This window comes from Bos indicus x Bos taurus, chromosome 18, assembly GCF_003369695.1.
Source record: "Bos indicus x Bos taurus breed Angus x Brahman F1 hybrid chromosome 18, Bos_hybrid_MaternalHap_v2.0, whole genome shotgun sequence".
Taxonomy (NCBI): domain Eukaryota; kingdom Metazoa; phylum Chordata; class Mammalia; order Artiodactyla; family Bovidae; genus Bos; species Bos indicus x Bos taurus.
Genome location: NC_040093.1, coordinates 16,635,754 through 16,914,682, shown reverse-complemented (window position 1 = coordinate 16,914,682; position 278,929 = coordinate 16,635,754). Strand labels below are relative to the sequence as shown.

The following is a 278,929-nucleotide window of genomic DNA, read 5'->3' as shown; positions in this document are numbered from 1 at the left end:
CTGCCCTCCCCAGTCCTCTCCCACAGCTTCCGCTCAGCCAACCACGTGGACTGTGTCTCTCACCTGACCCTGCTTCCCCTCCCTCTGTCCCTCCCCCTGTCCCCCTCACCTGCCCCCCTCACCTGTCCCTTCACTTGCCCCCCTCACCTGCCCCCCTCACCTGCCCCCTCACCTGGTCCCTCTCACTTGCAGCTCTCACGTGTCTTCTGTCTCTTCCTCAGGTGTGGGAGCGCCCTGTGGCTCTGGAGGCAGAGCTGGCCCTGACACTGACGGTCCTGGAGGCCATGGCTAACTCATCCCTGGGCCACAGCCTGGAGCAGCCCCTTCTCACGCTGCAGAACATCCACTCCAAGCTCCAGGCCTGTGTGAGTGTTGGGGCCCCAGGCCGGGTCTGGGCTCTGACCGCCTGGACATCCCCCTTGGTCCCCGGCCCTGCCTCACAGCCTCACCCCTCTCTCCTCTGCCCACAGGTCCCAGCTCAGCCCACAGCAAGCTCCAGGCCCCGGGGCCGCCTCCACCACTGGCTGCACCGCCTCCAGGAGGCCCGGAAGGTGAGTGAGCAGAGATGGCAAACTGTTGTCCGGGGCAGCTGGGATCCCAGACGTGGGAGATACTGAGCCATCCCCCTCTTCCCTCAGGAGTCCCAGGACTGCCTCAAAGCCTCTGTGATGTTCAACCTCCTCCGCCTCCTCACCCGGGACCTGAAATGTGTTGCCAGCGGAGACCAGTGTGTCTGACCCCAGAGACCTGCCTGCAACCTGTCCTACCTTTTTAGATATTTTTTTATGCATCAAAATCAGTTTTTTTTTTATTTATTGCCTCCAAATAATTATTTATTTATAGATGACATTTCTCAAACTCAGACCCAGTATGTTTATTTTTCTACTTTTTATAAAAAACGTACAAATAAACAATGAGAAAATGATACTTCCTTTGGTGTGGGTCTCTGTACTTATGTATGTGAATTTTGGGGGGAGGGCGCCACAACAAATTCTCACAAACTGAATGACTCCACAGAACACAAATTCATTATCTCACACTTACACAGGTCAGGAATCTGGGTGGGCTTGGGTAGTTTCTCTGCTGTGGGTCTTACAGGCTAAGTCAAAGTGTGGCTGGCTGGATAGTTTCAGAGGCTCAGGAAAGGATTCCCTTTCAAACTCATTTAAGTTGTCAGCAGGATTCTGTTCCTTATGGTTGTCAGACTAAGGTTCCATTTCCTTTGCCGTGATGGCCCATCCTTAGCTCTTGGTCCGTTAACGAGGACCCTAGATCTCAGAGTCAGCAATCATGAGTCAAATCCTTCTTACGCTTGCAGTCCCTCTCATTTCTCCCTTTGCCACATTTCTCTTCTACCTTCAGCCTGGGAAATTTCTCTGCTTTTAAGAACGTGTGAGGTACCATTTCACGCCAGTCAGAATGGCTGCTATCCAAAAGTCTACAAGCAATAAACGCTGGAGAGGGTGTGGAGAAAAGGGAACTCTCTTACACTATTGGTGGGAATGCAAACTAGTACAGCCACTATGGAAAACAGTGTGGAGATTCCTTAAAAAACTGGAAATATGACCTAGCAATACCACTGCTGGGCATACACACTGAGGAAACCAGAATTGGAAGAGACACGTGTACCCCAATATTCATCGCAGCACTGTTTATAATAGCCAGGGCATGGAAGCAACCTAGATGTCCATCAGCAGACAAATGGATAAAAAAGCTGTGGTACATGTACACAACGGAGTGTTACTCACATTAAAAAGAATACATTTGAATCAGTTCTAATGAGGTGGGTGAAACTGGAGCCTATTATACAGAGTGAAGTAAGCCAGAAAGAAAAATACCAATACAGTATACTAATGCATATATATGGAATTTAGAAAGACGGTAACAATAACCCTGTATGCGAGACAGCAAAAGAGACACAGATGTATTAACAGTCTTTTGGACTCTGTGGGAGAGGGCGAGGGTGGGATGATTTGGGAGAATGGCATTGAAACATGTATAATATCATATGTGAAATGAATCGCCAGTCCAGGTTCGATGCATGATACAGGGTGCTCGGGGCTGGTACACTGTGATGACCCAGAGGGATGGGATAGGGATGGAGGTGGGAGGAGGTTCAGGATGGGGAACACATGTACACCCATGGCAGATTCATGTCAATGTATGGCAAAACCAATACAATATTGTAAAGTTAAATAAATAAATAAATTTTTAAAAAATAAATAAAAAAAAAGAACGTGTGTACAGATTGAGCCTACTCAGGGAATCCAGGATAATCTCTCTATTTCAAAGTCCATAAATCTTAATTACATCTTCAGATCCTTTAATTACACCTGCATGTGTAATAGGATTTATTCATAGGTCAGGGATGGGGGGTTGGCGTCTTTGGGGGCCATTATTGATCCCCCCCGGAGAAGGCAATGGTACCCCATTCCAGTACTCTTGCCTGGAAAGTCCCATGGACGGAGGAGCCTGGTGGGCTGAAGTCCATGGGGTCGCTAAGAGTCGGACATGACTGAGCGACTTCACTTTCACTTTTCACTTTCATGCATTGGAGGAGGAAATGGCAACCACTCTACTGTTCTTGCCTGGAGAATCCCAGGGACGGGGGAGCCTGGTGGGCTGCCGTCTATAGGGTCGCACAGAGTTGGACATGACTGAAGCGACTTAGCAGCAGCAGCAGCAGTAGCATTGATCCTCCCACAGTACCTATGTGATGGTGTGACAGTCTCACTAGAAAGCATTCTTTTTTAAACCCCTTCTTTTTAATTTATTTAAAAATTTTATCATTATTAGGTTTTGTTTTTTTTTTAGCCATGACTGGGCGTGTGGGATCTTAGTTCCCTGACCAGGGATCAAACTTGCACCCTTTACATTGGATACACAGAGTCTTAACCACTGAACCACCAGGGAATTTCCTAGAATGCATTCTAAGTAAAGTAATATTAACTAAAAATGCCTTAATAATGAGAACATTGATTACTATATAGGATGAGAAATCTTGAACAGTGGGGTCCATTGAAGATGAGCTGTTCAGTATGGTCTCCAGATCCCATGTAGCTACCATGTACTTGAGAGGTAGCCAGTACAAGCAGAGCTGTGTTCTAAGTATAAGATATCATCCAGAATTCAACAACTCCTTGTTTTTCTTATTTCTATTTTTTCAGATGGTGCCTGCCAAGTTTCTCTACTGTACAGTTACTATTTTTCTCTTTGGAGTAAATAAGGGTGTGGGGAGACTTTGATACCACGTAAATCCCTATTACTTCTCAAATTCTGCCCCATTTGTTTTAGCATCTATGAATGGAGTTTGCCTCACTGTTGCTGTGCTGATAAGTTGATTCAGTTGTGTCTGACTCTTTGCAACCCCATGGACTGTAGCCCGCCAGGCTCCTCTGTCCATGGGATTCTCCAGGCAACAACTCTGGAGTGGGTTGCCATGCCCTCCTCCAGGGGATCTTCCTGACCCAGTGATTGAACCCATATCTCTTAAATCTCCTGCATTGGCAGGTGGGTTCTTTACCACCAGTGCCACATGGAAAGCCCCAAATAAGTGCTAGTTACTCAGTTGTGTCCAACTCTTTGTGACCCCATGGTCTGTAGCCCACCAGGCTCCTCTGTCCTGGAATTTTCCAAGCAAGAATATTGGAGTGGGTAGAACACCAGCAGATGGCTTCTCTGCCACCATTGACTGAACCTTCACCCACCCACAGTGAGTGCAAGAGACACTAGTTCTTCCCCAAGACTAGAACACATTCTCTGGATGCATCCATTTCTGCGGGATGCACGGCCACAGACTATCATCTCGGGTGGTCAGTAGAAGACTTGATTCCTGGGTCACTTTGGTCACTGACCCCCACATACCAGGAACCAGTCTTACTTACATAATTGCCTGGGTTCCTCTAACCATTACAGGGCTGGTCCTCTGATTTGAACCTTCAATGCCTTTGGGGGATTCTATGAATCTGTCACACTTGGCTCTCCCCCACCCAAGCAAGTCTCATTCCCTGAGGGATCTGGGGATCACAGATGTCAAAGTTCACAGTTATAATACTCTGGGTCCTGCTATTTATGTGTCCCCATGTTTGCAAATCCCATGTCCCTGGTGGTATTCTTTTCTTCTGGTGTCAGTTCATTTTCACTTATTAAGTGGTGTTACACTTACTAGTGAGAGCAATCATTCTGAGACAGAGTGGAGGAAGCCTGACTTTGAACTTGGACCTGAATTTGATACCCAGATGGGACATTTACAAGTCACTCTGCTGAGTGACTTGTCGTAATATATTTACCTTTCCTGGCCTCTAGATTTCTTCATCTGAAAATAACTTAAGGGGACTTCCTTGGTGGTCCAGTGACTAAGACTCCTTGCTCCCAATGCAGGGGGTCCAGGTTTGATCCCTGGTCAGGGAACTGGATCCCACATACTGCAACAAGAGTTCGAATGCCACATCTAAAGACCCTGTATGCCTCAACAAGGATAGAAGATCCGTGTGCTTCAACTAACACCCAGCACAATAAATAAATAAATAATAAAAATTGTTAAAAAATTTTTTTAAAAACAACTTAGGAATTCCTCACCTTGAAAGTTTCATTTATTCATCCCTGCAGCCATTCACTCATTCTACACAGATAGTGTTTCCTAGTTGCCTGCTATTTGCCAGTATTGTGGGTACAGAGCCACAGGTCCCTATCCTCCCAGGAACTTCTGTCTGGGGAGGACTCTGGTCATTAAAGTTTGAGAAACAGAAAGAAGGCCAGTGTGCTGGAGTCCAGAACTCCTCAGAGGGATGGCTGGGAGTAAGGTTAGATAGGCAGATCGGGACCAGGGCCTTTGGTGTCTGTGAAATCTTTAAGCATTTGGATTTTTCAGTAAGATACACAGGGAGTCATTGCAGAGTTTTAATCAAAGATACAACTGCTCAGGTTTATGTTTCTAAAAGTTCAGGCCTCGGAAGAGGAGAGCTTCCTGTAGTACCTAAGAGTAGATGAGGGAGTTTGGGTGAGGTGATGGTGACATGTATTCAAGAAAAGAGGTTCTTCCATAGATTAGAAACAATATATGCCAAGAGATTAGCATCTCATCTGATGGGCAGAAGTATCTCAAATCTGAGAAAGGATGGTGGTCATGGTTGAAAATGTGAGCTCTGAGGTCAGAGAGATCTTGCAATCTCAACCAATGCTCACTTAGTTACTGCTCGACCTGGGGCATGTCAGTTAAGCTTTTAGTTTCCAATCAGTAAAATAAATTATAATATCCTGCCCACATTGGGAGGTAGTGGGAATTAAATGTGTTAAATCATGTCAAGTACCAAGACACAATCCCTGGCATAACATAAGGACTCGTTATTAAATCAATTTATCATCATTAAAAAATTTTTTTCTAACATGTGAACTGTTGAATAAGAGAGGAAGCTCTATCTTAAGGCCCTATCACTAAAATGGTTAAAGGAGACACGGTTGTGGGCAGCCCAGCAAAATTTCTCAGGTCATTCTTTTCAGCACAGCCCCTTCCCCAATTATTCTTTTCTTTAAAAATAATTTGTATATTTTTTATTTTTGGCCGTGAAATGTAGCTTGCTGGGAACTGGATCAGGGATCAGGGATTGAACCTGTGACCCACACAATGGAAACATGGAGTCCTAACTACTGAACTGCCAGGGAATTCTTCTTCCCCCTCCCCTCCATCAGCGTCATTCTTGATTGACCTAAACCAACCTGCACTGGTGCTCTTGCTGGGGACTATCGTAGGCTTGACCAGGTGACTGTATCAGCCACGATCCTCTCGATCCTCTGCTGCTGCTGCTGCTAAGTCGCTTCAGTCATGTCCAACTCTGTGCGACCCCATAGATGGCAGCCCACTAGGCTCCCCCGTCCCTGGGATTCTCCAGGCAAGAACACTGGAGTGGGTTGCCATTTCCTTCTCCAATGCATGAAAGTGAAAAGTGAAAGTGAAGTCGCTCAGTCGTGTCCGACTCTTAGCGACCCCATGGGCTGCAGCCTACCAGGCTCCTCCATCCATGATATTTTCCAGGCAAGAGTACTGGAGTGGGGTGCCATTGCCGTCCCCACTCGATCCTCTAGGGAGACCAAATGATCAGATAGGGCAAGAAATTTATTGGAGCAACAACTGTACAAGATGCGGGTGCATAGCTAAGAGAAAACAACAGAGGGCAGCACCCCCGGCCCAGCCAACAGCCGGAGGCTACCACCGTTCCTAAACCAGAAGGGACCTGGGAGGGAGTGATTCCCAGTCCCCGGACACAGATTCTTGCAACATCACTGCTGCCAACCCAGCCGGGAGCTAGTCAGGAGAGTCAATATGCACCTGCTCTCTTTTCCTCCCTCCTGTTTTCTGCTAACACCTCCCATGGCTGAACCCAGCTGGAAGGCAGGAGGCAAGGGAGTCCCAACGGATGTAATTCCACACACTCCCACCTAGAGCAGAGCGGAGAGTGAATCTAGAGGGAAAAGAGAGGACGTGTTTTGGGACTTCGCTGGCGGTACAGTGGTTAGGACTCTGCGTTTCCACTGCAGGAGGACGGAATTTGATCCCTGGTCGAGAAACTAAGATCCCATCATGCCATAAAGCGCGCCAAAAAAAGAAGAAGAGAGACAGGAAACTTTTCACAGGGGTCGGATTCTGACCCATGCTGAAGGGAATTTGGCTTGAGAGGAGGTGACTGCTCTAAGAAAGATTGTATGATCTCTCTTGTGGTAGGCTGAAAAGCGACTGTCCCAGAGATATCCACAGCCCAACCCTGGGACCTATAAAAGTGACCTTACTTGTGGAAGGGGAAAAAAAGATTTTTTAAGGATGTGATGATTAAATTAAGTATTTTGAGATGAAATTATCTTGAATTATCAGGCTGAGATGGAAATGCTCAGGCAAGCATCATCATAAGAGAGATATAAAGGGAGAACCCCTAGGAGAGATGTTCCAATTGCTCTGGGACCCCAGAAGTCATCAAAAAATGTCCTCCCAAATAATTTTGTCTACTTAATAAATATCTGTTCTGTGCCAGGCCCTGAACTGGGTGATGAGGGGACATTGTGATGACAAAGAGAGCCCAGGTCCTGCCCTCACAGAGTTCGCAGTCCGGTTACTCTCAAACTCTCCAGCACTTGATTTTTGTTAGTTTCTTTATTTTGCTTTGTTTGTTTGTTTGTTTGTTTGGGGGGGGTTGTGTTGGGTCTTTGTCATGGTGTGCTGGCTTCCCTATTTCAGAGCATGCCTGGCATGTGAGATTTTAGTTCCCTAACCAGGGATCAAATCTACATCCACTGCATTGGAAGGTGGAGTCTTAACCACTGGACCACTAGAGAAGTCTCAGCACTTGCTTCTTTATATCCTTCTGTTTAAAGTCATTCAGGTGGATGAATAATGGTGTCTTATTGTGATTTTGTTGTTGTTTTCACTCACTAAGTCATGTCCAACTCTTTGTTACCCCATGGACTGTAGCACCCCAGGCTCCTCTGTCCTGCACTATCTCCTGGAGTTTGCTCAAACTCATGTCCATTGAGTTGGTGATGCCATCCAACCATCTTATCCTCTGATGTCCCCTTCTCCTCCAGCCTTCAATCTTTCCCAGCATCTGGGTCTTTTCAAATGAGTCAGCTCTTCGCATCAGGCGGCCAAAGTTTTGGAGCTTCAGCTTCAGCATCAGTACTTCCAATGAATATTCTGGGTTAATTCCCTTTAGGATTGACTGGTTGGATCTCCTTGCAGTCCAAGGGACTCTCAAGAGTCTTCTCCAACACCACAGTGTGAAAGCACCAATTCTTCGATTTTAAATTACATTTCCCTAATGACTAACAACGATGAGCATGCTTTCCTATTGTTATCTGCAATCCATATATCTTCATTGGTGAAGTGTCTGTTCAAATGTTTTTTTCTCAGTTTTATTGGGTTCTTTGGCTTATTACTAAGTTGCAAGTTTTCAAAAACATATTCTGGATAAAACACCTTTATTCAAAAATAGTTTTGCAAGTATCTTCTCCCCCTCCATGGCTTGTCTTTTCATGTCTTCACCGTGTGTATTTTTTATGTATAGTTTATACGTATTCTTGAGATACAAATGACATATAGTAAATGGCACATATTTAAATTTACAACTTGATCACTTTTGATATATGAACTCTTCTGTGGAACCACTACCACAATCAAGATAATAACCATATCACTAACCTCTATAGTATTGTCCTGCTACTTTGTAATTCTTCCCTTCCTTGCTAATTTTTAAAAATAATTAATTGACTTTATTTTTGGTTGCACTGGGTCTTCATTGCTGCGCATGGGCTTTCTCCAGATGCTGCGAGCAGGGCCACTCTGCGCTGAGATGCGTGGGCTTCTCATTGTGATTCATCTTGTTGTGGAGCACAGGCTCTAGGCGCACAGGCTTCAGTAGTTACGGCTTGTGGGTTCTAGGGTGCGGGCTCAGTAGTCGTGGCCCACAGGCTTAGTTGTTCTGCAGCATGTGGAATCTCCCCCAGCCAGGGATCAGACCCATGTCTCCCTGCATTGGCAGGTAGATTCTTATCCACTGTACCACCAGGGAAGGACCTGCGCCGCCTTGCTCATTAACCCACTTCTGAATAAGTCAGGAAAATATCACAAACTGGGTGACTCATTTATATCATTAGGACTCGGGCCCCAGAAACCGCTCACACTGGGCCAAGCCTTCCTCTGCAGGCTGAGGCAGCGCACATGGACATCATTAGGCAGACAGACTGTTCATCTGGGGCTTTTTCTCTCTTATTTTATTTTTTTATGTTTTTGTGGCTTCCATGATACATTACCACACATTTAGCTATTTAAAACAACACATGTTTATTATTTTACAGTTTCTGTAGATGGGAATTTTGAGAGGGCTCCACTGGGTCCTCTGCTTAGGGTCTGTCACCAGGCCAAAATCAAGGTGTTACCAGGGCTGCCTTCCTTCCCGGAGGCTCAGGGGAAGAATCTGTTTCTAAGCTCAAACATGTTGCTGGCAGAATTGTCCCCACAACTGTAGGACTGAGGTCTTGCTTCCTCCCTAGGTGTCCAGCAGGAATCGGTCTTACTCTTAGAGGCTGCCTACATTCCTTCTGGTGGTTTCTATGTGGGCCTCTTCCAGCAACCCTGGCTGGAATCCTTCTCACACTTTGAACCTCTCTGATGTCTCCTTCAGGATTGATTCTCTGACCCCAGCCACAGAAAGTCCTCTGCTTTTATAGGGTTCATGGGATTAGACTGAGCCCACTCATATAAGCTCCCTGGTGGCTCAGACAGTAAAGAATCTGCCCACAATGTGGCAGACCTGGGTTCGATCCCTAGGTTGGGAAAATTCCCTGGAGAAGGGAATGGCAACCCACTCCAGTATTCTTGCCTAGGAAATTCCATGGACAGAGGAGCCTGATGGGCTATAGTCCATGGGATCACAAAGAGTCAGACACAACTGAGTGATTAACACTTTCGCTCAGATAACCCAGAATAATCTCTCTATTTTATTGCCTGAAACATCAATTACATGTGCAAAGTCCTTTTTGCCATGTAACATACTGCTGTCGCTTTTTTTATATTTGGCCATGCCACTCGGCTTGCAGTTTCTTAGTTCCTCCACTAGGGATTGAACCCAGGCCCTCAGCGGTGAAAGCGTGAATTTCCCTGTCATTCACTTCTGTCTTATCCATCCAACAACTGTCTCAGGTCCTGTTATCTCTTCCAAACGACCTGGATTTGCTCAAACTACCCCAGCTTCTCAGTCTTCTAGATTCACCCCAATTCTTCACTCAACCCCTACAATCTGGCCCCCGGCCTCACCTGCCTACCACGACTGCCAGTGGTAAAGTTTTGGGGCAGCCTTTTGTAGATGGGGCCAGAAGGGTTAACTGATCAAGAGGCATCCTTTCCAACCTCCCTCCACTGTGTCATCATGAAGCTGGAAACCAAAAAACCTTTCTCAGACCCCTTTCCAGTTAAGCTCTGGATGCAAGTTAGTTTTGGCCAATGAGGTGTAGTCTAAGAGATTCAAAAGGGAGGAGTGAGACATAGACCTTCTCCCACTGTCTTGATTTTGTTCTGCAGCAGGATCCCAGTTGGGCTTCCCAGGTGGCACTAGTGGTAAAGAATCTGCCTGTCAAAGCAGGAGACACAAAAGACTTGGGTTCCATCCCTGGGTTGGGAAAATCCCCTGGAGTAGGAAATGGCACCCCACTCCCGAAATCTTGCCTGGGAGATCCCGTGGGCAGAGGAGCCTGGGGAGCTATAGTCCATGGGGCCACAAAGAGTCAAGTAAGACTGACCACACACATGCACACACACACACACACACAGCATTCCAGTGAATTCCTACCCATTCACAAGTGTCAAGAATCAGTAGGACAGGACTTGCCTGGTGGTCCAGTGATTAAGACTCTGTGCTCCCAATTCAGGGGGTATGGGCTCAATCCCCAGTCAGGGTTAGATCTCAATGCCAAGTGGCTCGACCAAACAAGAAGTGGTAGAACAACCTCATAATCGCTGAGCCCAACACAGGATGTACTGGTAAAGTCGTCAGTTTCAATGATAACCTTGTGATCTTCCATCTCCACCTATTTGTGGCAGAGGGATCAGTCAGGGTCCAGTCGGGAAAATGGAACCACTCTAGATTATTTTAGGCAAGAGGGTTTTAAATTCAGATATTTGTGCAACTGGAGACGATCACTTGACTACTAAGCGAGGTAAGTCTAAACATGAAAGACAAATACCATATCACTTACATGTGGAATCTAAAATGTGATACAAATGAACTTACCTGTGGAGCAGAATTGGGGCCATAGGGAGCAGACTGGTGCTTGCCAAGGGAAGAGGATGGGACTGGGAGTTTGGGATTGGCAGATGCAACCTTGTATATATAGAATGGATAAATAAGATCCTCGTATATGCACAGGGAACTATATTCAACATCCTGTGATAAACCATAATGGAAAAGAATATGAAAAAGACTATATATGTGTGTGTGTGTGTGTGTTGTGTGTTCTTTTTTGTATTCTTGTATATGTATAGATATATACATGTATATATATATACATGCACGCTAAGTTGAACCCACATCATATATATAAATCCAACCAGTCCATTCTGAAGGAGATGAGCCCTGGGATTTCTTTGGAAGGAATGATGCTAAAGCTGAAACTCCAGTACTTTGGCCACCTCATGCGAAGAGTTGACTCATTGGAAAAGACTCTGATGCTGGGAGGGATTGGGGGCAGGAGGAGAAGGGGATGACAGAGTATGAGATGGCTGGATGGCATTACTGACTCGATGGACGTGAGTCTGAGTGAACTCCGGGAGTTGGTGATGGACAGGGAGGCCTGGTGTGCTGCGATTCATGGGGTCGCAAAGAGTTGGACACGACTGAGCGACTGATCTGATCTGATATATTAATAACTAAGTCACTTTGCTGTACAGCAGTAATTAATATAACATTGTAATTCAACTATACTTCAATAAAAAATAAAACTTTAAATACATCAATTCAGTCATTCAGTTCAGTTCAGTAGCTCAATCGTGTCCGACTCTTTACAACCCCATGAACTGCAGCATGCCAGGCCTCCCTGTCCGTCACCAACTCCCAGAGTTTACCCAAACTCATATCCATTGAGTGGGTGGTGCCATTCAACCATCCCATCCTCTGTCGTCCCCTTCTCCTCCTGCCCTCAATCTTTCCCAGCATCTGGGTCTTTTCAAATGAGTCAGCTCTTCACAGCAGGTGGCCAAAGTATTGGAGTTTCAGCTTTAACATCAGTCCTTCCAATGAACACCCAGGACTGATCTCCTTTAGGATGGACTGGTTGGATCTCCTTGCAGTCCAAGGGACTCTCAAGAGTCTTCTCCAACACCACAGTTCAAAAGCATCAATTCTTCAGCACTCAGCTTTCTTTATAGTCAGATTAATTGGTTGCATAGGTGTTAGAAGCCTGGAAGAGCAAAAAAAAGATGTCAGGGTAACCCAAAGATTGTAATGAAATAAATCCACTATCACCTCTGGGTCTGAAGGAGCAAAGGAAGTCAGGTGGTACTCCCAGAATCCAGGGTCTTAGACATAAGACCCCACTTGGTGGATTCCAAGATTACCAAGAGCTGGGGCTGGGATCTCCAAGGAGGCACCAAGGCAGTTCAGCTCCAGCCTCTGAAGGGAGCCCCTGCATAGGTGCCCAAGCTCCAAAAGGAGAACTGTGAAGCTGGTTTTCTGATATTCGAACGCAGATTCCCTGCAGCTGGTTCTTTGATCATCCAGGGTGCCTGAGATATTATCCTGCTGGTATATTTGTAGGGGGAGGAAATGTACAAAGTAGCTAGGACTGGGAACACAGCAGTATTCCAGCTGAAACTAGAGCTATCCATTGTGTAGTAGATGCCATGATACACGATCCAAACTCCCATTCAGGAATGACGAACTTACTTCTCCAGGTGTTGGGAATGCTTAGCCGTCAGCTCTCTTTAGGAATTGCCTAGGCTGAATAAAACTGCTTTGCCTAAATTCACACCTCACTCCAGTGTAGCCAATGACTGATGAACAGGAGATGTAAAGACCCAGGAGTCCAACAGGAGTCCAACTCAATACAGGAGTGTGATTCAAGAGAATTTGAAGAGCCATCCAGAGCCCCCAGAAGGTCAGGAGCGGTCTTTATTGGGAATACATCACAGCTCAACTTCTCTGCCCAAGCCTCATTCAATGCCCTCGCTTTCACAGGTGTTGATCTCAAGAACCCTCCCTAGTGTTCTCCTCAGGGACCCCAGCCATGATACACAGAGACTGAGAGGATGTGGAGCTGGAGGAAGTTCCTGCTTTCTTCTCTCGTTGGCAGAAATTAATCATAAGATGGCAAAGGAGTCTAGGCAAATGTAGTTTGTAAGCTTTCAACCCTATAATCACAGAGCAGAGACAAACGAGCTTGAGGCTGAGACTACAGATGAATAAACAGTCTTCCCAATATGCTCTTGAATTCAACAGTCCTGCAATAGTCTCTTGAATCCCATCTTCCATTTGTGGCAGAAATAGCAATTTCTGGTTCAGTTCTGCAGCATTGTTTGAGAATCATTTCTGGAGGCCAAGCCTACAGCTTTCTCCTCTGAGCCTTTAAATGATTTTATAAGTGTATTAAGGTTCTCCAGAAAGCAGAACCAATAAGAAATATAGATACAGATTTAGATATAGATACAGATTCAGAAAGAGAAAGAGATTTATTTTAGGGAATTGGCTCACGTGACGATGGAAGTTGGAAAGTCCAAAATCTGTAGGGTGCACTGAAAACCTGGATATCCTGGAAAGAGGGGATGTTGCAGTTCAAGTCCAAAGCCATTCTGCTGGCAGAACTTCCTCTTGCTCAGAGAAGGTCAGTTCTTTGTTCTATCAGGCCTTCAACTGATCAGATGAGGCCCACCCTCATGGCAGAGGACAATCTGCTTTACTCAAAGTCCACTGATTTAAATGTTAACTTCATCCAAAAACACCCTCACAGAACCATCCAGAATAATGTTTGACCAAATACCTGGGCATCATGGCCCATGCAAATATACACATAAAATTAACTACCTAATTTTTACTATTACACTCCTTTCTGTCTAGAACAGCTAGACTGGTTTATTCCTTCTAGAAGTGAACCCTGACTGATATCAGTATCCGTCTTTTCACAAGACACTTGTTAACTGCTTTAAAGTCTTTCTCTTTACAAAGTCTCTTTGTTAAGGGCTGAGGTGAGTCAGATGGATAATCTCAGGTGAGATCACTGGATTCAGGACCCAGATCTGCCACTGACTAGGTCTGTGCCTTTGATCAAATCATCTAACCTCTCTGTACCTTGCTTTCCTCTGAAATAAAGGCAAAAATAACACCTAACTCATAAGGTTGTTGAAAAAAATCTACGGTTATTTAACACATCTAAATCACAGAATAATTCTCCGCACATCATCTCTGCTCAATAAATGTTAGTTATCATGATCACGAGCATCATCACCTATCCGTGTTCCTGAAGCTTTATTGCCCGCTTGAGTTTAATGTTTTCTCCACAAACACTGGCATATAGGGACTCTTGGCCAGTCTTTCCAAGAAGTTCTGAATCAGAAGAGGGGAAAATTCAATAAGGACGGGAACAGGGACAGACAGATAAATAGATTCAGGCTAGGAGCAATCCAACTTCAAAAAGACTTCAAGAAAAAATCAAGAGCAACTTGTTTCTGTGGAAAATCTGCACTGTTTAAGCTAGAACAAAGATGGATATTTCAAAATCTTCAAGGCAGTTTGTAACTACCAATGGAATAATTGATTCAGAAGAGGATCAGCAATGAACACTAAAACCTTTGGGTGAAAAGTTGTTGGATGGGAGTTCTCTGGTGGTCCAGTGATTAGGACTCTGACCTTTTACTGCAGGGAGCATGGGTTCAATCCCTGGTTGGGGAACTGAGATCCCACAAGCTGGGTGGTATGGCAAAAAAGTAAACTAAATAAAATATTTTTAAATTTATTTTTTAATTGGAGGAAAATTGGTTTGCAATGTTGTATTGCTTTCTGCCATACAACAATGTGAATCAGTCAAGAGGGAGGGGAAGGAATCCCTCCCTCTCCTCCCTCCATCCCATCCCTCTGGGTCATAAAATATTTTTTAAAAAAGAAATAAAAATTGTTGGAGCACAGGATATTCACACAATCTCCAGTATAATCCCACAGATGACTCATTAACTAGAAGGAAGGGAAGAAGTCTTTGCAATGGAGAAATCTGGCAGACTCCACCTTAACCCAAGGACTTCCCAGGTGGCGCAGTGGTAAAGAATACACCTGCCAATACAGGAGACACAAGAGATGCAGGTTCAATCCTTGGGTCAGGAAGATCCCAGGGAGATCCCTCAGATCCCTGAGGAGGACATGGCAACCCATTCCAGTATTCTTGCCTGAAAATTCCATGGATAGAGGAGCCTGGCGGGTTACAGTTCATGGGGTCACAAAGAGTCGGTCGAGATCGAGCACACACACACGCACGCACGCATGCACGCACACACACACACCTTAACCCAATCAGCAAAAAAGGAGATAAACTGACAGCATGTCCCTCGAGACGTGATACGCCGAGGACACAACATCACTTCTGAATTATTCTTGGCCAAAATGATTAACTTTAATTGAATCATGAATAAAGAATTAAACAAACCCAAGCCAAAATCCTTACACAACAACTAGCTTGGAGTCTTCAAAAATGTCAATGTCATAAAAGAAAAAAAAAAGGCTTGTGGAACTGCTCCAGATCAAAGGATGGCAAGAGAGATGACATTCACATCAAAATGCAACGCACAGTCCTTGACTGGATAGGATCCTGAATTTGAAAAAATATGAAGAACAAAGCTATTGTTGATATAACTGGATACATTTTAACATGGAGTGCATATTAGGTAATACACAGTTGATCCTGTTACTCTAATGTTAAAATTGTGGAGTATTGTGAGTTAGGTAGGAGATGTCCTTGTTTCTAGGAGCTTCGAAGACAGTGTTTAGGTGGGAAGTATTGTAATGTCTGCAACTTCCTTTCAAGTGGAAGAGAGAAGTGAAATTAACAGTGGTGAATCAAGGTAAAGGGTATATGAGTGCTCATTGTACTACTTCTGTAACTTTTCTATAAGAGTGAAAGTTTTCAAAATAAAAAACTGGAGGCAAGTCAACAAGTATATTTTTTTAAAACTTCTTCCACATTCCAAATGATTTTAAGCTTTATTCCTGCTCCTTTGGAGTGTTAGCCAGAAGCACATTCATTCAATTCTTATTGAGAGCCTATTGTGTGCTTGGCATTATTCTAAGGCACTGGGGAAGCAGTGGTAAACAGAATACCTAAAAATCCTTGCTGTGGGAGTCTAGTGGGAAATGCTTCTCAAGCTGACATATCTGGCATTCTCCACACCAGCACATTCACCACCTGCCTACAGGTGTGTGGCAAAGACTGCTTCTGGCCTAGGCTATATCCAACCTCCACTTCTTTAATAACAGAACCCTGATTTAATGGCAGATGGCAATGGTCCAGGCTAAAAGATGTTTACCATCCTCCCTTGCAGCTAAGACAAAAAAAATCCCTCAAGTCAAGGTATTCCCTGGTGGTCCGGTGGTTAGGACTCTGAGCTTTCACTGCCAAGGGTGCCAGTTCAATCCTTGGTCCAGGAACTAAGATTCCACAAGCCTTGTGGTGCAGCAAAACAAACAAAAAACTCTCAGGTCATTGGATGGGGCTTCCAGGAAAATTTCTTAAAGGGAATAGGCAGCTGGCAGATACCCTTTATGTCCTTTATCCTTCCATGTAATATCTACTTTGAATATAGCTTGGGCTCCAGCAAACACAATGAATGAAGAAATTATTTTTTTTAATATTTTTATATTTAGCTGTCTTGGGTCTTAATTGTGGCTTGCAGGCTCAGGGATCACTAATTGCAGTACATGGGCTTAGTTGCTCCTAGGCATGTGGGATCTTAGTTCTCCAACCAGGGATCAAACCCACATCCCCTGCATTGCAAGGCAGATGCTTTACCACTGGACTACCAGGGAAGTCCCAAGAAATGATCTTAAGATTGGAACACATTGCTGAGACTGGCAGAGCAGAAGGCTGAAAGGAGCCTGGATCCCTAATGTGGAGTTGAAATACTAGTCCTGCCTCTGGATTTGTTTTGCATGGGACAGAAATAAACTTCTATCTTGCATAAGTGACCTCTGTTCTAACAGTCAAATATAATTAATTCACAACTGACACAAGAGCCCTTAGGAACGCCTACAAACCAACCAGAGCTGAAGGGGAAAAGTGTTAATGATGACACTGTTTATTGAGTGCTATCTACATGCCAGGCATGGATTTAAGTATTTTGCACGCACTAATTTTTCTAATCTTCACATCAACCTACAAAATTGTTGTTCAGTCATTAGGTCATGTCCCACTCTTTGTGACCCCATGGACTGAAGCATGCCAGGCTCCCCTGTCCACCACCATCTCCTGGAGTTTGTTCATATTCACGTCCATTGAGTCGACAATGCTATCTAACCATCTCATCCTCTGCTGCCCCCTTCTCCTTTTGACTTCCATCTATCCCAGCATCAGGGTATTTTCCAGTGAGCTGGCGGTTCGTATCAGGTGGCCAAAGTATTGGAGCTTCATTTCAGCCTTCTTTGTGGTCTCTCACCTCTGTACATGACTATCAGTTTAGTGCAGTTCAGTCACTCAGTCATGTCCGGCCAGGCTTCCCTGTCCATCACCAACTCCTGGAGCTTATTCAAACTCATGTCCATTGAGTTGGTGATGCCATCCAACCATCTCATTCTCTGTCATCCCCTTCTCCTCCTGCCTTCAATCTTTCCCAGCATCAGGGGCTTTTCTAATGAGTCAGTTCTTTGCATCAGGTGGCCAAAGTATTGGAGTTTCAGCTTCAGCATCAGTCCTTCCAATGAATATTCAGGACTGAGTTCCTTTAGGATGGACTGGTTATATCTCCTTACAGTCCAAGGAGCTTTGACTATATGGACCTTTGTCAGCAAAGTGATGTCTCTGCTTTTTAATACACTGTCTAACTTTGTCAGAGCTTTCCATCCAAGGAGCAAGCATCTTTTAATCTCATGGTTGCAATCACTGTACACAGTGATTTGGGAGTCCAAGAAAATAAAATCTGTCACGCTTCCACTTTTTCTCCATCTATTTGCCCTGAAGTGATGGTACAGGATGCCATGATCTTAGTTTTTTTTAATGTTGAAACAACATTGAAACAAGCCAGCTTTTTCACTCTCCTCTTTCACATTTATCAAGAGGCTCTTTAGTTCCTCTTCATTTTCTGCCAAGTGGTATCATCTCCATATCTAAGGTTGTTGATATTTCTTCCAGAAATATTGATTCCACCTTGCGATTCATCCAGCCTGGCACTTTGCATGTTGTACTCTGCATGTAAGTTTAATAAGCAGGGTGACAATATACAATCTTGTTGTATTCCTTTCCCAATTTGGAACCAGTCATTTGCTCCATGTAAGGGTCTAACTATTGCTTCTTGACCCTCATACAGGTTTCTCAGGAGACAGGTAAGGTAGTCTGGTAATCCCATCTCTTTAATAACTTTCCATAGTTTCTTATGATCCACACAGTCAAAGGCTTTAGTATAGTCAATAAAGCAGAAGTAGATGTTTTTCTGGAAATCCTTTGATTTCTCTATGATCCAGCAAATGTTGGCAATTGATCCCTGGTTCCTCTGACTCTTCAAAACCCAGCTTGTACATTTGGAAGTTCTCTGATGCCTAACTTGAAGGATTTTGAGCATAACCTTGCTAGCATGTGAAATGAGCACAATTGTACAATAGCTGGAACATTCTTTAGCATTGCCCTTCTTTGGGATTGGAATGAAAACTGACCTTTTCCAGTCCTGTGGCTACTGGTAAATTTTCCAAATTTGCTGTCATATTGAGTGCAACACTTTTACAGCATCATCTTTTAGGATTTGAAATAGCTCAGCTGGAATTCCATCATCTCTACTAACTTTGTTTGTAGTAATGCTTCCTAGGCCCACTTGACGTCATACTCCAAGATGTCTGGCTCTAGGTGAGTGATCATTCCATCATGGTTATCTGGGTCATTAAAATCTGTTTTGTATAGTTCTTCTGTGTATTCTTGCCACCTCTTCTTAATATCTTCTGATTCTCTTAGGTCCTTTCCTTTTCTGTCCTTTGTAATGCCCATGAAAAAACTTGTACATAAATGTTTATAGCAGCCTGATTCATAATAGCCAAAGAGTGGAAAACACCCCAGAGGTCCACCAACTGATAAATGAATAAACAAAACACGGTATATCCATACCATGGAATATTATCAGCCATAAATAGAAAAGAAGAACTGATCCATGCTACAATATGGATGACCCTTGAAAACATCATACTAAGTAAAAGAAGCCAGATACAAAAGATCATATGCTATATAATTCTATTTGTATGAAATGGCTAGAACAGGCAAATCCATAGAGACAGAAAGAGATTGAAAGTGTGTAGTCACTCAGTTGTGTTCATCTCTTCGCAACTCCATGGACTATAGTCCATCAGGCTCCTCTGTCTGTGGGATTCTCCAGGCAAGAATACTTGGGTTGGCTGCTGTTTCCTTTTTCGGGGATCTTCCAACCCAGGAATACAAATGGGATCTCCTGCATTGCAGGCAGATCCCTTACCATCTGAACCACCAGGGAAGCCCTAGAAAGTAGACCAGTGGTTGTCTAGGGCACAAAGAGTCAGAAACAACTTAGCAACTAAACCATCACCACCAGGGCTGTATGTGAGGGGAAGAGATTGAGAGGAAATGGAGAGTGACTGATAAAACATACAGGATTTCTTCTGGGGGTGTTGAAAAGGTTCCAAAATTGATTGTGGTGATGGCTTTGCAACTCTGTGAATCTATAAGAACCATTGAATTGTACTCTTTTGTTTTACATTGAAATATAGTTAATTTACAATGTTGTGTTAGTTTTGTTTTCTTTTTTAAGAATTTTTATTTTCCCAATTATACTGACAACAGCAAGATTGCTTTGGGGAGAGAGGAACAGCCTCCTGAGATGTTTCCACTGGCCAGGAAGACTAGGTTGAGGTGATGTAGTTGCTGTTTAAAGGGCCCTTTTATTATTTTTTTTATTTTCTTTTTTAATCTGCAGGCTGCACAGCATATGTGATTGAACCTGAGCCCCCTACATAGGAAGCATGGAGTCTTAACCACTGGACTGCCAGGGAAATCCTAATGTTGTGTTAGTATTAAACTGTACACTTTAAATAGGTGAATTACATGGTGTGTGAATTATATCTTGATAAAGCTGTTACCAAAAATATATGTAATATAATGTTAGGTAGAGATACAGACTCCTTGCCACACCATCTGCCAGGCTCCTCTGTCCATGGAATTTTCCAGACAAGAATATTCTAGTGGGTGGGCATTTCCTACTCCAGGGAATCTTCTCAAACCAGGGATCGACCTGTGTCTCCTGCATCTCCTACACTAGCAGGCAGATTCTTTGCCACCGAGAATCTCTAGTTTGAAGTACATAAGACAGACTTGAATATAAACTCTGAAGCCACGTAATAATTGCTGGAGTAGGTTGCTTCACCCTGCTGACCCTCAGTTTCCTCATCTATATAACTAGAATAATAATAATATGTACTTCATGTACTTGTGAGAATTAAATGAAGAAGATAACAATATCTGGGAGATAAAATGTGTTCAATAAATCTTGGGTTTTGTTGTTTAAAAAAGGAGAGGGAGAGAGCTACAGTAGGTGGCCACAAAAATGGAAAGCAGTCATTCAGTGGCTTTTACAATAAAATGCCTCTGGGAAAAGAACCTATGGAACTTCCCTGGTGGTCCAGTGGTTAAGACCCTGCACTTTCAATGCAGAAGGCATGGGTTCGATCCCTGATGAGGGAACTAAGATCCCACATGCCTCCTAGCATGGTCAAAGAAAAAAAAAAAAAAAAGACTAAAAAAGAGTGGATATATGTATATATGGGCTTCCCAGGTGGTGCTAGTAGTAAAGAATCTGCCTGCAATGCAGGAGACACAGGAGATGCAGTTTCAATCCCTGGGTCAGGAAGATCCCCTGGAGGAGAGCATGGCAACCCACTCCAGTAGTAAAGAATCTGCCTGCAATGCAGGAGACACAGGAGATGCAGTTTCAATCCCCGGGTCAGGAAGATCCCCTGGAGGAGGGCATGGCAACCCACTCCAGTATCCTTGCCTGGAGGACAGAGGAGCCTGGTGGTCTCCAGTCCATGGGATCACAAAGAGTCAGACACGACTAAGCGACTAAGCACAGCACAGCATACTTCAATAAAAATCTGTTTAAAGCCTCCGGTTCTTTGGGGGAGGTTGGGAAGGACGTTCATGGAGGCTAATCCTGTCCTTTAGCAATTCTAAGCAACAGGTATAGGGTTTTTCTCCCCAGAGAGGCCCTCATGGTGTGGTTGGAGATTAGTCCAGGCTTTTGGCTTCCCTGATAGCTCAGTTGGTAAAGAATTGAGACCCCGGTTGGATTCCTGGGTCCGGAAGATCCCCTGGAGAAGGGATAGGCTACCCACTCCAGTTTTCTTGGGCTTCCCTGGTAGCTCAGCTGGTAAAGAATCTGCCCGCAATGCAGGAGACCTGAGTTCAATCCCGGGGTTGGGAAGATCCCCTGGAGAAGGGAAAGGGTACCCACTCCAGTATTCTAGTCTAGAGAATTCCATGGACTGTATAGTCCATGGGGTCGCAAAGACTCAGACACGACTGAGTGACTTTCACTTTCACTTTGGCTTCATAAGCTGCCACTCTACCCTCTATGATAATCTACAAGCTTCCCAAAGTCTTTAACTGAATGTCTCTACTGCTCTAGCCAGTGTGGATTCTGTTGTTTGCAACTAAGAGCCTTGACAGATCTAGACAGGAAGGGGTTTATTCAAGGGACAGTAGTAAGGACATTTGTAGAGGAGAGAGGGGCGATGAGGAAGATGAGGTTAGAAGACTGGAGGGCCAGCCCTCAAAGGGTTCTATAAAACACGGTAGGGGCTTGGATTTGATTCTGAGTGAAATGGGAGTCATGAGAGGCTCCTGAATAGAAGGAGGACACAATCTCTGTGTGTGGGAGACAGACCAGGGTGGGAGTGAGCACCAGGGAGGAGGCTGCTGTGATTCAGCAGGAGGTGAGCATATCACCACCAGGATGGGGGCTGTGGAGAGGATGAGAAGTGGGTAAATTTGGAAGCACTTTGAAAGTACCAGCCAGCAGGATTTGCTGATAAATTGAAAACAGTATGGGCTAGGTGTGAGAAAGAGACAGACAGACAGAGGGAGAAAGAGGAAAATCAAGGATGACTTGATGGATACAAAGGAAAGCAACATTGCATAGGTTCATCTCAGGGAATCTCTCTAATGATGAGCACTTTCATATACCACCATCATCATCATTTATTATGGGAGGTGTTTGAGACAACTCATCTAAACCCATCTTCTTTATTCTGGCAACCCCCTCAAACCCTACATATGTCCCCTGGGATTCCAATAAAGCCCTCTGCCATGCTCCAATTTATTCAAAAACATCTGCTCCCTTATTTGGTGCTCCTCACAAGGAAAATAGGGGAGACTCAGGGCAATGTCCTTCCCTCCCACCCATTCCATGGATTCTAAGGATTTGCCTGTCCAGGGTTCTCTTGGAAGGATCCCAGGATCCCTATTCTAGCCTCCTTTCCTTTTTATTTATTTATTTGGTTGCTCCAGGTCTTAGTTGCAACACAGGGGACCTTCAATCTTCCTTGCAGCATGCGGGATCTTTAGTTGCAACATGAGGAATCTAGCTCCCCAACCACAGATCGAACCCTTGTTCCCTGCACTGGAAGCATGGAGTCTTAGCCCCTGGTCCAACAGGGAAGTCCTTAGCCTCCCAAATCAGTTTTTCTGATACTCTCCCAAATTCAGTATTTCATCTGTCATCTCCTGGCCATGCCCACCGAGACCTCCCTAGGCCGGACCAAACCCTGACAGCAAATTCCAATTCAGCTAGCGTGTTTGTTTACTTACATAAACTAAGATTGTCCCTCCAGCCAATCTAGTGGTTCAGGGTCTTTGCTTGCTTTACAATCACTTGGGGAACTGTAAAGACACCAGTATCTGGGCTGCAGTCCCAGAGATTTGATTGGTCTTAATTGTTACACTCGATCAGTGGTGCTCTCAAGCTTTAATGTGCATCAAAATCAGCTGGAGTTCTTGCTGAAGCCTAGGAGACTGGACTCCACGACCAGAATTTCTGATTCACTGTAGCTCAGAGAATTTGCATTTCTAAGAAGTTCCCAGTGGACTTCCCTGGTGGTTCAGTGGCTAAGAAGCCACCTGCCAATGCAGGGGATATGGGTTCAATCCTGGTCTGGGAAGATGCCACATGCCAAGGGGTAACTAAGTCTGTATGCCACAACTGCTGAGCCCACGTGCCCTAGAGCCCATGCTCCGCAACAAGAGAAACCACCGCAATGAGAAGCCCACGCACCACAACTGGAGAGTAACCCCCGCTCGCCGCAACTAGAGAAAGACTTTGCAAAGCAATGAAGACCCAGCGCAGCCAAAAATAAATAAGTAAATAAAAAAATATTTTAATTAAAAAAAAAAGAAGTTCCAGGTGAAGCTGATGCTGCTGGCGCAAGGACCACACTTTGAGAACCACTACACTATACCAGGGCTTCCCTGATAGCTTAGATGGTAAAGCATCTGCCTACAATGCAGGACACCCGGGTTTGATCCCTGGGTCGGGAAGATCCCCTGGAGAAGGAAATGGCAACCCACTCCAGTATTCTTGCCTGGAGATTCTCATGGATGGAGGAGCCTGGTGGGCTACAATCCGTGGGTTCGCAAAGAGTCAGACACGACTGAGCGACTTCACTTTAACTTTTAACTTCACTTTAATGCTATACCAAGAGGTGGTAACTTATAATAGTTAAAACTCTTGCTCCTCAAGTGTGATCCACAGACCATCAGCATCACCTTGGGAGAGTGTTAGAAATGCAGGATCTCAGGTCCAACCCCCCACCTACTGAATCAGAAATCTGCATTTTAACAATATCCCCAGGTGATTCATACATATGTTAAAGTTAAGGGAGTACTAGGTTCAATCCCAGTGCCGCCTATTATTAACTATGAGATTAGGAAGTGGTTTCTTGAGGTCTCAGTTTCCTCACCTGTAAAATGAGAGTAATAATAATACCTACCTTATAAGGACATAACTAGGATTCAATGAGTTAATCTAACTATAGCAGTGCCTAGCATCAAATATGTACCCAGCAAACATTTGCTATATTTGCTATATTATCACCTTCCCAGATGTTTCTAATGTGCAGCTGAGGCTAAAAAACACAGAGCAAGGCTAAAAGCAGGGCCCTCCCCTGGGGGCCTCAGGAGCCATGAAGATATTGATAAAATATGAAAACAGGCTGAAATGGAGATGCACACACCCAGATAGAGGCCAGAGCCGGAAAACAGACAGCAGCAAAGAGCCAGAGTCTGAAACCCAAGTCAAAAGCTGAAGTGAGGGACTTCCCTGGTGGTCCAGTGGTTAAGAATCCACCTTCCAATGTAGGGTACACGGGGTTTGATCCCCAGTCTAATTGGGGAACTAAGATCCCACATGCTGAGGTGCAGCTAAGCCTGAGAGCCACAACGAAGACCCAGTGCTGTGAAAAAAAAAAAAAGCTAAAGCCCAACCCAGGCTCACCCAAAGAGGGAGACAGAGATTCCAGGAGAAATACACCCATAGAGAAGAAGTACCAACCCTTTCCACACACAGAAGTTAAAGGCAAAGCTGGGTGAGGCCAACCTCCCTCCCCTGATCAACATCTGTCTGTCTATCCATCTATCCCTCTGCCCAGTCCATGGCCCAGCCATGACTCCCCTCTCCCTGCCGTGTCCTTATCCCTTCAGCCTGTCCATCCAGCAGGTATGGCCACAGGTCCAGCCATGATCCACGTGGCACATTTAGGGGCACACAGCTGGGAGATACGGCTGTGCTGCAAGGTTAGAGTCCCCAGGCGTTCAAGAGAACAGCTCGAGCTCACCATCTTTGTGAGCCTCCCCCATGAATGTTCCCAGGTGGCGCTAGTGGTAAAGAACCTGCCTGTCAATGCAGGAGACTTAAGAGACCAGTTTGATCCCTGGGTCAGGAAGGAGAGCATGTTAACCCACTCCAGTATTCTTGCCTGGAGAATCCCATGGACAGAGGAGCCTGGCATGCTTCAGTCCATAAAGTCACATAGAGTCAGACACAACTGAAGTGATATAGCATGCATGCACCCATGAGTGTTAAGTGGTTCTCAAGTCAGGCACACCTAGAATTGAATCTGACTCCACCACTTATTAGCTGTGTGGCCTAGGGCAGATTGCTTGACTTCTCTGTGTCTTGATTTCCTCATCTGGGAAATAGAAATAATATGTCTGACTTAGGTCCTGAGGATTTAGGGGGATAACACAAGGGATGCATTTAGAACAGGGCCTAGTATAGGGTAAGCAGTCAAATGTCACCACCGGGGTTTATGACCTCCTTCTTGTCCTGCTGAAGGCTTACCTCCAGGGCTCCCACTCTCAGCATGCCGCTCTCAGGTCCTCTGTGGACTCAGGCTCTCCTTCACTGGGAGATAACAGAGAGAGCTCTTACTATTGAGGTCTATCCCCCCTTACCCAGCCCTCATGTTGTGGGCGGAGACCCCCTCCCACTCTGCTGCTACTCTCAGACCCACTCCCCGCTGAGGGACCAAGGCAGTAGACAACTGATCATCTGGCCCACGGTACGGGCTCATTAGCATATGATGAGAGAGGGACTTCCCTGGCGGTCCAGTGATTAAGAATCCCCCTTACAGGGGAAGGGATGGTTAGGGACTTTGGGAAGGTCATATACACACTTCTATATTTAAAATGGATAAACAACAAAGACCTGTTATATAGCACATGGAACTCTACTCAATGTTATGTACCAGCCTGAATGGGAGGCGGACTTGGGGGAGAATGGATAACTGTATATGTATGGCTGAGTTCCTTCGATGTTCACTGAAAGTATCACAACATTGTTAATTGGCTATACCCCAATACAAGGGGCTTCCCTGATAGCTCAGTTGGTAAAGAATCCACCTGCAATGTAGGAGATCCCAGTTCAATTCCTGGGTCGGGAAGATCCCCTGGAGAAGCGGTAGGCTACCCACTCCAGTATTCTTGGGCTTCCCTTGTGGCTCAGTTGGTAAAGAATCAGCCCGCAATGTGGGAGACCTGGGTTTGATCCCTGGGTTGGGAAGATCCCCTTGGAGAAGGGAATGGCTACCCACTCCAATATTCTGGCCTGGAGAATTTCATGGACTGTATAGTCCTTGGGGTCACAAAAAGTTGGACATGACTGAGCGACTTTCACTTTCACCCCAATACAAAATCTTTTTGATGTTAAAAATAAAGAATCCCCATTGCAAGGGGTGTAGGTTCAATCGTTGATCAGGGAACTATGATCCCACATACCATGGAGTAACTAAGCCTGAGCTCCACAACTAGAGAAGCCTGCACTCTGCAAGGGAAGAACGAGCACAGCCAAAATAAACAAACTATATCTACAGTGTCAGACTTTATTTTTCTAGGCTCCAAAATCACTGCAGATGGTGACTGCAGCCATGAAATTGAAAGATGCTTACTCCTTGGAAGGAAAGTTATGACCAGCCTAGATAGCATGTTCAAAAGCAGAGACATTACTTTGCCAACAAAGGTTCGTCTAGTCAAGGCTATGGTTTTTCCTGTGGTCATGTATGGATGTGAGAGTTGGACTATGAAGAAGGCTGAGCGCCAAAGAATTGATGCTTTTGAACTGTGGTGTTGGAGCGGACTCTTGAGAGTCCCTTGGACTGCAAGGAGATCCAACCAGTCCATTCTGATCCAACCAGCCCTGGGATTTCTTTGGAAGGAATGATGCTAAAGCTGAAACTCCAGTACTTTGGCCACCTCCTGCGAAGAGTTGACTCATTGGAAAAGACTCTGATGCTGGGAGGGATTGGGGGCAGGAGGAGAAGGGGACGGCAGAGGATGAGATGGCTGGATGGCATCACTGACTCGATGGACGTGAGTCTGAGTGAACTCCGGGAGTTGGTGAGGGACAGGGAGGCCTGGCATGCTGCAATTCATGGGGTCTCGAAGAGTCGGACACGACTGAGCGACTGATCTGATCTGATCTGATATCTATCTATCTATATAATGAAAGACTCCTCAGGGAGTTGCTGGGCATAGCTCCTGCCCACCCCCCAATAGGATGGGAAAATTGAGGCCTGCCACAGCAAGCGAGGAGTTGGGGGAGCCTAAAGATGGGTATATGTGAGGGTCAAAGCTGAGCAGGACAGCGGGGTCAGGTTAAGGGGGACAGGAGACTGTCAAAGTCAGGTTGAAGACAGAGAGGTGAGGAGACACACTTGAGTGGCACAGGTGGCGGGTGCAGGTGGTGGGCACAAGCAGGAGCAAGTCAGAGAGGAGACCCCAATGCAGGTCCGAACTCTCCTGCCTATCCGTGGCCTCACCTGGCCCTCTCATCTGGCTCCTCTCCCCAGCCTCTCTTACCTGTCTCTCCTCACTTTTCTCCCTCCCCTAACTTCCCCTCAACTCTCTCACGGTCCCAGCCCTGCCCCTTTCACTCCGCCTTCTCACAGGTTCTTATCCAGTTGTGGCTCCCCTCCCCTGCCTTGTCCACCTGTCCCCTCTCAGTCACTCCTTACAGATTTACACTTAGCCTCTTCACCTTGATCCTTCCGCCTCCATCTTTTTCCTCTGTCCCCTTTCACTTGTTCTCCACTTGTCCCCTCTTCTGTATCCTTTTTGCTAACAGGGGCTTCCTGTTTCCCATACGGGGGTCCCCTCAACGCCCTCAGGGCTTCTGGGCACCCTGGGCAGGGCTGAGCAGGGGTGGGGACCTCTGGGCGCAGAAGGGATGTGGGGTCAGCGGGTCTTCTCAGACCTGCGAGTGAGAGGTTGGCGAGAGGTGGGGAGGAGCGGCTGCCTAGGAAATGGGGGCCCCTGGGGCGGCGTGGGATCCGAGGTTCTTCAGGGCAAGTAGGTGGAGCCAGTCTAACTCCCTTACCCAAGCTGACCCAAAGTGCCCCTTCCTGCCATCTCCCAGTCTCTGCCCTTGGAAACGCTCCCATGTATTTGCCTCTTGGGTCCCCCCGCCCCGCCTGCCCCGTCCAGCCTGCAGTGGGGCTCCTGAGAGACTCACCAGATTTCAAGGTGGCTCCGCGGGCACCGAGGGAGGGGTGGGCAGTGTGAGGTGAGCTGAGACCACAAGAAAGGTGCGCTGACTCAGCTCTTCCCACCCCCACCTGGGAAGCCGTGCCTTCCCCTTCCTGCTTCCCAACCCTGACCACCCAGGACAAAGTTGGCCAGTTTCAGGAGCACCGTGAAAGGAGAAAAGCAAACTGCAGAGAAATATGTGACCGATGCCACTTTTGTAAAATCAAAGGAGAATATGTGCGTGAGTCTGCATTTCATATAAGTATATAGAAAAAGCTGTGAGTTAATGGTTATCTAAGGCGGTTGGAGTGGGGCAGGGAGGGGCGGAAAGGGAAGTAAGGAAGAAAGGGGAAGCTGAACGGAAAAATACTTATGCAATCTCTTGTTCTCCTTTTAGTACATTTATTGCGTAAAAAAATTAAAATTTCTAAAATTTTACGATACTGTGGACTTACAAGAAGTTGCAAAAATACTATAGAGAAGCTCCTTGGATCCACTATTACATAATTGTAGCACTTTTCCAAAACTAGGAAACTGACATTGTCACAATGCAATTAACTAGACCACAGACCTTACTGGCACTTCCCCAGTTTTCCAATGCACATTTTTTTTTAACTTGTATATAATTTGGTGACATTTATATCACATGTATAAGATGCGTAAGTACAACAATCAAGATACAGATTTATTCTGAATTTCCTGGCAATCCAGTGGTTAGGACATTGCACTCTTACTGCCAAGGGACCAGGTTGGATCCCTGGTGAGGAAACTAAGATCCCACAAGCCCCGAGACGTGGCCAAAAAAAAGATCATTATACAGTCACACCGTCCCTGCTCTTCTGTTACCCTTGACAACTACTAATCTTTTCTCTATCTCTATAATTTGTCATTTCAAGAATGTTATATAAATTGAATCCTATAGCATGTAACCTTTGGAAATTGGCTTTTTTCATTCGGCATAGCGCCCTTAAAATCCATTCAATTTGTGTATCACTAGTTCTTTTCTTTTTATTGCTGAGTACTGTTCCATTGAACGGATGTGCTGACAATGGACTCTTAACCATTCACCAGTTGAAGGACATAGGGATTGTTTCTAGTTTGGGGCTACTACAAACTAATACTATTAACTAGTTTAGCGAATATTAAAAGAGCATAATGAGCTTCCCTGGTGGCTAAATGGTAAAGAACCTTCTTGCCAATGCAAGAGAGGAGGATTTGAAAAGATCCCTTGGAGAAGGAAATGGCAACTTTCTCCAGTATTCTTGCCGGGAAAATCCCATGGACAGAGTATCCTGGTGGACTACAGTCCATGGGGTTACAAAAGAGTCAGACACGACTTAGCAACTAAACAACAACTGTTTAATGAGCTATTGAAGCTGCCATGAACATTCATATCAGATTTTTATGTGAACATGCACTTTCATTTCTCTAGGATAAATGCCCAGGATCGTGACTGCTGAGTAATGCAATGTAAGTGTATGCTTACTTTTTAAGAAATCTCCAACTGTTTTCGAGAGTGGCCGTACCATTTTACATTCCCATCAGCAATATATGAGTTATAGTTTCTTCTAATTTTCACCAGCATTTGGTTCTCTTATTGTTATTATTATGATTAGCCAGGCTAGTTAGGTGTGTACTGCATGATGGATCATCACTTTATCATGACTTTAATTTGTACAATTTTAATTTGCATCTTCCTAATGACAGGGCTTCCCAGGTGGCTCAGTGGGTAAAAAATCTGCTTGCAATGCAGGAGATGAGGATTTGATCCCTATGTCGGAAGATCTCCTGGAGGAGGGCATGGCAACCCACTCCAGTATTCTTGCCTGGGGAATCCCATGGACAGAGGAGCCTTGTGAGCTACAGTCCCTAGGGTTGCAAAGAGTCAGACACAACTGAAGGGACTGAGCATGCACAACAGCAAGTGATTCTGACATCTTTTCTATGTTCGTTTGTCAACTGAATACACCATTCAGTGAAATGTCAATGTTTTCTGCCCATTTTCTAATTGGATTTTTGTCTAATTGATAAGTTTTAAGGGTTCTACAATGTATTCTAGACCCTAGTCCTTGTCAGATATGTGGTTTGCAAATATTTTCTTTCAGTCGCTTATTTTCTCATCATTTTAATAGAGCCTTTCTCAGAGTAAAAGTTTTTAATTTTGATCCTTTTTGGTTTTTCAAGGATTGTGCTTTTGGTGTCCAGTCTAACCCCAGATCATGAAGATGGTCTTCTGTGTTCTCTTCTAAGTTTACAGTTTTACATTTTACATGAAGATCTATGACCTGTGCTTGTTTTTTAATGAGATGCCTTTTGATTTTTAAATTTTATTTATTTATTTTTGGCTGTGCTCGGTCTTTGCTGCGGCACAGGTTTCTCTCTAGTTGTGGTGCACAGGCTTCTCACTGCAGTGGTTTCTCTGTTTCCCGAGCACAGGCTCTAGGGCACACGGGCTCCAGTAGTTGTGGCACGTGGGCTCGGTAGTTGCAGCTCGAGGCTCTAGAGCACGGGCTCAATAGCTGTGATGTTTGGGCTTAGTTGCTTCATGGCATGCGGGATCTTCCCTGATCAGGGATTGAACACCTCCTGCACTGGCAGGCAAATTCTTTACCACTGAGCCACCTGGGAAGGCCTGACCTATTTTTTTAAATTAATTTTTATTGGAGTGTGGTTGCTTTACAATGGTGCGTCAGTTCTGCTGTACAGCAAAGTGGATCAGCTATACATATATATATGTGCTGTGCTCGGCTGTGTCTGACTCTGTGTGACCCTATGGACCGTAGCCTGCCAGGCTCCTCTGTCCATGGGATTCTCCAGGCAAGAATACTATACTGGGTTGCCATTTCCTCCTCCAGGACATCTTCCCAATGCAGGGATCGAATCCTCATTTCCTGCCTTGGCAAGCGGATTCTTTACCGCTGAGACACCAGGGCAGCCCTGTGTATGTGTATATGTGTATACAGCCATATGTGTATATAGATATATGTATACATACATACTGGAGAAGGAAATGGCAACCCACTCCAGTGTTCTTGCCTGGAGAATCCCAGGGACGGGGGAGCCTGGTGGGCTGCCATCTATGGGGTCGCACAGAGTCGGACACGACTGAAGCGACTTAGCAGCAGCAGCAGCATACATACATACATACGTACATATATATATATATATATATACCCTCATTTTTGGATTATCTTCCCATTTAGGTCACAGAGCATTAAATGGGGCTTCCCAGGTGGTGCTAACATTGAACAGAGTTCCCGGTGCTATACAGCAGGTTCTCATTAGTTATCTATTTTATACATAGTCATGCATATGTGTCAATCCCATTCTTTCATTGCATTCCACCCTGCTTCCCCTCCTTGGTGTCCACACATCCATTCTCTATGATTTGTCTCTATTTCTGCTTTGCAGTATGACCTGTTTTGAGTTAACCTTTGTATGGGGTATGAAGTTTAGGTCCAGGTTCATGTATTTGCCTACTAATGTCCAGTTGTTCCAGCACCATTTGTTAAAAAGACTATCCTTCCTTTATTGGATTGTTTTTCAGTTTTTGTCAAAATTTCATTTGGGCATACTTATGTGGCCCCATTTTTGGGTTCTCTATTCTGTTGCATTGATTAATGTGTCTGTGCTTCCCCCAGGACCACGCTGTCTTGATTACTGTCACTGTCTAGTAAGTCTTGAGATTAGGTAGGGTGAAGTCTCTAATACTTTTTCTTTTTTAATAGTGTTTTAGCTGTTCTAGTTCTTTTTCTTTTCCATGTAAATTTAAACATAATAATCCATATAAATTTTAAGATAAGTATGTGTGTATATACAAAAAAAAAATCTTGTTGGCATTTTGAGAGGAGTTACATTGAATTATAGATCACTCTGGGGAGAACTGACATCTCTACTACATTGAGTATTCCAGTTCATTAACACCATATGTCTCTACCTTTATTTATTTCTCCTTTGATATCTGTCTGTAAAAAAGAGAACAAGCTTGATTCCAATTGGATTTATTCCTTTAATGCTAACCCTTTGTGTTATGTTGCCACCGCTTCCTGATTCTGGATCTGCACCTTTGTAAAAGAATGTTGCCTCTAGCCTGAAATGGAGATGACAGGCCATTCTCAAGCCTCTGACCATTAAAGATATAATCCTTTCCCTTTCATATAGAGATTAAACGTTGCAAAAAGAGAAAAACATTTGTCTTGTTGGAGGTTTACAGGATTGTAGTAATTAAACCTACAGTTAACAACTGCAAGAACAAAGGATTGCCATACCAAGAAGTTTATAACAACCAACCGTACTCAGCTCCTCTTTTTAGTATAAAAGGAGCTTGAATTCTAACTCAGGTTTGAGGCAGTACTCCACCATCTTTATGGTCTGCTGGCTTTCCGATTAAAGTCACTATTCCTTGACCCAACAACTCATTTCTCAATCTGTCTGCCTATGGTGCAGCAAGCATCATGCACATCGTCAAATTCATGAGAATTTTGTAACTTTTAACATACAGATTCTATTCATATTTTATTGATTTATAGCTAAGTGGAGTTTTTTAAGCAATTATAAGGGGTGTTGTATTTTTAATTTTGGTTTTCAAATTTTTTTTTTTTTTAGGTATACTGTTCTATTAACATTTAAACCAATGTTATGATCACTGAAATAAAATAGGCAGAACTTTTAATGGAGCAACATACGGAACATGGCAGATTACATAGACAAAACCCTGGAATTGGAAGTAAAACCCACCATTGACTAAACAGAAGTCCTTGGTTGCTGACAGAATCTCCGACTTAAGATAAAGCTGAGGGAGTCAGTAATGAAGTCCAGGATCAGTAAACACGAGCAGATATCACAGATTCCAACCCTTAGATGGTTTGCAAGCGGGGTTTCAAATGTTTTCAACTGTTTCAAACAGCCATGAAATTAAAAGACACTTGCTCCTTGGAAGAAAGGCTATGACTAACCTAGCTGCTGCTGCTGCTGCTGCTGCTGCTGCTGCTGCTGCGAAGTCGCTTCAGTCGTGTCTGACTCTGTGCAACCCCATAGATGGCAGCCCACCAGACTCTCCTGCCCCTGGGATTCTCAAGGCAAGAACACTGGAGTGGGTTGCCATCTCCTTCTCCAAAGCATGAAAGTGAAAAGTGAAAGTGAAGTCGCTCAGTCATGTCCGACTCTTAGCGACCCCATGGACTGCAGCCTACCAGGCTCCTCCACCCATGGGATTTTCCAGGTAAGAGTACTGGAGTAGGGTGCCATTGCCTTCTCACAGCATATTAAAAAGCAGAGATATTACTTTGCCAACAAAGATCTATCTAGTCAAAGCTATGGTTTTTCCAGTAGTCATGTATGGATGTGAGAGTTGAACTATAAAGAAAGCTGGGCGCCGAAGAATTGATGCTTCTGAACTGTGGTGTTGGAGAAGACTCTTGAGAGTCCCGTGGACTGCAAGCAGATCCAACCAGTCAAGCTTAAAGGAAATCAGTCCTGAATATTCATTGGAAGGACTGATGCTGAAGCTGAAAGTCCAATACTTTGGCCTCCTGATGGAAAGAACTGACTCATTGGAAAAGACCCTGATGCTGGGAAAGACTGAAGGCAGGAGAAGAAGGGGATGACAGGATGAGATGGTTGGATGGCATCACCAACTTGATGGACTTGAATTTGAGTAAGCTCCGGGAGTTGGTGATGGACAGGGAAGCCTGTTGTGCTGCAGTCCATGGGGTCACAGAGTCAGACATGACTGCGTGACTGAACTGACTGATCATTTTGAATTAGTGTTTTGGGCTTTTTTTGGATATATACCCAGGAGTGGAATTGCCAGGTTATATGAATGATAATTTTATTTTTAATTTTTTGAGAAATCTCTTTACTATTTTACACAGTGGCTGCACCAATTTATACTTCCACCAACAGTGTAGAAGTCCCTTTTCTCTACATCCTCTCCAGCATTTATTTGTGTCTTTTTGATGATAGTCATTCTGACAGGTTTGAGGCCATGTCTTATTATGATTTTGATTTGCATTTCTCAAATGGTTAGCAATGTTGCGTATCTTATCATGTGCCTGTTGGTCATCTGCAGTTCCTCTTTGGACAGTGTCCATTTGGTTCTCCTGCCCATTTTAAAACTGGATTGTTTGTTTTTTGTGATGTTGAGTTATGAGCTATTTATATATGTTGGGTATTAATCCCTCATAGGTCACATCATTTGCAAATATTTTTTTCCCATTCAGTAAGTCATCTTTTTGGTTTGTCAGTGCTTTCCTTTGCTGTGCAAAAGCTTTTATGATCACATAATTTTTTTTTCTTTAGTCTGTTAAAATGGTGTATTCCATTGATAGATTTTCAAATATTGAATCTGCATTCAGTTCTTCAGGAAACTGACTCATTGGAAAAGATCCTGATGCTGGGAAAGATTAAAGGCAGGAGGAGAAGGGGACTACAGAGGATGAGATGGTCAGATGGCATCGCTAACTCGATGGACATGAGTTTGAGTAAGCTCTGGGAGTTGGTGATGGACAGGGAAGCCTGGCATGCTGCAGTCCATGGGGTCCCAAAGAGTCGGACATGACTGAATGACTGAACTGAACTGAACTGAACTGAACCTGCATTCATGGGATAAATCTCCACTTGGTCATTGTATATGTTTTTTTAAAAAAAATATAGAACATTGGAATTCCATTCTTCCAGTAAGGTTACCTTTTTAAACCTCATTAATTGTGGTAATATATATACACATAGTAAAATTTTCCAGTTTAAACCATTTTTTGTCCATACCTTGTGGCCTGTAGATCTTAGTTCCCTGACCAGAGATCAAGCCTAAGCCCACTGCAGTGGACATGTGAGGTCCTAACCACGGGACTGCCAGGGAATTCCTAACATATAAACCATTTTTAACTGTATAACTCAGTGGCATTAAGTAAATTCACTGTATTGTAAACCATCACCACTGTTTCCAAAGCTTTTTCAACATCCAAACAGAAACTCTGTACATATTAAGCAATAACCCCTTCTCCCATGCTCCCAGTCCTGGGTATCTGCTAAACTATTTTCTGTTTCTATAAACTGCCTATCCTAGATATTTTCTATAAGGAGAACCACACAATATTTGTCCTTTTGTTGTTGTTGTTGTTGTTTAGTTGCTAAGTCATGTCCAACTCTGCGACCCCATGGACTGTAGCCCACCAGGATCCTCTGTCCATGGAATTTTCCAGGCAAGAATACTAGAGTGGGTTGCCATTTCCTTTTCCAGGGGATCTTCCTGGCCCAGGGATCAAACCTGTGTCTCCTACATTGTCAGGCAGGCTCTTTACCACTGAGACCAGGGAAGCCAAGTATAGGGCTTGCATGTCTGCAAGGTACAACCCAACAAAGGTCAACTCAGATTGAAGGAAGAAAGACAGACCCACTTCCCGGTGGGGAAAGGGTCAAAAATCTTGAAGACATGTTTCAAAACTACTACAATCTGCTTTCTGGCCATCAAATATTTACATTCCTTCCACATGCAAAATTCACTCATCTCTTTCCTCAACCTCAAAAGTCTCATCTATTTTGCATCAAGCTCATAGTCCAAGACTAGGACCTCATCATCTAAGTCAGAGCCAGGTGCTGGAGTCCACCCTCTTACAGGGATACAGGGTCTCTCAAGCATCTCTGAAGAGAATGAAGCAGGTGCAACTGTTTGGGAGAACAAGATGAGTATTTAGAACTGCACTGCCCATTATGGTAGCCACCAGGCACGTGTAGGAATTAGATTTAAATTAAAGAAAAATGAAAGAAACTGAAATTTCAGTTCCTCTGTTGCACTAGCCAAATTGTAAGCACTCAACAGCCACATGTGGCCAGTAACTACCATATTGGACAATGCAAATACAGGACACTTCCATCATTGCAGAAAACTCTATTGAATGGTGCTAAATAGACAATATAAGCACAGATGTGCCCTGTAGTGACTCAGAAATTCTGCTCCTGAATAGGGATCGGGATTTAGTTTGGGGTCTCCCAAGGGCATGCCCTGAACCAAGGGTACAGGTAAATCTATCTGGGAGGTATCCCCAGGAAATTCAAGGGAGTGGGAAAATTGGGATTCAAGAGGAAAAAGCTATGAGTTCCCTAGTGGCCTAGTAGTTGATATTTGCTATTACTGCTGGGTTCAATCCATGGTCAAGGGGTGAAGGTCCCACAAGCTGTGTGGTGCAGCGAAAATATTTTTTTAATTTTTAAGAAAAGAAAGAAGAAAAAAAGGCAATAAATGGTACAGAGTGAGGCACTTTGGGTGACCCCTTAAATTTTGCATCCTGGCTATCTTGCTTCCTCACACTAGTCCCAACCCCAAAGGGTGACCACCGTGAACACCTAGAGGTCATTCCTACGAGGGACCCTCTAAGGAGCTTAGGAATCATGTAGAGCACACCTCAGAACTGACTCACCAAAGAAAAGGAAACAGAAATACTTCATCCGAGGCTCCTGATCCTCATTGGTTTAAGACTGACCCTGGGGAATTAATCTTAGCACTTCCTGTCCTGCATGCAGACAGGAGAAAGACCTCAGATGGAGAAGCAGAAAGATACAGGGCACATGAGGTGGGAGGTTGTCAATGCATGTGGCAACCCACTGGATGTACAAGTGAGGGAGAAAATGAGCTGAAGGGATACAGTGGGGACACCAGGTCAGGGCTACCGTTGTTCCTGTTCATTCTCTAAGTCATGTCCGACTCTTTGCAACCCCATGGACTGCAGCACACTAGGATTCCCTGTCCTTTACCATCTCCTGGAGCTTGTGCAAACTCATGTCTGTTGAGTCAGTGATGCCATCCAACCATCTCATCCTCTGTCATCCCCTTCTCCTCCTGCCCTCAATCTTTCCCAGCATCAGGGTCTTTTCCAATGAGTCAGCTCTTTGCATCGGGTGGCCAAAGTATTGGAGCTTCAGCATCAGCCCTTCCAATGAATATTCAGGGTTGATTTCCTTTAGGATTGACTGATTGGATCTCCTTGCAGTCCAAGGGACTCTCAAGAGTCTTCTCCAACACCACAGTTCAGAAGCATCAATTCTTCGGCACTCAGCTTTCTTTATAGTCCAACTCTCACATCCATACCTGACTACTGGAAAAACCATAGCTTTGACTAGACTGTCCTTTCTCAGCAAAGTGATGTCTCTGCTTTTAATATGCTGTCTAGATTTGTCATAGCTTTCCTTCCAAGGAGCAAGCATCTTTTCATTTCATGGCTGCAGTCACCATCCGCAGTGATTTTGGAGCCCAAGAAAATAAAATCTACCACTGTTTCCATTGTTTCCCCATCTATTTGCCATGAAGTGATGGGACTGGATGCCATGATCTTAGTTTTTTGAGTGTTGAGTTTTAAGCCAGCTTTTTCACTCTCTTCTTTCCCCCTCATCAAGAGGCTCTTTAGTTCCTTTTCACTTTCTGCCATTAGAATAATATCATCTACATATTTGAGGTTGTTGATATTTCTTCTGGCAATCTTGATTCCAGTTTGTGATTCATCCAGCCAAGCATGTACTCAGTACATCCTAGAAAATCTCCAATAGAGAGGATGTGTGTGAGCCTCATGGTGCTGGATAGCTGAAGGCAACCTAAGCGTCCATCACTGGGGGGATAAATAAGCGACAGACTGCTTCGGGCACACCATGGAACACAATGCAGCAGTTAGAAGCAGAGAGCTTGAAGTACAACCCTATATGGAGAGATCTCAGAAACATACTGTTAAGCTAACAAACATAAAAAATAAAAGAGAGGGAAGAAACAGAAGATTTATAGCTCAATCCCATTTATGTAAATTGGAAACATATACACACACAAAATCACAAAGTATAAACTACATCCTTGCAGCTATATATCAAGGGCATTAAAATGGGTGTATGTGAAGAGGGGGGAGGGTAGGGATTGGGCATGAGGCTGGGGGTAAAACCTAAGAGGGTCTTTCATGGACCAATGGCAATTCTATATTAGGATCTGAAGAGTATGGTTAATATCTTTCTGCACCTAAAGGCCAAGAAAAAAAAAATAAGGGAATGAAAAATATGAAGTTCCTGTACATCAGAGCAATTCCCTCCTCGCTGCACAATGTTTATTACCGCAGGGGATGATGACAGCAAAGCAACCAGACTCTGCCTGCGTCCTGAAAGCCCTCCTCACTGCCTGCTTTCCAGGTAGCCCCAGCAAGTGCTCTTACCCCACAAACAAGGAGCCCCCTACCCTTTCATGCTACCCAGAGGGAGAGAAAGGAAAGTTAGGTGTAATGAGCCCCAGAGGTTTCCATCTTATACTTTGGCTGTACACAGAGTAGGGAGTAAGTGCATGGAACTCCATTCAAACCCCTCTGCCGTTAAACACCTGTGGAACCTAAGGTTAAATCATCTTACCCTCCTGTGCCCTCGTTTCCTCACTGGTAAAATGGGAGTGATCATACAAATAACTACCCATGGGAATGTTCAGAGCATAAAATGAATGGGTTTGTGGAAAACACTTAAACCAATGGAGGAAGCTTCCTCTCTGCCACTCCAGCAGCTTCACCCACACGCACCCCACCCCAGCCCCTGCCCTGTTGTGCCATCTTCCCACTTATCCTGCCTCAGCCTCCATCAGGGGCTTTCCAACATCCCAGGGATTCATAGGAACATCTCCGGAGCTCTCCTGGGATTTCAGATTCTCTTTCCTTCTGGGCATAGGACTGAGCTCACCTTGCCCCACCCACACCCATCAACTCACCTGGTTCAGCCAGCTGGCCCTACCCACTCATGCCTTTCAAGTCAAAGCCATTTGCCTTTTCGCTTCACAAACCTCAGCCAGGATGGCTCATTTAGCTTGGCTAAAAAGTTGAGCTATGCAGCTGGGGAAGCAGTGGAAATTTGGCCATGGCTGCAACATGGACGCTGGTTCTGGTGGTCATGGGGCTGGGCTTGGCCAGAGCACGTGCTGTCCCCACCACAACCAGAAAAGGCTGTAACACTGGCATGTTCAAATCTCTGCTGCCAGGTGAGCTGGAGGCCTTCAAGAAAGAAAAGGATCGGAATTCCTTAGTGATCCAGTGGCTTCCCAGGTGATGCTAGTGGAGACATGAGACGCAGTTTCGATCCCTGGGTCAGGAAGATCACCTGGAAAAGGGAATAGCAACCCACTGCAGTATTCTTGCCTGGGAAATCCCATGTACAAAGGAGCCTGGTGGGCTACAGTCCATGGGGTCGCAAAGAGTCAGACATGACTGAGCAACTAACACAACACAACCAGTGGTTAGGACTTTGTGTTCTTACTACCAAGGGCCCAGATTTGATCCTTGGTTGGGGAGCTAAGATCCCACAAGGCATGTGGCACAACCCAACACAGATTGTGGCACAAGCAAACACACACACACACACACACACACACACACACACAACCATTAAGTCCCTATTATCGTGGGCTAACCTCTACCCTTTCTGCAATAGCCAAGCTGCTGCCCTGCTACTGATGGCTTAACTTCTCTCCTCCTGCTACAGGCTGCGTCTAGCTTTTTGTCTACAACTAATCTCTAATCTCTTCAGTTCAGTTCAGTCACTCAGTCATGTCCAACTCTTTGTGACCCCATGGACTGTAGCACACCAGGCCTCCCTGTCCATCACCAACTCTTGGAGTTTACTCAAACTCATGTCCATTGAGTCAGAGATGCCATCCAACCATCTTATCCTCTGTCTCTAGCTATTCCAAAGAACACCAAGGAGAGATAAGAAAGCCTTCCTCAGTGATCAATGCAAAGAAATAGAGGAAAACAGTAGAATAGGAAAGACTAGAGATCTCTTCAAGAAAATTAGAGATACCAAGGGAACATTTCATGCAAAGATGGGCACAATAAAGGACAGAAATGGTATGGACTTAACAGAAGCAGAAGATATTAAGAAGAGGTGGCAAGAATACACAGGAAAACTGTACAAAAAAGATCTTCATGACCCAGATAACCACGATAGTGTGATCACTCACCTAGAGCGAGACATCCTGGAATGTGAAGTCAAGTGGGCCTTAGAAAGCATCACTACGAACAAAGCTAGTGGAGGTGATGGAATTCCAGCTGAGCTATTTCAAATCCTAAAAGATGATGCTGTGAAAGTGCTGCACTCAATATGCCAGCAAATTTGGAAAACTCAGCAGTGGCCACAGGACTGGAAAAGGTCAGTTTTCATTCCAATCCCAAAGAAAGGCAATGCCAAAGAATATTCAAACTACCACACAATTGCACTCATCTCACACACTAGCAAAATAATGCTCAAAATTCTGCGTGCCAGGCTTCAACAGTACGTGAACCATGAACTTCCAGATGTTCAAGCTGGATTTAGAAAAGGCAAAGGAACCAGAAATCAAATTGCCAACATCTACTGGATCATCGACAAAGCAAGAGAGTTCCAGAAAAACATCTACTTCTGCTTTATTGACTATACCAAAGCCTTTGACTGTGTAGATCACAACAAACTGTGGAAAATTCTTCAAGAGATGGGAATACCAGACCACCTGACCTGCCTCCTGAGAAATATGTATGTAGGTCAAGAAGCAACAGGTAGAACCAGAAATGGAACAACAGACTGGTTCCAAATTGGGAAAGGAATAAGTCAAGATGATATATTGTCACCCTGCTTATTTAACTTCTATGCAGAGTACATCATGTGAAATGCTGGACTGGATGAAGCACAAGCTGGAATCAAGATTGCTGGGAGAAATATCAATAACCTTAGATATGCAGATGACACCACCCTTATGGCAGAAAGTGAAGAGAACTAAAGAGCCTCTTGATGAAAGTGAAAGAGGAGAGTGAGAAAGTTGGCTTAAAACTCAACATTCAGAAAACTAAGATCATGGCATCCAGTCCCATCATTTCATGGCAAATAGATGGGGAAACAATAGAAACAGTGACAGACTTTATTTTGGGGGCTCCAAAATCACTGCAGCCATGAAATTAAAAGATGCTTACTCCTTGGAAGAAAAGCTAAGAGCAACCTAGGCAGCATATTAAAAAGCAGAGACATTACTTTGCCAACGAAGGTCTATCTAGTCAAAGCTATGGTTTTTCCAGTAGTCATGTATGGATGTGAGAGTTGGACTATAAAGAAAGCTGAGCTCTGAAGAATTGATGCTTTTGAACTGTGGTGTTGGAGAAGACTCTTGAGAGTCCCTTGGACTGGAAGGAGAACCAACCAGTCCATACTAAAGGAAATCAGTCCTGAATACTCATTGGAAGGACTGATGCTGAAGCTGAAAGTCCAATACTTTGGCCACCTGATGGGAAGAACTGACTCACTGGCAAAGACCTTGATGCTGGGAAAGATGGAAGATGGGAGGAGAAGGGGATAACAGAGGATGAGATGGTTGGATGGCATCACCAGTTCAATGGTCATGAGTTTGAGCAAGCTCCAGGAGTTGGTGATGGACAGGGAAGCCTGGCATGCTGCAGTCCATGGGGTCGCAAAGAGTCAGACACGACTGAGCAACTAAACCAAACTGATTGAATCTCTTGACTCAGGCTTTCCTGGTGGTAAAGAACCCGCCTGCCAGTGCAGGAGACTTAAGAGACTCAGGTTCGATCCCTGGGTCAGGAAGATCCTCTGAAGAAGAGCATAGCAACCCACTTTAGTATTCTTGCCTGTAGAATCCCATGGACAGAGAAGCCTGGTGGGCTACAGTCCATGGGGTCACAGAGAGTCGGAAACGGCTGAAGCAACTTGGCATGGCACAACCCCTTTCCTCTCGCCTATGGGTTAAACTCAAGCCCTCCTGCTAGACCTTCATCCTTGCTGTTAGGCTCCAACCCTCCCGCTGTGATCCGACCTTGTCCTTGCTCTGTAGGAAGACTCACTCTTGCAGAAGGACTGGGACTGCATCTCCCACCTGTTCCCCAGGACCCGGGATCTGAAGCACCTCCAGGTGAATTGGGAGAGTCAGGCCCACCTGCCCTCACCTGGCCCCACCCTACCTTCTAGCTCTAGCTCTTCGGGTGGCCTCTCACCTCCTTTATCTCATCTGTACTTCCTCCCCTCCTCTGGTCTTTCCTCATCTGTCCTGCGCCCCTGTCCCTCTTCAAATGCTCCCCTGACCCTGTCCCTGTTCCTCCTAGGGGTCCACTTTCCTGTCTCCCTCACCTGTCCCTCTCACCTGCCCTCTTACCTATTTCCTTCTCATTTCTCCTTTCCTCTCCCAGCTCTGTGCCCAACCTGTGCCCCTTGCCCTGCACCCCCATCACCATCGACTCTCAACACTGACTCCCTCTTCCCCTCACCACTGACTCCCACCTCGGTCCCTCTCCATCCCCGCCTCTTCAGACCTCTGTGACCCCTCCCGTGGGTCACTTTTCATTTGTCCCTATTTCAGTTTTTCACCTGTCTCTTCCCCTATCTCTTCCCCTGTCGTTCTGCCTCACCTGTATCCCCTTCAATAGTCTCCTTCCATGTGTCCCCTCTACTCGCTCCCGTGTAAGCTGTCCCATCACCTGTCCCCATCGTGTGTCTCATATCACCTGCCCTCCTCCCCTGGATTCCCTGTCTCCACTTCACTGAGCGTTCTTGCCTACCCTTCCTCACCATTCCACCTCAGCTGTTTTCTCTCACCTCTCAGGTGTGGGAGTGCCCCATACCTTAGGGGCAAGGCTGGTCCTGACCCTGAAGGGTCCTGGGGGCTGTGATTACCTCATCCCTGGACCACACCCTGGGGCAGCCCCTTCTGATGACACCCCAACCACTGCAAGCTCCAGGCCTGTGTGAGTGCTCGGGGCACCTGGGCTGGGTCTGTGGGTTCTGGGAAGATGGGACCTCATCCTTCTGTCCCAAGTCCTGTCTCACACACCACCCTTTTCTGTGCTCGGGTCTGGGCTCAGCCCACAGCAGGCTGCAGGCCCCAGGGCCTCTTCCAGCACTGGCTGCCACAGCTCCAGGAGGCCCCAGAGAAGAGTGACCCTGGAAAAGGATGAATGTGTGGGCCCTGGGTAAGGTGGAGGCTGATGCCTGGGTAATGGGAAACTGGGCATCAGCAGGAAACTTCTCATCTCTCCCACAGGAGTCTCAAGACAGCCTCAAGGCCTGCCCCATTCAACCTCTTCCACCTTCTCACTTGGGATGTGAATTGTGTCACCAGAAGAGACATGTGCATCTGAGAACCAGGACCTACTCTCAGCCCATCTGAGACCCCAGACCTTCTTTATGCATTAACCCCAGTCTTGCCTGAAGATATTTCTTCTCATCCCCTTTTTAAAAAATATGTATTGATTTGGCTGCACTGGTCTTAGCTTCAGCACATAGGATCTTCCATCTTCACTGCAGCATGCAGGGCCTTTAGTTATAGCATCCACACTCTCAGTTATGGCATTTGAACTCCTAGTTGTGGCATGTGGGATCTAGTTCCCTGACCAGGGATCGAACCTGGGCCCCCTGCATTGGGAGTGCAGAGGCTTAGCCACTAGAACACCAGGGAAGTCCCTCACCCCTTATTTATAGAGCTGCAGAAATAAACTGTAAGGAGTTGGAGCCTTCTGCAATAAGTGAATCCTTGAGTGTGTGTGTGTGTGTGTTACTGTGGGTGTGTTACTGTGGGTGTGTGACTGAGTATGGATGTCTGTGTGGTGCAAGCAGAATTCATTACAGGGTGCATATACTTGTGTGTGCCTGCCTTCTGTGACTGTGTGTATATGCGTCCAAGCGAGTATCTGCCCAAACCGGAGTCTGAAGATGCATAACAGCGTATTCATGCCCACATGTGTGTAAGTGCATGTGTATTTGTGCACATGTTTATAAGTCTTTCCCTGTCTGTGTGAAATGTGTATCTCTGTTTTGCATGTGTACCTAGGACAAATAGAAATCTATATCAGGATTCTTTATCCTATAATAGGTGTCAGAAACCCAACTCAAAAGGGTAGAACAGAAATGAATGTATTATCACACATAATAAAAACTGAGTTGGCAGGGCAGTTCTAGGACTCATTCATTCATTCACTTAATAATGTCACTGGGAAACCAGATTCTTTCTACCTCTGTTGACCGACTCTTACTCTGGCTACCTCATGATCTCAAAATGGCAGCCATGGCTCCAGCTTTCATACAAACAATATCCTCCAAGTTATAACAAACACCCTAAACATAATAGAGTGAAATAACAAATATCTTATTATGCTCACAGATCCTGTGGACTATGAAATCAGAGAAGGTCCAGTGTGGACCACCTGCCTCTGCAGTGGAAGGGCCATGAAATAAACTAATTTATGTAAATAATTGAAAACAATTGGCAGAGGTTAAGCCCCATACCTGCATTTATTGCTGTTATTTTTTTAATTTTAGGATTTTTTCTTCCCCAGCAGAAAGAAATTTCTTCCATTTGTTCCTTTCCTTCCTGCTTAGTTCATTCATATGAGGATGAAAGACTTGAAGCTGTGGTGGCCATTTTGTGACCATAAGGCAGCAAGCCTAGATTGTGAAACTGTTCTTCTAAGGAAGTTGGAACAAAGGAGTAGGAAAATGGGTCATGAGATAAGAAAACGTCTTGAGTCATGTTAATTAGGTTTTGTTTCTTGCAGCCTAATGTATCCTCAAAAGTCCATCTCTGTATGCCCAGCCAAAACCCAGAAAAAGTGACCAATTATTATTTGACAATAAAAATTTGAATGATGTAAGACAAGTCTGAGTTCAGACATGAGTGGTATAATTGAAATAAGATTGCAAACCTCTGCTTGGAGATGCCAAGGCTTAAAAAAGAATTTTTGAACTGGATATATTTTGGTTTTGCCTGCCCAGAATCCCTGTCTCCTGGTAAAGCTTCTCAATTTTCCTTTGGGGCATGAGCCCCCTTCCTCACTCCCTCATTGGTTGGACACATGACTCAGGTTTGCCCAATCACAGCACTCCATCTCCAGAGTACAATGACAAGTCTCCCCTTGTAACTCCCTTATGACAGCCTTTGCATAAGCTGTTCCATCTGCTTGGGACATGTCCCCCCTACTCTCCCATCACCATTATGTCTTCATCTAATTTCTACTCATTCCCTATGTCTCAGTAATATCACTTCCTCCTCCAAAAATTCTTCTGAGTAGTACCCTGGGGTTTCTATTGCTTTTATATACCCAACAAGTTTCACCATCCTACTTTTCTGGTGACTATTTTGTTTCAATCCATGAAATTGCCAGTATTCTGCCATTTCTAACCTACAGGACTGGCAGTTTCATATGGTTCAACCTAATATTTTTAGCTCTCCCCTCTTTTCCCAGACCCACACATCTGAACATGTGACTGCGATCTGGCCAATCAAATTCCATTCCCAATTGCATTCCCTTGGATGGCCCAATCAATGCAAGGTTGGCATGTGACCCTAGTCAAACCAACCAGAGCCCTTCCCTGGGATTCACTTTTATTTAGGACTGGAGGAGATTCTGCCATTTTACCTCTGGGCTATGGTGCTAGAAGGATTGAGTCTGTGTCTGTAAATAACCATTTTCCCCACTACATGCAGTGGAAGGGGACACATCTGAGCTGAGACAAGTAGAGAAGAGAAATGAATGGGAAGAGTGTCCTGATGGAGTTGAGTCTCAGTTCCAGTCTCTAAGGTCAAAGTCCTTATAGTTTTGCCCTTAATTGCCTTCTTCCTAGCTCTGCTGCTGCTGCTGCTGCTGCTAAGTCCCTTCAGTCGTGTCCGATTCTGTGCGACCCCATAGACGGCAGCCCACCAGGCTCCCCCGTCCCTGGGATTCTTCAGGCAAGAACACTGGAGTGGGTTGCCATTTCCTTCTCCAATGCATGAACATGAAAAGTGAAAGGGAAATCGCTCAGTCGTATCCGACCCTTAGCGACCCCATGGACTGCAGCCTACCAGGCTTCTCCATCTATGGGATTTTCCAGGCAAGAGTACTGGAGTGGGGTGCCATTGCTTTCTCCACCCTCCTAGCTCTACGAGCCAACAAATGCACACTTTTTTTACACCTAATCAAGTTAAGCTGACTTCCTTTCACTTGTAGCCAAGACTCTGGCTAATACACTTCCCTGAACCTCTGGGCAGGGTCAGGCAACTCTTCTGTGCTCTGATAGGCTCTATGTTTCTCACATCACAGCCCTATTGCCATCTGTCTGTCTGAGCTTCAGGAGGGCAAGGACTGGAGCTGCCTGGGTCACTTTTGGATCTTCAGTGTTCAGCACAAGGCCAGGCACAGAGGAGATGCTCCAACACTCCCCTTGAATGATATCATGCACTATCTCACCTAATGTACCTATTCCTTGGGTTTAAAGCTCTTAGTTTGGGCAGGGGGGTGGGGGGGGTGTCACTGCCATTGATAAATACTTCTCTGTTAAATGAAAGGCCTGATATTACAGAGGAAGGTGGGGGGCTATCATTCAAAGGGCTGACCTAGGGACCATGTGGACCCCAAATATGTCAAAGGGTGCATGCCAAGTTCTGAGGTGGCAATTCCCAATTTTGCTGTGAAGACAGGCACACCTCAGTCAAAGCTGAGTTCTTCATAGAGGTCAAGCCAAATACTGCCCCAGCTGAAACCTACAGCTGAGAATAAAATCTTGATTCTTGACCACAGCCCACAAGGCTCAGCAGAAGCTGCTCCCTGCTTGCCTCTTCCACTTGCTCTCCTCTCACTCTCCCCCTTACTCCAGTCCAGACACACTGCCTCCAGCACACTAAGCACACTCCTGCCTCAGGGCCTTTGCACATGCTATTCTCTTTGCCAGGAATGCTCTTCCCTGGCTCTTTCCACAGTGGATTTTTCTCAGCTCCCATATCACCTTCCTTGACCTTCCAGTCTAAAGTAAGTCTCTCACCCAGATGTGAAGAATGGACATGCGGACACGGGGGCTTGATTGTGGGGAGGGTGAATTGGGAGACTGGGATTGACACATAAGCACAACCATGTATAAAAGAGATAGCTAGTGGGCTCTTGCCATATAGTGCAGGGAGCTCAGCTTAGTGCTCTGTGGTGACCTAGATGGGTGGGATGGGGTGGTGGGAGGTCCAAGAGGAAGAGGATGTATGTGTACCTGTAGTTCATTCCCTTTGAAATGAGACTAACAGCAGAGACTAACACAATATTGTAAAGCAACTATAATAAAATAAACCTCTCAGTCATTCCATCCCATCACCCTGGTTTTTTTATTTTTCTGCTGCACCTGCAGCCTACAGGTTGATATCTTTGACAAGGGATCAAACCCTGGCCCCCTGCATTGGGAGTGGGGAAGTCTTAACCACTGGTCCATCAGGGAAGTCCCCCATCAAAATAAGAATGTTTTCATTCTCCATGTGACACTTATTCACTACCAGACACTCATAATTTACTCACTTGATTACTGTCTCCTGCCTCTAGAATATAAGCTGCATGGGGCAGGGGTCTCTTGTTTCATCTGTTTTGTTCACTGCAGTATCCCCTGCACAGAGCCAGGCACATAGCACATGCTCAGTAAAGCTTTATCAGGTGGAGCAAAGACAGTACAGTCAGACAGTTAGGTGTGCAGGATAAGAAGGCAGTAAATTCTCCAATCATGGCTCTGCCGTTTACAGACTGCATCATCTTGGGCAAGCTGCTTACCTGTCTGAACTTGTTTCCTTGTCTAGAAAAGGGGGTGCAAAGGCCTCTCACCTTCTGAGATGGCCCACACTCTGTGGCGTGTGTTTCCCTCTAAATAAATCAACTTACCTAGTCTAAAATAAATAAGAGAGTGCACACACTGCACACATCTGTTTTGGAGTATAGATGTGATCACGCTTCCTCTCTGAGTAAGTCCATTTTGTGCTCTGTGCCAGGGGCTGAGCTGCATGCTCTATTCATGCTTCAGGGAGGGTTTGTGAGCACCACGGCTGGTGTGTGGGAAGCCCCCGGTACCCAGGAGTCGTGATGACTGAGATAGATAAGTGCAGCTGGGCCACCGGGTGATGCCGGCCTGTGATTCTCTGGTGCCTCTGTCCTTGCTGCCTCCCACCCTGTCTGCCCAGATCCATCCCCCTCCCTCCTGCTCCGTTTCTATTTCTGTCTTTCTCTCCTCCTCCCCAGGCCTCAGGAGGCTCCTGGCTGGCATGAAGCCTTCTTCCTTCTTCCCCAGGATCAGAAAAGTTTTCACTGCAGGACCCATCCACCACCCCCCTAAAAAAACTTCCCTCCTTCCCCAGCCACAGCCCCCACCCTTGTCTGAGAAACTGCGCCCCCACCCCAAGCCAGCCTCTGTGCCCTCAAGTAGACCCTTCTCTACCTCCTAAGATCCCTCAGGTTCCAAACAGTGTGACCCGTGAGCCCCTTCCCATGTCCCCTCTCCCACCAGGCTGGCTTTTGATACCCAGGCTCAACTAATTAAGGTCCTTGGGTGACCATTCCCCAGCCTCCAGACACAGACATCAGAGGTTACATTTTGTAGTAGAGTGGAACAGATACTGAGGTCAAACTGCCAACTGTCCTATTTCTTCACCAGGGGAGTATTGGGCAAGTGACTTCACTTCTCCCTGGTGTAGATTCCTATCTGTAAAATGGGGCCAAGTGTATCGACCTCCAACAGCTGTCGGACCTCAGAGAGATGAGCTGTGCTTAGCACAATGCCTATGTGGCAAATGAACACTCCCTAGTTGCTGGGCACTAAAGACTCAGAAGGCTGCCTGCCGTTTTAAATCCCAATTTTGTTACCTTCTGGTTATGCGACCTGGAGCAAGTCGCTTTACTTCTGGACCCCAGTTTTCTCATCTATAAAATGGGGTCATGGTACTGATGTCCTAGAGTTGTGACGATTAAACGATTTAAGTGCTTGGCAATAGTAAGCACTCATTAAACCTTAGCTATTGTTTTTGTTTTTATATATTATTCCCCACCTCGAAGTCTCTCAAAGGGTAGGAAACTGCAGATCTCCCTGGTCGCAGTCAGCCGGCCTACCTTTAGTCTCACTTAATAGTCCTAGAGCTGTAATCTAGGCCACGCCCCCCCAACCTCCCAAGACACAGAAACACACACGGAGGTCAGCAGAGCGGCCTCAGACACAGAAAAAAAGTTTAATTCTCCTGCGGCGGAGGGTCCCGGCTCCGGTAGCGAGGGGGATTTGGTTTTGGATTTTGTTCCTGTGGGGATTCACTTGGGAGTAACAGGAAGGAGTCGGGGAGAGTCTGGTCCTTCCGGTGGGACCTGCCCGGGAGAATTGTGTACTGGGGGAGATATCTGGTGAGACAAGGAGGCTGGACGCCATACGGGAGGGCAGAGGGAGAACAGACGACGGGGCAGAGAAAAGAGAGACGAACAGGGAAGGACGTAAGACAGAGATGACAGAGGGCGGGACAGAGACAAACGAGGGGAACAGAGAAAAGGGGACCCCAAGCCAGCCCCGACGATGGGACCAGGGAATTGAATGGGGTTGCGGGGTGGGGGGGGGCTTTGGAGGCCGCCGCGGGACAGAATAGGATCTAGTCCAGCCAGATACATGAAATGGGCCCCTCGCCCCTGCCCCGGGTCCCGGGCGGGGGGAGGGGGCTCGTGTCTCAGTGCTGCAGTGTCGGGGGGGCCCTGCCCCTCCCCGCGCTTCGCTGTGTAAGGCACCGGCTCCAGCGAGGTCCGCGAGCGCGCGGGGGGAGGGGCAGGAGGGGGGCTTGGAGTCCACGGGGGAGGGGAGCCCGGCGGCCCGCCCTCAAACCCCCCTGAGCGCGGGGGCGTGGCCTCGAGCCACAGCCCAGGCAGCCCGCCCCCGTCCCCTCCAGGGAGAAGGGTGCTTCTCCCCTCCAGTCCGACGACGTGTTGGCTCGGCGCTTTCACCCCCGAATCCTGCCCTAAACGTCAGGGCGGCTGGGCGTTTGTCCGCGGCACCCAGGCGTCTCGGCGCCCGCCCGCCCGCCGCTCACACGGTACTTTCCAGCATCCACTCGGTGCTGGTAAAGGCCAGGCGCGCCCTGGCGGAGCCCAGCCCCAGGTCTCCGTCCTCCCCGGCCGCGCCCCCTCCGGCCCCGTCCAGGTGCGGCGTGGACCGGTGGCGCTTTGTCCGCCGGGCGCGGCGCGGGTAACTGTGGCTCTGGAAGAGTGCCCCGTAGTCCCCGTCGAACGAATAACGCTGCTGAGGCCTCGGCCGGGCCGGGGCTCCCCCAGGAACCAGAGCTAAAGTAGGGGGCGGTGAAGCCGACGGTCCCAGAGCCCCGGAACGGCTCCTCCGAGGGCCCACCGCGGCCCGGGACTCCTCCCCGGAGGTTTCCTCGGATGGCAGTAGGCACAGCGAGGTGGCCGAGCCGCCCAGGGAACGTCCAAGGACCGCCTCCGTTTCCGCGGAAGCCACGTCGGCCGCCGCAGCCTTCGCCTCGACAGCCGCCGCCGCAGCCGCGGGAGCCGCCACCTCTCGCAGCGCCTCGTAGCGGTCGGGCGCCGGCGGGGGTGGGGCCTGCGTTGCGCCTGCGCCGTTGGTTTGCGAGCACACGTGGCTGACCCGCGGAGGCGACCTGGAGGTGCCCTTGACTCGGCGGCCATCCCCATCGCCGTAGACCTTGTAGCGGATCATGAGCAGAACGATGAAAACGAGGACGGAGGCGACAATGACACCCCCGATGGCGATGATCATGGTGCCGCCCAAGAAATGGGCCCTCAGCGGGCGGCAGGGTGCGGGATCCCCAGCGGTGGTAAACTGCACACAGCCCACCACTCGGGTGGCCGGCAGCGCCGTGGCCCCATCGTCGTAGACGGCCAGCACGCACAGGTCGTAGGCGCGGCCTGCTGCCAGATCATTCACCAGGAAGGTCTGGCTGGTGGATGGGATCATCCTGCAGGAGGGGGCGGGATCAGCGCGGGGTTAGCTCCACTCTGAACCAGGCTGCTTCACTTGCATGTCCCCACCACCCGTGCAGACCTATCCATGCCTCCCTACCAGTGTCTCACCCTCTCTGGGACAACAGCAGCCACTCAAGCAACAAATTCCCACCCTCTCAGGACCTTGGGTATAGGCCACGCCCCTTATCTGCATGCCCCACCGTCAGACCCACTCCCCACCCGTGTTTCATGGCAAATTTCAGCCATTCGTCTCCCCTCATCTATACATCCTGGCCCCCAGGGAGGAATGCTACAGCTTTTATGCCCTGCTCTCAAGGGGCTTGCTCCCTAGCAGTGTCTCATTCCTACTGGGACAAATGCCACTCAAGCGCTCACATATTCCCACCCTTTAAGGGGATGGATGCTACAGGCCATGCCCCGTTACCTGCAAACCTCACTCTCGCTGGGGTGGACTAGCAGGTTACCTCATACTCCCAGGCTTACTCCTACTGGGACAATGGATGCTCTTCTAGTTCCTCTCTTCCACATGTTCCTACCCCTCGAAGGAAACCATGATACAGACCACACCCCCTCATCTGCATATCCGACCCTTGAGTATACCTACACCTCTCCTAGCAACATCTATCTTATCCCCTCCACTACATATTCCCGCCCACCAAGGGGCCAAGGCTAAAGGCCACTTCCCTTCTGATTGACAAGTGCCTTCCAAGCCACACCCCACAATGGCTCAGGGGAGATGGTTCACCTACCCGGCCTAGGACCATGTCCACTCTTTGCATGTCATGCACTGTACCCAGATATCAGAGGCAACCACTTTATGTGCACACCCTGCCCTATACTACCTGAAGTCACTACACCATGCCCCCAGGTAAGTTTCATCCATAATTGGGGTAAATGTAGCCAAGAAAACATGCCCCTTTCTTGCCATGGACCCCTGCTCTCAAACAAGTGGCAGTGTAGAGAAGTGGTTAAGCTGACAAAGTCTGAGAGCCACGATCCCAAGAGTTTGAGTTTCTCTTCTGCTGCTTGCTAGCTCTGTGACCTCAGGCAAGTTTCTTAACCTCTCTGTGTCTCATTTCCCCCACTGAGGTTATTAAGAATTCCTACCCCATAGAGATGGTGTGAAGTATGATGAGTTAACATCCCCAAAGCCTGGCACTTAATAATTTCATTAACAATTGGCATCCCACACGATGCTGGCTTTGCTGTGGCTCACACTCTCCTACCAGTTGCTTTCCTCCCCATCTATAAGAATCATTCCCCCTGGGTCTTGCCACTCTTCTGTTGGGCACATCCCTTCCATGTTCAATGTTGGCTAAGCTGGGACTGCCACACCCACACAGATTTGCAAGCACTCAATCTCACAGGCTCTCCTCTCCCACAAAGCTCTTAGTGGGTCATCAGAGACATGAACCGCCTCTTCATCTGCGTGGGGGCCATGCTGCGGGAGCACCACCTCCTCTAAAGGCCATGCCCCCACCTCCTCAGGCCTCTTACCTCTCAGAAGCATCACCTTCCCTCCAGCCACACCACCTTCTGGTCCTGAAACCCACCTCAGTTCCTCCACCTCCAGAAGTTTCCGCCATCACCAAGAGCCATCCTCCCCCCAAAAGACTACACGTCAGGGGCCCACCACCTCTCCAACTCTCTCCTTGCCTGCCGTTTCCCAGACCACTGCCCCACCACCAACTCCATCCAACCTTGGGCCCCTGGCTGTAAGTCTTCCTCTTCCTCTCATCTTCCCTCTCAAAGAGTCTTGGGCTCCTTTTGCTCCTTCCCCTAAAATAACCAGTTGCTAGGGACTCCCCCCTTTTCAAGGACAGAGGCTGGCTCCTTAAGAAAGCTTGAGGCCATGTGTCTCTAATTGGCTGTAAGGCTCAAGCAAGCTGCAGAGCAGGCTTCTGGTTGGTTGTCACCTCCTCCCATGGCAGCAGTGAGGGAGTTAACCCCTGCAGTGCTGTAGCACTGGTGCTTGCAATGAGGGACAGAGGACTGGGACTATGTAGCCCTGAGGGGAAGGGAAGAGTCCTAGGGTCTGTTGCCCCATTGGAGACAGAGGGCCATCAACATCTGCAGAAATGCTGGGTCTGGGGGCCCATGAACCTCCCTCTATCCCACCATGTAGTGACCATGGGTTAGAGAGAGGAGGAAAAAAGAGAGATGGAGAATCACAGAAACCAGGAGCTGTTTACACAAATCTATTATCCCTCTCCCCTAATCTCTGCCTGGCAAACAGCAGTCACCTGATAAACAAGTGTTCGATGTAAAAAGGGCAGAATTGGGAGTTAGAACAGTAAGAGCTGGAATCTTGGTTCTATCTCTTTCTGTGTGACCTTGAACAAGTGACTTCTCCCCCTGAGCCTCAGTTTTCCTGTCTATAAAATGGGAGGGGGAATCATAGCTGTCTCACAGTGAAGTTGGGAAGGTCAAATGGAGTAGTATCCTTTGGCAGTACCTTATAAAAGTTTTTGTTTGGTCCATTTGTTTGCCCTAACGTTTTTAAGACTGGGCCAGTGTCTTATCCATCTCAGTAGGCCCAGGGCCCAGCATGGAACTGGCACACAGTAGGCATTTATTCAGTGTTTGGTGACCAAATTCAAAACGAAAAGAAAATGAGCATGACAAAGACAAGAGAAAGGGAAGGCATCACCTCATTCAACCAATGACAGAAAAGTGCCTACTGTGTGCCAGGACCATGGCCAAGAGAACACTGGGTGAGGTGAAGATGGAAGCCAAGAGGCAGGCTTCTTGGTGTGGGTCTAAGCACCCACAGGATCAGGAGCTGCCCACAGGTGGGGAAATGGTTCCACCCCCTCTGGAGCATCCAAGGTATGTCATACAAAGGATGAAACATTCAGCAAGCACTCTGCAATGTGCCTAAGGGAGGCAGAGCCAGGACAAAGCAGAGATGTGCATAGAGCCCACAGCCACCGAGCAAACGCCCACTGTGTGCCAGGCCGATTGCTGTGAGCCACACTACCGAGATGGAGAGACAAGGCAAAGCCAAGACTGAAATTCATCATATACTCTCTGCCTCCTTCCTCTGGGCTGTGAGCTCCCTAGGGCAGGGCTTGGCTCTTGGTCTCCTTGTATCTCTCCTGCCCAGCTGAGGGTCTGGCACATAGTAGGGGCTTAGTTCCTCATGAGAGCAGGAGGGAGACAAGGTACAGACAGACAGAAGTGAGAGCAAGAGAAAATCAGAGATGATAGGGGAAAAGTACCTCTTTAACGTTGGTCTACACCACAGGGATCTGTCCACGCCAGGGCAACTTACAGACTTTTCTGTTTCTATATTGTACCCAATGTATTGATACAGTAGCCTTGTATGTGATTTCTAAATATAAATGCAACTGTAACTATATATGTGTGAGTATATTTCCTGCTCTAAGAATGTCTAACTGACAAGGTAGATGATCAAACACCTTTGGTGAGCAGTGATGTAGACCCTGGGCCCCATGAGAGCAGGGACCATGCTGGGTGCATTCATGGTGATAAATGGCTCATGTGGGTGCTCCAGAAGGATTTGCAAGATGTGTGAAAAACAAAGAAAAGAAATAGAAAGAGAAGGAAATAGGGCAAATGGGAGCCAGAGACCACTCTACAAGCCCATCTAGAACCCCAGCTGAGCAAGAAGGCCTAGGGAGGCGGAGGGAGGGCCCCTGAGGCAGGAGGAGGTCCAGGGACTCTAACACCCACCTGTAGACAAGGGAGTCGTCTGCGGAGCTGTTGTACTGCACCTGGTACATGCGGATGCCAGGCACGGGCCTCTGGGCCGGCCAGCGGATGAGCACAGAGCTGGAAGTGAGCTCTGCCGCCACAAGCCGGCGCTCAGCCACCGACTCATTGGCTCCAGGTCGGCCAGGCGTGGCGATGTCCGAGGAGCCAGGCTCCGTGAGAGGTGGCGGGGCAGCAGGTGGGGGCGCCATCAAAGGCAGAGGCACCACGCACACCTCCACGGGTGCGGTGGCTTCCCCGGCGGCGTTAGAGGCGATGCAAGTGAAGGTGCCGCTGTCCCGCAAGGTGGTGATGGTTACATCCAGGGTCCCATCCCCCCGGACCCGGGTCCGGCTCGAGTTCCCCAGCAGGCGCCCGTCGGGTGCCACCCAGTGCACCACGGGCTCAGGGTCCCCCACGGCGCGGCACCGCAGGCTGACCGCCTGGCCCTCCACCACCAGGGCCCGGCCGCCCGCCTGCCGCGTGATCAGCGGAGGCTCACACAGAAACTCCTCCTCGGGGATAGACCAGAAGTAGCGGTCGGTGAGGTGCTCCGGCGTGGCACACGTCTCCAGGTCGTCCTCCCTGGTCAGCCGCCGCAGCCACAGCAGCTCACAGTTGCAGTGCAGGGGGTTGCCGCCGAAGCTGACCGTGAGCGGCGTGGGCGGCTTGGGTCCCGGACCTTGGGACCTCAGGAAGAGCCCATCAGGGGGCAGTTTATGCAGGCGGTTGGAGGTCATGTCCAGGCGAACCAGTTTGTGAAGCTGCACAAAGGTCCCTTCGGCGATGTGATCGATGAGGTTGTGGTCCAGCGTGAGGGTGTTCAGGTTCACCATCTGGCCCACGGCCTCCCAGGGCAGGGCCTCCAGGTTGTTGTAGGACAGATCCAGGTCCTCCACGGTGGACAGGAAGGCGTCGAAAGCAGCCGACTCCACCCGACGGATCTGGTTGTTGCCCAGGATCAGGTGGCGGAGGTTGCCCAAACCCCGGAGCTGGTCGCCTCGGACCTCCGCCAGCCGGTTGCTATCGAGGTGCAGGGCGCGGAGGGCACGCAGGTCCGCAAAGGCGCCGGCCGCCACCTGGCCAATGGTGTTCCGGGAGAGGGTGAGGTGTACCAGGCTGGTCATGTTGGCGAAGTCTCGGCGGCGGATGGCCGCGATAAAGTTGTCGGTGAGCCGCAGCTCCACCACGCGCCGGTCGATAGCCGGCGGCACGAAGAGCAAGCCGGTCTTGGCGCACAGCATGGTCAGCGTGGGCGCCACGTTCTGGCAGATGCAGCGGCCAGGACAGGGCTGGCCCCGTGATGCCCCTGCCCAGAGGAGCAGCAGAAAGGGCAGGGCAGTAGGCGGCAGCGAGAGGAGCGCTGAGGAGAAGGGGCCCGGAGCCATGGTGCAGGGGGGAGGCAGGAGGAGCGGGAGGTGAGATCTGCAAGGAAGGAGAAGGGTCAGCCAGGCGTAGGGCTTGACCACCTGCCTGGCCACCCTGGGATGTCCCGCTCGGAGCCTGACCCACATCCGTCCCTTCCTGACAATGGGGTCCTCTTGGACAGTAACAGGACTGACCATCAACTGGCATGCACTCATGAACAGATCACATCACTTCCATGGTGCTTGGTAAATTACCACTGCCCCACCTCTGAGTGTCTAACCCCCACTTCTGCCCCTCTTCCAGGAGCTCCCAGACCTCTCATGACCTCTCAGCCAGAGGGATGACATCTGGCCTGGCCTGCACCTTCTAGTACCCACTAAATATTTTGAAAAATCACTGCTGACTAGGGTTTAAAGTCATGAATTTCAAAGCCATACTCCCTGGGTTCAAATCCCAGCTCTGACACTTACTAGCTGTGTGATCTCGGACAAGTGTCTGAACCTCTCTGAATCTCGGTTTCTTCATCTGTAAAATGGAGACAAAAACAGGCCTTACCTCTGTGAGGATGAACTGGATTAATGAGCATGGTATACTCAGAACAGTGGCTGGCACATAAAATGTGTTCAATACATGTTAGTGTATAACTATTATTATCATCATCATTGAGTGTCTTGTAGGTGCCATGCATATAAATGTGGGCTATTATTAAGAGCAAGGGCTTTGAAATCAAATAGACTCGGGTTCAAGTCCTGGCTCCCCCGACTTACTAACTCTGTGACCCCAAACCAATGATTTTCCCGAACTAGGCCATAATTTCCTGATTTGTAAAGTGGTCTGATAATTGTACTATCGCCATTGGATTGTTGCAAGAGTTCATAGAGCTCATTCATAGGGGTCACGGAGCATAGGGCCAGGCACACAGTACATATTCAATAAGTATTAAGGGTAACACCCCCCCCACACACCTTTGGCAGTGGGGATGGGGGATTGTACTGAAGGTGGGAGGGGCTGAGAAAACAGCAGTCTCCCTGCTCAGTCTTGGGAAGTCCTTCTCTGAGCCCAGTTTCCTTCTGGCCTCTGCTGAGGGCCCAAGCAGGGGGCAGACTTTCATGCTCACATTAATAGGCACAACACAAGGTCCTATACATGCCTACACACACACACACACACACACACACACACACATACAGTCAGGCTGTGCCTCTGCTCCAGGCAAAACCTTCCGGCTGGGATTCCCCCTGCGGCAGCTGCAGCCCACGACATGCCAGCTCCCATCACAACACGGGGTGGGTGGGGGGTGAAGAGGAAAGGATGGGAAGGGGGTGTCCCTGACACTGTTTTCACCCCACCCCATGCCCCAGTCCCTGCTGGCCCACCTCCCAGGAATCTGCAGTTTGGGGGCTGTGGCCTCATGTGGCCCTGATCCTTCAGCCCACGGGCAAAGGGGGACTGTGGACACAGAGACAGATTCGGAGAGCAACAGAGAAAGAGAGAGACAAAGAGACAACAAGAGAAAGAATCTGAAAGACAGGTGAAGAGACAGGGAGCAAGTCGGAGGCAAAGAGAGAAAAATTGAGTGGAGGAGACCCACACAGAAAAGAGAGACTGAGACACTGAGATGGAGAGAGGGAGAGACAAGAAGAGGAAACAAGAGTGTTACACAGACGAAGACCAGAAGAAAGAGACTGAAGAAGACAGTGATGGGGCTGCAAAAAGAAAAAGAGGCAAAGTCAGAGCATCGCTTCATCTCTGAGCGACGCCCCCCTCCCCCCGCCCCACTAATTGTTGTGCACTCCCTCTGGACACGGCTCTACCTCCAACAGAAAATCCTGGCCTGGGAGGTGGTGCTCCTGAAGTAGGAGACGCAGCTCTGCACCTGCATGGCTGTAAGCTCTCTGGGGCTCAGAACCACTATCTATGAAACCAGAAGGCCCACAGCCAGGGTGGGACTCAAGTTGAAACAATGTAATACTAATAATGAAAACAGCTAACATTTATTGAGAGGCAGCATGGCATTGAGGGACAGAATCTGGCCCACAACTGCCCAGGTTCACACCCAAATTCCTGCCACGTGACTTCCTTTCTTTGGGCCTCAGTGTGTTCATCTGTCAAATGGGGATGATAGCATAAGATTATTGTGAGGATTAAATGAGATAATCTGCCGCAACATGCTTAGAGTAGTTGCTGATGGAGTAAACACTATATAAATGTTAGCTGCTGTTAGCGTTAAGTGATCATTTGCTCTGGCTCTCTCTCAGCCACCAGTAGGTCTGATTATCAGGAGATGTCCCCACATACGTGCACATACACACACAAAATGGTAAACCATACCCATGCCACCATCCAAATGCAGGGTCATTTCATGTCAGGAAACTCTTGCCTCCTTTTCTGACCACTTTACTCAGCCTAAAAGGGGCTACCTCCAGGCCTGAGAGCCCACCTACCACACCATCGTTCTATGAAGCTCTTACCCAAACAAGACATTCCTGATCTTGTCACCAACCCCAGCCTGCAGGGCACCTGGCCCTCAGGACACTACCATACTTGCCACTAAAATTCATACAAGGCATCACTCCAAGCCTCTGGCTCTCTCAGAGTAAACCCAATCACTTCACATCTCTATCCCCAGCCGGAGGGACCCCACTCACCTCTCTTCAGGCAGTCAGGGCCTGGGCCAGTACCTGCAAAGGAACAAAAGCACACGGTTAGTATTCTTCTGGCTCCTCTCCCGAGACCCTCCTCAGAGACCACCTCAGCCCAGGAAGCCCCTGCCGTGATCACTCTCTCAGCCCTCCTGCTGTAGGTTCTACAGGGGCTCAGGTGGACCCAGGAAGTCACCTCTGGAAATCAAGGAGTCTGAGCCCCAGACTGTTCACCCTCCAAATCCCAAGAGTCTAGGACTTTAGTCCTTTGTCCTCTGGGGGCTCAAGAGACTGAGATCCCCACACTCCCCCTCCCTTAGACCCAACAGTCCAGGTCTCAGTTTCCTCCTTTCCCAAGATCCAGGAGTCTGGTCCCTCAGCTCTCTGTCTCCTTCAAACCCAGGATGCTAGGCTCCCAGCCTCCTCCTTCCAGAATCCACATCCCAGTCCCCCAACTTCAAAGACCTGGACAGTAGCAGGAGCTGGGGGAGGATCAGAAGTTCCCATCTTCGCCAGCAGACCATGGTCACCCCAGCACATGTGGACATGCCAAAACCCACATGGGCCCACAACCCATGACTCTGTATCTGAATTCCCATGGACAGAGTAGCATGATCTATGTGCCCCCGCCCTCTGGAGGCTCTTGGTCCAGGATGTGGACACGCTTGTGTCCATGGATCCCAGCATACCACAGGTCTTGCCACACGGGCCCCCATCTCACTGGGCTCATAAGTGGGGTCAACCTATGTCAAGGACACAGGCACATGTACACATATCATCCTGCATGTACGTATTTGAACATACACAACCCCACTCTTCAGATACCAACACAAATGCGCAAATGGACTCAGAGTACAGACACAGATCCTCGAGGTGGACGCACCTGCACACAACCACACGTACAACATTGCCTTTTCCCTTGCACACTCACACACAGAGGCACACACACAACTGTGAAACCCATGTGTCCCCTGGTGCATGCATCTATAACAAAGCTACCCTTGCACACTCACCAACACACATGTAACAGATGCTCACTCACACAAAGATACACAGGTGCACACTCTTAAATACCCAACACACTCATGCAACTTCATGTACCCCCAGTATGCACGGTCACAAAGCTGGTACACTCCCACGCCAACAGATGCACAAATGCACACACTAGCCTGTACACACCTCACACACATGCACAGAACCATAACGGGAACAGACACTGACAAGGCTGATACACACTCAAACAAGCACATAGGTACAAAAAGATCCACCTTTGCACAGACACTCAGAGATGTTCACTCATAACAGGCACATGCTCACATAACTGCCCTATGAGGGATTTACACACTTAACAAATACACACAAAACATTGAACCCCACTGGCAGAGTCAACAGATAGGCAGAGAATCGCACTCACACAGTCTGGACACACATCCCTCCCACCCCTGAGGCACCCCCGCCCCACCTACTTCCTAGGCCCGGGAAATCCTAACACCCCTCCCTCCCAGCGCACCCCCTTCCCCAGCCAGGTCAGAGTTCAGAGGGTTGGGGGCCTGAGCTGAAGAGCACCTGGTCAGAGGCAATCCTCCCAGCAAAGGTCCCCCAGCCTGGCCATCTGGATGTGGGCACCTCCGGCCTCATCTGCAGAGATCTGGCCGGCAGGGGACTGGGGTGGGATGGGTGGGAGAGGGCCGGGTCTGCGTCCCTCCCTCGGGCCCATCTGTCCACCCCTCGGCCTCTCATCCCTCCATCTGTCCACCTACCGGCTGCCCATCCCCCCCACCCAGCCACCAGGAAGGGGAAGACATGGCCGTCTCCCCCAAGGACCGCCGAGGACCACCCCCCCACAGTTGACATGGACCGAGGGAGCGGCAAACTCCCCTCCCCCAAACCCACACAGAAGCCCCACAAGGCGCTGAGCCCCAGGCCCCCCCCTCCTCCCGCCGGGAACCTGACATGGACGCACAGATACACACCCTTGGAGACATACAACCCGCAGACACACACACATACACACACACAAATGGACACCCGAGCGGGCACACCCGGCTACACAGACCCTGGGATGGACATCCAATCCGGACACAAACACCCAACGCAGCTAACCGCGCGAACACACTCACGCGGGGCGGGGGGAGGGGGGAGAACCCACACCTGGGCACACAACCCACGCACACACACCTGCACACAGCCCCTCCGTTGGGCGCGCGACAGCCCCCCAGACACACAGCCGAAGGGGCAGCCACCCGGGGGGACACACACGCACGGCCGGACACAGCACCTCGGCTCGACACCCGGCACACACCCGGATGGCCACACAAGCAGGGCGCCGCACACGCCGGCGCCGGGCACACACAGGGCCGCGCGAGCGCACGCCGGGCCCGCCGCAGCGCCGCGGACACACACTCACACGCTCGCACGCTCACACCCGCGCTCACACCGGCGCCCCCGCCCGCCGCCTCCCCGGCCGCTGCGGGCCGCGCTCACCCAGCCCGGGGGGGCCCCGGGCCCGGCCCCGCCGCCGCCGCCTCGCGCCGCGCCATGGTGGGGGGAGGGCCGGGGGAGGGGGCGCGGTGCCGCGGGGCCGCCTCCCTCCCGCCTCCCGCCCTCCCTCCCGAGCCGCCGCGAGCTCCGCCCTCCGCGCCGCCCGCCGCCCGAGCCCCGCCGCCGCCGCCGCCGCAAGGGGGGAGGGGGCGCAGACCCGAGGGGCCGGGCGCGGCGGCCGCAAGCCCCCGCCCCCCGCCCCGGGGTCCGCCGCAGACCCCTCTCCACTGCGGAGCCGCCGGCCCGCCCCCAACCCCTCCCCAGCCCCACCTCCAGCCCTGCCGGCTTCCCCAGAGACCACCAGACCACGCCCCGACTGGCATGGGGACACTTGCAGCCCCAGTGAAGACCTCGGATCTTGTCCCGATACCCAGGGGGACTCCAGATCACGTCTTACCGCATTTGAGAACCAAGACCATGTTTCTCAGCCACCCAGGACCACAAACCACGTCCTGCTCTCCTTGGCGACCTCAGACTGGGCCCCACACCCATCAGGGACCCTAGACCAGACCTCCCAATCTAGCGGGGCCCAGGACCGTATCTCAGCATCCAAGAGGGTCCACAGCACCCCTACCAGGGACCCTAAAAGGGTGGACCCCCAGACCACACCTCATCCCTCAGGGACCCCAGATCACCCCAACATCCACAGTGGATCCAGACCATATGTCAACATCTGGGGAGACCCCAGATCATGCCTCATTCCCCTGGGGGAGCCAAACCATGTTCTATAGCCACTCAGGACCACAGACCATACCCCACTCCTTCCTGAGGACCCTCTATGCCCCTCTACCCTCTTGACCTCAAACAATTCTCTGCCCCCTAGTAGAGCCTCTAGACCATGTCTAACTTCTAGGGGTGCCAAATATAACTCTTTTCCTCATGGGAGACTCTAGACTTTTCCAATTACCCCCATTAGATCCCAGAACATCCTCCCCTCCAAGGCAGTCCTTGATTTCCAGAATGCCCAATTTGCCCCAAATTCTTGATCATCTTCCCCACCCATGCTGCCCTCCTGAGGACCCTGCCTCACCCCTGTTCTTATTCTCTCTCTTGAACCCTCCAGGCCCTTCCTCCACCCTGTGACTTCCGAGGAACTGAGAATTCCTGTTCCTTTCTTGTTCAGATCCCTTTGCCCAACTCCTATGGAACAGCTAACCCCCCAGAAGGGGACTACAGGGGATGAGATGGTTGGATGGCATCACCGACTCAATGGACATGAGTTTCAGCAAGCTCCGGGAGTTGGTGATGGACAGGGAAGCCTGGCAAGCTGCAGTCCGTGGGGTTGCAGAGAGTCGGACATGACTGAGCGACTGAACTGAGCCCCTCTCCCACTGGGTATCTCAGACCACTCTCCATCTCTTTTTGAGATATTCTGGCCTCTAAACCCAGCAAGCTCTCCCCTCAAAATCAGTCTTATTTCATGAGACTTCCCTGGTGGTCCAGTGGCTAAAACTCTAGGCTTCCAATGTAGGGGGCCAAGTTCGACCCCGGGTCAGGGAACTAGATCCCACATGCTGTAACATATGCGTGTAAGGATCCCACACGCCACAACTAAGACCCAGTGCACCCGAATAAAAATAAAGGGGAAAATCTTAACTTAAAAAAAAAAATCTGTCTTATTGCAATCCCCTAGGTCCCTGGTGGCCCAAATCCCTCCCATTTTGGATCCCATTTGGATTCCAAGGTCTTCCCCTAAACCCCTTCTCTAAATTCTTCCTACTCATATCATCACATGGAGCCTGCCCCACACCCCCCAGATCCAGCGCATCTCTGCAGAGCTTCCCTCTGGGGAACCTCACTTTAGTGAACCACTCACAACCCTTAGATCGCCCTGAGGACACTCAAAGCCCCACTCCCCACTCCCGAGTCTCTAGATTTCACCCTCCCCACCACCATCACTGGCTTCCCTTGTGGCTCAGTGGTAAAGAATCCACCTGCCAGTGCAGGAGACTTGAGTTCCATCCCTGATCCAGGAAGATCCCCTGGAAAAGGAAATGGCAATCCACTCCAGTATTGTTGCCTGGAAAATCCCATGAACAGAGGAGCCTGGCGGGCTACAGTCCATACAGTCCATAGCATCGCAAGAAGTCAGACTTAGTGACTAAACAACACCACCACCACCATCACCACCACCACCCAGCCACCATTCCCACCTCTCACCCTGATACTGGGTGCTCGCTGCCAGGACATGGAGGACTAGGGCTGGAAGGACAGATGTGGGAGAACAATAACAATAATAGCAAAATTGGACACATGTCCAACCCTACTGTGTACCAGGATTGGATCTAGGGGCTTCACATATACAACTCCACTCACTTCTGGTTTTTGTTAAGTTGCACACTTTATTTTTTAAATAATTAATTTTTGGTTGCATTGGCTCTCCTTTGTTGTGCATGGACTTTCTTTAGATGCAGCGAGCAGTAGCTACTCTCTAGGTGTGGTGCACAGGCTTCTCAATGATGTGGCTTCTCTTGTTGCAAAGCACAGACTCAAAACACGCTGAGGGCTTCCATAGTTGTGGTGCACAGGCTTAGTCACCCTGAGCCATGTGGGATCTTCCCCGACCAGGGATCAAACCCATGTCCGTCGCCCCACCCCTCACATTAGCAGGCAGACTCCCAACTCCATTCACTCTTCACAGAAGCCAAATGAGGAGGTCAAATGACTATGCCCATTTTACAAATGAGGAAAATTGAGCTACAGAGAGGTTAGGTCACTTGCCTAAGATCACACAGATAGAAAGTGGCAGAACAAGGTGGAGGCAAAGAGGAAAGAGGATAGGGCAGGTCTGGGATGGATGGGTGTGGAAAAGGGGGGTGGGGTGAGAAGATAATAAAAACAGAGACAGGGACGTACCTGGTGGTCCAGTGGTTAAGAATCTGCCTTGCAATGCAGGGCACACTGGTTCAATCCCTGGTCTGGGAAGATCCCACATGCCACAGTGCAACTAAGCCCAAGCACCACAACTACTGAACCAGCACTCTAGAGCCGAGAGCCACGAACCGAAACTACTGAACCCCTAGAGCCTGTGCTCCACAACGAGAAGCCACCACAATGACAAGCTCACTCTCAGGAACTGAAGAAAGCCCTTGCACAGCAACCAAGACCCAGCACAGCCGAAAAAGAAGATGCCACATGCCTCGAAGCAACTAAACCCCTGCGCCACAACTAGAAAACCCATGTGCTGCACAAAAGATCCCGCATGGTGCAACTAAGAACTGTTGTTGTTCAGTTGCTAAGTTGTGTCTGACTCTTTGCGACCCATGAACTGCAGCACGCCAGGCTTCCCTGTCCTTCATTATCTCCCTGAGTTTGCTCAAACTCATGTTCATTGAGTCAGTGATGCCATCCAATCATCTCATTCTCTGTCGCCCCCTTCTTGTCCTGCCCTCAATTTTTCCCAGCATCAGGGTCTTTTCCAATGAGTCAGCTCTTCGCATCAGGTGGCCAAAGTATTGGAGCTTTAGCTTCAGAATCAGTACTTCCAATGAATATTCAGGGTTGATTTCCTTTAGGATGGACTGGTTTGAGGAGTTGCTGTCCAAGGAACTCTCAAGAGTCTTCTCCAGCACCACCGTTCAAAAGTAGCAATTCTTTGGCACTCAGCCTTCATGGTCCAACTCCCACATCCGTATGTGACTACTGGAAAAACTGTAACTTTAACAATACAGACCTTTGTCGGCAAAATAATGTCTCTGCTTTTTAATAGGCTGTCTAGGTTTGCCATAGCTTTTCTTCCATGGAGCAAATGAATATGATAATAATAATAGAGACAGAGATAGAGAAATAAAAAGCCTGAGCCCAGGCAGAGATAGCCTCACTCACAGAGCGTGTCTGGCCCTGTGATCTCTGGCTCCTGCCCACCTTTTGACCTCATCCTTGACCACTGTTGTCTTCCAGCCTCAGTAATGAATTTTCTCTTCCTCCAACACATCATGTCATTCTAACCCCTGGGCCTTTGCACTCTTTTCCCCTTCCATGGCTGATTTCTTCTTTTCATTCTTTTTTTTTTTTTTTTACAGGAAATAGCATTTATTGGTGAGCATGATTAAGGAGGGGACAGTGCTGATCCTCACAAGTGTGGGGCCCGCCATTTGTCCAGGGGACTGCGATTTGTATCTGACCCTACAGCCGTCCGGGATGAGTTGCTTTTCTGCCGCCATGTTTTCAAATTCATCCACGTTGAACTTGGTAAATCCCCACTTCTTGGAGATGTGGATCTTCTGGCGGCCAGGGAACTTGAACTTGGCCCGGCGGAGGGCTTCAATCACATGCTCCTTGTTCTGCAGCTTGGTTCGGATGGACATTATGACCTGGCCAATGTGGACCCTGGCCACTGTGCCCTGGGGCTTTCCAAAGGCACCGTGCATACCTGTCTGGAGTCTATCAGCTCCAGCGCAAGACAACATCTTGTTGATGCGGATGACATGGAAGGGGTGGAGCCGTACTCGGATGTGAAAACCATTTTTGCCACTGCTTTTCACCATGTATTTGTTGGCACAAATACAGGCAGCCTCCAGGGCTTCAGAGGAGAGCTGTTCATACTCATCTGACACTATGTGGCCACAGAGTGGGAGCTCATCCACTTTGGCTTTCTTATGCCCCAAGTTGAAGATGCGGATCTTAGCATCAGGGACACCTCAGCAGAAACGGGACTTTGGGTACCGCTTGTTCTTACAATACCGGTAACACTGGGCTGGGTGGTGGCACATGGCAACACCAGGATCTTCAGTGGCATGCCGAAGGGAAAGAGAGCTTCATTCAATTCTTAATTTAAATGTAATCTCTTAAGAGAGCCCTTCCTTTACCATGACCAATTTATATCCTCACTGCCACCAGTTGTCCTGATGTCTTCAGATTACTTTGAAATACTTTCAAAGTAAAAATGGATTAATGAATGGGGGACTTCCCTAGTGGCTAAGACTCTGTGCTCCCAGTGCAGGGAGCCTGGGTCCAATCCCTGGTCAGGGAACTAGATCCCACATCCCGCTGCTAAGACCACGTGCAGCCAAAAAAATAAATAATTTTTAAATGAATTAATGGATGGATAGATGGATGGCTATGTGATAAAGCAAGTACAGTCAAAATGTTAATCTAGAATCTAGTTGGTAGGTATATGGGTGTTCACTGTAAAACTATTTTAGCTTTGCTATATGTTTGAAAATTTTCACAATAAATGTTGGCAGGAAGAAACTGGAGGACTCTTCTAGAGACTAAAGAAGCAACAACAACAAAAAACCCAAACAGGTCCCACCCTGTTTGGGATTTCTATCATCCCATCAAACTCATTTTTTTTTTTCCTTTATAGCCTTTATCACTCTTGGTAACATTCTTGCTTGCTTGTTTGTTTACCTCTTTATTCATTTGTTGCTTATTGTCTCTTAACTGAAATGTAAGCCACCTGACATGTGGCATGCACACCAGTTTTCTCCAGTCCCCCACATTTCCCCAACAGTCTTGGTACTAGTTGTTTAGTAGCTAAGTCTGTAGCCCACCAGGCTCCTGTGTCCATGGGATTCCTCAGGCAAGAACACTGGAGTGGGTTGCCATTTCCTTCTCCAGGGGATCTTCCTGACCCAGGGATTGAAGCCATGTCTCCCACATTGGCAGGCGGATTCTTGACCATGGAACCACCTGGGAAGCCCGATAGGTGCTTAGTAAAAAATGTGTTCTTGAACTCCTCTTAGGAGAAGGCCTGGGAGATAGAGCTGCTGCAGACTCACTGTAGAGCCTACACTCAGGAATAAACATGATCTTCCAGCCTGGGGCCACTAGAAGAGGAAGGATATATACCCCAGAGGCAGGGGAATGCCCCATGAGATCACGGAATGTGAATTGGCCTGAAAAAGAAGGCGACAGATGAAAGCATATAGTGTGATTATTTCCCTCTGACCTTAATTTCTGATCCAGATCTCCTAATAGAGATCCAATCTAATGCTTCCACAATTTAGGCCCCACCCGGAAGCATAGGCTCCACCCCCTGTCTCTAAAGCCCCATCCCACAGCAAAATCCCTGCCCTATCTGACCTAAATAAGTAACACCCCTCAAGCCTAGGTCCCACTCTCACAGCCTGAGCCCCACCCCTTTACTTTAGACACCATCTTAAAATTTGTAATATTCATGTTTCTTCAGTCTGGGTCCTGCCACCACCCAAGCCCCATCCCTCTATCCTAGCCCCACACCTCCAGCTTAGACTCCACTCCAAAAGAGTCAAGATTTCAGCCTAGGCAAGGGCCCTTCAGGCCTAATTTGAGTACCTCGTTCTCCACTCTGACCTAAAGTCCAGTCTTCACCTATTCAACATAAAACCTGCTCACTTTCAAGGTTATCAGGGAGAAGCACCCCAGGGAAAACCTAGGGAGCCTGGATCTGTGGGAACCTAGAAGGGAGGTTTACTTTTTTGGGCTCCAAAATCACTGCAGATGGTGACTGCAGCCATGAAATTAAAAGATGCTTGCTCCTTGGAAGAAAAGCTATGACCAACCTAGACAGCATATTAAAAAGCAGAGACATTACTTTGCCAACAAAGGTCCATCTAGTCAAAGCTATGGTTTTTCCAGTAGTCATGTATGCATGTGAGAGTTGGACTATAAAGAAAGCTGAGCACAGAAGAATTGATGCTTTTGAACTGTGGTGTTGGAGAAGACTCTTGAGAGTCCCTTGACTGCAAGGAGATCAAACCAGTCCATACTAAAGGAAATCAGTCCTGAATATTCACTGGAAGGACTGATGCTGAAGCTGAAACTCCAAAACTTTGGCCACCTGATGGGAAGAACTGACTCATTTGAAAAGACCCTGATGCTGGGGAAGATTGAAAACGGGAGGAGAAGGGGACAAGAGAGGATGAGATGGTTGGATGGCATCACCGACTCGATGGACATGAGTTTCAGCAAGCTCTGGGAGTTGGTGATGGACGGGGAAGCCTGGCGTGCTGCCGTCTGTGGGGTCGCAAAGAGTGGAACAGGGCTGAGCGACTGAACTGAACTGAATTGAGAAGGGAGGTTGGTGGAAAGAGAGGAAGAGGTTCCCAGTTTGTACCACCCCTCAAAGGTGTGGCCCCAAATGAAAAGCCACAGCCGCATTGTGCCCACTTTTCATTGTATAGTGGTATTCTGTTCTGACCTCTCTGATTGGTCCCTCCACAAGCCCTGTAGTCAAACCTCCTGTGCATTGGACTGCCCTTCAAAGTCACCCTCTCTGATTGATGCCTGCTTTCCAAACTCCCCGCTCCCAATTGGGCAAATTTTTGTACATGCCTGTCTCTGATTAGAGCATTTGTGAATGAACCTGGAGGCAGACAGATGTTCAACTATGGTGCGAGCAAGTAGTAGCAAGAAAAAGAAAAGATAGAGGAGGAAGAGGGGGTTCCCTGAATCTCTTTTCTATGAGAGGGAGTGGCCATGGACCACAGGATAGCCTTGGGTTAAAATTCTAACCATACAGACCGCTAGTTGTGTGACTTTGGGCAACTTTTTGGTTTCTGTGCCTCACTTTCTTCATTTGTAAATCGGGGGTAATAATGATACCTTCTTCAAAAATAATTGTAAGAATTAAATTAGTTGTAAAATGCATATAGAAATACTAAGCACATAGGAAGCCCTCAGAGTATTAGCTCTTATTGCCCATTTCATTGTGTAAGTTCATGACCTTGGACAAGTCCTTTTGCCTCTTTGACCTTTGCAGACCAGGAGTTGCTTGACCTCTTCATTGAATGACCCCTCCTATTCCCTCACCTCTAGCCTTCAGGGACTGAGGCTGTGAACAGAGGGAGGAGGAGAGACAACCCGAGCAGAGAAATGGGGTGGGGGGACCAGCATAGGTGAAAGAGAAGGGTTGAGCACCCAAGCCCACCCCCAGAAAATCGAGGGCCATCAGGATCTCTCTATGGCCCAGTGTAGAGTAATTCTAACCTGAATCCCTCAGGCAAGGGGCGTGTCCTGACTGGGGACAAGGGGGCAAGGGATGGGACAGTGTGGGGCAATTGAAGGCATGGTGTGTTCAGGCTGGGAAGCAGGAGGAAGGGTTGGAGCTGGGCTTGTGGGCCCTCACCCAGGAACGACAGGACTGGGGGAGGGGCAGCCGGGGCCCAAGGTCACTCTGTCATTGTTACCATGGCAACAGCCACCTCTCAACTGGGAACCTGGAAAGGGGTGGGGAGAGGGAGTTCCCAGATCCCTGAATCTAGGGGTAGAGAGAGGAACACTCAGAGACCTGGAGGAAAAGCAGAGCGAGACAGTGATTCAACTCTTTGAAGACCTACCCATCTCAGAATCCGCAGAGCCTAGTACACTGTGGGTGCTCAGTAAATGTCCCTCAGAAACAGAAAGCCTGAGAGCATCAAGTGACCAAAGATGACGAAAGAAAGACGAATCGCCACAGGGGGAGGGCAGTGTCCCTTTCCTGCCTCCTCAACTTTTCATACTCCTCAGGGGTCCTCTGAGAGTTCTGATTCCTCTAAATCTTTCCCAGACCTGGCCCACAGGCCCACCCAACCCCACAAATCACTCACCCCCCAGCAACTCCCCAGCCCCTGAAGCTATTACATTTGACATTTATAACAACTTCAACAACTTTTCTGGCTTCGAAATCTTCCTGCCTGGGGGATCACTGAGAAAATTAGCATAGGTGCAGACTACTGCCTTCAAGGGTGGGAAGGTGGGAGGTGGGGAGACAGGCCCTCGCCTCCTTTACTCTCAGGGACAAGGCCCCTCCACAGATTAAGATATTCCCCCAATTCCTCTAGGAGGCCCAGGCCTCCCTCATTTCTCCTTAGGAAACCCTACAGGCCCCTCCCTTTCTTTCAGAGGAACAGGTATGGAATCCTCCTGGTCCTCCCAGAACTCAGCAGGCGTCCACTGGCTCTGCCTGCCCTCTACTGGTCCAAAACTGGTACTGCAGGACTGCCACCCGGTGCCCACAATGAGGAACAGAAAACTAAGCCAGAGCTGAGGGTCTCTGAGTTGTTGCATTTTAATTTCTTTAAGGTTTGGGATGTTCAGGCCCTAGGGGGTTTGAGTTCAGGTTCTCGGCCCAGAGGTCAACGAAAGAAAGACAACTTCTCTTTGAGCCAGGCCTCAGTGAGGTCATCAGTGGTGCGGATTTCAAACACCTGCGCAGAGAGAGGGTTCAGTTTTATAATCCACTCAGGAACTGAAACAGTGAGGGCTCCTGCCCATCCCTCCCTCAGACCCAGAAACCCAGCTCCCTCCTCCCTCAGACCAGGAGTCCTGACCCCCCGTGGGGGACCTCCAGGGGTGGTGTCCCCCACCCTCCATCAGCCCTCGGATCCCAGACTCTCCTCCCTCACACTCAGGAGCTTCGGGCGGCCCCAGACCTTTGTGAGCTCTGCCGTCTGCACCAGCCTGTTTTTGCTCCCTGCGTACATCATCTGTTGTTCAGGCTTGCAGCCTGTGTGAAAAACAGAAGAGGAAAGCATAACTGGGGGATGCCAAGGTGTTCTCGAAGGCCCTGGTAGTGTCCTACCCTGGAAAAGGAAATGGTATCTCCCACTCCAGTATTCTTGCCTGGGAAATCCCATGGACAGAGGAGCCTGATGGGCTACAGTCCATGGGCCCGCAAAGAGTCAGACACCACTTGGTGACTGAACAATAACAGTGTCCTACAGGCCCTGGAGTTTTCTAAGAATCCCAGGAATTGTTCTAAGGAGGTCCCTGGAGGCTACAGTCAGAGTCTTCAGAGTTGTTTGGGGCTGGAAGTTATTCTAGGGTCCCTGGAGATGGTTTAGGGGTCAGACAGGGGTTGCCAGTAAAAGGAAGAGATGAATGTGCTTACACACCTCAAAACTAATGAAGATGGGGGTTTTGGGCCCTCACCTCCACCCCATTGCTTTCTCAGCATTCACTCATCACACACCCCACACTCACACAGGCATCTATACACACACACACAGTCACACACACAAAATCACCAATCACGTGCACGTACACACACTTACACTCAAACACACACGTGTACACATCCCCACACAGAATCTAAGACCCCCTTCTCACCCACAGGGCTGGAGAAGATGAAACACAAGGGGTAGGACACTCGGCCATCGGCGTGCACATACTTGTAGCTGTAAACCACGAACCTACAATAGTGAAAGGGAATTCAAACTCAGCCCTTGGCCTGGAGCTCAGGCCTGATGCTCATCCCCTGAGACCACAGCCTAGCAATCTTGCCTGAGTTTGAGAACCTAGGGTTAACAACTGAGACCGAGGGTACTGGCTTCAAACACAAGAAATGATTTAAAAAATATTAATGGGGGAAAAATAATAATAATAATAGGGGAATTCCTTGGTGGTCCAGTGGTTGGAAATCAGCCTGCCAATGCAGGGGTCATGGATTAGATCACTGATCTGGAAAGACCAGGGCCGCATGCCGCAGAGCAGCCAAGCCTTCGTGCGATGGCTATTGAGCCCATGCTGCAACCTGCTGAGGTGCACATGCCTAGAGTCTGTGCTCTGCAACAAGAGAAGCTACCATAATGAGAAGCCTGTGTACTGCAGCTAGAGAGCAGCCCTCACTCACTGCAGCTAGTGAAAGGCTGTGCATAGCAACGAAGAACCAGTGCAGCCATAAATAAGTTTTTAATTAAAAAAATAATACTAGTAAATGCTAAATAGAATTACCATCTGCTCCAGCAATTCCACTACTGGGTATTTATCAAAGAAAATGAAAACAATAATTCAAAAAGATATATGCACCCCCATATTTATTGCAGCATTATTTATAATAACCAAGAAATGGAAAAACCTAAATGTCCATTGACAAATGAATGGATAAAGAAGATGTGGTACACACACACACACACACACATATGCAAACAATGAAGTACTATTCAGCCATTAAAAAAGAATGAAATCTTGCCATTGCAACATGGATGGCTCTTGGAGGGCATTACGCTAAGTGAAATAAATCAGACAGAGAAAGACAAATGCCTTATGATCTCACTTATATGTGGAATTGAAAAAATAAAGAAACAAACCATCAAGTTCATAAAGAGAGAGAACAGATGAGTGGTTGACAAAGGTGGGAGTGGGTGAAATGGGTGAGGGGAGTCAAAAGGTACAAGCTTCCAGTTATTTATTTTAAATACGTCCTAGGGATGTGATATACGTTAATAACGCTGTGTCGTATATTTGAAAGTTGCTAAAGGAGTAGATATGAAAAGTCCTCATCGTAAGAAAAAAAATGTTCTAGAAACTATGTATGGTGACAGATGCTAACCAGATTATCATGGTGAACATTCTGTCATACGGTATATACAAGTATCAAATCATTATGCTTTACACCTGAAATTAATATATTATACGTCAAATAGAACTCAATAAAGAAAAAAATGCTTAAGAAAAAATGGTTTTGGAACTTCCCTGGAGGTGCAATAGTTAAGACTACAGAGGCAGGGGTTCGATCCCCAGTTAGGGAGCTTAGCTCCCGCGTGTTGAGTGATGTGGCCAAAAAAAAAAAAAAAGTAAGTGCTTATTTGATTATTCACAACAACACTATGATGTAGGTACTATTATTATCCCCATACTACATACGGGAAAATCAAAGCCCAGAGAGTGAAGCCATTTGCGCAAGGTTCTATGGGTAGATTTGAACCCAGGAACTTGGCTGGTAGAGTGTAAGTGCTCAACCGCTATGTTTTAGAGCCCAGCAGTCTAGAATCAGGGGCTGAGACCAGGGCCAGCTATATAATTTCCCAAAGCCAGTGCAAAATGAAAATGCAGGGCCCCTTGTAAGAAACACAGGAGAAAGCCTGTTTTTCCTTTCTTCTGCAGTCTCTTTCCAGACTGCTCTTGGTCTTTTAAAATTTCCTGTTTCAAGTCATGTGCTGTCTTGGGCATGGGGACACTCACGGGGGAAGTGAAAATGCTCAAGGGCACACCCTGGAATTTATCTTTCAGGAGTGAGTGTCCCCCCCCCCCGTCCCCGATACTCCCGAGTCTGCAATTAGGCCTCCTGCCTGGGGCAGAGGGCATCAGCCATCATTGGGCAATGTGGGAGTGGGGAGCTGAGAACCCATCTAGGGCTGGACATGTGAGCTGAAGGAGGCTCCAAGCCTCCAGCACAGGCTCCACTGTCCTGTCAGACTTCACACAAAACAGATTCAGAGATAAAACTATAAAGAATTTCAAGATAGCAGGGATCAAGCCCTGCCTTCAAGGCTCCCTTCTGGGTATGGGGCCCTGTGTGATTGCACTTGTCAGATGCCCAGGGTGCTGACTGAGATCTAGAGCCTGGGATTGAGGCTTAAAGTCCTAGGACACCCAAAACTCAGCCCAGTCGAGATGAAAAAATCTAAAGAGACCAGTTTTCATAGAAGTGTAAAAAAACTCATCCACACACAAAAAGCACCAGGCTCCTCTGGCTTCACACAGGATTCTCCCCAATCATTAAAGGTCAAATAAATCCTTTCCTACTCAAAGTCTTCCCAAGCATTGAAAAATAAGGAAATTTTAACTTTTCTTTTCTTTTTTAATGAAGCAAGTGCAATGTTGAGACCAAACCCTGACAAAGTATGTACTAACATCACGTATGACTATTAGCGTAAAATTCTGCAATAAAATTTTGGTATACAAACCAAAAGTCCTGTGATAGGAACTCACAGACATAGTTTCAAAGTCCACAAATAAGACTGGACCCCAAGTAGCCCCCCAGTCTGTAACCCTCCTTGGCCTGATCTTCCCCTTCCTTGCCCCAGGATACCTGGGCTGTCTCTCAGGCAACTCCATTTTTAGTTCCTCTGGAGAAATATTCTGTGAGGGGTGAGGGGAGGAGAGAAAAATAAAAAGACTGCCATTAAACGGACATGTACTCTGTGCCAAGGCACTCATCCAAGAAACACCCATGGATTATTAGCCCATTGATCTCTCCCCAAACCCAAAGGGGTAGGTCCTGTTATTATCCCCATGTTACCGGTGAGCAAACCGAAGAGGTGCTAAGACACTTGCTTTTTTCTAAACAAACTACAAGGATTAAATCACTGAATTCACAGACAACTCTTGGAGGTAAGGACTGTTATCACCATTTCACAGATGAGGAAACAAGAGACCTATACAGGCAGAGTCTCTTGCCCAGGGTCACAGCTAAGCTGGAACTTGACTTCCGGGTTTTTCTGGCTCCCAACACCAGGCTCTCAGCATCAGTCACAGTCTTTTGGGTCTCCCAGTCCCATCCCCCAGCCCCTCACCTGAAATTCTTCCTCCAGCACCACCATCTGCCGGTCTTTGTCCACTTTCACTGAGGAGGGAGGGCATACGTGGGTCAGACGCCCCTGCCATCTGTCCCTATGCTCCCCCACACCCCCCATTCGTTCAGGAGGGAAGATGACACTCACTTACTATGGCTGCATTGTCCGTCTCTTTTCGGAAGCGGAATTTCCTCAGCTTTTCCTTTAGCTCTGGGTCTACCTCACACACCACCAGGGAGTCGGACTGCCAGAGGAGCCCAGTTAAGAGCTGAGTCCCCTGGCCTCAGCCCTGCCCCTTTCCCCAAACCTCAGTATCCCCATCTACTAGTAACGAGGAGGGGCCCATAGCCCATAGATTGCCTTTGTGAACATTGGAGAAAGGTACCCTTTCCTCTGGGCTGGACTGGAGCCCTCTTGGCAGGTGCCCTTGGGCAACGCCCAGGGAGGTTTGGGGATCTGTTCGCCTGGGGCTAAACCCGGAACCACCATCTCTCTTTCCCCAGCCTTGACCTCCCATCCACAGCCTGACCTTCACCCCGGCATCCTCCCAGCCCCAGTCCCACTCCAGCCCCTAGCCCTTCCCATACGACCCTGGCCCCTGACCATGACTTTACTGTCCAGGGGCCTCTTCTTTCCTTGGTTCCGCTGTCTTCTAGGGGTGGGGACCACAGCTCGAGGGGGCGGGGTGTGGGGTAGGGGAAAAGTTTCATCAACCACCACATCCTGTTTATGCCCATTCTGAGACAACTGTCACATATGGCTCCTCCCCCTCCTTCCTTCCCCTCATCTGTTGGGACCTCCCAGGCTTTGCAGTCACCCAGACTGGGATTCAGGTGCTGCCTGACTGTGTGGCTCTAGCTAAGTAACTTCAACCCTCTGATTCAGAATTGTTATGAGGATAAAATAACTTCACATATCTCCCAGCATGGTGGACAACACTCAATACACCATAGGTAGTGATGAGCTTTTTTTTTTTTTAATTTTAATTGGAGTATAGTTGATTTACAATGTTGTGTTACTTTCAGGTGTACAGCAAAGTAAATCAATCAACTATACATATTTGCACTCTTTTTTAGATTATTTTCCCAAGTAGGTCATTACAGAATATTAGGTGGAGTTCACTGTGCTATATAGTAGGTTATTATTAGTTATCTAATTTATATACAGTAGTTGCTGCTGCTGCTGCTAAGTAGCTTCAGTTGTGTCCGACTCTGTGCGACCCCATAGAGGGCAGCCCACCAGGCTCCCCCGTCCCTGGGATTCTCCAGGCAAGAACACTGGAGTGGGTTGCCATTTCCTTCTCCAGTGCATGAGAGTGAAAAGTGAAAGTGAAGTCGCTCAGTTGTGTCTGACTCTTCGAGACCCCATGGACTGCAGCCCACCAGGCTCCTCCACCCATGGGATTTTCCAAGCAAGAGTACTGGAGTGGGTTGATTCAGTAGTACATACATGTCAATCCTGATCTCCCAATTTGTCACTCTCCCTCTTTCCTCCCTGGTAGCCATAAGTTTTTTACATTTGTGACTTTTTCTGTTTTGTAAATAAGTTTATTTGTAACATTTTTTTATATTTCACATATAGCAATATCATGTAATATTTCTTTCTTTGTCTGACTTCCTTTACTCAGTATAACAATCTCAGGGACGGTCCATCTGTGTCGTTGCAAATGGCACTTTTCATTCTTCTTTATGGCTGCATAATATTCCACTGTGTATATTGATATGTACCACATCTCTTTTGGAGTGTACCACAGTTCCTTTATCCACCCCTCTGTTGATGCACATTTAGGTTGCTTCCATGTTTTGGCTATTGTAAACAATGCTGCGTGTACCTTTTCAAATTATTGTTTTCTCCAGCTATATGCCTAAGAGTGGAATTGCTAGATCATGTGGTTGTTCTATATTTAGTTTTTTAAGGAACCTCCGTACTGTTTTCCATAGAGATTGTACCAATTTACATCCCATCAGCAGTGCAGAAGGGTTCCCCTTTCTCCACACCCTCTCTAGCATTTTTTTTTTGGTAGACTTTTTTGATGATGGAATGATAAGCTCTTTAACTGTTCCTCCAGGAAGCCTTCCTGCATTCCACTACCCACTAATCTGGAATATTTTAATTCCAGAGCTAAAAGAGGGAACTTAGAAATGTTTGCTGATCAAACTGCCACTTATTAGGTTGATGGGGAAATGGAGGAGAAAGAGGAGACTCACCAGCACTCAGGTAATGGTATATTTTTTTTCTGCAGTTATTCAACCTCAGGGGCCTTATAATGGGCACTACAACACTGGTGTTTAATCCTATCAGACCAGTACCTCCTTTATGATGAAGAGCATTTTGTATTGTCCTTCCCAATTCCCATCCTGGAATGAAATTCCTAGATAAGGCAACCTATTTATACACATAAATTCTCCCTAAAATCAATATAATGTCCTAACTATCATATATAGTAGAAATAAAAGGGAAGTGATTTATGAGAACCCCCTCTGTATTTCTGTGAAAAAATACACACAAATAATAGAGTATGTTCACAATGTCTGGCCCACTGTGCTGAGTTCCCTCCCATAGCAGTAGGCAGATCCCACCCTCTCTAACCTCCTCAAGGGCATCCCTGCAGCTACCCTCCTTCTCCCTGTATCACCAATATCCTTATCGCTACTGGATCTTTCCCCTTGGCCTACACACCATGGTGTGTCTTAAAAACTAAAAACCCTGGAACTTTTCTGGTGGTCCAGTGGTTGAGAATCCACTGCAAAATCCCTGCTTCCATTGTAGGGGACACAGGTTTGATCCCTGGTCAGGGAACTAGAATCCTGCATTCCATATGTTTCAGCCAAAAATAAATAAATAAAATTTAAAACTAACCTATAAACTTTCTCTCTCCTGCCTATTCACTTCCTTCCCTTTTCAGCAAGACTTTTTGAAAGAATTGTCCACACTCGCTGCCTCCAATATCTCCTTCTAATTTGCTCTCCAACTCTCTCCCAGCAGACTCACTCCTGTCTCTCTCCAATGACAAGGACCACCAACGACCACCGTCAGAGGGCCACCAAGGAGCTTTGTGGCGCTGGACCCAGTAGTCAATTCTTAATCTTCATCTGCCATGCCCTGTCAGCTGCATCTGATATCATCCATCACTCCTGTGCCCAAAACACTTTCTTCACTTGACTTCCGGAACACCACCCCAGCTTGGATTTCCTCTGGCTTTTCTGGCTGCTCCTTCTCAGTTCCTTTCTTAAAATTTTATAGAAGCATAGTTGACTTACAATGTGTTCATTTCTACTGTAGAGTAAGGTGATTCAGCTAAACATATATATACAATGTTTTTCATTTTTTTGGCTGCACCATGAGGCTTGTGGGATAAAAGTGCCCAGACTAGGAATTGAACCTGTGGCCTTGGCAGTGAAAGTGTGAAGTCCTAACCACTGAACCACCAAGGAAGTCCCTCATATTCTTTTCCATTACGGTTTATGACAGGATTTGAATGCAGGTCCCTGTGCTATACAGAGGACCTTGTTTTTTATCCATTTTCCATGTAACAGTTTGCATCGGCTAATCCCAAACTCCCCATCCATCCCTTTCCCACCCCCTCCTCCTTGGCAACCACAAATCTATTCTCTATGTCTGGGAATCTATTTGTTTCACAGATAAGTTCATTTGTATTGTGTTTTAGATTCTACACATAAGTGATACAGTATTTGTCTTTCTGACTTATTTCACTTAGTATGACCATCTCTAGGTGCACCCACGTTGCTGCAAATGGCATTATTCTATTATTTTTCATAGCTGAGTAGTACTCCATTGTATATATGTACCACATCTTTATTCACTCCTCTGTTGATGGACATTTAGGTTGCTTCCCTGTCTTAGCTATTGTAAATAGTGCTGCAAGGAACATTGGAATGTATCTTCTTGAATTATAGTTTTCTCTGAATATATGCTCAGGAGTGGGGTTGCAGGATCACAGATCAGCTTCCTTTTAAGAGTCATGAGTCCCTGGGCTCAGCCCTCAGTCTGCTTCTCTTTTCTATCCTCCTTCCCCTCTTCCTGAGAGCATCAGCCTCTTAGTATTCAAAGGGGGATACCCTAATTATTTCCCCAGCCTGGGCCTCTCTAGGCTCTTATGTCCAACTGCCAGCATGACTCCATCTGGATGTCTTGGAGTCGTCCTTGACCCATCTCTTTCCTCTGACAATGTACCTTAAAACCTGCCACCTCTGAACTTCCAAACATAACCAGAACTGGCTCACTCCTCCCCTTCCACAGCCTATATTCTGCCCCTGCCACCTTCAACTTCTGCCTGAACTCTCATAGTAGCTTCCTCACTGTTTTTCTGCTCCCACCCCTCTCCCCACACTCTATTCTTCATAGGACTGTCAAGAGAGATCCTGCTGCTGCTGCTGCTGCTGCTAAGTCGCTTCAGTCGTGTCCAACTCTGTGCGACCCCATAGACAGCAGCCCACCAGGCACCCCCATCCCTGGGATTCTCCAGGCAAGAACACTGGAGTGGGTTGCCATTTCCTTCTCCAATGCATGAAAGTGAAAAGTGAAAAGTGAAAGTGAAGTTGCTCAGTCGTGTCAGAGAGATCCTAATAAAACCCAAACCAAGCCAGGAACTCCCTGGTGGTCCAGGGGTTAAGATAGGCTACAGTCCATGGGGTCTGCAAAGAGTTGGACTGAGCGACTTCACTTTCACTTTCACTTTCCAGGGGTTAAGACTCCAGGCTTCAACTGCAGGGGGTATGGGTTCAATCCCTGGTCAGCGTGAACTTCACACATTGTGCAGTGAAGCCAAAAAAAAAACAAAAACAAAAACAAAAACCCAAACCAACTGACATACCTGTTCACTCAGTACTCTCATGTCTCCCATATTATCTGGGTAAAAGCAAAAGTCCTTATAGCGGCTTTAAAAGCTCTTAATTATCTGCCACCATCCCTCCTCTGTTACCTCCTGGATCTTGTCTTTCAGTACTCTCCTCTTTGCTCACTCCTCTCTAGCCACACTAGCCTCTTTCTGGTTCTGTGAGTGATCCTGACATCAGGCCTTTTCACGTGCTGGCTCCTTTTTCTTGAACCCTCCTTCCTTCATGGTTCACCCCTTCACCCCTTCAGATTTCTGTTCAAATGTCACCTGATCAAAGAAGCCTTTCCCTTATCTAAAACAGTGCTGATCCCACCTCTCCAGCCGTTAGCTTGCTTTAATTTTCTCCATAGAACTTATCACCAAGTTACATTGAAATATACCAAATAAACATTGAAAGTATCATTTGTTTCTGCCCCTCAACTAGAATGTAAGCTTCATGCCTGCCTCATTTGTTGTTGAATTTTTAGTATCTTAAACAGTGCTTGGCACATATTAGATACTCAAGAAATATTATTGAATAAATAAATGAATCAGTGTCCTTGGAGCCCAACCATTCTATATGGCGTTGAAAGTTGTTGCTTAAACGGAGGTGGCAATACTTGCGGTTAGTGATGTACCCCTGCCATCTTTTAAAATGGCCTATCCTCACAGTGCCAGAGATGCCCCGTTTTCCTGGTTTACCTCCTCGCTGTCTCTGGCTGCTGTTTCTCAATCTTTGTTAAAAGTGTCGATTTCTTTGCTCAAACCTTATGTGTCTCCTCTTCTCAAGGTTCTATCTGGTGTTTGTTTCCATTCACACTTCATACCCCAGGCTAGGTCACTAACTCCCACAGCTTTACTTACTATCTTTGATCATCCTCAAATATAGGCTTCTGGCCCCAATAACTCTCTTAAGCCCCAGACCCAGGGGTTGTGGCGCCTCCTAAATCCTGATGCTGGGTAGCCAACACTAGACTCAGCGACTTCCTAACCTGCTTCACCTCTGGGTCTCCTCCTCAGGGAAGCCCCCAACCCCTCCCCCTCAACCTTTTAGCCAGAGGACCTTGTCTTGAATTTCTCCCTCCCTCACCATCTGTGGCCTTGGAGTCCCAGAGTAGGTTCTCCGAAGGTCCTGGGCATCAGTCCCTGGCACCTACTCCTCCTCCTCTTCCCTCTTCCCCTGATGCAAACGCCCCTCTCCCACCCCAGCTGGCTCCCCGAACACCCAGCTCTAGTTCTATTCCCTCCTATCCATCCTCCATACAGAAACCAGGGACAGCTTTCCAACCTCCCTCTCCCCCCAACCCCCTGACTCTCCTTGGGGCAAAGACCTTCCATGGCTCCTCAGCGCCCTTGGGACAAGTCCAAACTCTTTCAAGTGGCCAAATTTCTGGCCATGGCTTATTTCCCACCAGTCCCTGCCTTAAACTCTACATTCCTCTCTGACTCCCTTTCTTTGGGTTCCTCTAACCCCAGTACTTTGGCCACCTCATGCGAAGAGTTGACTCATTGGAAAAGACTCTGATGCTGGGAGGGATTGGGGGCAGGAGGAAAAGGGGACGACAGAGGATGAGATGGCTGGATGGCATCACCGACTCAATGGACGTGAGTTTGAGTGAACTCCGGGAGTTGGTGATGGACAGGGAGGCCTGGCGTGCTGCGATTTATGTGGTCGCAAAGAGTCCGACACGACTGAGCGACTGAACTGAACTGAACAACCACGCCTCTGTCACCTGGGAGCCTTCAGTGAGTGCCCCCGCTATGCTTAGTTCACGCTGCTCCAGGGCAGTGTGTGAAATGAATAGGTTACTACTGGCAGAGCAATGACTCCCATTTATTGACCGCCTGCTTTGTGCCCAGCGCTTTGTATGCATCGTTTCTTTCAGTCCTATTCCCAATTGAGAGAAGCAATAGACTCAGACGGGGAAGGCAATGGCATCCCACTCCAGTACTCTTTGCCTGGAAAATCCCATGGATGGAGGAGCCTGGTAGGTTGCAGCCCATGGGGTCGCTAAGAGTCGGACACGACTGAGCGACTTCACTTTCACTTTTCACTTTCATGCATTGGAGAAGGAAATGGCAACCCACTCCAGTGTTGCCTGGAGAATCCCAGGGACGGGGGAGCCTGGTGGGCTGCCGTCTATGGGGTCGCAGAGAGTCGGACACGACTGAAGCGACTTAGCAGCAGCAGCAATAGACTAAGAGAGGGTTGCGATGGAGAATCTGAGACTCCAGCTGCCCTAGGGTCTACCCGCAACCTGGATAATAAGGGCGTGGCGGGGCCCAGGCCTAGAGCCCGGCTTGCGGGCCAGGCGGACCACCGGGCCTTGAACGCCAGAATCAGGAATTGTGACTTAGTTGCAAAGCTGCGGTAGACACGCGCGAGACTGCCCCCTGCGGGCCGGGAGGCCCAATCCCGGGCGCCGCCGGGCCCGTTGCCCATGGCAACGCCGCGCGCGCCCCGCCTCTTCCCCCACCCCACCCCGCAGGGCCGACTGCCCGTCAGCTGAGCAGCCGACCAATCCGACGGGGCTAGGGGTGGGCCTCGTGGGCCTTGTTCAACCCCCGCGGCCCCCCTCTCCGCCGGGACCCAGCCTTTCTCCGCGCACACCTCCCGCCCTTCGGGCTGCCCTCGCCGCCCGTTGGCGAGCGCGCGGTTCGTCACCGCGGCGTCAACTAATGCTGGCGCGCGGCGGTCCCGTCGGGGAGGGGCCAGGGGCGGTGACGCACGGCGCGGTGACGCAGCGCGACGGCGGCGGTGGCGGCGGCGGTGGTCGGTGCGGGAGGAGGGAGGGGAGCTCGCGGGCCGGAGAGGGGGCGACGGTGGTGGCGGTGGCCTGAGGAGGCCCGGGCGGCGGCGGCGGCAGCCGAGGCGGTGAGTGGCGAGCAGAGCCAGGCGGACGCGGGGCGGCGGCGGGTCGGGGCTCTCGGGGCTCACCTCAGGGCGCCCCAGGCCGCGCGGGCGGCCCCGCCCCCTCAGGGACCCCGGGCGGCGGCGGGCGCGGAGCGCAGGCCTCAGGGGTCCCGACCCTCGAGAGGATCTTTCACACCCGTACCCGGAATCGCCCTCCCAGGCCGCTTCTCGAGCTTCTCCCCGAATTCCTCGCCCCTCGGGGTGGCCCGGGAGCCCGGCCAGCGGCCCATCTCGTGACCCCCTCCCCAGGTCTACCTCAGACAGCTCCCTAGAGGGCACGCCCACAGACCCCCCCCCCCCCGAGTCCACTCGAAGCCCTCAGTCCCCTCCCGCCGTGCGCAAGGCTTGTCGAGAGACCACCCCTGATATTTCCACGTCTGCTCCAGACCCTGTCCTACGCCTCAAAAATCTTCCTCAGAGAACCCTGCTCTGGCCCCAGATCCCCCATCCTCCTCCTCAGTCTAGAAATATTCCCCCGGGGCCACTCCTCGTATTCCAACAATATGTGTCAGATATCTTCTCTAGGAGCTTCCCTCATAAGCCCTAAAAATCTTCAGATCACAGACTCCCCGAAATCCCCTCCAGACCCCGTGCATTCCAGAAATCTCCCCCGGCGACCTACTTCGCACATCCCAACAATATCGCCCAGACTTCCTTCTCACACATCCCAAGAATTTTCCCTCCCATCTACTCCCATTCCAGCAATCGCCTTGGAGATTTTCCATTCATGGCCCCCAAATCTCAGAGCCCCTTCCCCTGGACTGCTCCAGAATGCTCCTGATGTACCCTGGAAAATCTTCCAAAGAGACCCTCTGAAATGGCCTCGGATCCTCAAAACTCCTCTGGAGCCCCACCCCTCCCCCCAATTCATCTCACATATACACTCCTTCTCCATATACACATCCCAGAAGTCATCTCTTTGGGCCCTTCCACAGGTCCCAAAAGTCCCAAAGATCTCTTCATGTTCCTCAAATTTCCCCACCCTGAAATGCTCTATAGAGCACCCTCACATACCCCAAAAATCTTCCCCTGAGACCCTCCTCATTTATGCCAAAAATCTTCTCCAGAGATTTCCCTGAATCTACAGAAAACTCTTTTTCCACATTCCACGAGCCTCTTCCAAAACCGTTTTTATATATCCCAAATCTTTTCCAGTAACCCACACAAAATGTTTCAAAAATTGCTTCCTAGGATTCCAAAAGGTTTCCCATAGTTTCTCTCTGATATTTTCATCAACCCCCCTTAGAATCCTCCTTTCAAGGTCCCTCCTTATAGACCTGCTTTCTGATGAACTTTCCTCCTCACAACTCTTATAAACCCTAAGACCTTTTCTTAACCCCTCTGAGATGCAGTTTTTCAAGACCTCCTCATACCTTCTCAGAGACCCCAGCAACCCCCTCGAGCCCTCTGAGATATGACCTTGAAATCTCTCCTAGAGACCCTTCCAGTAACCCTTGAATCACTACTTACAGACCTCCTGCCTTACTGAGAGTGGAGAAGGAAATGGCAACCCACTCCAGTATTATTGTCTGGAGAATTCCATGGACAGAGGAGCCTGGGGCGCTACAGTCGATGGAGTCACAAAGAGTCGGACACAACTAACTGACTAACACCACCACTACTACTACTTACTTACTAAAAGACTTTACTAGATAATTCCCTCCCTGAACTCACCCTCATAGCTTCCCTCACATCCTCTAGAACCCTCTGTGGAAGACACCCAACACCATGCAGTCTTCCCTCAAAATAACTCTGAGCTCATTTTCTTAGAAAGTCCCAGAATTCTTTCTGAAAAACCCTTTACTATGACATTCCCACATTTTCTCTCAGAAGAACCACCTTCCCCATATACCTTATTGAAGGCTTTACTCAGAGATTTCTCATCTGAGCTCTTTGAGAATTTTTCCTAAAAAGACACCTGTCATCCTGCTCCAGTAAATCTAAGATCTCTCACAGAAGACCACACATCCACAGACTCCTTTTAGAGAATTTTCTCCAAAATTGCTGTGCATCAACAACCCCACCACTATGTGAGACTTCCTCAGAACGCACTCTCAGATTCTCCCTCTGACATCTCCAAGAAACCTTATTCAAGGCCTTATTACGTATCCCTTTTAGAACCTCCACTTATACCCTTTCATCTCCTCCATTCTCTCTCCTGTGAAATCAACTTAGAGATCCTTCTCAGATCTGAGCTTCTTTCCCCCATTATCCCACCATAGGCCCCGAGCACCCTACAAACTTCCCCTATCAGGAGCCTCTGTGTCCCTTCTTATTAAAAGATCCTCAAGAGATACCCTTACCCCTTGAAGTTCCAGCCCTCAGAGCTCTTTCTCTCAGGACATTTTTCTTTGGTTCTATCTTCATAGGCCCCTCCTCCCTTCAGAGATAGACAGACCCTTCCTTAGACTTTTCTTGAGGACTCCTTCAATTTTCCTCTCAGAAGTTTTCTCCTTCCTTTTCCACATTGAGTGCTTCCTCACAAAAGAATCCCTCCCCCTATAGTAGTTGTTCTCAAAGTGTTGTTCCTGGACCAGCACACAAGCATCACCTGATAACTTGTTAGAAATGCAAATTCTTGGGTCCCAACCCGGACCTACTGAATCAGAAAACCTGGCAGTAGCTATCTGTTTTTAGGAACCTTCCTGGTGATTCTGATGCATGCTCAAATTTGAGAACCACTGCCCTCTAAGAGGATTTCCCTTTCTCCACATAAAAGCACCTTGAAAGATGCCTCAGGGTATGCCCTTGTGCCCTTCTGCTCACCCCCACTTTCCTGGGAGCCCCCTTTGTGAAGTCCCCACTTTCCAGAAGATTCCTTACCTTCCTTGAAAGGTTTCTGGCTTGTTCACAAGGTTACCCCACCCTCTGAGAATTACTTCAGATTCTGCCTTTGAATGGTTCCCTTTCAGATATTCCTCAGCATTTTCTCCTTCTGGCTTCCCCTCTACTGCTCCATACCATCCCATATCCTTCAGTGTTTCTGCTTCAAGTTGCTCCTTCCTTGAACACACATGTCCATCTCTTCTCACCTATTCCTCATCTGTCCTTCTCCACATAAACACTCTTCCCTTAAGACACTTTCCAATCTTCATTCTCTTACTACCCAGAGCCTTCCATTGTACTTCATAGAGCGCCACTTATCTTCTCCCTTGTAGTTTTTCATGTACTTGTCCACTCATGCTGACCAGACTGGGAGTTTGGAAAGTACTGGGATATAACTTGTTCTTCTCTGAATTCCACAAAGTGAGCTCTTGCCTCTGTAAGTTGTAGGGAATCATTGGCTAACCAGCAGCTAAGTTTGAGAAGAATAAACAGATCACAAGGATAACACTGAAGTCTGCCTTCAGGGAGCTCACAGACCAGTAGAGAGGTTGGTCAGGTACATGGGACAGAATGTGAGGTAAAAACTATATACTGTGGGAATTTGGCAGTGAGAAAAGGAACCCTCTATCTGGAAAGACTTCATAGAAGAGGTGGTAAGACTGGGTGCTGTTCCACAAGAGTTGGGACAAGGATGATTGGCCTTCCAGGCAGAGGAAGCAGGTTATGCAGTTGGTCAAAAGCAAAAAAGACTCTTCACCTCTAACCCATGGCATTTCTTCTCTTCACCTGAAGGACACAGATGAAAGAAAACAGATCTCCTCCATCTGCACTGTATTTGCCAGGTGCACTTTAGTGACCCAAAGAGTAATAATGATCATTGTTTATTGAGTAATTATTATCTACCAGTCACTGTTTAAGTGCTTCATGTGTATTGTCTCATCTCATATTCACAGGAACACTGTGAGGTAGGTAAACTATGATTATCCTCATTTTACAAAGGATGAAATTGAGGACAAGTGGCTCAAATAGGTTTCTGGCTTTGTCCATCCCAGGATGATAGTGTCTGAAGTCAGAGTTGGATTTTCTCTTCAAGTAGACAGGATTTGCATCCCACTCATTGCTTACCCGTTTTGTGACCTAAAACAAATTACTGAATTTCTCTAGTCCTTCGTTTCCAGAGTTAAAAAATGAAGGTAGTAACGATACCTTACTTCATAGAATTGTTATAAGGCTTAAATAGTTAATATGTATATAGTACTTAGAACAAGGGCTTCCCTGGTGGCTCAGATGGTAAAGAATCTGTCCACAATGCAGGAGACCAGGGTTGATCCCTGGGTTGGGAAGATCCCCTGGAGGAGGAAATGGCAGCCCACTCCAGTATTCTTACCTGGAGAATTTCATGGACAGAGGAGCATGGCAGCCTACAGTCCATGGTACCACAAAGAGTCGGACACAACTGAGTGACTGACACACAAAACACACACTTAGAACAATGCCCTGTATATGAAAGTGCTCAGTTTCAGCAAAAAAAAAAAGCTCTCAGCAGCCAAGACTCTAAAGATGTAAGTGGCATTACCTTAGCTCAAGTTGGCTTAAAAAAAAGAATTAATTGCCTCATGTTACTGAAAAGTCCAGAACTAGGATGGTTCCTAGATAGACCTAGCTGCATCCAGAAGTTCAAGCAGTCTTCCTAGTAATCGCCCCATTTCTCCACTGACTTAATTTCATCCTCAGCTGATTTCTGCTTTGTGACAACAAAATGGCCCTTAGCAACCCCAGACTTGAACTCTGCGTCCTTAGCAGTCTCAGTGGAAAGAGAACTCTTGACTGAGAGCCCCAGTTTGAAAACAGTTTCTTCTCTGAGCTAAGTGTGAGACCGTGACCGAAGATCCTCAGACATGTTTAGGTGAGCAGTGCTCTTAGAGATTCTCTTGCTTGCTGAACCAGATAGAACTGTGATTCCATCCTTTGACCTTTGAGTGTTGATGGTAGTCCCCTCCTCACTGTTGCCCAGCCCCAGTCATTCTGTTCTGTATGATTGTTTGGATCCAGAGATTGTTTTTGGCTAGTCTGACCCCACCAGACTTGACTTTGGGATCTCGCTGGTAGAAACAGAGCTTCCCTGGTAACTCAGCTGAAAAAGAGTCCACCTGCAATGCAGGAGGACACGACTGAAGCAACTTAGCAGCAGCAGCAGCAGTAATGCAAGAGACCTGGGTTTGATCCCTGGGTTGGGAAGATCCCCTGGAGAAGGGAATGGCCTCCCACTCCAGTATTCTGGCCTGGAGAATTCCATGGACTGTATAGTCCATGGGGTCACAAAGAGTCAGACATGACTGAGTGATTTTCACTTGGGAAAAACAGGAATGAGATGACTGACTTGGTTTGGTTGTAGTCTTGAGGTAGTAAAATCCGGGAGTACTGCTTTTCAGTTCCCTACCTCAACTTTGGGTTTCCAGTACTCAGAGCTTTAGAGAGGGTTAAATAAGTTACTGTGAGTAAGTTTTGTTTTGTTTGTTTTAGGGTAAATTTGTTGAATAGAGTCTGCTTGAGGGCAACAGAACAACATTATTATATAGAGTATGCATATCTCAAATGTCCCCAACAATTTATGAAGGCAGTTTATGAACAGTTTATGAAGGCACTTTTTAGGTACTGGAGATACAGCAGTGAATGAAATAGTCAAGGTCTTAGAGCTCTTGGATCTTATATTCTGATGGAGGGAAGATACATGAATAAGTCTGATAGTGATATGTGCTATGAAGGAATTAAAACAAATTGAACGGGGTAGGGGATTGTCCACTGTACACAGGGTGGTCAGAATTGGCCTTTTTGAAGAAGTGACAGTTGAGCCTGATAACCTGAAAGATAAGAAGGCACCAGTTGCGGGAGGATCTGAGATTTCGGCATTCTAATTTAACCATTGTTACATGTGAAGAAGAGACTGCTGCAAGGTGGAGAAATTTTTCACAGATATTTATTAACAGTCTGTTATGTTTCAGGCACTGTGGTAGAAATTGAATATATAACAGTGAATAATATAGCCACAGTCCTTTTTCCCTCACGGATCTTCCAGTCTAGGTGTTTCCAGAAGAGCTATAGCCTTAGAAGAAACACTTTTGGACAATTATATCAGACCAAAGACTCCTACTGGGGAGATGAGGAAGATTGGGGCACACATGAACCCAGATCTGATTGATGGAAAGGAACCAGCCATATGATGACCTGGGGAAGGACATTTCAGGTAGAGGAATCAGCCAGCACAAAACCCCTGAGATGTGTAAGATCAGTGTGGCTGAAGCATAAGTGAGGCAGAAGGGGCAGGAGCTTGGAGTGGTTCACAGAGGCCAGATTATCTGGGGTCTTGTGGGCCATGGTAAGGAATTTACATTTTCACTTAAAAGCATTTGGAAGCTCTTACAGGATTTCTAAAGCAAGACAGTAACATGATCTATTTGTTTTTAAAGAAAATTTGGTTTCTGCAAGGAAAATGGGCAAGAATGGAAACAGGAGGCAATACATTCATCCAGATGAGAAAGGATGATGACTTGAATATGGTGGTAGTAGTAAAAATGGAGATACAGATACATGTTTGGTGTTGAGCAAACGGGAGTTGATGGTGGGATTAGAGAGAGGAATCCAGGATGATGATACTAGCTAACATCTCTGTGAGGGTATTTATGCCCCACAACTCTGTGAGAGTAGGTGCTATTATTAAACCCATGTTACAGATGAGAAAACAAGCACAACAAGGTAAAATCACTTACTCCAAATTATGCAAGTTTCCCATAGCTCCCCAGGCTGTGTTATCTTCCAGGAGGCCCTTCCTAGCTTTTCCCCTCCTCTCCTTCCCTTCTCCAGGACCATTCATACAAAAGGCACAGTCTTGGTTGAGGCAATAATATATATATTTTGTATACATATTTTAGGAGTTTCTGAAAATAATGGTTAGTTTTCACAAGACAGAAGCTGGGCTACCTTGGCTTCTCACATTCTCCTATTCTCAAGTTGAGATAGTGAATTAACCATAGGTAACTAGCCTATTATCTTATTCATGAAATGAGCAAGTTCCTCCAGGGCCTACATGGATGTTCTACGAGGGCTAGGGATAGGTGGGAAGGCTAATAGGACGCCCTCATTTGTCCAGAGATGTTGGCATTAAAGGGTATACACTTTGGTTGAACTTTAGGCAGTAGAAGGGAACATACAGGAGGCTGTAGCATTAAACACAGGAACAAGCAAGAGCTCTAAAACCAGAGTGTTTGGCCTTAAAAATCTCAGCTTAGCTGTGTAATCTTGGATAGGTGACTTAACCTTCTCTGTGTGCCCGTGTCTTCATCTGTAAAACAAGGATATGTATATGTGTGTTTATAGTTTTTGAGATCATACAAGCTCATCGGTGGAAAGCTATTAGCATAAGGCCTGGCAGATAATACAATACGTGATATGTGAGGACATGTGAAACATCATTCTAGGTATCTTATGTACATTGTTTCATTTCATTCTTAAGCTTCACTGAGGAAGAAACTGAGTTGCTTGTGGAAGATCAGCATGGCAAGTTAGTGTCAGTAGGAGAGCTCTGGTTCAGCCCTGTCTGACTGACTCTGCAGCGCTACTTCTGAGAGAGGATAGCTGACCTCCAGAGGCGCTTCCTGTATGTGGGCTGCTTTTCACTGTTCGGAGAAAGAGCCAATGACTGGTTTTTCCTGGAACATCTTAGCCAGTTTTTGACTCCATTTCCCACCTTCCAGGGTTGGAAGATGCTTCTCAAGAAGGTTCCTTGGTCTCTTAAAGACCAAATATGGTAGCCATATTGTTGGATTATTTGAAGGACTTAACCAGAGGGATTCCCTCTAGTGTCTTTTCTCAAAGACAGGGAGTCATTTTTGGTCACCTAAGGATAAAGAGACCAGAGCAGTGGTGAATTCTCTTGTATGGGAACAGTCAAGGCTTAAAGTTGAAGTGTTAAGTGGTAAAAATCCAAATCAGACTGGCCTCGGCCCAAAAGGAATTTGTTGGTTCATGTAACTGAAAAGTCTGGGATGGGGAGGTGGGGTGAAAGGCTTCAAGCCAGCTAGAGACAGGTCTTCTAACGATATGAACAAGTCTCTCTTTTCCCTCAACTTTTGACTTTGCTTTCATCTCTATTGGCTTCATTCTGAGATGGGTGCTCACTGTGAGGTAGCAGCAGTAGCAACCAGGAATATCAGAAAATAGTGTATAATCTGAGCACCCCTAACCAAGAACTTATTTTCCCTAGTATTTACAGCAAAGTCCAGGGAGGGCTTTCCGTGGCCAAGTTTTACTTTATGTCTACTCTTGGATCCAAGAAGGGCAGTTAATTCTTCAAAGGGAATTTAGGGGCCTGGTACCAGAAGATGGGTGTGGATGTTTGGCAGGCAAATCCACTGAATCCATCATAGTAATTTGCTACCACAGTAAGATGCCTTCAAATAGTCTGTGCTGATGCTTTTTTCCTGGCTAATCTCACCAAGCCAAGTCATCCTTTCTCACTGTTGCCAAGCGCCCAGGAGAGAAGCTGGAGGCCTTTTGGCCCTTTGGTGGAAGAAAGCCATCCAGTCCTCGTCTCCAGTCACCATCCAGACCAAACACCCAGCATTCTTCTTCTGTCTAAAACATAGGAACACTTCCTTTAGGGGTTATTTTTAATTATGCATTTATTTTTATTGAAGTATAGTTGATTTGCAGTGTTGTGTTAATTTCTCATGTACAGCAAAGTGAATCAGCTATGTATGTGTAGTCTTTTTCATATTCTTTTCCATTATTGTTTATTACAAGATATCGAATATAGTTCCCTGTGCTATACAGTAGGACCTTATTGTTTTATCTGTTTTATATACAGTAGATTGTATCTGCTAATTCCAAACTCCTTATTTGTCCTTCCCCTAATAGTGACCGTTTGTTTCCTAAAGCCCCAGGGTTTCATGCAGAGTCTCCAAGCCTGCCTTGGACACTAGGTCCTCTCTCCTCATCACATTTCCTGAGCAGTGGAGTGGCTTGAAGATGTAGAACCTTCTCTAGGCCCTTGATAAGTGTTAGTTGCTCAGTGGTGTCCAACTCTTTGCAACCCCATGGATTGTAGCCTACCAGGCTCCTCTGTCCATGAGATTTCCCAAGCAAGAATACTAGACTGGGTTACCATTTCCTTCTCCAGGGATCTTCCAGACCCAGAGATCAAACCCCGGTCTCCCACACCGCAGGCAGATTCTTTGCTGTCTGAGCCACCAGAGAGGCCCTTGAGAGGGATATATATCAGACTTTTGATCTTTTTGCAGTTTGTGTCTATCTGGCCTAAGCCACAGGCTTTGTTTCTTCTATATAGGGTTCATTGTTGCTGTTTTAATATGAATTAGTTTCTAACATTTAAAAATAGGGGAATTTTAATTTAAAAAGCTAGATTTCTGGCTCCTCTTTTTAAAAAAAGAAAATCTAACAATACTGGACCCAAATTCCTACATGGCAGCAGTTGATTAGAGCTCAATAGTAAATTCTCCCTTTAGACAGTGTTTGTGCTTTTCAGCTCACCATAGCCCTCACCGGCCTGCTGCATTCAAAATCTGGCCTTGTAAGCATCATGTTTGAGATCCTACTGTGTCCCAAGGCTTTGCTTCTAGCATTTGGCTTGGGGAAGAAGCTGGATTAATGTTCAGTCAGTAGTTTTATTTCAGGGGCACAGTGCTGTTGCTTAGGGAAAGTAGCCACCCAGTAAAAGTGTTTATAGGCAAGAGTGCACAGCTTAGGTCTGTTTGTGGATTTGGTCATCTTTTTGCCGTAAACACTGTTGGCATAGCAAACATCCCATCACAAATGTTCCCTCTGAAATAGTAACATGTCCTTCTATCTTATGCGTTGCCACCCAGTGAAGGAATCCCTCCCACTCCCAAGGGATGTTCATCCAGCTTCTGCTTGACCACTTCCAGCGGCCAGGGAGCTTATTACCTCCTCACATGGCAGCCAGTTCCATTCTTGGACAGATACATTATTTTAAAATTCTTCCTTATGTTGAGGCAGCTGCTGTCTCCTTAGGACTGAAAGCCACAAAATACTGGAGCCGGGAAGGGAAACTGACTTTTTCAGGCACATGAAGTACCACTCATCTGTCCGGTATCCAGGGCAAACATTGATAATCAATCACAGCACTCTCTCACTGAGCCAGAAAGTAGAATGCTGCCTTAGATTTCTTTAAAATTAAATTTATCTTTAAAAATTACAAAAGTAATTTGTGTTCATGTGGAACTAGTAAAATAGCACAAAGTTATATGAAAAGAGTATAACTAATTCCTCCTTCTCCCCAAGGTAACCAATGTGAATGGCACAGGGTGTATCATTCTACACATTTCTCTATATACATAGGTGCATAGGCATTCATATATGTAAGGGGTTTATATACGGCTTTTTTTTTTTTTTTTTCACTTTACAAAAATGACTGAACACAGTACTGTGTACTTACGGACTAACCGTAACACTCTACGTTGTAAAGATCAAACACTACACATAGCTAGAAGCACATAGTTTGTATTCGGCTGTCAGAACCAAGCACATTTTTAATTACTACATAATATCACCTTGTATGAGGTATTCTCCAATTCATTAATCATTCCCCACTGATGGATATTCCTATTGCTTCATTTCTTTAGGATCCTTCTCACCACAGTGTTCCAGGCAGCCACTACCAATTGATTGGAGTTAGCCTGTAAGGTAAAACCCACTTGTCATGTCTGACCAGTCTAGCTCCTTATCTCACACATCCTAGACAAGAGAAACAGACTAGCTTAAAGTGACACAGTGGCTGGGGCAAGACTAGAACTGAATTTTCTTGACTTTCAACATTTCTCATGTCTCAGGTTGCCTCTCACTTAGAGCCATCTATCCTGATTCTCCTCTGGAGTAAATAAACAACTCTAATTCTTCTGTGTGCTACCCCTTCAGGTATTTCAAGTCAGTTATGCCATTCCTCCTGAGTCTTCTCTTCGGGGGAAATTTCCCCAGTGCCTTCAAATTTTTCTCTTAGGGCAAGGTTTCCAAATCACTTTACCATTCTTTTGATCATTCCTTCTGTCATCTTTGCCCCAAGGGCTGTAGAAGTCCCAAGTGTGGCTTCCATGCTCACCTTCATTCATCCATTCATTCAATAAATACGTATTGAACACCCTCTAAGTGTTAGTCACTGTTCTGGGCCCTGGGCAACTGTGTAGCTTGCAATTGTTGGGAAGAGAGAAACAACAAACAAATAAGATACTGAGGGTGCCATACTATATAGAATAAATTCAGTAGAGTGACAGAAATTTCTTAGGTTTAGATGATCAGGGAAGATCTCTCTGAGGAAGTGACACTGAGCTGAGACCTGAGTGACAAATAAAAGCAAGCCATAGATAGGTTGGGGGAAGCTGTGCTTAAGTCCAAGTGAACAAGAACTCGGTACACAGTGAGGTTAGAACAGCCACCAGAGTCTTACAGGGAGCCCTCTAGGCATTTTATTTAAATGCAGTAAAAAGTCATTGGAGGACTTTAAGCCAGGGAGGCAATATTTGATTTGTCATTGGGTTATTTGTTTTTTGTTTTTATGTATTTATTTTTCTTTTTGGCTGTGCTGGATCTACATTGCTGCTCAGGCTTTTGTCTAGTTGCAGGGAGCAAGGACTACTCTCTAGTTGCGATGCTTGGGCTTCTCATTGCAATGGCTTCTCGTTGCAGAGCACAGGCTTTAGGGCCCGCGGGCTTCAGTAGTTTTGGCACGTAGGCTCAGTAGTTGCAGCTCATGGGCTCTAGAGCACAGACTCAGTAGTTATGGCACCCAGGCTTTGTTGCTCTGTGGTGTATGGGATTTTCCTGGACCAGGGATCAAACCCGTGTCACCTGCATTGACAGGCAGATTCTTTACCACTGAGCCACTGGGGAAGCTCCTGATAGGTCGTTTAGAAAGATTTCTGGGAGGGTTGTTTAATTGGGAATAAGGTTTCATTTCCCCCCACATTTTCTCTTGTTTCTTGTATCCAAAGGGATCGACAGCCAGGCCAGTTTGCTCTGTTCAGGTGGCCCATGAGGGTCTGTGTGGTGAGGCTCCGCCATTGTCAGGTGTGCCTCACAGCTCCTCAGCAGGAGCTTGGACATCCAGGGAGATGGCAGTAGCTCCCTGAGACCTAGCCCAGCAGGTTCAATGAGTCTTTGTATGAAGTTCTCAGTCCTCTTGGCAGCCAGAGGGAGATGAAGCCAAATGTGGTTTGGGGATGGAGCCAAGGGCACTGGTTTCAGGAGAGACAGGGGAAATGTGAGTGGAGACCTGGATCAGGAGCCACTTAAAGAAAGGCTTCAGAGTAGTGTCCAGAAACCAGTCAACTGAAGAATAAATCTGTTGTCTGCCCAGTTGACACAGCTTCTGTGTGGTTCCTGCCTAAGGAATTTGGATACTTTCTTGCTTTGGAGTTTTTAACATTTGATGTATCCCCTTCTCAGGTTAGTATCCTCTTGGCTTTTAGGAAAATGGATGACAAGCTGGCATCTCTGAGAGCCAAGGGGGCATCCCAATCCAGAGGACTTGAGTCAGGAGCATCCTTAAGGGAATGAGGAAGAAGGCTGGGAGAGATTCACCTCAGAGCAAGGGTAGATGGGATCTTAGAGATCAGAGTGGGAGAGCTGGGTTGGAGGGGATGAGATCCTTCCCGCCCCACCAGCATGTTAGAGATCTTTGAAAAGACCTCCTACCATTAGGCACCCAGTTGCTGATCATATAGCTATCCATGTACCTGAGATCTCCACTGGGGTCACCACTCACCCATATCCCAGCTTTGTGGGTCTTAGTTTGAAATAATACACAGACTCCTTAGGTTCCTTTTAGCAGGCAAGCAGTGACTCTGCCCAGCCCCCTAGAGGAGGTGACCAGAGATTAGCAAGGTCAGGACATGTGCTCAGCATCACATGTCTGCTTAGTCATGTCACCTGGGGCCAGGTCTCCATTAATTCACATCTTTTGCCGTAGTGTGCATTGTCTCCTGTTTGCATCTAGAAAATCTTACCAACTTACTCTGCTTTAAATCCACTTCCTTTGGCCCTGTGACAGCCAGATGTGAGGGGCAGCATCTTCTCCTTTGTCTGAGTCTCTGAGTCCCAATCAAGCCTTTTCTCTGGCTCTGAAGATTGGAGGGAAAGTTGGCTTAGTATCTGGTGTTGGCTTTGTCTTTCTCCCAGGAGCTCAGCAGAGTTGAGCTAAAGGGGAAGACATGAGGCCTCCTTAACCCCTGAACTCACCAGACCAGTTCTACCCTCTTCTTTCTGACCCCCTTGCTTCCTTTTCCAGGAGCCTGGAGAGGCGTGGCTGGACCAAGACCTCCCCCGATGTGAGCAGGTGTCCTCTTCCCCTCATCACCCATTGCCACTACGCCAGGGTACGTCCTCAAGCCCTGGCCCTCAGGGGAGAGGAAACAGGAGCCCAGAGCCGAGACCATGTGACGGCGCTGGCCCTCGCCACCGCCGTCCCCCCACCCTGGCCCCAGGCCTGGCACCATGATGTTCCGAGACCAGGTGGGCATCCTCGCTGGCTGGTTCAAGGGCTGGAATGAGTGTGAACAGACAGTGGCCCTGCTATCACTTCTGAAGCGAGTCACGCGCACCCAGGCTCGCTTCCTGCAGCTCTGCCTGGAGCACTCACTGGCAGACTGCAATGACATTCACCTGCTGGAGTCGGAGGCCAACAGTGCTGGTGAGTCTCCACCCCCAGAGATGGGAGCAAAGTGGGAGGGAGACCTGGGATGGGAACAGATGTCAGGTGACTGAGGAGGCCTACCCAGCAATGGTGCTAAGAAATGTGGGTTCTAGGCTTGTTGGTAGGTGAAGAGTCCCTGACCTCTGAAGTCATCATCATGTCTCTTCTGGGGCTTTCTGCCAGAAATCCTCAGACGTGGAATGGGACACTCCTGGGGGGGTGGGGGTGCAGTGGAGACTAGAAACTACCCACAGCAGAGGAAGGATCACTTAGGGCAGCTGACAAGAACAGACTGAAGCCATTACCGATGAAAGGGGGATGGAAGGTGAGCATTCATTCATTTCTCAAGCTCCAGGACATCAGAGCTAGGAGGGAATTTTAGAACTCTTCCAAAAGTTACAAGTCGTATTATTCTTTACCCCCTCAAAGGTAGGTTGCACCTAAGGCATAAACAGTTTCAAGAGAGTTTTGAATTTACATGTAGTCCATGTCAGTTTCCTGAACACTCAGTAAAGAAGTACTCTTTGTCTCATGAGGGTGACACTGGTGTGGGTGAGCAAGACTTCTCTAGAACCTCTCCCTCAGACCCCAAGTGTAGATAGAAGTCAGTCCAGAGAACCATCTCACAGGGCACTGCTGAAGCCATTCAGGCCTTCTGGGGCTTCCCAAGGCTGGATGGAGAGGTGTTGACCTTGGTGACAGGTGGGAGAGATGGAAGCCAAAGTGAAGTGAAAGTCCCTCAATCATGTCCGACTCTTTGCGACCCCATGGACTATACAGTCCATAGAATTCTCCAGGCCAGAATACTGGAGTGGGTTGCCTTTCCCTTCTCCAGGGTATCTTCCCAACCCAGGGATTGAACCCAGGTCTCCCTCATTGCAGGCGGATTCTTTACCAGCTGAGCCACAAGGGAAGGCCATGGAAACCAAAGAGAAGGGAGTATATGCACCTGAAAGCTAGCTGGATGGGGCTGGTACCCAGGGACCCATGTAGAGTGTGCCCTAATGTTTCCACCTTCTTCCTCATGATAGCAGTTCACACTGAGTCCCTACAACAAGCCAAGTACTAACTTTACTTATATAGTAACTTTGAAAAGTGTTCTTCGTGACTCTAAAATCAGACTATCTAGGTTTAAATCCCAGTTCTGTCACTTGCTATATAATCAAGTAACTTCACCTTTCTAAGCCCTGGTTTCCTCACCTTTAAAATCAAGATAACTGTGCTTACCTTATAGGTTAGTTGTGGGCCCTGAGAACAATGTCTGGCATGCAGTAAACACTCAATAATGTTAATTGTTGTTTTTATTGTCAGTAATTTGTTTTGCCCATATAACAACCCCTTGAGATAGGTAATGTTGCTCTCCCCTTTTTATAGGTGAGAAAAATCATCATGGGATGCTAGGATTGGGAATTGGGGACCCCCAGACCTGCTTCCACCTCTTCTGAGGCCTGCCCATCTTAGCAGTCACCTTTACTTTGAGTTTTTTTTTGTACAAATCACAGAAGTGCCATGGTTTTAGGGGAAGTCAGTTCCTCAGGCCAGGAGTCACCAGCTTATGTTCCTGTCTCAGACAGTGAGCAGCAGGAACCCAGCTTGGCTGCAGCCGGCTCAGACCTCAGCTGTTTCACAGTTCTCCCATCCTCCCCACCAGGGAGGGTTCTTCTCTGCTCTAGCACCAGGGCAGGGGATCTGTGGTTGTGGTATGGCTGTACCCCCAGCATAGGAGCTCCTTTGAGGCAGACCAATGTCTTAAGTGGCTTGGTCATGCATCCCCACCATACCGTTCTGAGCAGAGAGTTGGATGAGCACTGGGTGCCAATCCTGGCCATCTATCAAAATCACTGGTTGCTTACTGCTGTTTATTTACTAGAGCATTTTTAGTTTTTGCTTTTGTTTTCAAAATTTGCAGTAAAATCAAACCATGTGAAAGATGAAAAGTGAGGTCTCCCAGACTTCCACATTCCCAATTTGTGTATGTTTTATAAGAGAGTCTGTGCACATTAAAGCACATTCTCCACTTGAGTACATTCATGTTCTCCCTCCAACTTTTTCATTATTTTGATGGTTTTAGCACAAAGAACAGAGCATCACACATATTAATTTATTTTTTTTTCCACTGAAAAATGGAACCTTAAGATCATTCCTTATTCACCATGTACACATATACCTCATTGTTGTTAATGGCGGCTTAATAGTAAGAATAGTAAAGTAACAGAGAGCCTGACCTGTGTATCAAGCAGTGCTTTACTTATATTATTCATAATCCTCACAACAGCTCTGTAAGGAAGATCTTATAACTCCCCCATTTACAAATGAGACAGGTCTGCGACTTGCCCTGGATTGTACAACTGGTCAGAGGTGGAGGTGGAATTTGACTCTAAAGGTCTTGCTCTTAAAAGGAGTGCTGTATTGAGTACGCTTTAAACATCTCTAGGATAAATTCCTAGAATTCTGTGGGACTGCTAGTTTGAAGTTATATACATTTAAAATATCTGTTGTTACCACATTGCCCTTGAAAGACATGACATACCTTATACCAAGAACCTGAGACCCATCTCAGACAGTTGGCCTTAAGATGTTGTGGTTAATGCCTGTCCTTGAGAACTGCCTTGCAATGACTTGACTGGTGAATGAAGATATGAATCAAGGTCTTTATCCCCAGCCCCATGTCAGGTGGTAAGAATAAAACAAGTTGGTACCTAGGTGGATGGAGAGTTAGGGAAAACTTAGAGTGAGGGAAGAGAGGACAGGCCATGGTGTGTTCCAGAGTCAGCAGGAAGCCTGCCAGGATTAGAGCAAAAACATGACTGGAGAGAGAGGTGATCACAGAGATCAGTCCTTTGGACCTTGAATGCCTCTTCCTAATAGGCATGGGGGCTCCAAGCCTGTGTTTCCTGTCTCACTCCCAACCTCACTGGTGAAGGAAGGAGCTGCGCACTGGACTTGGAGACCTGCCTTGTAGGAGGAGCTCTGCATTCTCTTGTCCATTATGGCTTTCCCATCCTGTTGTGTTTCCCAAATTTGCATCATCATAAGAACCACCTGATGGGGGAGAATGTGACCTAAAATCAGATTCCTGGGCCCCTGTCCCAGACCCACTGAATCAGAATCCTTAGAGGATAGGCCTGTTAATGGGCACCCTGGTTCTTCTGCTGACTAGGCAGTTTGAGAGATGATTCTGTACTGATGATTCATTTGTCATGGGACATGAGAACAGGAATTAGGACACCCAAGAGTTCTAGATCAAGCTCTGCCACTAACACCTCTTGTGACCTGGGCCAGCCCCATCCCTCTTGGGCCTGAGGATTCTCATCTAGACAAGGAAGGGATTGTTCCATATACTCTCCAAGTACAGCAGTGGTTCCTAGTATTTTATGGAATGGGCACCTCAGAGAACCTGTCCCTCCTTCCCACCAAGATGCACACTTACCCTGCAAACCAAATCTTTGAGTTCAGTTGGTCTACCTTTTCTTGGATAAGGATTACCTATTATAGGGTCTGATGCTCTTTTTCAGTCCCTTTGGGCCAGGAGAGCAGAACAGTGAGGCAGATTCTCTGCCTTTTTCTGGGGGTTTGTACTTCATTTCTCACCTACCCAACCCTGCTACTTCTTTCAGTTCTCCCAGGGAGATCCTGGGTTCAAGTTTGGGTCTGGGTCAGAGCTGCTTACCCTCCCATAGCCTCCTCAGAATGGGCCAGAGAGTACAGAGAGCTGAATTTTGGTAAGTGGGTCCCCATGGTGGCTTCATGTCAGAATCACTTTATGAAAAGAACCTGAGGCCTAGGTCCTATCTCCAGAGATTTTGGTGTTTTTTAAGCTTGCTGTTTGGTGCTTGTGTGCATTCAGTGGAGAACTGCTGGTTTTGCTGACACTGACTCTGGGTGGGCCCATTAAGGTGCTGAGGGTACTGTCACATGACCTACTGGAAGTGGAGAGTTGGGAGGCATGGAAGAGGCACTGGTCTGGGCTGTCCCTTCCTCTCAAGCAGCCAGAAGGGTAGAAGGAAGCCCCTCAGCCCACGCGGCCACTATTGGTTTCATGGGAGCAGAGTCTGAGATAAAACCTGGAAACAGAAAAGCAACACCCCAAGGGTCTCTGGAACCAGGGAAGGAGAAGCCCCAGGTTTCCCCTTGTCATTATCCCTGTTCCTTGTCTCAGTGCTGTCTGCCCTGCCTACTTGCAGCTACAACAGTAATCCTATCACCCGCCTCCCCCCTTCCCATGATGACTTGGAGCCCAAGGGTGGGGCCCGGGAAGCTGAAGTCTCCTCTCCCTGGTCCTCTGGCCTCCTGGGCCACATTTCCTGCGTTTCTTCTCTCCTCCTGTTCTCTGAGTCAGAGTCCCTGTATCCATCAGGTTTAAGCCCTTCCCTCCTTGGCTCATTGAATCTGGGTGGGGAAACTGAGGTCAAGAGGGGGCTGTGGCTGAGTGAGTCACCCAAGCTCAACTCTGATGCCTCCACCCTCCCGTTATAAGCTCTACTAACACAGTTCATCAAACAAAAATGTGAGCCCCTTTGCCCTCCCCTACATTTGTGTGAGATGGGGTGAAGCATTGAAGGGCATGTTGGAGCCAAAACCCAGCCACAGGCTGCCACGATTGTTGCAACAGCCCAGCATGTAAAAATGAGTTTCTTCTTATGGCAGTCTCCCAGATACATTTGGCTCCTGTGATTTGCAGCACCTAGGGTCATGACCTACTTAGCTCTGGTCACCTGGCCAAGGAGAGCACTTTTACACAGTCTCCCTTATCCTCTCTGGAGTCCAGGTTTGCAGCTTGGTGAGCTGCAGTCATTGACGTCATGGCATTCCCCAGTCCCCTCCCCCATCCGCCCACCTCCAGAATTTCATCACTGCTTATTGTGCCTCTAGCTCAGAGGAACCAGAAACGTGTCTGTTTTTGGTAAATAACTGCATGAAATTCCCCACCCTTGTCGGGAATCTTAAGGGGGAGACCCAGATGTGCTCTCCTATGTGAATTGCTTCCTCCAGCCCCAAAATAGCTTGAGCTCTAGATCTTCAACCAGCAGCCAACAACAATAATAGTTGAAGTGCATGGAGCAGTTAACACAGATCAGATGCTTTGCACGATTATCTCATTGAATCTTTAAAACAACCCTGTGTTTTAAGGGCTTTAAATACCCTCATTATACAGAAGAGGAAACCAAGGCTCAGAGAGGTTACAGGACTGGCCCACAGTTATATTGACTTGTGTCTTAGAGGCAAAGCTAGATTTTGAATCCAGGCAATTTTGCCTCTTGAACTTATACTCTTTACACCATATAATCTGCTAGGACATGAGACAGAGTGACCTGAGGACAGAGTGATCCTAGACAGGGTATATTATACACACACAGACAATACTGCCTTCCAGGGAACCATCTGGGTTCAGCTGTATAGGTATTCATTGGGGCTCTGCTGTGCCTCTCAGCTCTGGGCCAGACTCTTCTGATCTGGGCAGCAACCTAGAAGTTTCATCCCCACCCATCATCTGCAGCCCCCGCTGGGCTCACCCCAAGGGCCCTGAGGCTGCCCAGATTCCTTGGACCAGCTCCAGTGTTCACTGACGCTTTCCAGTCTTGAGAGGCCCACCCTTTTCAGCACATTGCCGCACAGATACATGAACACACATTTCCCTAGGGTCAGCCTCCATTCATCTAAAACCACTTTCCCCTTTGACTGCAGTAGAACAAGGTCCTTCATTGAGCCCAACCCTTGGGGCTCTTCTCTCATGTCCCCTGGCAGTACCAGAGGAGAAACTGTGTCCCTTAGCCCTGGAGTCCTGGCAGTACTCTGGGGTGGGGGAGGGACTGGACAAGGCTTTTCTCTGTCCCAGATGCCTCCACCTACCCTGTAAGGCCTAAACAACAGCAACTGAGAGCATCAGGGTAGGGCTAAAGGGGTAGGCCAACTGTGCTGGAGGAGAAGGGAGAAATTCACCTATCACTGAGTCACATGTACTGAGTGTTTACTATGGGCACACTCTGTCAGGTGCTTTATGTGGATTGTCTTCCCTAAATTCTCTTAGCAGCCCTGTGACCCCTCTTTTACAGAGGAGGAAGCACGTTGTCCCAGCACCTGTACCACAGCTGGGGTGCAAGCCCTTGACTTTCTGTCCCTCATCTTCAATCACTGTATTTCTTCTTCCTTCTTATCAGGAACTGAAAACTTAGGGACTTAGTCAAGGAGATAGAGTGCCAGGGAGTTCCTTTCCCTGTGATCCAATGCCATATGGAGGTGGGAGAACTCAAACAGTGAAGGCTCCCTGAAGTCAGGAAGACTTGTCCCACCTTGAAAAGATCTTTTGATATGGAGATGACCTAAGAGAATGCTTCATGGTCATGGGGAGCTAGTTCAGGAGATTAAAGATGGAGGGGATGAGGTTTCTTGGCCTTGTGTGCCAGGTCCTGAAAGGGATCTGGAAAGCCACGAACAAGGGGAAGAAGAAGAAAGTGGCATTGGAGAGATATAGTAGAGGGTGTGGGATTATGCATTAGTACTGTTATTGTGTAGTTAGTTCTGTTTTGGCCAGTACTGTGGATAAGCATGAACTGATGACTGAATAAATGGATGAACCCTTGAGCACTTTAACAGCTTAGGGTAGAGAGGCCAGGCAAGAAAAGGTGCACTGATATGGCCAAGAGTTTGGACTTGTATGTGTTTTGTTTTCTTAGAGCTACAAATATGAATTCCCAAGCCACAGATTTCCAGACACATCATTAAGAAAAAGAAATGTGTATAAAAAAGGTATTTCTCAGGTTTTTATGCCATGTTCCCAATGGCTAGGTGTCCAGCCTGTAGTGTGGGCAGAGGTGACCAGAAGTGCTCAGAGTATTAAGCCTTAAGGATACTGAGTTGAGACACCATTGGAGGCAGAAGGATCCAGATCAGGGCTCACTTGAAATCCAGATGCCTGAAATTCTGAGGCTCTCCTGTATATGCCCATTTCTAGCCTCTCTGTTTCCTGATCTGGGAGTTAGCTTATGCTTTGAGAATCTCTGTGGGTATTCAAAAAGAAGCCCGTGTAAGGTATAACCACCATGGTGTTAGGAATGACAGTTGATGTTTACTGAGGACTTACTTCACGTCCTGCTTTGTGCTGTGGTCTAGATTCATAGCAACCATGCCAGGTAGGAATGATCCTAAGTCTCTCTTTAAGATAGAGAAAGTAGAGCTCTCTGCAGTGATCACGTTTCTATCGTAAGTAGGAGAGGAGGGACATGGGCCACATCACTACCTGTTCTTTTTCATCACCCACCCCTCTGGGGTCCTAGCTCCATTCAGTTCCTTTGTGCCTTTCTGAGACCTTACCATTAGCCCAGTAACTCACCTCTCAGAACTCCCTTGTTTATTGTTGGAAGATTGTCACTGTGGATGCAAGTATGAGCTCAGTTGCCCAAGAGTGAGAACACAGTTGATCCTGATCATTGTCTTTTTTTCTCAAGTGTTGGTATTCTTTGTCCTTTTCCCTTTCCCCGTCAGCATTACCTGCCATCCTCCACTCCATTGAACTAGTCATGGAAGTGGTAACAAGGTTTTCAAGGAGGGATAGTCAGTCCTGTAACAGTTCCTTCCCAAGGCCACCTTTGTGGGGCTAGCTTGGGGCCTTATTCTCTGGGAGCTCACTTCTGAGTAGAACAAGGAAGCCTCACTCATCTTCACAGGACGGATGGGCCCTCAGACTATGGGTTGGGATAGAAAGGAGACATCACCAGATCCCCAAGGTGTGGAGTAGCCAGGAAAGACGTCCTGAAGAAGGACAGGTTTAGGCAATCCATAAAAGACTTATAATTTGGATAGGAGGAAGGAAGACTGTTACAGACTAAAACCTTGATTGTCAGCCTGAGTGTGGAAGTTTGGATGAATATGGCATTTAGAGAGCCCCAGGGAAGATGGGGTATCCTAAACTAAGTCTTTATCTGGAAGAATGCCCTAGAAATGAAGGTGATGTTGGGTTAGGAGCTCTTGAACTTGAGTCTGTTGGTGCTGGTTGCCATTATAAGCTTCAGGTCAGGAACATGATATCCTGGTGTGCTTTAGGAAGATAAATCCATCTGGTATATGGAATGAACTGGAAAGGTAGAATCTAGAGGCTGATTGCAGTTTTAAAAGCAGCCATCAGCATTTATTAGATATGTTCTATATGCCAGGCCACATTCCATTTTTTATTAACTGATTGAATCTCAGAGTAACATTGTGAATTGGGTACTAAATTTTTCAGGTGAGGAAATCAGTGCTCTGTGAAGTTTAAGTGACTTTTCTAAGGTCAAGCTAGTAAGTTGGGAGAGTCCAGACCGTCTGATTCTAAAGCCCAAGCTTTTTTTTTTTTTTGGCTGCACTACACACCATGTGCTTGCCTGGAAAATACCAGGGACCAGGGAGCCTGGTGGGCTGCTGTCTATGGGGTCACACAGAGTCAGACACGACTGAAGTGACTTAGCAGCAGCAGCACACAGCATGTGAGATTTTAGTTCCCCAACCAGGGGCTGAACCCTGCCCTCTGCACTGGACTGCCAGGGAAGTCCTGAGCCCAAGCTTTTAACCAATATATTCTGTTGTCCTCCAAGTCAGGATGAAGGCTGTTTTGATAGGGGAAAGAGAGTAGAGACCATGAAGGTAAGGAGTAGGGATAAAGCAAGAAGAGCCGGCCTGGGGACAGCAGGAGGGACTCAGGTTCCAGAGTGGCACGTTTGGCTGATAGGAGCCATAGCAGGTTTCTGAGAGTAGGAGTGATGAAACCGGAAAAAAAAATTACCATGGAAGCAGGCAGAGTATGTTAGATATCACCTATATGAGGGACAAGATTGGAGTCATGAAAGGAGAAGGGAAGTGAAATTGGAGCTGAGGGAATGGCCTGTAGACACCTTTCCTGGTTTTATGGGGGGGTCCCCCACCCTGGTTCCCCTGACATTCCCTCTTGTCCCCTCTGCAGCCATCGTCAGCCAGTGGCAGCAGGAGTCCAAAGAGAAGGTGGTATCCCTCCTGCTGTCCCACCTACCCCTGCTTCAGCCAGGCAACACGGAGGCCAAGTCGGAGTACATGAGGCTGCTGCAGAAAGTGCTGGCCTACTCGATCGAGAGCAATGCCTTCATCGAGGAGAGCCGCCAGCTGCTTTCCTATGCCCTCATCCACCCAGCCACCACACTGGAGGACCGCAATGCACTGGCCCTCTGGCTCAGCCACTTGGAAGACCGGCTAGCTAGCGGCTTTCGCACCCGACCTGAGCCCACCTACCACTCTCGCCAGGGCTCAGATGAGTGGGGTGGCCCTGCAGAGCTGGGCCCTGGGGATGCAGGGCCAGCCTGGCAGGACAAGCCACCCCGGGAAAATGGACATGTGCCCTTCCACCCACCCAGCTCAGTGCCGCCAGCTATCAACAGTATTGGGAGCAACGCAAATGCAGGTGAGGAGGTGGGAGTTCCTGGGAGGCCATGCCTACTTGAAAAGGGTCAGACTGGGCTCTCTCTTCCCTCACTCTGTCCCTGGGCAAGTCACATAACCAATCTCTCTGGGCCTCAGCTTTATGAGGCAGTGTAGAGGCTGTGAACTGGCATTCCCAGAGCCATTTCTGACATGCCAACATGCTTTATTGAGCCCAAACTCAATAAAACTTTGGTTTTATTTTGTTACATTTTAAAATAAATCAGCAATGTAAGGAATTTTCCCCTAAAAATCCAGATTTCAGCTTTTCTTAAAAAATCAAACGATCTGGCAAATCAAGGCCTGTGGTCTGCTGGCAGTCATAAGATGAAGTTAAATATTGGTTACCACCTTTAGACCCTACACGTGTCCCAATAGGCCCCTGCTGCAACCATCCGACTTTGGGCACGTGTGATAACTGCCTGACCTCTGAAAGCATTGAGTTAGTAACCATAATTTGAAGTTCTTTCTAGCTCAGACATTCTGGATTTTTGTATCTGGCTCCAGCTTACCAGACTCATTTCTGAGGAGTTTATGTTTGTAAGCCTGTTCATATACGATGTAACTCATACTGCAAGGCTTTAGTAATAGTAGGCAACATTGTTTAGCATTGACTGTGCTAGGTCCTCTATTTTTAAAAGCATTTTGCAGGCATGGTCTCCTTTAATCTTCATCACAACAGTATCATTAGCCCCATTCTGCAGATGAAGGCACTGAGACGCAAAGAGATGAAGTCTTGTATTCAAGGCCACAAAGCAAGTAGTGAAACTGGCCAAGGTTTAGACCAGGCAGCCTGATAACAGTGCTTGCCTCTGACACTATGCTATCCTCCAACTAAGCGGTCTCAAAATGACTCTCCTAGTTAGTACCTCCAGAGGCTGGGGTGAGCAGGAGGGGCTGGTATTCTAGTCAGGTTTTTGTTTTTTGTTTTTTTAATTTTTATTAGAGTATAGTTGCTTTCCGGTTTTTAAAATGTTAGTTGAAATGAACAGGATAAAAGAGATTGACATTTCCAAGGATTGATGAGGTGATGGTCACGTGACCTGACTCAAGGCAAGCAGTTGCCAAGATTTAACCTCAAGATGCCGGCTGCCTTTTGCAAGCCCTGGTTAAAGCAGGCCAGCTGAGGGTGACAATGAAAATGTTACCTGTGCCAGGGGCAGGGTGAACCTTGGGTCTTTGGTACCGAGTTGTATGGCACCTGGTACACATCAGTTACCCCTGAGCCTCTTTCTTCCCCAGTTGAATATGGATATCCTGGTCACCTGCTTCCCTCCCAAGAGTTGGCAAGAATCAGGGAAGATAGAGGGATAGAGGGGCATTTCCAGGAGCTCTAGCAACAACCCAAGGTGTCTTGGACTTTTTTTTCCAGTCTCAGAGCATGACAATTTCTGTGTCCAAGTTGGGAGGGTATATTAATAATGATAATTCTAGCTAAAATATATTCAACATTTAGTCTTTGCCAGGAGCTGTTCTGAGAACTTTATACTAAAAAATTCATTGGCTGAGTCACAGAAAAGTCACTTGCCCAAGGTGGTGTAGCCAGAGTTTAAATCCAAGCAGTCTGGCTCCACAGCTCATATTCTTTATTACTGTGCTACACTGCCCCCACCTAAAAGTGACCCTCCCGAAGATGCTCATCAAGAGGAGGGGTCATCCATGCAGGGTGCCCGTACTTGCAGCAACTTTAAAAGACCAGGCTGGAACAATGTTGGATATGGGATTTGAACCAGAAGAGAAATTGGACATTCCAAGTAGAGGGCATAGCATGGATTGAAGGTACAGGGATGTCAAATTGGAGGGAATGGTATGTAGACGGGTCTGGCAAGGATGGAGAGGTGCAGGGATTTAAATGAGTAATAGCCGTAGCAAATACTCATGTTTACCATGGGCCTGCCCCTGAACCAAAAACTTCACATGCAAGTGGAAACAGAGGAGGAAATGAAGTGACTCGTGAAGTTAATAGGTGGCTGAGCCAGAATTTGAACTCAGGTCTGTCTTGACTCTCAGATCTTAGTATGTTAGGGTCACATTTGGGGGCAAGGGCAGAGGGGCTTGAAGGATAAGATGAAGCTTTTCAATTTAAGGCAATTGCAGGAAACAGGAAGTCATTAAAATATTTTTGAGTGGGGAGCAAGGATTGGCCTGTAAGGGCAGGCAGGGTGGGTTTGGGGTTCTGCCAAGGACAGACCAGGGTTTCTTGGAGAGTGCGAGGCCCTGGATATCTGGCCAGCATTCCTGTTTTTATAGTTCTCATGCTGTGGCCAGCCTCCACCCTAGTGCGGGGCCAAGCAGGGCTTCTCAGGAACTGCACAATCGTTCCAATCAGGATAATTTCCTGTCCTCTCAGCCTCGCCTGCCCCCTTCTTGGCTGAGAGGAGAGAAACGAGGAAGCCAGGGGCACTAGGACAAGCCAAAAAAAAAAAAAAAGGCCTGTGTTAAGGGTTCTCCAGCCCCCCGTGCCCAGAGGGTGACATCTGTTACAAGTCCAGAGGCTTTGCAGGAGCCCCATGCGGAGGATCCCAGAGGTCATAGATAGTGGGTGGAGGGTAGCCTTCATGGATGGGGTCAGTACACTGCCCTCTCCCTCAGGTGACTTCCTGGCTAGGAGCATAGATAACTGTCACAAATGAGGGAAGGTGCTTTGGGGGCCCGTACAGGCTGGGTGTCCTGAATCTGGGTGTCAGTGAGGCACTCACAGGAAACCCAGCCATTCCATCAGAAATGAGGCTAGGGTTCTTCTGTCTCTGCCTCCTAACTCTTTGTGGGAACTGGCGTGAAGGACTTCTGTTCTCTAGGCCTTGATGGTCTCACCTACGCAGCATGAGGCTTTTTGGCTTTGTTTTCTTTTCCTTTTTGACTTGGGGTACTTCTAGATTTCCTGCGTCAAGCTCAGAGGCCCCCTTAGCACTCTTAGGATGATGGGTGCCCTCCTTTTGGAGTCAGTGAATTTTCAGGCATTCCTGTGTCTTGGCCTGTCTTGGGGATGCAGAAATGGTTGGGCAGGCTTGCCACCATCCTACACAAGCCCAGATTCCAGTGGGAGGCAGCCTAGGGAAGGAACAGGAGGGCTGGACTTGAGATAGCAGCACAGGGGCCCAGGGCACACAGAGGAGACAGTCGCAGAAGAGGGGGACACTTGAGCTAGGAATGAAGGCCAAAGTGGCTGGCAGTTAAGGGTGGGTGACTGGTGAGCTAGGGGAATGGAGTAGCATGCGTAAAGGTCTGGAAGCTCGTGGGAACCTGCCTTGTCCTTAGAATGGTTAAAAATCAAATTGGATCCCTTTTCTTATCCCAGGAATGGGATGGATGGAGGATATGAAACATCTGGTGAATGAGGGCCTGGATTCACCTTTGTTTGGGCTCAGAACAAGAAAACATCTTTTGGGAGGCATTGAAGCCCAATAATAGATGTTGAGGAAGCAGTTTATGTACCTCATTCACTTACTTTACACATAATTGTGTAGAACCTCCTCTAGTAGAAAACCCCCCTGTAATTACTGAGTTTAATTAATAATGTTTAAGACAGGATGGGGCCCTGTTCTCACAGGTCTTGAAGTAGGGGGGTACAGTTATAAACAAGTGAACAGATAATTAGATAAGGTCATTTCAAGTTGTGATCGGTGCTGTAAGAAAGACAGGACATAGTAATATGATTGGAGGTTGGTGAGGAGGAGCTACTTCTGACTGAGGGTTCAGGGAAAGCCTCCAAAGGAGTGATGCTTTTTTGAGAGGAGACCTGGAGGAGCCAGCTGCCAAGATCAGGAGAACAAGGAGGAGGAGCAAGCTCAGAAGTCCTGAGGCTGGAACAAGCTCCACTGTTCCAGGAACAAATTGGGGGCAGAGGTGTGGCAAAGGCTAGAAAAGCTTGAACCAGAGGGATGAGCTATGAGAGATGAGACCTCAGAGATGAGCAGGGCCAAGGTCCTGTAAGGCCTTATAGGTATTGGGAGGAGGGTTTGAATTTTATTCTTCTTGTAAAGGGAAGCTACAGGTAGGATTTAATCAGGGACTAAGTGGGTCAGATTTGCATTTAAAGGAAGATCAGTGTGGCTGTTGTGAGTTGAATAGACCATAGCGGGTGAAGATGAAGGCAAGAAATTTTGTGAGGAGGCTGCGGTGGCAATTCCAGCTAAGGACTCCAGTGACTTAGCCCAGGGTGCTAGCAGAGGAAGTGGAGCAGTTCAGAGAAGTGGCTGACAGCTTGCTAATGGGTTGGGTAGGTAGGGGAATGCGGGAACTTACAGTAGCTGGTAGGTAGTTCCCCTCAGACCCCAGGGTCCTTTCCCTTTGTTGGGTTCCGAGGCTGAGCTGCCATCCATGGCACTGACCAGGGGAACATGGTCTCCTGTGGTCAGATTCCCAGTCCTGACCTCTTGTCTCTCTCCCACTCCGGCCAGGTCTCCCCTGCCAAATCCACCCCAGCCCGCTGAAGCGCTCCATGTCGCTCATCCCCACAAGTCCCCAGGCCCCTGGTGAGTGGCCGAGTCCAGAGGAGCTTGGGGCCCGGGCTGTTTTCACCACGCCCGACCACGCACCCCTCTCACCGCAGAGCAGCGTGGCCTCCTCTGGCAGTGAGCAGACGGAGGAGCAGGGCTCCAGCCGGAACACTTTCCAGGAGGACGGCAGTGGCATGAAAGGTACAGGTGGGGAGACTAGCACTAGGACCTCCTCAAGAGGCTTGTGCAGAGCTTAAAAGGACAGAAGAGAGCTTGGAGCTGCCACCCCTCCCCACCCAATTCTTTCTCTTCCCCCCAACCCCGCCCCCCGAGAAGGGGATACAGGTCTGAGGAATGTGGACAGTCCCTGCTCTAAGGGCTCAAGACTGAGCAGAGAGACCCCCACAAGTCCCAGTCTGATTAGGGAAAAGCCCCTGCACTCAGGCAGCCCAGTCTAAGAAAGCTAGGACCTAGAGGTAACTGATGGAACAGAGGTTCCAAAAATACTTTTAAGGACATCAGAGGTTATCCTAGGACACAGTCCAACCCAGCAACTCAGAAGGATAGGGTGTCCTGAGCAGGGAAGGCCACCTGGAAGGGTCTGGCTGGGCATATGGATCCTGGGCTTCTCCCTGCCTCCTTCCAGTGTCCTACAGCTTTTAAGGCTGCCTATGATTGATGCCTGGTCCCTCCCCACAACTGTCACCAGGGCCAGATTCCTCACCTTATGCCCTCCCTTCTTTTCCACAGACGTGCCCTCGTGGCTCAAGAGCCTCCGCTTGCACAAGTATGCAGCCCTCTTCTCACAGATGAGCTATGAGGAGATGATGACGCTGACTGAACAGCACTTGGAGTCGCAGGTGAAGCTGAGGAGACCCTCAGGGCAAGGTTGAGGGCAGTACCATTTTGACGTGACCCTTGCAGTCCAAGCCTCTTCTCCTGGGGCCTTGTTGGGGCACCTTGAGTACCTTAACCTCCCATTTCCAGCTTCCTGTCCCCTTGTGCCCCTTCCACAGAATGTCACCAAAGGTGCCCGCCACAAGATAGCCCTGAGCATCCAGAAGCTGCGCGAGAGGCAGAGCGTCCTCAAATCCCTGGAGAAGGTGAGGACCTGGTATCCCCATCTCCAAGGTCAGGTGACTGCCCAGTGGTGCTAATGCTGAGGGCTCTGGGTCCACCTTGCTGCCGATGTCGCCCCCCACCTCGGGATCTCCCCAGCCCTAGGGACCCAGGCTCTGGGAACCAAGTGCAAGTCAGATCACAGGGCTCACTTGCTTGTGAGTGAGCTGAGAGGCTGAGAGGCTCTCCTCCCTGTCTGTCCTGGTCTGTGTCTCTGGAATCATATCTGTTGACTCAACCCCTTCTCTTCCATTTCACTTTTCCATTTCTAACAACTCTTTCTGATAGAGCAGTGTCTCCCTGTGCACACGATCTCTTTCCAGTTGGTTATTTCTTATCTGCGCCCTATCCTTACATATCTGCCTTGATTTGCATCCCTTTTCCTCTTTCCCTGCCACTTGCCTTCTGGTTTTTGCTCCCTTCAGTGTCTTAGTCCAAATCTGTGGGTTTGAATCTGGTTCCATCCTCAGTGGGACCCTGAGACCCCAGCATTAGCCCACCTTCTCCAGATCTCCATGGCACTCCACCTTGAAGTGGGGAAGAGGGAATATGTATGTACAAATGTGTGTGTATGTGTGTGTGCACACTCCGGCAGCTCCTTTACCTGCCTTCTCTGTGTGGTGGAACCCAGGGTCCCGCCAGCTGTTTGCAGGGGCTGTTTGACCCTATATGCGTAGTCATTCTGCAGAGCTGTAGGGATTGGCATGTGACCCAGGCTGTGTCTTCCCCACTCAGGATGTGCTGGAAGGCGGAAATCTGCGAAACGCTCTGCAGGAGCTGCAGCAGATCATCATCACCCCCATCAAGGCCTACAGTGTCCTCCAGGCCACCGTGGCCGCCACCGCTGCCACCACCTCTACTGCCAAGGATGGGGGCCGGGGGGAGCCACCGCTGCCAGGTGCTGAGCCTCCCCTGGCTCTCCCTGGCACAGACAAGGGCAGTGAGACCAATGACCCTCCAGCTGCAGAGAGCTACCCCCCTCCACCAGCTCCAGCTCCCACTGATGGCAGTGAGCCAGCCCCTGCTCCTGTCGCTGATGGAGACATCCCCAGCCAGTTTACACGGGTGATGGGCAAAGGTGAGACCACCCAGGGCCCAGCAGGAAGTTCTGGGCCAGGGTACCAAGTGAACCCAGGCATCAGGGGTCAAATCCAGTTTAAATTATGGGAGCAGAATTTTTCAAAGCACCCTGGGGACTAGAGCACTAAAGAAAGGGACTAAGACTAAGGATGACAAGGCCCCTTCCCTCTGGCATGTCCAGGCTGATGATGAGAGACAGCCCTTACCCTCAAAGCATCTCCAACCTGAGCAGAAGACGGGACATTATTTCAGTGGAAACTGCATACAGCCAAGAGTAAACAGATAAGGCGAATCCATTGGTTCTTTCAGAGGCGACTGAAGTCCACAGGATGGATATCCTGATGCTCTTAATGAGCTCACCTTTTCCTAAGGCAGCACAGCATAGGCAAGTTTACACCTGGGTCTGAATCCTTTAGCTGTGTGACCTGAGGCAAATAACTCAACGTCTCTGAACCTCAGACTCGTCAGGCTAAAAATCCCTCCATTGATGACACTATCCCAAGACTTGAGAAAAAGTCATTGACTTCATATCTGCCATATGCCAGGGAGTACGGTGGGCCCTGTATATATCCTCATAATAAGCCAGGTGCAATGCTTAGCAGATAGCTAGTACTCATCCGGCATGAGTTTCCTGACCCACCTTCTCATGGGCCAGGGGAGCTGGAACATGGCAGAGGGCATTCTGGGGGCTGACCTCCCGCCTTTTTCCATGTCCCCAAGTGTGCACCCAGCTGCTGGTGTCCCGACCAGACGAGGAGAACATCACCAGTTACCTCCAGCTCATCGAAAAGTGCCTGTCTCATGAGGTGAGGCCTTCCCTAGGGCTCTCAGGAATGGAAAGGCTGCCCCCATCCTCTCAGACCAGCACTCCTTATGTGTCCAACAAGGCCCCGCCTAACTGACTCCTGCCCATCTCTCCAGCCCTCATCCTTCCAGTGTTGGGTTCCGTGGATGCCCTGAGCTCCCATTCTCAGAGCCTTAGTACATAATTCTTCTCTGGAGAGTAAGTCCCTCTCCTGCCTGCTGATCCCTCAGCTCTCAGTAAAACAGGATGCCTTCACCAGCCCCTCATAACATCAGGTTTCTTGTGCCTCTTGTGTTGCTTCCTCACAGCATTTATCATAGTTACAATTTCTTATGTATCGTCTCCCCAGCTAAATTGTAAGCTGTGTGAGCACAGATCACTTCTGTGTCCCATTGTTGCCCAGCACAGGACAGGCAGTTGATAAATACTTGAGCGAATGGATAGAAGGCAGATCTGAAAGAAGCACACACACCTCTTTCACCCCCCCTAATTCTAGGCTTTCACGGAGACACAGAAGAAACGACTGCTGTCCTGGAAACAGCAAGTGCTGAAGCTCCTCCGGACTTTCCCGCGCAAAGCTGCACTAGAGATGCAGAACTACAGGCAGCAGAAGGGGTAGGTGGGCAGCCAGGGCACAGGGACCTTTCTTTCGTAAGCCCTTGTTGTTTGACAGATAGTGCTTAGAGGGGTGATTGCGTCCTGGGCTGGGAGTCCAATTGTCCTCATTCAGTAACTGAGTGGCCTTATATAAGTCACCCAGTGAGGACTTTCCCATTAGAAAATCAGGTGGTGCCTGATTTTCCATTAGAATAGAGTAATATTCCATACTAATATTAGTATATTCCATATACTAATATACTAATATTCCATTAGTATAGCAGAATCAGTACCCATCTCCATAGCTGGCCCCTTGCTTGTCCCTTGTTCTCCTCACCTGTGTGCAGAGGGCTCTGAAGTCGCTTCTCACCCCAAACAAACAATAGAAATATCACACTTGAGAATTGAAGTTAGAACTGCTTTGAGTGGACTTGAGGAAACCTTTGGACTCTCTCATCTCCATCTTAGGAATCCCTTTTGGGCAGAAGGAGACAGAATGACAGTGCAAGGACTTGGACAGGGAATCCCTGCTCATGCAGGTCTATGTTCTGTCCTACCACAGGGGTGGTGGGGAGTAAGAAAAAGAGTTAAACAGATGGGCCCATACACCTAAACTGACACCCTGCCTTCTGCTCTCTCACAGCTGGGCGTTTGGCTCGAACTCACTCCCCATAGCTGGTTCTGTGGGGATGGGGGTGGCCCGGCGGACCCAGCGGCAGTTCCCAATGCCTCCCCGGGCCCTTCCGCCTGGCAGGATGGGCCTTCTGAGCCCTTCGGGCATTGGGGGCATCTCCCCTCGACATGCCCTCACCAGCCCCAGCCTTGGGGGCCAGGGCCGACAGGTGAGCCAGCTGGAAGCAAAGAGCCTGGCACTTCTGGGTTGGGGTGGTGGTGCCTGTGATGTGTGTGTCCATATGTTTGTGTCCAGGTGGGCCCAGCTTAGTGGGGAGGTGACTCCTGCCAACTCTGCCACTCCTGGGTCTGGGCCTTTGCCCTACCCACCCACTGCTTTCTCTCTTCCCATGCCCCATGCAGAACCTGTGGTTCGCCAACCCTGGAGGCAGCAACAGTATGCCCAGCCAGAGCCGCAGCTCTGTGCAGCGCACCCACTCGCTCCCAGTCCACTCGTCACCCCAGGCCATTCTCATGTTCCCTCCAGGTAAGGTGCCCACCCTTAGGACTTTGCCTCAACACTACCCTTAGCTGGCCTTTCTTTTCTCTTCTGGGTCTTATACACACTATCCCTTGCATATATTTGTTCTCTGTCTCTCCCCCTCTCCCCATCTTCTCTCACTCCTTATCCCCACCCACCCCCCATCTTTCTCTCTCTCCCTCCCTGTGTCATAATCTTAGTGCTCATACTGGTGTCTGTCTGCGTCTTTTTCGAGGATTGTTAAATACTCAGTTTGAAAGGAGTGGAGGGGAGGAGACAGAGCGGCCAGGTTTCTGTAGAAGGGAGTCCTGCCTATCAGTCCACTAGTGTCCTCTCAGAGGCCAGGTGACCAAGCAGGGACCTGTAGACTTCGGCTCTTTGAACAGGTTCTACCCTAAGGGCTGTCTTCCCTCTGCTTACAGATCAGCCTAGAGATGGGAGATCAGGAGGGCAAAGCAGGCAAAAGGGAGGTTAGAGATACGCTAGCCTATGGGGTCGCACAGAGTCGGACACAACTGAAGTGACTTAGCAGCGGCAGCAGCCCTGCCTTGCTCAGCAAGTCAAGGGTGACTACCCTGTGCCAGCCCCTGTGCTGCTAGGCACTGAGGCTGTAGAAGCAGAGAAGGCTGGTCTGGAAAGGGCTGCCTCTAGAGAGAGCTTAGATTGCTTGTGACCCCAAACTCTTTATGTCACAAAGGATTCTTTTATGAGATTATGTGACAGGCAGGAGACCCCATTTGTCCTGTTCATCCTAGCACAGGGCTTGGCACATGGTAGGCATCTGTAAACACTATTAAATGACTGAATGGCTGAACTGCAGGAGTGAAAAATGAGACCAGTTCTTTTCACCAGTATGCTATGTGTCAGACAGCTTTCCTGCACTGTTCAGTCAAATCCCCAGCTGCACATGTGAAGGCACTGATATTCCCATCTTATTAGTCATGAATCTGAGTCTCAGAGGGGTCAACTTTTCTTTTTTTTATTATTATTATTAAGGAGAGACAATTAGATGATCCAACATGGCTTGTGGATTTATAGGTGACATCATGAGAGGTGAGGCTGGAAGGTGAAAGAGCAGGGTCTTGTGAACCCGGGTAAAAAGCTCAGAGTTCCTCTAGAAGCAGTGAGGAGCCCAGAAAAGCTTTTAAGCAGTGAGTGGTGTTAGGTCTGCCCAGTACCAAGTGTGTGTATGTCTTACAGGCTTTGTGTCTCTGTTTCTTGCCTCTCCTTTCCTTCTCATCCCCGTCAGCCTCTCCTTCACGCCAGCCTCTGTCTTCGTGACTCTACCCTTCACCCCAGTCCAGTCCTTACTGCTTCTGTTCTCCTCTCTCCCACCCAGACTGCCCGGTCCCTGGGCCTGACCTGGAGATCAATCCCACTCTGGAGTCTCTGTGTCTGAGCATGACAGAACACGCCTTGGGTGGTGAGCATTTCCTCTTTCCCTGACCCAGCTCCCACCTACCCAGCAGCGTCTCCACCTCTGAACTGAGCAACTCAGAGTCATCCTGAGGGGTCCCTAGGGGAGGCCGGACTCCAGGGAGGGCCTGACTGGGATGACAGGCTACCTGAGCACCTTTTCTTGGGCCTCCCGCCAGCTCCTGATCTTCCTCCCTTCCTCCCTTTCTTACCACAGATGGGACAGACAAAACCTCCACCATCTGACGGGACCCACAGCCCAGCGCACCCATAGGCTCCCCGGGCGGCGGGCGGGGGCCAACCCCCAACGGGCTTCTCCGCGACAGCGAGAGGGTGGGCTGGCTCAGCTATACATTCTAATATTTTTCTACTCTCTCACCCTTTTAACTTTTGTTTAACATTGGCACACGCCTTGCTCACTCCCAGGCCCGTCGAGGGATCTCTGCTGAGGCCCAGGGAGGTAGGGGGCAGCCAGGATAAAGGGGGCAGGGACTGGCCAGCCTGTCTGCCCCCTCCTTCCCTCCTTCACCCCCTACCTGGCCCTGTTCCACCCCTGCCTCCTCTAGACTGCTGGCCACCTGCCCCTCCCAAGGAAAAAGTCTCCCCCAGACTCACTGACCCACTCTCTTGTGGGGCCTGCTCAGAAGCATCTGACATTTGGGGAGAGATGAGTGGGGTAGATAATCTGCTCTCCTGAATGTTGAGAGGAGCTGAGGAGATAAAGGCGGGTGAGGAGAGGAGCGTGTCTGTCTGCCTGTCTCTCTCTCCCTCTCTCCCTCACCTCCTTACACCTTCTTCTTCCCCATTCCCATCATTCCCCAAGGACAGGAGCTACCCTCCTCTCACTCACTTCCTTTTGCCCTGTTTATCAGAGATTCTCTGCAATTAATTTCTTAGGTCTATTTAAGATACATATTTATATAGTTCTTAACGGTTTTTCTCTCTGATCATTCCCTCTCATTTTTAGAATCCTCAGGCCTCTCTCTGAGCCAAGAAAGTGGCAGGGGGAGCCTGAATTTTACAAGGGGAGAGGGCAGAGCCCCCTCCTCCACACCCCCTAGCCCTTCCCCACCCCACCCCTAGCCCTGGCTCCGCAGATGCAGAGGTCGAAGGCTGGGAGCCAGGGCAGCCAGTGAGGTCAGGAAGTCTGTTGCCTTAACGTCTCCCACCCCCACCAACACAAATTCTTCTCCACTCCCAAGTCTAGCTGCTGAAAGACTTGGGGGTAAAGAATAAGGGAAAGGGGATGGTTTTTGGTTTCCTTCCCCACCCCTATCCCCTTTTCTTTTACCCTTCCCCCACCCCACCCCCTCATTGTCATGACCTCACTTAAGTGGAACACTATATATCATAACCCAGAGGTTCGTCCCAGCCCCAGAATCATACCAATCTCTGTTCCTACTGAGGGGGTGTGCTGGGGCCCAGTTGGAGGGAGGGGATTTGGGGGTTCAGGCTATGGGGAAGCCAGGGTCCCCTCTTCCAACCCCATCCCCTCAACCCGCCCCCCCCCCTCACTGGGACATTCTCAAGCTTTTCACACCGAAAAGGAAAAAATGTTATTTTTAGATACATTTTATGAATAACTTTTGTTATGAATATGGCTGGTAACCATTGTGTATGTTATTAAAGATACAAAATGTTGGGAAAAAACAAAAAACCAAAAAAAAAAATTTTAAACCACCACCCTCCCTGCACTCACCCATTCCCCAGACCTTCTTGCCTCTGCCCTCCTGGTCTGGACCTCCCTCAACTCTGACCCAGGGTGGGGGAGGAAGCCAGGGGGTGGGGTGGCCCTGGGGACCTGCTCTGGGTCCCTCCCTCCTCTCCCAGTGCCGGGCTGGGTGGGGTGTCAGGTTTATTTATGTACCTCTTGCACACTCATCAACCTATGCAAGTCCCCCATCCCGGCCCCTCCATGTTTCTGTGCCTTTGCTCATTCCCCTCCAACTCCCAGGGCTTCTCCAATCCTCCTCCTAGCCCGGGGAAGTGGGATGGACAGGGGCCACCTCGTTTTTTGGAATCAGCAGGGTGTCCCTCTTAAGAGACCCTCACCTCCTCCCAGCCAGTCCTGTCTTGTTCACTACCCATCAGGGTGAGCTGGGTCTGCCTGGCACTGGGAGGTGGTGAGGGACACCCCCCACATAATGGGAGGCAAGAGCTGCCCCCTTCCCCCCACCTGTCAGCAGAGTGTGCAGGACGCAGGCGGCCCCACTCTGATGGGCAGGATCCTGACCCACTCCTGCCCCTCCCCAGCCCCCGCCCCTCCACCATGATTTCACCCTCCCTTCTATTCCCAGCCCCACTGGCAGAATCAGCTTTGAGTAACTGTACAGTTTTTCTCGCTGTTGGAGAAGACTTATTTGATGGAGTTTCACTTGTTTAATGGTCTGGGCTTATTTTGGAAAAAAAAAAAAGAACAAACAAACGAAAAGGATTCTGATCTTTGTTATGCTACATTTCCTGAAAAACCTAATGACCCTGCCTTTGTGGCCTTTGGTTTTGTGCCTTAAGCACCTGGGGTGGTTCAGGGGGGTTCTGCATGGGGCAGGCAGAATGAGACCATGGTGCCTGGGAGGGGAAGTAAAGAGAAGCTGGCTTTATTAACAGCAAAGGTTTGGAGGAGAGGAAAACAAAGCAATAGGCTCACAAAGAGACCACTCGAAAAGTGCCTTCCTGCACAAAATAACTATCTGCGCCAGGGCTGAAGGCTCTGGGACTCAGTCACTGTCACTGTCAGCTTCACTGGAATCAGAAGCTGCAGCTTCACTGCCATCCTCCTGAGCAGAATGCTCGCTGCCACTGGGGAAGGGACTGGCGCTCCGGCTCCGGCTGTGGCTCCGGCTCCGCTGGCCACCCCCATCACTGCCACTGTCTGAGTCATTATCACTGCCACGAGCCCGTCCTCTGTCCTCATCATCAGAGTCAGCGTCATCCTCCGAATCAGCATCACTGCCGAAGATCTCCTCTTTGTCTCTGGCGGCCCGGGCCTCATCCTCACTGCTTTCATCCTCGCCGCTGCCACTCTTGTCACTCGCCTCATCCCTGTCACCCTCCTCCCGTTCACTCTCACTGCCAGAGCGCTCATCCTCGCTGCCTTCCTTCTCACTGCTGCTGCCCTTCTCTCGTTCCTCATCTGCAAGAGAGCAAGAAGTGAGACCCAAGTTCCCCACCCACCCACCCACCCAGAGTCAGAGTTCAGTCTGTCCAGCTTTACCTGAAGCCCCAGCTTCTTTCTCTTCTGTCTCCATTTCCTCCTCTTCTTCCTCCTCGGGTTCATGGTTCTCCAGCTGAGCCTTCCGTGCCTCCTGGAAGCAGGACAATTGAGGGGAAGGAGAAGGTTCAATCTGGTTCCTGTGCCACTCCACCAACTACCACCCTCCCCATGGGAGACCGGGGTCAGTGGTGCTTGTTACCTGGGCTTCTAATTCCTTCTCATTCATGTCCCGGTGTTTGACCACAAGCAGGGCATTGGTACCCGACTGAACCCCGGCCTTGGCTCGGCGCTTACTCAGGCGAACCCTGCAGTGGTAGAATTGGGGAGAAGTACATGAGATTCAGTTAAAGACCCCTGTGGGGAATCTGGTCTAACTTGGTTCTTACTCATCTTTACTCATTTATGCCTAGCCCAGAAAAGACCAGAATAAATACAGACTGAATAAGGGAAACTAAATTTGGGGTAGGGGACAGGCAAGAAAAAAAGGAGCCCCTGGTGGCTCAGATGGTAAAGGGTCTGCCTGCAGTGCGGGAGACCCGGGGTTCGATCCCTGTGTCGGGAAGATCCCCTCGAGAAGGAAATGGCAACCCACTCCAGTATTCTGGCCTGGAGAATCCCATGGATGCAGGAGCCTAGCAGGCTACAGTCCATGGCGTAGTAAAGAGTCAGACATGACTGAGCAACTTCACTTTCACAGGCAAGAAAATAGCTCCAAAGGTTATCAGTTTGAGGGCCCTGGAATTATATATATGTATACCCTTTACATAAACACATAAATGTATAAAGAAGTAGATTTTAATGTGAATTAGATACGAACCCTTAAAAAGAGAATCTGGATTTCAGAAAGTAAGATTCTGACTCCACTGGGCCTCTGATTCCCACCCCACCTCCACCCCCAACATAGCAGTGGGTTGGACCCTTTGCTGTGCTGGGTCACAGTGCCTCTTGAAGGTTGTCAAGGGCTCCAGGTCACCTAGACCCCTACAGCCTAGTGTACATTTTACATTTTTTGCCTGGCTTAATGGGACCAGAATTTGTGATCTCTGCTTTAAACAGAAACTCAAGGTCACACTTTCCCAACCTTTACATCAAGGGTCCCAGCACAGCAGTAAACTTGTAACCATCAGGGAAGTTTGCTGCTGCTGCTAAGTCGCTTCAGTCGTGTCCGACTCTGTGCGACCCCATAGATGGCAGCCCACAAGGCTCCCCTGTCCCTGGGATTCTCAAGGCAAGAACACTGGAGTGGGTTGCCATTTCCTTCTCCAGTGCGTGAAAGTGAACAGTGAAAGTGAAGTCGCTCAGCCGTGTCCAACTCTTAGCGACCCCATGGACTGTAGCCCAACAGGCTCCTCCATCCATGGGATTTTCCAGGCAAGAGTACCGGAGTGGGGTGCCACTTCCTTCTCCGTCAGGGAAGTTTAGGGATCATGTTTTTTGAACTTGGGTATCTAGCATCTCATTTATTTAAAACATTAATTTTAATTTTACATATTACTCCATATTCTGGCTATGTTTACAACTTAGCAGTCCTACCCTGCATGAAAGCTCCAAATATCTCCAGTGTTAGGTAAAGATTTTTCTTCTGGGTTCTTGTGTTAGAACCAGCTCCAGCTTTATAGGCTTCCACTCTTAAAAATGCACGTGGCAAATCCCTAGATACAAATGACCTCCAAGGTAGCTCTTCTTGTACACCCCAAGATCCTGACTCTGAAGTACAAGCCCAAGCTAATCTGAGTGAGGTAGGATTGTGCTGAGTACCTGGTCTCCAATTCATTGTAGTAAACACCATCACCCTCTCGGAAGATAAAGAAGTAGTTTTCCTCATAGCCCTTGCTAGCCTTGTTCTTCACATTCCAGTTGTACTCTCGAGCAATCTTGTAGTCATACCTGAGGATGAAGGGGACAGGGTCAGCCCCATTTCTTCCCTATGAAGGAGAAAAGGACACACTTCTCAATACCTAAAACCTAACCCCAACCCACGTACACATCATCTGGTGCATAATCCATCTCCTCTTCCTGGTCCCGTTTTCGTTTCTTCAGTGTTTCCTCCACAGGCAGAAAGTAAGCCACAAACTGGTTCCCTTCCTCATCCATCATGCCCCTGTTTGAGGGGGAAAGAGGAGCAGTAAAGACTGAGTGAGGACAAAAACAATAAAAAGCAGGCCAAGGTGGACAGCAGGGCCACTCACCTGATCATGGCCTGAGACATCATCTCCAATGCAGCTGCACCACTTGTGTCCTTGGGGGCGGGGTCTGAGTCAAAGATTACCTGAGCGCAAGGGTTGATCCACATCTGGGGGATGGAGGGCACTGGGGTTAGACTAGGACAGGCAGAGATGGCAGGCTGTCCCTCTCTGCCCCCTGCCCTGGATCTGACCTTAAAATCTGGAAAGACAGGCATGACCTCCACTGGTGTCACTCGGGGCTTGCTATAATGCTGGGAGATCTGGCAGAGGCAAAAAAAACAGGGTAAGAAAAAGTACAAAGTGCTCTGGAGTCGCACCTTTATCCCCCCTTCCCCTATCCCAGTCCTTCAATTACAGATTTCTGGGCATCCTCAAAAGTCTTCTCAATAGCTGTGATCTGGCTATCCCTGTCTTTGTATATTTCCTCCTCAGTGAATTGCTGCTTCACAGAAACCCCAATCCTGGGGAGAAAGAGAAAAACATTTAGAGGTAACTGGACATACCTGAAATCTCCATCTTCCCTCCCTACCCACCATAACTTACTTGACCTCAGGCTTCTCATTGGAAATGCCATAACGGTTGAATTCCGTGGAGATGTACTCTGTCTTCCGCATCCATGGCACCACCTTTGCGTGCTGCTGGGATCTGGAGTGGGAGAATCAGGCACCTCAGGACCCCACTGCCTTCCCATCAGCACCAGTCCTAAGTCCCCACTCAGCACCCCCTCACCTCTTGGAACTGGTGGGGGCCTGAATCTCCTCTTCCAGAAGCTTCTCATCAGCTGGGTCTAGGAGTACTAGAAGAAAGCAAGGTGAGAGGAGGACTCTGAGGGAGGTCCAGAGCTGGCCCTCACTAGCCTAGAGCAGGCCCTCCCTGTCTCCCAACACACCATTGGGGTCGATGCGGTAGGTATCAGGGTTGATGAGGTCAATGGTAACTCCCAGGTCTGGCTCAGTCAAGAGATCATGTTTGTGCTGTTTTTCCAGGGAAGTTGCTTTGTACTGAACAAACCTGGGTAGGGAAAACATGCCCATTATGGTTTCCTGATTCCAGCCTTAACCCTCACAGCCCAGCTTCCTAGAGGCTAAGGTACTCCAGGGAGGAATTCAGAATGAAATAACCTCCACATTGGAATCAGAAGGCTAGCAGCTCTTAAGTGTAAAGAGACTTGGATACTGCTTGCTTCTTAACAGATACCTATTGTGCACCTACTATTACAGGTTAACTACCATTCTCTGCCCTGAACCGTCAGAAAAAGCAGCCCTTACCCTCAAGGAACTCATATTCTAAGGTGTTTCCCAAAGCCCCACTCTTAGTCTCACCTGTTCTGGTCGAAGGGATAGGTGATGAACTTCGGGTCGAAGGGGATGTCAGGGAGGCTGTTGCAGTACTTGACTCGGCAGACCACTCCAGACCTGGGAACACAGTGGCTCAAAACCTGGCTCCTGCTGCCCTACCTCTGCGCCCAGCCCCACTTGGCCCACCCGTCCTGGGGAAACACGATGGAGCTCACCTCTCAGGCAAAGTCCGGTGAGAATTGGGCCTGGTGGGTAAAAGAGAGACAATGACAAAAGATGGAAAGAAAAGGATTGACAGGAGAGCGTAGGGGGCTTTTCCAAGCTAAAGGGTGACAAATTATAATTCCTCTTAGTAGAGGTACCTCAAGTGCTATAACGGAGGGAGTCAAGTATGCCTCTTAGAGACAGTGTCCCTAAATGTTAAATCTCTTTGAAGGACACGTCTTCAAATACTTTAATAATAGAGTCACATAATTGTTTTTTGGGGAAAGGGGTCTCCAAACGCTTCACTGGAAGAATAAAAACTCAATCCTCAACAGCTTAATTCCAGAACATGGCAGGGAAGGTGTGGGGGGGAGCTGGGGAACACCACGTCCGGGACCCGCCCCCCTAAACGGGTGTGCGCTCCGTGACGACACGGGCAGACCTGGGGGGCTGGCAAGGTTGAAGACTGACAAAACCACCTGACCCTCTCATCTCGCTGACGCCCACCCAGACCTAGAGAAAAGCGGTACAGTCAGGTAGCGGAGTGCCTACCTGTGGCCATCCTCGCGCTGGGCCTGGGTCTGGATAGTGGGCGCCATGGCGATGAGGCGAGGGCAATCCTGACAAGAGCCTCACAGAGCCACGGCAAACGGCGTGCCGACTTCGGCGGGCGCCCAATCCCAGGCAGGGCTCGGGCTGGCACCGCTCTGCTCACAGATAGGGCCGGAGTGAGGTGGGCTGGCGAGAAGAGTTCCCGGAACACTGGAGTACTACGTAGTACTCAGGTAAACGCGCAAACAACGCCAAGGACTGCCCCGCAGGTCCGTCTCCACCAACTGCCGCCAAGACTCTGAGGACCGCAGGTCGCCTCAGCCCGCTAGGTCTTCTGGGAAATAGAGTCTGATTGGATCCACACCCGGATTGGCCAGCGACTGTGCAAAGGCTGGGGCGAGGCGGAAAGAGCCTCTTGTGATTGGTTTATCGATGTCTCATTGTACCCGTCGGATTTGAGAGTCACGAGTTGGAGGGTGGGCTCTTTCCTCTCATTGATTGTATTGTTTGGGAGGCGGAGCTAATCAGCAAACAGGGCTCAGAGACGAAGACGCTAAAAAGAAACCGGGAAGACGCACTTGTGACGCACTTCCTGTGCGCGAGGCGAAGAAGATGGCTGCATCCCAACAGCAGGCTTCAGCGACTACTTCTACCGCCAGTGTGTCGGGTCCAGGTTCAGCTGGTGGGTCGGGCCCCCAGCAGCAGCCACAACCACCAGCACAACTTGTGGGACCTGCCCAGAGCGGGCTTTTGCAGCAACAGCAACAGGACTTCGATCCTGTGCAGCGCTATAAGATGCTCATCCCGCAGCTGAAGGAGAGTCTACAGGTGATGGGTTGGGAGATTTGGCTCTCTGCCATCCGGGGGGTGGGCGGAGGGATTGTTTAGTCCGGGAGAGAGCAAAAGAAGCGTTAAGAAGGAAAGAGGAATGAGACTGTCTTCGTGATGCCAAAGCGAAGTTCTGTGGATTGACAGTGTAAGGTGGGATCAGAGAGAATCTTGAGTTTGAGACTGACCGGAATTCGAGTTGGAGGGAATTTAAAGAAAAAACCTAGCTCTAGACGTTAAAGCCTGAGGAAAGGACTGGCCTTGACTGACTGTGACTGGTGGGTGAGGGAGGACCCTAAGGTATGTCTGGGAAATTACTGGCAAGAGAAAGGGGGCCTCTGGAAAAATATAGCAATTGCTGTAAAGGAATGGAAGTTGGAATTACTCTGCAGTGATAGGAGGAGAAGTAACAACTGAAGAGGAGGCCTGAGATTGGCTGTATCTTAAGGAAGAGTGAAGATCTACCAAAAGTGTCCTCTTGTGTTTCTTCATCTCCCACACCTTTTTTTTCCCCCTTTTTCCTCTTTAGACCTTGATGAAGGTTGCAGCCCAGAACCTGATTCAGAACACTAACATTGACAATGGGCAGTGAGTACTCCCCTTTCTCCAGGATGTCAGTATCTCCATCCTAGTCTCAAAAACATCCCCCTTGTACCCCACCCATCCCTCTTTTCTCTTTATTTTGAAGCCTACTCCCTACCCCCTGGCCTTGCCCTTTTTGCCCCTTCTACTATTAACTGTCCCCTAGGTCTTGCTTCGGAGAAGGCAGTGGCACCCCACTCCAGTGCTTTTGCCTGGAAAATCCCGTGGACGGAGGAGCCTGGTAGGCTGTAGTCCATGGAGTCACTAAGAGTCGGACACGACCGAGCAACTTCCCTTTCACTTTTCACTTTCATGCATTGGAGAAGGAAATGGCAACCCACTCTAGTGTTCTTGCCTGGAGAATCCCAGGGACGGGGGAGCCTGGTGGGCTGCCATCTATGGGGTTGCACAGAGTCAGACACGACTGAAGCGACTTAGCAGCAGCAAGTCTTGCTTTGGGTCTCCTGGGCCTATACATGGTTTTCTGTTGGATACTTGGTTGGGTAGTCACTTAGTCCCAGAGACTGGAAATCCATCTCCCACCTTCTTCTCCTGGACTGTAGAAAGAGCAGCGATGGACCCATTCAGCGCTTTGACAAGTGTCTGGAAGAGTTCTATGCACTTTGTGACCAACTAGAGCTCTGCCTGGTAAGGGGCCTCCTAGCCACCAGGTGACCACAACTACCTCAGTTCCTGGGCTTCAGGAACCTTCATTCAGTCAGTTGACAAATGCGCACTGAGCATCTCCTGTGGCCCAGACCTGTGTGGATACTGCACCTGATACTGGGGACAGAAAGTTGCCCAGTCCTTGCCTTCACGGAGCTTCCAGTTCAGTGGGTGACAAATATATCCTCCAGCAGTGATAGCTCAGAGTCAGGGCTCTGACAGGAGAAGCTCAAGACATGGAAGACCATGAAGGGGGAAGCTTGGGCAGAAGGCTCAGGGCTGGGTTGTGGGGGTGAGGGGCAGGCAGAGGGGGCAAGGTTAAAATAAGAGGGCTATAGACGTCCAGAGATGGCACCTGACCTCACCTAGGGTGGGTCTAGGGAGGAAGTGGCTCAGGATAGACTACTAGTAGAGAGCACATCTGAGCCAAGGCTGGAACAAAAAGGGAAGAAGGGTGGGAGTTGAGAGGAGGGCAGATGGCTCAGAGCACAGCCTTTGAAGTCAGAGGGACCACCAATCTCTACCTCTGAACCTTGGATTCCTCCTTTGGAAAATGGATTTTGGAGAAGGACTCGGCAAGATCTTGCATGTAAAACATTTAACATGGTACTAGACAAGTGGCAAATGTTTTATCTTATAGCGTCATCATCATTTTGAACTGGATTTTGAAGGAAAACGCAGTTTGAGGAGCTTCGTAGTGGTAGAAAGATGTTCCAACCAAGAGGAACAGCTTCTGCTTTAAGTTCCCTTTAAAAATGTCATGAAATTCAGTCTGGCTAAGGTATGGTAGGCACTGGGGCTTGTTGGATTTTGAATATAGCCCCGAGGTTGCTAGGGAGCCATGGAGGGTTTCAAGCAAGGAAAAACATCGACCCATTTGTTTTTTTAGGGGTATGCTTCTGGTCACCAAATGAGGGATCGGTTCGGGGGGCTTAGAGTGGAGGCTGGGGGCCCATGGCAGGATTCAAGAGCCACCAGGTTTCACCAGGGTGGAGTCCTGAGGAAGTGGGGAAGGGCAGGTGGAAGAGATACTCAGAAGGCTTTGTGCCTGGGCAGTGGGACTGATGGGCTGTGGGAGGAGTCTCCAAGATGAGGCCCAGGGGTCTGGTTTGGATGGTAGAACCGTCCCTGAGACAGGGACCCAGGAAGGGGAGTGGTTTGGGGGGTAGAGTATAGGAGCTCTGGAATTTTAGGGGAGGTGGGCACATCAGTGCAGAGTTCAGAGCAGAGTGGTATGTATGTGGGTGAGACACCTCCTAGAGGGCATGAGAATGAGAGGAGGAGACAGGATTCAGGAATTGCCGCACTTAAGGCTTAGGTAGTTTAAGAAACATCTAGAAGAACTAGCCAGAGAAGTAGAAGGAAAACTAGGAGGGGCAGGTGCCACCAGAGAAGCCAGTGTCAATGCCAAGCCTAGGGTTAGGAGAGTCACAATAATAGTAGTTGACATCCATCAACTAGCACTTAAATAACTTGCCAGGACCTGTGCTTGTGTCTCACACACTGCGCTCACCATTCTCATTTTATGAGGTAGCAGAAGTACTTATCAAACCCATTTTTCCAGCGGAGTTAACAGGCCCAGAGAGGAGAAGCCACATGCCTGAGGTCACCCAGCAAGTGAGTGGCAGGGCCAAGTTCTGACCCCAAGACCCCAGGATTCCAGATGCTGAAAAGCCTATGCCAGGCTGGCGCTAGGGGTGGGATTGGCAGTACCTGGAGTGAGGCTAATGCTGCACTTTGCTTGCTGTCCACAGCGCCTGGCACATGAGTGTCTGTCACAGAGCTGTGACAGTGCCAAGCACTCTCCAACATTGGTGCCCACAGCCACCAAACCTGATGCCGTCCAGCCTGACAGCCTGCCCTACCCACAGTACCTGGCAGTCATCAAAGCCCAGATTGCCTGTGCCAAGGACATTCACACTGCCCTGCTGGACTGCGCCAACAAGGTCACAGGCAAGACGCCTGCACCACCTACGGGCCCTGGAGGCACCCTGTGAGCTAGCAGGGCTGGGAGTGGGGGAAGGGACAGGGAGGGAATGAAGAGTGGCTTCAAAGCATCTTTGTCTCTGGCTTTTCTTCCTGCCTGAACACTGCGGCCGGCGCCAGCAGGGGGCAGCAGAGGCCAGCAAGGCGCGCGCAGGGCGGGGCCTTGCCTCTGCCGGCTGTCTTCTCATCCTTGGCTGAGGGTGGACTTTGGATTGTGCTCCTTGGTGATCTCTTCCAGGGGGTCTCCCCCTACCTAGCCTAGTTGTGGAGCCCTGACTGGGCCCCTCTCCCTCAGTCCATTCTGATTCTGTCCCAGTTCGGGGGGGTGGTCTCTGTGTCTTTTCGTAGCTGTTTCTCTTGGTGTCTTCTGTCATTTGATCTTTTGTTCCCATCTCCCTGTCTCTGACCATCTCTTGCCCAGTGCCCCTTTGCTAATTGGGACTGTCCCCAGCTCCTAACTGGGATTCTCTGTCTATGCACAGTTCCCGAAAGGAAGCCAGAACACCAAGGTCACCTGGGGCTAGAAGGAGCTTCGTTTCCAGGGGCCATAGCCACACCCAGCAATCCCCAGCACCTCTCATGTCAGCTCAACCCCCCAGTCTGCTTGACCCAGAAAAGGGAAGTGAAAGGTCTGGGCCCTGACAGCATGCCCAGTCCCAGTCGGGGAGCAACCCAGCGCGGCACCCCCCCCATACCCAGGGCCTGCGTCAGCAGCACTCAAACAAGGGGTGTTATGCAATCCGCGGTGAAGCCAGCCCAGCTGAATGCCTGGGTCCCTGTATTTTTAGCCCCAAAGGAGAAGTGAAAAGGCCCCAGCAGGGATGAATCATCAGTCCTGGGGAAGAACCCAGGCACCTTGGCCTCAGCTCCGGGAAGCAGACCTTGAGGAGGAGGCTTCAGGAAGAGTGTACCCCACCGGGCTCCCCACTTCCCTGAGAGGCAGCTTCAGGGAGCTCAGCCATGGCCGTCAGGCCTGGGCAAGTGTAGGGCGGAGCTACCAGCTCAGGCCCAGCTGGTGGGGTGTGAAAGGTCCAAGTGACTCAGCCTGGTTGGGGGACGGATGGCCCCACCCAGAACCTTCTGTACCCTGGTTCCCATGGTACCGCCTAGAGGTCTGCTGTCCTGGACCCCACATCAGTGCAGAACACCCAGGACCACGGAGCCTTGCAAATCACCCAGAGCCCAAGTCCCCACGCTGGAGTTCTGGGAAATGGCCAGCTCTTGTGTGTGTGTGTACATCCCAGCAGTTCCTTCCCTTTCTCCCTGACCTTCCTTGAAGTGCCAGGCACAGAGGGCAAGCTCCAGGCAGGGCAGCAGACCTCTCGGGCACAAGCTGAAGCTGCTGTCCACAGGGAGAATTTCTTCTGAGAGGAAGCCACAGCTCTGCCCATTTATCTGACTAGATCAGTCCCCCACCCATGTGACTCCCCACATCTTCTAGGATAATCTGCTTAAAGTCAACTGATTATAGACTTGAATCACATCCACAAAATTCCTTCACAGCCTCATCTAGATTAAATAACTGGGAGCTGTAGCCTGGCCAAGTTGACAAATAAAACTGACCATCATAACCTTGTCAGTTTGGCACCCCTACACATCTCCTTAACCACACTTAATCTCCAAATCAACACAAAAACAAAGTCCCAGTTCCACCCAACATGATAACAATTATCTGCCTACAACACTCTTTCCCCGTGAGAGCCTGTTGGCTTCCAGCCTGGGGGCACACAGCACACAGTGGTAGAGATGTGTCAGTCCACAGGCCCACACACTCAGTGAGGCACCACTGGCCCTGTGAGGTGGCATCAACACAGCATCACGCACACATGGGGGCAGGACATCCCAGCAGCCCTGACCCCGGACCCAGCAGTGCCGAAAACCACATGCCAGCAGACAGACGGGAGACACCTGGTGGGCAGCGGGGTGATAGATGCACAGTTGAGCAGCACACAGGGTGGGAACTGTGCACCAGGAAGCTGAGTTCACGCAACACGCATTCGCTATGCATCTGTTTGGGGCCAGGCCCTGTATAGTGTGAACCAAAGAGCCCTGCCTTGCTGGAGCTGATACTTCAGTGACAGTTAAGTGTGATAAAGTAAAACACAGTGTGTCAGGCACTGAGAAGTTCCAAGAAAGAAAATAAACCAGAGAGGTGAGACCAGAAGTAGAATGGGGGTGGGGGGGGAGGGGGAGTATTTAGGAATAGATCTAAAGGTGTAAGGTTTGCACATGGAGAATTATGTTACTTTATTGGAAAACATGAAAGTTTGAGAGTTTAGGTTGGGGGGTAAATGGATTGTACATGTATTTTGTTGATTCAGTTGCTCAGTTGTGTCCAACTCTTTGTGACCCCATGGATGTATTTATTATTTGTTAAATGGATAACAAGGTTATTTTTAAACCTTTTCTAATCCTTGACCCAGGTCATGAAGGCCTCCCTGAGAAGGCAGTACTGGAGTGAACTTAAAGGAAAGGAAGTAAGTCCTGGACATTCCAGAGGGAACAAGTGCAGAGGCCCTGCCTGAGGCAGAGCTGTGCTGGTGCATTGATGGAATAACGTGGATGCCAGGACCACAGTGAAGAGCCAGGGTAGAAGAGGACCTTAGTGAAGGTTCTTACTGGATTAGCAGGCCCAGAGGAAGATTGTACAGCCTGGTGCACAACCACCCACTCCAGGGAAGGGTGTACATGAGATGCACAGCTGCACAGGGCAAACCAGACCAGGGAGAAACAGGCACACACAACCCCTCTTCTCTAGTAGAGAACAGCGTGACCCGCCATCCTGCAATCATGGTGTCTCAGTCCCAGGGACAGTCCCACAAACAGACTCAAGGAACAATCCAACCATGCGAATACACAAACAACCGTCTAACTACTACTTAAGCCGCTATCTCCTACCCCATCTCAGACTTTGCCCATCACCAGCTGACTCAGCCCTGCCCTCAGCTAAACGTTATCAAAAGCAGTGAGGCTGGCTTTAGATAAGGCCTCTCAGGTTCAAGTGTGCCTGCCTTTTTGCCCCTGCTCTGCCCACGGAGGCCACCGAGAGGAGCAGGAGTGCGCCAGCCACCCTCCCATCATGCGCTGCAGACGTCAAGGACCAAAGTTCACCAGTTTCACTGCCTTGTGATCTGGCCACAAAGGAACTGCTTCCAGACACTAGCCTCCTGGGTGTTTTCAGCTACACCCCAAGGACACAAACACAGGAACAGTATTCACACATCTGATAACCACGCAGTTCCAGAGGTCTTGAACACAGCCAAGCCACCTAGAGCCACACAGGCTCTCACACACACCCTCAGCTCCCAAGCTGTGTGCTCACGGCTCCTCATCACCCCCAAGGACACACAGTCACCCTCAGCGGCCTCCCTCAAGGAGTTCCCAGCTCTTAGTCACTCCAGATCCCATGGTGGTTCAGAGCTCCACACATGTGCAGGTAGGTATGGAAGTCACAAGTTCTCACGGGATGCCACTTCAAAGGCAGTTACGTTTGAGTACACACTCCCTCACCCAGCGATGGTGAGAGTAAGCACAGAGCGGTGTCAGAGGGTTGTAAGGACACGGCCTTAACATAGGACAGTGGGCTCATTTGTGTCCCCCACCTACTTGCCCCACCACACACCCAGTCGCTCCAGGGCAGCCCCCCTTCGCACATGCGGTCCACACGCACCGCACGGCACACCAGCCGCTGGGCCCGCGCAGCTGCGCACACGGCTCCCGCCAGTCAATCACGCCAGGAGCACACGGGACCAGGTCACACGTGCAGCGCGTACACAGTCCCCAGCTCGCCCGCGCACTCGCGCCGGCTCTCACACCCCCGCGTTTCCCGTCCCCGCTTGTTTTTCTGGAAACTCTGCTCTCCATTCCCCTCCCCCTAGGCCGGAAGCGCTCGCTGTATTTTTAGCCTCTCTGGTTTCCGCCCCTTCCCCCCCCCCACCCCCCCCCGGCCAGCCCGCCCGGGACCTGCCCCCCTGCACCCCGCGGGGGACCCCGGCCATCCCCTTCCCCACCGTCATTCCAGAGGGGATTCCCGGCTTTCGCCGAGGCCACGGATTTTCCCGCTGGCTACGTGGGGAGCTGGGCGGAGTCCTGCCCTGAACTTCCTCCTGAGCTGGGACTCCTGAGGCCTGGACGGGGTGGAGAGGGGGATGGGAGCCTGGCTCCTCAATCGGAGAGAGGGGTTGGGGGCGGGGCGGGGCGGGGGGGCTCGGACTCCTGCGTTTGAGAGACAGGGTGGCTGGGAACCAGGACTCCTGAGTCTGGTGAAGCCACGGCCTGGGAACCGGGTCTCCTGGGTCTGAGCGAGGAGGCGGCTTGGAAACCCGAACCCCTTGATCTAAGCAAGGAGGGGCAGAGGTCGGGGCTCTTAGTACCCCCGCCCCTGTTAGTGTTTAGACGGGTGCTCAGTCCTTCGGCGCGCAAAGCCCCTTCCAGTCTCTCTTGAGAATCTCCCAATCCGAAGCGCCCTGGCCCTCGAGCCGATGACTCAGCATATGGAAGAGGGGAGGGGGTCAGCCTGAGTCAGGGATGGGAACTCCTCCCCGTCTCCAGGGAATCGAAACTGGTATTCCCTCCTCCAGGACAGCGGCCAGAGCCGAGCCGGCCCCTAGGAACCCCAGAAAGCCTCCCATCTCTCGTTCTCCCGCCCCTTAGTCCGACTACGAGCACAGGGATTTGGAGCCCAACTGGGCGGCGGGTGCCGGGCATCTCCCTTTTCCCTCCTTTTCCCGTAGTCCTCAAGCCTCTGTTTACAGGCGACCAAAACCCTGGTTACAGAGAGGAACCCGGGCGTCCGGGTCGAGCCTCCTCGTCACGGCTTCCAGGAAGCCCCCCTCCCCCGCCCCTTGTGAGTGAGTCACTGGCGAGAGGGAGGCTGCAACCGTGCCAGAGCCGCCCGCAGCTGCCCAGCTCACGGGACCGGCCGGGAAGGCCCCTCAGCCCGAGAAAGCGCCGCACCAGGGATTCCCCCGTGCTCTGTCGGACGGGCAGATCAGCGAGCCTAGCAGAATCTCCTCACCTCAATAAAAGCCCGCAGTCCGCGGTCACAACCTGCAAGAATGAACTTTCCACCATAATAACTGCACTCCGTGGCAATGATTTATTTCTACCACCGTTTTTTCAGTCAGGGCAGCCAGCTCTGGAGACCCCCTTTAAAAATTAGTGTTTTCACCGTATCTTAAGAGAGCATCACTCAGGGCAACTCCTTGACAATAAAAGACTTGTCAATGAGGGGAGTCATTTCTGCAAACGCAGAGTTCTTTCAAGGCACATCCCTTTATGAGAGACCCATCCGACCATCAGTTGGGGATGATCCGTTCCTTCCATTTGAGACAGCTTTCCAGCAAAGAAACCCTCCACCATAATAAAAGATTTCCCCTTTTCCAATCTTGAGTTTTCGAGTGCAAACTTTTTAAAATATGATTTAAGGTCCTGGTATTAGGCTAATGCCATTCACTAACAGGAGAATAACTTGGCCTCTTCTGGCCTGGGTTTCCCTGTGTGTAAAATGGGCATAATACCTCCTTGAGTTAATGTATGTATGTAAGACACTTTCTGCAATTGTGCCTAGTCCAGAGGAAGCCACCAGAAGCGCCAGGTTTGTGTGAGGGTGAGAGGACGCAGCGGTCCTGTATTTGGGAAATGAGGCCCCTTTCCAACCTCACCAGGTGTGTGGGACCCCACCTCACCCCCAATCCTCGTGAGTGGGGGCGAAGAGGGCGGTCCAGGTCTCAGGATCTGGGCAGTTCGGGAGCAAGACCGTCCAGGATTGGGGGGGGGGGGGGGGTGGGTCTTCTCTCACTGTTTTGCTCCTGCGGATTTCTGTCTGTGGATGTTTGTTTCTTCCAGTTTTCGCCCCTTCTTCTCTCAGTTTCTGTGACTCTCCCTCCCTCCCGCTTCTCGCTCTGAATTTGTCTCTTTGGGGACTGTCTACGTCTCGTCTTTTCAAGTTCTGCCTTCCCACCTCCCCTCCTCTTCTCACCCTGTCTCTCCTCCTCTGTGCATGTCTCCCTGTGTGCGTAGCTCCCCCCGTGTGTGTGTGTTCCCATGTTTTTCTCTTTGCGTCCCTCCATTTCTCTCTTGCTCTCGGTTCGCCTCTCCCCTCCCCTGTCGGTCAGTGTCGCGCGCGCACGCCCTCTCCGCCTCTGCCCTTGTCAATTCCCCCGGGAGCCCTGCCCCCACCTCCGTCCCAGTTCCCTTCTCCGCGCCTCAGTCTCCAGCCTTGAAGACTGGGCCGACACCCCCACCCCCAACCCCACGCACTCCCCGCGAGGTCGCGACCGCCCGCGGGCCCCGCTCAGGCGAATTCGGGCCGGGGTCCAGGCGGAAGGGCTCCGAACCCGGGCCGGCCCTGCTGCGCTAGGGGCGCGCGTCCGGGAAGCGCCCCTCCTGGCCCCGCCCTCCCGGGCCAACTCCCCTTGGCCCCGCCCCCTCCCTGGTCAAATAAAAGTGGCGGCTCTTCCACTCCGCCGCAGCGTGACTTCAGCGCTCCCACTTTCTGCCGGCTCCACATCCTTCGGCCATCTGCGCCGCCATGGATCTCGCCGCCATCTACAAGGTGAGCCCCCCAACTGATCGGCACCCCGACGTCCGCAACACCTGACTCCCTTCTCAAACCAGGGCTTTCTAAGGCCGCAAACAAATTCCCGCCCCGGACCCGCCCCCCCCTCCCCACCCCCGCCACCGGTTTCCCTTCTCAAACTGGAACTCTGTAGCGCTTCACACCGGCCCGGGGTTCCTGCCTCCCGTATCAGATCAGTGTGATCCTCTGGGGATGAAAATGGAGCCTGTGGCTTTCTGGTCTCGGCCCCAACACGAGTGGGGTGGCCCTCGGAGATGGAAAGCTGGAGAACTTTTCTCAGATCGGGGCTGTCTGGAGGCGGAAATGGCCCCCACACCTGGCTTACCCGAGTAGTTGCTGAGGGCGCGGTTTTGCGCGGAGGCGTTTCTTGGGCTGGAGTCTCCGGGTGAGCGGGATCCGACTTCTGTCTCTTCGCTCCCTGCCCCAGAGGATCTTGGAACTCTAAACCCGAAGAGACCCGGACTCCTGGCTTAATTTTGCCCGCTGTTCCACTTGTGAAATTGGAGAAACCGATGAGCGGGGTCAGATCCCGAGAGGCCCAGAGGCTTAAAAAATTGGAGGACAGCGGTCTGTCCTGACTTTAGGGCCCCTCTGATCCAGCCGGGAGAGCCGAGATTCCTGAGTCCCTCGGGATAAACTTAAGTCGCGAATAAACCTCCAAATCGGGATCCTTGAGATCCGGAACCCGAGTTGTTGTTTTTTTTCCTTAGGGCGGGTGGGGCTGAGGCCGGGAGCCCACAAACCGGACTGGCAAGCCCTTAGTTGCCCTGCAGCTGGGGCGGGGCGTCACCCTGTATTTTCGGTGTCTTAACCGATCGTTGTTTCCACAGAGCCTCCTGTCGCTGAGCCCTGAACTGCCATCCGACCTCGGAGAGACTGAATCCAGCACCAGCTGGGCTTCCTCGGGACCCTGGAGCCTCAGCTCATCCGACTCCAGCCTGCCTGAGGTCGCTGCCCGCCTGCCTGGCCGCTCCACCAGCCTGGTGGAGGGTCGCAGCTGCGGCTGGGTGCCCCCACCCCCAGGCTTTGCGCCCCTGGCTCCTCGACCCAGCTCGGAGCTGTCGCCCTCACCCACCTCGCCTACCGCCACTCCCACCACCTCATCCCGCTACAAGACTGAGCTATGTCGGACCTTCTCAGAAAGCGGGCGCTGCCGCTATGGGGCCAAGTGCCAGTTTGCCCATGGCCTGGGTGAGCTGCGCCAGGCCAGTCGCCACCCCAAGTATAAGACGGAGCTCTGCCACAAGTTCTACCTCCAGGGTCGCTGCCCCTACGGCTCGCGCTGCCACTTCATCCACAACCCCAGCGAGGACCTGGCTGCCCCCGGCCATCCCCATGTGCTGCGCCAGAGCATCAGCTTCTCAGGGCTGCCCTCCGGCCGCCGAACCTCGCCACCACCAGCAAGCCTAGCAGGCCCTTCCGTGTCCTCATGGTCCTTCTCGCCCTCCAGCTCCCCACCACCGCCACCCGGGGACCTTCTACTTTCACCCTCTGCTTTCTCTGCTGCCCCAGGGACACCTGTGTCCCGAAGGGACCCCACCCCAGCCTGTTGCCCTTCCTGCCGAAGGGCCACCCCCAACAGCGTCTGGGGGCCTGTGGGTGGCCTAGCTCGGAGCCCTTCTGCACACTCCCTGGGATCTGATCCCGACGAATATGCCAGCAGCGGCAGCAGCCTGGGGGGATCCGACTCACCTGTCTTTGAGGCTGGGGTTTTTGGGCCACCTCAGCCACCTGCCGCCCCCCGGCGACTTCCCATCTTCAATCGTATCTCCGTTTCGGAGTGACAAATGCCTGCCTAGTACAGATCAGCTGGATCTTAAGGGGGGCCATTTCTCGTGCGTGGGTTCCACAAGGGGTCCCGGGGCTGTAGGGAACTGAGGGACTCGTAATCATGTATTTCTCCCCACCTTCCAAAGTGCATTAACTCACTCCCCTGACCCCCGCGCTGGGGCAGGTCCTCAGCGTGCAGGCTGTTCGGGAAGGAGTGTTTTATGGGGTCTTTAAAAAAAATGTAGCAAGTTTGAGGGAGGTAGTAAGCCTCTTCTCAAACTTCACCCCTGCCCAATGCTGTGAATATTAAGCCCCCAATGCCCCCTTCCAGTTCTTCCTAGATCCTGAGGCTCCAGTGTCTGGTGATTGGAGCCTCACCTGAAAGGGAATCCTGGTGCTCAAACTTCCCTCCAAAAGCAAGTAGCCAAAGCCATTGCCAACGCCCGGCTCTCCCACCCCCGCCTTTGGGCCCCTTATTTATGACGACTTTATTTATTCTAATAGATTTTATAGTATTTATATATATTGGGTCGTCTGCTTCCCTTGTATTTTTCTTCCTCTTTTTGTAATATTGGAAACGACGGAATAATTATTGTTATAAGTATACACTATAATATATTAAGTAATATATATTGTTAAAAATTTATTTTTGTGGTTTTTTGGAATTTTTAAATAAAAGAAATCTGTGTGTAAATTGGAATCCCGGCTGTTGTGCGGTCTTGAGGCAGTGAGATTGGAGGGGTGGACGGTGTGGACTTTTTTAGAAACGGTGTGGAATCAGCCTCGGGTAGCTCCTCCAAATCTACCCAAAGACAAGGCGCTTGCGGCACTTACCTGGCAGGAAGTGACGTCACCGGGCCCAGCAGTTCACCTGAGAGGGCGGGGCCAGGTGAGATCACCCGAGAGGAGCCGGGAGAGCCAGTTCCCGGGGCGTGGGGTGCGCTGCAACTCCTGTCCTGCCGGACTCCTCGACCCAGCTCTCGGCAGGGCGCGGGCGGGGACGAGATGTTTCCGTCCCCACGGGGCCGAGGGGGGAGGGCGGGGCGGAGTGGGGAGGACGGAATGTGCTGGGGCTTGAGCCCAGGGCGGGCGAAGGCAGGCGGCCGGCGCGGCGGGTGGGGGAGGGGTCGCCCCGGAAGCCGGGGCGTCCTGGGGTCCCACCGCCGGGCCTTCCAGGACCGGAAAGTGTTGGGATACGCAGGTTTTCGGAATCTTGGGGGAGGCATCTTGAAAGCCTCAGGATTCTAGAATCTCAACACTGTGGAATCTCAGACTTGGTCTTCGGGAGACCTAACACTAGAACGTTTAAGAATCGCAGAACTGTAGATTCTGGGTTTCCGGGCCCCTTGAATCTCGAATACCAAAATCTTGGCCTGTCGGGATTCGAGAGGCTCGGGATTGCGGAATCTCGGCTTCTGAGCGGTGGAAACTCGCGGTCTCTCGCCCCAGGCGGGGTGGGAGTCGGCGATCGCGAGGCCAGGGAGGGTGGGTTTCGGTCGGGGCGGGGCTCCCGGGAGGGCCGCGTCCTCGGACCATACAAGGCAAGAGGCGGCGGGAACCACCCTGGGGCGGAGGAGCCCGGCGCACCGAGCCCGGAAGCTGCCTAGCGTCAGCGCCTGCGCCCCGCCCCTTTCCGCCGCGGCCTCCTCCCGCTTCGACCCCTGTTTCCCTCCTTGCCCCTGCTTTTCCTCTACCCCATCTTCCCTCTCCTCTCCCCAACTCACCCCTCCTCCTCCTTTCAGTTCCTCGTCGCCAGACCCTCCTGCGCCACCCTTCCCCTCCCCTACTTCCCCACCCTCTCCAGTTCTTCCCCTCCCCCCAGCACTTCTCGCCCTTTCCTCTTTTTACTTTCCTTTCCTTCTTTCCCCCCATCCTCCGTCCTCTGTCCCCTGTTCTCTTCACTTCCAGTTCCCTCCCCTTTCTCGCTCCCTTTCCTTTCCACTCTGCTCTCCCTGCCCACACTCTTCTTCCCCTTGGTTCCATCTTCTCCTCGCCCCATTTCTGCCCGACCCCATTCCCTCCTAGAGTGCTCATCTCTTCCCCTCCCATCCTCATGCCTCCTTGACCTCTCACTCCTTGGCCCTCTCCCTTAGCCCACTGGTGGGCCCTAACCTTTGATCTCCTCTCCCACGAAGCCCTCCCGTCCCCGGGCTCCGTTTTGGGAAAGGGCTGGGGAAAGAGAGAGACAGAAACCCAGAAATGTTGGAGAGGAACCGCAAGCTACGCACATACATGCAGACACTAAAAGAACAAGAAGTAACACAAAGGGTTCTTCCCTTTGCAAAAAAACAGATACTCTGCCCCTTGGAAACAAATAAACCCTTATTTGAGAAAACAGCACCTGCCACCAGCTACCAGTGCAGAGAGCCGGTCCTCTTGACTTTTTCCCCCTCAAACCCACAATCCAAACCAACAGCAACCCTGTCTGATTCACTTTCTAAAGAGATGTTACAGCCCCCCCTCCTGACTCCTCTCTGGCCCCACCTGCCCTTACCTTCAGTCTCTTCCCCACTCCCCCACTAAACAACCAAAGGGAAACTATCATGACACCTCAGTCAGAACACATTAATGCCAAAGTCCTAAGTCCTCAACGCCTACACAGCCTGGCTCTCATCTTCGGTCACTCTTGCTCTAGTCATTATGGCTTTTGTCGGTGCACCTCAGCCACAGGGCCTTTGCACTGGCTGTTTCTGTTGTACTCCCCGAAGTATCCCAACAGCTTGCTCCCCTTCTTCAGGTCTCTGCTCAAATGTTTTCTCAGAGATGGTCCCTGACTACTATTATTGCAACCCCCTTCCTACCTTGCTCTACTTTTCCCATGATGTTTATTATCACCACCTAACATATAAAATTACTTAAATCTTATATTTATAGCAATCAGCCGCCCCCCCCAACCCTTCACATTTGAGTGTCAAATCCTCAGAGGCAGGGACTTTGTCTTGGTCACTGCTGTATCACTCACATCTAAACCCCAAACAGGAACCAGTCACATAGTGGTCACAAGCTTCAGAACTTGTTGAAAAAAATAATCGATTCAGAAACGAGGAGAGAGAACTCCAACACACACACACACACACACACACACGCGCGCGCGCGCGCGATAGTAACTATGAGGTAATTGATGTTAAACATTGTAATTATTTCACAATTTACATGTATCTAAAATTATTTTGTTCACCTTGAACTAACAGCGATTATATATATCGCAATAAAACTGGAAGAAGAAAATCCAAGATAGAAAAAGATGGACAAAGAGACAGTGTCATTTACATAGTTTGCTGAGGACCTGACACTGCCTGACACATCTACAAAATTCTTAAACTGAGATTTAGACCGACTCAAATTTCTAGACATCTAAGAGGCAACACCACCCCCTGGTGACGAAGAGGAAAACTGTACCTCCCCACAATAGAAAACACTCCCTAACCGATCGTAGCCAGAGTCCCAGGATTCTTTCCAGCCTAAAAATTCCGACGATCGAAATGTTTATTCTTTTAAGTGACGTATATGTTTCGGTTGATTAATAAGAACAAATCTATAAACCGGTAAGAGAAAAATTAAAAACTGCTCCAGGTGAGGATCGAACTCACAACCTCGGCATCGCTCCGCTCGCACTGCCCTATAAGTACCGCGCGCTAACCGATTGCGCCACTGGAGCTTCGGCCGCACCCCACTGCCGTGAAGTCCTTCAGTCATTCCTGGCCACGTGACCTTGGAGGCTAGCTCCGCCTCTACTTTGCATATACAAATAGGAATCTTTGGATTGGCCGATAGGAGAAAGTGTGTTACCAGTTCCGGCTTCTCACGCCGGGAGGGCTCTTGCTGTAAAAGGGAAAAGTCTGCGAAGCTTTTGCTATGTGGGGGTGTAGCCTGTCCGGGACCGCCTTCTCATCAATATTCAGAATCCAGAGAGGAGAGGTCTTAACCCTTTGCGGGCTGGCCGGCCGGAAGGCGGCCCCTCCCCCCTGCGGGCGGGAACAGGATATGAGCCCGGGCGGGGGGGGGGGGGGAGGAGAAGCCCCAGGCGACCGCCCCCCACCCCACCGTTGGGACCGGACTCTCCAGCCACAGATGTGGCGCCGCCGCCGCCGCCGCCGCCAGATCCTGGTGCCATCCATCCCGAAGCCTGAGGGGTCCACAGTTGCAGACTCCAGCCGTCCGAAATTCTGCACCGCGTCCTGAGAGACCCCGAAGCCCAGGCCCCAGCGTCCAGGCAGACTAGAGGACCCCAGATATCCAGGTGCCCAGCGCCCCCTCCTGGAGGAGGAGCCAGGAGTCCGGGACATCAGCCCCGCGCGACCCTGGAGGCCGAGCTTCCTGCAACCGGTTTCGAAGAACTTAGGATCTCAGACCGGAGAGTCCCTCCAGAGTTTTTCCCAGAAAGCTGAGCCCAAGACTCCCGGGACTGGAGGAACTTGGGATACGGACTCCTAGAGCCCCATCCAGCCCGTTGGGGGCTGAAGCGCCCACTAAAAGAGGACCCTGGAATTTGGGACTCTTCTGCGCTCCCGTCTGGAAGTAGTTTAACCCCTGCTCTTAAGAGTTAGGGAACTCAGGAATCCAGCCCTCCCCCCACCCCACGACCCCGTCTAGAAGACTCAGGAATTTGGGTTCCCAGTACCCCCATCTGAGACTCGAGCGTCGAGGCTCCCAGCATCTTCCGTTTAGAGGACGAAAGAAATCTGGACCACTGCGCCCGGTTTTCCGAGAGACCCCGGATTCTGGTTCCTGGAGCCGGAGAGCCCGAAGTTCACACCCCTGACTTGCAGAGACCCGAGAGTGCCGGCTCTGCGCCTCCCCGGGGACCGTGCTAGGGTCAAATAGGAACCGGGCTGCCTCGGTTCGGGGCTGGAGACTCCCGGGGAGGTGAGGGTAGGCGAGGGGCCCCGAAGGGCTGGGGGAGGGGGCGGCGCCGCAGCCGCTGAACAATGAGGGGGCGTGCCGGCGGGGGGCGAGCTGAGGCGCCGGCGGGGAGCTGGGGGCTAGAAGGCTGTGGGGAGGCGCTGCGGTGGTGGGGACAGTGAGCGGATCTCGGAGGGACTTGACTGAAAGGGGTCGAGGACTCAGGGCCAGCGCCCCGACTCGCAGCCCTCCGTGGGGGAGGAAGCCGTCTGCAGGACCCTGGCATCCGGTCCCCCAGCCTCCTCCGCCCTCCCCTGGGACCCCGCGGCCTCCCGCCCACGGCTTTTTCCCAGCCCTGCCCCTCGCCCTCGGCTCCAACCGGAGCCCAAACGTTCCCAGGATCCCTGAGCCTCCGGCCCCAGACACACCAGACTCACAGCTTGGGCGATTCTTGTTCGCTTTACTCTTCTTTGTTTCACCCTTTCCGTTTTTTTCTGTGTTATCTCTCCTTACTCCCCTCTTTCGATCACTTTGCGACTGTCTCCCGCATTAGTTACTCCCAGGGCCCCCTCCCTGGATTCAGACCATCCTCCTAATTCTCAGCCCCCAGTCTGTGAGTCGGGGGTGGGGGCGGTGTGGAGGCAGGAAAGTCTATGGGGTCCTGGTATCCCAGAAGGGGGTCTTTCTGCAGAAGCCGCTGAGCCACTCAGCCATGCCCGAGGGAGCCCGTGGACTGGGCCTGTCCAAACCCAGCCCTAGCCTCGGCCACAGAGGTGAAGTGTGTGACTGTGCGGCTGTGTGTGACACTCGGACAGGTGAGCGGGCGAGGGAGGGGTGGAGACTGCTGGGCATTCATTCTTTCATTCAAGACCCTGCAGCCTCCCAGGCTGACCCAGTGCAGGCAACACAGGCTGACCAAGACAACCCCGGCCCTCCTGCCCAGAGCTCCAGGTCCGGTAGGGAGAGGGACTCATCCTGAGGCCCTGAGGGAAGCCCAGCACACAGTGGTCAGGGCTGGCTGGGATGGGGAAAGCTCAGAGGGCCATGGGGACCCTGTCTGGGAGATCAAGGGAGGCTTCCTGAAGGAGGGGGATATCTAAACTGAGAATTGAAAGATGAGGCGGGGTGAACTGAGAGAGGCCAGGAAGAGTATTCTGCGCAGAGGCACAGAGGTGAGAAGAGACTGCTTATTTGAGTAACCCAGAGAAGCTGAGTGTGCCTGGAGCCCGAAGGGTAAGAAGTGGTGTGTCTTGGGAAAAGAACACACTGGAAAGGTCTCTGATGGCCACCTTGCGGAGGGCCCTTTGGATCTCAGGAGTTTGGACTTTACCCTGAGGGCAGGAATGGGATTATCCTTGTGAGAGTAAAAGAGTCAGGCTAAATAATAAAGTTCTCCCAGGATGACACATGGAGGTGGATTCAAGGAATGGGGGCCAGCAGTTCAGAGAGGACCCTGCCTGGAGAGGACAGGGCTGATTAGAGGAGAGGGGAGCACTGGGAGAGATGTTCAGGGGTGGGTGAGTGTGGGGGCTGAGCACACTTACTCAGTTGGGGAGCCCCTCTGATGCCATGTTCCACAACCCCAGCAGCCCCTGCCACCCCCGCCATGACCTCCCCCCGAGGTTCTGGGAGCTCCACATCCTTGAGCACTGTGGGCTCTGAGGGAGACCCGGCTCCGGGCCCCACCCCAGCCTGCTCAGCCTCGAGGCCAGAGCCCCTTCCAGGGCCCCCCATCCGCCTGCATCTGTCGCCCGTGGGGACCCCGGGTTCTGCGAAACCCTCGAGGCTGGAGCGTGTGGCCCGTGAGATCGTGGAGACAGAGCGGGCCTACGTCCGGGACCTCCGAAGCATCGTGGAGGTGAGGCGGGTGGGCACCCCAGTGCCGTGGGAACCTGGGCCAGCCCCTCCACCCTCATAACCCCAGTCATCCCCACAGGACTATCTGGGCCCTCTGCTGGATGGTGGGGTCCTGGGGCTGAGTGCGGAGCAGGTGGGCACGCTGTTTGCCAACATTGAGGACATCTACGAGTTCAGCAGGTCAGGGACGGGTTGGGTGGGCAGGGGGGGTGGGCTAGGGAGCTCAGGGAGACAGGCTGTGTTCTAACCCAAACCTTTGCGCCCAACAATGCCCTGTCCAGACTGGAACACAGGGTCTTATGATATTGGGTAGGGATCACCATGGGGAATGAGGACCCAGATGAGGTCCAAATATCAGGATGGATCCAGGCAATGAGATGGGGCTAGCGCCATGTCAGGTCATGGATCACAGTGAATCAGACTCCTCTGGGGCTTGAGGATCATGACAGTGTGAGCATTTGTGTGACTTGTCCTGGGAAACCCCGCAGTCCAGACAAACCGGGATGGTTGGCCCCCCCAGTGAGGAGGGTGCTAGAGTTCAAGGAGAGCGTGACACCTACGTGTCTTGATGACACTTTTGTTGTTGTTCAGTCGCTCCATCGTGTCCGACTATTTGCAGCCCCACGAACTGCAGCACACCAGGCTTTCCTGTGCTTCACCGTCTCCCGGAGCTTGCTCAAACTCATATCCACCGAGTCGGTGATGCCATCCAGCCGTCTCATCCTCTGATGACGCTTAATTACACTTTTTTTTTTGGCCTCACCGCTTGGATTTCGGGATCTTAGTTCTCCAACCAGGGACTAAACCTGGACCCAGCAGTGAAGGCACCTAGTTCTAACCACTGGACCACCAGGGAATTCCCTAATTACACATAAAGTTCTTGGGGAGGTTTGTGAGTCACAACAAGTTGTCAGGGTCACAACAGGATCTTAAGATTATCACAGCTCTAAGGGTCCTGACACCCCTCTCCCGGGCTGTGCCCCATGAAGTCCCCAAGGCTCATGCTGCCTGTGACAAGATCTCAGGCTGAGGAACGTGATGCTGCCCAAGGACAGCGTCTGAGCAGGGTGCGACCTCCCACGTCGTGATCAGAGGACCCTTCCTGTGGACGTGACATCCCATCCTGGCAGCTCACCAAGGCCCAGCCTCCTGGTGTCCTCACAGGGTGGCGGTGTGGGGGCAGGGTGGTCCTTCACCCTTTCTCTCTGCCCCTCCCCAGGGAGCTCCTGGAAGACCTGGAGGGCAGCAGCAGCGCCGGGGGCATCGCCGAGTGCTTCGTGCAGAGGGTGAGGCGAGGGCCTGGGTAAGGGGGTTGGGGTGGGAGGGGAGCAGGCCTGGGCTAGGCTTGGAGGGAGGGGTCCTGAGGAGTCAGGCACTGACGTCTCCCTGACCCCCTTGTTGCCCACAGAGTGAGGATTTTGACATCTACACGTTGTACTGCATGAACTACCCGAGGTGAGGGCTGAGAAGCACCTGCTGGGCCCAGGCTGGGCCCCACAAGTTGATGTGCGCTAGCTGAGCTCCCCCTACCCCAACCCAGTCAGGTCCCAACCTGGCCAGACCACGACCATGTCCGCCTTCTCCCTAACCCCAACCAGCCCCTGAGAGTTCCCAAACCCTGGTCACTCCCTGACCCCTCCCAGCCTGGCCCGCTGTAGCTGCCCATCCCCCTGACCTGTGCTGTGTCCCCAGCTCCCTGGCCCTACTCCGGGAGCTGTCACTGTCCCCGCCAGCAGCCATGTGGCTGCAAGAGCGCCAGGCCCAGCTCCATCACTCGCTGCCCCTGCAGAGCTTCCTGCTGAAGCCTGTCCAGCGCATCCTCAAGTACCATCTGCTGCTGCAGGTCAGCTGTGGGCCCCCGGGGGGCTGCCTGGGGAGGGACGAGGTCCTGTCCATTGGCCACCTGGTGGTGCATCTGGAGTGCGGACCCTGGAAAAGCTGGGCCAGCCAGGACCAGGGAGGCCTCTGGTCCCTAGAAACTGGGCCAGCGCTGGGGCAGTGTCTTGTTAGCAGTAGGGGCTGGCTCCAGCTGACTTCAGTTCCTGTCTTTGCTTGCTTGTCTCTCTCCGTCTCTGGCTCTCCATCTCTGCCCCTGCCTTTCTCTCTCTCTCTCACCCTTCCTCTGTTCGTCTTCCTCTCCCTGGGCACCTGCCTTCCAGGAGCTGGGCAAGCACTGGGCGGAGGGCCCGGATGCCGGGGGCCGCGAGATGGTGGAGGAGGCTATTGTGTCCATGACAGCGGTCGCCTGGTATATCAATGACATGAAACGCAAACAGGAGCATGCTGCGCGCCTCCAGGTGACCCTGGGGGAGGGCTGGGACCCACCATGGGTGGGGGGCAGTATGGACATGAGGGCCTCCGGTCGGGGGTTGGTCAGAGCCTTGGAGGGTGGACTGGGACAGCACGGTCTGCTTGCTAACCACCCTGTCTTGATTTGCGTGCATCGCCCGCCGGTGTGTTCCTGGGGTCCCGGCAGGAGGTGCAGCGGCGGCTGGGCGGCTGGACCGGTCCGGACCTCAGCGCTTTTGGGGAGCTAGTGCTGGAGGGCGCATTCCGAGGTGGTGGAGGGAGCGGCCCCCGACTTCGAGGGGGTGAACGGCTGCTCTTTCTGTTCTCACGGATGCTGCTCGTGGCCAAGCGCCGGGGACCGGAATACACCTACAAGGGCCACATCTTTGTGAGTTCAGGGATGGGGGCAGGGCCAGAATATTACCTGCCAGATGTATCCTATACAGAGCTGTAGAGCCAAAGACGTGGCTAGGGGCAGGGTATACATGGGTGGGCAACTTGCTTAAAAGGACCACGTTTCCTTGAGTCGAGGAGCGGGGTAGGGGGTCAGAGGTATGCAGAGGTGATGTGGACCTAGAAGGGGAGGACCTGGATTTGCCCCCCAGGCAAGCATCTACACTACTCTGCAGTCGCGTCTTCTTGATCCAGATGAGAGTGGGAGGACTGGTGAGGGAGAGCTGAGCCCAGCCTGGTGGGGAGGGTTGATGGGGGGAGGGGACATATTTTATTTACTTATGGACGCGCTGGGTCTTGATTACTGTGAGAGCTTTTGTCTAGTCGCGGCGTGGTGGCTTTTCTTGTTGTGGAGCACAGGCTCTGGGGTACAGGGGCTTCAGTAGTTGCGGCTTGCAGGCTCTAGAGCCCAGGCTTAATAGTTGTGGTGCAGGGGCTATTCCGTGGCATGTGGGATCTTCCCTGATTAGGGATCAAACCCAGGTCTCCTGCACTGGCCTGAAGATTCTTTACACTGAGCCACCAGGGAAGCTGGAAAGGGGACACCTTTTAGGAGGAGGGGGCTCAGATACACTTGAGGGGTACATGGATGAGTCTGAGGCCTCTCTCTGCCCCTCACCCAGTGCTGCAACCTGAGTGTCAGCGAGAACCCTCGAGACCCTCTAGGGTTCAAGGTGTCCGATCTGACCATTCCCAAGCACAGGCACCTGCTCCAGGTGAGCACAGGGTGGGTCTGGGGAGGCAGGGATTTCCTGCTCCCAAGTCCCTAGACCTCACAACTGGCTCCCAATTCCACCCCCACCCCACCCCCACCCTCAGGCCAGGAACCAAGAAGAGAAGAGGCTGTGGATTCACTGTCTCCAGCGCCTCTTCTTTGAGAACCACCCCGCCTCCATCCCTGCCAAGGTACAGCTCCTGCCACCACTGGGGGGTCCTCAGGGTGCTGGGGACCCATGCATGCACGCTCAGTCATGTCCAAGTCTTTGTGACTGCCCTGAACTATAGCCCACCAGGCTCCTCTGTCCATGGGATTTCCCAATCAGGAATACTGGAGTGGGCTGCCATCTCTAAGGGATCTTCCCGACCCAGAGGTTGAACCTGCGTCTCTTTGCATCTCCTGCATGGGCAGGAAGATTCTTTTACCACTGCGCCACTTGGGAAGGCCCCCCAACTCAATAGCATTGAAAGACCCTGAGTGCCAGGGACGAGGGTGGGGGCGCTGTCTTAGAGTATGATAGTTTCATTCAAAGTTGGGTTATCTGGGTTTCAATCCCAGCTCCACAATATCCCTGCTGTGTGATTCTGGACAAGTAACTTAACCTCTCTGGCTTCAGCTTCCTCACGTGGAGGAATAATAGTGCCAGCTTCACAGGGCTGTGGGGAGGATTCGTCAGTATCAGTCATGTAAGGCGCCTGACCGGTAGCAGCACCGTTTAATCAGGCCAAGCCTGGTTCTCAGGGCCCAGCCCCCTCAACCCGTGTGCTTATTTTTTTCAGGCAAAACAAGTCCTCCTTGAAAACAGCCTGCACTGTGAGTCGGGACCTTGGGTTGGGAGGATGTGACGGTAGAGGAATCGCTTCAAAGAAAAAGTAGATTATTAACCCCAAATCTCTTCCTGTAGGTGCTCCTAAAAGCAAGCCTATCCCAGAGCCCCTTACACCCCCAGTTGGGTCTCCCCGACCTCGAGATGCTAGAAGTTTCACTCCTGGACGAAGGAACACAGGTAAAAGAGATGGAACCCTGAGGTTCCCCCTCATCCCTCCCACAGGAACCTGGAGTGGGGGGTCCTAACAGGGTTCCGATCTACCTCTCCCCACAGCTCCATCACCAGGACCCACCGCTACCCGTCGCGGCCGCAGACAGTCTGGTGAGTACCCTCCCCTAAAAGTGAACTTGGCGTCAGGTTGGGGAGCGGGCCCCTGATATCACTGTGTCTTCCCCTTAGAGCCTCTGAAGGACCTTTACGTCATGTTTCCACACAACAGTGAGTGACTGCCCAGCCCAGCCTGGTGCGCCCCTGTCTGTTCCCTGGGACTCCCGGGCGTCGTGAAGGAGGGGTGATGGGGCCACTCATCAATAATGAGGAATAACACTTGTTCCTACATCTCACTCTTTCCTCTTCCTCATCTCTTCCTCCCCAGCTAAGCCTAGACTCAAGGTGAGAGACATTCCGGGACCTGGACTCCTGGGTCTACTGAGGGAGGGAACTTGAGTTCCCAAGTCCCGGGTCTGAAGAAGAAGGTGATGGGGCCTGGATTCCCTGTCCTCTGAGGGAGGGGATTGGGGCCCCCAGACTCCCGCCCTCCTTCCTTGCCTTCCTCACAGCACACTGGCAGTGCGGGGGAGCTCTACCCGCCCCTGGAGCCTCAGCCACCAGGTCCCACTTCTGGACCCCCTGAGGACCTGGAGGACACAGGACCCCCCACGCTGGACCCTTCTGGGCCCTCAATCACTGAAGAAATCCTGGAGCTCCTGAACCAAAGAGGCCTCCGGGATCCAGGGGTGAGCCAGGCGTCCCCTCCCAGTGTCCTTGGGGCTCCGGGCCTGGGTGGGCACAGCCTGGGATTCAGGGGGCCAACCCACCCTGACACCTTTTGGCTTCCTCAGGGCCCACTACAGCCACCCCCCCATGATGTTCCCAAGTTCCCCGGAGACTCCCAAGTGCCAGGCGACAGTGACACCCTCACATTCCAAGGCCTGCCCAGCCGAGACTCTTCAGAAGAGGAGGAGGAAGAAGAACTGGACATGGATGAACGGGAGCCTTCCCCACTCCACGTCCTGGAGGGGCTCGAAGGTTCCAGTGCAGCTGAAATTGCTGACATTCCCAGCCTTTCCAAAAGCCCCGACAGACCCAGCCTCCCTGAAATGCCCAGCCTTTCTGAAATTCCCCAGATGCCCTGCCTCCCCAGCCTCTCTGACATTTCCAGTGTTTTTGAAATGCCCTGCCTTCCAGCCATTCCTAGCGTCCCCGACATTCCTAGTCTTCCCAGCGCTGCCCCCCAGCTCCCCTGTGACTCCTGGCTCCAGGGACCCCCACAGGAGCTGGATGAGACTCTAGCCACCCGGAGAGAACTTTTCCCTGGAAGCACTTCTGGAAAACTGGGCGAGCCCTCCTCAGAAGACAGGGCAGGGCGAGAGGAGGATGAAGGAGGATCATTTCCAGAATTCCAGCCCCCAGATGTCACCCAGGATCAGGGATTCTCACATGAGCTGGAGTTCCGCTCTTGCTCTGAAATCCGGAGCGCCTGGCAGGCCCTGGAGCAGGGGCAGCTGGCCCGGCCGGGTTTTCCTGAGCCACTGCTGATCCTGGAAGACTCGGACCTGAGTGGGGGCGGTGGCAGTGGAGGAGGGAAGGCGGGAGTCCCGACTTCGGAGAGGTCAGCATCCCGAGTGCGAGAGTTGGCCCGGCTTTACAGTGAACGGATCCAGCACATGCAGCGGGCGGAGACCCGGGCATCGGCCAACGCACCCCGCCGCAGGCCTCGGGCTCTGGCCCAGCCGCAGCTGTTACCTGGCCTGTCCCAGGAGCAGGCCGAGCCAGGTGAGGTCCAGGTATGTGGGTCAGCAGGGGTGGCCCCACCTGGGGGATCTGTCCTAACTCGACCCATCTGTCTTTGCATGCAGGACCCCTGCCTGCCTTTGGACACGTGCTGGTGTGTGAGCTGGCCTTTCCTCTAACCTGTGCCCAGGAATCTGTCCCCCTTAGCCCTGCTGCCCGGGTTCAAGCTGCCACACCTTTGACTAAGCAGGGAGGCTGCCAGGACAGCCAGGGTCTACATGTTTCAAGTTTGCCTGAGCAAGACCATCTGAGCCTCCAGGTTCCAGCTGCTACCCCGCTGCCTGAGCAAGGAAGCCTCTGGAATACCCAGATTCCAGCCACCACACCTTTGCTGGAGCAGGAAGACCCCCCAGACAGCCAGGCTGCAGCTGTTACAATTTCACCAGATCAAGGCCACTTGGAAATCCAAGCTCCAGCTGCCACTCCTTTGCAGGAGCATAGAGACCACGTGGATACTCAGGTTCCTTCTAGCACCTCAACTCTTGAGCAAGGAGGCCACGTGGACGTCCAGCTTCCCACCAACCCAGCTTCAGCCAAGCGGGGAAGTTCCTCTGATGTCATGGTTTCAGCCACCAGTCCTGCGCCCAAGCAAGAAGGCTGCTGGGACAGCCAGAGCCCAACCAACACCCCTGTAACTAAGCCGGGAGGCTCCAGGGATGTTCAGTCCCCAGCCACTGCCTGTGGGCCAGCCGTTGATCCTTTGCTTATACACAGAAGCAGCCTGGATCCTCAGATGCCAGCTGATACCCCACTGCCCTTGCAGCGTGACCTCCCAGACATTCAGGTTCCGGGTACCTCACCTTTGCCTGTACACGGAGGCCACTTGGACCGTCAGATCCCAGCCAATGCCCCGCTGTCCTTGCCCCAGGACCCCCCAGATTTTCAGGTTCCAGCTGCCAAACCTTTGCCCCAGACCGCAGGCCTCACGGACGCGGACACCCAGGTCCAAGCTCTCCCGCCTTTGCCCCAGCAGGGAGGCCTCCGAGACACCCAGGGTCGTGCCGCTGCACCTTGGCTTCAGGAACAAAGCCTCACAGACCTCCAGGTTCAGAAGCTGACACCTTTGTTGGAACAGAAGGGCCTCACGAATGACCAGGTTCCAGCTGCCATGCCTTTGCCCAAGCAAGGAGGCCCTACGGACACTCAGGACCCGTTACCTACCCCAGTCCAGACCACCGTGCTTTTGGCCAAACAAGGAGGCCCCTCAGTCTCTCACGCTGCCAGATCAGAGTCTTCAGACTTGACTCCACCCCACAGTCCCCCACCCCCGACACGGAAGCTCCTGGGCCCCAATGCGGCTGCCCTTTCAAGATACCTGGCAGCTTCATACATCAGCCAGAGCCTGGCTCGGCGACAGGGGCCTGGAGGAGAGGGTCCCCCAGCCTCCTGGGGCCCTTGGTCCTCCTCTGCCCCCACATCACGGGCACCTTCACCGCCACCCCAGCCCCAACCCCCACCACCCCCAGCCCGGAGGCTCAGCTATGCCACCACGGTCAACATCCATGTCGGAGGTGGTGGGCGGCTACGGCCAGCCAAGGCCCAGGTCAGGTTGAACCATCCTGCTCTCTTGGCAACCCCCCAAGAATCTGTGAGTCTCCGCAGAGCCCAGGGGGGCCCCGATGCCCCTTTCCACATGTGAGTCAGGATGTCAGTGTGAGTCAGGACATTGGGCTCCTTGAAAAGCAAAGACTTCAACCAGATGCCAGAGACCCTCAGAATTCACCCGGAAGTCCAGACACTGAACACAAGTCTAAAAATTGCCGCAGCTTTCTGACACCTGGAATCTTTGGCGAATGGTTCTTGTTACTTACCTGGATTAACCCAGCAGGGATGGGGAAGGGGGTGTCATTAATATTTTGTTAACTGATATGGAATTGTGTATCTTTTCCCCTTCTGGAGGCAGTGGGGATGACAGAAGGCAGCAATGAATAGGAAGGCCTGATACTGCACAAATCAGTTGTTCTGAAAATTTGGGGAATCTCTGACTCCTCTGAGAATCACTGAAAACTGGATCCATTACAGTTGGGTGTATGAGTTCAGAAGGTTTATAAACTGCTTGATGCCTACCCAGGAAAGCCAAGCTAAGAAGTGCCCCCCATCCCACCCCCAAAAAAGGTTTTCCCAAGCAAATCCCTTGAAATCCCTTCCTTTAGCAGTTTATTCAATTTATGTGTCCCACCGTCATCCAGTCATCTCATCTTCATAGCCAGTTCTACCCACCCAGCTGTCTCCATCATCTCCCTCTCTGTCCATCTGTCTTCAAATCCATATCCTACCCATAGACTTGCCTTATTCAGCTATCTCCACCCTTTTCATCCATCATCCTACCCCAGTCCCCCATCTAGCACCCATTCCTCCATAAATCTACCATCCATTACCCCACCTGTCTGCCTTCTCCAGCCAACTCTATTCATCCATTCGTCCCTCTATATTCCCATTGCTGTCCATTCATTCATACATTTCATCATTCAGTCATCTCCTAATCCATCAAGCCAACCAGCCATTTAACCATCTCTACCACCAGCCAGCCAGCCGTTTTAATCTCTTTCAATCCATCCTTCCTTACCTGGATTCTTCTGGGTCTTGGTACTACAAAACTTCAGAGACAGTTCCATGCTAACACCAGAATGGATTGGGTTTGGGATTCTGGGAAAAGTGTCCCACATCTGCCTGATTTCTCTTGGCAACCACTCTCCACCCTCCTAAGTATTCCATTTCGATACCCATCCATCCAGTTCTTGTATTGATCCTTTTACCTGGCCTCTCTCTAGTTGGGGGACCTCTACAGTGCCTCAGTGAACCCCCACCTCCAAAAGTCATTCAGGTCTTAAGAGACAAAGGCTTTTATTCTAAGATCGTTCTGTCCCCCTCACAGCAGTGGAAGGCCCAGTAAGCAGCACAATTTGTTTCTTTGGTAATATTAGCTTCTTTCATTGAGCACTTAACGTCTTGTGTTCTAGATCTTACTGTCTTCCCTGGAATTCTCTGAGACACCACAGCATCATGGCTGAGCTGAAGCCCCAGCTTTTCTAGTACTTCATGTGGAACCCCCCCCTCCCCCGCAGCCTGGTTGCCTCATCTGTATGATGAAGACAACAGTATCCGCCTTTATAGGATCATCCACAAAGATTCAGTGAGCATATCCTTACTTCCCAAACGTGCTTAAGCCTGATTCTTTACCAACTGAGCTATGAAGGAAGCCCCCTGACTTAACTAAGGCCGTGATCACATCAGATGCCCCAGGATCCAGTCCCAACCCATGAAATCAGAACCCCCAAGGCAGGAGCCCAAGAATCTGGTTTTAACAATCAGTTAACAGCAAAAAATGCTGTTACTGAGTTCTAAACTACATACCACAGGCGTTAGTCACTATTTCAGCTCATTCCCTTTGAGTCCTCAATATCCCTAACAGGCAAGTGAGGATCTGTAATCCCCACTTTAGAGATGAGGAAACTCAGGCAGAGAGGATACTTGCCCAGTCACGTGAGTGGGAAGGCGCAGAGATGGGATTCAGCCACACAGCCAAGCCTGAGTCAGCACTCGAGTGTCTTTGTCAGGCGCTATTCTTGCCACTGGGAATACAACAGGGAACATCTCCTTGCCCACAAGAGGCTTGAAGCCTGGTACTCCAAAGGCCCTAGGTAATTACTGATCATTAGCTAGATAAAGTGAACAAGGCCTGGCTCGGTAAATGTTAGCTGCTGGCTTCCACTCAGTTATTTATTGAGTGGGTACCATGCCATACACCAGGGCATGGGCTGAGTCGGGCTCCTTGGCCTGGACCTGCTCCACTGCAGCCTCCCAAAGGTCAGGACTGAGGCTGGCCCTCCCCGCTTCCGCCCCCAGCTGCACATTCCCAGCTTAAGGAAAGTTCCCAGCCTGGCCCAGGCTCCCAGCGGCGCCGGAATTCTCGGTATTTGAGGAGGCGGCAGCAGGGAGGGTGAAGGGGGCCGTCTACGCCAAGGCCTGGAGCGAGGAAGGAGGCGAGCCCCCTTGGCCACTTCCAGATGTGTCCCAGCTGTGCCTCTGGGAGGGAGCCAGGAGCCTCAAATTAAGAGGGTCTCTGGGCCCTGTGGGAAAACCCTGGGCACTCGGCCTGCCTTGCCCCCTCCTGGTCCCTGCCCCCAAATCCCATCCCTCCTGCCTGCCCAACTCCTACCTCTGCCTCACGGCCCCAGCTCCAACGCCTCCTCATGAATACTTTTCTTGCCGGTCTACTACAGCCTGCCTTTTGTAAGCTGTAATTAAGACAGGCTTGAAGAGGGAAAGTAAGGTCGGCTGTCTGTGGCATGCCTTGGGACAGTGCTGCCCTCCTGGGGATGTTTAGGTTAATGCCAGTCAAACCCAGTTAGGCAGTTATTAGTAACTCCAGCTTCAATGCAAAACTTGGTGAGGTGGTTATTTTGCCACTACACTTTCTCAGCAGCTAAGGTGAAGATACCTGCCTGCCACCCACCTCAGAGACGGTGTGAAGACAATCCAACACCACGTAGCCTGGCACCTAGTGGAGCTCCACCAACCCCACCTCCGTGTGTAGTATCTATTTTCTATACCCGAGTACCATCCCACAGGACTGTCCTGTCAGTAAACAACATTCTCATCAGTGCAGCCCAGCTTCACAGCCACACGTGGCTACTGTTTCATCAGTAGGGCAAACACACAGAAAGGGCAGCAAGTCAGTAAATCCCAAGTTCCTTCCCCGGTTTTTCCTTTTGACAGTGCTGGGTCTTCGTTGCTGCACAGGCTTTCTCCAGTTGCAGAGCAGGGGCTCTCTAGTTGTAGTGCAGGGCTCAGGAGTTGCGGCGCACAGGCTCCAGAGCACAGGCTCCAGTCGTAGCACACAACTTAGCTGCTCCACCCCATGTGAGATCTTGAGGGCAGTAAAACCCGTGTCTCCTGCATTGGCAGGTGGATTCTTTACCAGAGCCACCAGGGAAGCCCTCCCAAGTTCCTTTTATAAAGAAAATTTGTGAAACTACTCCTTGATCAAGTGTGTAATGTTCTTAAGTTTGCTCAGCAGGAAGTAGTGAGGAAGCCCACTTGGGGGCAGATCGCTGGCTGCAAAGGCTGTTATAGGACAGATGCCCTTCCCACCCCAATGATGCTCACTAGCTTCCTTTAAATATGGGGAAAGAAACTGAGAGCAACTTAATTCACAAACAACACTTTACTTCCCTATACATATACCAGCACCATCCCACAGAACTTTCTTCCATGACAGAAGTGCTCTAACATCTCTCTAGCCCAGGGGCAGCAATGAGTTCACCTACATCAGCTCTTATCACATGGCAGACACAAGAGATGAACATGTCCTCAGACCTATGTATTCCCGGGCCCATAAGGTCATACTGAGCATAACTGGGACTTGCTTTAAGGAGGCCATAGGGAGTGGGGGTTACAGTCGACATCCTGAAGGATGAAACCAGTCAGGGGAAATCACGCACCCACCCACAACAGGGATTACAGACCCCTGCCCAACCTCAATACTACCTACACTACAGGCTGGCATTAAAAAATTTCCTTTCCCAACACATACATGGATGGCCCTTAGCTGCTGACTTAAGACCTCTCCTCACTTGTATTAAAGATTACTGATCTTACACATTTCCCCTGCTCTTCTCTGACATGCCATTAAAACAGCAAAAGGACTGAAAGAGATAAAACCCACAAGCACACTCACTCACACAACCAATGACCAGGCACCAAGCCCACCTGAGCTGTGTTCACACACTGGACTCCAGTACTGGAGTTCAGAGAAACTTAAGACCAGGTCTGGTCCCACCCATCTCTCCTACGTACGTCCTAATCAGAGTGGTAGCTTCTAGAAAGGCTTCTGGAGGTGTTTCTTGCATTCCTTTTAGAGAAAGACCCACCACGGAAGACCACAGCATCATTCCTGAAACCTTAAATCCCACAACATTTATTATAAAGGTGCTGTAAAGGGAAACGCTGGGCTTCATGACGGGCTTATCGGTAGGATTTCTGGTAGCGGGCACGGGCACCAGGACCTCCAAACTTCTTGGATTCGCAGCGACGGGGATCGGCTACCAGCAGGGTCCGGTCATACTGGATGAGGATGTCTTTGATCTCCTTCTTGGAAGCCTCATCCACATCTGGGGGTGAAAGGACGGGACAAAATTTAGACACCAGCAAACGTCTTCCCACTCTGTGGCTACAAGTGAGCCCCTGACATGCCCCCACCCACCTGCTGGGAAGGACCCACCCTCACTCACATTTCTGGTAATAGGCCACCAAGGCTTTGGAGATGGACTGGCGGATGGCTGTGAGGAAGACACAGACAAAAGGTACATCAGCTTTATGAACACCCAGGGATGGGACCCTGCCCTCAGACCCACCTATGTGCCCAGTGTCCGGGACTCACCGTAAATCTGGGCGACGTGACCACCACCCTTCACTCGGACGCGGATGTCCACACCAGCAAATCGCTCCTTGCCCAGGAGCAGAACAGGTTCCAGTAGCTAGGGTAACAGGAGACATTACAGGATTTTAGATCACAACCTGCCACTGAGCCACCTCACGGAACATTCCTCCACAGCTCTCTACAAGAAGCTCTTGCCACTGCTGGCCTCAGTATTAGTGGAAGAGTGTTGGGCTGTTACTCAAAGCCCCCTATACAAAGCCAGCAGAGCAGGGAGATTTCTAAGACAGAAGAGTTTGTTGAAGTCAAATTGAATCCTGCCTGAGCAGTTCCTCCTCCTGTGTTTCTCTCTGGACATCAGATCACCTGTTTTTTAAACCTGATTCTTAGAATGTGGACACCTTAGCCCAACAGTAAGGAAAATCTTTGCAGCCGCTAAGCCTGCCCCAGATGGTGAAAAAACCACTCCTGGGCTATGTCAGGTGCTCTCCCCACCTGAGCTCTCTGCCCTCCCTTTGCACCGCACAGATTTCCAGAAAAATTACGATGCTATAACCCTACTTTGATTTACCTACTTTAGGCCTCAGCTCACAAGGTCCCCCCCACCCCTGATCTGACCCTTCCACCCGAGTTTGAGTCAGAAACCCTCTCTGGGAACCTCTACCCCAGTTCTGACTGTTTGGGAGCAGTGTTTGGTATTGGGTCCAGTCTGTGTCCTCCACTGGATTCGAAGCTCTAGGAGGGCAGGCCCTGGAACCATCCAGGTCACTGCTTTGTTGCCAGCACTCAATACAGGATGCACACATAAAGCCTTTGAGTAAACTGTCAGTGACAATAAGCCACAATACTCATTTACCTGCTCTTCGAAGTTCTAACTAACCCTGCAATGTAAACAGTTCTTCACCTTCTCACACACACCAACAACCTCACACAGAGAATTCAATTTACCCTCACGACAGCCCTTCAAGGATCAACCTATTTCCATTTTACAGAGAAGGGAAGTTACTGCCCCAAATAACACAGCTAGAAGAGGCAGAAATCAAACTCCGACATATTTCCGGTCTGAGCCAAAGAAACTGAGGTCAATAAAACTTTATTCAGGAAAAAAAAAGAAACTGAGGCTTAAACAGGGAGGGGAGAGGAACTCCTTTCACAGCCAAGCACTACAAACCCAACTTCTGTTCTTGTAATGCTTATTGAGTACCTACAATATTCAAGACCTTATTTTGGTCACAATGTTTTGAGGGACAATACATTGATTCCTGTCCTCAGAGTGCGCAGACTACTGTAAAACGTCCCCCATTAACTTACTGCAAGTCATCAGGCCCCATAAATTTTGGGAGCTCCCATGCCACCTCGTCCCAAATGAGTGACTTTCCAAACAACCCAGTTAAGCACCTGCTTAATCTTCAACATCCACGTTTCCACTCTCAATTCAAACTTTCATAATATCGCCTGAACCCCCAACACCCAGCTCCATCGTCAAATATCCCATTTTTCTATTCCCTACTCAGCCTCTATACGTCCCACTGTTGATACCAGACCTTTCCGTTTCCAAGATCGACGAACTCCAGGAACCCATTTATTTCAACATATCCGTCTACAGAGCCCTCCACTCAACCCAAACGCCCGTCTTCAATCCCAGCACCTTGTATTGCAGCGTGCGCGGTTCGATCATCTCCAGGGGTCGTCCGTTCACCTTGATGAGGCCGTTACCTCGTTTGCAGTGCGCCACGGCTGTGGCCGTCTTCTGTGGAAAGCGAGGAGGAGACAGCGGAGCCACGTGAGCTCTGGGCCTCGGCTTCCAAGTAGACCCAGATTCCTGCCCACAGACTTCTCTCCGACACGGGCCTCCCCTCGTCCCTACCATCGGGCGCCCGTCTCACCTTACGTCCGAAGACTTGCACCGACTGCAGAGGGCCCTTGGACGGCATGGCTCAAGGCGCAGAGACGAGATCCTCACTGCGCGGCGCCCCAACCGGAAAAGGAAAACGCGGAGCCAACCTGGCCGCTTTTCAGGGTCTGCGCAGGCGCGCTGTGCTCAGCGTTGCGACGGCAGAGAGCTTTACGGCTTGTGGGCGGGACTTTGGATTGGCGGCAGGAAGGTGGGCCGGGGGAGCGGAGAGGACGGGACCTGGGAGTGGAAGGGACTGACTTCCCTGAACGGTGTCGGGGGCCGGCCCGAGAGGGCGAGTTGTTCAGTCACTCAGTCGTGTCCGACTCTTTGGGACTCCGTGGACTGCAGCCCCCCAGGCTTCCATGTCTTTCACTATCTCCCGGAGTTTGCTTAAACTCATGTTCATTGAGGCAGTGATCCCATCCAACCATCTCATCCTCTGTCGCACCCTTCTCCTGCCTTCAATCTTTCCCAGTATCGGGGTCTTCTCTAATGACCTGGCTCTTCGCATCAGGTGGCCAAAGTATTGGACCTTCAGCTACAGCATCAGTCTTTCCAATGAATCTTCAGGCTTGATTTCCTTTAGGATTGACTGATTTGATCTTGCTGTTCAAGGGACTCTCAAGAGTCTTCTCCAGTACCACAGTTCCAACGGATCAATTCTTCAATGCTCAGCCTTCTTTATAGTTGAACTCTCACATCCCTACATGACCAGTGGAAAAACTAGCTTTGACTATACGGACCTTTGTCGTCAAAGTGATGTCTCTGCTTCTTAATACGCTGTCTAGGCTTGTCATCGGAGAAGGCAATGGCACCCCACTCCAGTACTCCTGCCTGGAAAATCCCATGGGGTCGCTAAGGGTCGGATAGGACTGAGCGACTTCACTTTCACTTTCATGCATTGGAGAAGGAAATGGCAACCCACTCCAGTGTTCTTGCCTGGAGAATCCCAGGGACGGGGGGAGCCTGGTGGGCTGCACAGAGTCACATAGAGTCGGACACGACTGAAGTGACTTAGCAGCAGCAGCAGCAGCAGCAGCAGGCTTGTCATAGGTTTTCTTCCAAGGAGAAAGGAGGGTGAAGACAGGCCATAATTCACATCCTCAGTTCTCATTGGCCACCTCCAGCTCTCATTTGCTTTTGGACTCTTCATTTATATCCCTTTACTCCCATCCTCAATAGATTCTCATACATACACACTCACCCCTCCCCCCGCACCCCCCTGCTTTCCCACCACCAGGAGATTGCTTCAGAGTTGGCAGTCTTCCCGTCTTCTAGAATTTCTCCTCAAGAATCCTGGTAGGATTCAGAATCCCCCTCCTCCTAGAACCCATCTCCTTAAAGCATCCTCCCCAGAATCCTTTTCCTCTTAGAGCCCTTTCCCCAGAACCTTTCACCAAAACTCCTTTCATTTTAGGGACTTCCCTGGTGGTCCAGTGGCCAAGACTCTGAGCTCCCAATGCAGGGGCCCAGTTTCTATCCCTGATCAAGGAACTAGATCCCATTTGCCCCAATTAAGACCTGGTGCAGTCAAATAAGTAAATAAAAAAATATTAAAGGACTTTCTTCCTTTCAGAGTCTCCTCCCAAAATTCTCTCAGAGCCCTCAACTTAGATTCCCTTTTTGCCTAAATCTCCCTCCACTCAGGGTACCCTTACCCCTCTTTCCCCCCAGAATCTTCCTTTCCTCAGAATCCACAGTGCCTAGAATCCCCCTCCTTCAGAAGCTTTCTCTCCCATAATCCACTTTTCCCTGAACTGCTGCCCCCTCCGAACCTGTTTTCACAAAATCTTCATCCCGGGACTTCCCTGGTGGCTAAGACTCCTTGCTCCCCATGCAGGGGGCCCAGGTTCCATCCCTGGTCTTGAAACTAGAACTCACATACTGCAATTCATGCACAAAGAAGATCAAAGATCTCCATGTAACTAAGACCTGGCACAGCCAAATAAATTATTTTAAAACAAAAAACCAAACTCTTCATCCTTCTCAGAGCCCTCTCTCAAAATCTACCTTTCCCAAGAATCCCCAGTCCTCTCACCCCCATCTGAGGAACCTCAAGATAGGGTAGCCCCTTGCTCCCCACTGCTCATGATGCTTGCTCCCTTCCCAGCCATGAGTTTCCTTTCAGGTGCAGGCGGCAGTCGGCTGCCTCAGTTTCTCTGGCAGCACTGGGTCTGGGATCCAAGGTTCAAAGGGGTGTGGTGGCTCATGGATGCCTGGAGGGCGGAACCAGAGTGAAGATTGGTGGGCGGGTCTGGGGCCAAAGGGAGGAACCTGCAGCTCAGAGTCCAGCTCCTAAAGGGTGACAGAGGGAGAGGGCGAGGGGCCGGGGAGACAGGCAGCAAGGACCCAGAGGCTGACCTGGAGGGACCCACAGACCTACAGGCACACAGCACCAGAGAGAGAGGTGCACATGGAGGAAAAGGCAAAGACTGGACCAACGGAGGAGAGAAAAACGAAGAGAGACATGGGGTCGATCAGAGATGGAGACAGAAGTCACAAGTGACAGAGGCAGAGGCCAACGCTCAGAGAAAGAAGTTAGCAGGTACAGGCAGGCGTGAAGATTCCAAGACACTTGTGGCAGAAATAGGAGAAAGGACAGCAAAGACTCCCAAATAAGCACCTGCAGGATTCAAGCTAACTGGTGTTTTCCAGTGGGCAGACAAACAGGCCACAGAATGCACAGGCTGGACACACTCTAGACTGCCTCATGGGGCTGTTTGGGGGACAGGGGACGCTTCTGAACTCTCCGGTCTCTCCAGGATGATCCTAATAACCTTGCTGAATCTGGTATCTTGATTGGGGGAAAGGAAGGGAAGAGAGTTCTCTGAACCACAACCTCCCTACTCTAGGGTCACCATCTCCCCCAGCCTCTGGGAGTACACTTCCAGGTATCTATGGATTGAGTAGAGATGGAAAGGCAGGGACGGGGCATTTCCTCTCCCCCATTCCTGTTTTCCAACTTGCTCCCTCTCTCTGTACTTCTTGTTTCCAGGAACCCAGGCTGGAACCTGAGAAAGTATGGGGGTGGGCAGGGTGTCCATGTGGCTTCTCTGGACCACCCTCCTGCTGGTGCTGCCCTTGGGAGGCCTAGGACCACTCCTCTGCCCAAGGGAGCCTTTCTACTTCCTCATTGCCATCACGAAGATGCTGGTGAGGAGGGAGGGAAGAGCCAGCAGACAGGGGCAGGCTAGTTAAGGAGTGGGGTGGGTGACATGTTTGCGGAAGGGTCAGTCTCTTCCTCTCCAAGATCTGATTTTCCTCCCTACCCCACAATTACAGGAAAACAAAAATGATGGCAGTCTGTACACCCCAGATAATCTATTGGTGAGTATCATGTTCCCTCTTTACTGGGGGTGGACATTTAGGGAGAATCCACTAGCTCAGGACACACTGGAGGCCAGGAGGCAGGCAGGCTGGTATTCTGGCTGTCCAAGTCTTGACAAATGTATTTTGTTCACAGCTGTCTGTAACACCTAGTACAGTGATTGGCATATAATAGCAACAAAGGATAATAATGACTACAGCTATTATTTTAAATATATATATATTTATTTGTTTGGCTGCATTGGGTCTTAGTTATGGCACCTGGAATCTTTCTTTGTGGCACATGGGCTCAGTAGTTGCTTCTCAGCGTGTGGGATCTTATTTCTCAGACCAGGGATCAAAGCCCCATCCTCTACACAGGAAGGTGGGTACTTAACCACTGGACGGCCAGTGAAGTCCCAATAACAGCTATTCTTACATAATTTCTTACTTGGTGACGGGTGCTGGCCTAAATGCTTTAAGTGTATTGGCCTTTTTGGAGGGGGCACGATCTTAGTTCCCTGACCAGTGATTGAACCCTGGGCCCCCAGCAGTGAAAGTGCAAGCGCGGAGTCCTAACCCCTGGGCCACCAGGGAAGTCCTAAGCACATTAGCTTAATTACCTTCACACTGACCCTCCAAGGTAAACAGGGCTGAGACGTACGGATGTGAAGGTTGTACACTGCACAAGGGTCCCACACCTACAAGGACAGCATTCTCATTCTGGATGTTTGTCAGTTTCCAGCACATGGCAGTAAAGTATCTTGTTCTAACAAAATCAGACCGTGGAAGCATTAAGGAAGGAAGATCTTTTTCTAACTTGCACTTCTAGTAAAGGTAGGGATTATTCAGAACTCCATTTACAGATGAGGAAACTGAGGCTTAGATTGGTGAAGGGGCTTGTTCCAGGCTACAAGTCAGAAACTGTGGGGGTGAGGACTTGGGATCAGCCCTTGCCCAGAGACACCAGATCACTCTGTCTCCACAGGTGTGTCCTGCTGAGACTCTCCGATGCTTCCGGCTGGAGTTGTCTGTGATCGGGTTTGAGGAGGGCCCATCCGTGGGGATCGTTGTGTTCCGCCTACAGCGTCTACTGGATGCCCTGGGGTCCCGGCTGTGGGTGATTGATCAGGGCCCTTGTCCACCCTGCGAAGCACACCCTCAGAGACCAGTCCCTCTTTTTCTGGCCAAACTCTTGGAGTTATTACAGGGGACTTGTGCTCGGGACCTGCCCTCAGCATAAACTTCAGAGGAAGTCTCCCTGGTACTCCCAAAGAGGCCAGCTGGGGAAGGAGAGGAAACTTGATCTCCAGCCCCAGTTCCTAAACCCTAAGCCTTCTCCTTCTAGGCCAGAAGACCTTACCTGCAGCCCCAAGAGCGAGGGGAAGAGGTAAGAAGGAAGAAAATAAGGCGAGATGTGAAGCCTGAAATCTCTGACCTACTGGGGCAGGAAGTTGGATAAATTACCCCACCTTACCCCATTGTTCTCCCTCTCTTTCAGATACTTCCTCCTCTCTCTGCTTCCAGGAAGGGACAATGCACGCTTGTCCTCTAACCTCATCCCCATCCCTTGAGGAGAGGAAGTCTTGTGGCTCATATCCCTGGCTACAAATAATCACTGCTTGGAGAACTTTTAAATACTGCTGGTGGCTAGGTCCTAGTCTGGAGAACTTGACAACTGGTCTCTAGTGAATCCTGAACATCTGTATTTTAAAAGCCAACTTTGTTGAGGAATAATTTACATACAGTAAAAGGAGAAGGAAAGGCAGAGAGAAGGAAATGGCAGCCCACTCCAGTACTCTTGCCTGGAAAAATCCCATAGATGGAGGAGCCTGGTAGGCTACCATCTCTGGGGTCACAAAGAGTCGGACACGACTGAGTGAGTTCACTTTCATTTTCTTTCACTTTCAAAAGGTACCCGTTTTTTAAAAATTATTTATTTCATTGCGCTGTGTCTTAGTTGTGGCATGTGGGATCTAGTTCCCTGACCAGGAACCCTTGCTCCCTGCATTTGGAGCATGGAGTCTCAGCCACTGGACTACTGGACTACCAGGGAAACCCCAAAGGTACCCATTTTAAGTGTACGTTTCAAAGGGTTCTGACATATATATATATATAGAGAGAGAGAGAGAGAGAGAGAGAGAGAGAGCGCGCGCACCACATTTGAACGACCCCAAAGCAATTCTTTTATGCCTCTTCCCTATCAGTCTCCACCTCTAGTCCTAGAGACTGACTAATCTGATTTATTTGTATAGATTGGTTTTACCTGCTCTAGAATCTCCTATGAATGGAATAATACTGTACATACCCTAGTATCTGGCTTCTTTCACTCAGTGGGTGTTTTTGATATTCATTCATGTGCGTTATCAGCGGATTGTTATCATTCCAGTGCATGTATGTGCTGCGACTTGTTCATTCCTTCTCCTCATGATAGACATTGGGTTGTTTCCTGTTTGGGGCTACTATGCATATCTCTTATCTTCTCAACTGTTCTCATGTGCTGCCGGATGGAGAGTTGAGAACCACTGATACACCAAGAAAAAGTTTTCCACAGGGAGAAAATGATGGTTCCCTGTCCTGGAGTAAATGTCTTCGTGCAGAAGTGTCAATAGGCATTTTTATGTGGAATCCCATTCTAAAGAACTGCTGTTTAAAGGAACCAAGCTTAGGGACTTCGACGGTGGTCCAGTGGCTAAGACTCAGCGTTCCTAGTGCAGGGGGCCTGGGCTCCCTCCCTGGTCAGGGAACTAGGTCCCACAAGCCTCAGCTAAGAGTTCACAGGCCAGGACTAAATATCCCACATGCTACAACAAAGATTAAGACCCCAAGTGCAGCAACTAAGAACCCCGAGGCCAAATAAGTAAATAAATACATATTTAAAGAAAAACAAAAAAACAAAAAAATCGGAAGCAAGCTTATAGAAAAAGAAACTTCTTTGTGTGTGCCACTGTCAGCCCATCAGTAACTCATTCCCCACGTAACTAAATAGGTATATATTAAATTTCTGTAAATTGAATCCAGATTTCTCATCGCTTATGTGGGAATTTTAGCAATGTGTTCTAAAAAGCTCCCGATTTTTTTTTTCCCCTCCATCAGGTTAATTTTTATCTCTCCCTGATGCCTGTTCTCTTTGCCATCTCTCTGACAAATAATTCAGTTCAGTTCACTCAGTCGTGTCCAACTCTTTGCGACCCCATGGACTTCAGCACGCCAGGCCTCCCTGTCCATCACTAACTCCTGGAGTTTACTCAGACTCATGGTCCATTGAGTCGGTGGTGCCATCCAACCATCTCATCCTCTGTCGTCCCCTTCTCCTCCTGCCTTCAATCTTTCCCAGCATCAGGGTCCTTTCAAATGAGTCAGTTCTTCGCATCAGGTGGCCCATCCAGTTACATAGCTAATTTTTCTGAGCTTAGGTTACCTCGCCTGAGAAATAGGGGTACCTACCTCCCAGGAATGTTTCAGAGGCTGTGAGATAGAATCTGACTTATTTGCAAATTTGTTGCTGCTGCTGCTGCTGCTGCTGCAATGTCGCTTCAGTCGTGTCCGACTCTGTGCGACTAATTCCCTGCCTCCTCACGGCTTAGCACACCGCGTTAGACATCTGGACTAAATTACTTCTGGCTGATGCTGAGGCTGAAATTCCAATTCTTTGGCCATCTCATGCGAAGAGTTGACTCATTGGAAAAGACCCTGATGCTGGGAGGAATTGGGGGCGGGAGGAGAAGGAGACGACAGAGGATGAGATGGCTGGACGGCATCACCGACTCGATGCACATGAGTTTGGGTGAACTCCGGGAGTTGGTGATGGACAGGGAGGCCTGGCGTGCTGCGATTCATGGGGTCGCAAACAGTCGGATACGACTGAGCGACTGAACTGAACTGAGAAAAGGCCGATCAGAGGGGAGTTAAAACACGCCCATTTGACCCTCCGAAAATGTCGGCTCCACGCCCCACTTTAAGAAATCTCTGCCACTCTCAATATGGCGTCCTGAAGTACGTCATCGGGGACGAGCCTCGGGAGTCTCGCGTTAGGCGGGCGGGGCCAAGAGGTAGGTTCTCGCGAGAGAGCACGTCAATCCCAGTTAGGCGTCGTGTGAACAGCAGCTGGTAGCGAAGGCTAAAGAGTCGCAAGAGCGGTGAGCCGGTGGGTTGGTGGCCGGGGTTGCAGGCCAGGCGGTTGCTGGAGGCCAGGGAGGCGTAGAGATTGTATTAAGAGCTCGGGAGGTATGGCAGGTGGCGTGGGGGAGAGGGTTCTCCTTCGAGTTCACGGTTACCAGAACAAGGCTGCCGGAAGTGCGCTTAGGGTTTTTCTTCTCCCTGGAACCCTGGGGGAAACTGAGGCTCGGGGTGGGATTCCGAACTGGGGGTTGCGCTGAGGCCGCTGTCTTTCCCTGCGAGCAGAAGATGTCGGACAGCGAGGACAGCAACTTCTCCGAGGAGGAGGACAGCGAGCGCAGCAGTGACGGCGAGGAGGCCGAGGTCTGTGGCCGGGACGCTGGGGGAGACATGGGGCCTGGGGACAGGACCAGGGCAGAACGGCTCCTCTGGGAGCTTAGAGAGGATCAGGACGAGCTCTGGTCTCTGGGAACTTACAGGTTGTCGGGAGGGAGAGAGAGAGAAATAGGCAAGCCCAAGTCAAGCAGAAGCACAGGTGCTGGAGGCCTTGGATAGTCCAGGTACAATGAGATAGCAAGTGATGTTTTTGAAGGACTTGACATATAGTAAGAAACATTAGTTTTTATTTTTAGGTATGCTCAGTCATTGGCGAAATATACTTTTAGTGTTTACTACATGCTAGACACAATTCTTAATCCTTGGGCTAAACCAGTAAACAAAGCAGGTTTTTAAAAAAAATCTTTCTTTGCTCTGGTGAAGGTAAACAAACATAGCTGATCAGTAAGTCATTTATTAAGCTAGAAGACACTGGAGAACCGTAGAGAAGAGAAGGGGACTAGGGAGTCCTGGTTGAACTTTCAGTAGGACCATGGTGCATCTTGGAGGGTGACGTTTGGCGGTGATGGAGTGAGTCACGTCATGTGCAGGAAGAGCGTTCCCATAAGGGGGAAGAGCAAGTGCAAAGTGGGGAGCATGTCTGTGGTGGCCAGAAATTAATGAATCCAGTTTGCCTGTGTCAGAGAGCAGCATAGCACTAACAGGAGCCAGATCATGTCAGATCTTAAAGGCTGTGGTGAGGAATTTATCCTTAACTGAGTGAGGTGAAGCTATGAGAAGTTTTTGAGCAAAGGAGGCATATGATCTAATATTTTGAAAAGATCACTGTGGCTTTGGGTCTGTTGAATGTCAGTGTTTAGGAACCAAATACAGACATTTCCTGGGACATATCTGATTGTAGACATTCTTTTATTCTGCTATTAGCCTCTTATTTATTTTTGATTTATTCATTTGTTGAACAAATGAATATTTGAGCACCTTCTGCTTTGTTCCAGAGACTTCCTAGGTGTTAGGGAGAGTGGAGCAAGGCAAATTTCTGCTTTCACAGAGTTTGCATTTAGTAGGCAATGATTACAGACTAACAAAGAGATGACACTGTGATTACAGAAATGCTAGTTTATTGTTAAAGTTAGTTGCAACACTTGTAAAAAATTTTATGTAAAAACAGGTGAGGCCTACAGCAGTTCTTTGCTCAAAAAGTGGCACCACCCCATCTTTTTTTTCACTGTACATGGCATATAGGATCTTAGTTCCCTGCCCACAGATCAAACCCATGCCCCCTGCAGTGGAAGCTCGAAGTCTTAACCACTGGACCATAAGGGAAATCCTGACACCCACCTTTAAAACTGGGAATTTCTCTACTTCCCAGAGTATATTAATTGCCATTTGTCATCATGCAGATTTAAGAAAAGGAAAATTTCATAACCTGGGTTCTGGAAAACATCAGATAGATGGAGAGTGCCATAGGCTTCCCTTGAACTGCCTCATTTACTTATGTTTCCTGTTTGCCCACTTGCAGGCATTTGATTGTCAATCCTTGTCATGCTCTTTGAGGAGTCCTTAGCTTGCCAGAATAGGAATGGGGCAAATGGGAAGATGACAAGAAAGGCCTTTCCTTCAAGCTTGGTCCTTGGTCCTCTGACTCATGGCTTCAAGACACTGAGCTTGTGGTTAAAGCCGGGTGGTAATGAGACCAGGATCCCCAGTTCCTTTGCCTGGCTGAGGTAGTGTGGTTTGTACTGTGCTAGTCTCACTTCCCTAACACCACATCGGGCTTTTTTTCCCCTCCACATTGGTCTTTTAAGTCACCTGCAGGCTCACCTGCTCTCACCAGGAAAGGCAGGAGGGCAGTGTGAGGGCTTTCCTCACCTCCAGGGGTGGGTCTGACTGGGCTTTATATTTTCATCTTAGTTGTGCTGGGTTTTCGTTGTGGCACAGGCTTTCTCTAGTTGTGGCTCGCGGGGGCTTCTCTTGTTGCAGAGCGTGGACTCTAGTTGTGGCACATAGGGTCCGTTGCATGCAGGCTCGGGAGTTGCCGCACTTGGGTTCATTTGCTCCCTGGCATGTGGCATCTCGGTTCCCTGACCAGGATCAAACCTGCATGCCCTGCTTTGTGAGGCTGATTCTTTTTTTTTTTTTTTTTGAGGCTGATTCTTAACCACTGGACCACCAGGGAAGTTCCCTGGCTGGGCTTTTTAGACAGCCAGGTGTTGACCTGGTCCTTAAAGGACTGGCTCCTGTGAATACACAGGTGTGTGTGTATGCTGAGTCTCTTCAGTCATGTCCGACTCAGCGACCCCATGGACTCTGTGTAGCCCACCAGGCTCCTCTGTCCTTCTCTAGGTGAGAATCCTGGAGAGGGTTGCCATGCCTTTCTCTAGGCAAGAACCCTGGAGAGGGTTGCCATGCCCTCCTCCAAGGAATCTTCCCGACCCAGGGGTCAAACCCAGGTCTCCTGCATTGCAGGCAGATTCTATACTATCTGAGCCACCAGGGAAGCCCTAGATAGACAGCTAGAGATGGCAAATAATGAGCCACCGTTGAGGCAGTTATCTGGTTTATTATTCAGCTTAATTCCATCACCAGGGATTAAACCAGTACCCCTTGCAGTGGAAGCACAGAGTCTTAACCAGGGAAGTCCCTGAGTGACCTTCTTATTCATCCATTCAGCAAGTGTTCTTTGAGTTCCTGTTATGTTAGGATCACAGTCTCCCTCAGGAGCCCTGTGTTGAGGTAGTTTATCAGCCAATGGTTACTCCAGGGCATGCTGAGGATGGACTGTGTCAGAGCATGTTCAAGCCCTGAGGTAACAGAGATAATAGTGAGAACTGTCTCCTCAGAGAATGGGAGCCAGGTTTGGAAAGAAGACTGCTGGAACTGCCCCAGGGCGATGATGCAGAGTTCCTGGAAATCAGGCTGTGGTCCTGATTTGAGTTGAAATAAGGGATACTATGGGCTAATCAGAATTCTGTTTTGAACAAATACAATTGACCCTTGAACACAATGGTTTTGGATTGCTTGGGTCCAATTATATGTGGACTTTTTTTTCAATAGTATATTATACCCCAGGTCCAAAATGGGCTAAATCGCGAGATTTATAATGGTGCATACTGAGAAACCCTGTATTTGGAGGGTTGCCAATAAGTTGTGTGTATATTTTTGACTGCATAGAGGGTCAGAGTCCCAACCCCCATGTTATCTGAGGGTCAGCTGTATTTTTAAAGTTGTCTTCTGTTCCCAGCCCTGGGCTGGGTGGTGTTGAGGACCTAGGAGTGTCTGAGCTATCTTGGGCCTTTCACTCAGGGACCTAGCTCACGTGGTCAGGGCTGTGATGGTGGAAGCCCAGAGGGTTGTGAGCCTAGAGAATGTGCCTGACTCTCCCTGGTGGGGAGAGGGCAAGCATCACTTCCTGAAAGAGTATTTTGATAGAAGTATGAGTGAGAGGCAGAGGAAGATGGCTTTTGTGCTGAGGACGGATGGTGGACGGTGCTAGGAGAGCATGCTGTAAGAGGCTCAGTGGGTTTGGACCTGGTGTTTAGGGGGGCAGCCTGGGGAGGTGGCATAGAGGGAGGGGCAGTGGGCACAATGTCCACTTACACACCAGGCAGCTGGGGAGCTGGGTCTTCACCTGAGGGCAGTGGGGAGCCCTGGCTATTTTAAGCAAGGGACTAAATGATCAGATTCATGTTTTAGATCATAGTTTCCCAAGACCGTAGATGCTTTCCAGGTGGGGAGTAATGAGAAGTGCTTTTAGGTGGAATAAAAATAAGACGTGAACCCACATTGAATCATTTAGTAAGACAGTTGTTTCCTTTTATTTGCACATCTTATCTTTTAATTGGGCCATGGAGAAAGTTTCATTTGAGTGCTACTGTGTCCTGAGCACCTTTCTGAAACTTGCTAGTCTCTGTGTTTGACAGGGAGAACAGGCTTTAGGCTTAGCCTGCAGGAGGCAGCAGGCAAGTTCCAATCATGTTGGAACTTTCCTTTTAATTTTATGGTTACTTTCTATTTATAACAAGTAAAGTGAAAGTTGCTCAGTCCTGTCTACTCTTTGCAACCCCGTGGATAGTTCATGGAGTTCTCTAGGCTAGAATACTGGAGTGGGTAGCCATTTCCTTTCTCCCAGGGATCTTCCCTACCCAGGGGTCGAACCCAGGTCTCCCATGTTACAGGTGGAGTCTTTACCAGCTAAGCCACAAGGGAAGCCCTATTTATAACAAGCTAACCTTTAGAGTTTTAACTTCTGAAATGTTTAAAAGCAAAAGAAGTGCCCCTTCAGTAAAATTTCCAGTGAATTTAAAGAAAAATACCAAATTGGTTGTTCTGATGTGGAGATGGTGAGAAGTCATGAAGTTAATGAGGGAAAGGTTAATGTTTGAGGACACTGTTTGGTATGAATCATTTCCTTTTGTGATTTGTATGAAAAGAGGGATTGGAGGTCAAGAGACAGGAAAGGAGGCTGGGGCAAAGGTTCAACTTTAGAGGGCAGTGTTCTGGCCCAGGCTAGGCGGCTCTGGGGAGGGAGAAGGGATAGATCGAAGAGATGATGTTCAGAAAGTAGAAAGATCAAGAGTTTGGTGCCTAGTGGGAGCTAGAGGAGGCTAGCACGGGTCTAGGGAAAGACCCTGAGGCCAGTTCGTGACATGGTGGATGTGAAGGGCTCAGACGACATCGGGGGAAGGTATCCAGGAGGCTGGTGGCACATGAGGGTGTCTAGTTCTGGGGGAAAGTTGGGGACTGGAGACAGATGGGGTTGTCATCTACAGAGACAGGCAGGGAGATCGTGGAAGATAAAAGGGCCAGAGAGAGAGTGCATAGAGGGAGAAGCAAAGTGGGCCTTTGGCTGAACCCTGATGATTGACACCAGCATTTGAGGGGTGAGCCCAGTAAGGGGAGCCTGCAGAGGAGCAGGTGGAGAGGTTAGAGAAAAACCAGGAGTGATGTGGCAGATACCAAGGGTAGAGCATTTCCCTAGGCAGAGAGAAGTCAGTGGGGTGAGAAGTCTTATGGGTAAGGACCAGAGACTGTCCACAGAAGTAGCTGTGGAAGGTGATCAATGACCTTGGCAAGCAGTGTAGACTGGAAACAGCTCTGGGAGTCATCGTCACAATGACACAGCCAAGGGAGTGGATGAGATGGCCTGGGGGAGTCGTAGTATAGAGAGAGACAGGAACCAAGGATCAAGCCTAAAGGAGAGAGAGTGTTCAGAGGCTCGGCAGAGGATAGCAAGGAGGTCTAGGGGAGGGGAGCCCGGGTCGGCTCCCAGATACCGGTTGGGTGGATGGTGATGCCGTCACTGAGGTAGGATGGCTACTAGGGAGGCCCGGCCAGGGTGGAAGGGTGTGTTCACAGAGAGCGGGTGGTGATCAGCCAGGCAGGGCTGAGGCCAAATTTAGGGATGGAGAGCATGGTGTCTGGATTTGAGGGGTTCAGAAAACTGGTTCCCCAACCCCCCCCCGACCCTGCAGGTAGAGGAGGAGCGGCGGAGTGCGGCGGGCAGTGAGAAGGAGGAAGAGCCCGAGGAGGAAGAGGAGGAGGAAGAGGAGGAAGAGTATGATGAGGAAGAGGAGGAGGAAGATGACGACCGGCCCCCCAAGAAACCCCGCCACGGCGGCTTCATTCTGGATGAGGCTGGTATGTGACAGGGCCGGCGAGTGCTGAGTGGACGCTGGACTCCGCCTTCGGTTCTGTTTGTCCAGTGCATTATACTTGTTTGGTAAATGTCAGACACCCAACGGTAGGGTAGTCTGCGGTGCCCTGTGTGCCAGCCGTAGTGAACAGCTCAACGCTGCGCTTGTTTTGTGTATTCCTCCTCACTCACACCCACTACCAGAAGACGTTGAAGCAAATCTCAAATACATAATTTTACCCCCAAATATTCCTCTGAATAACCTGTAAAATAGATCCTTTTAAAACACAGAATTAAAATACCATTGTCATGTTTTTAAAAACTAACGATATGTCGTGCTAGTCCTGAAAAGCACAGGTGACGTAGAAGTAGGCAGCTGGACAGGACGGCGGAGGCGGACAGATCCTGGCCTGGCTCTGCTCTTTTCCCCAGGGGCCCTGGGCAAGTGGCTGCCTGTCTCTCTCAGCCTCTTTACTGTTCTGTACAAGGCAGCAGGCAGGTCTGCCTACTTCAGCAGGAATATTTTCAGGGATTTGGGGGATCAAGTGTGTAAAGCACATCAAGTTGATGGCAACCCAAAATGTAATGGCCAGCTTGCAGTAAGCCCTTAGAAAACAGGGCTGTTATTTATTCACGTTATGTGGGCCCACATCATATCTACTCTTCCGTAACTGCTTTTCTGCTCGACGATTGTGGAGGTGTATATGATGTAGCTAGCTTAGGTTAAATGAGTTAAATGTAAGGAAAGTTTTCTGAATATTTGGCAGGTCCTCAATAAATTTTAACTGTTAGCATCATCATCATAGAAATATGTTTTTTCTGATGGCTGCTTAGTGTTCCATTCTAAAATACGCTTTATAGAACCAGTCTCTTGGTGGATGTTGAAATTGTATGTACATTTCAGTAGTGTAAGCAGCATTACCATGAATATCTTCATATATATTTAAACACATATATGCAAGTTATTACCTTGGCTAGGGGTTCTTAATCTTTTTTTGTGCTGTGGCCCCTTTTTAGAGTGTGCTGAAGCCTATGGAAGTGTGAGTCCCCGACCCTTCTCAGAATCATGTTGTGAAATGCATTAAAAAAAAAAGTACATAGGATTCCAAAGAAAACAATTATGGTGAAATACGGTATCTAAATATTAAAAGAACATTGTAATGTAGATTTCTTTGGTGGGCTAATGGTTAAGAGTCTGCACTTCCACTGCAGGGAGTGTAGGTTCAATCCCTAATTGGGGAAGTTCTATATGCTGTGCAATGCGGCCAAAAAAAAAAAAAAAACACTGTGATGTATGTGCTGCTTTTTTTAGCATATTGAAAAAGCAAGGTTTAATGGAGGATCTGTTAAGAATCTAATTTTGAAGTAGCAATGACTGTGAGTAATATTTTGAGGTATCTGTAGTTGTACTATGCTATGAAAGTACCAGACTTCACTGCTTAACACTGCTGTGGTTTGTTGCCATTGTTCATGATTGATGTAAATACTTAGAGATTAGTGAAAATGAAGATGCAGTTTTTTCATCTAACATAGACCGTGCAGATTTTCTACATGGTAAATCCCTAAGTCAAACTGCTGGACAAAGGGGATACATATATTTTTAAAGCTTTTTGGTACCTTTGGCCAAATATAAGCTCCCCGAAAGGTCACACTACTTGATACTCCCACCGTCTGTACAAGCGATGCTTGTCCCTGTGCTTGTTGCCTGTGCCCAGGCAAAGGGGAGTAGAACGCCACCCCTCATTTTCTTGGGACCCTCTTACCGGAGAGGAAACCAGGGAACAGAAGGGCAGGAGATGCCCTGGGTATTCCTGGTTCTCAGAGAGCTTCAGGCCTTTTCTCAAAGGCTGAGGGGGAGGGAGTCCTTGCTTAGAGAAAAGGCCTTAGCAGATGGACTCAGATCAAGAGAGTGGATAACTTGCCATCTGACACAGATGGTGGTCACTAGGGACACCCACTTGGTGGTGGTGGGAGTGTCACTGGGTACTGCCTGTGGGAAGCTATGTGGCAGTGCCCACTAACATTCACCATGCAGGGACCCTTAGAACCAGCAATTCCCTCTGAGGAATTCACCCCCAGGTGCCAAAAGATACGAGAACAGATGCTTGCTGCAGTCTGGTGTGCAGTTGCAAATGTTTGGTGACTTCAGTGTGCACTGTTGATTAGGGCCTGGTATAATGAACTCTGGGCTTCCCTGGTGGTTCAGCAGTAAAGAATCTGCCTGCAATGCAGGAGCCGCGAGTTCGATCCCTGAGTCAGGAAGATCCGCTGGAGAAGGAAAGGGCAGTCCACTCCAGTATTCTTGCCTGGGAAATCCCATGGACAGAGGAGCATGGCGGGATACAGTTTATGGGGTTGCAAAAGAATCGGACCTGACTTACCAGCTAAACAACGACAGCATAATGAACTATAGGGCCGATAATCAGGTAGCACGTGAGGCATGCGCTGCTGTGGAAGAGCTCCAAGCTAGTCTTATTGCTTAAAGAAAGAGTGGCTTAAAAAACTGTGCGGCGGGAAAATAGCAGTGAGGGGTTTATAGGCATTTCTTAGGTGCGGCCAGATTATCTCTAGAACAGAAGCTGGTCGCACAGTTGCATCTGGGAAAGGGGACTGAAAGGGCTTAGAAATGGGAGGGAGACTCACTTAACACTTACCTCTTCTGTACACTTTGGGATTTTTTGCCATGTTAAGTTTTTAGTGTAGTATTTAATACATACAAAAGAATATATGTAATGTAACGGAGAGGTTAGGTGCACGGATCCTGGAGCCAGATTGCTTCTCAGGTACCAGTTGAGAGCCTTTGGACAAGTTAGATGACCTCTGTGTATCTCTCTTACTGTGAAATTAGAAGGATGGTGGTACCTCCCTTAGGGTGGCCAGGAAGATTCAGTGAGGAATCTGGCAAGTACTCAGAGGAGGGGCAGGGCACCTGGGACCCTCACATTAAGTGTTGGCCGTTAGAAATGTAAGAGAATAATAATAAAACCACCAACCATGAATCCTGTCTTTAAAAAAAAAAAACTATGTACCAGTCTTCCCTTAATAGTTAGGAGGGAACTTTTTTGCTTGCCTATTTGGATCTTGTTTTTAAAATGGATCTGTGGGTGGTGGGAGGGAGGGATGACTTTCAGAATCAGGTGGATCCACACATGAGACTGTCCCTGGGGCTTAAGGCAGCTCTGAGGCCTTGGGCGGGAGCCTCGCCTGTCCGAGTCTCAGGGTCCTGATCTGGAAGCTGGGGGTCCGTAGTAGCCACTGCCCAGAGGAGATACCTTCTGGGAGCTGGTGTGATGAGGTCACCTTTGCCCTGGCTGTTCCGCTGACCACTCGGCGTTTCCGTTTCAGATGTGGACGATGAGTACGAGGATGAGGACCAGTGGGAGGATGGAGCAGAGGACATCCTGGAGAAAGGTGAGGGGGGCCCACCTCCGGGAGGCCGCCGGGGGTGTGGCCGAGAGGGTCTTGAGAGCCCACCCACCCCCCGCACTGTCCTGCCCCTCACCTCCTCACCTTGCTTCTTTCTGTCGTTGCCAGAGAGACCAGCTCTGCACCCTTTTCCTTTTAGGCCCATGAGCTGGGGGTTGGGGGCTGTGGGGAGAGGACTCTGGGATCCCAGGGCCCCAGAGAATCCCTTCTGGGGGTTGGGGGGGGGCAGGCTGTATCCCAAGATACCCCCCACTTCTTGGGCCAGTGCCACCCCTTCCCTGTTATTTTCCGTTCTGTGCGCCTCATACATTTCGGCTTCTCCCCCAACCACCTGGTGCCTGGCCTTTACTTTTGATTTTCAACCTTCTTGTGTCCCTCCCTTCCCCTGTCCCCAACCCATTGGTTGATTTCGCTGCTATAATTTGGCTCATACTTTGTCTGCCCTCGCCCACCACCACCACCACCACCACCACCACCACCACCACCACCACCTCTTCCTCCAAGTAGAAGAGATTGAAGGTAAGAGCTTGAAAGTGTGATTCCCCACCCTCCTCCCATGTCCTGACATCTCTCCTTCCTGCCCGTGGCACCCTCCCTTACCCCTGACCCCTGTCCAGCCCTGGGGGCTCTGACTCATGCAGGGCCCACAGGCAGGGGGTTCTGGGGCCAGATCTGGCCTGGGAAAGTATGTGTGTGTTCATGTGTGAGTGTTGTGGGGTGCAGGGGTGAGGGGCTGGGTGAGTGGCGTGGGACGGAGTTCAGGGTGTGCTTCGACAGTGGTTGTGAGTGGCTATGAACAACTGTGTGTCCCCAGCTCCTGGCCCCGCCCCCGCCCCCCCCCCCCCCCCCCCCAAGGAGGACACTGGGAGCAGGATGCTGAGCAGGCCAGACCAGGGGCTGAGGGTTGGGGGTTTCCTCAGTGAGGTGTCTCCTGCCCCAAGACCCAACTCTGACCCCCAAACCCCCACCGCTTTCTCCAGGCCCCCGCTCTTCATCTCCCCTTACTCACCCTGTCTGCCAATTTCTTTGCAGCTTCCAACATCGACAATGTTGTCCTGGATGAAGACCGGTCTGGGGCTCGCCGCCTGCAAAACCTCTGGAGGTGAGCTGAGATGGGAAAGGGTGAAACCGGCTTCCATGGGGAGATCTGGGGGCAGGTCAGCCCACCCTCCTCTCCTCAACCTTCCATTCTCGTTCACTTTCTCTTACATACCCCAGGGACCAGCGAGAAGAAGAACTGGGCGAGTATTACATGAAGAAATACGCCAAGTCATCTGTGGGAGAGACGTAAGGGCGTGTGCTGGGCCGGGTTGGGGCTGGGAGCATGTGGTCCCTTAGAAGGGTTGGGGTCTGACAGACCCCCTTCCTGCCTGACTGCCCCTCTCTCTCCAGGGTGTATGGAGGGTCTGATGAGCTCTCGGATGACATCACCCAGCAGCAGCTGCTCCCAGGAGTCAAGTAAGAGGATGGGACAGGAGGGCTTAGGTGGGAATTTTTATGGGGTGATGTGCCCACATGGCTTACTCCCTGAAGTGAATCAGGTCACAGAGTTGCACAGACGGAGTGGTGGCTGGTGGGGAAAGAAGGGAATGGCAAGTTGGTGCTTTTCTCTCTCCTTCCCCTGCCTGCGGATGGCAGGATGGAGAAGGGAGAGAGTGTGGAGGGAGAGGAAGAGCGGTGGGTGTGGTGATTTGTGTGTTTCCCATGAGGAGATAGATTTACTAAAGGGCTTCTTTTTCCTCTCCTGTCAGGGATCCCAATCTGTGGACTGTCAAATGTAAGGTGTGTGCCCTGGCCTCCTGGCCTGAGGGAGGCAGAGGAACAGAGAAGCCGCCTTGTCAGGGGAACTCGCCCTCTGTCGTCCCCGGGTCTCCTTGACCTGTCAGTCTCTTGGTCCTTCTTCCTCTGCCTCTGCATTCTTCTCTCTCCTTGCCCCGCCCTCTTCACCCCTCCCCTCTCCCTCCCTCAGTGTCTCTCCCAGGTTTTCTTGCTGTCTATGCCTGTTGCTCTCTAACCCCTCCATCTCTCTTGTTCTTCTCTCTCCTGTTTTATTTACTTTTCTCTTTTTTTGACTGCACTGTGTAGTATGTGCAGTCTTCGTTCAACCAGGGATCGAACCTGGGCCCCTGGCAGTGAGAGCACTGAGTCCTTTCTAACCACTGGACAGCCAGGAAAATTCCTGCTGTCTTACTTTATCTTTTGCACAATGACACTGTCTTTATTTTTTTAATTGAGGTGTAATTGACTTACAATATTATGTAAATTTCAGCTGTACAACATAGTGATTTGCAATTTTTAAAGATACTGCTTTCGTAGTTATTACAAAATATTGGCTATGTCCCTTGTCCTGTGCAGTGTATCCTTATAACTTTAATTTATTTTATACATAGTAGTTTGTAGCTCTTAATCCCATACCCTATCCTGCCCTCCCCGTCTCTGTCTTCCTTGCTGCTCTCTCCTGCCCACTTTTCTATGGCCTGTTCTCCGTCTTGTCATCTCTCATAAGCCTGCCTTTATTCTTCCAGATTGGGGAGGAACGGGCCACAGCCATTTCCTTGATGCGCAAGTTTATTGCCTACCAGTTCACAGACACGGTAAGTTGGATAGGCAGGCAGCCTCGGGGTGAGAGACGGGTAAAGCCCAGAGTGAGACACGGAACAAGTTCAGAGGTACCAGGTACCCCAGCTGAGCAGCACTGTCTGTTAAGTGAGCTGCTTCAGCTAGAAAATGACCCCTTTCTGGGTTGAAGGGTTCTTTTGTGCCTGTCGAGATACTGTCTTCATTCTCTCTGCATTTCTGGCAGGGTTCCCCAGCCCCTGCACCCCTCTGAAAGTCAGCCATCTCTCTTCCTGAGCCTTTTCTGCCTGAGAGTGAGTTCTTCCTGTTTACCAACCCTGGTGGGCAGCTGTCACCCTCTTACTGTTTGGCTGGGAGTCCTAGCATAGGGCAGTGTGGCTAAGTGCATCACAGAACAGGCCTGTCAGGAGAATTCCTTCCTTCTCTTTTTCAGTGTTATCAGAGTCCATTGAGCCCCTCCTCTGGGCTGCTCCCAGCATTCGGAGATGCTGAGGGTACAGCAGTGACCATGCCAGAGCTGGTCCCTGCCCCGTCAGGGCTCGCTTACGTGCAGCACACAAACATGAAGTAATGCTGACTGCGTGCAGGGCAGCAGGTGCTGCAGGAAGGGCACAGATCTATCTTTAGACTGTTGAGCTTTGAATCCTGCCCCTGTGGCTTCCTCACTGTATGACCTTGATCGAGCCACTTCCCCTCTCTGTGCCCCTTGCTTTCACCTCAGCATCTTTAGAGTTAAGTTATCTTTGAACATGTCCAACTCTAAGTCAGGGCTTGTTCTACAGCATGTGTTCAGTACATGTCATTGTTTTCAGAGGCGTAATTGTTAGTTTTGGAACCAAGGCGTGCTGACTGGTAACTTTCTCACTGAATGTAATTTGTATTAGACCAAGTGCATTGCTTTTACCTGCCGGAGCAGTGAATGTGTGTCAGTGGGACCAGTGGACAGTTGCAAGATGTGCAGATCGTGATTTTAAATGTGCTCAGACTTCTGCTTTGTGCCCTGGGGAAGATTCTAGTAACCTCATTTGAGATAGGACTGAAATGGTACATGTATATCATAAAAGCCAAAATCTCTCCATACCCGAGTCCCATTTTCCAGAAGTAACGATTGTTGGTTTGTGTGCCTTGGCTTCATAGGTGGCTCAGTGGTAAAGAACCCACTTGCCAGTGCAGGAGCCACAGGAGATGCGGGTTTGATCTCTGGGTTGGGAAGATCCCCTGGAGGAGGAAATGGAACCCACTGCAGTATTCTTGAGGGGAAAATCCCATGGACAGAGGAGCCTAGCGGGCCACAGTCCATGGGGTTGCAGAGTCAGACATGACTGAGGGACTGAGCACACAATCTTGTGTGTCTTTCCAGACCATCTTCCCTGCATATTGAAAAATGTGCCATTTGTTAAGTCGCTTCAGTTGTGTGACTCTTTGCGACCCCATGGACTGTGGCCCGCCAGGCTCTTCTGTCCATGGGATTCTCTAGGCAAGAATACTGGAGTGGGTTGCCATGCCCTCCTCCAGGGGATCTTCCTGACCCAGGGATTGAACCCAAGTCTTTTACGTCTCCTATATTGGCAGGTGTATTCTTTACCACTAGCACCACCTGGGAAGCCCCATTTTGGGTATGTGTATTGTCAAAACCAGGAAAACATGGAATAAAAACTTGAATTTCTATGTTTAAATGATTATTAAAATATCTAATACCTAATAGGTATTTTAAAAGATAAAAGGATATTATGTACATACCATTCTGCAGAGAGCGTTTTCTCAGCACCATGATCATCTTTCCATGCCCAGGAACTATAAAGTTGTTTCCATTTTTCGCTATTAGGAACAATACTCAAACAATCTAGTTGCTTTTTAAAAAATTGAAATGTAATTCACATACGATATAAAAATATTTTGCTGGATTTGATGTTCTGTTTCATTAAACGTTTTTGCATCTATGTTTGTAAGGGATTTAGTCTGTAGTTTTCTTATGTCGTCTCTGTTAGGTTTTGATATCAGGGTAATAATGGATTCATAGGACTGATTGGGAATGTCCCCCTTCTATTTTTTGGAAGCTTTTGTGAAGGAGTGGTGTTAATTTTTAGATGTTTGGTAAATTTCACCAGTGAAGCCATCTAATGCTGGGCTTTGGGTGAGTGGGTGGGTGTGCATGTGTGTTTTTTGATTATTAGTTCAAAACTGTTACCTTGTACAGGGCTATTAAGATTTTCTGTTTCTTTTTGAGTCAGTTGTAGTAGTTTATGTCTTTCTACAAAAAAGAAATATTCATTTCATTTAGGTTAATTTATTGGTGTGCCTTAAAATTCTCTACGTTTGGTTGGTAGTAGTATCCTTTCTTTCATTCCTGATTTTGGTAATTTGAGTTTTTTTCTCTTTTTTTCTTTGCCTTGGTCAGTCTGGCTAAAGATTGGTCAAATTTGTTGATCTTCTCAAGCAACCACCTTCAGTGGTCTTCCCTATTGTTTTTCTAACCTCTGTTTCACTTATTTTCCATTCTGATCTTTATTGTTTCTTCCTTCTGCTTGCTTTGGGGTTAATTTCCTTTCTTTTCTGTTTTCTTAAGGTGGAAATTTAGGTTATTGATTTGAACAAATTTTTAAGTTGGTGTTTGCAGGTGTAAATTAACCTCTAAGCACGTTTTTTTCCTATGATAATAACTGCAGTGCACATCCTTGTGATAGGGTCGTTGCACAACATGTTTCTGTGGGAAAATCCCTAGAAGAGAGCTTGCTGAGGTGGCAGTCATTCCTGGTACTGGCAGTCATGTCTCACTGTCTCTGCCCACTGGCTTGGCCCTCCAGCCCCTGCAGATCAAATCGGTAGTGGCACCGGAACACGTGAAGGGTTACATCTACGTGGAGGCCTACAAGCAGACCCATGTGAAGCAGGCCATCGAGGGTGTGGGCAACCTGCGGCTTGGCTACTGGAACCAGCAGATGGTGCCTATCAAGGAGATGACGGATGTGCTTAAAGTGGTGAAGGAGGTGGCCAACCTGAAACCCAAATCCTGGGTCCGCCTCAAGCGGGGCATCTACAAGGATGACATCGCTCAGGTGCCTGGGGCTGGGCTGGGTAGCTGAGGAGGCCAGGGCTCTCTGTTCTGTCCTCCCTTCTCTATGCTTTACCCTTTCCAGCCCTCTAATTAGTCAGAGAGCAGAACCCACTCAGGTCAGGTGAAGCAGAGTCTGGACTTCATTGCGAATACAGGAAATGGAGGACCATCTTCTGTTGGTGTTGGATGAATGTTAGGTAATGATCTGAAGATGGTGAGGAAGTGAGCCATGTGAAGTTCTCGGGGAAGAGGTGTGGCAGAAAGCAGCATGTGAGCCAGGATGGGTGAAGCAGAGTGAGCGAGGGTGAGAGTGGCAGGAGAGGAGCTCAGGGAGGCAATGGGGGCCTGTAGCCCATCCAACAACTTTGCCTTTTACTGGAGTAAGATGGGAGGCTCCAAGGGAAGCTTGGATTTTAATAGGATTACTCTGCTGACTACATGGAGATCAGACCACTGATTGTCAAGCAGGGGTACCCCCAGGGAACTTTTCACATAGAATGGAGACATTTCTGGTGGTTTTAACTGGGAAATGAGTTGATTTTAACATTCAGTGTCTGACAAGGCCTGGGACAGCCCCTCACAACAAAGGATCACCTGGCTAAGGAAACCCTGCAATAGACAGGATGGGGCCACAGGAGCAGGGAAATCAGTGAGGAGACTGCTGTCTGGGTTGCAGGTGCCGGTGGACAAGACCGAGGTTGCAGTAGTAGAGGGGGAGAAGAGGTCAGAATTGTTGGAGGCAGCGCTGCCAGGTTTGCTTCCAGGTTGGATGTGGGTGTAAAAGAAAGAGAGGAGTGAAGAACACCTCCCACGCTGTGTGCCTGAGCAAGAGGAAGAATGGAGGGGACCTGTGGGGAGAGGAGCAGGTTTGGAGGCAGTCAGGAGATTAGCTGCGGTTATGCTGGGTTTAATGGACCTTTTAGACATCCAGGTGGAGTTGTCACGTCGTCAGTGGGTACTTAATTTCAGGCTGGAGGGAAGACAGGCTGGAGAATGAATCTGGAGGAGTTATCAGCAGTTTCATTTCCTCTCATCATGCTCTGTCCCTGGCCCTTCCTGGCATCTCCTCGCCTTCCCTGAGTCTGGAGTTGGGGAGGGAAGGCTGGGGCCCTGCTGACCTCCCAACCGAACTTCTCAGGTGGATTACGTGGAGCCCAGTCAAAACACCATTTCCCTGAAGATGATCCCACGCATCGACTACGACCGCATCAAGGCCCGCATGAGCTTGGTACTGTGGGGATGTGCTGCTGGGACTGGGGAGGGAGTGCTTGATCCCTACTGGTGGCCAAGCCCTCGTCTCTCACCCTTCCCATCCATGCCTCTTTTCCTACACAGAAAGACTGGTTTGCCAAAAGGAAGAAGTTTAAGCGGCCCCCACAGAGGCTGTTTGATGCAGAAAAGATCAGGTGAGCATCCTGGGGCTGGGCTGGGTGGCCAGATCTGTGGTGTAGGATGTCCCTTTGCAGATTCTCCTGTAGAGCTGGGCTCCCAGAGCCATCGAGGGTTTAGTTTATGAGTGGTTAACTTGGCAGTATAGCCTTAGCCAAGTTATTTAACATACCTGTGCCTCAGAGTTTGCTCTGCTGCAAAGATCAGTAAGAGTAACCCCCGCTTCCTAGGATGGCACTGAGAGTCAAAAGAATTAATATGTGTGCGTGCCCAAAATAGCACTTGGTACCTAGTCAGTGTGATGAACGGTGTCACGTATTGAAATGAGATTTATCGACACATCAGGCCTTATAGTCTCTTTCCTGATTGCCTAATGCCTGGACACCTCAGATGGTACAGAACCCCTTCTGCTCAGGACGTCTCTGTCCTCCTCCCCCTCCCCAGCTGAGTGGACCTCTGGAGCACCCCAGGGTTTCCATCACCCAGGGCTTCTGGGGGCTCCAGTGGGGAGGGTAGGCGAGGAGGATGAAGAAACAAAAGCAGCCAGTGACACTTGCCCTCTGGTCCTGCTCTGGAACACATCGTAAATGTGAACAGCCAGTTTTTTCATTCTGATAAAGGCTGGATTGTAGAATGAGCCTTTTGATCTACTAGGCTGGGCTAATGCCCCCAGGCCAGGCCAGGTTAGTACTTCACATGCCTGAACTGGACTCATTTACAGCAGTGGTCTCCCCCCAGCTGGAAATGCGCTTCTTGAGAACAAACCAGAGCGACCCTTCCCCGCCCCGCAGCCGTCGGCCTGACGCAGTGCCCAGACCTGCCCAGCTGAGCACACTCGAACCCCTCTCCCTAGGTGCACCGTGTGCATGAGAAGATGGTCGGCAGGTGGAACCCAATCTGCTCCACACGCTCCCCTTTTTGAGAAGTGGACAGGCTTTCCCTCCCCACCCTAGCAGCATGGGGCAGGGTCTGCAGGCCAGTAGAGTTAAAGCACAGGCTTGGGAGTCCTAACCCCTGCATTTGAACCTTGACTCTTAGACTCATAGGCTTGGCTACCTTGGCCATATCATGCACCCTCCCTGAGCCTTACTCTCTCACTTGCCTGAGAAATGAGGGTCATATTACTGACGTCACGGGCTTTGGAGAGGAGTCAGTGAGGTCACGTGTGTGTGAGTGTTAATCGTTAGCATGGTCTGATACTTTGTCTAGCTCCTACTCACCGAGTGAGTGCCTGCCGTGTGCCAGGCACTATTGTAGGGTAAATAGTGAATAAAAGATGCTAGGTCCCTGCCCTTCTGGAGCTGCCATTCTAGGGAGATGTATCAAACAGGAGCTCATCAGAGGGTGTTAATGAGCTCTCATTAAAAATAAAGCAGGGAAGGGGGCAGCAAAGTGCAGAGGGGCAGGAGCAGTGTACCCTTCCATCGAGGCAGGGCCTTCGGGCTTTGTGAGAGGTCACTCCCACCCAGAGGGGGTGTTTGGGATGGGATGGCTCAGGCATCCCGTGTCCACTTCCCCCTTTGCCAGCAGAGGAGACTGAGGCCCAGCAAGCCTCTTAACGCCCTCTTCTCTCCCCTACAAAATCCCAGATCCCTGGGGGGTGATGTTGCCTCCGACGGTGACTTCCTCATCTTCGAGGGGAACCGTTACAGCCGGAAGGGCTTTCTGTTCAAGAGCTTTGCCATGTCTGCTGTGGTAAGGGTCCCAGAGGGAGTTGTGCTAAGGGTGGTAGGGAGCGGGGAGGCCCAGCTTTCTCCCTCCTGCAGTCCAGGCCCCAGAGCAGTGGGTTATCTGGGTTTGTCCCAGGTAATTCTCAAAGGAGTTTCCCCAGGAGAATAACCTCACCATCTTTCCAGCCCATTAAGCTGGGCTGTGCCACTGACCTTCATCTTCTTCCTTCTCTTCCTCTGGTTTTGGGGCTCAGATCACAGAGGGTGTGAAGCCCACACTGTCTGAGCTGGAGAAGTTTGAGGACCAGCCAGAGGGCATCGACCTGGAGGTGGTGACTGAAAGCACAGGTATGAGGTCACGGTCGGTAACCCAGCCCAAGGAGAGGGCGGCCCATGGTACGCAGCCCCCAGGTTAGCCTGTGTCTGCCCCGCAGGGAAGGAGCGGGAGCACAACTTCCAGCCCGGGGACAACGTGGAGGTGTGTGAGGGCGAGCTCATCAACCTGCAGGGCAAGATCCTCAGCGTGGACGGCAACAAGATCACCATCATGCCCAAGCACGAGGACCTCAAGGTAGGGGCCGCACCGCCCGTGTGTGCGTGCTGGGTTGCGAGCATGATGAAAGCATGGAGCATTCCTGAGCTCACTGGTTTTAGTTTGCTTGGGGTGGGTGCGTCTGACACTTGTCCAGGCCCAGTGGTGTGTGTCTGGGGTGAGGCTGTCTCCAGGTGGGTCTGAGGAGGTCTCTGTAGTCTGGTGTCATATGTCTTGGGGATGGCCCATCTCTATACAGGGTTAAGGCTTGTCCAGGCTGGGGCAGGCTGAGGGTGGTCCCAGTGGCCTGAGGTGGTCTCCAGTTGGGGGCGTGAGCCTGGCGTGGGTTGTGGCCCGGACATTCTGGGAATACGAGTGGAATCTGAAGGCGGGTGGGCACATGGTCTGTGGTGACTTCCTTAACCTGCTCGCTGACCTCATCCCCATCCCCAGGACATGCTGGAGTTCCCGGCCCAGGAACTTCGCAAGTACTTCAAGATGGGGGACCACGTGAAGGTGATCGCTGGTCGGTTTGAGGGCGACACAGGCCTCATCGTGCGGGTGGAGGAGAACTTCGTCATCCTCTTCTCTGACCTCACCATGCACGAGGTAGCTGGTGGGGGGCTGGGAGCGGGGTGGATGTACACGGAGCCATGTGGACCCTGCTTCACCCACTCCCATCTCCTACAGCTGAAGGTGCTCCCCCGGGACCTGCAGCTCTGCTCGGAGACGGCATCAGGTGTGGATGTTGGGGGCCAGCACGAATGGGGGGAGCTGGTGCAGCTGGACCCCCAGACCGTGGGCGTCATCGTGCGACTGGAGCGGGAGACCTTCCAGGTGTGTGTGCTGCACGTAGGGGCCTCCTCTCCCTCCAGCTCTTCATCCTGGGAGGTGGCGGAGCAAGGTGGCCGAGAACCCAGACTGCTCCGGGTGCAGACCTGGCTCTGTCATGCGGAGCTCACTGTGTGACATCGGTCGGGCAAGTGCATGTCAGTTAGCCTCTCTGTGCCTCAGTATCACACCTAGTGAAAAGGAAGTAGCAGCGGCATATGCTTCATTAGCTGTGACCGAATCCCCGAAGTCAGATATGTACCTGGGCACTGGGTGCTGGGCTTAAGGGCTGGGTACAGCTGGTGTCTTCCTCCCCTTCACTGAGGATGTGGCGGCCAAAGAGTATAAATGCTTAGGACCCTGGACTCTGGATTCACATCTCAGCTCTTTTACGTTCTGCCGTGTGACTCTGAGCTAGTAACTTGCCCTCTCTGGGCCTGAGATTTTCCCTCTGAAATGGGAGCTGTAACAGCACCCACCTCAGAGGGAAATTTTGAGGCCTCAGTGGAATCTTGTGTGAAGAGTTTAGCACCCGTCTGGCACAGAGTGATGGATAGACATTAACTGTTATGTTAACGTTTGTTCCTCTGCTCATCTCAGGTCCCTGATGCTCAGTCAGAATGGAGTCTCCTTCTAGAGGGTGTTCTGGAATGATGGGGACATTTTTGGTTGACCTGGTGCCCAGGGGGTGGTTCCTAACATCACCTGCCCCAGAGTCAGGGAGTCTAGACATCCTGCAGAGCTTGGGACAGTCTCCCATAGGAAGAACCATCCCACTGCAGGGAAGCCCTGCCCCACATGACGCCTTTCCACTCTCAGCCACTCGGTATCCCCTCCCGTCCCTCCGTAGGTGCTGAACATGTATGGGAAGGTGGTGACTGTCAGGCACCAGGCTGTGACCCGGAAGAAAGACAACCGCTTTGCCGTGGCCCTGGACTCAGAACAGAATAATATCCACGTGAAAGACATCGTCAAGGTCATTGACGGCCCCCACTCGGTGAGTATAAGCTTTGTCCCATCTGTTACAGCTGAGAGATTTGGGATGGAGCGTGGCCACGAGCTGACTGTCCTTCCCCCGTCCAGGGCCGGGAAGGCGAGATTCGCCATCTCTTCCGCAGCTTCGCCTTCCTGCACTGCAAGAAACTGGTGGAGAACGGCGGCATGTTTGTCTGCAAGACCCGCCACCTGGTGCTGGCAGGGGGCTCGAAGGTGAGGCGGGCATGGTGGCACCCTGGCTGCTGGCCACCTGGCTCAGTTCTCTGGTCTTCCCTGGCCTCAGGAGTGACACAGATGGGCAGATGTCAGTGTCTGTCTACTGGCTATCTGGCTCGGTTCTCTGGTCTTCCCTGGCCTCAGGAGTGACACAGATGGGCTTGGTGTCCATTTGGACAGATGGGCAGATGTCAGTGTCTGTCTACTGGCTATCTGGCTCGGTTCTCTGGTCTTCCCTGGCCTCAGGAGTGACACAAATGGGCTTGATGTCTACAGGAGGGCAGATATCAGTGTCAGGTCCTTGGCAAATTGTGAAAAAAAAGGGCTTTGAGATTCTGATCTATTTACCAAATCATTTATTCATTCAGTTTTATTGAGCACCTGTTAGGTGTTTGACACTGGAGTTGCGGCAGTGAACAATACAAAAAAAACCCTGTTCTGGTGCTGCTGCTCTGGAGATGAACAGATAAATAAATGCATGCGTAGTACAACTTGGGCTGATGATGAAGGATAAACCAAGATAAGGAGATAGAGAGTATGGGGGTTGCTGCTTTAGAGAGGACGTTAAGGACGGACTCAGCTCCTTGAGGAGGTGGCATTTAAGCCAGAGACTTGAAGGAAGGGTTGGGGCGCCCCATGCATGTCTCGGGACAGCACAGTTCCTGAGGTGGGATTTGTAGGAAATTGTGCAGAACCAGGTATCCGAAAGGAAATCAGACGTGGGATCTGGGGAGCTGGGATCAGGAGATGGTCTCCTCAGGGCCCTGCAGATGGAATGCGGAATCCCCATGGCTTGCAGTTTGTATATCACCAGGGGTTTAAATTCCTGACCACCACGTGGTAGTCCCACTCCTTGCCTCTTGATTGACAGGCCCACAGTGGCATAGGGGTGGCAGTTTTCCTAAAGGGAAATGGAGCCATTGTGACCAGGAGGAGGGAGGGATGGCTCCTGGGCAGGTTCACACAGCAGACGTGGGATGTCTGGGGTCTGGGAACCTGTCACTCAGGCCCTGGCTACCAGTTCACTTCTTGTCCCTCCCCCTAGCCTCGTGATGTGACCAACTTCACAGTAGGAGGCTTCGCCCCTATGAGCCCCCGGATCAGCAGCCCTATGCACCCCAGTGCTGGAGGTGAGGGGGATCTGGGGTGTGGTTGTGTCTGGGGGGTGGAGGAGGGATGTTGTTCAGCCTGCACTCACTATCTGCTTTGAGCCGGCCTGCACATGGTAAGACTCACAGCCCAGGGGAGACCCGACCCCCAACCCCCTGCCAACAGTGACAGTCCAGGGTGGTCAGGGCTGTGAAGGGAAGGCCCAGGGCTCTGGTGGGGGGCCCCCAGAGGAGGCTTCTAACCCAGAGGTTGGGGGGAGTCAGGCGAAGAGGGGGCTGGAAGGGACCTTGGCTATGGGCACAGCATGTCGGGGGGTGGACCAGGGACTGGTGACATTCTTCCTTCCCAGGTCAGCGCGGTGGCTTTGGCAGCCCAGGTGGCGGTGGTGGTGGCATGAGCAGAGGCCGAGGGCGGAGAGACAACGAGCTCATTGGCCAGACTGTGCGCATCTCCCAGGGGCCCTACAAAGGTGACCTGCGAGGCCGTGTGGAGGCCCGGGGAGGGGCGTGGGAGGAGAGCCCGCCCGCTGACCTCCTGCCTCCCCACCAGGCTACATTGGTGTGGTGAAGGACGCCACGGAGTCCACTGCCCGCGTGGAGCTGCACTCCACCTGCCAGACCATCTCAGTGGACCGCCAGCGCCTCACCACTGTGTACGGGCCAGGGCAGGGCTGGGAAGAAGGCTGTTGGACGGCGCGAGGGCCCTGCTTACCCCACTTGTTCTCTGTGGCTACAGGGGCTCACGGCGCCCAGGCGGCATGGCCTCAACCTACGGGCGGACACCCATGTATGGCTCCCAGACGCCCATGTACGGCTCTGGCTCCCGCACACCCATGTACGGCTCTCAGACGCCCCTCCAGGATGGTGAGCATTCCCAGCAGATAGAGATGGGGGTGATGTGGAGGGGTCTGGAGACAGGACAGAACTGATGGACACATCTCTCTCCCGTTACAGGCAGCCGCACCCCGCATTATGGCTCTCAGACACCCCTGCATGATGGCAGCCGCACTCCTGCCCAGAGTGGGGCCTGGGACCCAAACAACCCCAATACACCGTCACGGTGAGCTGGGGCTGGGGCAGGGTTCCCTGAGTGTGTTCCCGTGTGCGTGCCCGTGTGCATGAGTGGTTCCACTGTGTGTCCGTGGAATGGTCAGGTCTGTGTGACCTACCCTGAGTCCTCTGCTCCCAGCCCCAGGCTGGTTATGTGAAGGAGGGTAGGCCTTACTGGGGCTGGAGGCAAAGTCATTTCCCCAGCTCCCATCAGAGTAGCGATCTGGGATTAAGACGTGGGCCTGGAGACAGAGTGTGTGACCACCCTCATGTGGCTGGTTGTATGACCTTGGATGGACAATCTCATCTCTGTTTCCCAAGTCTGGCCACCTGTGAAAAAGAGGCCTCTGGATGGGGCTGTTTGTGAGGATGAAGTTGCCTTGTCTTGCCTGGTGTTCCGTGCTGTCCTAGAGGCGTTTGCTACCTTGTTGTGATCACCATAGTCATTCTCAACAGACCTCTCTCCCCAACAGGGCTGAGGAAGAATATGAGTATGCCTTTGATGATGAGCCTACCCCATCCCCACAGGCCTACGGGGGCACCCCCAACCCCCAAACACCTGGCTACCCAGACCCCTCGTCCCCGCAGGTCAACCCACAGTACAACCCACAGACTCCAGGGACACCAGCCATGTGAGTCCATTGGGGCTAGCCCTTATCAGCTGCTGCCAAAACCTTCTCGCTGCCAAAACCTTATTGCTGCCAAAGCCTCCTCACTGCCATCACCTCCTTCTCTCGTTCTAATATTTATTTATTTGGTGCATTGGGTCTGCGTTGCCTCATGCGGGATCTTTCATTGCAGCATGTGAACTAGTTGTCGCCTGTGGGATCTAGTTCCCTGGCCAGGGATCGAACCCAGGCCCCCTGCATTGCAAGGCGGATTCTTAACCACTGGACCACCAGGGAAGTCTCTTCTTTCCTCTTCTAATGCCCCCAACTAATACCTGCTTCACTCCTTGTCTCTACAGGTACAACACAGACCAGTTCTCCCCCTATGCAGCCCCCTCCCCGCAAGGCTCCTACCAGCCCAGCCCCAGCCCTCAGAGCTACCACCAGGTGGCGCCAAGTCCAGCAGGCTACCAGAATACCCACTCCCCAGCCAGCTACCACCCCACACCCTCGCCAATGGCATATCAGGTACTGGTCAACTTACACGCCCTTGAGTGTGCTGGGCTAAGATGGGCCTTGGGCCTGTAGGGACACCCAGGCCAAATGACCTGTTCCCAGCAACCGCATCCCCTTTTCCCTACAGGCCAGCCCCAGCCCAAGCCCTGTTGGCTACAGTCCGATGACACCTGGAGCTCCTTCCCCAGGTGGCTACAACCCACACACGCCGGGCTCAGGCATTGAACAGAACTCCAGTGACTGGGTGACCACTGACATCCAGGTGAAGGTGCGGGACACCTACCTGGATACACAGGTGGTGGGGCAGACGGGTGTCATCCGCAGTGTCACGGTAAGTAAGGCCCCAGCTGGCGGGTGGGCAGGCATCCTCTCCTTTGGGGCCCCCAGTCTCTGTGGTTACTGGTTTGTCCTGGTTTTCATTGTTGTTGTTTGTTTTTCTTATTGTCTATCCACATCTTCCAGTAGCTGTTTATAGCTTGAGTCGTAGATATGGAAAGGTTTGGCGTGCAAAATTTCACAAGGCAGGGAGTTCTGCCTTTTATGCTCATGGCCCCCATCAGCCTGGGAGATCTGGTGACTGGCACCCAGGAGTATGGTTACTTTTTGACAGTTCAGTAACAAGAACTGAGTGCTCCTCTGTGCCAGGCTTTGGCTTAGCACCAGACCCCCATGCCCCATGGGCACCCATAGCTTCAGCTTTGCTGACCCTTCATTCTTCCTAGTCACTGAATTCTCTTCAGCCTCAGGGCCTTTGCTCGTTACTTTCCTTTGTCTAGAACTCTCTTCCCTCCATTCTTTGTCTAGTTAACTCCTACTCATCCTTCAAAGCAACACCTGGGCTGTCCCAGGTCTGTCTCTTGTGGGTTCATGTAATTCCTTTTCATGTTATCTACCTGCTGCCTAAAAGCTTAAAGTTTACCCATATGGGATTCTTTGATTACCAGATCTGTATTTTCTTTCTAAGTAGCCTCAGTTTCTCTATGCGGGACTGACACTTTGTTGGCCTTTCAGTAAATATTAATTGAATTAATCAAACAAACACTGGAGATGAAGACAGCTCCAGCCCTACCCTCACAGATCTCACATTCCTGTGGGGGAGACAGACGTGTCCCCAGACAGCCTGAATGACCAGAGCTGGGATATGGGAAGCACAGAGGGAAAGGGGAGCTATGTGAACCCTGGGGAGGCACCTCACCCAACTTTATAAGTGTTCAAGGAGGGCTTCTGGGAGAAGGTTAATGTCTGCGTCAAGACCTGAAGAATGAACAGGAGAAAGCCGAGGGAAATGGTGGGGAGGGGGCTGAGGGTGCTCTAGCTAAAGGGCATGTGCAGAAGCCTGTCGGGGAGGGAAAACCTGGCATATGTGGGCAGTTGAAGTCTATTCATTGTGGCTGGAACTTAAAGAGTCAAGGGGGAAGGTGAGTTGTGAGGCCAGAGGAGAGGCTAGAGCAGGTTACATGCCAGCCTGGAGAACTTGGATTGTGTCCTGAGGACACTGGTGGGTGGGCATCTCAGCAGGGATGGGATCAGATGTGTGGTTGGGAATTAACTCACTTGTTGCTGTGTCATAGGCGGATCAGGTGTGGTGAGACGGGATCAGGGGCTGGAAGCCCAGGGGGAGGTCAGGTTGCACTACTGGGCTGTGGGAAGGAGGGAGGAGCCTAAATGGACAGGCCGGGGACCCTGGGGCCATCCTCGAGACGGGGCCCAGGAGGAGCAAGTGTCGGGTGAAGCTGAGGCCAGTGTGGGACACGAGTGAGGGGCCTGAGCAGCAGTCTCCCTTCTGCCCTAAGTTAGCTTCATGCAGATGCTTCTCTTGCTGGTCTGATCACCCTGCCCCGCCATCCCCTCTACACCACAGACCTCAGGCCTTGGAACCAGGCCCAGCCTTCCCCTTTCCTGCCCCTGTGTCACCTTGGGAAAGTGACTTCTTAGAATGAGTCCTGATCTTGTGTCCGTTGAGGGCAGGGGATTATCAGTCCTGTGTTGGGAGCTGGCCAGGCTGACCAGGCTGTCCCCACCCCCAGGGAGGCATGTGCTCTGTGTACCTGAAGGACAGTGAGAAGGTTGTCAGCATCTCTAGTGAACACCTGGAGCCCATCACCCCCACCAAGAACAACAAGGTAAGGGAGGGCAAGGGGACGTGGGTGCGTGGGGCTGCTGCCGTGGCCCTGACCCCATGTGTTGTCCCCCTGCAGGTGAAGGTGATCCTGGGTGAGGATCGGGAAGCCACAGGTGTCCTGCTGAGCATCGATGGTGAGGATGGCATTGTCCGCATGGACCTTGATGAACAGCTCAAGATCCTCAACCTCCGCTTCCTGGGGAAGCTCCTGGAGGCATAAGGCAGGCAGAGTGGACTTTGGCAAATAATCTGACAGATGGAGAACATCCCTCTTTCCTTCCCTGGCCCTTGGCTCTGACTTGGGATCCAGGGCCAGGAGTAGGGCTAGCCTGGTGGTTCAGAATTTCTTTTATTTTCCTTTCTGCGTTCCTATCTCCCTCCCTGATAATTCATGGGAATCAGAGTAGAGTCTGGGGGAGGGTCCCCACCTTCTTATTCCCCACCTTCCCCAGCTTGCTTTTGTGTTACGATCTTTCAATAAAAAACTGTTTGGTCAAAGTCCTGTCTGTTTGTGTTCTGGTTTGTAAGTGGGGTCACTTGCAGACCCCATTTAATACCTTGCTGTGGGGTCTTCAGCAGATAATGGTCCTACTTAAGCCTCATGTTACTCAATGGACATGAGTTTGAGTAAACTCCGGGAGTTGGTGATGGACAGGGAGGCCTGACGTGCTGCAGTCCATGGGGTCGCAAAGAGTTGAACACGACTGAGTGACTGAACTCAACTCAGCTCGACTCAAAGCCTCATCTAGAAAATGATACTCCCCACCCCAGAGACTATTGAATGTATGAGAAGACACTGGACAGAAATTTTAGAACAGAGACTACCATGTGATTGACAGTGTTACATCTAACTCATGCTTGAGTTAAGTGAAAATTAGTATTCCTCTGCAAGGAGATCAAACCAGTCAATTGTAAAGGAAATCAACCCTAAATATTCATTGGAAGAACAGATGCTGAAACAAGCTCCAATACTTTTGCCACCTGATGCAAAGAGCCGACTCAGTAGAAAAGACCCTGATGCTGGCAAAGATTGAGAAGGGGGCGACAGGACAAGATGATTGGATGCCATCACTGACACAGTGGACATGAGTTTGAGCAAGCTCCGAGAGATGGTGAAGGACAGGGAAGCCTGGCATGCTGCAGTTCATGGAATCACAAAGAGTTGGAACACGACTAAGTGGTGGAACAACAAACCTGCCACAAACCTAAATAGGACCTGTGGTTGCAGGCTCCAGCATCTGATGGTCCTTTCCCTCGAGTCCACCTAGCAGTAACCTCAGAATCGCTGTAGCTCATCTAAGGGCTTGGGTGTGGGGCTGGGGAGCAGTGTAGAGAATGGGGCTTAGTACCTTAACCATCTTCACTTTTCTCATTTGATGTTCACGTCTTCTTACAAATGTAATATAACTTGTATTAAAATAGTTCAAATGTTTTAAAAGATACGTCAGGAGCACCCATGTCTCCACCACCCAATTTAGGAGCCATCTGTGTACCAGATAAGAAGGACCAGTCCATTCCCCTCCAGAAGTAACACAACCCTAAAATTCTGTGTCTTTCGCCTAACTTCGTATGTTTACTACCTTAGTTGTTGCTGTTGTTTAGTCGCTCAGTCCTGTCTGACTCTTGTGACCAATGACCCCATGGACTGTAGCCCAGGTTCCTCTGACCATGGGATTTTCCAGGCAAGAATACTGGAGTGGGTTGTCATTTCCTTCTCCAGGGGATCTTCCCCACCCAGGGATGGAACCTGCGTCTCCTGTTTGTCAGGCGGATTCTTTACCACTGAGCCACCTGGGAAGTCCTTATTATCTTAGTATTTATCCCTAAATGCTGTGGTGATTTACATGTGGAAGATTAATCATGGCTCCCGTAGCCTCTAATTCACGGATTTCCTCTCAATACCCTGAGCCCGCAGCGGTTCGTTTGGCTGAGCCTCCATGAAACTGGCTGACTTTCCAGACCCGGTTAAAGAAACTCACGCAAGAAAGGGCTGGGAGAAGGGGAGGGAAGGCGGATGAGGGCTCTCGGCCGCTCGTGAGGAAGGTGTGTGAAGCTGGCTTTTAGTTTTTAGGACAAATCCAGCAGCAATTGGTTCCCTTCCTTGTGGCCTCCGCTTGACCTCGGAGAGTGGGTGTCCCGCCCCGTCCTGTGGCGTGGGCGTTCCTGAGCAGGACGCGGCGGCGGGAGACTCCCAGCCCTAGCTGGAGCGCCCGCGGCAGTGCACCCGCGGCCCTTTGTCTCTCTCGGGCTCCCGTCCACCCGCCCCGCCCCTGCATTACCATTGGCCGCGGCCCCGGCCCGGGGCGGGGGGGAGAGAGTGAGGAGGCGGGGCCGCGTGGCGTCAGCGCAAGATGGCGGCCTCGGCAGCGGTGTTCCTGCGATTGCGGAGCGGGCTCCGGCAAGGCGCGCGGGGGCTGTGTGCGAGGCTAGCGACGCCGCCCCCTCGGGCCCCGGACCAGGTGAGCCGGATGGGGTTGGCTCCGGGGTGCTGGGGCTCCTTCCTGTGGTTCCAGGCGGACCGGGGCCGCCCGGGGCTTCTGGAACGCAGCACCTCAGGGTGCTGAATGGAACGCCACCCGCGTTTTGAGTCTCTCCCCCGTTTCCCGGGGTTAGCAGCGCTTGCTTCCCCGGGATAGATGCTTGGGGACTCAAGTGTGTTCTCTGAACCTTCCTTACCTCCTCTGGATCCCACCTCTTCTGGACCCCACCTTCTCGACCCCACGTGGGCGCGGGGGAAGGAGGGGTCACCTGCTCTCCTGTCTCTGTGACTGTTCAGGTAATACTTGAGGGGGAGGGGCCCGGGACACTGGAGTCCCAGCCTGGCCTCCCGGGTATTTTCCCCGCCATGGTGGTGGTGGTGTTGCTCGGGCTTCTGATTCGACCTGCCTCCATCTTGACAAGAGACCCTGTCCTTCTGACCTCCGGGTGCATTACTTCTGTGCCCTGCTCCCCAAGTCTCAGCAAGCGATTGCCCCTCCCATCCGTCCCCCTCGATACACCGCTACTGTGAGCTCCAGACGTCGGGAGGACGTCCAGACTCCCCGTCCTATCCTCTTTGCGTGGCCTTCAGTGGCTTGCTCCAGGAATCTTCGTCAGTGTTCAGTCAGGGTCCCTGATCGTATCTCCCTGCCCTGCTTCCCCACCCCCGCCCCGGGCCTGTAGGATCCTGGGCACCGGGCTTGTCATCTCTTGAACCCCTGGGATCCTAGCGCCAGACTGTTAAGTTCTTGACCTTTCTGAGAGACCCAGTCTCCTACCTGCCCCTGCAGGGCCACAACACCTGGAGGCCATATGGGTGTCCTCTTCCTGGCTCTCAACCTTGATTTTTCTTAGACCAGGGTGCTGGAACCACCCCGACCTTGTTTCCTCTCTTGGCCAACCTACCCCCTCTCAATTGCAGGCTGCAGAGATTGGGAGCCGAGCAGGCACTAAGGCCCAGACCCAGGGACCACAGCAGCAGAGAAGCTCGGAGGGTCCCAGCTATGCCAAAAAAGTTGCACTCTGGCTCGCTGGGCTGCTCGGGGCTGGTGGGACCGTGAGCGTCATCTATATCTTCGGTGAGGAACATATTCCTGTCCCCCAGTTATGTTCTGTTGGCCTTCTATTCTGCTGGGGGGACTGCCCCCTCTTTCCCCTAAGGACTTCACCCATCTTCTTTCCCTGGCTCCTCCCTCAGGGCAGCCAACTGGAACTTGGAAATGAGGGAAATCCCCCTACTCCTCCTCTGCTCAAGGTTCTATTTCTTCTAGTTGGTTCCTGTACTAAGCTATAGGGAGTCAGTTTAAAGGGGGGAAGGAGAGGTCTAGACTAGCCCCCTAAGCTACCTCTTCCCTCAGCACCCAAAATTCCAGTCGTCCCTCTAGTCCCTTTATTCCTCAGAGACCCAGGAGACCCTGCCCCAGCCCTCCTTGTCTCAGAGGCCCAGGTATTCTGGCTACCAGCCCCTTCCTCTCTCTCAGGAGACCATATGTCTAGCCCCCTTCCCTCAGACCCAGGAGGCAAGGCTCTCTTCCCTCTTCCTCCCATAAGTCCCAGGAGACCAGGCCTCAAGTTTCTCATTCATCACTATCTCCCTTGCAGGAAACAACGCTGTGGATGAAAATGGTGCCAAGGTGAGTGGGAGAGAGACCCAGAGGCCTTACCAGGGGTCGCATCCTGTGGGTCTCCTCCCGTCTGGTCTGTTCAGGCTCCTTTCTGTTCTGGAGTGAACCCTCCCTCCCAGGGACCTTTGCCTGCTCCTCCCAGGGCCCCAGAGATTCCTTGTCTGGGTTTTGCCTCTGCCGTCCCAAACCCTTCTTTTTTCTCTCTACCTCCCAGATTCCCGATGAATTCGACAATGGTGAGTATACAGTCGTAAACTCTGGGGTCCCCTGATCCTCTCTATTGTGCCCTCCCCATTTGGTGCCCCCCCACTTCCACTGGGAGGTGGGGGAGTCAGCAGCTGTATGGCTTGGGGGAAGAGGAGCATACAGAACTCCAGTCCCCTTCCCTGGCCCCTCAGCCCAGGAGCAGATGGTCAGGGACAGTGGGGGAGGGGAATCCTGGGTAGGTGGCATTGCCTGGGGGAGAACTGGGCTTTCTCTGCCAGACACATGGCTTCCTGTGCCTTAGATCTGAGCATCTGCAGCCCCTCACCCCCTTCTTTATGACAGCCTCTCTATCCCACCAGGCCGCACCCCATCCAGCTCCTCGTTTCCAAAACAATGCTTCCTTCCTCCCTTCCCGCCTTCTGATTAGCCAGCTTTTAGGGAGTTTCTGACAAATTGGATAGTAGAGGGGAGCTGCCAATTCTATCACACCTGGTCCTTCCCAAGAGAAATATAAAACGGGTAGGTCCAGAAAGCCACTTGTTTGTGCTGGGGATGTTTGCAAGCCGGCATGTTATCATGTTGGGGTTTTAAACTCGGCAGGTAGCTAAGTATGTGTTAACTGGGCAGATGTAGAGTCATACTATTTTAAACAAGTCAACATACTGATTTAAGGTGAACAGGCAAACCTGTAGGTTTAAAGTGTGTGTGTTCACAGCTTAAGTGGTGTTTCAGTTTCAAAAAGACAGGTCTAGAGATAGTAGTTTAACTACACTAAAAATACTGTGTTGAAATAGGGAATCATGTAAGATTCTGTTTAAACTGGACTTGGTGTATTCCTTTAAACCAGGATTTGCTAACCTCAGCCATGTTGATAGCTTGGGTCATATAGTTCTTTGTCGTAGGGGGTGTCCTGTGCATTGTAGGATGCTTAGCAGTGTCTTGGGTGTCTGTCCACTAGATGCCAGTATTGTGACAACCAAAAATGTCTCCAGACATTGTGAAGCTTCCTGGGAAGCAAGGAACAAAATTGCTTTTTAGTTGAGAACCAACTAGTTTAAAGTATATAGATGGTGTGCTAAGTTGCTTCAGTCATGTCCAACTCTGCGACCCCATGGACTATAGCCTGCCAGGCTCCTCTGTCCTGGGATCCTCCAGGCAATAATGCTGGTGAGTCTCTTATGTCTCCTGCATCAGAGGTGGGTTCTTTACCACTAGTGCCACCTGGGAAGCCCATACAGAGGTGTGTGTATATTTATCATGGCTTACCTAGATTCCACATACTTGCTTAAAGTGGGCACACCTGGAGACCTAGAGATTCAGAGTTGACAAAATATACTGCCATAATGTTAGCAGATTCATTTATACATATGTGGGATTTAGGTGGGCAGATACAGCATTCTGTTTTATACCTGGGGTGATGTGCAGATATAAGTACTCAGATTAAAACTTGACAGGTGAATAAAAACATTTGTTCCTACCTGGCAGTAGGTTATGTCATTCCCTTTTGCCTTGGTTCTTGGAAATGAGCTATTTCAAACCAGGTGGGTGTTTTAGGCCTCTTTGTATCTGGTAGATAAATAAACCCCTAGTTTGTCCAGGGGGTTGAGCAGCAGCTTATCCTGGAATCCCTTTTTGCCCTGGTGTTCTCCTAGATCCAATTCTGGTACAGCAGTTGCGCCGGACATACAAATATTTCAAAGATTACAGACAGGTGAGCAGGAGCCCTGGGCCGCAGCCCACCCACCCCCACCAGCCTCCCGTCCCTGTTGTCTGAGTGCCCAGACCTGGTCTCTTTTTCCACAGATGATCATCGAGCCCACCAGCCCCTGCCTTCTGCCAGACCCTCTGCGGGAGCCGTACTACCAACCCCCATACACACTGGTCTTGGAGCTCACTGGCGTCCTCTTGCACCCTGAGTGGTCGGTGTGTCTTGGGGAAAGCAGCGGGTTGGGGACACCGCATAGGCCCGGGTGGCTGGCTTGTGACATGGTCGAGAGCACAGATGCTGGAGCCAGGCTGGGGTTCAGCCCCCATTCTGCTCTGTGGTCTTGGGGAAGAGGGGTCACCCCTCCTTGCCTTGCGTTCCTCACCTGTGCTGCTTCCCAGCCGTAGGTTATTGCATCTGTGCCCTGGCACACAGTCAGTGCTGGAGGGGAGTCAGCTGTTATTGTGGGACCCGATCCTGCAGACTCTTAGACCCTCAGTTGCAGCCCTGTACCTGTGAATCCCTTCACGAGCCACAGAGACAGGAGAGAATACTCTAGTCTCAGTGCGTCACTGTTCTCACTGCATTTCCAGCTAGCCACTGGCTGGAGGTTTAAGAAGCGTCCAGGCATCGAGACCTTATTCCAGCAGCTCGCCCCTTTGTATGAAATCGTCATCTTTACGTCGGAGACTGGCATGGTGAGGGCCCGGGGCTGGGCTGGGGTGGTTGACGTGATAAGACGTGAGGGAGAGCTGCAGGGCCAGGGCTCAGCCTGACCTTGTTCTCCCCCACGCCCCACCCCCAGACTGCCTTTCCACTCATCGACAGCGTGGACCCCCACGGCTTCATCTCCTACCGCCTGTTCCGGGATGCCACGAGATACATGGATGGGCACCATGTTAAGGTGCCACGTGGGGCTGTGGTGGCCTCTGGGGTTTGGGGCAGGGCTGGCACTTGTTTGCCTTGGGATCTGTTGCTGTGACCGGTGATAGGGGTCCAGGGGTCTGTGGGGCTGTGAATTGGGTCTCTTTATGGGTTGTTGTCCAAATACCCATGCGTCTTGATGTCTATTGGGTTTCTGACTGTCTTGGTGGGTCTGAGGGTCTATGGAGTTTTTCAAGGTTCAGAGGGACATGGGTTGTCATGGAGGCTTTTGAAGGCTCTGTCTTGGTGCCTGTCTTTGTGTGACTCCATGTTTGTTGCTATTGACCAGTTTGCACCTCTACCTGTGAGAGGTTCACAAACTTGCAGCCTGTCACAAACACCAGAGGCCTGTGGTTAAATGCACAAGTGCCCGCCTCCCTCCCCAGGGAACCTCCGAATCAACCTGTCTGTGTGCCGGGGCTCAGGTCCAGGAGTCTGTGTGACTTGCTCCCCGCTCCCTGGAAGGTTGAGGGTCATCATCCCAGCCTGGTCTTCAAGAGGCTCTTTCGTGGTGCTCTCAGTGTGTGATACCAAGTGTGTGTGTGGTCCGTCTGTCTGCCTCTCTCCCCTTCTTTGGTTTCCTGCCTGGAAGAGAAGGAGCACAGGCCTTGACCTGACCTTTCACCCACTTTCAGGACATTTCGTGTCTGAATCGGGACCCAGCCCGAGTAGTAGTTGTGGACTGCAAGAAGGAAGCCTTCCGCCTACAGCCCTACAACGGCGTTGCCCTGCGGCCTTGGGATGGCAACTCCGATGACCGGGTCTTATTGGACCTGTCTGCCTTCCTCAAGAGTGAGGCTGACCCCTGACCTCCTGGCCTCTGACCCTGAAGCCCTTGACCCCCAAGAGGAATGACTGATGCTTGATCCTGGCTTGTTTTTTTATGGAAAACGGGATTTAAGATGCAGGAGATCCATAAGCATCTTGCAGTCTTTAGAAACTTCCTAGAATGTTGGGGATGCTCTTCTGGAGTGGTTAGAGGATGCCCAGGAATGTTCAGGGGGAGCCCTTTTAGGCAACTGAGAAGGGTGCATGTAACTCCAACCACCCCCCCAAGTCTGACCTTTACCCTTGTGGGCCCCACCTCCTCCTGGCCTTCAGCCTGGCTGACTCCCACCTGCTGTGTTCACAGCCATTGCTTTGAATGGTGTGGAGGATGTCCGAACCGTGCTGGAGCACTATGCCCTGGAGGAAGACCCACTGGAGGCTTTCAAACAGCGGCAAAGCCGGCTAGAGCAGGTGGGTGCTCAGATCCCCAGTGTGGGTGGGGGATGTCCCATCAGATCCCCAGGCTCTTGATGGAGCAGCTCTAAGGAACCTGTCTCCACTCTGGCTGTGTGACCTCATTTCAAGGGCCTGCTCTTCCACACCACCCATCCCAGAAGGCCCTTGTAATGAGGAGTGAATAGATCCTACAGGCTGCTCTGAGGACAGGAGGCAGGAAACGCCAGGCATTTGAGATAGGTCCAGAGACCTTGAGGGTTTCCCTGGTGGCTCAGATGGTAAAGAATCTGCCTGCAATGCAGGAGACCCAGTTTGATCTCTGGGTCAGGAAGATCCCCCTGGAGGAGGGAATGGCAACCCCCTCCATTATTCTTGCCTGGAGAATTCCATGGACAGAGAAGCCTGGCGGGCTCCAGTCCACAGGGTAACAGAGTTGGATACGACTGAGCAGCTAACACTTCTGTCTCTTTTTTCAGAGACCTTGATGTTCTGGGGGCCCTGGTATTTTGTGGGGTGGGGGTTTGGATCAGGTCTGGGAAGAGGGATCCTTGGACACTTGGCCCGAGGTTTGGGCAAGTTCTGATGACCTTGGTGTGATCCTCATCATTTGTAGATGGGGCTAAGAATATAGATTGAGAAAGAGATTCCCAGGCGTCTAGGCTCAGGTTGACCAGGTTTGGGGTTGTGTTCCTGGCTGGTGCTCCTGAGGGCACAAAGGAAGGATCCCTGGAGATTTGGGCCTGGCATCCCTCAGCATCCAGACAGGGGTCTTAGGGCTCAGGACTATGCACCAGGGGCTCAGGGAGCAAGATGATGTCATCTGGGGAGGGCCTGGGCTAGGTCCCCAGAGTTCAGGGGACAGGGGTCATGAGAGTACCTGGGATTTGAGTCTGGGCTTCTGTGGCTCACAGCTGGCTTTTTACAATGTCTGCCCACAGTCTTTGCAGTCTGGTCTCATCCTGTGTCTGGGCTGGTGTTCTGAGATTGTGGGTAAAGGAGTCTTGGGCTGGGCAGAGGTTTAAGGAAGGAGGTGGCCCTCAGGCTGACTCTGCTCTCTGTCTGCCCCCAACTCCAGGAGGAACAGCAGCGCCTGGCCGAGCTCTCCAAATCCAGCAAGCAGAACCTCTTCTTCAGCTCTCTCACCAGCCGCTTGTGGCCTCGCTCTAAACAGCCCTGACCTCTGGGCCTCCGCAAACTCAGTGCCTGGGTTCCAGGCCCGAGGCCCAGCACTCCCAGACCATGGCTTGGGCAACCACGTGTCCAATAAAGTTAATCCCAGACGGCACACTCCAGTGTCCAGAGGGTCTCCAGATGGGCGCGTCAGGGTGCAGTGCGGGACACTGGGGGACCCCGTCCCACAGTGGCTGATCAGCTGCCGAACACAGAGTGGGTTGGTCTTTGACCCTGGCCTGGGAATCTGAAACCCTGGGCAGGACCCTGCCCTGCCCGCGTTTTCCTGTGTGCCTGCGTGTGGTCTGCGCAAGTGTCTCTCCCTCTTTGGCCCCAGATTCCCTTCGGAAAAAGAAGAGAGGATGGCGCTGTGGGATTGGAAGACAGGGAACCACCAGGCTGCTACGTAAATGTATCAAGTGTGGGCTTGTGGGACACCGTGGACCAGAGATGCCTCATGTCAAGGCTGCGTGGCTCTGCCGGCCGGGGCCCTAAGGTGGGCCTGGAGTTGCTTGATCTGATTTTTCAGTGGAAGGCAGGAACAGGGATGTTTATGTTAAATCTCTCAGTTTTAAAATGTTGGCTACTAACTCTGCAGACTGTAGCAGACCTCTGCAGCGGAACTTCCCACCACGTTCACCCCGTGTACTGGCCAGTGCAGCTGCCAGTGGCCGTGGGGCCATGACGAACTTGAGATGCGGCGAGGGTAACTGAAGGATGAGATTCTTAATTTTGTTTCTTTTTAATTAATTTTAAATAGCCACCGGCGGCTCCTGGCTCCTGCATTGGACAGCACATTTGGGTATCATTTAAGAGTGTGAATTCCACCCTTTGTTTTTGGAGGCACAGAGTCTCAACCACTGGACAGTCAGGGAAGTCCCTCCAGACTCTTAAATAATACCCAAATCCAAGTTCAGATCCAAGCCCTACCACTCCGTGACTTGTGTGGTCACAAGCAAATGAGCGAGTTACCTTCTGTGCTCCGTGCCTCAGTTGCCACATCTGTGAAATACTAGTACCCTCCTCACAGGCTAGGCTTGAGGGTGGACTCAGACCCTCCACAGACACTCAAGATGGCAGCTGCGGGGACCTCGGAAGCACCTTTCTGCCTCCCTTTCCTCAGCTCTAACATGGGGGTGATGATAACACCTGTCTTGGAGTGGTCGTGAGGAGTAAGTGGGACAGCTCACGCTTAGGCTGTATGTATGTTCAATGGCGCTCATTGTTGCCAGGCCATATTGGTTCTTCACAGGCTGAACTGTCCTGTCCCATCTTGGCAGGGCTCCCCCACCAACCTGCTGGCTGTCCTAGCCTCCTGTTCCAGCCAGTGTTCAGTGCTAATACTGGTTGAATACTTTTAGAAAGCTCTTCCCTCCCTGGCATTTGTTAAAATAATTAAAATGTATTTGAAACTGTGCAGGCCAGATTGAACTTCTGAACTCTGGTAGATTTTTTTAAAGCTCACAGATGTCTATAAAGAATTAAAAATTGCAGTTCCCCATCCCCACCTGGAAGTGTTGCCATGAGATATACCATTTGTAATCCAAGAGAGAGTTTCCCAAAATCCAGGACACCCTAGCTTGAGGGCATCTGCAAGACTGAGGGAGGGCCTGTGTTTTTGCACATAGCTTTGAGAGTCGGAAACTCCTAACAATGCAACATATTTGGGGCTCGTGATCCTGGGGAGAGTGGATTGTGGACGGAGGGAGCCATTGCAAGTGAATGTTCACCTACCATAGGAGGTGACACACGGAACCTTCTGAACTAAGACTTGGATCTGTCCACCCACGGGGCATGAAAGGAGGAAGTACCTCGGTTCATTGGCCTGTAGCTCCTGGGAATTAGGGCTAGCATTCAGCAGTGCTTCAGTCCAGTGGGTTCCCCCAGGCATTTTCCCTACCGCTGTGCTGGTTTGGGGATGGTGTAGTCAGGTCACAGCTGCTCAAAGCTGGAGGGGAGGAGAGGGCATTTGACTTGTGCCAGGTGGTCTCTCAGACACTGCTTATGTGACATGGCCTTGGGTGTTTATATTAAATGCTCGGGCTGTATCAGGGCATCCTTCAGTTGGCGGGACTGGGCCAACATTAAGGCATAATTCCCAGGGTGCACACCACTCACAAGTCACGTGACCCTGGGCAAAGTCTCAGCTTGCTCATTCATAAGAGGTTAATAATAGGACTTCTCTCAGCAAATATAAGTACCAACTACCAGGCCTCATTTTAGGCACGAGGGTGCATCAGTGAACAAACTAGAGAAAAAGCTCTGCTCTCAAGGTGATGTTTTCATGTAGGAGAAAATGGTCTGATTGCTTGGGGTAAAATAAATGCATAAAGAAAAGTATGATAAGGAGATAGAGTGGTTTGGGGACTGAAGTACTGTTTTAGATTGAATGGAACAGTCAGGGAAGGCCTGGAAGGATGTATTTGAGCAGAGAACAGAATGAAATGAGGCAAACCATGGAGAGATTGGTGCCAGGCGTGGTCATCCCAGGGCCTTTGCACTTGCTATTTCCTTTTCCTGAACTTTTTTTGAGATCCATAGGGCTCACTCCTTTAGGTCTTTGCTCAGATGTCACCTCAGCATGGCCTTCTGTGGGCTCTAAGGTGGGCACATAAGGGAGAGTCCTAAATAGCCAAGAAGATGTTTGGAAAGCCCTTAAAGTACACATGTAGACCTGAGAGAATTCACAGGAAACATGCCTGGCACAAACCCTCAATAAAGGCTGGCGGTTTTTACTATCTTTAAAATTTTTGAGCTGTATCAGACCTGGAATCTCTTACCTTTTCCAGTTACAATTCAGGGTAGGAATTTGCCTTCTCCAACAACTAACGGTTGTCCAAACTCCATGTAAATATCTCCTATGATGGGATGCTCAGTGCTCCACCTATCCCAGAAGAGGGCCTGATTTGCCTCCCAGTAACTGTAACTATCTACAAGGTTCTATGGCTTCGGAGCCACAGAATTTGTTGAGTATGGGGAACGTGTCAGTCACTCAGTCATGTCCAACTCTTTGCAGTCCCATGGACTGCCAGGCTCCTGTGTCCATGGGACTCTCCAGGCAAGATCCTGGAGTGAGTAGCCATTCCCTCGAACCCACGTCTTCTGCATTGCAGGCAGATTCTTTACATTCTGAGCCATCAGAGGGATCTCAGAAGTCCAAAGGCACTGGGGAGCCAGGGAAGAGTCTATGTAGGAGAGGGCCCTGGTCAGATGTGTGCTTAGAAAGACCTTACGAGCCACAGTGGTCAGGGCTGGTATAGAGGAGACATTGGGGGAGTGGGGCTGTGGGAACACAGAAGAGGTGCCTGACGCCCTTGGAGATTGTTAGGGAAGGCCTCCTATAGGAGGAGAAGTCTGAATGGTAAGAACAGAATTAAAGAAGGAAGTGGAAAGCATATACAAGTAGAAGGAAAAATCTGTGCAAAGAAAGCTGAGATGTTCTGCACAATTGACCACGGCCCACCCCTGCCCAAATCCTCCCTTGACTCCCATCCTCAGGATGAGGAACAAACTGTTTAGATTGAGTTCTTTCATTCATTAAAAATGACAGAGCCCTCACTGTATGCCTGGCTCTACTGAGCTGTGCTGGATTGAGCACCTTTTCCAAAAGAAAAATATGTACGTATATAACTGAACTTGTATTTTTCTTTTTAATTATTAGCCTCTAAGTAGGATTTTTTTTTTTTTTTAAATTCTGGGGCGGGGGGAGGGGGGGTGAAGTTTACTACATCTAAAGGGCTTTGCTCAGCACCTGGCACGGGTAAAATGATTATGGCCAGAGGGCTGGAACATCTGCTCTAACTGGCTGGCCTTGCGGACTCCTGGAATACTAAGGGGCTTCTGGAGGGCGCGGGGGTGGCCCCCTCTTCCATTCATCCTAGAGTGGAGGGAGCAGGCCCCTGATCCGTGAGGACAGAATTTCCTGCCCATTTGCTGCTCACACCTTCCGGAGGCCAAACGGGCAGCCCAGCTGCGGCCCCAAGGGGGAGGGGCGCGGCCGCCCGGCAGATGGCGGCATTTACATACAGCTGGGAGTCCCCTCTGAGGCGGGGCGTCTGGTGCGTCTGTGATGGGGCGGGGGTTGGGGCGGGGGAGGTTGGGAGGATGGCTTTGTTTTGGGGAGGGGAACATACTTGAGCAAGCAGGCATACACACGCACACACGGGTCCACAAAGAACACTGGATCTTCATCCTGGCCACACAGGGGTACACCCCTGGACCTTCCACACCCAGGCTCCACACACAAATCCTCAGTCATTTACAGCCTCCCGAAGACCTTACCATGTACACAAGCCCAGCCACCTAGAGGCACCTGCACAGGCCGCAAAGTCACAGGTTCCTACAGCTACACAGGAGCTCACATTCACGCACTCAACTGCACGGAGAGACACCTACACAGCCACGGCAATCTCAGAAAGTCACACAACCGTGAAATCATGTCCATCGTCATTCTCCCACGCAGGTGTGTGCATGCGACCGCCCCACCCCCACCCCTCCCGCCACCACACACCGCACACACAATCTGAGAATTATTTACGACTCACAAAGAGGTTTAACCATACAGTTTCAGGCACACATGGAGCTACACAATCTCACCTAGACACACAATCACAGTCACGTGTACCCTCTCCTTCCTGTAGCTCTTACTCTCACCACACACATACTTACTGAGTCTTAAAATCATATCCAACCTGACACACGAGCTTAACCCCCATCCCCACCCTGTCCTCAGTCACACAAGGTTGTGCCCACAACAGCATGTAAGATCACACACTCACTACATTGCCTGTGTCCAGGACAGGATCTCACTGTCGCTCCAGCGCGCTGCTCTCCTTCCCCTGCGACCTCCTCCCCTGGGGTCCCCCGAAGCCCGAGGCTGCCCGAGGGGGCGGAGCCGTCCTCTCAGATATAAGGCTCCGGAGCCCGCAGCTGCGGCTCCCAAGGCCCCCCAAAAGGCCATGGTCGCCCCGCAGATGCCCCAGCTCCTCTCCTCGACGGTGATCCTGGCGCTCTTTTTCCTTCCCCAGGTCAGAGCCGAAGTGGAAAGGGGGGATGGGAGGGAGGGAGATCTGGGGGTCTTCAGGACAGGGCGCGGGGCGGACGAGACGCGTGGTTCCCCCCGGTCCCCCTCACGCGGTTCCCCTCTCCGCCCCAGGCACAGCCGGCCGGCGTCTTCGAGCTGCAGATCCACTCTTTCGGGCCAGGACCAGGTCCGGGCACGCCGCGGTCCCCCTGCAAGGCAGGGGGCTCCTGCCGTCTCTTCTTCAGGGTCTGCCTGAAGCCAGGGCTCTCCGAGGAGACCGCCGAGGCTCCTTGCACCCTGGGCGCGGCGCTGAGTGCGCGCGGACCGGTCTACACTGCGCAACCTGGAGCGCTAGCGCCGGAACTGCGGCTGCCGGACGGCCTCCTGCGCGTGCCTTTCCGGGACGCGTGGCCGGTGAGACCCAGCCCCGGGGCATTCCCGTGTGGAGGCCTCACCAGAATCTCGGCTGCCATCTGCGCTCCAACTTCCAACACTCTGCCCTCCTGGGACTCCAAATTCCCAGTACCGCTATCTCGAATTCCACATTCTCACACGCAGAAACCCTACCCATGCGTGCATGCTCAGTAGCTAAGTTTTGTCCGACTCTTTGCGACCCAATTTTCTGACTCCAACTTGCCCTCTAGGGATCCCCAATCCACCCTCCCCCCACCCACATCTGGAAACCCGAATTCCCAGAACCCCATGCTCACCTTCTGGAAATTCTCAATTCACAGAACCCTCCTCACTGGGGATCCCTAAACACTGGGATCCTAATTTTATCCCAAAATTTCCTTGCACCTGGGGACCCTTCTACACTCTGTCTTGGGTACCCCCAATATCTTCTCACCTTATCTCACACCTTTCAGTTGGGGCCTTTATCCATGACTTTTTCACCTCCAAAATCCTATTTCCCATCCCACAACCCCCAAAGCATAGGGGCGAACACAGGTTTTTTAAAATTCTAGACACTTGTCCTTTTAGGAAAGTGACTTTCTCTTTTCCAGCCTCAGCTCCCTCATCTGTAAAACAAACAGGGGACCATCATGGTACATCACAGCGGTCCCTTTTGAGGGATTCAACTAGGTATCTTGAGTTCCCACATAGTGAGTGCTCAATTGTTATTGTTCATTCACTCAGTCGTGTCCGCCTCTTTGTGACCCCATGGACTGCAGCACACCAACTTCCCTGTCCTTCACCATCTCCCAGAGTTTGCTCAAATTCATGTCTATTGAGTTGATGCCATCCAATCATCTCATCCTCAGTCATCCCCTTCTCTTGCCTTCAATCTTTCCCAGCATCAGGGTCTTTTCCAATGAGTCAGCTCCTCACATCAGGTGGTCGAAGTACTGGAAATTCAGCATCAGTCCTTCCAATGCTCAATAAAGACAGCCGAAACAGTCATTCCTTCCCTGGGCCAGTCCCTGTGGGAATTGTCCTGTCCGTGTTTAGCATCCAGCACGGTCATCACTCTTTACCCCTAAAGTCTGGCCTTGATCGGTACCTGTCCTGACCACTGTCTTTCTTCTTTTCTCGCACCTTCCTCCACCCAACCAGGGCACCTTCTCTCTCATCATCGAAACCTGGAGAGAGGAGTTAGGTGGACAGATTGGAGGTGAGTGTTTTCAGTTCTGGCTCTTTGCTGCGGAGTGTGGGGGCTCCAGGGAGTTGGGGCATGATGTGAGGTCAAGGAGAGTGACGATGGGCTGTCCGTAGGGTGGGGTGTTCACAGAATTGCTGCCCCCATGGTGTCGTCACAGTTCTAGAGTGTGGTGTGGGGCGTTGACAGCCCCAGGACTCTTGGTGTGTCGATACGGAAATGTCCTGACATCAAAGTGGGTTGGGGGACAGGAGAAGCTCTCTTACTCTCTTGGAATTGAGTCAATGGGCCAGGATATAATATTTAACAGTCACCATCTGATTTTGAGAACCCAGGGTCCAATATGAGTTACTTTCTTGTTCTTGTATGCTGAGCTCTGTCACCTTGCCTACATAGAGGGCCCCAGGAGCCCTTTGGGACGCTGCAGTTTCACCAGAGAGGTTTCAGGGAGGGACAATGGAAGATCTTAACCTTAATTGGAGGGGAACTTTGGTGCTATATAAGACCCACAGTGGGGGGGGGGGTCTGTCACCATTTTCATATAAGAAGATCCTGAGGCACAATTTGGAGGTGTTTTGACCTCACTTCAAAGACCGTCATTGTCCCTTGGCCATAAAGGGGTATCATATGTCCCAGGGTGGTTAAGAGGTCTCTTCACTACTTTAATATACAAAGATCCTAGGGCAAAATACAGGGGCATTTAAGCTTTGGGAGAACCGTTATCATGATAACGGTCATCGGGATCGCGTTATCAAAGATCCCCAGGGCGCACTGGCGGTGTTTGCAGCCTTGCTAAGTAACTGTCATCCTCAGCACTCAAAAGGCGTCTTTTGACCTCCTTGAGATGGGCAGGGAGAGTGCGAGCCTACGCCCTCCGTCGTCTCCAACCCGAGACTGAGCTGGGCCGCATCCCAGCACATCTCCCTTCCCCCCGCAGGTGCCGCCTGGAGCCTGCTGGCGCGCGTGGCCGGCCGGCGTCTTCTGGCAGCTGGGGGCCCTTGGACCCGGGACGTGCAACGCGCAGGCGCCTGGGAGCTGCGCTTCTCCTATCGTGCGCGCTGCGAGCCGCCGGCCGTCGGGGCTGCGTGCGCGCGCCTCTGCCGCTCGCGTGGCGCCCCCTTGCGATGTGACCCGGAACTGCGTCCCTGCGCGCCCGTTGAGGAAGAGTGCGAGGCACCGCGTGAGTCCGGCATTCAACCTCACCCCATCCCGTCACGGCCCCCAGGCCCCTTTCACAACCTGGTTACCCGCTTCAGGGAACTGGGGACCCGAGAACCGCTCCCCAGTTCCACTCAGGGTCTTCAGCCCGCTCCCAGGATCCAGCTACCACCTTCAGGGAAAGCCCTGCCTGGACACTCCAGCCCCGTTCCCTCTTCCCAGCCCTCTTGTCTCCCCCAGTTGGAATCCCACACCCATTTCCCATCTTGTATCCCCAGTTCCTCCCCTAATCCATACTCACACCCCTTTCCCGATGCTCGGACCCCAAAGCTTTTCTAATTCTGGGGCTTTCCTACTCCTATTCAGGAACTTGGGAATCTCCTCTCATTCCCCACCGCCCTGCCCCACCAATCCCCGCTCCCTGCGATTGCACTCCAGACCCCACTGTGTTCTGAAGCTTGGGATCCCCACCTACCTGGATACCCCAGTGTCTGAGCCCCTAGAACTCCCAGGCTTACCATATCCTCCCAGACCCGCCCTAATCCAAAGGCCCTCCCATTTCCCCTGAAAGGCCGGGGTCCCTCCTCAATCCTCAGTCTTCTTTCTTCCTTCTCTTCTCTCCAGGCTCAGACCTGGGAGCCCCCACTCCATTCTCCTTTCAAGAGCACAGACTCTGGAACTCATTGGTCTGGGTTTTAAATCCTCTCTCTACTGCTTCCTTGCTGGGTGAATCACCCCGCCTCTAGGGGCCCCAGTTTCCCTGTCTGTAAACTGGGGGTCTCAATACCAGGTAGCCCAGTGGGTTGTCAGTCACAAAGATCAGAGGAGGGATGCAGGGAAAGTGCTCAGAATCGTCTCTGATTTCCTATCCTCCTGACTCTGCCCTTCAATATTCCTCTTCCCCTCTGCCTCTCCTTCCCCCCACAGCGGTGTGTCGAGCAGGCTGCAGCCCAGAGCACGGCTTCTGTGAGCAGCCTGATGAGTGTCGATGCCTGGAGGGCTGGACTGGGCCCCTCTGCACAATCCCTGTCTCCAGCAGCAGCTGCCTCAGCTCCAGGGGCCCATCGTCTGCCACCACTGGATGCCTCGTACCTGGGCCTGGGCCCTGTGATGGGAACCCGTGTGCCAATGGGGGCAGCTGTAGTGTCAGTATCAACCCTCCTGCCTCATCCTGGACCATACTTTACTCGGGGAGTCCCCTGTCTGGGGCTCCATGACACAGCAGCCTCAGGGAGGCTAGCTATCAGGGAGGGCTTCCTGGAAGTCTCCAGCCTGCATCTGGGGCCCTGAAGTAGGATGAGGTGATGGGGGTTGGAGAGAGCAGACCCAGTGGGTGGCAGCTAAAGTTGTGGCTGTGGGAATGCTGAGGGATCCTGTGGGGCAGGGAACAACTCAGGGCTCAGGTAAGTGTGGTGGGACCAGGTGGGTTGAGGATTCGGGATGGGTGACCATCAGAGACTTCCTGGAGATGGGCTGGGGCTGGGCTTCTGAAGTCCAGTTTGGTGGATGGGGGGTGATTGGAGAAGCTAGACCAGATGAGTGGCCTAGGCAAAGCAAACGTGGTGGTGGGGGTGAGCCTGGGATGAAGCAGAGCTCAGTGAGGGGGACAGTGACAAACACTCAGTATTCAAGTTAGAGGGAGGGTGTGAGAAAGGGAGACCCAGGGAAGGCTTCATGGAGGAGGCGGGCTTAGAGCTAGGATCTGGAATTAGGCCTGGGCCATGCAGGCAGCACCAGGGAGGGCAGACAGGGCGGGCAGCATTTGATCCGCAAAGGTATAGAGGCTCTCTCTGGGCCTCCAGAACCTCCCCTCTGTGGGGCTGGGTGGGCAGACCCAGAAACACAGAACAGAGGGGTTGTCTTGGCCCAGGGACTTCCCCAGGAGGCCTCTGTGACCTGGGAGGTGGGACTGGACAGGGAGCAGCCCCCCAGTGACCCAGAGTGAGGAGCGGGATAGAGTTTCACTCCAAGGGAATGCTGATCCCAAGTCTTCTTGCCTGTGCCCAGGAAACCCTGGGGTCCTTCGAATGCACCTGTCCCCGAGGGTTCTACGGGTTGCGGTGTGAGGTGAGCGGGGTGACATGTGCGGATGGACCTTGTTTCAACGGTGGCTTGTGTGTGGGGGGCGCAGACCCCGACTCTGCCTACATTTGCCACTGCCCGCCCGGTTTCCAAGGCTCCAACTGTGAGAAGCGGGTGGACCGGTGCAGCCTGCAGCCATGCCGGAATGGTGAGGTGGGGAGAACAGAGTGATGAGGGATGAAGGTGGGGGACCCTGCATGGTCAGTGGGCAAGAAAAGGGCTTGGCTTACACAGTCCTGGGCGGGGGAGGGGGATCCTAACTTTGCCCTGAGGCCTGAGGAAGTGATCCCCCCCTCCCACCTTCCCAGCCTCAGTTTGTTCTGTGAAATGGGTGAGATGATAGTCCTATCTCAGAAATCTTTGTTGACCATCCACTGTGTGGCAGGCCCAGTTCTGGGAATGCAGTAGAAAATGAGATGAAAACCCCTACCCTCATAGAGGAACTTCCCAGGTGGCACTAGTGGTAAAGAACCCACCTGTCAATGCAGGTAGACATAAGAGACGCAGGTTTGATCCCTGGGTCAGGAAGGCGAGCATGTTATCAGTCCAGAGGGGAAGACAGAGTCGTCCTCAGACACAGCCAACAGTGGCTAAGGGAGTGCAGGGCTGGGACGGAGGAAGAATCAGGAATGGCTTCCTGGAGGAGGGGGCGCCTGAGTACATCTGAGAAGAGAGCAGGGGAAAAGAATGGGAGAAAAGGAGGAACAGAAAGGGGGGGAGGAGGAAGCATGGGCAAAGGCAAGGTGGTTCAGACCCGTCGTTCTGGAACTGTTAACTGTTTCAGTACAGTTAAAGCCGAGACAAAAAGAGACAAGAAACAGAACCAAAGAGGTGTGAGGCTTAGTCAATCCAAGACCACTCGGGGGGGAAAGGAGGCAGGCTGGCTTTCCAGGCAAACTCCCAGAGTCCTTGAATTAAACGAGATAGAGGAGGCCCAGAGAAGAGGTGAGGGCGGGGATTTCCGAGCTGAGAAAAAGAAGCGCGGGCGGGTTGGGGGAGCCGCTACCCTGACGCTCCCTTCCCCACAGGCGGACTCTGCTTGGATCTGGGTCACGCCCTCCGCTGCCGCTGCCGCGCCGGCTTCGCGGGGCCGCGCTGCGAGCACGACCTGGAAGACTGCACCGGCCACACCTGCGCCAACGGCGGCACTTGCCTGGAGGGAGGCGGCGCGCGCCGCTGCTCCTGCGCGCTGGGCTTCGGCGGCCGCGACTGTAGGGAGCGCGCCGACCCGTGTGCCGCGCGCCCCTGCGCCCACGGCGGCCGCTGCTACGCGCACTTCTCCGGCCTCGTCTGCGCCTGCGCGCCGGGCTACATGGGCGCGCGGTGCGAGTTCCCGGTTCACCCCGACGGCGCGGGCGCATTGCCCGCGGCCCAGCCGGGCCTGAGAGAGGGGGACCCACAGCGCTTCCTTTTGCCGCCGGCTTTGGGACTGCTGGTGGCCGCGGGCTTGGCCGGCGCTGCGCTCTTGCTGGTCCACGTGCGACGCCGTGGCCCTAGCCGGGATACTGGGCCTCGCTTGTTGGCGGGGACCCCGGAGCCATCGGTCCACGCTCTCCCTGATGCACTCAACAACATGAGGACGCAGGAAGGTCCCGGGGACGGCCCGAGGTGAGGGGCTCGATCGCAGACGTAAGCCTTGTGCTCTTTGGCTGCTTTCATCAATCTCTGTGGTGCAATTGGCCTGAGTCCTTGATGGACCTTCCTGATTGGTCCGTTTCTCTCCAGCCTTTTCCTGGTTGGGTCCTTTCACAAGTCCCTTAGTTGGCTTTGGGTTCCTCTCTGTGGCGGGTGGGAAAACAGGATATGAGAATTTAAAGGGTCTAGATCTTACTTTTCTCCCCCGTAGCCCGTCCTCTGACTGGAATCACCCTGAAGATGGAGACGCTCGTTCGATTTACGTCATATCTGCTCCTTCCGTCTATGCTCGGGAGGTAGTTAACCCACCTCTCCCCACTCTGCGCACTTTAGGCACAATGGACAGAGGCAGCCCCAGCTTTAGCTGTAGATCCCCTTTCTCTATAAAATGGGTGTGGGGTGGGGGTGGGTAGAGTCTCTGGAAGATTCTAAAGGCCACTTCTCAGTTTTGACTTGATTTAGTTCTGTTTGCATCCCTTTTACTGTCCTTTTGAGCTCCTTGGCATCTTCTGTTTAGATGACGTTTGGGCCTCAAGAGGTGGGGAGCTTCGAGCTAGAGCTTCGCCACTGATTTCCACTCACTGGAGAGAGGGAGGAGAGGCAGAAGGGCAGTCTCCCTCCCCCTTATTTTGGCCCTACCCATTGGCTTGGGGGATCTTAGTTCCCGTTCAGGGATGGAACCCAGGTCTCCGGCATTGAAAGCCTGGATTCTTAACCACTGGACCGCCAGGGAAGTCCCAGAGGCAACACTTTCTAATGCTTCCTACTTATTCTGTTTCTAGGCTTGACCTGGCCCTTCTCCATCAGCACATGGAGACAGAAGCTGAATGTTTTTGTTTTCTCTGCTTCAGACACTTTGGAGTTCAAGCTGGAAGGGGTGACGGGGAGAATTTTGCCATTGGAAGTTTTACATAGTGGTTATTTATATCCTGTGTCTCTTTCTCTCCCGGTCCCTCCAGAGACATCTATAAAAGCTCTTAGTCTGATCAGCTTTGACTCATCAAGTTGAGTGCTTTGTGTGTGGTGTTGGGGCTGAGGGAAGAGATTTTTGTCTCCTGAGAAGAATAATAGGACTCTGTTGCAGAGGGTCGGAAATAACTCAAAGTTGTTTAAATAAACAAGAGAACTTATTAGTTCATAAAATTGAAAATCCCGTGGCAGGTGTTGCTTCAGCAGGACTGAGTTCAGAGGCTCAATGTTTTTCTCCAGTTGTCTCTGGGAGGACTTCGTATGTAGGATGGATGGGCCTTCACTGCCCCTGGCTTGTCACGTGGCCTTACTTGAACTAGTGCCCAGACAAGTATGACTTATTTTGATTGGCCAGGCTTGGCCATTTGTCTGGTGTGTGGCGAGGATTAAGGTTAGCCTGTTCAAATCACATGGAATATGTGGGCAAAAGAGTGTCCCTTTCTCTACCAAAAGTCAGGGTTTGTTATTAATACTAGATGTAAGTACTGTACGTGGCAGGCAAACAAACAGAACCAGTTGGTGAGAACAGAAAGAACCTATTCTACAGAGGAATGGGAGGCTCAGAGAGTAGGGTACTTGTTGCAGCTCCTTCCTAATGAGATGGAGCAAATCTAAGATCTAGTAGAGAGGGGGATATCTTCCTAAATTTGAGGACTATCCTAAAACAGTGCATCATACATCTAATACTACTTCGACCACTGAAGCTATAAAACGTCTGCATCAGGACTTCTCTGGCTGTCCAGTAGTTCAGACTCCACACTTCTCTGTGTGGGATGGTGCAGCCAAATAAATAAATGAATGAATTTTTTAAAAAGTCTACATCAGCCAATTTCTGCCAGTCTTCCTCCCCCATATTTTCTAATGGCTGGGAGAGTGCCCAAACACCTTTGGAAATGAGCAAAAGCATGGGGGTGAAAGATGAGAGAACAGTGAGAAAAGTAACAACAAATGAAGGCGTCCTTCTATGAAGGACATCAGCCAAGGGATCCACATATTCTTTTTAAATTTTTTTTATTGAAGTATAGTTGATTTACATATATTCTTTTAATTTAGTCGACAGATATCATGTTGAATACATACCGATATGTACAAACTCCTCTTTCATGTTTCACCATATTGAATTTCTGTGTTATGAGCATAATCTGTACCATTAAGGAATATGGACATTGAGGACTTCCCTGGTGATCCAGTGTTTAAGACTCCATGTATCCAATGCATGAAGCTCAGGTTTGATTCCTGGTGGGGAGCTAGGATCCCACATTTCACATGGAACAGCCAAAAAGTAAAAATTAAAGGAAAAAAAGGGGGGGAATATGGACATGGAAGCAAAAGCCTATCATCAAATAAAATTTAAATTGAGATTAAAGACAGACATCAACACCAGCCCCATTATTCCTTCAAAGACAAGTTGCTTTTCAGAGCCCAAGTCTTTGCTGCCTTGAACAAATTATGCCATCTGCCCAGAGTGCAGAACTCAGTTTAAAAGCAAAGATGGAAAAGATAACGTTACCCTCATCATGTGTTTTTGATCAACGACTGCGTAAAATCTGAAAGCGGGCAGCTGAATCCCATGGGCTCTCTCTTTGCTATAGTTCCTCGTGTTAAGGATGCCTTACCTGTCTCAGAATCTTGGCACCATTGCTGTACACATCTCTGAGTCATCACAGGAACATTACTGGCTGGATTATCAAAGAGCGATGGCCAGAGTTCTGATTCACCACCTAAAGGGAAGAGTCCCACACCCAAGTCAGCAGGCCCTTTAAAACACAGGCTTTGTTCCATGGCTTTTCCTCACAGGCTGCTGTAGGCTTAGCCTAAGCTAGCAGCTTCTGGGGCAGGGAAGACCATCTTGGATGATCAGTGCTTGCAGGGTAGATGAAGTTCAGTTCAGTTCAGTTCAGTTGCTCAGCCGTGTCCGACTCTTTGCGACCCCCATGAATCGCAGCACGCCAGGCCTCCCTGTTCATAAAGTTATTCTGGTCCAAATCCTTCACTTTAAAGGTGAAAGGAGGGAGAGCCCCAGAGGACTAAGGTGTAAGGTATTCCACACCAAGGAGGAACTGGTCCTTTTTTTCTCTTTTGGCAGAGCTTTAAATCTCAGGTGTACACTTACTGCATTTAGCACAATGACAATAGTAAATAAAGTAACCTAAATGACCACTCCACGAAAAAAGCAAAAACAAAGACAATTCCCCACCACCTCACCTAGCCAGAGACTTCCCTGGTGGTCCAGTGGTTAAGAATCTGCCTTGCAATACAGGAGTTCGATCTCTAGTGGGAACTAAGATCCAGTATTCTTCAGGGCAACTAAAGCCTGTGCACTGCAAGCTTACCAGCCTGTGTGCCACAGCTGGAGTTCATAGAGTTCAGACTTCATAGAGTTCATAGGCTACAAGTAAAGATCCAGCATGCCACAACTAAGATCCGATGCAGCCAAAACAAACAAAACCCAAAGCTTGCAAACACACAGAAATCCAACTGCTTTGGTTCAGATCTTGGTTCTGCCACTTATTCAAACAAGTCACTTTACCTCTCTCTTCTGTAAAATGAGATTAGTAATAGAATCTGCTTCAGAAGTTTGTGAGTAGTGAGTTAATAACTACAAGCATTTTATAACAGGCTGGCATATGATAGCTGCTCAGTAAATGTTAGTTCTCAATATGCTATAAGAGGAAAGCCTATTTCAAGTTCATTTCACAGAGGAGCAAACTAGAGCCCAAAGATGTGGTAGAGGCTTACCCAGCATCACACAGAAAGTTCAGTCTTTCTTGATCCTCCTGGTTTTGGGAACCCAGGCCCAAAATTTAGCACAGGAAGGACTCTCAGAGGTTGAGAAGCACTGTAGGCTTCTGCCTGAAACCCCTCCATGAATCTGAATAAGGTCTGTACCTGACCTAATAGTATTGGAATAGTTGGTTTTGATAACGTACTGTGGTTACTTAAGATGTTGTTATTGAGGAAAGCTGAGTGAAAGTTACATTGGGATTCTCTGTACTGTTTTCCCAACTTCTGGTAAGTGTTACAACTGTTGCAGGGGCTTCCCTGGTGGCTCAGTGGTAAAGAATCCACCACTTCCCAATGCAGGAGACACGGGTTCGATCCCTGGTCTGGGAAGATCCTACATGCCATGGAGCAACTAAACCCATGTGCCACAACTTCTGAGCCCATGCTCAGGGAACCGCAAATGCTGAAGCCTCTGCACATCCCTGAGCCCATGCTCAGGGAACCGCAATTGCTGAAGCCTCTGCACATCCCAGAGCCCATGCTCCTTAACAAGAGAAGTCACTGCCGTAAGAAGCCTGAGCACCACAATTAGAGAATAGTCCCCGTTCACTGCAACTAGAGAAAAGCCTGAGCAACAGCAGGACCCAGCACAGTCAAAAATAAATAAAATTATATTTTAAAAGCTGTTTCAAAATAAAAAGACATATTTGTTGAGTGCCTACTGTGTGCCAGGCCTTATTGTAGGAGCTGGGGATTCAGCAGTGAGCCAGACAAGTTCCTACCATGGAGGAGCTCACAGTGTGATAGAGCCCTGTACCCAGGATTCTGTGTCCAGACCCTGGAGTCTGATAGCTGTGGTTTGAATCCTGGTTCTGCCACGTACCAGCTATGGGCATATGTATAGCATTCAGTGCTAGGTGAATGTAAGATCTGTTATTCTTCTCCAGGTCACCCTCATTCTGACCTCACTGGAATGTCACTGTTTGGTAAGGGGTATATCTTCCCCTGTGCTTTGCAGGTGGCTCAGTGGTAAAGAATCCACCTGCCAGTGCAAGAGACACAGGCTCCATTCCTGGGTCAGGAAGAACCCCTGGAAGAGGAAATGGCAACTCACTCCAGTATTCTTGCCTGGAGAATCCTATGGACAGAGGAGCCTGGCGGGCTACAGTCCCTGGGATCCCAGAGTCTGACACATGCATATCTCCCCTACTGGACAGGGAGCCTGATCTCCGGACCTGGTCTCCTGACTGCTGTGTCTGAAGAGTCACCCAGCTCAGGAGGGCGCACATTGCAGGCACTGGACAAACATACAGTGAATGCCTGAACATTAAGGATATTGGCAACTGGAGGTAGGGATTCAGGGGATGGGATCCAGAGGTCCCTGCCCCATCCCCGGCTCTGGTGCTGCTGCTGCTGCTGCTAAGTCGCTTCAGTCGTGTCTGACTCTGTGTGACCGACCCCATAGACGGCAGCCCACCAGGCTCCGCCTTCCCTGGGATTCTCCAGGCAAGAACACTGGAGTCGGTTGCCATTTCCTTCTCCGATCCCCGGCTCGGCGGTAGAATCCGCGCACCCAATGGAACCCCGCGCAACAGCGCCCCATTGTGGTCGCTAGAATCCCGTGCGGATGAGGCTCTTCCCGCCCCAAGGCAGGAGGGTCGGGAGGGATCGCCACCCCGGCTACCGGGGGTGCGCCCCGGGACCCCATGAACAACCAGCCGCGGACCCCAGCCCCTACTCCGGCCCGGGCCTCGACTCCGGTCCGGGGTTCGACCCTGCACAGGACCTCCATTCAGGTTCGGACTCCGACACCTGGCCCGGACTCGGGCCCGACCCGGATCACGACTCTGCTCCGGACGCCGGCTCTCATCCGGACCCTGACCCCCATCCGGACCCCAACTCCGGTCCGGACCCCAACTCCGGTCCCCCCCTCAACTCCGGTCCGGTCCCCAATTCCGGTCCGGACCCCAACTCCAGTCCCGCCCTCAACGCCGGTCCGGACCCCAACTCCGGTCCCGCTCTCGACTCCGGTCCGGCCCCCGACTCCCGTCCGCCCTCCGACTCCCGTCCGGCCCCCGACTCCTGTCCGGCCCCCGACACCGATCGGGACCCCGACACTGATCCGGTCCCCGACTCCGGTCCAGATCCCAATTCCGGAGCCGATCCCAACCCCGATCCCATCTCGGGTCCTGATTCCTCCCTTGGAATCCTTCCCCGACTCGGCTCTGCCTTCGGGCCCGCCCCTGGAACTTGAACCCACGCTCACTGTGTCACCTGCCAAGAATCTTGAGCCAAGCCCTGCCAAGAATCTTGAGCCAAGCCCGAGGGTGAAGCAAGTTTCATCAGCCGCCAATGGATTTCCTCCCATCCAAGAGCCCCTTCCTGCTCTTACTCCATTGGCCACCGATTTACGGTCCCCATCCCTCGGGTCCCCTCTGAGGACAGACACATCGACCACCAATTTGATAGCTTCTTCTTCTGGACATGTCCCAGGGACGCCCATCCTAGGGGCCATCCAGGCCATCTTACCGGTTCCTGCCACCGCATTAGCTTCCATCAGTGGGAACCTCAAAGAGGAAAACAAGATCATGATTCGAGTGGTTTACTGGTAAGGAGATGTCCCTGCCCACACCTGCTTCCGCCTCTGGGCCTGCCATTCTCTTTGGGACCCGAAAGCTCTACGTTCATTCATTCACTCTCCTGCTGCTGCGGGGCCAGGCCTTCAGGAGACAGAGGGCTGAGCCAAGCCATGTTTTCCTGGGGTTGGGGCAGGAGATGGGGGCAGGAAGAGGGAAGAGGAGGAATGGGAGAACTTCAGAGGCTGAGGGCTTAGAAACAGCCTTTCTTGGGAGGTGGGTCTTAGGCTGCAACTTCTCACTGATGAGGCTACCAAGTGGGGTGGGGAGGGTCTGATAGAAGTAGGGGGATCTGGATAGCAAGGGAAAGGGGGCCCACCCCATACAAAGGCCAGAGGGGTCCACATTTGTGATCCCAAAGCGGAATCTTTGTGTCAATGACAAGAGTAAACAGCAGTGACCTTCCTTGACTTCCTTGAGACCCAGGACTGAATGTGGCCGGGGGTGAGGCTTTGTCTTCCCCTCCAGTCCCCCAACCCCTCCCGCCCCCGCCCCCATGCGGTGGTCTCTCTCTAGCTCTCTCTCCAGCTCACTGCCTCTTTCCCTTTCCCCTTGTGATGTGTAGCTCTTTCTCCTTCTATCTCTCTTTCCCCCTCTCCCCCACCTCTCTTTCTCTGCCCATCTCCTCCTTCTTCTTCTTCCTTTTTTGGTCAAACTTGTGCTGCATGCAAAGCTTCCCTGACCAAGGATCAAAGATCAAACCCACACACTCATCAGTGGAAGTGTGTAATTTTAACCACTGGACCACCAGGGAATTCCCCATCTTCTTTCTCTTTCTCTGACTCCATGGATTCATTCATTATTTTATTCACTGAACAACCATTTATTCAGCACCTGCCATGTGCTGACCCTATTCTCAGCATCAGAGACACAGCAGTGAATAAGACAAAGATGCCTGTGGCACTGACATTCTGATGTGGAGGGGCAGAAATGGGCAATAAACACACCACATGGCAAGTTATCTAGTATCTTAGAAGGTGACCAGTGCTATGGACAAAAGGCATCTTGGGGGGGGTGGGTGTCACAGGTTAGCTGGAGTATCCTCAAGGAGGCAATACTCGACCAAAGATCTGAAAGAGGGGCGAGAAGGAGCCTTTGAGCTACCAGGGAAAGAGTATTCTGTAGAGAGACCAGAAAGTACAAAGATCCTGAGGCAAGGCATCCCTGGAGTTTTGGAAGAAGGGCTAGGAGGTCCCTGTGGCTGGAGCCAGAGGGACAGAGGGAAGAGATGGAGCAGAGAGGTGATGGGGGTGGATCCTGTCAGGACTTGTGGACCACGGGGAGGACTGTTATTTTTGTGTTAAGATGCTTCTGAGCAGGGGAGGGACGAGATCTGACTTAGCTCTTCACAGTGTCTCTCTGGACTTCAGGGGATTCTAATGATGTATCTTCCTTCCACCTCTCTCTGCCTCCCTCCTCTCTGTCCTCGGCCTCCAGTGGCCTCTGAAGCTACAGCCTGCGGGTAAGTAGTTTTGGCTTTGGAGGTTGGGGGAGTTTGGGCCACGATGTCTGGAAGGGGTTCCTGTTTTCCCTCCTCTCAAGACCTATGACCCTGTGATCCCATGACCACATATCCCATCTCCTCCCCACAGTACATCCTATTGAGAAAGAGTCTGGAGCAGCAATTTCCAAACTCTCTAATCTTCGTGAGTGTGCTGGTGGCTTGGGAGAGTGGGGGGCAATCGGGGCTCCAAGACCCCCCAAAGGACTTGGAGGGGCGTTCTTTGCCTCTGCTAACCTCCACCATTCCCTCCCCAGGAGGAGGAAATATCTGCCCAGGCTACAGGGGAGTTTGAAGTGTTTGTGGATGGGAAACTGATACATTCAAAGAAGGTGATTCTGAGCAAGGTTCTGGACAGGGAGGGAGGCTGGAGCTCCCAGGGGGTGAGAGACCTACATGTCTGTGCTCTTTCCCTTCTGTGCCCAGAATGGTGATGGCTTTGTGGATGAGGTCAAGCTACAGACAATTGTCAACCTGCTCAATGAGGAGTTCAAGAAAAAGGTAGCAGGCAACTAGTGGGCTGGAGGTGAGATGAGGGCAGTGAGGTGGGAGGGGTGGAGGTTGGACCATGGGTGGGCGGGCAGGCAGAAGGCAGGGTCCTGCCTTGGAGTCAAAGACACCTTAGCCCCAGTTCTAGCTCAACCAGTCCTCACTGTTATAATCAGGTTAAGTTATCTATATCCTTTTCTGAGCCTCAGTTTCCTCATCTGTAAAATGGGGTTGTTAATTCCATAAAATGCTTCTTATAAGGTAATAAATAGTGCACGGCTTAGCGTATGTCAGAGTATGCTCAGCGTGTGTCAACTATACAGTTTTTTTTTTAATAACTTTTTTTTAACTTTTAGTTGTAAAGCTGTGCTGTGGCAGTATGTGACAATAACAGCATGTGTCTTTTCACCTTAATGGAGTTAATGAAATTAATACATTAAAAATTCAGTTATTAGTCCCACTAATAACTAGTCCCATTTCAGATGTTCACAGCCACACGTGGCAGCTGTATTGGACAGTGCAGATACAGAGCATGGAATCAATAATTGCATAAAGTCCTATTGCTAATGTTGTCTTAATGTTTTAAAGCATAGACACAACCATTTATTTTCCACCAATACTGGATTTTTAAAACCACTCACTACGTAGATATTTGTAAGCTGCTACTGATTTAATACTTTGTCTATTGTGTGTCTACTTTACAATTATTTCCAACTTTATTGAAGTGTAAGTGATGCATGAGAAACAGTACATGTTTAAAGCACACAAGCTGTTGAGTTTTGATAGACTCGTCATAAGTATACCATAAATCCCAGCAAGGATTCCCATTGGCATGGATTAAGTTACATGTCCATCTCTGAATGAATCACTCAGGGCCAAGGGAATGTCACTACACTGCTATCATTGGCCCGTCTTGAGTCACGTGTCTTTAACCTCACTGGATTTCATTTTAGTCAAGTATTTCCTGAGTACCTACGAGGTGTGATTCTAGGTCCTGGGGATGATACAGTGGTGAACCAAATAGACCCAAACCCTTGGCCTAGTGGAGCTGACAGTTGATGGAAGACAGTGAACAAGACCTTAGGTGAAGAGAAGGCATTTCATTGCTTTTTATTTCTTTTTTTGGCCGCACCATTCAGCATGTGCAATCTGTTCCTCTGTGCTGTCCTGTGCTGAGTCGCTCAGTCATGTCCGACTCTTTGCCACCCCCGTGGACTATAGCCCCTCAGGCTCCTCTGTTTATGGGGATTCTCCAGGCAAGAATACTGGAGTGAGTTTCCATGCCCTCCTCTCTTAGTTCCTCTACCAGGGATCAAACCTGTGCCCTCTGTAGTGGGAGCGAGGAGTCTTAACCACTGGACTTCTAGGGAAGTCCCTAGAAGGTACTTTAGGAGATAAGTGATGAGAAGAAAAATAAAGTAGGGAAAGGGCTTTGGAGGCTGCTGGGGACTTTTTGCAACTCTAAGTTGAGTGGTCAGAGACAATCTCATTGGGAAGGTGATATTGAAACACTTGAAGGATGTAAGGGACTGAAGCATGTGGATATCTAGGGGAAAGTATTCTGGGCAGAAGGGACAGAATGTGCATGGGCCCTGCGGTAGGAGTGTGTCTGGTGTGTTTCAGAAATGTCAAGGAGACTCTGGCAGGCATTATAAGCCATGGAAATGGAAAATCTTAGAGGTCCTGAACATAGTAAGCCCTACAAATGCTATCTTTTTTTTTTTAGAGTTATTATTTTTTTTCTTTCTTGTTTCCCCATTTCAGGAGCCTCAGCAGGATGGTGAAAAGGGCTGAAATGATGTCAAGTCAGGTCCTTTTCTGATGGCAGCTGGGACAGGGTCAGGGAGAAGTGAAGAGGGAAATACAGAGTCTGCCTCCCTGTGTTCTCGTCTGATTGCCACTGTCCCCGCACTCACTTCTGCCGTCTGGGGAAGTTGCCTGCTACGGTGCTCCCAGCATCTCCTGGACCGGGTGGGCGGGGGCGGGGAGGCCAGCTTGGAACAGAAGGCTACTCCTGCTGCTCCCCACCTGGTGTAGCCTCAACGTTCTCACACTGTCAAAGTCAGTTTCTTTCTTTTATGGGATCTTTATTTCCTGTGGCCTGGTTTGGAATTTGATTGGCATTTCATTGATTGGCATTCCCATTCCATTGGCATTTGTTGGGGTTGAGACAGAAATAGGAACGGTGAGAAGCCTCAAAAGACATTCCAAACTTCCATACATGTCAGTGTTCACTTTCTAAACCCACAGATCTTAGAATGTCAGTGCTGGGAGGGGTCTCAACTATCTGGGAGAAGACCATTCGTGCATTCAGTAGGCATTGATGAGCCCCCTGCTCACCATCTGGCTCCGTGGGGTCAATAGGCATGTGCCAGAAGGTCCAGTGCAAGGCGTGGGAGTCAGACCTTTATCATGGAGCTGCTGTGTGACTTCCAACAGGGGACACTACCTCTCCAATTCTCAATTTCTCCTGCAAAATGACCGTCATGCTGCTTAATTGTGAAATTTCCAAAGTTTTATACAGGATACATAGGTTTCAGTTAGAAGTAGATTTTTGAGGACTTTCCTGGTAGCTCAGCTGGTAAAGAATCCACCTGCCATGCAGGAGACCCCAGTTCGATCGCTGGGTCGGAAAGATCCCCTATAAAAGGGATAGGCTACCCACTCCACTATTCTTGGGCTTCCCTTGTGGCTCAGAGGGTAAAGAATTCACCTGCAATGCAGGAGACCTAGGTTCAATCCCTGGGTTGGAAAGATCTCCTGGAGGAGGGTGTAGCCACCCACTCCAGTATTGTTGCCTGGAGAATCCCCATGGACAGAGGAGCCTGGGGGGGACTACAGTCCATGGGGTCGCAAAGAGTCCAGAACGACTGAGCGACTAAGTACAGCGCTGGTGGTCCAATGTTTAAGAATCTGCCTACCAATGCAGGGGACCTGGGTTTGATCTCTGGTCTGGGAACTAAGATTCCACTTGCTGAGGGGCAACTAAGCCCATGAGCCACAACTACTGAAGCCTGCGTGCCCGAGAGCCCTTGCTCTGCAACAAGAGAAGCCACTGCAGTGACCGCACACCACAACTAGAGAAAGCCCACGTGCAGCAACAAAGACCCAGGGCAGCCAAAAGTAAGTAAAATTTTAAAAGTAGACATTGGTTAGGATGGCTCTTGCCTTCGAGTAACAGCAAGCTGGACCGTCAGTGGCTCACAAAATATATGCTCAGTCGCTTCAGTCATGTCTGACTCTGCAACGCTATGGACTGTAGCCCACCAGGTTCCTCTGGGATTCTTCAGGCAAGAACCCTTGAGTGGGTTGCTGTTTCCTACTTCAGGGGAATCTTCCTGACCCAGGGATTGAACTCGTGTCTCTTATGCCTCCTGCATTAGCAAGCAGGTTCTTTACCACTAGCGCCACCTCAGACAATAGAAACAGCAAATGATTTTGATTTCAAACTGATAGGAGAGGGCTGAGTTCAGCCAGCTATCCAGCTCTGCCACGGGGAGCCCAGAGTTTTTCTCCACTTCTTTTCTGCCATCATCAGTGTGTGATGATGTGTTGGCTTTGGAGCTCATGCATGTGGTTTCACTGTTGCATCCCTACCGGTTATGTCTGTTTTCCAGGCAGAAGAGAGTAGAAGGCAAGGACATGCCCGCTGGATCACTTTATTAGGAGAGTAAAACTTCCCCAGAAGCCCCGCTCAGTCTTCTTTTATGACTCCAAGACAATGCCCCGCCCCCTGCCCACCCATCCACCCACAGCCCAGCCTGCACCCCTCCCCACTCCCCTCCCACAGCGCACCTCCAGTTCACCAGTTGCTTTCTACCTTTTCCTGATCTCATTAATAATGCGTACAGATTTTCTGCAGCCTGGCCTCATCCACAAAGCTGTCTGGATCATGAGAACAGGGAGTGATTCAACAGAGATTGAGTAGGGATAGGAAGCAACAGCTGGGGGCGCCATGAAGCCCCCATCCTGATATATTCACTAGCGTTGGGAGCATGTGAGTGAGAGAGCAGTGGATGAATCAAAGGGTTTGACTCTAGAGTTCTTAATATGTCATAAAGTGAAAGTGAAGTCGCTCAGTCGTGTCTGACTCTTTGCGACCCCATGGACTGTAGCCCACCATGCTCCTCCATCCACTGAGTTTTCTAGGCAAGATTACTGGAGTGGGTTGCCATTTCCTTCTCCAGGGGATATTCCTGACCCAGAGTTGTTTTTTTTTTTTTTTTTAAGTTTGAGAAAGTTATGATTATCAGGATTGTATACATGATCACAATCAAAACAAAGAGATAAACCAAAGAATAAGACTTTTTTAACCCTCCTGAAAACATAATAAATTACAATTTCTGGTCAAATGTTATTCCTATGCTATATTCATTTTGATCTCATTTTCCATTTTATACTCTGGCATTTATTTTCTTTTTTTTGTTTGTTTCAATTAGCATTTATGACAAAATTGAAAGGTAAGTTTTACAAGTTTTGTCGACCTTGTGTTGCTATCATCTGTAAGAATAAGGATCATGTACCATTGTGATTGAGATAAATAATTACGATTGAGATTGAATACATATTAGGATTTGTAGTTACTTGCAGAAAAGTTATTCATATTTTGGACCAAATTTCTTTTACACAATTCCAAATTATGTTTTCAAAAGCAAATTGCAAAACAAAATGCACTTCTTTAGTTCAAAATCATCTTGTAAAAGGATTCTTTGATGAATAAGGATATATCAATTCAATTTATTGGTGTTATTCCTTTTTTTTAAATTTTATTTTATTTTTAAACTTTACAATATTGTATTGGTTTTGCCATATATTGAAATGAATCCGCCACAGGCATACATGTGTTCCCCATCCTGAACCCCCCTCCCTCCTCCCTCCCCATACCATCCCTCTGGGTCGTCCCAGTGCACCAGCCCCAAGCATCCAGTATCGTGCATCGAATCTGGACTGGTGACTCGTTTCATATATGATATTATACATATTTCAATGGCATTATTTTCTGAATATAGTTACATATAATATTTTGTGTTAACTCCCTAGTCTTAATACCACAAAGTCACCTGTTTTACTGGGTGTATTTTTATCATTTAGAGTAGGATATGCTTGTTAATAAGCCAGTTATACTTCAGTAACTTTGTGAATACAAAGACACTGAGAAGTAAGAACAAATAATGGAGTTATTATTTCACAGATCCTCATTCAAGTTCAGGAAAATTACTTTCAGAAAGCTGCAATTCTGCCAAATATAGTCTATGTTTAAATGGAAACTGAAAGAAAAGTGAAATTACTGGAAGCCTTTGACGGTTCACTAGACATTGTGTGCTTTCAATAGTTCAACACTGTTATGCTTGATAATCAAGAGTAAATTAATAGGCCAACATTTTTAAATGTACAGTTTAATTAAGGTATAAGGTATATAAACAATCAGGTAAGCTTATAGAGAAGCTGACCAAGATACATAAATCAGGAGATATGTGTCCATCTAAATTTTCTATTCATCTTTTTTTTTCTTTTTACAGAATATTTATTAAAGTTGTTTAATATACAATTTCTCATTTGTCATTCTGGAAGTCCTTTTTTAGAAAGACTCTTCTTTGATGACAAACAGCAGCCACATTGTCAGTGATTATTCTGGTCCTCCACTTTGGATAAATTCAATTTCTTTTTGAGACACGAGTTTCCTTCTGTATCTCTGAGGTAAAGTTTTTATTATCTCTGCGGTGTCTAGCGGAGAAGGCAATGGCACCCCACTCCAGTACTCTTGCCTGGAAAATCCTGTGGACGGAGGAGCCTGGTAGGCTACAGTCCATGGGGTCGCTAAAAGTCGGACACGACTGAGCGACTTCACTTTCACTTTTCCCTTTCATGCATTGGAGAAGGAAATGGCAACCCGCTCCAGTGTTCTTGCCTGGAGAATCCCAGGGACGGTGGAGCCTGATGGGCTGCCGTCTATGGGGTCGCACAGAGTCGGACACGACTGAAGCGACTTAGCAGCAGCAGCAGCAGCAGCGGTGTCTGGTGGACCCTGATGCATCAGCCAGTCTGGCGATTTACTTCCCTTAGAATGCTGTGAAATTAAAGAAGTATGAGATGGTAGTCCCGCTGATCTTAGAACTTCTGATACATTTGGTTTAGGAAGTCTCTTCTGTCAGAGAACCTTATTAATGGAGTCTACCTGAACGAACCTGCTGGCAGACGCCATCTTGCTGCCCACCATGACCCCCGAGAAGGCGCAGCTTCCGGGGCGCTGGCGAGCCGCGGTTATAACAGGAGTCCTGGGCGGCTGGGGCCGCTGACTCAGGGATTGAACCCGGGTCTCCGGCATTGCAGGCAGACGCTTTTACCGTCTGAGCCAACAGGAAGCCCAATATGTCATATGATAAATACAAGGAACCATAAGGTAGTATTTTAATAAAGGTTTTTATTGTAAGCAGAGTTCTAAGGTGACCCTCAAAGGGTCTAAGGTGACCCTCACTTTCGAATAACCCCCATCCCTTTTTTTACAAACAAACATGTTTGTTTATTTGGCTGTACCTAGTCTTAGTTGCAGCACAAAAGATCTTCATTGCTGCCTGCGGCATCTTTAGTTGCAGTAGCATCTGGAATCTTTTTTTAATTGCGGCTTGTGGGATCTAATTCCCTGAACAGGGATTGAACCCAGGCCCCCTGCACTGGGAGTTGAGCCTCTTAACCACCGGACCACTGGGGAAGTCCTGGGTTCAGTTACTGTTCCTTCATTCCTGGTGGTTCTTTATATTTTCTAGCTCTTTTGTTAAAAAAAAAGTCTGATTTCTCACTCTGTATACCTGTTCTCCTAAGTTCTTTATCACCTTTGTGATAATTACCCTGAAAACTTTCTCAGGTAGATTGCCTATCTCCACCTAGTTCTGGGGTTTTATCTTGTCCCGCCATCTGGGACGTGGTCCTCTACCATCTCATCTTGTGTAAGTTGCTGTTTGTCTTTTTATGTATGTGACAGATTAGTTAACATTTCTTTTTTTCTTTTCTTTATTTTTTTAGTTTTTTTTGAACGTTGAGTTATTTTTCTTTTTTAAAATTTTATTTATTTTTAATTAATTTATTTTAATTGGAGGGTAAGTACTTTACTATTGTGGTGGTTTTTGCCATACATCGACCTGAATCAGCCATGGGTGCACATGTGTCCCCCCATCTCACCCCACTCCTGCCTCCCTCGGCACCCCATCCCTCTGGGTTGTCCCAGAGCACCATAGTTACATTTCTTGACCCTGGAGCAGTGACCCTCTGTAGGAGGCAGCCTGTGTGTCCTAGCAGAGCACTCCCCTCTCATAAACTAAGATATATGCTCTCGGGGTTCCCCCTAAGTGGGCTCTGTGGGTCTTTCTCTGTGTGGGTAATCTGATAGGCTTGGTTGGCCCCTACTCTGGTTGGTTGCCAGCCCCTGACTTGTGTGAGTGCTGCTGGCTGTTGTTTGGCGGGAGCGGGGTCTGCTCGTGAGGTGGCTGGTTGCAGATTACTAGGCGCCCCAGGGCCAGCGCTGGCTCACTGGTGGATGGAGTCAGAGTCCTGCGGACTCTGGGGCTGTTGCCCACCCACTGGCAGGTGACGCTAAGTCCTGGGGTTAGTGCCAGACTGCTGGCAGGTACAGCTGGCTCCTGGCATCTGGTTGCAGTGCTCAGGGATCCCAGAGCTCATTTCAGATCATTGATGGTGGAGTAGGGGTGGGGGGTGGTTCCTCACACCATTGGATATGAGGTCTGGGGTGTCCCAAAGGTTCATTGGCCTGCTAGTGGCTTCTGGGGCCAGAGTAGGGTTCTGGCCTGCACTGTGAGATCATAGCTTTCTCTCTCTCTCTCTCTCTTTTTTTTGGCTGCGCTGGGTTTTCATTGCTGCGTGCAGGCTTTCTCTAGCTGTGGAGAGCAGGGGCTGCTCTCCAGTTGCGGTGTGTGGGCTTCTCATTGCGGTGGCTTCTCTTGCAGAGCACAGGCTCTAGGGTGCACCGGCTTCAGTAGTTGCGGCTCATCGGCTCAGTAGTTGCTGTTGGTGCTACTGGTGCGAGGCTTTGCACCAAGGCCACGGAAGCAGAGCCCAGAACCAAGGTCACCTCTGAAACGGACTGACCACCCCTTTGTAACCTTTCCAAAAGCCCCCTGATCATCACTAACAAGCTGCCTGACTCCCAATTAGGCAAAGATGCCCACTCCAGTAAACACCCTATGGCACACCACCCAACCACCTAACGCAACCTTCCAGCCGGAATTTTCTTTGTCTGGAGGCTATGAAAGTTGGCTAGTAGCCCACGAAAGGCTTCGGCTCTCCCTTGAGCTAAGCCTGCCGTTTTAACCGCATCTCCTGTTCTAATAAACTCTCCTCTCATTCTGCTTTGTGTCTGGAAATTTTTTTCCAACCCGAGTTCCAACCAAGACAGGTGGGACGGTGCCCCTGCCCTTTAGTTGCCTGGCCAGAGGCATCCAGAACCTACGCCCCACAGGCAGCTGGGCAGGGCCAGGTTCTAGCACCAAGGAGCCAACATGGCAGCCTCCATGCTCTCTTGGCCAAGTGCTCCTCAACGTGTCTGCTACTAATGTCCGTGTTTCCACCGGGAGCCACAGTCACCCACCGCAGGAGACTCTCCAAGACCAGCAGGTAGGTCTGGCCCAGGCTCCCACCAAATCACCGTTTTTGCCCTGGGTCCAGTGCAAAGTGCCTTTTTAAAGGGACGTCTCCACCTCCCCAAGTCCTGTGGGGCTCCTGGAATCCCGCACTGAAGTGAAGTGTTAGTTGCTCCATCCTGTCTGACTCTTTGTGACCCCATGAACTATAACCCACCAGGTTCCTCTGTCCTTGGGATTCTCCAGGCAAGAATACTGGAGTGAATTGCCATTCCCTTCTCCAAGGAATCTTCCCGACCCAGGGATTGAACCTAGGTCTCCTCCATTGCAGGCAGATGCTTAACCGTTTGAGCCACCAGGGAAGCCCTGCTGAACTTTAAAGCCAAACGCTCTGGGGGCTCCTCTTCCTGGTGGCGGTGTCAGGGGTTGGGGACCCTGATGTGGTGCTCAGAACTCTCACTCATGAGGGAGAGCCTCCACAGTACATCTGTTCTCCAGCTTGTGGATTGCCCACCCTGCGGTATGGGATTTGATGGTATCATGAGTCTGCCCTCCCACCTGCCTCACCATGGTTCCCTCCCTCAGTCTTTTTAAAAGTATGTGATTTTTTCTACTTACTTGGCTGCACCAGGTCTTAGTTGAGGCAGGTAGGCTCTTTAGTTGATGCATGTGGGATCTAGTTCCCCGACCAGGGATTGAACCTGGGCCCTGGCGTCTTAGCCACTGAACCACCAAGGAAGTTCCCCTCCCTAGGTCTTTTTTTTTTTTTGGCCCCACCGTGAGACATGCTGGATCTTAGTTCCCTCACCAGGGATTGAACCCGTGCCTTATGCAATGGAAGCACGGATTCTTAACCACTGGACCACTAGGGAAGATCCCATTTGGTAGGCTCCACCTCCTTTTCATTGATGGCTGTTCTGCAGATAGCCGTGACCCCAGCGTGCGGGTGAGAGGAGGTGAGCCCAGGGCCTCTCCACTCTGCTGCCTTGGCTGCTCTTCTATTCTTCCTTTTTCTTTCTTTTTATGAGTTGGAGTAGACCCAGGGTTATAATGGTGCCCCCTCCCAAACCCATTTTTGTTATTTTGGTTTTGATGCTCTGTTCTACTTGACAGAACAATTTCCAAACCACATGATGGGGTCACGGCCCATCAGGGTCATAAGGCTAAAGAGGCTTCATGTAGCACCTTGGCAGCTGTGTTGGTGGCCTGATGTTCAGGCCTCCTCCAGAAGCCTGTCCTTTCTCCTCCTGGATGAGCCAGGGCTGGCTTTTCTTTTTCCCCACACTGCTTGGCTTGTGAGATCTTAGCTCCCCAACCAAGGATTGAACCCCGGCCCTTGGCAGTGAGAGCACAAGAGTCCTAATCACTGAACTTCCAGGGAATTCCCTCCTATTATTTCTTTTTTTTTAATATAAATTTATTTATTTTAATTGGAGGCTAATTACTTACCATATTGTAGGGGTTTTGCCATACATTGACATGAATCCGCCATGGGTGTTCCCCATCCTGAACCCCCCTCCCACCGTATTATTTCTTTAAATAAATTCTCTGCCCTCTTCTGTCTTCTCCTGAGATACCCACTCCCCTAATGTTGCTGTTGCTAAAACAGATAGCCCTCCTAGAATTTCCTCATTTAAAAAATCTGATTGCTATTTTCTCTTCTACTTGTATTACTTATAGATTTATATCTTCAAGCTTGCTATTGTCTTTTTCAAACATTGTGTGCTCTATGTCCAATGCTTTCTGGTGTATTCTTCATCTCATTGACTGAGTTCTCCAGCTCCAGAATTTCTAATTTCTCTTTAGAGTTTCAATTTCTTTGGTAAAGTATTTCGTCTGTTCATTAATTTTAATCCCGAGTTCACTAAACTACCTTTCTGAATGTTCTTGTAGCTCTTTGATTTTCTTCATAAACCTATTTTGAATTCTTTACCAGTGAGATCTCAATACTCTTTGCGACTTCAAGTTTAGTTTCTGGAGGATTGTCATTTTCTTTTGCGTTACAGTGTTTCCGTGGTTCTTCATGGTTCTTGACGCGTTGCTCCTCTGCCGTTGTATCTGAAGTAGGGGACCCTTTTCTTCTTGATGCTAACGATTTAACAGGTTAGAAATTGAGGCGTTTCAGGGAGTTCCCTGGCGGTCCAGTGGTTAGGACTCTGAGTTCTCATTGTCAAGGGCCATTGTTCAAACTCTGGTTGGGGAACTAAAGTACCGCGAGCGAGGGGAAACCGGCAAGAAAAAAATTGAGGCGTTTCTCCCGTTTTCCAGTAAGTGGTGCTATAGCACAAGGTTTGGATTTCTTTTCGGCGCTGCCTCTGGTTACACTGGCTTTTTCCACCTTCGATTGCTTTTACGGTTGCTCCAAACCCTCCTTATTGCTCCTTGTGCCTCTGGGGTCACTGATGCCTTGTTTCTGCCAGTATTGCTGGTATCGCCGCCTGGGGCTCGGAGACTGTGGGCTCTTCCCTTGGTTTCGGGATCCACGCTCCTTGCAGACTCCGCCCCTGAGGGGAGGGCGAGGGTGGCGGGGAGCTGGGTTGCACCTGGCTCCTCTGCCGTGTCCAGGGTTGTAAGGTTTGTCCCTGTATAACCCCTTCTACGTCTACAGATGTGTGGAATTCTCTGGACACCTGGTTTGATGGACCGAGGTGTCTTTATTGTGAATGTTTTAGTGGTTGTAGATTGAAGAGGAGAGAGAGTTTTTCATCTGCCAAGTTGCTGATGTCATTCTTCTGAAACAGTTATTTTTCGTGCCTGCTTCAGTCGTTTCGGTTGTATCCAACGCTTTGCGACCCTATGGACGGACTATAGCCCGTCAGGCTCCTCTGTTCATGGGATTCTCCAGGCAAGAATATTAGAGTGGGTTGCCATTTCTCCTCCAGGGGATCTTCCTGACCCAGGGATCCAGCCTGAGTCTCCTGCATTCTTTACTTACTGAGACACCTGGGAAGCCCAGCTATTTTTCATTAAATAGTTAACATGTAATTTTATTTATTTATGGTGGCTGTGCTGCCTGGCTTGTGGGATCTTAGTTCCCTGACCAGGGATTGAACCTGGGCCCTTGGCAGTGAACTCGAAGTGCCCTAACTACGGGTTGTTGTTTAGTTGCTAAGTCAGGTCTGACTTTTTTGCAACCTGGTGGACTGTAGCCCGCTAGACTCTGTCATGGGATTTCCCAGGCAAGAATACTGGAGTGGGTTGCCATTTCCTTCTCCAGGGCTTCTTCCCAACCCAGGGATGGAAACTGCATCTCCTGCATGGATGGGTGGGTGGATGGCAGGTGGATTCTTGACCACTGAGCCACCAGGGAATTCCCTAATGATTTTAAAAAGATTTTAAAAATGAAGCAAATACATATTTTAGAAACCTTAGGCTTAATTTCTGATACAGTAAATATTGATGGACATAATGCACATAAACAAGAGCTCTTTGGTGTTGTCAATAATTTTTATGAGTCTAAAGAGGTTTATAACCTCAGATATGCAGATGACACCACTCTTATGGCAGAAAGTGAAGAGGAACTAAAAAGCCTCTTGATGAAAGTGGAAGAGGAGAGGGAAAAACTTGGCTTAAAGCTCAACATTCAGAAAATGAAGATCATGGCATCTGGTCCCATCACTTCATGGCAAATAGTGGGAAACAGTGGAAACAGTGTCAGACTTTATCTTTTTGGGCTCCAAAATTACTGCAGATGGTGACTGCAGCCATGAAATTAAAAGACGCTTACTCCTTGGAAGAAAAGTTATGACCAACCTAGATAGCATATTGAAAAGCAGAGACATTACTTTGCCAACAAAGGTCCATCTAGTCAAGGCTATGGTTTTTCCTGTGGTCATGTATGGATGTGAGAGTTGGACTGTGAAGAAAGCTGAGCGCCGAAGAATTGATGCTTTTAAACTCTTGAGAGTCCCTTGGACTGCAAGGAGATCCAACCAGTCCATTCTAAAGGAGATCAGCCCTGGGATTTCTTTGGAAGGAATGATGCTAAAGCTGAAACTCCAGTACTTTGGCCACCTCATGCGAAGAGTTGACTCATTGGAAAAGACTCTGATGCTGGGAGGGATTGGGGGCAGGAGGAGAAGGGGACGACAGAGGATGAGATGGCTGGATGGCATCACTGACTCGATGGATGTGAGTCTGAGTGAACTCCGGGAGTTGGTGATGGACAGGGAGGCCTGGCGTGCTGCGATTCATGGGGTCGCAAAGAGTCGGACACGCGCATATACACAAACATAAATGACAGAAATTTTTCCTATTGGTGCTATTTCTCAGGAGAACCCTGATTGAGACAGCTAGTAAGCCTCAATTTTCTTATCTATAAAATGCATATGCTAATGCTAATAGTCTTTACAATTGTGAAAATTCCACGAGATGCCATATAGAAAGCACTCTTAACGAATGACCATGTTGGGTATATCATCAATGTGACTGGTTTCCAAAGATGGCCCCTCGTGAACCACAGCGCTCAGTATTCACCTTCTTTGGTATGGCCTCCCCTCCCCCGAAATGAGCTGAGACTTTATAGCCCATAGAATGAGGCAGAAATGTGCTAGCTTGTGGCCTGAGCTATCGGAGGGCCTGGCAGCTTCCTACTTTTGCACTTTTGGAAGCCCTGAGGCAGCCACATAAGAAATCTGGCAGGACTTGCCTGGTGGTGCAGTGGATAAGAATCTGCCTGCCAATGTAGGGGACACGGGTTCGATCCCTGGTCCAGGAAGATCCCACATGCTGTGGGGCAACTAACTAAGCCTGTGTGCCCCAACTGCTGAGCCCACATGCTGCAGCTACTAAATCCCGTGTGCCTAGAGCCTGTGTTCTGCAACAAGAGAAGCCAATGCAATGAGAAGTTGGGGCACCTAAATGGAGAGTAGCCACTGCTCGTCACAACTAGAGAAAGCCCAACAGTAGTGATGAAGACCCACTGCAACAAAGAAGAAAGAATGAAAGAAATAAATTTGGCTACAGTGTTGGAGAGGAAGAGGGTTTGGAACGCCATGAAGGGAGAGGCCCAGCCTTCCAGCCTGCCCCTACCAGGGTGGCAGACACGTGAATGACAAGTCCTGGACATTCCAGCCTAACTGAGCTTCTGGCCAACATCACAAGAGCAGAACTGCTAAACTGAGTCCATCAACCTACAGAAGAGTGAACAGTGAAAAAATAGTTGTTGCCTAAAGCCACTAAATTTTAGGGTGCTTTGTTTTTAGGGAGAGAGAACTGAAACATCAATCTTGGGGGCAGAGACTCTTTTCCCCCAGAATTCATAAAGAGAGGCCAGTATTAGTTTGGAAGAACTATCATGCTAATTTGCCTGGACTTTGTCCCTGGTTCCCAGAAGGTGTCATGTAAGTCTTTGGAATTTCCAGTGACAGCATTTCCGAATGCAAGTCCAACGCACAGTGAGGTCAAATAACACCAAGACGTTGGAGTTCGGAACAGAGAAATGTTTATTACAGGGCCGCTCAAGGAGATGTGACTCATGCCTTAAAAATCCCAAACTCGAAAGCTTTCAGCAAAGCCCTTTTACAGGCAAGGTGAGGGAGAGGCATGGTTGGTTGGTGTAAGTTTCCTGGTGTCAGATCCTTTGTTCTTGAAGTTAGGTCAAAGGTCAGGTAATGATGTTCCTGTAAATCTCCAAACTGTTACTCTGTTCTGTCAAGAAAGGGCAAGGTCCCAAGGCACAACTTTCACCCTCTTGAAAGGTTTTGTTGAATCACGCGAATACACCGGGATTCTTGGCCCCCGGAGGAGAAGAATTCAATCTGGGGCCAGAGACGAGGCTTGATCGCTCAGAGCTTTTGTGTAATAAAGTTTTATTAAAGTATAAAGGAGATAGAGAAAGCTCCTGACATAGGCATCAGAAGGGGGCAGAAAGAGTACCCCCCTGCTAGTCTTCAGCTGGATGTTATATAGTCACTAGCAGTCTGTTAACGAAAGAAAGGAATGTCTTAAAATTCAGAATGGCACCAGGCCCCTCACCCATAAGATGCATTTTGGGATAATCTTGGCACCAAATGGCTTATCCTGGGCCATAAAATGATTAACTTGAATCTTGAAGAAGGGCAGACCACCATACAAATAGTTTCATTTACATAGATTAGGGGAACAATATCTGAGTATAACATACTGGTTTGTCAAGTAGGTTCTGGGCCAAGAGGCGGAACTGACTTGGAGACAGAGTTTGGGGTAAAGGCATAGCACATTAGCATAGCTTAAGACAAACATTTCCATACGAAAAAGGCATTGGTTATCTCTAGGCTCGAGAATAGCTAACTTCAGGCGAAACCAGGTGTCATTATGGCAACACAGTATTTTAAGAGAAACCTCCCTTTAAATTTGTATAGAGAAGGAAAAAATATTGCTAGTTTGTTTCCTCCTGCCGCTTAAGAGAGATAAATATGTCTGACACTTGCAGGCTATTTCCTCCATTTGAAGACCCCTAGCCTTCCTGCCTGTTACCCTCTCACTCTGAATCCAGGTCCTGGCTAAGAGGAGGGGGATGTCCCTGCAGGGATTGTTACCTCGCCGGGGAGCATGTATCCAGCACAGCACCCAGTCTGGGTCCTCCCACCAGTGCCCAGGTCTGGCTGAAGAGGCAGATCTCAGCTGATGGCACCCTCCAGGCCAGGTCCCCAGGCCCTGCCCAGCTGTCATCTCTGAGGGGCTGGGTGCCCAGGATTTAACAGGCCCTCAGACTTCAGGCTGCCCAAACAGGGGCCCAGTCCCGCAGACTGTGACCCATGCTGGCTGCCAGTGCCATTAGGTCACAGGGGCCGGGATAGACGAGGCTCACCGCTGCCTCAAGGCCTGGGCCCTGCCAGTGCGTGGCCTTGGTGAGGCCCCTGGAGTCCTGTTGGACACAGCCCCAGGCTGTTCCCTCGGCTTCTCAGCTCACCCTCCAGCCCAAGGCTGGAGAGTCAGGAGGGCCCCTGGGAGAAGGTTGTGATCCACTTCTTACCTCAGTCTCCACAGGAGAACCACCAACCGCAGGATCACTGGCCAAAGGAGGCCTCTAACCTCCGAGCTAGCAAGCAGTATGGCGATTAATGGTTGCCAGGTAACGGTAATGGTTGCCTAGTAACGGTAATGCGTGCCTGCTAGCAGCTGTCCCTGTTATAATAGGAGTGTCTTTGTTACTCAGGTGGGGAGAGGTTTGGGCCACCACTGAGTTTTAGGGAGTTTGAACCTTGCAATTTAAGTCTGAGCCTACAATACAGGAGACCTGGGTTCAATCCCTGGATCAGGAAGATCCCCTGGAGAATGGAATGGCTACCCATTCCAGTTTTCTTGCCTAGAGAATTCCATGGACGGAGGAACCTGGGGGGCTACAGTCCATGGAGATGCAAAAAGTCGGATGTGACTGAGTGACTAACGTGTTCAGGGCTCGGTGAGCTTCCCTGGTTGGTAAATACTCTGCATGTTTTCAGGCTTCCATCATATCTTAGTTGGTAAACAATCCACATGCAATTCAGGAGACCCTGGTTCAATTCCTGGGTCAGGAAAATCTCCTGGAGAAGGGATAGGCTACCCACTCCAGTATTGTTGGGCTTCCCTGTGGCTTAGCTGGTAAAGATTCTACCTGCAATGCGGGAGACCTGGGTTCTGTCCCTGGGTTGGGGAGATCCCCTGGAGAAGGGAAAGGCTACCCACTCCAGTATTCTGGCCTGGAGAATTCCATGGACGGTATAGTCCATGGGGTCGCAGAGTCGGACACGACTGAGCGACTTTCACTTTCACCGCATGTTTTCATTCATGGATGTGTTGGCAGGATGATGCGTCCCTGAGGATGGCAATAATGTCACATTTGGGAAACCCTCCCAGACCTGGCCCTACTCATCTCTTCCTTTTATCTGGGGTTATGATTTGCATCCTTGGCTGTCATGAAACTAATCATAACTATAGTGCTTTCCTGAGTTCTGTGAGTCATCTTAGCACATTATTGAACCTGAATGGGTAGTGAGAACCCTCGAGCTTGAAGCCAGCTGGTCAGCAGTGGGAGAGGCCTGGGATCCCTGAACTTATAGCCGTGTCTGTAACTGAGCCCTGTGTTCTTGACCTGGGGAGTTGGTGTCAAGTCACTGTCCATGGTGACACTACCGCTTAAATTGTCTGGGCAAAGGTTAAAATGCTTTGAGAGACAAAAAGAGGACTTGATTTTGCTCCTGAGATGAAAGGGGGAGAGGAGAGAGGGTAAAAAGGGTTGAGGTATGGAGAAGTTGAAAGGAGCCAGCCAGGTGGGGAGGACTGTCCTCCATGGGGTGACCCCAGCCCTGTGACCACCCCCCACCCCCCCCACCACCAGATTTTCAGTCAAGTCTACCAAAGTGAAAGGGTCTGTTGTGAGAGTGGATTTGATTGGAAAGGTATGAAGGAACTGGTAGGGAAGGGGAAATTTCCCCCTGCATCCGTCCTGAGGTCTTGTGGCTGGACTAATAGTAAAATTAACACAAGACAGATTAACAGGAGAAAAAGAAACAAAATTTAGTTTCTGTGCATGCAGGTCTCATAGAAATGGAATCTAAAAAGTGGCCAAGGGAATTCCCTGGTAGTCTAGTGGTTAGGACTTGGCACTTTGACTGCTGAGCCCTGTTCAGGGAACTAAGATCCTGTCAACCGCTTGGGCAGGGCCAAAAAAAAAGGGGGGCGGAATTATACCTCATTTGTAAATAAGGATCATTTGAAGAATGCAAGAATTGCAAGAACGCAAACATGGTGGTAGATAGAAATATAATACCTTCATAGATTATGAGAAGGCCTTTGAGGGCTTCCCTGGTGGCTCAGTGGTACAGAATTCACCTGCCAATGCAGGAGACATGACTTAGATCCCTGATACAGGAAAATCCCCAAATCCCGTATGCCGAGGGGCAACTAACCCCCTGAGCACAACTACTGAGCCCAGGCTCTAGAGCCTGGGAGCTGCAAAAAGCCACAGTGAGAAGCCCGAGCACCGCAACTGGAGAGTAGCCCCCACTCTCTGCAACTAGAGAAAAGCCTGCACAGCAATGGAGACTGAGCACAGTCAAAAAAAAAACAAGCCTCTGACAAAATCTGGGATGTTTCACTATCATTCATATTATTTTACATTAGAAAGTACTAGCCAAGCAACTAACAAAGAGAAAGAAGTCAGCAGTATGAAGATTATAAAAAGGCAATACTGTCACTATTCGCGTATGACAAGTTCCCCAATCCAGGAGATTCTAATGAAAATCTATGGTAAAACAGTCAGAGAATTCAGTATGTTACTGCTGCTGCTGCTGCTAAGTCGCTTCAGTCGTGTCCGACTCTGTGCAACCCCACAGACGGCAGCCCACCAGGCTCCCCCGTCCCTGGGATTCTCCAGGCAATAACACTGGAGTGGGTTGCCATTTCCTTCTCCAATGCATGAAAGGGAAAAGTGAAAGTGAAGTCGCTCAGTTGTGTTCGACTCTTCGTGACTCCATGGACTGCAGCCTACCAGGCTCCTCTGTCCATGGGATTTTCCAGGCAAGAGTACTGGAGTGGGTTGCCATTGCCTTCTCCAATCAGTATGTTAACAGGCTATCAAATAAACACGCAGCAATGAATTATTTTCAAATATATGGGCAAGCTTTTAGGAAATATAACACAGGGACTTCCCTGGTACTCCAGTGGCTAAGACTCTGAGTTCCCAATGCAAGGGGCCCAGGTTCGAGCCCTGGTCAGGGAACTAGATCCCAGATGCCTCAACTAAGAGCCTGCATGCTGCAACTAAAGATGCTGCCTGCTGCAGATAAGACCTGGCACAGCCAAATAAATAAACATTAAAAAAGGAAGGAAATATAACACAGATAATCCTCATTTACTATAGAAAAACCATAAAAGATAAAATACCGACAAATAAATGATTAGATCCAATGAAAGACCTACTTTAGGAACTTTCATTTAAGGACAAACATTAATACTCTTCTGGAGGATACAAAAGAAGTTTTTAACAAATGGAAAAACGGGACTAACTTCCGGGTGGCGCTGTGGATAAAAATCTGCCTGCCAATGCAAGAGACACGATGGGGCGAATTCCACATGTAGCAGAGCAACTAAACCCGTGAGCCACAACTACTGAGCTTGTGAGCCCAGAGCCTGTGCTCCACAAGAGAAGCCACCGCAGTGAAAAGCCTGCACACCCCACCGAAGAGGAGTGACCCCTGCTTGCTGTAACTAGAGAAAAGCCTGCACAAAGCCACGAAGACCCAGTGCCGCCAAAAATAAAGAAGTAAATAAAGTTCAATTTTTAAAAAATGGAAAAATGAATCATTTGGATATGTTAGAAATAGCAGTTATTCCAAATCTATTAAATGTAATGTGATTCTAATAAAGAACTTTGTTTGAAATAAAGTAAGCTGACTTTGAGGTTGATATAGTAATAAACATAAACAAAAATAACCAGAACACTCTGAAAATGGAGGATAATGAGATGGGCTTCCCTGGTGGTTCAGCAGCAAAGTATCCACCTGTCAGTGCAGGAGATGTGGGTTTGATCCTTGGATTGGGAAGCTCCCCTGAAGAAGGAAATGGCAACCTACTCTAGTATTCTTGCCTGGGAAACTTCATGGACAGAGAAGCCTGGTGGGCTACAATCCCTGGGGTCACAGAGAGTGGGACAGAACTTAGTGACAAAGACCATTACCATTACATGTAAAATTAATCAGAAAATTTAAGCTACAGTTTAGTATATGATGAAGAAGCATCTTTAAACAAAGTTAGTAGGGAAAAGCTGGGCTAGTTAGTAACTGGTGTTGGGGCAGCCAGGTAGCCATCTAAAAAAGAAAATTGGATCGTTACTTCATACTGTATGTACATCAGGATAAATTCCATATAGTTCAAAGATTCAAATATGAATAATGAAACCATACACATACATATATACCAAGAAAACCTTGAGATTCAAAATCTTGCAGGTTTTTCTCTCTTTTTTTTATGGCCATGCCTGGAAGCTTGCAGAATCTTTGTTTCCCCACTAGGGATCAAACCCATACCCCAGCACTGGACTGATAAGGAATTCCCCAAATCTGGCAGGTTTAAAAGAAAAGAGGAAACAAAAGCAAAAATCTCCATGCCAGAAGGCTTTCAGGAAAATGAAAGACAAATGATGAGAGGAAAAAATATCCGTAACTCACATTATAATCTATTATCATATCTCATCTCACTATGTCATTAGTAGTTACCACAATCAATAAAGAAAGGACAAAGTGATTCAGGAGAGAAATAGAGAAAAGATATGAACAGGGGCTTCCCTGGTGGCTCAGTGGTAAAGAATCTGCCTGCCAATACAGGAAACACGGGCTCAATCCCTGATCTGGGAAGATTCCAAAGGTCTTGGAGCAACTAAGCCTGTGTGCCTCAACTATTCAGCCTGTGCTCTAGAGCCTGGGATCTGCAACCCCTGAGCCCACACGCCACATCTACTGAAGCCCGCAAGCCCGAGAGCCCTAGCGCCTCAACAAGAGAAGCCACCACAGTGAGAAGACCAGGCACTGCAACCGCAGAGTAGCTCCTGCTGTCTGCAACCAGAGAAAGCCCACACAGCAAGTGAAGGCCCAGCACAGCCAAAAATAAATTAATAAATAAAATTACATACACACAAAAGAGATGAACAGATAGTTCACGGAAAAGGGAATACATGCGAGTCAAATGAGAGAAAAGCAAATTAAAACTCATGCCATTTTTGAACTTTCTAGATTGGCAAAATTCAGACATTTGATAACACTGTTGGTGAGGCTATAGGGGGAATGCCGAGCACCAGCAATTGCTGGTGGGAGCGCAAAGTGGTACAGGGATGGAAGGCAACACAGCAATATCTGTAAACTTTCCAATGGGTGCTTTCAGCTCAGAATTCTCACTTCTGGAAATCCTACAAACTTACTACAGAGAGTTTCCCAGGTGGTGCTATGGTGAAGAACCCGTCTGCCAATGCAGGAGATGTAAGAGACACAGGTTTGACGCAGATTCAATCCCTGGGTTGGGAAGATCTTCTGGAGGAGGGCATGGCAAGCCACTCCAGTATTCTTGCCTGGAGAATCCCATGGACAGAGGAGCCTAGCAGGCTACAGTCCATAGGGTTGCAGTCCATAGAGTTGGACATGATTGAAGCAACTTAGCATGCACGCACGTACTACAGATATTCTATATAATAAAGAATCTAAGATGTGCCATTATTTTTATGAAAATGCTATATTCACCATCAAATGTAAGATAGACCTCAACTTCAGAGATGTCAATATATGAAAACTGCATTTAGAATCAGAGTAATACTGTATTTGTGCCCATGCTGAGATATGCAGACAAGATTAACTATTACAGCTTTTTATTTTTTGGCCAATAGAAAATGATGGGAAAAAATCTAAATGCCCATCAGTATGTTCCTGATTATGTAAATTACAACATAACCACAGAATGGAATGAAATACACCTCTAAAAAAGAATGAGGAAATAGAGTGGTTTGGAATGATCCTTAAGTTCTTACTGAAAATGCAATGCATAAATCAATAAATATAATTTGCCAACTTCTGTAATGAAGAAAGCAAAACCAAAAAACGACCCAGCTTTGCATTTACTTGTGTATATAAAGGGAAACTGGAAAGACGGAAGTACTGTGGTTACAGATGGGAATTGTACTAAGCACTGGGTAGAGCGGGGACAGAGATAGAAGACTTTTCATTGTGTGTTTTATATCTGGGGGGCTTGTAAGTATTTACCAAAAAGGTATTAAAAAAAATCCAGAAATTTCAGATATTCTTGAATACACAATTTATCTAATATATGCAGCATTGACTTTGCTTGTCTTTTGAAATGCCTCATAAAACACAAAACCAATCTTACACTAAAAACTTCTATTGAAACTGACATGAAGAAAACTCAAGAGGAATTATCAGAACTGACAATTTCCAGTTCTCTCCATGGCCTTCCAGTCCTACAGGAATTCCTATTCCTATCACTGCTATTTGGTGATTTCTTTCATCACCATGGGCTCTATTGGCAGTTTTTCTTCATCAAGTCTCAATTTTAGAAAACCATTCTTCACCTCAGTGAAGCAATTTGAAAAGACATTTCCACAATGCAGGGAAAAGAATCTGGATTAACCACAAACTCAAAGGACGTCAGAAGAGTCATAAGGTTTTGACCTTTTTTCCATTTCTTCTTAGTTTTTCTTGATAAGCTTCCTTTTTTCCCCCAGCTGTGCTTTGCCTTATTCTCACGTACTTTGTAAAATCAAGTTACAGGAGTGGTATATAACACTGTCTTGAAGGCAGAGGTTCTTCTGAAAGTAGTTGCATCATTAAACTATTCTCTACTGATAAACTTATCACAACCAAGTTCTTCTATCAGAGGATTGATAATTTCAGATGCAGTCAGAGTTATACTAAATGTTAAAATATCAAAATCCATCCTCTGCGGATTCCGCTGATATTCCGCGTCAAACGCCGCTTCCCTGGCTCTGCAGGCTTCCACAAATCTCCTGCGGCGTCCTTCAAGCTCCTGAATTCGGCCAGGGGCAATCGGGTAGTGTTCCAGATAGTGGCGGAGGAACTGCTGGTAATTAATTCCTAAAACGCCAAGTGGGTGACGGAGGCGGAGATATGGCAACGCAGCCAGGCCTGGGCCGTTCCCGGGCCTGGACCGGGGTCTGCCCTCGGGACCCTCTTCCTCCGCTGGCTCCGCCAACAATCGGGCGACCTCTGCCATCCGGGCTTCCCTGGCCGCTGCCCCCAGGCCTTCTCGGGACGCCGCCATCGGACCTTCCCTGGCCTCCGGCACTGGACCTTCCACGGGTGAAGCCATCGAACCTTCTACGGCCGCCGCCATCGGACGGTCCCTGGCCGCCACAGGCTGCGCGGGGGCCGGCTCCCGCCTCCTGCCGCCTACCTCCGCCTGCCGGACGTCGCCGTTGTCATTTGCTGCGCCCGCCGGTGGGACACCTTGGTCCGCGGGCAGCTCGGACATCCCGGATCGCGGGGTCAGCTCGGCCGCTCCCACAAATACTGGGATAACGGCACAGCGCGGTTAGCGATGTGCACGTAAGTGTACGTAACTGCGCATGCGTGAGCGCTGTGCACACTGGTCCACGCTGTGTGTGCAAACCCAGGTGCACGAGAGTAGGGTGTGCTGCTGAAATTGAGCGCTGCGCATGAGTCATGCCCACGCGACTGCAACCTTCCAGGTGCCATCTAGCGGCTGGAAGAGCCAACACGCCTGAAATCTTACCCAGAACGTCCGAGGGCGGTGTGTTAAGTCGCTTCAGTCGTGTGTCCCACTCTTTGCGACCCTATGGACTGTAGCCCGCCAGGCTCCTCTGTCGATGGGATTCTTCAGGCAAGAACACTGAAGTGGTTTGCCATTCCCTCCTCCAGTGGACCGCCTTTTGTCAGAACTCTTCACTATGACCTGTCTTGGGTGGCCCTGCACGGCATGGCTCATAGCTTCATTGAGTTCGGCAAGTCTTTTCACCACAAGACTGTGATCCATGAAGGTGTGCGCCACCAGGAAAGTCCTCTAAACCTTCTTTTTGTACAACATACCGTGCAGGAAAAAATATACAAAATATAAATATACAAAATATAAAAAAATATCCAAAGTATAAATATAAATATACAAAATATACCGAATGACTTATCGCAAAGTGAACGTCCGTATGACCACCACTCGGGTCAAGGAATTATTTCTAGTATCCCAGAATCCTTCCTCCCTTCTTATCACTTTCTACCCGGGGGTAGCTACTATATTGATGATATAGTAGTGGGAATGGTAATCATTTTCTTGCTTTTCTTTTTGTTTTACTACCTGGGGGTTCATTCCTTAATTTTGCTTTTTTTTTTTTTTTTTTGAAGTTTATATACTCTTGTGTCTGGTTTCTTTCACACATTATTTTTACGATTCACCTATGTTTTTCATTGTAATTATAAATCATTTTCTCCATAGTTACACGTTCATTACCATTATTTTTGTGTCTCATAATGCAACATGCATCTTAAGTACTGACTCTCCAATTATTTTTCTTTATTCTAAATAACATGAGAAATATAAAGAAATTCCCCCTTTAATGTTGCTCACGATAACCTCCGTCGTGATTTAGGGGCATCAGCAAATATAGTGACTCACTGTTTTCTGCCCTGTCAGGAGTAGTTATTTTGAGGCATTAGGTCTCATCTGCATATCATAAAGTTGAATTTTTATTTTCCTAAGCCCTACATTGATAAAACACAACATCCAGCCTGTGTTGCTTCAAACACAACTTCCCCCCACAGCTCTGCAGTCTCTTAAGTGTGTGTGGCTCCTTTAAGGTGCCCAGGCTAGTTTGGAGACCTAAGGTCCATTGCTGCTACCCTCAGGCTGCCTGGAAAATCACAAATATTTAATAAAAGAATTTTCAGACTTAGATGGGATAGGAATAGCTCTAAACAAAATCATGGTTTACTCGGGTCTTCCCTGGTGGTACAGCGGATTAGAATCCGCCTGTCAATGCAGAGGACATGGGTGCCATCCCTGGTCCTGGAAGATCCCTCATGCCACAGAGCTACTAAACCTGAGAGCCACAACTACTGAAGCCCGTGAGCCTAAAGCCTGTGCTCCTCAACGAGAGAAGCCGCTGCAGTGAGAAGCCTGTGCGCTACAGTGAAGAGTAACCCGATCGCCGCAACTACAGAAGGCCCGTGCACGGCAGCAAAGACCTAGGGCAGGCAAACAAATAAATAAAATTATGGTGCATTGGGAATTCCTTGGCAGTTCAGTGGTTAGGACTCTGATCTCACTGCCGAGGGTGTAGGTGTATAGTGCGGCCCCCCCAAAATCTAAAATAACCCCCCCAATTATGGTGTGTTGAACAAAAATGCTCATGTGGGGGGGATGAAAGCAAACATTTGAGATAGATTCCAGGTTAGCTATTGCTCCCAGTATTTCTCCTGTGTAGTGGCTGCAGCATCCACTACCAGTGTTTCAGAATCATTTGAGGACAATTTCAGTCATGCTTTCCTGGTGGCTCAGATGGTTAAGTGTCTGCCTACAATGCGGGAGACCCGGGTTTGATCCCTGGTTGGGGAAGATCCTCTGGAGAAGGAAATGGCAACCCATTCCAGTACTCTTGCCTGGGAAATCCCATGGGAGGAGCCTGGTAGGCTACAGTCCATGGGGTCGCAAAGAGTCGGACACGACGGAGTGACTTTACTTCTTCTTTTACTTCAGTCATGCTTCAGACTAAACAATCAAGGGAGCTGATGTCAGGGGCTCCACACTGATATATTCTTTACAGGAAAAATAGAGAGATTATAAAGAAAGAGACAGGATCTGCTTTTCCCGAAGGCTGCAAAGTCTGTGATAAATAGCACTGGTGGGAAATTTGTCCTTCCTCTGACCAAAGATATCCTTTAAAGGATAAATACCCATTATCCTTTAGCCTCGAAATTAAATCTGTACTTTTATGGATATGGAATGAAACCACAACTCAGAATGTGCACTTGGCTTACATAATTGGGGGAATCATAACATCCTTCTTGCATCTGTTTTTCCCCAAAGACTATTTAAAAAAATTAAAATTTTATTTATTTCTGGCTGCACTAGGTCTTCCTTGCTGTGTGAAGGCTTTCTCTAGTTGCAGTGCACAGGTTTTTCATTGAGGTGGCTTCTCTTGTTGCGGAGCACAGGCTCTATGTGCATGGACTTCAGTAGTTGCAGTACTCAGGCTTAGTCGCTCCAAGGCATGTGGAATCTTCCTGGACCAGGGATCAAACCTGTGTCCTTTGCATTGACAGAAAGAAAGGAGAAGATGTAGCTCAGTCATGTCCGACTCTTTGCGACCCCACGAGCTATACAGTCCATGGAATTCTCCAGGCCAGAATACTGGAGTGGGTAGCTTTTCCCTTCTCCAGGGGATCTTCCCAACCCAGGGATCCAACCCAGGTCTCCTGGATTGGCAGGCAGACTCTTATCAACTGGACTTCCAAGGAAGTCCCATTCTTACATCCTTATTACCCCTGATTATCCTAGGCCTTACATCTGCTCACTAGATGGGTTTGAACTGACTTAATGGTAGATATGACCAACCTAGACAGCATATTAAAAAGCAGAGACATTACTTTGCCAACAAAGTTCCATCTAGTCAAAGCTATGGTTTTTCCAGTGGTCATGTATGGATGTGAGAGTTGGACTGTGAAGAAAGCTGAGTGCTGAAGAATTGATGCTTATGAAGTGTGGTGTTTGCGAAGACTCTTGAGAGTCCCTTAAACAGCAAGGAGATCCAACCAGTCCATCCTAAAGGAACTCAGTCCTGAATATTCATTGGAAGGACTGATGCTGAAGCTGAAACACCAATACTTTGGCCACCTGATGCGAAGAACTGACTGATTGGAAGACCCTGACGCTGGGAAAGATTGAAGGCAGGAGGAGAAGGGGATGACAGAGGATGGTTGGATGGCATCACTGACTCAATGGACATGAGTTTGAGAAAACTCCAGGAGTTGGTGACGGACAGGGAGACCTGGTGTGCTGCAGTCCATGGGGTCGCAAAGAGTTGAACACGACTGAGCGACTGAACTGAACTGAAATGGTAGATATAGGTGCCTCTTTCTCTAAAGGGCTTTTCCATATTTGCCTGTCTCTCCTGAGCTACTTAGCGCTGCGGTGAGACCTAAACATGATGTTACAAGCCTTGTCTCTTTCCCCAAGATTGTTACTGTGCTAGAGTAATTGTAAAAGTAACCCCCATTCTCCAACCTCTCTGTTTCCTATACCCATTGTGATAGGAGTTTGCAGCTCTTCTCATCAGAAGGTGGACTGTTTTTCTCTATCCCTTGAATCTGAGCTGGCCTTGTGACTTGCTTTGACCAGTAGGATGAGGCAGAAATGATGGTGTGTCAGTCTCAAGACTGGCCTTCAAGAAGCATTTCTTTCTTCTATTCTCTCCTGGACTCCTGTCTCGACCATGAGAACAACCCTGGACCAGCTTGCTGGATGGTGGAAGACAATTTGGGGCTGAGGAAAGTGGTCTCAGACAAGGCATATAAGACCAGTCAGTCCTTGGATTTCTTTTTTTTTTTTTTAGGTCCTGGGAATTCTGTCTGTCCAGTGCTTAGGACTCTGTGCTTACACTGCTGGGGCCTGGGTTCAATCACTGGTCAGGGCAGGCAAAAAAAAAAAAAAATCAATCAGTCCCCAGCTGAGCTAGACTTAGGCTTAGGCTCATAGGCTAAATAAACGCTTGTTATTTTATGTTGTCATGATTAACATGAATTGCCATGCAACATTATTACAACAACAGATAACTGTTCCAGAAATTGGCATCAGGAGTTAGGTAATGTCCTAAGAAAAGGCTAAAATACGGAGGGAGAGCAGTGAGGAAATTGTTAGTGGAGCAGAAAAAATGATGACTCGTGTTACGCTGTAGTGAAGTAAGTGGCCAACTGTTGCCTGTGATTACCCAGAAATAGAGACAGAAATAGAAAACGGAAAGTGTTTGGCTAAGGCAATACCCAGACATAACGCTGGTTACTCACTGTTGAGTATCATGAGGGTTAGCAAGAAAGGGCTGACCTATAGAAGGAATTGACTGATTTCCCAGAATTTAGAACTGCAGAAGGCCTATGACTTGCTAGGTTGGGAAAGAAAAGCTTTTCTCACATCCAGTCTCTCCAGTCACAAAAGACGGTCAAAGTGGAAAAGCCTGTGAGTACTGATCAAATTAAAGGTGTGGCTTTATGACCCTTTACTAAGAGCTCAAAAATATGAGGCAGTGCCTCCCACAGAGACAAAAGGATTTCTAGGAACTTTACGGGCATGGTCCTCTAGAAAACTGATCTTAGTATAGGAAGAAGTCTAGAGAGCAAGGTGCGCCCAGCTTTATTGAGATGAATTGACATGTAATATTGTTGAAGTTTTGGGCCTCCTGTGTGGCTCAGATGGTAAAGAATCAGACCTGGGTTCAATTCCTGGGTCGAGAAGATTCCCCGGAGAAGGAAATGGCTACCAACTCCAGTATTCTTGCCTGGAAAATTTCATGAACAGAGGAGCTTGGGGGGCTACAGTCCATGGGGTTGCAAGGAGTTGGACATGACTGAGTGACTAAATACACAGGCACACACATACATATTGAGTAAGTTTAAGTCATGCAATGGGATGGTTTGATACATGTATATATTTTCTAGTAATTACAAGTGGGGTTAGTTAACACTTTCATCAGCTCACATAACTACCTTTTTTTTTTTTTTTTTGGTGGTGGTAGTAAAGATATTTAAGTGCTACTGTCTTAACAACTTTGAGGTATATAATATAACACTTAATTATAATCACCATGCTGAATATTAGATCGCCAGAACTTATCCATCTTTTTAAAATTTTTTGTTTTTAATTGGAGGATAATTGCTTTACAATGTTATGTATGGTTTTGCCATACAACAACGTGAATCAGCCATAAGTATACATATATCCCCTCCCTCGTGAGTCTCCCTTCCATCCCCACCCCTCCCCAGTTTATTCATCTTAAAACTGGAAGTCTTGTACCCTTGACCAATTCTGCCCACTTCCCCCACCTCCCAGTCCCTAACAACCACCAATCTACTCTCTGCTTCTGTGAATATGGATTTTTTAGTTTCCACATATAAGTGATACCATACAGTATTTGTCTTTCTCTGTCTGACTTATCTCACTTAGCGTGATGCCCTCTAGGTCCATCCATGTTGTCACAAATGGCATGATTTTCTTTTTTCTCAACAGTGAAACAATTTGTTGTTTTTCAGTCGTTGAGTTTTGCTCGACTCTTTGTGATCCCATGGACTGCGGCACGCCAGGCTTCCCTCTCCTTCACTATCTCCTGGAGTTTGCTCAGATTCATGTCCAATGAGTCAGTGATGCTATCTAATCATCTCATCCTCTGCACTCTCTTCTCCTTTTGCCTTCAATCTTTCCCAGCATCAGGGTCTTTTCCAATAGGTTGGCTCTCGCATCAGGTGGCCCAAGTATTGGAACTTCAGCTTCAGCATCAGTCCTTTCAATGAATATTCAGGGTTGATTTCCTTTAGGATTGACTGGTTTGATCTTGCTATCCAAGGGACTCTCAAGAGTCTTCTCCAGCACCACAATTCCAAAGCATCAACTCTTTGGTGCTCAGCCTTCTTTATGATCCAACTCTCAAATCCGTACATGACTACTGGAAAAACCATAGCTTTGAGTATACAGACCTTTTGCTGGCAAAGTGATATTTCTCCTTTTTAATACACTGTCTAGGTTTGTCATAGCTTTCCTTCCAAGGAGCAAGCATCTTTTAATTTCATGGCTGCAGTCACTGTCCAAGAAAAGAAAATCTGTCACTGCTTCTACTTTTTCCCTATCTATTTGCCATGAAATGATGGGACCTGATGCCATGATCTTAGTTTTTTGAATGTTAAGTTTTAAGCCAGCTTTTTCACTCTCCTCTTTCACCCTCTTCAAGAGGCTCTTTAGTTCCTCTTCATTTTCTGCCCTTAGAGTGTTATCATCTGCATATCTGAGGTTGTTGATATTTCTCCTAGCAATCTTGATTCCAGCCTGGCATTTTGCATGACGTACTCTGCATACCTGGGGTTCCTAGGTGGCATTAGTGGTAAAGAACCCATCTGCCAATGGAGGAGATGCAAGAGACGCAGATTCAATCCCTATGTTGAGAAGATCCCTGGAAAAGGGCATGGCAACCCACTCCAGTATTCTTGCCTGGAGAATCCCATGGACAGAGGAGCCCTGCAGGCTACAGTCCATAGGGTCGCACAGAGCTGGACATGACTGAAGTGACTTAGCATGCACGTACTCTGCATGTAAGTTAAATAAACAGGGTGACGGTATACAGGCTGTCGTACTCCTTTCCCAATTCTGAACCAGTAAGGTGTTCCATGTAAGGTTCTAACTCTTGCTTCTTGACCGGCATACAGGTTTCTCAGGAGACAGGTAAGGTGGCCTGGTATTCCTATCTCTGTAAGAATTTTCCAGTTTCTTGTGATCCACAGTCAAAGGATTCAGTATAGTCAATGAAGCAGAAGTAGATGTTTTTTCTGAAATTCCCGTGTTTTCTCTATGATCCAACAAATGTTGGCAATTTGATCTCTGGTTCCTCTGTCTTTTCTAAACCTAGCTTGTACATCTAGAAGTTCTTTGTTCACATACTGCTGAAGCCTAGTTTGAAGGATTTTGAGCACAACCTTACTAGCATGTGAAGTGAGGGCAGTTGTACGGTAGTTTGAACATTCTTTGGCATTGCCCTTCTTTGGGATTGGAATGAAAACTGACATTTTCCAGTCCTGTGGTCATTGCTGAGTTTTCCAACTCTGCTGACATATTGAGTGCAGCACTTTATCAGCATCATCTTTTAGGATTTTAAATAGCTCAGCTGGAATTCCATTACCTCCACTAGCCTTGTTTGTAGTAAGGCTTCCTAAGGCCCACCTGACTTCAGATTCCAGAATGTTAAACTCCAGGTGAGTGACCACACCATCGTGGTTATCTGGGTCATTAAGACAGTTTTTTGTTATAGTTCTTCTGCTGTATTATTGCCACCTCTTTTTAGTCTTCTGCATCTGTTAGGTCCTTACTGTTTCTGTCCTTTATCATGCCTATTCTTGCATGAAATGTTCCCTTGATGGTGCCAATTTTCTTGAAGAGATCTCTACTCTTTCCCATCCTACTCTTTCCCTCTCTCTTTCTCTCTATCTCTCTCTATATGTATATATATACAACATATATTAGAATACATATATATATATATAGTATCTGTCTATCTATCTCATCTTCTTTATCTACTTACCCATAGATAGAAATGTAGCTTTTTTCCCATATCTTGGCTGTTGTGAATAATGCTGCAATGAGCACCAGGGTATAGACATCTCTTTGAGATCTTGATTTCATTTCTGTTGGATGTATATACAGAAGTGGGATTGCTGGATCATAGGGTAGTACTATTTTTATTTTATTTTTTAAAGAACCTTTCATACTGCTTTCCATTGTGGCTATACCAATTCACATTCTCACCAAGAGTGAACAAGGGTTCCCTTTTCTCCACATCCTTGCCAACCCTTGCTATTTCTTGTCTTCTTGATCATAGCCATTCTAACAAGTGTGAGGAGATACCTCACTGTGATTTTGACTTGCATTTCCCAGTGATAAGTGATGCTGAGCATCTTTTCATGTACTTCTTGGTCATTTGTATTTCTCCTTTAGAAAAATGTTCATCCGAGTGCTCTGCTCATTTAAAAATTAGATTTGTCGTCTTTTTTTGCAATTGAGTTGTATGAGTCCCTTATATATTTTGGACATTAACCCCTTATCAGATAGATGGTTTGCAAATATTTTCTTCCATTCCATGGATTGCCTTTTCATTTTGTTGAGTGTTACTTTTGCTCTATGGGAGCTACTTATTTATTTAAAATTTTAATTTTTATACAATTTTAAAGCTTACTTCTCATTTACAGTTATTACAAAATATTGACTATATCCCCCATGTTGTATAGTACATTCTTGAACTTATCTTATTCCTAATGGTTTGTATCTCCCACTCTTCCTCCACGCCCCCATTGGTAATCACTTACTTGTTCTCTATATCTGTGAGTCTGTACAGAAGCTTTCTAGTTTTATGTAATCCCACTTACTCATATTTCTTTGCTTTTGGTATCATAGCCAAAAAAATTATTGCCAAGATCAATGTCAAGGTGCTCTTTCCCTATGCTTCCTTCTAGGACTTCTGTGGTTTCATGTTTTATGTTTAAATCTTTAATCCATCACAAGTTAATTAAAAAAATTATTTATTGATTTGGCTGTGCTGGGTCTTAGTTGCGTCTTGCAGAATCTTCGTTGGGGCATGTGGCCTCTTTAGTGGTGGAATGCAGGCTCTTTTAGTTGTGGCACGTGGGATATTTCACTGTGGCATGTGAACCCTTAGCTGTGGCATGTGGGATCTAGTTCCCTGACCAGGGATCGAACCCAGGCCCCTGCATTGGGAGTGCACAGTCTTAGCCATTGGCCCACCAGGGAAGTCCCCATTGCAAGTTAATTTTTGTGAATGGTATAAAATTGGGGTCTATTTTCACCTTTAATTTTTTATGTAGTGGGCACTCAAAAAATATATGTTGAATCAGAGTGAAGTTAAGCTTCCCCACCACTGACTTTCACATACCAAGGTGTCTGATAATCCTGAAGCTCCTTTGAAGCCTAATACTGAAAGAGATGGGCATACCAGACCACCTGACCTGCCTCTTGAGAAACCTGTATGCAGGTCAGGAAGCAACAGTTAGAACTGGACGTGGAACAACAGACTGTTTCCAAATGGGAAAAGGAGGATGTCAAGGCTGTATATTGTCACCGTGCTTATTTAACTTCTATGCAGAGTACATCATGAGAAACGCTGGGCTGGAAGAAGCACAAGCTGGAATCAAGATTGCCGGGAGAAATATCAATAACCTCAGATATGCAGATGACACCACCCTTATGGCAGAAAGTGAAGAAGAACTAACGAGCCTCTTGATGAAAGTGAAAGAGGAGAGTAAAAAAGTGGGCTTAAAGCTCAACATTCAGAAAACTAAGACCATGGCATCTGGTCCCATCACTTAATGGCAAATAGATGGGGAAACAGTGGAAACTGGCTGACTATTTTTCTGGGCTCCAAAATCACTGCGGATGGTGATTGCAGCCATGAAATTAAAAGATGCTTACTCCTTGGAAGGAAAGTTATGACCAACCTAGACAGCATATTAAAAAGCAGAGACATTACTTTGCCAACAAAGGCCCATCTAGTCAAGGCTATGGTTTTTCCAGTAGTCATGTATGGACGTGAGAGTTGGACTGTGAAGAAAGCTGAGCGCTGAAGAATTGATGCTTTTGAACTGTGGTGTTGGAGAAGACTCTTGAGAGTCCCTTGGACTGCAAGGAGATGCAACCAGTCCATCCTAAAGGAGATCAGTCCTGGGTGTTCATTGGAAGGACTGATGTTGAAGCCGAAACTCCAATACTTTGGCCACCTGATGCAAAGAGCTGACTCATTTGAAAAGACCCTGATGCTGGGAAAGATTGAGGGCGGGAGGAGAAGGAGATGACAGAGGATGAGATGGTTGGATGGCATCACCAACTCGATGGACATGGGTTTGGGTGGACTCCGGGAGTTGGTGATGGACAGGGAGGCCTGGCGTGCTGCAGTTCATGGCGTCGCAAAGAGTTGGACACGACTGAGTGACCGAACTGAACTTAACTGAAATCCCCAAAACTAAATGAATGATATGGAACTCACAAAAATTCACTCAATAGGTTCAAAATATCTTATCTAATGGGTGTGCAAAGAAAATTACTATCTTGCTTGACTTTTATCTGTATCATTTTTGGTTTCCTTTCATTTGTATCTTATAAAGGTCTGAGGCTACCAAAGAAAATAACCCATACCATTCATCTACACAATATTTCTGCAGGACACGTGACAGCCCCATAACTGTGACAGCTGTTCTCAGGATCTAGAGAGGCTCAACTTGTTTTGAGTTTCACAAATTCATCTCTTCTCATTTGTGACTTGCTTTTTTGCCAACAGTGGAATTAGGATATTGATCTGTCATGTGCGTGTGTGCTAAGTTGCTTCTGTTATGTCCGACTCTGTGCAACCCTATGACCTGTGGCCCATCCCCCTCCCGAGGATCCTCTGTCCATGGGATTCTTGAGGCAGGAATACTGGAGTAGGTTGCCATGCCCTCCTCCAGGGGATCTTCCCAACCCAGGGATCGAACCCATGTCTCTTATGTCTCCTGCAGTGGCAAGCGGGTTCTTTACCACTAGTGCTGCCTGGGAAGCCCTTGAGCCCAACAATGAATTCTTTCTAATTACATCAAAATTACTTTCTTTTCCCTTCAAAATAGTGACATTATACGGGAAATACTGATACAAAACCACAGTGACAAACATCTTCCATAGCCTACTGCGGTTTTCTTCTAAATGCAGATATTTCTGTTTCATTTCCTTGTCTTGTTTCTCTATCTGCTGTTGTTATCAGAGAAAGAACATAGACAGTAAAGGCCCATCATTTATAAAGAACTTCAGTCTTACCCAGTCTTTTTTATAAAAAACAAGTTTGTTTTATTTTTGGCTGTGCTGGGTCTTCGTTGCTGCGTGGGCTTTTCTCTAGTTGTGGTGTTTGGGCTCCTCATTGCCATGACTTCTCTTGCTGCTGAGCACGGGCTCCAGGCTCGAGGGCTTCAGTAGTTGTGGCCCCCAGGCCTTAGAGCACAGGCTCAGTAGTTGCGGTGCTCCGGCTTAGTTTGCTCCACAGCATATGAGATCTTTCCTGACCAGGGATCAAACCTGTGTCTCCTGCATTGGAGACACAACTACTGAGCCCATGTTCTTTACCACCGAGCTACCAGGAAAGCCCTTATCCAGTACTTGAGCATGAGACTTAGTTGCTTTACACATAGGGGGCTCAGTGACTAAGTCAGAACATTTAGTATTAACAGTGCAGTGGCCAGAAACCCTCACAGAGCTTGCTCTCTGATACCACGAGGTTGATTTTTTTTTCTTTTGGCTGAGCTGTGGCTCATAGGAACTTAGTTCCCCAAACCCGAGTGCTTGGCAATAAAAGCTCAGAGTCCTAACCATGGACCGCCAGGGCAGTCTCCTCGCCTAGTTGATGTGAGCCAGGGTTGGTAATTGTATTAATATCCCTAGGCTGCCATAACAGAGGAGCACAAACTGGATGGTTTAACACAACAGCAGTGTATCCGCTCACAGTTCTGGAGGCCGGGAGTCTGATGAAATCAAGGTGTTTAGCAGTGCTGCACTCGCTCTGCAGACCTTAGGGGAGAAGGCACTCTCTTACCTCTTCCAGTTTCTGGTGGTTGTTGACCTTCCTTGCCTTGTGGCTCTATCACTTCCATCTCTCTGCTATGGTCACATTGCTTACTCTCTCTCTCTTTCTTTAAAAATGGTATTTATTTATTAGCTATGTTTGGCTGGGCTGGGTCTTCACTGATGCATGGGCTTTTCTCTAGTTGTGGCCAGCAGGGGCTACTCTCTAGTCATGGTGACCAAGCTCCTCACGGTGTGGTGGCTTCTTTTGGGGAGCATGGGTTCTAGGGCTCAGGCTTCAGTAGTTGCGGCTCCCAAGCTCTAGGGGACAGGCTCAATAGTTGTGGCACATGGGCTCCTTTGCTCCATGGCGGGTGTGATCTTCTGGGACCAGGGATCAAACCTGTGTTTCCTGCACTGGCAGGCAGAGTCTTTACCACTGAGTCACCAGGGAAGCCCACAAGTTATTTTCTAGCCAAATCCTTGCGATAGGTTCAGTCATACTGTCTGACAGCTAACCAGATAAATAGTGACATAGTCAAGATTCCCATGATGTTAATTCAGTTATATTATCTTCATTCTTCTTTGTTCCCAGCCCACCCACAATAGAGGCCAGTTTACTAACTTGCTAAGTAGTTTCTGGCGCACTCCTACTTGAGCACTGATAATGGTGTCTGGTATAGAGGAAATGCTTAATCCTCATTTACTGACTGAAATAATAAGTTCTTTCTTTCCACAGAAAAAATTTTCCAGCATAGCATGACAACCTCTTTCTTCACCCCAATTCTAAACAAATTATTGAGGTCACACTGAGCTTCTGACCAATCAATAATCATTTATTAGATTGATGACCTGACTCTTCTTCAAAACGAATATATTTTATTTATTTTTGGCTGCTGTCTGGACTTTCTCTAGTTGTGGCAAATGGGACTACTCGGGACTCCTCTTTGTTACAGCGCGCAGGCTTCTCATTATGATGACTTCTCCTGCAGAGTACGGGCTCTAGGCTTGAGGGCTCAGTAGTTGTGGCACTCAGGCTGAGTCACCCAGAGGCATGTGGGATCCTCTGGGACCAGGGGTCAAACCAATGTCCCCTACATAGCAGATAGATTCTTAACCACTGGCCCACCAGGCAAGTCCAAAAGGTACATTTTTAAAAGGTGGTCATCAAGTATACTTCAATAAAAAAAGATTTAAAAAAATGGCCATTTTGTTTTAATCTCTAGCCTACAAAGGTGAAAGTGAAAGTTAGTCACTCTGTTGTGTCCAACTCTTTGCGACCCCGTGAACTTGTAGCCCATCAGGCTCCTCTGTCCATGGAATTCTCCAGGTAAGAATATTGGAGTGGGTTGCCATTTCCTTCACCAGGGCATCTTCCTGACCCAGGGATCGAACCCAGGTCTCCCACATTGCAGGAGGACTCTTTACTGACTGAGCCACCAGGGAAATCACTGGTGAGCTACAAACGTAGCTCATATTTTTGGTAACATTCTTCTGCTGTCCAAGTTTGATTTTTTTTTTTTATATCCTTTCTCCCAAGTCACTATTGTGAATAAACCTTGGAAAGATAAGTTTGCACATAAACCACTAAATAGGGGGAATTCCCTGATGGTCCAGTGGTTAGGACTCTGTGCTTTGACTGCCAACCAAGCACCTGAGTTCAGTCCCTGGTCAGGGAACTATGATTCCCCAAACCATGCGGTGTGACATGACATGAAATGAAATGAAATAAAATAAAGGGTTTCCCTGGTGGCTCAGTGGTAAAGAATCCACCTGCCAATGCAGGAGGGTTCAGCCGCTGGTCTGGGAAGATTCCACAGGCCGAGGACCCACAACATCAGGGCCCTGGGACCTACTAAGCCCGGGAACCACAACTACTGAACCCATGTGCTCCAACTGCTGAAGCCTAAGCGCCCTAGAGCCTGTGCTCCACAGTAAGAGAAGCCACCACAATGGCACACCCATACACCGCGAGTAGAGAAAAGCCCACGCTGCAATGAAGACCCAGCACAGGCAAAAATAAATGCAAAATAAATAATAGAAACCTCCAAATACAGTTCAGTCCTCAGAGGATCCTAGAAATGGTTGTCCAGAATCCACACTCCAGTTAGGACCACTAGGTGGTGTAGTTCAGCCATTATTTCCCAGGACTGGTCACCCTTGGGTCGGTCTTCTGCCCTCTAGAGGGCAGCCAAGTCAAATTCTTCATAGAAACAAGGGCTGAAAGGAGTTAGAGGGACTTCACAGATTTGCTGAGGGCTTCTGAAATTGTTGACACTGTGAGAAAATTCTAGGCAAGCTGTCAACCACTGTTCGTGTGTTCCCATGAGTGTTGTTTGGGGATTATGTCAGAGTAGTTGATCAAGTGCTTCCTTTCTCATTAACTTGTCAAGTGGAAGTCTTTTCTGAAATTTTGGATGTATTTTGAGATGCACTATTTCTGAAAGTCTCCCCTGAACTGGAACTGATCTTACCATTCAGAATCTACTGGCTCACTGTCTTCACATAGGCAAAAAAAAATTAGGCAAAACATTCTTAACCTTTTTTCCCCTTTATGTTTCACTGAGGAAAATGAGGTGCAAGCTGGTCTTATTCATTCTACTGGGCCGGTTCAAATTAGGCTACACTCTTTGCAACCCACAGATTGTAGCCCGCCAGGTTCCTCTATCCATGGAATTCTCCAGGCAAGAATACTGGAGTAGGTTGCCATTCCTTTCTCCAGGGGATCTTCTCCAGCCCAGTGGTTGAACCTGGCTCTCCCACATTGCAGGCAGATTCTTTACCGACCGAGCCACCAGGGAAGCCCAGGCTACACTCACTCTGATGAGCGTTTTCCCAAACTTTCCCAGCACCTCTTGTGGAGGCTATGACTATGCTCATGTAATAACATCAATCCTATGACAAATTATTCTTCTAACCCACTGGTTCTCAGTCTTGTCTGCACACTGGGGTCACCAGGACTTTTGCTGGTGCCCATATCCCTCTTCTTGAGTTTCTGACTTGATTATTGTCAGAAGCAGCCTGGGACTGGGGTTTCTAAGAGCTCTTTAGGCAATGTTAATACATAGCCTAGGTTAGAACCATGGTACTAACCAAACTCTTGCAATCACCCTGCAATTTTTGTTTGAAAGCTAATGAGAATATCTATTCATTTGTTAATTCAGTTATGTTGCCTTCATTTCTTTCTTTATTTAATATTCATTTATTTATTTGGCTGTCCCATGTCTTAATTTCAACCTGTGGGTTCTTTTTAGTTGTGGCATGTGGGATCCAGCACTGCACTGGGGGCTCGGAGTCTCATCCACTGGACCACCAGGGAAGTCCCCTGTTGCCTTCATTTCTGATTGTTCCTAATCCAGCCACAATTTTGGCCAACTGATATACAATGAACTATGTCACACCTACACTCCCCAGCCATCCTTTATTCAAGTACCTTTAACAGTTTCTGACACAAAAGTATGTATTCACTATATAATTATTGGATGAAGGAACTAACATTCTTGGGACATATTCTTTCATAAAACTGAGGCCTCCAATATTCCCAGAACCATTCTCTTTTCATGCAACTTTTACAATGTAAGGGACATTGTGTTTCCTGGCAAATTGTTACTTAATACATTGTTGTTGTTGTTGTTGTTTTTAACCTGGTTTTTCCTTCACCAGGTATATTAAGGAAAGTTGGCATTTTGCTTGCATGTCTAGCCTGTAAGACCACAAAGCTTACAAAGTAGAATTTCAGTTGTGCTCGACATGCCTCTGAAACCATTTGGTCGTTTTATAGGGGGCTTGGAAGAGCTCTGTATAGTACCACAGTCCTTTATGTCTCAGTGCAGAAAAGAATTCAGCCAAAGGCAAAGTGGTAGGTAAGAAGTGATTTATTGTGAAAACCTTGTGAGGTTTACAAGTGGGCAGGTGAGAAATGCCACCCCCCTGAGGACTCACTGGGCTATTGTCTCATGTGTGTGTTAGTCGTTCAGTTGTGTCCTACTCTTTGGGATCCCATGGAGTGTAGCCTACCAGGCTCCTCTGCCCATGGAATTCTCCAGGCAAGAATACTGGAGTGGGTTGCCATGCCCTCTTCCAGGGGATCTTCCCCACCCAGGGATTGAACCCAGGTCTCCTGCACAACAGATTCTTTACCACCTGAGCCACCAGGGAAGCCCACAGTTTTATAATCAAAGCAAAAGTAAGGAGGGGGAGAAGAACTTCTTTGTCATTCTAGAGTAGATGTCATGCTTCCATCATCAGCTCCTCCTCCAAGTTGAGCAGGGGAGTTTTCTTGTCCCTACCTGGTCAAGCCAGGTCCATACATTTTCGGTTTTTCATGTGTGCAGAGAGAGTGTACTAGGGATCATTTAACTTACTGCGCTCACTGGGCAGGCTGTGGGGCTCACGGCCCTAGTGTTTTATTGCTTGGGGGCATGTCTCGTGCTTCTGTTGCTAAGCAAGCCTGCCTGGCTTTGTGGTTAAGCAAAACTGCTTTCTTTCCTTTTTAAACAAAGTGTCTTCTCTTTCACTTATTAATTTTTGGCTGAACTGGGTCTCCGTTGCTGCCTGGGCTTTTTCTCTAGTTGTGGCGAGTGAGGGCTACTCTTCACTGTAGTATGTGGGCTTCTCGTTGCCATGGCTTCTCTAGCTGCAGAGTATGGGCTCCAGGCAAATGGGCTTTACTAGTTGTGTCAAGTGGGTTCCGTAGTCGCAGCTCCCTGCCTCTCGAGCACAGGCAGGCTCAGTAGGTGTGGCACATGTGTCTCCTGCATTGGCAGGCGGATTCTTTACCATTGAGCCACCACTGAAGCCCCAAACCTGCTTTCTTGAGTAATCATTAACTTACAGGGGTCTCCCATATTTTTTCTACTTAAAATCTTTTAGTGGAATTAACTAATTATCTGCTTTGTCCCTATACTCTGTCCCTATCAATTCCACTGTCTAGAAAACCATAATCCTTCAGGAGAGTGATGGTTCTCCACAGCCAGGAGAGACTCTGTTCTCACTTTTTTCCAGACATATTAAGGTTTACAAAAATGCTTTTTTTTTTTTTTTTTTTGGCCGTGCTGTGCAGAGCGTGGAGAAGGCAATGGCATCCCACTCCAGTACTCTTGCCTGGAAAATCCTATGGATGGAGGAGCCTGGAAGGCTGCAGTCCATGGGGTCGCTGAGGGTCAGACACGACTGAGCGACTTCACTTTCACTTTTCACTTTCATGCATTGGAGAAGGAAATGGCAACCCACTCCAGTGTTCTTGCCTGGAGAATCCCAGGGACGGAGGAGCCTGGTGGGCTGCCATCTATGGGATCACACAGAGTTGGACACGACTGAAGTGACTGAGCAGCAGCAGCAGTGCAGAGTGTGGAATCTTAGTTCCCTGATCAGGGTCTGAACCCGGGCCCACAGCGTGAAAGTCCCGAGTCCTAACAACTGGACCACCAGAGAAGTCCCACAAATGCTTCTTTATAAACATTAGTGAATACAACCAATGATGGGAGACAGGATTCACTACTGTAACTGCATTAGAAATAACCAAGGCTGAACCCTGGAAGTCTCACCTCTGAGGATGGTTTTCCTTCTAAAACATTCCTACGTCTAGCTGCAGTGCTTGAGCATCCTGAACAGACCAAACCATTGAGCACTTCTTCCACAGAAAGTACAGATTTTTCCTGGGAGTCCCGGTGCAAAGCCATGGAGACAGCTCTCATAGCAGAGACTGAGAGTCTCTTTTCTCTCTCTTTCTTTTTGGGTCGTGTGGGATCTTAGTTCCCTGACCAGGGATCAAAGCTGTGCCCTCTGGATTGGAAGTGCAGAGTCTTAACCACTGACCACCAAGGAGTCCTGAGGCTTTCTTGAACGCTTTTGCTGCCATCCCACCTCCCTGTGGATGACTGCTGTTGCTACATGTAATGACAAAGAGTGTGTGTGTGTGTGTCTGTGTGTCTGCGTGTTACTTAGACCCTTCTCTGTCCCAGGGATGTACTATGTACTTATGTTGTTATTTAGTCGCTCAGTCATGGCTGACTCTTCAACCCTGTGGACTGTAGCCCGCTAGGCTCCTCTGTCCATGGGATTTCCCAGACAAGAATGCTGGAGTGGGTGGCCATTTCTTTCTCCAGGGATCTTCCTGACCCAGGGATTGAACCCATGTCTCTTGCATTGGCAGGCAGGTTCTTTACCACTGAACCACCCTTAATCTTGGACTTCAGCCTCCAGAGCTATGAGAAAATAAATTTCTTATAAGCTGCCCAGTCTGTGATAGCTACGGCAGCCCTGGGGACAGATACAGCTCACCCAGTTCTTACAGCCTCCCTATCCCACACCTCCTAGGCTATGTGATGACTCCAAGTTCAGGAAGACCTGCTCAAATGACTGCCCATTACTCAAAGTCAGGCTGTGGACTCTCCCCTGCTCGTCCCTATTTGAGGACTTATGAAACTCAGCTCAAGGTGGGGGATAAAAAGTGATGATGAAGCATCTGGAGAGCAGGAATTCACCAGGATGTGGAGAAAGTGGAAAAAGTCTGAATGCGCCTCTTAAGCGGTCCTGAAAATCTTTTCCCGCGCCCATGCCTCTCTCCTAATTGGAAAGTGCAGGCTTTCTGCTGGGGTGCAGCTCCTCCTCTGCACTGTGACTGTGCTGGGGAATTGGTGTGGCTCATTTGTGTAAGCACCTGCAGCTGACTTAATAGCTCTGTGACTCAGGTGCCTCAGGTATGAAATTGACATAATAGTCACAGTACCTACCTCACAGGGGTGTTGTGAGGAATGTCAGTTAACTCATGTCATGTCCTTGTAACACAGCACAGAACTTATTAAGCTCAATGAAAATGTTGGGTATTTATTAGTATTAATCTGGCCCATCAATTGGGTGCCAGCTGTCCACCTTCAGTCCCCCTCAGTTGTGTGGTTGCAGTAGATGTTGGTGCTGGGAATGAGGCTGCTCACTTTTCTCCTGAAGGCTGGAATGTTCCCACAGGGAACAGAGGGTGAAGGGCATCTGGTCTGGCCCAGGCTGAGGTGGAAGGGACAAGAGGCTACAGGCACATTCACACCAACCCACCTCCCTCTGACTGAGGCAGAGGGAACAACCGTCAGCCCATACCCAGGTCAGTCACAAGACAATATATTAATAACAGGCACGCAATGGGACACACACTCACCTTCTCTCTTCTCCTTGGAGCTGTGGTTAAAGGTCCTCAGAGAAAGGGGAGGGGTAGGGAGAGGGTTCCAGCCCTAGCTCCTGTCTCACCAGGCTGGCAGGCATTGTCTAAGTAAGATCCCTTCTGTGTCTTGGAGTGCTGAGGAGAAGTCTTTTTAAGGGGGCATCTGATGGGGATTCTTCAAGCCATTTCTCCGCACCAACCCCATCCCAGAGCCTCGTCTCTCCATGACTGAAGGCTTTCTCAGGAACCATGCTGCAATGCTGGATCATGACACAGACATTCCACTAGGAAGTATTTATTTGGCTGTGCCAGGTCTTCGTTGCTGCATGCAGGATCTTTAGGTGCAGCATGCAAACGCTTAGTTGAGGCATGTGGGATCTAGCTCCCTGACTGGGGATGAAACTCAGGCTCCCTGCATTGGGAGTGTGGAGTCTTAGCCCCTGGACCACCAGAGAATTCCCACAAGTACTCCATTTTTCCCATCCTTAGTCTAAGAAAGTTTTATGTGGCTCCAAATGACGGGAGGCTACTGCTCCTGGGAGTGAGGCTGGCTGGCCTAAGGGCTCCAGCCCACACTTCCTCCTGTGAACCAGGAATAAGTGGTAATTTGCTTTGGTAATAAAAATCACCCAAATCTCAATGGTTTATGACAATAGAGTTTATTGTGATTATTTTCAAAACTTTTATTTATTTTTTGGCTGGGTCTTCATTGCTATGCATGGGCTTTCTCTAGTTGTGGTGAGCAGGGGCTGCTCTCCATGGTGGTGCACAGGCATCTCATTGCAGTGGCTTCTCCCGTTGCAGAGCACTAGCTCTATGCCCTCGGGCTCACTAGTTGTGACCTATGGGCTTAGTTGCCCCAGAGCATGTGGAATCTTCTTGTACCAGATGTCCCCAGAATTTATGTTTTACTTACAATCTGCTCTGGGTCAGCAGTGGTTCTGTTCCATGTATCTTCCTCAATTCAAGCCTTGCCTTCTTGGGACATGCCATTCCTGTGGCAAGACAGAACACAGAAATGATGGCACTACACACACTCTCCAAATTTCTGTCCAGAAGTGACACTCCTCACTATGGCTCACATTTCACTGGCCAGGTTGTCAAATGGCAAAGCCTGGGGTCAGTGGGTGGGAGGTCTCTGCTTCTGTTGGAACCAATAACATTATTTACCTCCCCAATGCATTTTAAAGTATCTCAGAGTGCACACACACACACACACAAATTAATGGAGCTTTAAAATTCTTTGTATAAAGTGAGTATATGTATTTTAAAAGACAAGAAAGACTACACAACAGCGCATATAGCAATCTCATTTAAGAATACTGATGGAAAAATCCTAGACTATTCATGAATAGTACCAGTAGAACACTAAAAGAATAATGCATCTTGATCAGATTGGCTCACTTCCTGAATCATGCAAGGTTAGGAAATTCTGTTAATTCAGCAGAGGAACAGATCTAATAAAAATCATGTGGGCAGTGAACCATGGACCCCCAGTGAAGACTCGGGACACCAATTTCCCAGGTGTTAAATTTAGAAACTTGGATCTTATGGTTCTTTCTTCTCTCAACTTGGTTAATATCCATGGACTTTGCTATTTGCAAGTTGCTGAGTCAAGCTTTATTCTTGTAAAACCAATTTTTGTAGTGAGGCAAAGATAAAAGATACTTTCCACAATGAAGACAAAAGAGTCTGCATCAATCAAGATTTTTCTAAAAACTTGCTTCAGAAGATCCAACATTAATAGTACCTATTTTCTGTTTCCTGATCACACTCTTCCATTTCCTCCAAACTGTGAAAGAAGTGCTTTCTTTCCCCTATTTACAGTCCACGGCATTCCACACCACATGCTGCAATAAAAATGTTTCAGTTGTAGGATTGGCAAAAGACTCTCCTTAAATGAATCCAAAAAAGAAGGGCAGGTTTCTCTGAAGGCAGCCTTCTCCTCTTTTGATGTATAGGATATTGCATGTCTTTCGGCCTATCATAGTCGAGTTCTGCAGCGAGGCGACTGAGAGCCATAGATGCAAAGAGATCTTACATAAATGTATAGGCATCCAGATAAGACGTTGGGATTACGCGTTTGCCAGCGGCTATCGTGGGCTGTTTCCTTTGCTGTACACACATCCATAAACACCCAGCTGGGTTTGCCATACCCTCTTAACTGGCTGCCCGGGGCGCTGGGTACCCCTTCCCCAAACAGAGGCTGCACTTGCTCCAAGTCAGGCCCGAAGCCCTTGGGCTTGCGTTGGGGTCGTGGGAAGGCAGCTGGGCCAGGGGCCGTTCTCCTGCCAGGGCAGTTCTCAGAGACCTGCGTCCTCTTGTGGTCAGAGGCCTTCTCCAACTCTGTCCATCATTCAGAGTCCCTCTGGGGCTCCGCAGGCCTTGCTGGCCATCTCTCGAAGCCTATCTCTGCCTGCACGACATTGCGGTCGGTTTTCGCCACGCCGGGGTCGGCGGGACACTGCTGCCTATAGGCAGATTGGGCATCTCGAACCCGCAGAGTCAACTGCACGCTTCTCAGCAACAGCGGAACAATGAAACATCGCGATAGTGTGTGTGAGACCACGTGAGCGCGTGCGCATGCGCATATGTATTACTCTGGGCATGCATGAGCGTGAGTGTGTTTGCGCATGCGCCGCACTTTGAATTCACAGCTGTGGAGACTGTGCCTGAGAGAACGTTAGTTATGCTGTTTCCGTCTGGCTGAAGAATCCCTTGGACTGCAAGGAGATCCAACCAGTCCATTCTAAAGGAGATCAGCCCTGGGTGTTCTTTGGAAGGAATGATGCTAAAGCTGAAACTCCAGTACTTTGGCCACCTCATGCGAAGAGTTGACTCATTGGAAAAGACTCTGATGCTGGGAGGGATTGGGGGCAGGAGGAGGAGGGGACGAAAGAGGATGAGATGGCTGGCATCACCGACTCGATGGACGTGAGTTTGAGTGAACTCCGGGAGTTGGTGATGGACAGGGAGGCCTGGCGTGCTGCGATTCACGGGGTTGCAAAGAGTCGGACACGACTGAACGACTGAACTGAACTGAAGTTGCTCTTGGTACCCAACAAATGAGAACGGCTGCTTCATACTTTGAATCTTAGTCAAGTAATTCTTGGTAAGACACACTCAGCATCAGTGTCTCAGACCCTATTTTGTTTTGGAAAACTGCAACTTTTGGTGCTGGAAACATGAAATGGCCCTCCCGTGTCTGCTGTTACCGCATATGCGTTTGCACCTCTTTGCGTTTCCCATCTGCTTTTCTCTTTCCAGCTTTTCTTTCCCCTCCCTCTTTCCTCTTTGTTCCTTCTCCTTCTTGGTCTTTTCCCCTGCTGTCTTCTTTTTCCATTCCCCGCATCCATTTTACTTTTCTCCTTCTCCCGCTCTTTCATTTTCTTTCTCCCAGCCTCTGTCCTTCACGTTTCTTTCTCCACACCACCTTCTCCTTTGCCCTTCGTCTTAAATCTAAGTCTCTGGCAGGCTTCTCTGCCTACCCTACAGTTGTAACTCCCCAAACTTTCATCCCAGACTGCTCCAAACTTATAGCGGAACTGTCTTCCAGACCCTCTTGTAATGCCACCTCTGTGCTTGGGTCTGTATCTAGACAGTCCTCTCCCCGCCCCCGCCTCCCCTCCCGCTGGATCCTAGTTTTCTGACCAGGGATGGAATCCATGGACTCTGCAGTGGAAAGGGAGGATTTTTAACCACTGGATCGCCAGCTAAGTCCCACCTTTGTTCTTTCCTATTAGTTTATTTGCTTATCTGCACCAGTGCATGTTGTCTTACTATATTTATATCAAACACTTTAATACGTGATTTATTGACAGTGAATGAGCTTGAATCTCCTTCCTCGTTCTTCGAGATTGTCTCAGTTCTCTTTGGACTTTACAGTGTCTGTGAAGTTTTGAGTCAGTTTGAGAATTTCTCTAAAAGCCTACTGGGATTTTGCTTAGGAATTCATGAATTCTTAGATTAATTTAGGGAAAAACTGGAATCTTTAAAATGGATCTTTCTCCTGTATTAATGTGATGTATGTGTCAGTTTTCTTTAAATTACATAAATTTTATAGTTTCCCCCCCAATTGTTTATAGATGTAGCTAGTGAAACTGACTAAATGAGAAAGAAATTCAAAGTGGAGTTTACTAGGGGCAGTGAGCAAGTCGAGGCAGTGGGGAGGGATGACTAGGGAAATTCACAGGTGTTACCAACCATGGTTCTTAGCCTTAGCCTCTTTAATCAATGGACATTGAACAGGCCAGGCACATTCAGGCGAGGCTTGATTGGGACTCCTGTTGCTGTAGGAGTGAGTGAAAACAAGTAGCAGGTTCCCTTGCTCTGCTCTCTGAAGGAGTGATGAGCTGATTTCCTATATGGGCGTGAGGGTGGGGATGAGGGCCAGGGTGGATGGAGGGATGGCTTAGTTGATCTGCCCATCTGCTTGGTGGTGCTGTTTGGGTTTTTGGTCTTTTTGTATCTTGTTCATAATTTGCCTCAACTGCAGTTATCTTTAGTTCCTTATGGTTTCTTTATATTTTATTGCTCTAGGAGGCTCTTGACCAGGTGCAACCACTGAAGCAAAGGGTCCCAGGTTTGAGCTCACCTCACAGGTACAAATGTTCTTATTTCTGAAGCTTGGTGGCTACATGACTATTTTTTAAAATTTCATTTTAATTGTTCTAATTTGTTATATAAGCTTTATGTGCATGATACATTTTGCAATTTAAACTTTGAATGCCTTTTATTGTTTTTGAATTTTAGAAACATTAAGCATTTGTTTGCTGTTGTGAATGGGCTCTTTATTTGTAGCTAGTGAAACTGTGACTAAAAACAAATGAGAAACAAATTCAAAATGGAGTTTACTTGGGGCAGTGAGCAAGTTGAAGCAGTGGGGAGGGATGACTAGGGAGATTCACAGGTGTTACCAACCAGGGTTCTTAGCCTCTTTAATCAATGGACATTGAACAGGCCAGGCACATGGGACTCTTGGGTTGGTGTATAAGGATGCCAATGGTTCCCATGTTGTCCAGTAACTTTGCTGAATGTTTGTAAGTTCTAATAGACATTAAAAATAGTTTCTTTGACAATTGCAAATAATTTGAGCTTTCTCTCTTTTTTCTTGGTCAGTCTCCCTAACAGTTGTCAGTTTTGTTAATCTTCTCAAGGAACCAACTTTTGATTCTTGATTTTGTCTGTTCTGTTTCATTTCTGTTTTCATCTTTATGATTTCTTTCTGCTTGTTTTGGATTTAGTTTGCTCTTCTAGTTTCTTAAAGTGGAAGGTTAAGTTATTTATTTGAAGTTTTTCATTTTTGTTAGTATAGTCATTTACAACTCTTAAATTTCCTTGCAAACAGTGCTTGTGCTGCACCTCATAAGTTGTGTGTCTTTGTTTTCATTTAACTCAAAATATTTTAAAATTTCTCTTGTGATTTTTTTTCTTTGACCAGTTGATTCTTCAGGAGACTATTGTTTAACTTCCTCAAATTTGTGACCAGTTGATTCTTCAGGAGACTATTGTTTAACTTCCTCAAATTTGTGAATTGCCCAAATTTTTTCTGTTGTTGATTTTAATTTAGTTCCGTTGTGCTACTGGCACAAAGACAGAAATATAGATCAATGGAACAAAATAGAAAGCCCAGAGATAAATCCACGCACATATGGACACCTTATCTTTGACAAAGGAGGCAAGAATATACAATGGATTAAAGACAATCTCTTTAACAAGTGGTGCTGGGAAATCTGGTCAACCACTTGTAAAAGAATGAAACTAGATCACTTTCTAACACCAGCACAAAAATAAACTCAAAATGGATTAAAGATCTAAACGTAAGACCAGAAACTATAAAACTCCTAGAGGAGAACATAGGCAAAACACTCTGACATACATCACAGCAGGATCCTCTATGACCCACCTCCCAGAATATTGGAAATAAAAGCAAAAATAAACAAATGGGACCTAATTAACCTTAAAAGCTTCTGCACATCAAAGGAAACTATTAGCAAGGTGAAAAGACAGCCTTCAGAATGGGAGAAAATAATAGCAAATGAAGCAACTGACAAACAACTAATCTCAAAAATATACAAGCAACTCCTACAGCTCAACTCTAGAAAAATAAATGACCCAATCAAAAAATGGGCCAAAGAACTAAATAGACATTTCTCCAAAAAAGACATACAGATGGCTAACAAACACATGAAAAGATGCTCAACATCACTCATTATCAGAGAAATGCAAATCAAAACCACTATGAGGTACCATTTCACATCAGTCAGAATGGCTGCGATCCAAAAGTCTACAAATAATAAATGCTGGAGAGGGTGTGGAGAAAAGGGAACCCTCTTACACTGTTGGTGGGAATGCAAACTAGTACAGCCACTATGGAGAACAGTGTGGAGATTCCTTAAAAAACTGGAAATAGAACTGCCTTATGATCCAGCAATCCCAATGCTGGGCATACACACTGAGGAAACCAGAAGGGAAAGAGACACGTGTACCCCAATGTTCATCGCAGCACTGTTTATAATAGCCAGGACATGGAAGCAACCTAGATGTCCATCAGCAGATGAATGGATAAGAAAGCTGTGGTACATATACACAATGGAGTATTACTCAGCCATTAAAAAGAATACATTTGAATCAGTTCTAATGAGGTGGATGAAACTGGAGCCTATTATACAGAGTGAAGTAAGCCAGAAGGAAAAACACCAATACAGTATACTAACGCATATATATGGAATTTAGAAAAATGGTAACAATAACCCTGTGAACAAGACAGCAAAAGAGACAGTGATGTATAGAACAGTCTTATGGACTCTGTGGGAGAGGGAGAGGGTGGGAAGATTTGGGAGAATGGCATTGAAACATGTAAAATATCATGCATGAAACGAGATGCCAGTCCAGGTTCGATGCACGATACTGGATGCTTGGGGCTAGTGCACTGGGACGACCCAGAGGGATGGTATGGGGAGGGAGGAGGGAGGATGGTTCAGGATGGGGAACACATGTATACCTGTGGTGGATTCATTTTGAAATTTGGCAAAACTAATACAATTATGTAAAGTTTAAAAATTAAATAAAATTAAAAAAAAAAAGTTGAATTGGCGGGGCCGCCCTGCGGGCCCGGGTGCTCTACGTGCCGCGCGGAGACCCTCTGCACGCCTGGGAACACGGCGCTGCAAGCAGTGCGGAGCGTGCGGGCGGCGGTTGGCAGCCTGCGGGCTATCTCGGCACCACACTCGCCCTGCTCGCCGCGGCCCTGGGGACTGTGGGCAGGTGCTGTCCGAGCGCTGCGCACCGGCCTCGCTCTGCTGTCGGTGCTGAAATTCACAGAAAAACACGAATGGGTTACAACAGAAAACGGTGTTGAAACACTAGGAATCAGCAATTTTGCACAGGAAGCTTTGGGAGATGTTTACCGTAGTCTGCCTGAAGTTGGGATGAAATTGAACAAACAAAGGACTTTGGTGGTTGGAAAGTGTGAAAGCTCCTAGTGAACTCTATTCTCTATCAGGAGAAGTAACTGAAATTAATAAAACTCTAGCAGAAAGTCCGGGACTTGTCAACAAATCTTGTTATGAAGATGGTTGGCTGATGAAGATGACATTCAGTAACCCTTCAGAACTAGATGAACTAGTGACGAAGCATATGAGAAATACATAAAATCGATTGAGGAGTGAAAATGGAAACCTTAAATAAACTAGTTTGAAACAACTTAAAAAAAAAAAAAAAAAAACACTTGAACTTCTAGATGTTCAAGCTGGATTTAGAAAAGGCAGAGGAACCAGAGATCAAATTGCCAACATCTGCTGGATCATCGAAAAAGCAAGAGAGTTCCAGTAAAATATCTACTTCTGCTTTATTGACTATACCAAAGCCTTTGTGTGGATCACAACAAACTGGAAAATTCTGAAAGAGATGGGAATACCAGACCACCTGACCTGCCTTCTGAGAAATCTGTATGCAGGTCAAGAAGCAACAGTTAGAACTGGACATGGAACAACAGACTGGTTCCAAATAGGAAAAGGAGTACGTCAAGGCTGTATATTGTCACCCTGTTTATTTAATTTATATGCAGAGTACGTCATGAGAAATGCTGGATTGGATGAAGCACAAGCTGGAATCCAGATTGCTGGGAGAAATACCAATAACCTCAGATATGCAGATGACACCACCCTTATGGCAGAAAGGGAAGAAAAACTAAAGAGCTTCTTGATGAAAGTGAAAGAGGAGAGTGAAAAAGTTGACTTAAAACTCAACATTCAGAAAACTAAGATCATGGCATCTGGTCCCATCACTTAATGGCAAATAGATGGGGAAACAGTAGAAACAGTGACAGACTTTATTTTGGGGGCTCCAAAACACTGCAGATGGTAACGTCAGTGATGAAATTAAAAGATGCTTGCTCCTTGGAAGAAAACTATGACCAACCTAGACAGCATATTAAAAAGCAGAGACATTACTTTGCCAGCAAAGTTCAATCTAGTCAAAGCTATGGTTTTTCCAGTAGTCATGTATGAATGTGAGAGTTGGACTATAAAGAAAGCTGAGCGCTGGAGAATTGATGCTTTTGAACTGTGGTGTTGGAGAAGATCCTTGAGAGTCCCTTGGACTGCAAGGAGATGCAACCAGTCCATCCTAAAGGAAATCAGTCCTGAATATTCATTGGAAGGACTGATGTTGAAGCTGAAACTGCAATACTTTGGCCACCTGATGTGAAGAACTAACTATTTGTAAAGACCCTGATGCTGGGAAGATTGAGGGCAGGAGGAGAAGGGGAAAACAGAGGATGAGATGGTTGGATGGCATGACTGACTCAATGGACATGAGTTTGAGTAAACTCCAGAAGTTGGTGATGGACAGGGAGGCATGCTGCAGTCCATGGGGTCGCAGAGAGTCAGACATGACTGTGTGACTGAACTGAACTGATGGTCTACCCTGGAGAATGATTCATGTACACTTGAGAAGAATCTGCATTCTCTTGTTGGGAAATGATAGATTTCTGATAGGATTAGTTGTGCAAGTCTTGTTTCCTTGGCTTTCTGCCTAAATGTTCTGTCCATTATTGAAAGTGGAATACTGAAATCTCCAACTATTATTGTCGAATTGTTTGTTTCCCCATTTGATTCTGTTTTTTGCTTCATGTATTTAGGGGCTCTGTTGTTAGGTGCTTATATGTTTGTTACATCTTCTTGATGAAATGATATCTCAATATGTCATTCTTTGTCTCTGGCAAAAAACAATTCTTTTTCTCTGTAGTAATAATTTTTATCTTAAAGCCTGATTTTAAAGTGTTAGCATAGCCACTCCTGCTTTTTTCTTGTTTACTGTTTGCTTGGTATATCTCTTCCCATATTTTTACTTTTAGTCTATTTGTGTTTTTGAATCTGATTTGTGTCTTGTAGATAGCATATAAGTGAAAGTATTAGTTGCTCAGTTGTGTCTGACTTTTTTCGACCCCGTGGACTGTGGCCCGCCAAGCTCCTCTGTCCATGGAATCCTTCAGGCAAGAATACTGAAGCGGGTAGCCATTCCCTTCTCCAGGGGATCTTCCTGATCCAGGGATTGAACCTGGGTCTCCCACACTGCAGGCAGATTCTTTATCATCTGAGCCACCATATATTTGAATCATAAAAAATAATTTTTACCAATCTCTGCCTTTTAATTGGAGTGCTGTGTGCTGTCTTTCAGGGAACCAGGTTGGTTTCAGCCCTGCCATTCCTTAACACATGGGTTCCCAGGTCACCTTGGAGATTTGCTTCCAGTCAGCTTGAAGAAGAAGGGAAAATGGAGCCTGCATAGGAGGTTTTTGTGGGACAAGCTTGGACATGGTGCCCACGACTTATATTCCATTGGCTACAAGTCAGCCATAGAAATACTTAACTGCAAGGGAGGTTGGGAAGTGTGCTTATCTCTATGCTGAGGAAAAAATGACAAGGACTTTGTGAAAGATTAGCAGAGTCCACCACAGTAATGTAAGAGAAGGACAGTGTATTTGGAGAATAACATTACCATCAATGAGGGTGCATATTCTACTTGCTAAAATATCTTGGTGATAACTTTTTTAGATCAGATAACTTTTGAAATGGTGGCTTTTGGAACTATAGTCCTGTAGGAGTCATGGCTCTGGAGTTTGCTTGGCTAGCAGGAAGACTTAATATTGCAGTTGTCAATTTATGGTAGACCTTAACTAGTAGAGGATGTGTACTGTCACTGATAAGAAATATCAGGCCTGTGTGACCCAGAAACTGTTAATTGAAAATGTCCATAAGGAAGCATTGAGGCTGCACAAGAGTTAAGATCTGGGTTCTGTTTACATACTCATAGCCTTTTGGGAATTTGGGGATAAATATTTTACAGTTATTTTAGTAATACTAGAAATAATAATTGGCACATATATGGTAGAAATGCTTATAAAAAGTGTCAATTATAGGAACACATCAAGAGCTTTCTCACCTGAAACAAAACAAGTAATGTGCCTAGAAAATGAAACCTGAAGGAAGAGAGAAGAAGAGTCTTGGACACAGGCAAGTTAAGATAAAGTATCCTTAAGATTTATCTTAAATTTGCTTATGCCCAAGAAACTATCCTTAAGCTGGGCTTCCCCAGTGGCTCAGCGGTAAAGAATCTACCTGCAGTGCAGAAGCTGCAGGAGACACGGGTGTGATCCCTGGGTCAGGAAGATACCCTAGGGGAGAGCATGCCAACCCACTGCAGTATTCTTGCCTGGAGAATCCCATGGACAGAGGAGCCTGGTGGGCTACAGTCCATAGGTCACAAAGAGTTGGACACAACTGAAGCGACTTAGTGTGCAAGTATCCACAAGGTGCAACAGAAAAGGGAACCTGTTGAAAAATATTACAGAATGTCTCTTCATTTGGGTTTTTCCAGAAGTAGACCCTTAGACCTGGGAGCAAGTGCCAGTGATTTCTTTGGGAAGTGAAGGGAGTGGTGATGTGTTAATAGGGAAGGTAAGGCAATAAAGAGTGCTTTATTAACCCAGTGACTACAGTGCAAAGCAGAAAGTTAAGGCCACAAGAAAACTCTGGGAAGTAACACAAAACACATGCCTCAGAATTATCTCATGGGAGACTGAGGGTTTGGGGCAATTTATACACCAACTCTTGAGTGTCATTGATTGGGGTTGTTTCCTGGTACATGTTAATTCTTTGGCATTTCCAGATTGCCATGCATCTATGGGGAGTATTGTTTCCTATAGTTCCAGAAAAGGACAGTAAGACACTGATGAAGGTTCTGGCGGTTGGAAATCCACTGGTGCACAGACACCAAGGAGTACGAGCAAGGTGCTGATGGTTTCTGTTAGAGTCTCCCCTGCACCACTCATGTCCACTGGTGCCTCAGTGAAGTTCAGTCCATCCTGCGACTGACCTGTCAAGTGGCAGCAAGTCACACTTGTTTTTCAAAAAGATATACAGTTGGACAAGTTAAGGTCTTCACTGCTGTAGTTGGCTGGCCTTGGTCAAATTTTATTTAGACTTCTCTCATACTTGGTCAGTACTTCGCTTGATCTGTGTTGCTTAGTTGCTAGAATAAATTATATAGCTTCTTGTCTGAGCAATCTGAACCCCTGGTTACTTTTCCCTCATCACACTGATGATGCTGCAATCTTCTATCTACAGTTAATTCTGGACATGGAAACATCAAAAGTTCTAGGTGTATTCTTCCTTGTTCCTGTTACATGGCATCAGTTCTGTATCCTGCCAGTATAGTAATCTATTTCTTTGCTTGCTGTTCTCTTGGCATGAAGAGCCCAAAGTGATTGGGTGGCAACCAGAGCTTAAGATTAATGGAACTCTGGCTGTGTCCTCTGGTGGATGTGGTCCCTCTCCTGAGAACCAAGACCTCTAGAGCTGCAAGCTCTGGAATTTCCAGGACAGAAACTCATATTCTCCAAGTGGGTCATAAGAGTCCTGGTGAGAGGGGTCACTTCTCCATCCACCTCTCGTTTGCCCAAACCTGGGTATTCTGCTTATTGAGAACTGTGCCATACAATGGCTCTTGGTTTAAGGCATCTCGACGGACTGTACTCCAGCACCACAGGGTAGAATCTCCAAGCTGATGCATTAGCTGTGCTTGCAAAAGGTCACACAGAGGTAAGGAGTGACGCCTGGATTCTGTGCTCAACTGCTTTTAATATACTCAGCTCATTCAGATCTGAGGCATGCTCCCATTAGAGTCTGGGCTATTTTCAAGAATTATTCTGTTTCCTATATAGATGGAGTCTCTCTTCTTGTCCTGCCCCAGCCATTCACCATCAAGGGAGGTGGGAGGAGACATCACCCTTGTAGATCTTGTATATCAGAGAGATCTATAAGAAACAATGTTCCAGGTTTACTATTCAGGTTAGAAGTGGGGCACACTCACTCACTGGTTATTTGTGCACTCCTTCCACACGTCTATTTAGAGTAGTTTCTCTATGACAGGCCCCCTTGAAATAAACATCCCCTGATTTCCAAACCGTGCTTTCTGTCCATGTGACAGCTTTCGCAGTAGGGGTTCTGGGGATGGGACAGTCTTCAGGGGTGGGAGACACTTGGCCTTCACCAATTGTTCTGTTTAATAAATGGTTTCTGATGGCAGAAGATGACCTGTTGCTTTCCTTGTAGCTTCCCAAGGCTCACAGGTGTACTTAGAACCAAGTATAAGCCTCTTAGGTTCGTGCTGAAAGCTTTTGTGATAGGGATCCTGCTTCTCTGACATTTACCAGAACTTCTTAACTCATCTTGAGGGCCCTAAAAATAAAACATTGAACTAGATGCCATAAACATGCTATGATACATTTCTTTTTTTCATTGGTTATATTGCAACTTCTGCTTAATTTTTATTGATAGAACATACCAGTACTTTAATATTCAGAATAACTGCCAACTCTTATTGAATTATCCCTATATTAATATTTTGTCTATTTTGTGAGGGAAACATAAGGAAATTCCATCTCTCTCAATATATGGCTTATGAGACCATAGTATGGAATGTAGGTTTATTTTACTATTGCAGGTTTTTTTTAAATTTTTTATTTTATTCATTTATTTTCTGGGGGGTTGTTCCAAGTCTTTGTGTGCAGCCTTTGTCTAGTTGTGGGGAGCAAGGGGTACTTTTCGTGTCAGTGCACAGGCTTCTCATTGTGGTGGCTTCTCTCGTTGCAGAACACAGATCCTAGGTGCACAGGCTTTAGCAGTTGCAGTGCACAGGCTCAGTAGTTGGTGACTCTCGGGCTCCAGAGCACAGGGTCAGTATTTTGGCACATGGGCTTAGTTGCCCCACAGCCTGGAGAATCTTCCTAGACCAGGGATCAAACCCATGTCCCCTGCATTGGCAGGTGAATTCTTAACCACCGTACCCAAAGGGCAGTCCACCACTACAGTTTTATGAAAATGGAAATAGACAAGTTTTTGCACAACTCTACAGCATCTTGGTTCTTTGGGAGAAAGAATATGTAAAAGATTTTTAAAAACTTGCTTTATTTATTTGGCTGTGTGGGTCTTAGTTGCGGCACATGGAATCTTAGATGTTCATTGCGGCATGTGGGATCTAGTTCCCCGACCCAGGCCTCCTGCATTGGGAGCTCAGAGTTTTAACCACTGGACCACCAGGGAAGTCCCTGTAAAAGATTTTAATAGCTGTTGAGGAGTCAATATAGGAAATGCTGATGAAAATGGAATTTTCCTCCAGTCTTAAACTGTGTTGCATAAGAATTCCTGTTAGAACAATCTGAAACAATTTGCAAATTTCTGTTCATAAAATCCAAAGTGAATTTGTGTTTCATGCATCATAGAGACTTAGAGCTATGACTTATCAGGGAAAAAAGGGTGTTGCCTGCCCCTCACTTGAAAACAGGCAGGCTTCCTGATTAGGGCCATCATCATGAGTCAGCACCACGGACAGCACCACAGGGGTGACCCAGCTTTGGGGGACTTAAGCATCAAGGATCAAATTATCACAGAACAGAACTTCTCTGGGGGACTTTGGCACAGAATGGGAAGAGTGAAAGACACTGAGAAGAGAAGGCTTTAGGACCCAGGACTGGCTTTCCGTTTCTTGAGAAATGCCCTATTTGCTGGGAGATGATCAGGGACTTGGATTGAGGAGGATTGAGAAAAATGGAGTCTGGGGAAGCCCCCAGAAGCCCTTGAAGGATTTTTTGTTCCCTGGACTCTCTATATTTTAAAAAAGATATTTATATTTATTTTGTTTATTTGGCCACCTTGGATGTTAGTTTCATCATGTGAGATCTTTAGTTGGAGCTCTCTGATTTTTGAAAAAATTTATGTGAAGCACTGTTTTTTTAAAAATTAATTTTGTTGAAGATTAGTTGATTTACAACGTTGTATTAATTTCTGTTCAGCAGTGACTCAGTTATACATACATGTACAGTCTGTTTCATATTCTTTCTGATTACAGTTTATCACAGAATATCGAGTATAATTCCTGTAGTATACAGTAAGATCTTGTTGTTTAGCCACTCTGTATAACAGTTTGCATCTGCTGGTCCCAAACTCGCAGCCCATCCCTCCCCTCCCCCACACTGCCTTGGCAACCACAGATCTGTTCTCTATGTCTATGAGTCTGTTTCCTTTGTAGGAAAGTTCGTTTGTTTCATATTTTAGATTCACATATCAGATCAGATCAGTCGCTCAGTCATGTCTGACTCTTTGCGACCCCATGAATCGCAGCATGCCAGGCCTCCCTGTCCATCACCAACTCCCAGAGTTCATTCAGACTCACGTCCATCGAGTCAGTGATGACATCCAGCCATCTCATCCTCTGTCGTCCCCTTCTCCTCCTGCCCCCAATCCCTCCCAGCATCAGAGTCTTTTCCAATGAGTCAACTCTTCACATGAGGTGGCCAAAGTACTGGAGTTTCCGCTTTAGCATCATTCCTTCCAAAGAAATCCCAAGGCTGATCTCCTTCAGAATGGACTGGTTGGATCTCCTTGCAGTCCAAGGGACTCTCAAGAGTCTTCTCCAACGCCACAGTTCAAAAGCATCAGTTCTTCGGCATTCAGCCTTCTTCACAGTCCAACTCTCACATCCTTACATGATCACAGGAAAAACCATAGCCTTGACTAGAAGAACCTTTGTTGGCAAAGTAATGTCTCTGCTTTTGAATATGCTATCTAGGTTGGTCATAACTTTCCTTCCAAGGAGTAAGTGTCTTTTAATTTCATGGCTGCAGTCACCATCTGTAGTGATTTTGGAGCCCAGAAAAATAAAGTCTGACACTGTTTACACTGTTTCCCTAACTATTTCCCATGAAGTGATGAGACCGGATGCCATGATCTTCATTTTCTGAATGTTGAGCTTTAAGCCAACTTTTTCACTCTCCTCTTTCACTTTCATCAAGAGGCTTTTTAGTTCCCCTTCACTTTCTGCCATAAGGGTGATGTCATCTGCATATCTGAGGTTATTGATATTTCTCCCGGCAATCTTGATTCCAGCTTGTGCTTCTTCCAGTCCAGCGTTTCTCATGATGTACTCTGTGTATAAGTTAAATAAGCAGGGTGACAATATACAGCCTTGACGTACTCCTTTTCCTATTTGGAACCATTCTGTTGTTCCATGTCCAGTTCTAACTGTTGCTTCCTGACCTGCATACAGATTTCTCAGAAGGCAGGTCAGGTGGTCTGGTATTCCCATCTCTTTCAGAATTTTCCACAGGTTATTGTGATCCACACAGTCAAAGGCTTTGGCATAGTCAATAAAGCAGAAATAGATGCTTTTCTGGAATTCTCTTGCTTTTTCCATGATCCAGCGGATGTTGGCAATTTGATCTCTGGTTCCTCTGCCTTTTCTAAAACCAACTTGAACATCAGGAAGTTCACGGTTCACGTATTGCTGAAGCCTGGCTTGGAGAATTTTGAGCATTACTTTACTAGCGTGCGAGATAAGTGCAATTGTGCGGTAGTTTGAGCATTCTTTGGCATTGCCTTTCTTTGGCATTGCCTTTCTTTGGGATTGGAATGCAAACTGACCTTTTCCAGTCCTTGGCCACTGCTGAGTTTTCCAAATTTGCTGGCATATTGAGTGCAGCGCTTTCACAGCATCATCTTTCAGGATTTGGAATAGCTCCACTGGAATTCCATCACCTCCACTAGCTTTGTTCGTAGTGATGCTTTCTAAGGCCCACTTGACTTCACATTCCAGGATGTCTGGCTCTAGGTCAGTGATCACACCATCGTGATTATCTGGGTCATGACGATCTTTTTTGTACAGTTCTTTTGTGTATTCTTGCCATCTCTTCTTAATATCTTTTGCTTCTGTTAGGTCCATACCATTTCTGTCCTTTATCGAGCCCATCTTTGCATGAAATGTTCCTTTGGTATCTCTGATTTTCTTGAAGAGATCTCTAGTCTTTCCCATTCTGTTGTTTTCCTCTATTTCTTTGCATTGATCGCTGAAGAAGGCTTTCTTATCTCTTCTTGCTGTTCTTTGGAACTCTGCATTCAGATGTTTATATCTTTCCTTTTCTCCTTTGCTTTTCGCTTCTCTTCTTTTCACAGCTATTTGTAAGGCCTCCCCAGACAGCCATTTTGCTTTTTTGCATTTCTTTTCCATGGGGATGGTCTTGATCCCTGTCTCCTGTACAATGTCACGAACCTCAGTCCATAGTTCATCAGGCAGTCTATCTATCAGATGTAGTCCCTTAAATCTATTTCTCACTTCCACTGTATAATCATAAGGGATTTGATTTAGGTCATACCTGAATGGTCTAGTGGTTTTCCCTACTTTCTTCATATTCAGTCTGAATTTGGCAATAAGGAATTCATGATCTGAGCCACAGTCAGCTCCTGATCTTGTTTTTGTTGACTGTATAGAGCTTCTCCATCTTTGGCTGCAAAGAATATAGTCAATCTGATTTCGGTGTTGACCATCTGGTGATGTCCATGTATAGTCTTCTCTTGTGTTGTTGGAAGAGGGTGTTTGTTATGACCAGTGCATTTTCTTGGCAAAACTCTATTAGTCTTTGCCCTGCTTCATTCCATATTCCAAGGCCAAATTTACCTGTTACTCCAGGTGTTTCTTGACTTCCTACTTTTGCATTCCAGTCCCCTGTAATGAAAAGGACATCTTTTTTGGTTGTTAGTTCTAAAAGGTCTTGTAGGTTTTCATAGAACCGTTCAACTTCAGCTTCTTCAGCATTACTGGTTGGGGCCTAGACTTGGATTACTGTGATATTGAATGGTTTGCCTTGGAAACGAACAGAGATCATTCTGTCGCTTTTGAGATTGCATCCAAGTACTGCGTTTCGGACTTTTGTTGACCATGATGGCCACTCCATTTCTTCTGAGGGATTCCTGCCCACAGTAGTAGATATAATGGTCATCTGAGTTAAATTCACCCATTCCAGTCCATTTGAGTTCGCTGATTCCTAGAGTTCCTAGATTCACATATAAGTGATATCATATATTAGTCTTTCCCTTTCTGGCCTACTTCACTCAGTATGATACTCTCTCGGTCCAGCCATGTTGCTGCAAATGGCATGCTTTTCTTTTTATGGATGAGGAGGATTCCAGTGTATATATGTGCCATGTCTTCAGTTGTCCATCTCTTGATGGACATTTAGTTTGGTTGCATGTCTTGACAATTGTAAATAGTGCTGCTTTGAACACAGAGGTGCATGCATCTTTTTGTTATTGTTTTGTCTGGATATATGCCCAGGAGTGGGATTGCTGGATCCTATGGCAACTCTTCTTTAGTTTTTTGAGGAACCTCCTTACTTTTTCCACGGTGGATGTACCAGTTAACATTCCCACCAACAGTGTAGTTCCCTTTTTTCCATATCCTCCTGAGCATTTGTTATTTGTAGACTTGTAAGTGATGGCCATTCTGACTGGTGTGAGGTGGTAACTCATTGTAGTATTGATTTGGGTTTCTTTAAGAATTTAGTGGTACTGTGCATCTTTCCATGTCCTGGTTGGGCAGCTGTAAGACTCCTTTGGGGGAAATGTCTATTTAAGCCTTCTGACCATTTTTTGATTGTGTTGGGGTTTTTTTTTTTTTTTGGTATTGACTTGTATGAACTGTTTGGAAATTAAGTCCTTGTTGGTCACATCCAAATACCCTCTCCCAGTCTGTAAGTTGTCTTTTTGTTTTGTTTGTGGTTTCCTTTGCTGTACAGAAGCTTTTAAGTTTGATTAGGTTCCATTTGCTAAGTTTGCTTTTGTTTGTGTTGCTTTGGGAGACTGACCTAAGAAAACGTTGATACAATTCATGTCAGAGAGTTTTGTTTATGTTGTCTTCGAGGAGTTTTATGGTGTTATGTCTAATATTTAGGGCTTCCCAGGTGGCCTAGTGTTAAGAATCCCTTTGCTAAAGCAGGAGATGCAGGAGATGTGGACTTTGTTCCCTGG

The 278,929-nt window shown here is 49.3% G+C and overlaps 14 protein-coding genes, 1 long non-coding RNA gene, 2 other non-coding genes and 2 pseudogenes across 32 annotated transcripts in view; 10 read left to right on the top strand and 9 right to left on the bottom strand.

Moving 5' to 3' along the window:
- LOC113875625 (interferon lambda-3-like) overlaps positions 1-737 on the top strand; it is a 1,367-nt gene extending 630 nt beyond the window's left edge. Inside the window, exons 3-5 of the mRNA XM_027514161.1 lie at positions 222-365; positions 471-551; positions 639-737. Coding sequence (XP_027369962.1) covers positions 222-365; positions 471-551; positions 639-737 — 324 coding nt within the window. The remainder of the gene's footprint in view (positions 1-221; positions 366-470; positions 552-638) is intronic.
- A 42,379-nt stretch (positions 738-43,116) lies between these two features.
- On the bottom strand, positions 43,117-43,189 carry TRNAG-CCC. The gene has a single exon. It is a non-coding gene; the product is annotated as a tRNA-Gly (tRNA).
- A 5,508-nt stretch (positions 43,190-48,697) lies between these two features.
- Positions 48,698-60,720, bottom strand: LRFN1 (leucine rich repeat and fibronectin type III domain containing 1). Of its 4 annotated transcripts, none has more exons than XM_027515861.1 (5): positions 60,686-60,720; positions 58,208-58,240; positions 56,030-56,084; positions 54,174-55,616; positions 48,698-50,470 (listed from the first exon to the last, which is right to left on the bottom strand). In XM_027515861.1, the coding sequence occupies exons 4-5, from the start codon at positions 55,577-55,579 to the stop codon at positions 49,564-49,566; spliced, it is 2,313 nt and encodes a 770-aa protein (XP_027371662.1). In that variant the 5' UTR covers positions 55,580-55,616; positions 56,030-56,084; positions 58,208-58,240; positions 60,686-60,720; the 3' UTR covers positions 48,698-49,563. The 4 variants fall into 4 exon arrangements, with proteins under 4 accessions (XP_027371662.1, XP_027371663.1, XP_027371664.1 ...); XM_027515862.1 differs by lacking the exon at positions 60,686-60,720 and adding an exon at positions 60,480-60,574; XM_027515863.1 differs by lacking the exon at positions 60,686-60,720 and adding an exon at positions 60,380-60,471.
- A 4,231-nt stretch (positions 60,721-64,951) lies between these two features.
- On the bottom strand, positions 64,952-65,469 carry LOC113875744 (annotated as a pseudogene).
- A 4,220-nt stretch (positions 65,470-69,689) lies between these two features.
- Positions 69,690-74,643, bottom strand: GMFG (glia maturation factor gamma). 2 transcript variants are annotated; one of them, XM_027515858.1, is made up of 7 exons: positions 74,545-74,643; positions 74,089-74,185; positions 73,942-73,991; positions 73,458-73,507; positions 70,754-70,836; positions 70,078-70,151; positions 69,690-69,852 (listed from the first exon to the last, which is right to left on the bottom strand). In XM_027515858.1, the coding sequence occupies exons 1-7, from the start codon at positions 74,545-74,547 to the stop codon at positions 69,781-69,783; spliced, it is 429 nt and encodes a 142-aa protein (XP_027371659.1). In that variant the 5' UTR covers positions 74,548-74,643; the 3' UTR covers positions 69,690-69,780. The 2 variants fall into 2 exon arrangements, with proteins under 2 accessions (XP_027371659.1, XP_027371660.1); XM_027515859.1 differs by having other exon boundaries at positions 74,093-74,185; positions 74,545-74,568.
- Positions 74,644-81,501: 6,858 nt separating this feature from the next.
- SAMD4B (sterile alpha motif domain containing 4B) lies at positions 81,502-117,740 on the top strand. Of its 2 annotated transcripts, XM_027515852.1 has the most exons (14): positions 81,603-81,653; positions 92,177-92,237; positions 94,834-95,235; positions 104,171-104,641; positions 109,059-109,298; positions 109,848-109,957; positions 110,114-110,200; positions 110,952-111,294; positions 112,017-112,102; positions 112,598-112,716; positions 113,342-113,540; positions 113,734-113,857; positions 115,191-115,274; positions 115,485-117,740. In XM_027515852.1, the coding sequence occupies exons 3-14, from the start codon at positions 95,040-95,042 to the stop codon at positions 115,511-115,513; spliced, it is 2,088 nt and encodes a 695-aa protein (XP_027371653.1). In that variant the 5' UTR covers positions 81,603-81,653; positions 92,177-92,237; positions 94,834-95,039; the 3' UTR covers positions 115,514-117,740. The 2 variants fall into 2 exon arrangements, with proteins under 2 accessions (XP_027371652.1, XP_027371653.1); XM_027515851.1 differs by lacking the exon at positions 92,177-92,237 and having other exon boundaries at positions 81,502-81,653.
- Positions 117,741-117,841: 101 nt separating this feature from the next.
- Positions 117,842-130,867, bottom strand: PAF1 (PAF1 homolog, Paf1/RNA polymerase II complex component). Its single transcript, XM_027515854.1, has 15 exons — positions 130,794-130,867; positions 122,722-123,274; positions 122,181-122,210; positions 121,990-122,082; positions 121,557-121,678; positions 121,397-121,463; positions 121,211-121,312; positions 121,023-121,128; positions 120,859-120,927; positions 120,671-120,774; positions 120,466-120,582; positions 120,240-120,368; positions 118,681-118,786; positions 118,482-118,572; positions 117,842-118,400 (listed from the first exon to the last, which is right to left on the bottom strand). The coding sequence occupies exons 2-15, from the start codon at positions 122,766-122,768 to the stop codon at positions 117,985-117,987; spliced, it is 1,599 nt and encodes a 532-aa protein (XP_027371655.1). The 5' UTR covers positions 122,769-123,274; positions 130,794-130,867; the 3' UTR covers positions 117,842-117,984.
- On the top strand, positions 123,239-126,854 carry MED29 (mediator complex subunit 29). 2 transcript variants are annotated; one of them, XM_027515856.1, is made up of 4 exons: positions 123,239-123,549; positions 124,079-124,137; positions 124,695-124,779; positions 126,552-126,854. In XM_027515856.1, the coding sequence occupies exons 1-4, from the start codon at positions 123,334-123,336 to the stop codon at positions 126,792-126,794; spliced, it is 603 nt and encodes a 200-aa protein (XP_027371657.1). In that variant the 5' UTR covers positions 123,239-123,333; the 3' UTR covers positions 126,795-126,854. The 2 variants fall into 2 exon arrangements, with proteins under 2 accessions (XP_027371657.1, XP_027371658.1); XM_027515857.1 differs by having other exon boundaries at positions 126,622-126,852.
- A 2,365-nt stretch (positions 130,868-133,232) lies between the features above and the next one.
- ZFP36 (ZFP36 ring finger protein) lies at positions 133,233-135,833 on the top strand. The gene is made up of 2 exons (XM_027515855.1): positions 133,233-133,339; positions 134,194-135,833. The coding sequence occupies exons 1-2, from the start codon at positions 133,316-133,318 to the stop codon at positions 135,145-135,147; spliced, it is 978 nt and encodes a 325-aa protein (XP_027371656.1). The 5' UTR covers positions 133,233-133,315; the 3' UTR covers positions 135,148-135,833.
- Positions 135,834-138,698: 2,865 nt separating this feature from the next.
- Positions 138,699-138,791, bottom strand: TRNAI-UAU. The gene is given in 2 exon segments: positions 138,699-138,734; positions 138,754-138,791. It is a non-coding gene; the product is annotated as a tRNA-Ile (tRNA).
- A 347-nt stretch (positions 138,792-139,138) lies between these two features.
- Positions 139,139-150,003, top strand: PLEKHG2 (pleckstrin homology and RhoGEF domain containing G2). Of its 3 annotated transcripts, none has more exons than XM_027515847.1 (19): positions 139,139-139,999; positions 140,667-140,790; positions 141,562-141,833; positions 141,912-142,012; positions 143,052-143,118; positions 143,241-143,287; positions 143,525-143,675; positions 143,992-144,129; positions 144,309-144,509; positions 145,198-145,290; positions 145,394-145,480; positions 146,072-146,105; positions 146,197-146,298; positions 146,395-146,442; positions 146,521-146,559; positions 146,717-146,733; positions 146,901-147,077; positions 147,183-148,116; positions 148,200-150,003. In XM_027515847.1, exons 2-19 carry the CDS (start codon positions 140,688-140,690, stop codon positions 149,771-149,773), a joined length of 4,185 nt encoding a protein of 1,394 aa, XP_027371648.1. In that variant the 5' UTR covers positions 139,139-139,999; positions 140,667-140,687; the 3' UTR covers positions 149,774-150,003. The 3 variants fall into 3 exon arrangements, with proteins under 3 accessions (XP_027371648.1, XP_027371650.1, XP_027371649.1); XM_027515849.1 differs by having other exon boundaries at positions 141,565-141,833; positions 148,200-150,000; XM_027515848.1 differs by having other exon boundaries at positions 139,139-140,005; positions 148,200-150,000.
- A 4,024-nt stretch (positions 150,004-154,027) lies between these two features.
- RPS16 (ribosomal protein S16) lies at positions 154,028-156,514 on the bottom strand. The gene is made up of 5 exons (XM_027515850.1): positions 156,400-156,514; positions 156,162-156,263; positions 154,517-154,613; positions 154,368-154,415; positions 154,028-154,247 (listed from the first exon to the last, which is right to left on the bottom strand). Exons 1-5 carry the CDS (start codon positions 156,445-156,447, stop codon positions 154,102-154,104), a joined length of 441 nt encoding a protein of 146 aa, XP_027371651.1. The 5' UTR covers positions 156,448-156,514; the 3' UTR covers positions 154,028-154,101.
- A 7,236-nt stretch (positions 156,515-163,750) lies between these two features.
- SUPT5H (SPT5 homolog, DSIF elongation factor subunit) lies at positions 163,751-190,398 on the top strand. Of its 6 annotated transcripts, XM_027515845.1 has the most exons (30): positions 163,751-163,855; positions 164,121-164,198; positions 169,643-169,808; positions 173,149-173,214; positions 173,737-173,748; positions 174,262-174,331; positions 174,448-174,516; positions 174,622-174,687; positions 174,981-175,011; positions 175,755-175,823; positions 178,611-178,862; positions 180,000-180,089; positions 180,197-180,267; positions 181,840-181,945; positions 182,175-182,268; positions 182,355-182,491; positions 182,906-183,061; positions 183,143-183,289; positions 184,134-184,280; positions 184,367-184,492; positions 185,541-185,625; positions 185,955-186,074; positions 186,155-186,257; positions 186,341-186,468; positions 186,559-186,664; positions 187,128-187,286; positions 187,622-187,790; positions 187,906-188,109; positions 189,806-189,901; positions 189,977-190,398. In XM_027515845.1, the coding sequence occupies exons 2-30, from the start codon at positions 164,124-164,126 to the stop codon at positions 190,118-190,120; spliced, it is 3,264 nt and encodes a 1,087-aa protein (XP_027371646.1). In that variant the 5' UTR covers positions 163,751-163,855; positions 164,121-164,123; the 3' UTR covers positions 190,121-190,398. The 6 variants fall into 6 exon arrangements, with proteins under 6 accessions (XP_027371646.1, XP_027371647.1, XP_027371641.1 ...); XM_027515846.1 differs by lacking the exon at positions 173,737-173,748; XM_027515840.1 differs by having other exon boundaries at positions 189,806-190,398.
- Positions 190,399-192,225: 1,827 nt separating this feature from the next.
- Positions 192,226-199,350, top strand: TIMM50 (translocase of inner mitochondrial membrane 50). Its single transcript, XM_027515839.1, has 11 exons — positions 192,226-192,359; positions 193,301-193,457; positions 193,981-194,012; positions 194,218-194,239; positions 195,863-195,921; positions 196,014-196,133; positions 196,509-196,613; positions 196,721-196,819; positions 197,475-197,631; positions 197,972-198,078; positions 199,139-199,350. Exons 1-11 carry the CDS (start codon positions 192,252-192,254, stop codon positions 199,238-199,240), a joined length of 1,068 nt encoding a protein of 355 aa, XP_027371640.1. The 5' UTR covers positions 192,226-192,251; the 3' UTR covers positions 199,241-199,350.
- A 4,412-nt stretch (positions 199,351-203,762) lies between these two features.
- Positions 203,763-215,891, top strand: DLL3 (delta like canonical Notch ligand 3). 3 transcript variants are annotated; one of them, XM_027515836.1, is made up of 9 exons: positions 203,766-204,260; positions 204,389-204,670; positions 205,811-205,868; positions 206,791-207,033; positions 207,939-208,156; positions 209,019-209,241; positions 210,122-210,701; positions 210,940-211,024; positions 211,511-211,732. In XM_027515836.1, the coding sequence occupies exons 1-9, from the start codon at positions 204,192-204,194 to the stop codon at positions 211,514-211,516; spliced, it is 1,764 nt and encodes a 587-aa protein (XP_027371637.1). In that variant the 5' UTR covers positions 203,766-204,191; the 3' UTR covers positions 211,517-211,732. The 3 variants fall into 3 exon arrangements, with proteins under 3 accessions (XP_027371638.1, XP_027371636.1, XP_027371637.1); XM_027515837.1 differs by lacking the exons at positions 210,940-211,024; positions 211,511-211,732 and adding an exon at positions 215,639-215,891 and having other exon boundaries at positions 203,763-204,260; XM_027515835.1 differs by lacking the exon at positions 210,940-211,024 and having other exon boundaries at positions 203,764-204,260; positions 211,511-211,728.
- SELENOV (selenoprotein V) lies at positions 215,891-220,926 on the top strand. The gene is made up of 6 exons (XM_027515838.1): positions 215,891-217,029; positions 218,495-218,519; positions 218,650-218,703; positions 218,816-218,890; positions 218,985-219,084; positions 220,812-220,926. The coding sequence occupies exons 1-5, from the start codon at positions 216,128-216,130 to the stop codon at positions 219,072-219,074; spliced, it is 1,146 nt and encodes a 381-aa protein (XP_027371639.1). The 5' UTR covers positions 215,891-216,127; the 3' UTR covers positions 219,075-219,084; positions 220,812-220,926.
- Positions 220,927-233,058: 12,132 nt separating this feature from the next.
- Positions 233,059-234,907, bottom strand: LOC113876519. The gene is made up of 2 exons (XR_003506522.1): positions 234,594-234,907; positions 233,059-233,287 (listed from the first exon to the last, which is right to left on the bottom strand). It is a non-coding gene; the product is annotated as an uncharacterized LOC113876519 (long non-coding RNA).
- A 5,030-nt stretch (positions 234,908-239,937) lies between these two features.
- LOC113876518 (EP300-interacting inhibitor of differentiation 2) lies at positions 239,938-241,731 on the bottom strand. The gene has a single exon (XM_027515833.1). It carries the CDS (start codon positions 241,589-241,591, stop codon positions 240,932-240,934), a length of 660 nt encoding a protein of 219 aa, XP_027371634.1. The 5' UTR covers positions 241,592-241,731; the 3' UTR covers positions 239,938-240,931.
- A 325-nt stretch (positions 241,732-242,056) lies between these two features.
- LOC113875309 lies at positions 242,057-268,237 on the top strand (annotated as a pseudogene).
- Positions 268,238-278,929: the final 10,692 nt, after the last annotated feature.

Coding starts and splice junctions, on each gene's coding strand:
- LRFN1 (XM_027515861.1), bottom strand. CDS start 55,579: ATGGCTCCGGGCCCCTTCTCCTCAGCGCTCCTCTCGCTGCCGCCTACT. Junction 50,471..54,173: donor GACGACTCCCTTGTCTACAG/GTGGGTGTTAGA, acceptor CCCCTCCTGCAG/GATGATCCCATCCACCAGCC.
- GMFG (XM_027515858.1), bottom strand. Junction 73,508..73,941: donor TGCTGGAGGAAGAATTTCAG/GTGAGGGGCTGG, acceptor CACCCCTCACAG/AATATTTCTCCAGAGGAACT. Junction 70,152..70,753: donor CATCTTCTCCAGCCCTGTGG/GTGAGAAGGGGG, acceptor TTTTTCACACAG/GCTGCAAGCCTGAACAACAG.
- SAMD4B (XM_027515851.1), top strand. CDS start 95,040: ATGATGTTCCGAGACCAGGTGGGCATCCTCGCTGGCTGGTTCAAGGGC. Junction 111,295..112,016: donor TACACGGGTGATGGGCAAAG/GTGAGACCACCC, acceptor CATGTCCCCAAG/TGTGCACCCAGCTGCTGGTG. Junction 113,858..115,190: donor CATTCTCATGTTCCCTCCAG/GTAAGGTGCCCA, acceptor TCTCCCACCCAG/ACTGCCCGGTCCCTGGGCCT.
- PAF1 (XM_027515854.1), bottom strand. CDS start 122,768: ATGGCGCCCACTATCCAGACCCAGGCCCAGCGCGAGGATGGCCACAG. Junction 120,369..120,465: donor GATTATGCACCAGATGATGT/GTACGTGGGTTG, acceptor CTTCATCCTCAG/GTATGACTACAAGATTGCTC. Junction 118,573..118,680: donor AGAAGGAATTAGAAGCCCAG/GTAACAAGCACC, acceptor TCCTGCTTCCAG/GAGGCACGGAAGGCTCAGCT.
- MED29 (XM_027515856.1), top strand. CDS start 123,334: ATGGCTGCATCCCAACAGCAGGCTTCAGCGACTACTTCTACCGCCAGT. Junction 124,138..124,694: donor ACTAACATTGACAATGGGCA/GTGAGTACTCCC, acceptor CCTGGACTGTAG/AAAGAGCAGCGATGGACCCA. Junction 124,780..126,551: donor ACCAACTAGAGCTCTGCCTG/GTAAGGGGCCTC, acceptor TGCTGTCCACAG/CGCCTGGCACATGAGTGTCT.
- ZFP36 (XM_027515855.1), top strand. CDS start 133,316: ATGGATCTCGCCGCCATCTACAAG. Junction 133,340..134,193: donor ATCTCGCCGCCATCTACAAG/GTGAGCCCCCCA, acceptor TTGTTTCCACAG/AGCCTCCTGTCGCTGAGCCC.
- PLEKHG2 (XM_027515847.1), top strand. CDS start 140,688: ATGCCCGAGGGAGCCCGTGGACTGGGCCTGTCCAAACCCAGCCCTAGC. Junction 143,676..143,991: donor AGTACCATCTGCTGCTGCAG/GTCAGCTGTGGG, acceptor CCTGCCTTCCAG/GAGCTGGGCAAGCACTGGGC. Junction 145,291..145,393: donor AGCACAGGCACCTGCTCCAG/GTGAGCACAGGG, acceptor CCCCACCCTCAG/GCCAGGAACCAAGAAGAGAA.
- RPS16 (XM_027515850.1), bottom strand. CDS start 156,447: ATGCCGTCCAAGGGCCCTCTGCAGTCGGTGCAAGTCTTCGGACGTAAG. Junction 154,614..156,161: donor CGCGCACGCTGCAATACAAG/GTGCTGGGATTG, acceptor CTGTTACCCTAG/CTACTGGAACCTGTTCTGCT. Junction 154,248..154,367: donor GGTGGCCTATTACCAGAAAT/GTGAGTGAGGGT, acceptor TTTCACCCCCAG/ATGTGGATGAGGCTTCCAAG.
- SUPT5H (XM_027515840.1), top strand. CDS start 164,124: ATGTCGGACAGCGAGGACAGCAACTTCTCCGAGGAGGAGGACAGCGAG. Junction 180,268..181,839: donor TTTGATGCAGAAAAGATCAG/GTGAGCATCCTG, acceptor ACAAAATCCCAG/ATCCCTGGGGGGTGATGTTG. Junction 183,062..183,142: donor CTGACCTCACCATGCACGAG/GTAGCTGGTGGG, acceptor CATCTCCTACAG/CTGAAGGTGCTCCCCCGGGA.
- TIMM50 (XM_027515839.1), top strand. CDS start 192,252: ATGGCGGCCTCGGCAGCGGTGTTCCTGCGATTGCGGAGCGGGCTCCGG. Junction 192,360..193,300: donor CCCCTCGGGCCCCGGACCAG/GTGAGCCGGATG, acceptor TCTCAATTGCAG/GCTGCAGAGATTGGGAGCCG. Junction 193,458..193,980: donor GAGCGTCATCTATATCTTCG/GTGAGGAACATA, acceptor TCTCCCTTGCAG/GAAACAACGCTGTGGATGAA.
- DLL3 (XM_027515835.1), top strand. CDS start 204,192: ATGGTCGCCCCGCAGATGCCCCAGCTCCTCTCCTCGACGGTGATCCTG. Junction 204,671..205,810: donor CTTTCCGGGACGCGTGGCCG/GTGAGACCCAGC, acceptor CCACCCAACCAG/GGCACCTTCTCTCTCATCAT. Junction 209,242..210,121: donor CCTGCAGCCATGCCGGAATG/GTGAGGTGGGGA, acceptor CCTTCCCCACAG/GCGGACTCTGCTTGGATCTG.
- LOC113876518 (XM_027515833.1), bottom strand. CDS start 241,591: ATGTCCGAGCTGCCCGCGGACCAAGGTGTCCCACCGGCGGGCGCAGCA.